At 43.0% G+C, this 288,358-nt stretch overlaps 2 protein-coding genes and 1 pseudogene across 4 annotated transcripts; 1 reads left to right on the top strand and 2 right to left on the bottom strand.

The window, feature by feature from the left end:
- Positions 1-92,927: 92,927 nt before the first annotated feature.
- LOC121458550 lies at positions 92,928-93,243 on the bottom strand (annotated as a pseudogene).
- A 55,218-nt stretch (positions 93,244-148,461) lies between these two features.
- Positions 148,462-243,215, top strand: Pde7a (phosphodiesterase 7A). 3 transcript variants are annotated; one of them, XR_005975835.1, is made up of 14 exons: positions 148,462-149,021; positions 202,957-203,017; positions 206,301-206,384; positions 220,417-220,568; positions 222,582-222,645; positions 227,022-227,117; positions 227,471-227,571; positions 232,771-232,902; positions 233,285-233,376; positions 235,128-235,272; positions 235,885-235,981; positions 236,454-236,534; positions 238,683-239,783; positions 241,542-243,215. XR_005975835.1 is itself a non-coding variant. In XM_041667618.1 (13 exons), exons 1-13 carry the CDS (start codon positions 148,884-148,886, stop codon positions 238,886-238,888), a joined length of 1,449 nt encoding a protein of 482 aa, XP_041523552.1. In that variant the 5' UTR covers positions 148,462-148,883; the 3' UTR covers positions 238,889-241,036. The 3 variants fall into 3 exon arrangements, 1 of the variants encoding a protein (XP_041523552.1); XR_005975836.1 differs by lacking the exon at positions 148,462-149,021 and adding an exon at positions 195,453-195,508; XM_041667618.1 differs by lacking the exon at positions 241,542-243,215 and having other exon boundaries at positions 238,683-241,036.
- Positions 243,216-245,372: 2,157 nt separating this feature from the next.
- On the bottom strand, positions 245,373-282,059 carry Mtfr1 (mitochondrial fission regulator 1). Its single transcript, XM_041667904.1, has 8 exons — positions 281,971-282,059; positions 271,156-271,296; positions 259,056-259,154; positions 254,000-254,118; positions 250,199-250,431; positions 248,355-248,607; positions 247,667-247,835; positions 245,373-247,089 (listed from the first exon to the last, which is right to left on the bottom strand). Exons 2-8 carry the CDS (start codon positions 271,219-271,221, stop codon positions 247,021-247,023), a joined length of 1,008 nt encoding a protein of 335 aa, XP_041523838.1. The 5' UTR covers positions 271,222-271,296; positions 281,971-282,059; the 3' UTR covers positions 245,373-247,020.
- Positions 282,060-288,358: the final 6,299 nt, after the last annotated feature.

The raw sequence follows: 288,358 nt of genomic DNA, 5'->3' as shown, positions 1-288,358 counted from the left end.
TATCCCAAGAGTGGCGTAGCTGCATCTTGAGATAGATCTATTTCCAGATTCCAGAAGAACTGACACACTAATTCCAGTAGTGGCTGTACAAGTGTGCACACCCACCGGCCATGGATAAGTGTTCCCCTTACTCCATCTTCGCCACCATGAGTTGTCATTTGTTTTATTGATCTTGGCAACTAACTGGTGTAAGATGAATATCAAAGTAATTCTGATTTGCATTTCCTTGATGACGAAGTATGTCGAACATTTACTCAAGTGTTTCTCGGCCATTTGTATTTCATCTTTTAAGACCTTTCTGCTTAGTTCTGTCTCCATTTTTAATTGGGTTATTTTCTTTCTTGATATCCAGGGCTTTTTTTTAGTTCTTTATATATTTTAGATATTAATTCTCTATTGGATGCATAATTAATAAAGTTTTTTTCCCATCTGTAGGCTGCTGCTTTGTCTGGATGATGGTGTCTTTTGCCATATAGTTTCTTGAGATTTCATTTATTGGTTGCTACTCTTAGAGCCTGTGTTTCGGTGTTCCGTTCAGAAAGTTCTTTCCTGGGCCAGCGCATTCAAGGCTATTCCTCACTTTCTCTTCTATCAATCAGGTTCAATGTATCCAATTTTGTGAAGTCTTTGGTAGATCTGGAGTTGAGGTTTGTGCGAGTGATCAGAATGAATCTACTGGCATTCTCCTACATGCGGACGTTCAGTTTGACCAGCACCATTTGTTGAAGATGCTGCCTTTCCCAGTGTGTATTTCTGGCTTCTTTATGAAAAATCAGGTGTCCTTAGGTGTATATGGGCTTGCATCTGGGTCCTCAATTTGGTTCCATTGTATCACCGCACCTTTTATGGCAATACTATGCTGTTTGTGTTAATATAACTTTCAGTGCAGCTTGAGATCAGGGATGGTGATGCCTCCAGCAGCTCTTTTATTATTCAGGATGGATTTAGCTATCCTGGGTTTTTTTGTTTGTTTCCATATGAGGTTTAAAAATGTCCTTTCAATTTCTGTGAAGAATTGTGTTGGAATTTCGATAGGAATTATGCAATGATGTTTCTGAAAAGATAATAAAAATAATATACATCTCCGCTTCCTCATACAAATGGTCTTTACTCATGAACAAGTTAGAGTCTTCTTCCCTAAAAAGATACTATTCTCTTTTAAAACCACTTTCGTAAAAAAAAAAAAAAATCTAGGGTTTTTTAAGTAATTAGTTTGGTAATGCAGAAAATACGAGAGGCAATAGTGAAGATTCTGGGCTATCTCATAAAGGTGAAGATCAAGAAAGTCGGCCTTATGCTGACTCTCTCTTGAAGCTCTCAGGCCAGCTGTGTAGCCTATACTTCTGTCCATTTTTGTACATGTCCATACCCCCGTGGCCTTGCTAAAATGTTAAAATCTTTCCTTAATAAACTCCAAATGTTGTTACAGAATGAATAACCGCAATGTGGGCCTTACAAAAGCATAGAAAGAGAACCTGGCCACAGGAGGAAAACTGCAGCCAAATGTTTGCAGAATGTGTTTGTGTGCTGGTCAATTGCTTGAAGCTGTGGTCAAATATTTGCCAAGAATCAAATTAAGGATAAGAAGGGTTGTTTTAGCGCTTATTGTGTGAGTTGCCAACTAGGTCCTGTGATTCAAACCTAGGTCTTCTGGGAAAACAGCCAGTGCTGTTAACCACTGGGTTATTTCATATTTATCTCATATTTAAAGGAATATTATCTATTATACTGTAAAAAGTGTGGCAGCAGGAGCATCAAGCATTGGTCCCATTGTGCTAATAGTCAGGAAACAGAGCAGAGGGAAGCAGAGCTGGGTCCCTTCCCCAGTGACTCGCTTTCTCCAAAGGTTCCACCTCCATACCTTTCCAAAACAGTGCCAACTTGGGGGCCAAGAGTTCACATACATGGAGCTGTGGCGTCCACTTCACATCCAAGCCACCACACTTGATACTAATGCCTTTCTACAATTACTAATGCCATTTGCCCCAGAGACCAAGTGACTGGACTGGTCAAATGACAACTATGTCCCCCCCCCCCATCATACTGGAACTGAGCCCTGGTTGTGCCCGCACACGAGAAACTCAAATACACTTGCAGTGTGTGTGAGAACAATTCATCTCCTAGTTGGTGCTCAGTACATGCTGATACACATTTGATGGACTACAAATGCCAGTAATCACCATGTTGGAACTCTGTGGAGAGAATTATTGGCAACTGGCTAGCAGGGTTTTCTGAATCTGGAGGATCCTTTCCACCTTCCAATCTTCATAGCCGTTCTTGTGACTTATGATCATTAGCTTCTTGTTTTTGCAGATCTAAATTTACACCCCAAACACTACCTCTTTCAGAGTTCTGAATTATTTCGTAAGCTCTGTTTGTTTGCTTCCATTAGACCGCAGTCCTAAGAATTTTTGGCTTGTTTGCACATATTGCCAAGTAATTTTTAGACTAATTTAGTGAAATATCACCATGAAAGGGGCAATAACCTAAAGCAAGATGAGAGAATGGTTTACGTTTCATTTCTAATAGGGCTTTAAAAAAGTTTCTGCCCATTAAAAGATGACTATCAATGCTGCTAAAAAGTTGTTTATTAAACTGATAAAAATGAATACCGTCTTTTAAAAGTTAAACTGCCTTTATCTGATCTCAAAGGTGAGTTTGGAGAATTAATCTTTCTGGTGTTTGCCCGTCATCCAAGCCTCGCCTTCCCTCTCCCCAAACCCACTGGATTTTAGTTCTGCTCCAACAAGTTTTGGCAGTAGCTCTATCAAGGGCATCGAATGAGAAATCTAACCAATAGCACTTAGGCATCAGAGTCGGATCAGGGGTTGGACTGGGCTAACATTTAAATAAAACCAAATTTAAAAGTAGAATCAATGTCCACTGTCGCAGTTTGAGTGGCGTGGAGAGTTTCAGATAAAGAAGCACCCCTTATATGCTGCCCATATGTTAGAGAGTGCAGGTACTTTCATCTACGTCTCCACTTACCGAAAGCCTGTTTCGTGGGAGGTGCAACACACGCTTTGGGTGAGAGAAACAGAGAACTCTGCCTTCATGAAACTCAGTCTAGCCTAGGGGGGTCCCCAAATGCACCATCAGCATCTGCAGGTGTACATGTGTAAACGCAGTAAGGGCTTCAGGAAGAGCAAGAGAGAATGTCTCAAATCACCAGGCCGTAAGCATAGGCATCAGCAAAGATAGAAGGCCACGGAAAGAGCTTCTTGAATCTCACCTTTGGCTCTCAGAATACGCGATGCCCACTGGGAGCAGACTCTTGCGTGCCTCTTACCTCCTAAACAAGCATCTTTTGTATGCAAACTCCTGACTCTTGCTTTGTGCCTTTCTGGTTTTCCCAGCTCAGAATGGTCTTGTTATTTCCTTAGTCCCAACCCTTGTTGTGCTTGAACTTAATTTTATACTCCCTCATAGAGGTGCCAGATTTTTTATATGTCTTCTTCTTATGCTTCCTGAGGGAAGGGAGTCCAGGTAATGTTGCTTTATATGCTCCCTGGCCCATCATCTAGGGCAGACAGGAGCTCTATTACCACTGACGAAATTGGCACGGTTGCTTTGCCCAGGTTAATATTAAGCTTAGTTTGCATTCTCAGACCATAAACCACCCCGTAATTAGAGAGCCATTTAGTAAAAGCAGCCCTGCTTGTAGCAGTAATGGAACAGAGCTCATCTGCTGGCTGGAGGAAGTAGAAAAGACCTAATAAACATCTGATAAATGACAGCGAAACTGACTGGAGGGTGTCAGGGCTGGGAGTTTACGAAGAAGTCATTCGGTCCGCACCCCCTAGTTTAGCTCCAAGTAAACTGCTGTTGAAGCTTATTCTGGGTCACACTGAGTTAGTGATAGACTGGGGAACTCAGCTTGGGACGTCAGCTATTAACTAAGTCTGTGTTGGGTAAAGAGTTAAGCTTGGAGGCCAACTAGATGAAGGTTCAGCCTGGTGTTTGCTAAGTCCGCGTAAGAACAACCACCAGGGACTAAAAGGCTTTCTTATGCTTCCAGCACTGAGTGAGCCATTTCCTGTTTGTTATTTCATTTACCTTCATAATGCACTGCAGGGAAGCACCAATTCAAAACTCTACCTGAGTAGAGTAAGGTGTGTGTGTGTGTTCACGCGTGCATACATGCGCGTGCAAGCTTTGGTTTTTTTGTGTGGTCATGAGTGTGTATTTGGGCATGAGCATGTGTGTGTGCTGTTGTTTTTAGGCAGTAGGGTTTATTCAGTGTAAGGCTTCATCTAGGAAAGTCTGCGACCTCTAACAAAGGTTATCGGGAATGACAAGCTAGGATTTGGGGCCCTGGGGAAAACTTCTGCTCACAGCTGGAATTTCTCTTCAGGCAAACTTCAGCCCCACTTTTACGTCCTGTTACCTAGACTGTAAAGTCAACTGGTTAAAGACTGAACCACATCTGCAAAACACGTTTAGAACCCTGAAGACCGCGCTCTCGCTAAACAAGGAACTAGGTACCGCTACTCTAAACTAGTTCTCCAAGCCTCAGGCTGGCACGTGGCAGAGCTGAACACCCAGACTGCAGTGCCTATTTCTGCAACACCCGTGTGAGCTACCCAGTCTGACCTCTGTGTGCGAAACTCTGTTGTGTTCTTATACCGCTGTGAGCCCTGCATTCTTTCCTCTAAGAAATGAAAGAAACAAAATCCATGTGAATGCAAATAAGAAAAAGTTCACCCTCGGGACTCAACAAGGCCAGTTCTCTCCCTTTCCCTTTTGGGATACCTCATGCTCACAGAGACACATTTGTGAGATTACCTCAAGCCCCTGGGCTTGCATGCTGGCTTCCCTCTGAAATCTACACAGCCATTACAGCTGCAAGGAGTAGCACATCTGCATTCTCTCCGCAGACGCTTGGGCATCCTTCCTGCTCTACCCCGTGTCCCGCCCCTGCCTCTGCCCCCTGTGGCTAAGAGTTTGGTTAGCCAGCTGAGAGGACAAATGGCCTCATTTAGCTCTTGTCCTGGACTCTTGCTTCTGCCATATCTGAACTCAGATCTTTTTTCTAAGAGAGAGGAGAGAGAGAGAGAGAGAGAGAGAGAGAGAGAGAGAATGGAAAATTCTCATGTGTCTGTGGACTTGAGTAGGGCAAGAAGTTGACTACTGCTGTCCTTTTCTGAGAACGAAGACAGTCACGAACTTAAGTCCAATGCATCTGTCCAGTCTCAAATCCAGCAATTCTGTCTTTGTGGCCTTGGCATTTACTGCTCCCAAAGGAAGCTCTCTGGACTGGAGAGCTGCATCTGTACATTTTCCATGCTATAGATCTTGGCTTCCTAATGGGCGAATTGCTATTACCTCACCTGCTTCTGCCAGCAGTTCCCAAGTTCATCTAATGATAACATTCCTACAGTTGATCTGGGTGAATCTCAAAGATATTCTGAGTTTCAAATCTGCGCCATCAATGTGATTCCTCTGGACCATTTATATTGTTCTCCACTCCCATTCCCCACTGTAATTATTCCAAATGTTTTTCTGTGTCCCCCAAACCAAACCTTGTCCAGAGAACTTGGAGGTTGTGCCCAGACAGAAATCTCTTCCCCTTTCTAGGTCCTTGGTTCCTGCTTTACCATCAAAGCCTCCTGCCCCCCCATCAAAGCCTCCTGCCCCCTGCCACTCCTCTTGTTTCATTCACTTAATTCTCAGAACAGGCATTTCTTTTTACTGCAGGACAAGCCTTCATCTATGGCCTCTCAATGCAGGATGGACTCTTCACCATCCAGCTCTGCCTCACACCCTTTAAAGGAGGTTGAGTCTTGTCAATCAGGAAAGGAGGATGGAGGGAGGAAAGGGAGGAAGGAATGGAGAAGAGAGGCAGAGAGGAGAGAGGGAGAAAGAGGAGACTATTAAAGGGAGGAGGGGATACACTCCTGGCTCTTGTTTGGTCCACTCCTCTTAATGTACAGCTTTCTCAAGAGTCTGCTCCTATGCCCGGAATTTCTCATCTATGTGAATACACTGGTCAAATTTGTGCCCCTTTGGTTCTGCCAACAACAGAGACTTTCTCTTGCAGACTTTGTCAGATGAGATGTTTGATGCCATCTCCTTTAAAAATGTTTCCTAAACTCTGGGACAGCACAAATGTCTTATTCTGACACCCTACACTTTCCGGGTTTTGTGCAGTTGAGGTCATTTCTCTTACCAACTCTACTGATTTGTTAAGCATTAGATTATGTCGAAACCTCTCTTCCTCAAAGCCTCCCTTGACTGACTGAATGTTACTTTCTTCATACCTTATTTTTTTCTTCCATCTTCCTGTTGTTTTATTAAAAGGCAAAATTTGGAGGAAATATCTTTTAAACTTAAGCAATTTTCAGATTGAGTTAGAGTAAAAAGTCTTTTCCTGAATGCAATAAATGGAAGTGTTTCCGAGGGTGGTGACACCTTATCAATCTTACTAGGATCAAGACAGCTTCACTGAACATTGCATTATTTTCTGGTTATTACATTTTTAAAAATCAATAGGCTTTGCTTCAAAGCCATGAAACCCTTGAGAGAGAGGACAGCACCCAGCAGGACATCTGACTTCTAATGATTGCTCAATAAACAAATATTTTGAAATTATTAATGAATGAATACTAAATGAAGGAGGTAGTTAGGAATCCGAATTTAAACTAAGAAACACAATTTGGTCCAAGTTATACAGCTTCTCAGTGAAAAAGAAGAATTAACTCTGGTCATTGTTTCTTTACTTGTATATATCTTTAAAGCTCTTTTAAAAACTTCTACAGCAGAAACACAGGCCACAACTACACAGAGAGAACCAAGAGGTGAGTTATCTCTCACCCAGCTGGACACTCCACTCTCTAGGCCCTAGGTACCTCAGCACCAGGGCAGAACCGCGGATCCCTCCTCCATTTGCCTCAGTTTCTCTAGCCAGCCAGCAGGCAAGCTTCCTGCAGGTAGGCTACTCCAACACCTTCACCCCATCCATCGGACCATGTAACCTACAAGTCCCACCCCGCCTCCAAATCCTCCAAAAGTCCTACCCCACCCCCACAACCTCAGAGCTCAGAGGAACTCTGAAACACAGATTATCACTGCACAGAGTGGCCCAAGAGAGCAGACCAATAGAGACCTCAGCAGCTTTCTGAGACACAAACAGCAACAGTCCAGAGCAGACCAAGAACAGTTTGGTGAGACACAGACAGAAATGCAAGGATCGAGGATTGAACCTGAGGCAAAGACACTACCGGCACCAATTGGAGGAATTAATGGGTAGAGGCCAGTGCAAGAATTCATTCAACAACCTAAAAAGCAACATGGTAACACCTGAACCCCGTGGTCACACATCATGAAGACTTGATCATCCTAAACCAGAAGAAGCAGAAGAAAACAATTTTAAATGTAACTTAAAGAGGAAAGAAAAAATTCCATTAAATGGAGGAAAAGATAAACAAAAAAAACTGAAAGAATTCAATAAATCTCTTAAAGAAAACCAAGAAAAAAAACAAGCAGGTGAAACAGTTCAAACAATTCAAGATGTGAAGACTGAAATAGAGGCAATTAAAACACACACACACACACACACACCAAAGGAATTCTGGATATGTAAAATCTAGGTAAATGAACAGGACCTACAGAGGCAAGCATAACCAACAGAATACAAGAGGTAGAAGAAAGAATCTCAGATTCTGAAGATACCATAGAGAAAATAAACACACTAATCAGAGAAAACAGCAAGTCCAACAAACTCTCATCACAAAACATTCAGGAAATATGGGACACAATAAAAAGACCAAACCAAAGAATTATAGGAGTAGAAGAAGGAGAAGAAGTGCAGCTCAACAGTCCAGAAAATATACTTAATAAAATTATAGAAGAAAACTTTCCCAACCTGAAGAAAGATGTACCTATGAAGGTTCAAGAAGCATACAGAACACCGAATAGGCTGGATCAAAGAAAAAAAAAATCCCCTCGCCATATAATAATCAAAACACAAAGCATACAGAATAAAGAAAGAATATTAAGAGCTGCAAAGAAAAAGGCCAAGTTACTTATAAAGGTAAACCTATCAGACTTACACCTGACTTCTTTTTGGAAACCATGAAAGCCAGAAGGTCCTGGATAAATGTACTGCAGAAACTAAGAGACCATGGATGCAAGCCCAGATTACTATACCCAGCCAAGCTTTCGTTCACTATAAATGGAGAAAACAAAATTTTCCAGAATAAAAACAAACTTAAATTGACAAAACGTAGCCACAAATCCAGCCTTACAGAAAGTAATAGAAGGAAAATTAGTAACCAAGGAGTCCAACAATGACCACAATAACTCAGACATCTAGAGACCCTTCACCAACACAAAACAAAGAAGGGAAACACACAAACTCTACGACTAAAAAAGTGACCGGAGTTAACAACCACTGGTCATTAATATCACTTAATGTCAATGGACTAAACTCACCTATAAAAAGGCACAGGCTAAGAGATTGGATACGAAAACAGGATCCAACATTCTGCTGTTTATAAGAAACACACCTCAACCACAAAGACAGGCACCTACTCAGAGTAAAGGGTTGGGAAAAGGCTTATCAAGCAAATGGACCTAAGAAACAAGCAGGTGTGACCATACTAATTTCTAACAAAGTTGACTTCAAACTTAAATCAATCAGAAGAGATGGAGAGGGACATTTTATACTCATAACAGGAACAATTCATCAGGATGAAGTCTCAATCCTGAATATCTATGACCCTAATATAAAAGCACCCACGTACGTAAAGAAACATTACTAAAACTCAAGGCAGCCATCAAACCGCACACACTAATAAATAGTAGGAGACTTCAACACTCCTCTCTCACCAATGGACAGGTCAATCAGACAGAAACCTAACAGAGAAATAAGAGGATTAATGGAGGTAATGAATCAAATGGACTTAACAGACATCTATAGACCATTCCACCCAAATAGGAAAGAATATACCTTCTTCTCTGCAGCTCATGGAACCTTCTCAAAAATTGACCACATACTCGGTAACAAAGCAAACTTCCACAGTTACAAAAAAATATTAGTAACCACCTGTGTCTTATCAGATCACCATGGATTAAAGTTAGAATTCAACAACAATCCTACCTCCAGAAAGCCTACAAACTCATGTAAACTGAACAGTCAACTACTGAACCAGACCTGGATTAAGGAAGAAATAAAGAAAGAAATTAAAGTCTTCCTTGAATTCAATGAAAATAAAGAAACAACATACTCAAACTTATGGGACACTATGAAGGCAGTCCTAAGAGGAAAGTTCATAGCACTAAGTGCCCACTTAAAGAAAACAGAGAAAGCACACATTGGAGACTTAACAGCCCACCTGAAAGCTCTAGAAAAAAAAGAAGCAGACTCACCTAGGAGAAGTAGAAGACTGGAAATAATCAAACTGAGGGCTGAAATCAACAAAATAGAAACACAGAAAACAATCCAAAGAATCAATGAAACAAAAAGCTGGTTCCTGGAGAAAAATCAACAAGATTGACAAACCCCTATCCAAACTAATCAAAGGGCAGAGAGAGAATATGCAAATCAATAGGATCAGAAATGAAAAGGGGGACATAACCACAGACACAGAGGAAATTCAGAGAATCATTAGATCTTACTACAAAAGCCTGTATGCCACAAAACTGGAAAATGTAAAGGAAATGGACATTTTTTTGGATAAATAACATTTACCAATACTAAACCAGGACCAGGCGAACAATCTAAATAGACCTGTTAGTCGCAAAGAATTAGAAGCGGTTATCAAAAACCTCCCAACCAAAAAAAGCCCAGGACCAGATGGTTTCAATGCGGAATTCTACCAGATCTTCCAAGAAGACCTAATACCTATACTCCTTAATGATTTTCATAATTTAGAAAAAGAAGAGTCATTGCCAAATACCTTTTATGAAGCTACAGTCACTCTGATACAAAAACCACACAAAGACTCCACGAAGAAAGAGAATTACAGGCCAATCTCACTCATGAACATCGACACAAAAATCCTCAACAAAATACTGGCAAACTGAATCCAAGAACACATTAGAAAAATTATCCATTATGATCAAGTAGACTTCATCCCAGAGATGCAGGGCTGGTTCAACATATGAAAATCTATCAATGTAATCCATCATATAAATAAACTGAAAGAAAAAAAACCATATGATCATTTCATTAGATGCTGAAAAAGCATTTGACAAAATTCAACATCCCTTTATGATAAAAGTCTTGGAGAGATAAGGGATATAAGGGTCAACCTAAATATAATAAAAGCTATATACAGCAAGCCAACAGCTAACATTAAATTAAACGGAGAGAAACTCAAAGCCATCCCACTAAAATCAGGAACACAACAGGGCTGTCCACCCTCTCCACACCTCTTCAATATAGTGCTTGAAGTTTTAGCAATAGCAATAAGACAACATAAGGGGATCAAGGGGATTCGAATTGGAAAGGAAGAATTTAAACTTTCGTTATTTGCAGATGATATGATAGTGTACGTAAGCGACCCCAAAAACTCCATCAAAGAACTTCTACATCTGATAAATACCTTTAGTAATGTGGCAGGATACAAGATCAATTCCAAAAAATCAGTCGCCCTCCTATACACAAAGGATATTGAAGCAGAGAGGGAAATCAGAGAAGCATCACCTTTCACGATAACCACAAATAGCATAAAATATCTTGGGATAACTCTGACCAAGGAAGTGAAAGATCTATTTGACAAGAACTTTAAGTTTTTGAAGAAAGAAGTTGAGGAGGATACCAGAAAATGGAAGGATCTCCCTTGCTCTTGGATTGGGAGGATCAACATAGTAAAAATGGCAATTCTACCAGAGGCAATTTATAGATTCAATGCAATCCCCATCAAGGTCCCATCAAAATTCTTCACAGATCTTGAGAGGACAATAATCAACTTTATATGGAAAAACAAAAAACCCACGATAGCCAAAACAATCTTATACAATAAAGGAACTTCTGGAGGCATTACCATCCCTGACTTCAAACTCTATTACAGAGCTACAGTAATGAAAACAGTGTGGTATTGGCATAAAAACAGAGAAGTCGACCAATGGAATCGTATAGAAGACCCGGATTTTAACCCACAAACCTATGAACACCTCATTTTTGATAAAGGAGCTAAAAGCATACAATGAAAGAAAGAAAGCATCTTCAACAAATGGTGCTGGCACAACTGGATGTCAACCTGTAGAAGAATGAAAATAGACCCATATCTATCACCATGCACAAAACTCAAGTCCAAATGGATCAAAGACCTCAATATCAATCTGAACACACTGAACCTGATAGAAGAGAATGTGGGAAGTACTCTACAACACATGGGCACAGGAGATCACTTTCTATGTATATCCCCAGCAGCACAGACATTAAGGGCAACATTGAATAAACGGGACCTCCTAAAACTGAGAATCTTCTGTAAAGCAAAGGACACTGTCACTAAGACAAAAAGGCAACCTACTGACTGGGAGAAGATCGTCACCAACCCTGCAACAGACAAAGGTCTGATCTCCAAAATATATAAAGAACTCAAGAAATTAGACTTTAAAATGCTAATTAACCCAATTAAAAAATAGGGCACGGAACTGAACAGAGAATTCTCAACAGAAGAAGTTCAAATGGCCAAAAGACACTTAAGATCATGCTCTACTTCCTTAGCAATCAGGGAAATGCAAATCAAAACAACTTTGAGATATCATCTTACACCTGTCAGAATGGCTAAAATCAAAAACACCAATGATAGCCTTTGCTGGAGAGGTTGTGGAGGAAGGGGTATCCTCATCCATTGCTGGTGGGAATGCAAACTTGTGCAACCACTTTGGAAATCAGTGTGGCAGTTTCTCAGGAAATTCGGGATCAACCTACCCCTGGACCCAGCAATACCACTCTTGGGAATATACCCAAGAGATACCCTATCATATGACAAAAGCATTTGTTCAACTATGTTCATAGCAGCATTATTTGTTATAGCCAGAACCTGGAAACAACCTAGATGTCCTTCAATAGAAGAATGGATGAAGAAAGTGTGGAATATATACACATTAGAGTACTACTCTGCGGTAAAAAACAATGACTTCTCAAATTTTGCATGCAAATGGATGGAAATAGAAAACACTATCCTGAGTGAGGTAACCCAAACCCCAAAAGATGAACATGGGATGTACTCATTCATAATTGGTTTCTAGCCATAAATAAAGGTCACTGAGTCTGTAATTTGTGATCCTAAAGAAGCTAAATAAGAAGGTGAACCCAAAGAGAAACATATAGTTATCCTCCTGGCTATGGGAAGTAGACAAGACTGCCGGGCAAAAAACTGGGATCTTGGGGTTGGGGCGGGATGAGGGTAAGGGGAGAGGGGGAGAGAAAATAGAGAAGGGGAGGATGGGGGGAACTTGGGGAAACGGGATGATTGGGATATAGGAGGGTTGGATAGGGGAGCAGGGAAGCACATATTTTAGTTAAGGGAGCCACCTTAGGGTTGGCAAGAGTCTCGAACCTAGAGTGGCTCCCAGGTGCCCCGGGCGATGTCCCCAGTTAGTTCCTTGGGCAGCTGAGGATAGGGAACCTGAAATGACCCTATCCTATAGCCATTCTGATGAATATCTTGCATATCACCATAGAACCTTCATCTGGCGATGGATGGAGATAGAGACAGAGACCCACACTGGTGCACTGGACTGAGCTCCCAAGGTCCCAGTGAGGAGCGGAAGGAGGGAGACGATGAGCAAGGAAGTCAGGACCAAGAGGGGTGCACCCACCCACGGAGATAGTGGGGGTGATCTATTGGGAGCTCACCAAGGCCAGCTGGTCTGTGACTGAAAAAGCAAGAGATAAAACCCGACTCTCTGAACATGGCGGACAATGAGGGCTGCTGAGAAGCCAAGGACAATGGCACTGGGTTTTGATCCTACTTCACATGTTCTGGCTTTGTGGGAGCCTAACCAGTTTGGATGTTCACCTTCCTATACCTGAATGGAGGGGGGAGGACCTTCCCTGCTCCTATATCCGCCCTTCCTCCATCTCCACAAGATTGCCGGGCAAAAGTTGTGAGCATGGGGTGAGGTAGGGGTGGAGATAGGGTTGGGGGAAAGTGAGGGGAGAGAGAGAAGGGAGAAGGGAGAGACTGTTAGTGGAGTTTTTATGGAGTGAAGTAATGACAATTTTTTTCAAAATTGTTCCTTGAATACTTACTAAGCACTTCTTTATTTTCTCCTCTTTTCGTGTACCAGACAGTCTCCTTGTGCAGTGTGTGTCTCCCGCCCTGGCCTCTTGGTTACTAAGTGTTTTCTATGCAGCTAGCACTATGCTATGCTGTAGGGACCCTGTGGTTTCTACCCTCAGTGACCTTACTCGAGAGCGGGAGGTCCGGAGTGCTGATGTATATCAGAGTCCAGTGAGAGCCATAGCGCCATGAGCCCTGAGATGACAGAAGTCACTACTGGTCAGTCAGTGGAGGGAATGCTGCCCATGCTAGCACCTGGCCTGCCTCGTGGGCCTGTAGGAGACAGGCGAGCATGACGGAAATGTTGAAGGCAGAGAGAGCTGCTCTGTTCTCAGTTGGTGGAGAGGAAAACAGAAAGAACAACTGTTAGGGAACTGGAAAGACCTCTGTGTGGCTAGATTAGAAACTCCAGGCGTGGAGAGTTGGTCTCATGAAGGACTCGGTAAGACCAGACAAGGCTCTGAGCAGGTAAATGGTACAGAGGGGGTTCCCAAAGCAGCTCCATGTCCCTTTCTACTGAGAATGTATCCAAAGGCCCTTGCAGAGCATGGCTGCTTTCTAAATTTGTCTTGCTCTCCAACGACCCTGAGACAGCGTTGCCTCAGAGTCCACAGAACCTGTTGCCCTCTACCCAGGGACTGAGGCATGGAAGGTTGCCTCCTTCCACCTTTGCCAAACAACTTTCCCACAAGCCCCTTGATCCCAGATAAGAGCTGCCGTCCTGGGAATGCACACACCACAGGCCTTTACTGTCTCTCCACTCCCATCAAGGCTAGCCCTCAGAGCAGCCCTTAGGTGTCACCTTAAGATGTACAATAACAACCACCTCGTGCCGCTATGTGGCTGTGTACTCAGTGAGCAGGGCCTAGACACACAAACGCTGACCTATATTCCATGGTCCACTGCCACTGATATTTGCTTAGTAAATCTCTGCATACATTTTAACTGCCCTGTCCTATTATTTCACGATAATGCTTTGGTGCTTAATAAACATGTACCGAGAGTCATTACAGTGGAGTTCTACGGCCAGCAAGCAGCAAAGGCAAGAATAACAGCACAGAGTGTGTGACTGTCGCTTTACTGAGTGCTTGCTGAAACACAAGCCCTACATGTAGCGGTTTACATGTACTATCTTACTGAATATTAATCATAACTTGCAATATGGATTATTGCCTTGGGTAAAGAAACTGAGCCTAGGAGTTGCTGAGTACAAAGAGCAGTTTTCTGACCAAGGACATCCTTTCTCCTCGGTTACAGATGAGGACTGTGAGATAGGGCAGGGAAATCTGTGTTCAGATTCAATAACTAACAAAAAAAATAATAAATCTAGGGGAATCCAGACCCACTCACCATTCAATGACTCACAATGTCTGTTTGCCCTAGACATTTTGACCACCATGGCCAGCCTCGTACCCCATAAACCCTCCCTCCACCCTCCACACAGTTTTATTCTAGTCCTTGCCTAAATCCTTTCATATCCACTTTGGTTATCAGTATCCCCAGAATGTACTCTGACTTAGCAAGACAACCAAAGCCTAGGCTTCAGTGCTTAATTCAAGATACCACGGCAAGTGTACACAGTTAGTATGTGCTTTCCCACAGTGTAGACATCCATTACAGGGAAAACTTCAGTGTTCTTTCACTGGCAGGTTAGGTCTGGATGCCAAGCTATCTCTTTAATCCTCTCTCCCAATTCCCATTAGCGCTCAGCCCCAGGGAGTGCTATTTGCCCTTCTTCCCATCCATGCATAAGCTGCCCCTCGCCTGTGCCCTAATTGTCTTACCTGTCTGTCCTTCTGAATCTCCTTCTTTTTCTTTTTCTTTTTCTTTTTCTTGTTAAGTCGAGAACACACAGTGTCTCTTTGCCACCCTTGCAATTAGGGTCAATCATATGTCACCGTTTAGTTCTTGAGATGCCATCGTCTTTGCTTTTCTGTGTTCTATTTTAGATATAAAGAAATTACAGTAATTACTGAAGGAAAGTAAATTCCATAAAATGGCATGACTGGCGTTTGGAACCAAAAAGGAATAGTCATCACTGTTTTTAGATTATTACTAGATAAACTAAATTGTATCTAAAAAACAGTATTGATTCTTTTAAAAATGTGAAGGTTTTTCTTGAATATTGAATAGGTTTGGTTTTCCCCTTCCTTCTACCTTTCTTCCTTCTTTCCTTGTTTGATTGGGGGGGGGGAAGGCCGGAGAAATGCCTTGATCAATAAGGCAAGCATGAGGACTCCAGTTCAGATCCCTGACACCTGTATAAAGAGCTAGCAGCCACAGAGGCCTGGGCTGACAATCTCAGTACTGCAGAAGCAGAAACAGGAGGATCCCAGGGCCTTGCTCAACAGCTGAGATTGAAGAACCAATGACTCTGAAGTCAATGAGAGACCCTGAAGCAAATAATAACGTGGAAGGCAATAGAGAAGACAACCAACTTTGACCTCTGGTCTCCATGTTTGTGTCTGCACATTCATTCACACGCATGGGCACACGTGCATGAACACAACACATTCATGTGCAGGCATGCACATGTAAGCTCACTTGCACACAGGAAAAGGACGAGTAAAGGAATAGAGAATTTGACAGAAGACACAGTAAAACTTAAGCTGTCTACCTTACATCCTCTGAATAAGCATTGAGGCTCTGCTGAGTTCCAGGAAGTTGTGCTGTAGTTGAGCGCGATGGCCTGGCTCAGAAGAACCACAAACGATGAAAGGAAACAGAGACAGAGACCCACATTGGAGCACCAGACAGAAATCTCAAGGACCAAATGAGGAGCAGAAGGAGAGAGAGCACGAGCAAGGAACTCAGGACCGCGAGGGGTGCACCCACACACTGAGACAATGGGGATGTTCTATTGGGAACTCACCAAGGCCAGCTGGCCCGGGTCTGAAAAAGCCTGGGATAAAACCGGACTTGATGAACATAGCGGACAATGAAGACTACTGAGAACTCAAGAACAATGGCAATGGGTTTTTGATCCTACTGCACGTACTGGCTTTGTGGGAGCCTAGGCAGTTTGGATGCTCACCTTACTAGACCTGGATGGAGGTGGGTGGTCCTTGGACTTCCCACAGGGCAGGGAACCCTGATTGCTCTTTGGGCTGATGAGGGAGGGAGACTTGGCCGGGGAAGGGGGAGGGAAATGGGAGGCGGTGGAGGTGAAGAGACAGAAATCTTTAATAAATAAAAAAAAAAACACAAATGAGGAATTGGAAAACTCCAAACTTCCCGTGTTCCTGGATTTCAGCAGTTCACCTCTCAGAGACCTTTTGTCAGGTCACTTTTTTTTTTCTAGAATGTGCTTAGGGGCTTACCAAGCCAAACTGTTCAACCCACAAACTATTGACTTTAATCCCCAGAATAGTAGCTGCAGAAACTGCAAAGGTCGCTTAGAAAGGCCATGTGGTTAACACTCCCCCCTAAAAAAAAAAGAAGAAAGAAAGAAAGAAAGAAAGGAAGGAAGGCAAGCCACGGACCCTCAGTCCACCTCATGGCAGTTTTATTCTGTTCTGAACAGCAGAGTATGAACCAGCTTCTCAGTAAAGTGACTCTGAGCAAAGACACTGTCCCATCCATTGCTGAGACAGAGCTATCAAACCATCCCTTTAGACAGGCAGATGATAACTGATGCCTTTGTATGTTTGAGCAATTTAGTTTCATAATTAGTAATTTTCTAAAAGTTCTGACAAAAATAAAATTCTCCTTCCTGACTTTTGATTTTGGCATTTATAAGGAAGCACTGGTTTCTAAAAGGAAACACACAGTCAGTCACGGTTCCTTTACAACACAGCGCATGTCACATGCTTAGCCATGCTCAAGACATCCACACATTCCTAGGCACCTGCTTCTAAAGTTCGAGTCTGGTCTTCAATGCCCCAGTGAGCATATGGCGAGCAGCCAAAGTTACAGCCAGCTAAGAGAGAGCGGGAGTAGGAAGAAGGGATGGGGAAAGGAGGAAAGAAGCGAGGGTGTGTGAGGTGGGGAGGTTGGCTATACAGCAGCAAGCGAGCGGCAGCCTTTCCATGAGCTCTTTGAATTCAAAGGCCATCACAGACCAGAGACAAGCACAAGCGTAGGTGTGAGTGTGGACCGGTGGTCCAGAATGCATGACACATTTTAATATCTCACGGTCTGGTGAGGAAGGCTGATGATCAACAAGCCTGGTGGAAAGTAAACCCGCTAGGGGTTAAAAGTTCTGTGACGCTGTGACAAGCCCACGGCTAGAACACTTCCTTCCCTGAGTAGGGCCTGCCTGCAAGGTTCTCGTGGGAATTCTAAGACTTGCAAAATGTTAAGATTCATAGGACAAACACAGATGGGAGATTCCAGGAAAGGAGTGCTTGTTACTACCGATAAACACCATTAGAAGAATCAATGAGGAGAAATGACACAGGCTGTGTTCAGAACAGCAACCTGACTGCATCCTCAGAACACAGTTTGTGTGGAGAGGAATCATGGGAAAGCCGGGCGCCAATAACTCAAAGCTCTGCTCAGAGGCTTGTTTTCCAGACTGGCATCCCCAATCCCCCAAACTAGCTTCTGAGAAAGAAACTTGGTGTTTCCGTTCCTGCTTTCTCCTGTTTAGGACCCTGGATGAATGCTTAACTTGCTTACATTAGCTCATATGAGATAGTAAGTAAGATAAAGAGAGATTAAGCCCTCAGGAAGCTGCGCCGTTGTACCAGGCAACCACTCATATCTGCTGACATGAGCTGTTCGTGAGCCGTGGGGAATTCATTAGTGATGTGTATGAGCCAGGGAACACATCTCAGGCTCGCCACTCTGGGAAGTATGTGTGGTCAGTCAGAAACAGAGATGGTATCAAAAACATTTTCTCTGAAATCACAAAAAGCTTAGAAAGGTTTTTAAATTGTCACCAAAGAATAAGCGCCTGAACAGTAGACTAATAGATTAAAATCATACTAAGTCTGTAAGTCATACTTTGTTTCTTAGGTCACAGTAATTACTTCTCAAAATAAAAAAAAAAGCATAGAAAGAAAATTAGTCTGCAGGAAAAACTAGCAGATTTTAAAAACATATCTTTTTTTCTATAAAGCTAATCATCGCAGATTATGGTTTTGAGTTTCTTGATGTATAAAATGCAATCCAGTCACACAGTCCCCACAGTGATGTGGGAAGTCCTTCTGTATATGTGTTGCTTTAATTGGTTAATGAATAAAGAAACCGCTTTGGGCAGGGCAGAACAGAGGTAGGTGGGGAAAACTAAACTGAATGCTGGGTAAAAGAAGGCTGAGTCAGGAGAAGCCATGTAGCTCTGACAGAGAAAGATGCCCAATGGAACCTTGCTGGTAAGCCACAGCCACGTGGAGATACACAGATTAATAGAAATGGGTTAAATTAAGATGTAAGAGCTGATAAAAGCTAAAGCTAATAGGCTTTACTATTTACTGATTTACTTAATAGAGTTATTTCAGGGCTGAGCAGCTGGAAACAAACAAGTGGCCTCCTACTAAACCTACTAAACAATAGGCTGGTTTCCTTTTGTTTACTACACTGTATGAGAGAATGAGTCTAGGACCTCTGTGCATCTTAGATAAGCACTCCACGAGACAGCTAAATCCCCAGCTCTGGCTCTCATACTCCTGTCAAGACTCCGAATCCTATAAATACCAGATGTTTCAACACCTGCTTTTTATTTCAAGGCAGGCTTAGAGCCTGAAGCCTCAAGGAAAGACTACAAATGAGCCATACAACCACTTACACACTAGTAAACTGAAAAGTATCATAACTGGTCTAGATTTATCGACCTTAGCTGGGCTCCCAGTGGTCATTTATTCCCTGCATTTTGTTGTATTTACAGTTGTAAATCCCTGTAGAAGCTTCTATCTACTTCAAGAAAGGAGGGAAGGAAGGAAGGAAGGAAGGAAGGGAGGGAGGGAGGGAGGAAGGAAAAAAGGTTTCTCTTTGGTGAGGGATGAGAGCTATACTTATCTGTGGATGTAAGAATAAGTATTTAGAATATAAGTGGTTTTTGCAAGGCTGGAGAGTGGGTCCAGCAGTTTAGAGCACTGGATCTTCTCACTGAAGATCTGAGTTTGGTTCCCAGCATCCACACAGCAGTTTACAACCATCTATAACTACAGTTCCAGGGTATCAGATTCCCTCCTTTGACATCCATGGGTACCAGGCATGTACCTGGTGCACGCCCATACATACACACAAAACACCCACCATGTAAACTAAAATAAATAAATCTAATTAAGTTTTAAATGCTTTTTATGAACACATTGAACAAAAACAATCAAGAAATTTTAATACCAGTTTTAATAGTTAAAAGTTAATACTATACTCTAAAAAGCCACATAAAGGATTTAGACATTTCAATTACATATCCAAAGCTTATATAAAAGATGAGTCTTCTTGGTGTCTTCAGATGGCCAGCTCTGTGAGGTAAAGAGGTTTGTATTCAGTCAGGGGCTAAAAGGGATCATGAGAGAATTACTGATACTTATTATTTTCTAGATAAAATTACCATGCCCTAGATGCTTCCTATTAACTACAATATTCATCAGGAGACCCACACAGCAGCAGTTAGTCTCTGATACTATTGTCCCCCAAAAGCCAATACTCCTGAAAGATGGTGGAATCTTGAAGAAGTGAGGCTTCCTGGGCGGTAGATGATTGGGTTACTGAGTACATACTTTCAAAATACTATTGAAATCTCTATCTTTTCTTCTCTATTTACTTCTGAGTCACTTTGCAATGAACAGACCTCTGCCATGATTCCTGCTATGGCCCACACCATCTTAGGACCAAAGCAAAAAAGTCAAGTGACTATGCTGACACCTCGGAAACCATGAGCCTAAGGGACCTTTTCTCCTCTACGTGGATGTCCTCCGGTTCTGTTACAATGACGGAAAGCTGGTGAGCACAAGTCCAATATACAATTTGTTCATCCTTGATACTTTCAACAAATCCTTAGAGTCAAGAATCTGTCCCTTTCTGCCCATCCTTATTATCTATGAACTAGCCCAACCATACCTACCTCTCACTGGACCACTCCATCATCCTAGGCCAGGCCTCCCATCTTAACCCTGCCTCTCCATTATCAACAAGGCAGTCATAAAACATAGGGCTTCCTGAGTCTTTTCTCGGTAATGCTCACCTGTGTATTTTGATCTGAATTCAGAAGAAAGTCTTTCATACCTAACTATGCTACTTCTCTCTCTCTCTCTCTCCCCTTGGCATTTTTCCTTCCTCACCCACATCGTCACCTCAGCCATACAAGAAAGAGCAAACTATAAGCCAATAACAATGGCTTCTCAACCGGCAGTAAAACTCCAGACTTAATGGTTACTAAGTTGGACCTCTCAGCCAGGTCTGCCCTGCTCTCATCCACATCCAGCCATAATATATTGTAGTCTTTGTAATTTGCTTCTATTACTATTTATGACAATTAATAATAATAATATTTCAAAAATAAAATTGTGCAGAATTTAATCTCACAAGTGTTAGTATTTAGGCATCTATACTTGCCTGCCCTTAGGGTCCTGACGGGATATGTTCTCTGCTGCCACCACTAAGAGCACATTCTGTGCACATTCGCTATGTTCCCTTTTAAAAGGTTGGCCTTGACCACCTCCTGTCTCTCTCTCTCTCTTCCTCTCTCTTTCTCTTCTACTACTCTTGTCCCCAGGGACTGGTCTGTGCCCCCCTTTCTTCCCCCTTCTCTTTCCTTGTTGCATGGCGCGATTTCTCTTCGTGGCATTTTAAAAATTACAAACAATAAGGAGTTTACAAGTCACTCTCAACAGTTCTGGTCCCCAAACTATATTAAGACGGAATCCTGTGGAGAAAAATATATAGCTCAATAAAAACAACAGCAACAACAAAAAGGATGGAATCCTTCCCTTATGTTTTGAGTAAACAGAATAAGAAACATTTCTCTTTACCCTGCCTAGGACCAGTTTTTGGTGTCCTTCGTTAAGATATATCATAGATAATTACAACTAAGACAAAAAGGCAAACTGAGGAAAATTGTATACTTTTTAGAAGTCAAAATGATGACATTTTTTCATTAAATTAATTATTGCTTACTAAAAATTTATCACAAGAAGTAAAGCCCTCCCAGGAGTTACTGTTCTTCGGCCAGCCCCACCTTCAGAGGGCTCTCAGTCTGTTGTCACCGAGGCCTTCCTGGGAGCTAACCTGGGAATAAATGATTTTTTTCTCTTTAGAAGGGTGGGAACCTGGTCAGCCTGCAGGCAACCTGGCCTGCTGTGGTCCCATGGTTCCTCCCACCCACTTGCTGGGGGGGGGGATGATAAGAAAAGAAAAGAAAGAAATAAACAATGCCCTTTCATCATTGATAGCATTTAATCCATACCTGAAAAGTGTGAAGGGAATAGGAAGACACAAGGTGTACCCAACAACTTCTAACTTGGGCCTCCCTTTGTTCCTTCTCGGTGAACAAATTCCTATCAGTAGAGCCCCAGACTGTCTGCGCATTCCCTTGAGAGGATTTCTGCTGGCCATGGTGTAACCTCGGCTGGCTTGTTTGCACTTGTCTTAGGGGCTAGGTGGAGGAAATTGAACACAATAATTAATTTAGATTTAATGCCCAGAGGTACGTCAAGAAACCTGAACTTGAATCTCAAGTTGCAGAAGACACAATTCAGAGAAAACATGATATTCCTTCTCCCCTGGTGTTTGGCTAATAGAATTATAAAGCTAAATGGAAGATTACCCTTTGCTGTATTACATTCACTCTGAACACCCTCCACCTCCACCGCAAGCAGCAGCAACATTATAGGTAAAACGATATTCCTGATGTACTTCCTGCACTGGCAATACTACTAGCCCAAATGTACTGTGAACATTCAAAACGGCCTTCCTGGAGAGAAGAACGGATCCTACTTCTCCTCATTTCATCTCTGTTAAAAACAGTAGATAGCGGGATGGCTGGCTGGGTTTTTGTTTTTTTTGTTTGTTTGTTTGTTTTTGTTTTTTTTTTTTTGGTTGGTTGTTTGGTTGGTTGGTTGGTTGGTTGGTTGGGGTTTTTTTGTTCTGTTTTGGAGACAGGGTTTGTCTATATAACAGCCCTGGCTGTCCTGTAACTCTCTCTATAGACCAGGCTGGCCTTGAACTCTGTCTGCCTCTGCCTCCTTAGTGAGGGGATGTAGAAGCTCACTACCACTGCTTGGCTTGTTTTTTATTTGTTTGTTTTGTTTCCCTTCCAATTAACAATTCTATAATGGAAAAAAAACACCATGGATTTAAATGCATGACAAAGACTCAGGCACACATTATGTTGAGCATAAACATCTAGGCTAGTTTCCTGACCAGTGAGCAGGGGGCAGGTTTGTAAAGGGAAGTCCCCTGGAGCAGGCTGGTCCTAGACTTCCCTCTACTGCAACACTGTCATCTGCTCTAGCAGGGTTGGGGTCTACCGTCGTCCAGCTATGCTTTTGGAGGGTGCTGTCATTCACAAGTGGATGACCACTTCACGAACCCTAGGAGACAGTTATTAAACCCGTGTACAGGAAAGCACTCCAGTGCACTGTCTTATGACCTCTACTTTTAAATCGTCATGTCAATATATTTTTTTTTTTAATTTGGAAGAGTAGGAAAAACATTTTTAAAAGACAGCCTGGTCTACAGAGCTAGTTCCAGGACAGGCTCCAAAGCCACAGAGAAACCCTGTCTCGAAAAACCAAAAAAAAAAAAAAAAAAAAAAAGACTTTCATTCCTTAGCACTTACATCCCATTGATATCTTGAATAATCTCGTAGTTTGTTTACACTGATTCTTCTATGACAATGACCTGTAATTACATAAGACACCCCGTATTGTCTTCTCCTTGTTAAGGCTTCTAACCTCATCTTTGTCCACTTGGGACCCCATTTTGGTGTCTGCCTACTACTACATAAAGTGTTGTTGCTATAGCTTGCTTTTCCAAGAGAAACAATATTTAGTTTTTTGCTTCCACCCTGACTCCAACAAAGATACTGTTTTTGTTATTGTAAACACATGTGTAATAATCATTGCATAGAAAGACTAGTTAATTCAAAACATACTCACATTCATGGGTGAGCATGCAAAATAACCTGCTCAATGTGTTCCTTCACAGGGACACTCAGATAGGGCACCTACCTAGTCTACTGCACCTTTATCACCGTTGGGTCTGGTGACATTGCTATGACATTTCTAGTTTAGCAGAAGCCTTTGGAACTCAGTTATGATTTTTCATCTCTTTGATCACTAGCAAATATCCCTGTAAGCTGGCTCAGTATTTATACATCTTATAAATTCTCTTCTATTTGTACCCCTGCTCTTATAAACTGACTTTTCCTTTTCTCAGATCTTTCACTCATTTTCACCTTGGAATGTGTGAATTCAACATTTATTTGTCTTGTGTTTGCTGTACACTTTCCTTTTAAGGACATACACTGAGAATTTTATATTTTCACTAAATCTACAACCATATGTTTGCTTCTTACTGACTTGTGCTTCTAACCTTAAGAAACTTCCCCATAAATAGAAAAAATGCAATTCCTCTTTTCTTCTAGATTTTCTTTTTTGAATGTTTAAATTTGTGGTTTACCTAAAATTATTATCCATGATAGTGTATGCATCCACACGGTTATCCTCGATGCTGGCAAACAATCACACTGGTTTGATGAATATCGGTAACATTACATAATACAGATCTGATTGTGTATTCTATAGGCAGTTGTAGGACAGCACCATCTTACTAAGCCATCATGCTAGAAAGGCTTAATAATTAAAGTGATTATGGTTTTGTATAATTTCAATATAGACCCACAATCCATATGTCTCCATAATTTAATGTCTTTTGGATTTTACTACACAAATTTTATTACATATATATACTTATTTCTCAGTATAATTGTTTTGTTATTTCTCCTATAGGACAGTTTTTTTCTCCTAAAGCACAATATTACACCTAAAACTTATCTAAGATAAGGCTTTCCTCATAAAGAATAATGAGTAAGACTCAGATCGAATAAAGTTAGAAGAATGTCATAATCAAATCATAGTGTAATGCTCAGACCATCCTGAAATAAACAATAACAAATGAGTTGCATCCGGCCTGCTGCATGCAGATGAACAGTTTGTCAATCACCATATTACTTGTTTGGGGTTCAAAGAGTGATGTTTAGACACCATATATCCCATCTCTCTACCTGGAGGTAGATGCTTCTGACATATAGTCATTTATTATGCTTTGTTCCAGACTAAGAAAGCTGGCTTAGGGCTTCAGTTTGACATGCCAAACAGAATTCTCCTTCCATTCGTAAACACTGAGGAGAGCTGGGCTCCAACTGCTAGTCCAGCACTCCTGAGGGCGGCCTGCTGCTGCCAGCCTGGCTTACAGTGTGGGACACTGTCTCAAAACAGAAAGACAAAGAAATGCAAAGCAAAAACAATAAAATGAATAAACGTGAGGGGGAAATAATAGGAAATAGGATCCTAGGCAACATTTATGGCCAGGAAGTCTAATAAACAAAAACAAATTACTGAAGTAAATAAAAACAGGTTTTTTTAAGAATCTTCTGGGACTAGAAATGCCTTTACGTTAATATCTATTGTTTTAAATTTTGGTTTTTATTTTTAACTTCTCTTAATTGAACTATTGAGAAAGGACATGAGTTCACAAAACCACTGAACATTTTAATGTAAAATTCCCCGTTTTTCACAAGAATATTTCTTACATAATCATAATAAAACCACACAAACTGGCAAATGAACACTCGTATCCTGTAGCCATTTAATCACCAACTCTACCCGTGTCTGCCCTAGGTCCCCAAAATATTCTCTATAATAAAAGGATCCAGTCTGGAGTCACGTGCCGCCTGAGGCCCTCCGCCCCTCCACACACACCATCTTTATAACCTTGACCCTTTTAAAGAATGTCCTCCAATTTGGATTTATTTTCTCAATTTATTTTATTTACTTTATTGGATTTATTTTCTCGATTTATTTTATTTGCTTATTATGTCTGTGTGTGGGAGAGGTGTTTGTGTGTGTGAGAGAGAGAGAGATGTGTGTGTGTGATAGAGAGAGAGGTGTGTGTATGTGTGTGTGAGAGAGATTTATGTGTGAGAGAGGTGTGTGTGTATGCGTGTGTGACATAGATGTGTGTGTATGTGTGTGTGTGTGTGAGAGAGAGAGATGTGTGTTTGTGAGAGAGAGAGATGTGTGTGAGAGATGTGTGTGTTTGTGTGTGACAGAGAGGTGTGTGTGTGATAGAGGTGTGTGTGTGTATGTGTGTGTGTGTGATAGAGGGGTGTATGTGTGTATGTATGTGTGTGGTGTGTGATAGGTGTGTGTGTGGGGAGGGTGTCTCACCACAGAGTGAAGGCGGAGGTCAGAGAAGGGCTTACAGGAGCCAGTTCTTCCCTTCCCCATGCGGAACCCGGATATTGAACTCTGGTCATGAGGCTTAGCAGCAGGCGACCCTACCTTCAGGCCTTGGATTCATCTATTTTCCCATAGCTGAATTTAAGATTTAAATCTACAATGAGAACGTTACAGACTATTGAATGTACTGTGGCATTTTTTTCACAGAGAATAGCAGTCAGTTATTTTGTTGGTTTCCTTCTCAGAATTATAAAGTCTAAAAAAATAGCCTCATTCTCTCTCCAACTGGACAAAACAACCAATATTTCTTAACTTTGCTTTTTTTTTTTTTGGCGGTGAACAAAAAAATAATGGCCTCTGCACCAATAACTATTGTTGTCTCACAAACCATTTCAGAACACTATAGCAAGAGCTATTTTCTAAAGCACTGTTCTCTAGTAGAGGCTGGGGCCAACTGGGCGGGGACTTCTGGGCTGGGCCAGGCTGATCTCAGCGGGGCTGCTCAAGTCTGTGGTTGGCTGTGGGGCCAGCAGGGGTGAGTCATGTCTTCACAAACACAAAATGAAGACATCATCACGTCTGCTATATTCTATTGGCTAGAAGTCAAAAGGTCAGACAGGTCCAAGCTCTGTATAACTAACAGTTTCCACGAGAAGAGCAAGTGCTTGTGATTAAATCATTAATTACAGAAGCTGTTTGGTTTCTCTGCCTCTGAGCCAGAAAGCAGCCCCAAGGAGTAGCCTGTAGCTTGAAAGAACCTACTTCTCTCATGGCTGTTTTTATATCATGAGTTGTGATGCAAAAACCAAACCCATACTTTATAACTTTATAAGTTTTCCACAAAATGAAAGATTATTAGGAAAACAACTTAGACTTGTACATCACTATAAGTATTAATTTCAGGTATATATAATGCTAAACAATTACAAGAGAACATCTAGAATATGAAATTGAATTTCTTCCATTTATCCATGGAGAAATTTCTTAACTTTCCATAAGTATTTTTCAAGTATAAAATTACTCTTGGAAAAAAAAATCAGCAATCTTACCTCTCAGTGTGTTTTTTTTTTAAAAAAAAACATTTTTATTAATTCCTTGAGAATTTAATTAAATATATTGTGAACATATCCACCTGTCTCAACTCCTCTCCTTCCCACAGGCTCAACCTCCCATTCCTTCCTACACAGTGGTGATTTCCTCCTTCTTCTCCTCCTCCTTTTCCTCTTCCTCCGTTTTATCCCCCATCGAGTCCAGCTTGTGCTGCCCAGCTAGTCTTTGGACTGGCGCCCGCCTTGCCTATGGCTGACCTACTTCGTTTTTAAAAAATTAACTGATTCTCCTCCCAGCAAATATCAAATACTAACATCTCCTGAGATAGTGGTGGGATTGGGTGCCCCCAACCCCCAACGTCACTGCCCCAGCCTAGATCCATTCCCCTCCCCCGCCCCACTCTGGGGTTTGTCTGACCAGAGCTTGCTGGTCTTGCGCATGCATGCCTTCAACAGGCATTGTTTATGAGAGCATCCGCCCTGTTGTGTCTGAAAACCCTGGAGACTTGAGGTTACCACCACCTGCTCTTATCATCTCTTCTGCCCTCTCCTGCAAAGGCTCTGAGCTCCGGGTAAAGAGCGCGCTGTGAACACCTGAGATAGGTCTGAGCACTCCACGGTCCACTGTTCTCTGCACACTGACCAGCTGAGGGTCTGTGTTAATTGCCCTCTACCGCCACGAGAGGCTTCTGTGTTGAGGGCTGAGCTCTGTTGAGAGGAGAGCTGGCCTATGGGTGTAGTTAGCAAGAAGTCATTTCCAATGTGTTGTTTGAAATAGTTTTATTTTTGAGATTCTAATTACATCACTTCTCCCTTCCCTGCCCTCCCCCCAAATCCTCCAATACACCCCACCTCTTTCTCTTTAAAATTCATGGCCTCTCTTTTCAGTAATTGTTGTTATTCTTAACTAGGACCTGCCAAGTCTGTGCAATGTTACTATATGGATGTTTTCAGGCCTAACCGTTCAGTGTATGAGTCTGCTGTTTGGATGTTAGCAGGGGAAAAATCTTGGACTATTTGCCCATACAACTTAAAGCCCAAATCTATACCGTCTTTCAGTCTATAACTGAGGAAAATTTGTCATATTTGTGTCATTTTTCCTTCTCTATATCGGTTTTCTTATCTGTACATACAGTGGGCTTTGCTATTTGTGGAATTTAAGGTTCTTGGCTATGTTTACATCGGAATCATCCTAGAGGAACATGATGTGAATGAGATCATGCCTAGCCCAAGGCCTCTCTTCCTGGCTGACTGATCAGCAGCTGTGTACAGCTCCCTAAATTTCTCCAAGAATGATGGAGGTGGGTCTTGTATTTATCTGTTGCTTTCATTGGTTAATTAATAAATAAAACTGCTTGGCCCTGATAGGACAAAAAATTACGTAGGCAGAGTAGACAGAACAGAATGCTGGGAGAAAAAAGCCAAGTCAGGAGTCGCCATGATTCTCCCACTCCAGACAGACGCAGGTTAAGATCTTTCCTGGTAAGCCAGCTCATGGTGCTACACAGAATATTAGAAATGGGTTAGATCAATATGTAAGAGCTAGCCAATAAGAGGCTGGAACTAATGGGCCTGACAGTGTTCAAAAGAATACAATTTCTGTGTAATTATTTCGGGGCATAAGCTAGCCGTGCGGGCAGCCGGGTGCTGGGGACGCAGCCCCGCCGCTCCTATTACAACACAAGAAGTTCTCCAGGACTTTCATCTCATAACCTTCAACCTTTTTTTTTTCTCAAGATAAAGAGACAGTTTTTCATTTCAGTTTTTAGTTTTCAGCCAGGTGATAATTTCTATTCAATGAGGTGTAATTTTGAATTTAGGAGTTTGTTATGTATCTAACTGAAATTCACTTTTTATTTCTAAACCAATCCACTGCGGCCAGGGGTCACATAAAGGCACAGTAGGCTCCTGGTGCTCCAGAGGCAAGACACAGTACAACAGAGTGACTTCCAGAGAACGTAGCTCCATAATCTTTCAAGAACCTTGGCATTTAATAAAAGGTTACTTAACAACTGTCTGTTATTTCGTATCTTAGTCCAGAAATGCACAGTAAATATCAGCTCTGTCAAGGTCCGCGAAGGACTTAGCCACGGGTTGCACAATCAGACACGTTGCATAATCAGTAACATTATTACAGTTACCACACATCCAGCTCCTTCCACCATAGCAAGCCTGGGTTTCTGCTCCCCAGCTGGACTTGATGGCAAACTATGGCAAAGGTCAGGTGCTGGGGACTGTTCTCCAAGAGGAAGGAAGCCAAGTTGACTCACTTATACAATCAGAATTCCAGAGGCCTACCTGAGAAAAAGTCAATGAGGACCTGGGAAGTGTGTCTCACCATCAGTATGCAAACGCTCCTTACATCAGTATGTAAGGCTTCCGCATTCTGGCCTGTGTGGATTAGCATCAGAGGCTGCTGGTTCAGCTGCACACTTCTCTGTTCGTTGCCACTTGTTCAAGACGTATTTGTTAAGTCTCTAATAATCAGTTCTGCAGTCCCTTCTCAGTGCCCGCTGGCTTGGCTTTCTAGAGACATTTATCTCAGATACATGGGTGGTGCATGTCTATAATCCCAATACTTCAGAAATGGAGGCAAAAGGAGCAGTAAATTGAAGGTCATCTTTTGCTACATAACAAGTTCAAGGCCAGGTCAGCTAGATGAGACCCTGTTTTTTAAAAACAGCGATCGCTAGGCAGTAGTGTTGCACACCTTTAATCCCAGCATTTGAGAGGCAGAGGCAGGCAAACCTCTTATTTTGAGGCCAGCCTGGTCTACAGAGGGAGTTCCAGGACAGATAGGACTACACAGAGAAACCCCGTCTCAAAAAACAAAATAAAAACAAAACATCAAAAACAACAAACCAAACCAAAATAAACAAAACAAACCACAGCAAAAACACCTTGATCCTGATTTCACATCCAGCACGACAGCCCAGTCTGCTCAGCACACCTGACATTAACCCACCCACTCCAAATCCAACCTGTAGACCATGCCCAGGTCACATATCCTGTGTGCTGTCCCAGTCTGGTGAGTTCCCTGAACCTTAACCTACCTGCACTGTATCCAGCCTCTACACCTAGCCCAGGGAACACATCACTATGCCAATCCAACCTGGTGAGCCAGGGGAACCACTCCTGCCTGCACCATTCCCAATCCTCAAGGACTTGCTGATAGAGACCCCAGCCACCCACGTTATCCTCAGACTCCCAAGCATAAGGAGGTTGGCATAGCTTGCACCAACCCAAGCAAATCCAGCCATTTGTTTTGTTCATGTGCTTACCACTACAATGAATCACTCCTGTTCACTATCTGAAGGATTGATCTACCAACCCCTCAAATCTGATCTGAAAGCAATCAATCTGGCCAACTATAAAAACAACCCAAACTCTCATTCAAAAGAGGGAGCCTAGAATCTCCTATCAGATATACATGCTCATGTCTCATACCAAAATCACAACATGAAAAGCCAAGAAAGTATATTTCTCCTAAAACCACCAGTCCTGCAGAAATATTCTCCAATAAAATGTTTTGGTAAAATCTGACATGCCTTCATGATAAAAGTCCTAGGGGAAGTGGGACTGGAGAAAAGAAGCAGTTTCATAAAATCAGGAACGAAACAGCCACCGGGGATACAAACAGGAAGAAGTCAAATTATCCCTATTTGCAATTACTATGTTATACATAAGAGATTCCAAAAATTCCACCATAAAAGTTCTAGAAATTATCAACAATTTCAGCAAAGTGGCAGGGATACAAAATCAAATTACAAAAATCAGTAGCCTTTCTATATACCACCAACAAACACACTGAAAAAGAGATCATGGACACACTCCTGGGAATTCACAATATATAAATAAAATTTCACAAAATAAAATAAAGCATCTAAACATAAACATAAGCAAGGATGTGAAAGACCTCTATAATAAAAATTTTAAATCTCTGAAGAAAGATTGGGGAAGATAACAAAAGATGGGAAAACCTCCCAGGCTTGCACCTTGGTAGAGCTAATAATATTGTGGAAATGGCTATTCTAAGAAAAGCAATTTACATAGTCAATACAATCCCAACACAAATCTTCATAACATTCTTCATAGAAATAGAAATAATCCTAAAGTTCATATGGAACCACACTAAAATAATAACCTTGAAGGGATTACCATTGCAGATTTCAAGATATATTACAGAGTTAAAACACCATGGTACTGAAACAAAAGCAGAGACACAGACCAACGGAAGAAAACAGAAGACCCAAACGTGAGTACATGTCACTACAGCTATCTGATATCTGACAACAATGCCCAGAACATATGCTGGACAAAAGAAAGAATCTTCAACGAATGGTCCTGGGAAAACTGGAAGCTCACATGTAGAAGAAAGAAATTAAACCTGTATCTATTCCTCTGCATGAAGATCAACTCCAAATGGATCACAGACCTCAATGTGAAACCTGAAATGCTGGAACCACTAAGAGAAAACACAGACAGTGCCCACAAGGCATAGGTGTGGGAAAAGCTCTCTGACTAGAAGTCCATTTCCTCAGCATTTAAGGCCAACAATGGAGGACCTCCTAAAACTAAAACGATTCTGTAGAGCAAAGAAAACAATCCATTGTAGAGGAAGCTCACAGGATGGGAGGGAATCTTTGCTGCTGTACATCTAATGGAGGATTCATTTCAGAATATACAAAGAACTCAAAAATAAAGAGTTGGAAAACAAGTGACCTCATTAAAAATGGGCTATCGATATGACCAGAGAGTTCTCTAAAGAAGAAACAAAAAGAGCTGGAGTGGTGACTCAGTTAAGAACACCTGATGCTCTTCTAATAGACCCAAGTTCATTTCCCAGCCCCCACAACAGGTGGTTTCAACTACATTTTACATACTTATGAATGTAGATAAGTATGTAAAATAAATGCAGATAAAAGCAGCTCTCGCCCCTTATCAAAGAAGTCTCTTTTCGCAGCAGATAGAGACCACTGTGGAAAGCTATACCTTAACCACGACGCAGAGAACAACTGATCCTGAGGTATCAGCCCACAGTGAACAAATCTGCAGCACAACTCCTAAAGGAACATCACAGAAGGTGGGATGGAAAGGTAAGAACCAGGGAAGCTTCATCTATGAAAGCTCAACAATATGGGTGCTAGCACAAGACGCAAGCAATTAACGTCAGTTGACATGCCAATGCTGGTGGAACTCACAAAATCCCACCCCCAGATGAAGAACTACAGACAGTTTATGGCTGCTGAGAGAGAGGGATCTAGGGAAGAAGTCCTTAATTGGTAATTCAATACCAAGTGATCAGCTTTAAAAATGTATACAAGGTCTGGAGGAGTGGCTTGAGGTTAAGAGCACGTCCTGCTTTTGCAAAGGACCCAAGTTAGGTTGCCAGTATCCATGTTAGGCAGCTCACAACCATATGTAATTCCAGGTTCAGAGGATCGGATACATCTGACTTCTGTAAGTATCTGCACCCTGTGTAAATAAACACCTACATGTGATTTAAAATATAAAAATAAAATTTGAAACATATACATACAAAACGACACTAGAGGTACACAGCAGGTTTCACTCGCATGCGTGTGTGTGTGTGTGTGTGTGTGTGTGTGTGTGTGTGCAAGAATATTAATTCAAGAAAAAGAGGCCATAATTTAAGAGGGAGTTGGGTTAACATGGATAGAGAAGGAGAGAGGAGAAAGAGGGAGGCAATAATGTAAGGACATGAAATTTTTCAAAAAAAAAAATTTAAAAGAAGACCTAAAGAGGTAGAAACATAATCATCTACCCAGCTCTCAACACAACAAAATGGCATTGCATAAACTTAACGTGAAAAGTCAGGAAGAGAGTGAGCTAGGAAAGCATGGATAAATCACACTACAAGCAAGAAATGCAACATACTTTATTTCTCCAGAAGGATAAAACTTGAGTAATAAGAAATGATTCTGTTAACAAAAATTGAAGAACCTTGCAATACCGTGTTTCAGGAGCTTGATTTTACCTCACCAGGAATGAAGAGCCCCTGAAAGTTTTCAATGGAGCGAGCATGGCCCACCAATGCTTATGAAGATCAGGTCTGGTTGATGATGGGAGGTAGATACGCTAGGCCTGGCGTTGACCCACGCTAGGTCTGGTAGTCTTCATCCAACGCTATGGCCCCACTGGGAATGGAGTCTGAAAGGAGTGGTAAAGCAAGGGGAAACCTAGCAGTAGCCAAGATGGCTAAATGGGACTCCAAAGTATTCGACTTAAATACTTCCGAAGAGATCTAATTTCTGATCCACAGCTTCTCTTTCCTGCTGCCAGTATCTCTACCGTCTCTCAGCTAACCTAGTGGTTTCTCTGATGCCTTCACATTCTCTCTCCACTAAAATCTGGGAAAGTGCGACGATTCTTTTCTTTCTTTTTTAGACAGAGTCTCTCTACACATCCCTGGCTATCCTGAAACTCATTATATAAATCAAGTAGACCTTGAACTCAGAGGTCTACCTGCCTCTGTCTCCCTTCCAGGTGCTGGGATTAAAGGCGTGCATCACCACACCTGGCTTAAAAAGATTTTTATAAGCCAAAACAAACTTCTACAAAAGATGTGGGCATGGGGATGCATGCCTATACTCCCAGTACTCAAGAGACAGAGGCTGGGTTTCTGAATTTTAGGTCAACTTTGCTCCTTACGATCTTGTCTCAAAAGAAATTATTTAAATGCAGCGTGTAGCATAAAGACTACTTGCCCGAAATTTAAGTGTGTTAGGTATTATAGGTCATCTGGAGATGATTAAATATCTGAGATGCCACAGTTACATAAAGCACTTGAACATCTGCACATTTTCTTTGCTGGCCTCTCTGGAATTAATGGTCAATGGATACCAGAGACAACTGTAGTCATTGCTCATATACACCTATTGAAATGTGGCTCTTCTGGCTAGAGAAATAATTGTGAAATATACATTAAATCATATATTTAACACAAAAGGGTGAAATGTACTGAATAGCATTAATTAATGATTTTTTTTTGCTTAATTGGGTTAAATGAACCACATTGTTAAAATTAATTTTGTCCTTTTCTTTGGAAGTTTAACTACTGAAATGTTTTAGATTTCATATGGGACTTGTATTGCACTTCGAGCCTTGGAAGAAAGAAGAAAGTATGGCAACGCTTACAATGGTTCAAGTCTCCACTCAGAGGTAATGATGTCGCTGCTGCTCATGTTTCTTTGTCTAAAACAAGTCCCATGATCAAATCTAACTTTATGGGAGAGGAAGTAAAGCTGAACCATAGAAACCTAAGAACCAGCCAAAATGTCACAAAATAAGTAAAAATACATAAATAAGGAGGTACAACAACATCAACTGGACACGTAAAGCAATTGTTCCACAAGAGGCGGTGTCTGCATGAACCCATCCCAGGGCAGCAGAGGAACTGTGTGGATGGAGCACAGCACACAGGCTGACGGGAACCCAGGGCAGGGAGAGCACACAGTGCCACTGTGGTTTGTACTTCACCGTGGGTCTGCTATCTCATAGGGAACCAGAAGACTGGATGCCCAAACCAGGGCATTGGATGCAAAACCCTACGGGCAAATCTGTGGATCAGACCACTTTTCAAGCAACATAGCGTCCCATGATAGGAAAGCCACAGGCAAAAAAGCAAAAGGAGCTTAGGAAGAGGCTAGAGAAGGGGCCTGAGCTGCACCCGAAGGAAAGGGGCGGGGCAAATGAAACCCCAGTAGAGATACTGAACACACTGCAAGGGGACCTCAGTGTTGTGGGAAACCTACAGCCATGATGAAGGCATTTCCTGTTCGCTCCTCTCAGTAGCAGCAACAAGATCCTGGCTTAGTCTGGTGTTGTTGGTTGTTTTACTCTTTATTCTTTTGAGGTCGCCCACCACCAGCTCCCTAATAAAATCACACAGAGAGGCTTATTCATAATTATAAATGCCTGGCTTAATCGTGACTTGTTGCTAGCCAGCTTTTCTTAAATTATCCCAACTACCTTTTGCCTCTGGACATTTTCCTTTTCTTACTTTTTTTTTTATTTTATTTTTTTATTTTTTGGTTTTTAGTATGCCATACTTTCCTCCTTACTCCATGGCTGGCTGTGTGGCTGGTTTCTAGCATCTTCCTCTCCTTGTTCTTGCTCTTCCTTCTCTCCCCCCAGATTTTTCCTTCTCTGTATTCTCTCTGCCTGCCAGCCCCACCTATCTTTGCTCCTGCCTCACTATTGGCCTTTCAGCTCTTTATTAGACCATCAGGCGTTTTAGACCGGCAAAGAATCACAGCCTCACAGACTTAAACAAATGCAGCATAAACGAAAGTTACATGCTTGAAATAACATTCCCCAACAGTCTGAGGGCTATGGGTGGGAGAAGGTATGAGGCAGAGTCTACCAGGCCCAGGAAATACTGCTAGAGACGGAAGAGAAAATCTCAACCACTAACCATAAAGAAAAGCAGAGAGTCTTGGAGTCTCAAGCACCACCTCAAAGGCATCTGATGTTTGAAGGTGCACTTCGCCTTCACAACCCAGTTTCAGCCGAGCACTCCCTTGTCTAGTAGTCACTGAGGCTGACACAGATCAGGCAGTTCTCTTGTTTCCGCCTTCCCAAGACTGTGCCACACTCTGACTAGCAAGACTCAGCAGAGCAGACTCAAGCATGATTCAACACAAAGCCTACTAGTCAGAAAGATGGCTAATCCCCCAAGACACGGCCAGAGGGGTAGTCTTTCTGCTATTCACACTATTGTCATGCTAGTTTAGGTACTTGCTTGGGGGCAATGTTTCAAGTTTATTCCTTCCTTTTATCTTACAGATAATTTGATGATTTTAGGTGGGGGAAGGAATGACCATCAGAAAGAAGATGGAGGGGTAAGAACCCTTCTTTCTTTCTTTCTTTCTTCTCTCTTTCTTTGTTTTTGTTTTGTTTGGTTTGCTCTTTGTTTGTTTGTTTTTGTTTTTGTTTCTTGAGTCGGGTCTCCCCGAATAGCTCTGGCTGTCCTGGAACTTGTTCTGGAGACCAAGTTATCCTCAGACACACAGGGACCCACCTGGATCTGCCTCCCAAATGCTGGTATTAAAGGTGTGCACCACCACGCCTGCGGGTACTCGGCCTTCTAAAGCGAAGGAGGCAGAGCTGACTCATCGGCTGAGGGCCTGTTTGAAAAAGAAACAGAAAATAAAGAAAGCCAGCCCACAAACCACAATCCCAGAGAATTTAGACAACAATGCGGGCACTAAGAGAGACTTACATAGATCTAATCTACACGGGAAGTAGAAAGTAAAAAAAGACAGATCTCCTGAGTAAATTGGGTAATGGGGACCTTGGGGGAGGACTAAAGGGGAGAGGGGAGAGGCGGGGAGGGGAGCAGAGAAAAATGTAGAGCTCAATAAAAATCAATAACAAAAAAGAAAAACAAACAGAGAAGTACCTTTTTACACAAGGACTCGGAAGTAAGGGGAAGGCTTGAAGGGGAAGGGAAAGAGCCTCTTATTTCCTTTCCCTCCCACACCTTCCTCAAAACAACATTCATACCAATGGCTTATTATTTTTCTTCTTTTTGTGTGTGGTGTGCATATATGTATGTTCATGTTCCAGTGCATGCACACATGTGGGCACATCTGGGAAGCCTCGGGTTGGTGTCAGGGATCCTCCTTTGTCATTCTTCTACCTTGTTCTGTGAGGCTGGGTCTCTCAGTCAAACTCACAGTTTTCCTGCCCCGCTAGTCTGGTTAGTCAGCTTGATCTAAAATCTCCTGCCCCAGGCTTCTGAGGCTGAACCTATTGGCTGGCTGCCATGCCTACCAGGAATTTACGTGGCTCTGGAAATCTGGAATCTGCTCCTGAAGTTTGCAAGGCAAGTGTTTTAACCATTGAGTCATCTCTCCGGCACCAATCCCTTCACTTTAAATGGATCCTTCCTTATGTCTAGATCTCCTCTCCAGGTTACAGCATTGCACTGGACGGCTCATATGGCTGCCTTACAAATATCTGAAACTTAATTCCCAAACGAACAAATTCTCATGCATGCCAACAAATACAGCCTCTCCCTCTCAGATACACTTAATGGTATCACCATGAACCAGCCTCTCAGGCAACAAATCTGAGTCCTACTTGCTTTCTCTGTTCGTCGCCTGTCACGTGAACTGTTGCACGAATATCTGTAAAATCATGCAAAGATAGGTTGCATTTGTTTACGTTGCAGAATATTTGTTTAATAAGATGTGTTGCTGTTTTACCTTGCCTGCACCTGATTGGTCTAATAGGAAGCCGAATGACCAATAGCAAGGGAGGTGGTATAGGCGAGACTTCCAGGCAGGGAGCGTAAGTAGGAGGAGGAATTTAGGTTAGAGAAAGAAGAAAGAAAAAGTAATGCCCGGGAGATGCCAGAGGCCAGAAAGACAGACAGACACAGAGGAAGCAGGGAAGTAAGGCATACAGAATGAAAGGTAAAAAGCCCCGAGGCGAAATACAGATGAATAGAAACAGGCTGAATTACGTTGAAAAAAAAAAGCTAGAGGGACAAGCCTAAGCTAAGGCTGAGTATTCGTGATTAATAATACGTCTCTGTGTCTTTATCTGGGAGCTAGTTAGTGGCCCAAAGAAAATTCCAACTACAATGGACTCTTGTAAGTCCAACTGAATCACCCTCCAACTGCGTGGAGGTACTGCAAGTACTCTAAGTACTGTGCTCTTTCCCCGTGGGACCACACTCCTGCAACCCACTGTCCGTCCATACTCTCAGAAGTGACAGTGACCTTAGGATTTCAAATGTTTCCTGTGGCTCTCTGACTTCAGTGGCTTCATTTATCACATGGTTACATCCAAACTCTCCATGGCCAGGCACGATCTGACCTCACTTCCTGTTTATCTCAGTCACTCCCCCACCACGCCTCCTTTCTACCTTAAGCACCACTGATTTCCTTTTCATTTCCTTGATACACCTTGGAGGTCCGTCAGGTGTGGATCTTTTCTGGGGTTGTAACATTGTTCTTTCTCCATGGCCTTTTCCGGGTTTGTTGTTAGTTTTGTTTTGATTAGTCGTTGCTCTTTTGTTCTAGGTTGGAAAAGCCTTCCACTGAATTTTTATTCTCTTCTGTCTATGCCTCCTGTTCATTCTGTTCAAAGTTGGATTGTTTCGTTACGTAAGGCTTTCTTTTATTTATTAAGCCTTTTTAAAAGTCTTATTACACAGCTCACACTGTGCTCACCTTTGCTGTGTCTTACCAGCTGACCTCGAGCCCGCAACCCTTTTCCCAAGTGCTTAGATTATAGGCATGAGCCATGATCCCCAACTTAAATGGATGTTTTCCTCCAATACACTAGCCAGAGGCGTGCAGATAAAGGATGCTTAGTTTATTTTCTGAGTATCTATGGATTTTATTGTTTGGTCCTCCAGGATTCTACCATCCAGTTGTCTAAAAGTTAAGCGGTTGCCTAGGACGTTTCTCAACTGCCAGGACTGAGGGTGCAGCTTTGCTATGGTCATCACACAGGTCTAGAAATTGTTCAGATGAATGGGGCTAACTTGTCAGACAGACGCTGCTCCATTGCAGGAGCAGCAATATTGTTCAGCCTGTGCTTCACAGCCTAACCCAGACGCTGGCCACTCAGTCTTGTGAGTCGGAGTGTCTTTAGACCTTGCCAATATGCAAGTGATCACAACCCAAGGATGTTCCCCAGAGAAGATAGACCACCTGTAGAGTGGTGCTTCTCAACCTCCCTAATGCTGCGAGCTTTAATACAGCTCCTCATGTCATGGTGACCCCCAATCACAAACTTATTCTGTTGCTACGTCACAACAGTAATTTTTCTTCTGCCGGAAATCACAATGTAGATATCTGATACGCGACCCTGTGAAGGGGTCTCGACCCACAGGTTGAGAACCATTGCTCTAGTGGTGTGCTGGGCGCCCAGAAGAAAAGGTAAAGAGGTTTCCACCTTTCCCCTAGTGCTGATAGGGCACACTAGGATGTCCTGGATTCCACTGAAGTAATCAACCCTATTTTACAATACAGTCATGGACTACATAGAAACATTGCAGTCGATGACATCATAGATTATAAAGGAGAAAAAAAAAGTCTTATTCTCTAGTGATATTATAACCATCTCAGCTGCGTGTCACAGGGTATTACTTACTTATGTGTGTAAGTTATGACTGCAGGACAGTCAAGCCCACTGTGCTGCCCTGTGCAGAGGAAGGAGAGGAGGCTCAGCAGCTAAGCACCTGTTGGGTAAGCACCAGGGCCAGTTGGATCCCAGCACTCATGTAACAGCCAGGTGTGATATTCTAGGCACCCGTTACTCCAGAACCGCAGGAAGCAAAGGCAAGAGGATCACTGGGGCTTGCTGGCTTCCAGCCTGGCCAAAGAACTCAAGCTCCACATTCAGCAAGAGACCTTGCCTCAGAAGAACAAGGTGGAAAGGGACAGAAAAACTGGTACCTTCCTCTGGCATCCATGCACACACAAGTGCACACATACTACATAGACATACATATAAAATACAAATGAAATAAAGTGTAAAAAAGCTAGCATGCAGTGCACAGTATTTTATAAAATGACTATCTTACTGGTGTGTATTCACTGGGCTGTACTTTTTAGTCATTACTTTAACTCCTTATATGAAAAAGTTTACTATAAACCAGTAAACGTCATGTTACACCAGGAAACAGCTTCATATATCTTGTTCCCACACTCCATGGATACATCAAGATGTCCCCTGGAGCGACTGACCTAAAGCATCTAAGTGTTTAACAATGCACTGAGTTCTCAAGACAGTCATCCAACTACACAACTTTCAGAACATCTCTGAGAGGTCGGGGGAGCCTGTTTGGAGCCAAAATATAGAAGTAAAGCGGCATTAAGAGGGGGATTAGGAAAGACAGGCACATGAGTCAAGGAGGAACAATTCGGAGGAGCTATCCTCGGGAGACAGGGAAGGTCAGATTGGAAAGTCCCTTCAAGCGTTCCCTACAGCCCCCAGCGTGAGGCAGCCAGTCTTTCCAGCCTGGCAGGGAGCCAGAAACTGCACCTGCCCTGCTCCACTTAAGTATGTGCCTGGATGCTTATAAAATTTCCCTGCAGTGTGAAGAATTTGAGAAATTGCATCATATTGTTGGCACCACACCCAGACAGGAAGATAGGTCAAGAGGGAAAGAGAAGAGGCAAGAAGTGACAAGACAGGCGGAGCCGTGCAGGGGCTAGTTGAGGCGCAGATGTGGAGAGCCTGCCTTGGGTGTCAGTAACTCGAGTTCTGGCTGTACCAAATGACTCTGGGAGTTCCTCCAAAGGACTCCAAAGATCAGCCGGCTAGGGAGCCCTTCTGTGTATGGCGCTGGGTATTTGCTATTAATGCCCAGGCCTCAGAGAAAGGCAGAAGCTTAGTAGTGTGTATGCTTTCCGCTTGAGGACAGAAACCCCAAATGAAATTTATTCACACAAGAAATCTTAGGGTTTGAGGCACGGATGGATTCACTGGCTCCTAGTGCCAAACCCCCTCCCCCACCACCACCGCCACAGTTCTGGCTTTGTTCTAAGGCAAACTCGGAGTTCAGGCTCATTTACTTTTCATTCTCTTTTCAAGTAGAGAAAGAGGCTTTTATTCTCAGTAGTTCAACATAGACCTCAAGACTGGTTGTTTGGACGCACGTGGTCACAGTCCTATCTCCAATCTAGTTCCTGCAAGTAGGCAAATGGAATGTGCCATTGGCCAAGATCTGGGTGTCACAGGAAGTTCAGTCTGACGTGAGCCCTGTGTATCAAAGATAAGAAAACATTAATCCCCAGAAGAAAAGGTAAGATTGGAAGGATAGAGTCTTGAAAAGGAAACACAAGAAAACAAGGAGCGGGGGCGGGGTTGGATAAACCAAAATAAGGGGTGAGACCATGAAACCAAACCGAATCATCATCAGAAGAGTTGGGTATTGAACTGAAAGAAACTGCCACACGTATGGACAAAAAGGAACCAGAAACAGAGTCATGGGGCAGTAGGAAGTGTTTGTAATTGCAACGAATGTCCAGCTTCCCTAGAAACCAAGGCCTAAAGTAGAACTTAACAGCTAGTGGTCTACTTGGTTGTAGAATCTGGGACATCAAAAATGAGAGAAAGAAAAGTTGGAAGGATGGAAGAACCAAATACAAGACGGCATGCCTCCTTCAGGAGGAGACTTAAAGGGTCTCTTCTATAGTGGCACAGGAATTTTATAACTCAAAATAGTCCCTTACAAGGAGGGATGAAGAAGAAGAATAATCTACCATATATACTGTGCTGGCAAGTTTCATGCCAACTTGACAGAAGCTAAAGTCACTTAAGAGGAGGGAATCTTAATTAAGAAAATGCCTTCAAGCCAGGTGTGGTGGTGCACACCTTTAACCCTAGTACTTGGGAGGGGGCAGAGGCTGGTGGATCTCTGTGAGTTCAAGTCAGCTTGGTCTACAAAGTTCCAGAAAACCAAAAGATAAAAGAAAAGAGGAAAAAGAAAGAAAGGAAAGGAATAAGAAAGGGAAGAAAGAAAGAAACTAACTTGTGTTAAAGACTGTGGGAAACCCTGGAGAGGGCTACAGATTAAAAAATGAAGAAGACAGAAAGAAAAAAGAAAATGCCTCCACAAGATAGGGCTGTACGCAAGCCTGTAGGGCATGGTCTTAATTAGTAATTTATGCAAGAGAGGTTGTGTGGGTCATCCCTGGGCTGCTCGTACTGGCTTCCATAAGAAAGCAGGCTGAGCACGTCATAAGGAAGAAGCCAGTAAGCAGCACGGTCCATGGCCTCTGCGCCAGCCCCTGCCTCCAGGTTCCTGATGTCGCTGCCTTGGGTGATGAAACTGTGTTGGAGGAGGGTACCACACCAGAAGTGTTGCTTTTAGCCAAGGTGTTTCATCACTGCACTAGTAACCCTAAAGCACCCATCACCCAGTTTCCTTTCTGATTTAACTTGCCCAAAACTTTTGTGGTGGCTCCAGGCTGCTTCTGGATGTGAAGCCAGGTTTCTCTCGCCTGTGATATGATGTTTCATCCATAAGAAGAAGCAACGGGTAATACCAAAGGCTGGACATTGCCTGGAGAAGTAGAATATGAAAGCAGCAGGAAATTGGCTCATGGGAAGAAAAAGGCCCAAGGAGCTGGTGGGGCCAAGAGAAACCAGCTGGAACATAGAGTGTGTACAACTCGGGGATTGTGTTTTTGGTTAGGACTTTATTCTAAATAACTAGCAACCTAGTGCTTAGCACATTGTAGGGCTTTGGAAAATGTTGGGAAATGAATTATGTGCAAGATATTATATAATGAGCAAAGTCAGTATTTGTATCTATATTATGTGACATGGAATTTCACTCACACTTTTATTTTAATAATTACTTTATAGATTGTCATACTTATAGAGTGCTATATCATGTTTCAATATGTCTATGTATTTTGTGATCTTCAAATCAGGGAAACTATATCTCCTCAAACATTTATCATCTCTTTGCATTTAACACATTCACAACCCTTTCTTCTGACTTTATTGTAACAAGCCATACATTACCTTTATATTGGTATAATAAAAGTCTATAGTGACTTTACTATCAGTTATAATTTTGGAATATAATTACTAAAATGTTAGACTACAAAACTCATCCAAAGAACAATCAAACGAACAGTCATAGAGTATGTATATCTCTAGAGCCCTGAATGTTTTGCTTATATCAACTCATTTCATTGGCATAACCCTTGGAGATAATGAATGACCACAAAGAAGTTTTTGTAAACTCAACCAAATGCGTGGACTCAGAAGGACCACAGGTCAGCAGTCTATTCAGAAGGACAATGAACAGGAACCAGAGCTCTGTAGCTGGGCAGCTTCGGGCCTTGCCTTTTCATCACGGTTCTTATTTATTTATTTTCCTTCTGAGACAGAGCCTCACTATGTCACTCTGGCTGTCCTAGAACTCATAACGTCCACGCAGTTCTGACAGCAAACCGGTAGGTCCGTGGGGGTGAGGTTGCTATGCACCATTTGCCCTGGCCTAGTCAGCTGTCTCCTTCTCCACCAGAGCTAAGAAAACCTCCTGTCGATTTGTTTTTCCTTTACTGGCTAGTCTTCATAATTTAGAGAAGTTTCAGGTTTCAGAAAAGGGGAGTTGAAAGTACAGAAAATTTCCATATGTCCTAGCCCTCTGTGGGCACCCAGTTCCCTTATTATTAACATCTAGCCATAGTGTGGTTCATTTGTTATACCTGATCAGACAATATTGTTAATGCATTGTTATTTAACAACATGCACGGTCTATAGTCTTTGTGGTGTACATTCCACACATTGATAGATGTGTCTGTGTATCCACTAGTATAGATAGCATCATATGGAATAGTTGTAGTGCGTCTAAAGTTCTCTGTGCCCCTGTGCGTCCTTCTTACTGCCACAACTGACCTCCACCACCTGGCATCCTCTAACCTTCGCAATGCCTCTGCAATCTTTTCTTTCCCCAGAATGCCACAGATGAAGAACATGCTGTGCTTAGCTCTTTGCGTGACCTGCATTTAAGCATTGTGCCATATCGTTCCATGGTTTAATAGTTCATCTCTTTGTAGCGCTGGACAATGTTCCACTGTTCCGATTCATTGCCGATTTGCCCACCCATGTGTTGCATGATGTCTTGATTGCTTCTTGCATGGTTTGTCTATTAGGAATGAAGCTTCTATAAGCAGCCATGTGTAGGGTTTTCTGTGGACATACATTCCCGGTTCATTTATGAAATACCGAAGACTGTGATTGTGGAACAGTTTTGCTAATATCCCCTGTACAGTTTTTTTCTCTTCCCGTTTATTTACTTCAAGTTTAAAGTTGTTTAGTAGTGAAACAAAGCGCATACACAGGAGGCTTTTAATAGGCATGCCTTCAAGAATACAAGGCGAACATCCAGTCGCTAGAGTCACTGCATTCACAGACGCCCCCAGCACGGCGAGGCCATCATCTCTTTGTGCTTCACTTCCTCCTCCTAGCCCAGATGTTCCGGATGTTACTTACTCCCCACGGCTCATTTTTACTACAATTTATTTGTGAGTAACATAGTTGATAATTTCATCTTTTCCAGGTTATTAAGAGAAAAGATAGTCAAATGTATTTGATTCTTCCAGAAAAATAAACAAAATTTGCTGAATTCTTTTGCTCACAAGTTTTATTATTTACAGTTCTCAAATGAAAAACAGATGAACTAGGTGTCACCAAGTAACTTACCAAGGTCACAAAGCTAATAAATAGTGGAACCAAGATTCGGGCTCAGGCGTCTAGCCCCGAAGAGTCTGTCTAGCAGTGTTGGAGTTCACTGCCTTTCCCAGCCCCCTCTCTCTAACAATGGATATAGAATTTATGTAAATAACTCACTGATCAATATATCTGGAATACTGGGCGATAAGCCTGTAGCCACTAAACTGGCTGTAGTGATGGCTTTATTTAAAAGGGCCTCTGTGTCTATGCTCTGGGGGAAATTCTTCAAAGCCTTGATTGCCATGGGCTGGGGAAGTCCCTGGGATTTCTGGGCATTCTCAGGGGCTTCCAGACGGCCTCTGACTCAGACCCCCGCACCGCAGCTTACTTTCTCTATTTCCCACAGAAACTCTTACGCAAGACTCTGACAATTTTGCTGAATGTCACAAGGAACCAGTTGCTTGGAACCTGTTTGTGACCCTGTGAAGTTTTCAGAGTGTGGGTGGCGTCACACAAGAGTCCGTTTGCACAGCTCCAAGTGTTGCGCTAGACTCAGGCCCTGGCACTTTCCCTCACTCGGCACCAGAAGAGCGTGACTAAGGATCTTCAGCGGACTCTCATTCTTCCTTTGGATTTTCCTTCCATGACAGCTGAGCATACGGGCAGAGAGGGAAGTATGTACTTCCCGTGTAACAACGGTGGGGCTTTTCCCGTCAGCCTCAAACTTTGCCATCCAGGAACGGCTTCGCCCATTTTATCTGCTGTATCATCCGGTGTTCTTTAGGTCTGGATCTGAAATGTGCTTTGATTCTCGGGCTTCTGTTAGTGACTGGCCAGTGCTGGGGCCGGCAGAGAAACATAAGCTGGCGCATTTCTGCTCTTATCCTTCAATGAGTATTTTCAGATATGCCTTGAGAGGTAATTGAGGTCAGATATAAAATTTCCTGTACTCGTAGCTCAATCAGGCATTTTGATTGTCTGTTATCAGAAGCACTCTACTGGGTAATAAGAGACCAAGCTAAGTACGACTCTGTCCTTGCTCTTGAGAAATCCTAGGGAAATACATAGGACAAGAACTCAGATAAGTGGAAAATAATTACTTAAAAAAAGGAAGTAGGCCCCAAGGGATGGAACGTGTGAGCTTCCTGATATATTAACAGCACATCCAAGATCCAAGGTTTAAAAGATTTTTTTCTTTGACTTGTAGCCTCAGAGGTTTCAGTCCACAGTTACTTGGTCCCATGACCTTTCCTATGGAAAGGCAGCAGATCACAGTGGGAAGTGTGTCAGAGCAGAGGACTTGTTCATTCCATGGCAGCCTGAAAGCCGAGGTAGGATGGGGAGAAGAGGCCGGGGTACCAGTAGCTCCTTCAAGGGCCTGCTCTCATGCCCTAACTTCCTCCTCATAGCCCTCATCCCACCTCCTAAATGCCCTCCCACCTCCTGACAGCACAACCTTCTCAGTCCGAACCCTCAACCGTACCCTCTGAGGGACATTGATTATCTATGTAGTAGTAGGAGCGGGGCTATGTCCCCGGCACCCGGCCACCCACATAGCTAGCTTATGCCTCGAAATAATTACACGGACACTGTATTCTTTTAAACACTGCTTGGCCCATTAACTCTAGCCTCTTAACCCATTTCTAATAATCTATGTAGCACCACGAGGTGCACTTACCAGGAAAAATTCAGCATGTCTGACCTGGTGGCTGGCTGCATCGCCATCTGCCTCAGAGAGCAGAGCTATCGAGTCTGCCTGGGAGAGGGGAGCATGGCGTCTCTGAGCTCACTTCCTCTTCCTCCCAGCATTCTGTTCTGTTTACTCCACCCACCTATGTTCTAACCTATCAGGGCAAGTAGTTTATTTAATTAACCAATGACCTTCCTCCATCATATCTAGACCATAGCACAGACGTAAGGGGAAGAAGCAGTCAATTCCCAATGTGAAGACGATGAGAGAGCATTCAGTTTCTGCTTTCGAAGACAAGAAATTTAATAAACTGAAATGGTATAGAGAACATTCAAGAAGGGAGGGCCATAAAAACAAAGGTTAATGGGAAAGTAAGCAGTGTGACCAGAAGTCAGCAGTGTGCTCTGCTTGGCAGAAGCATAAGGTACTCATGGTTGGCTTTGCATTCAGGACTGTGGGGAGGGCGTCTTAGGACTCAGTCTCTAACCTCCTGTGACCTAAAATATCGACCACAAAGTAGCAAAAGATAAAGAATTAGTTGAGGCTGGAAAACCTAGTCTCAGAGTTGTACACCCTGGGATAGAGGATTGAATTTACATTTGTATTCAAATTGCTCCATCAGTCTTGGTAAACATCATTTCAGGGGTGCCTTTTAATTGTGTAGGTGTTAGGGCAAGAACTTACTACTTTTTCTTAAAGAAAGCCAAAAGGCACTAAAGTAACCCAAACACAAATGCTTTGGACGGTCTATTTAGTAATGTAAATTGAGCACATCTTAAGCCCAATTATGCTCCCGGAGAGTTATAATTTTTTCCTCAATTTGGATTCAGAAATTATGTCTGAAAATTACTGGTTGTTGTCGAAAGAGGTGTTTATAGGTTTTTGTCCAAGTGTATGTTTACAGATCAGAGTGTGAACCTGTCTGTAGGAAGATTCCTGTAAAAAGGCCATTCCCTGTGTACTGTAAGGGATTGCACTGGCTTGGGTCAGTACATCCAGGCTGGATTCTTGTCTCACATACAGCATTGCCCACACCTGCACAAACCTATTGTTAGTAAATGTGGTCTAGGGGTGGGGGGGGGGGCTAAACTCCCCGGTCATAGGAACTGCATTCATTATGAGCAGTGTAACAGGTTGGGTGACCTTCAGGTGATGTAGGTGGGTCTTCTATCTGTCTGTTGTTTCATTGGTTAATTAATAAAGAAAACTGCTTGGCCTGATAGGTCAGAAAATTGGGTAGGTGGAGTAAACAGAACAGAATGCTGGGAGGAAGAAGGCAGTGAGGCAGATGCTATAGCTCTCCTCTCCAAGATGGACGCAGGTTAAGATCCTTCCCGGTAAGCCACCACCTTGTGGTGCTACACACATTATTAGAAATGAGTTAAACAAGATGTGAGAATTAGCCAATAAGAGGATAGAACTAATGGGCCAAGCAGTGTTTAAATGTTGTTATTTTTTTGTGTGTGTTGTTATTTCTGGGCATAAGCTAGTCAGGCGGCTGGGAGCCAGGTGGAAACACAGCCCTCCTCTCCTTCTACATTCAGGTTAGTCATCTTGAGAAGACTGGGACAAGATGAGGCAGTGACACCCACATGGAGAGCATGGACAGCAGCCGTCCAGAAGAACTTGGGCCTCGCTTCCACATCATACCTGGGCCCTGGGGAACTCTGAAAACCAACATGAATGAATAACCAGACAAATCCAAATGAAGCACTGCCACACACATGAGTGTGGGCTTCATCACTGACACAGAGAGAAACTGTGCTAGAGTCAAGGAGACAAGGGGAGTACCAGCCAAGCGATGTGTGTGACCTGCTACTGGCTTCTGCGTTTGAAAAGAAATGTCACCCCGGGCATTTAGTTGCTGAAAGATTTGGGGAAACTTGACTTCAGAGCAGATGCTGCAGGACAGGTATGCAGCTTGCTATTAAAATTCTTGAATCTAATTTTTGACTTAGAGTTGCATAAAAGGATGCTTTTGCCTTGAAGAGGTGCTTAGGAGGTATGGCTGGGTACTTAGGAAGGAAGGGCCAAGATATTCACACAACTTATCCCTCAAATAGGTCGCTTGCGGAAATCCGGTAAGAGGGGAAACACATGTGGCATTTAAGCGAGGTGATTTCATTTGTAAGGGCTCAATGCCTCATTGCATAATAATTTATTATCAAAAGTGTGATCGTATTATAGAAAGTAGACTTTATTTGCATATATCAAACCACACATCTTGATAAGAACTGGGGCCAACACAACATGTGTTTTCATACTTAATGCTATGCTCAGAGGCATGGTTAGAAACATATATTATAAGCATCTTGAGGTGGTAACTTAGAGTTAAAACTTCTGTTGTCTTCAAGGTTATGATGAACAGCTGTGCGACTTGGCCCAGCCACTTCTCCTGCTACTCTGAAAACATGTTGACCTAAGTCATTTGTGTGTGTGTGTGTGTGTGTCTAATACATAGCAGTGTAATGGTGGTTAACGATCAAATAAAAGAAATGAATTAGAATAGCTGTATAAATAGCACTTAACAGGAGGTAATGTCACTGGTAGAGAGACATGGGCTGCCTCTCGGAGCATAAGAAGGATCAAGGAGGCCAAGGCCACAAGGGAAGAATTGACAGCAGCAGTTTCTCTCAGCTATGGATTTTGCATGAAACATTATCAACAAGCCAAGCGAGATGTGACCACGGGTACAATAACGACTATGTCTACCACAGGGCTGACCAGCTGCTCTCTGCCCGGAACTGAGGCTTAATCCACAGGAAGGTGTCCTCTGATACTGTAAATCTAGCCCAAATCCCCTTGCTAAGTAAGTTGTGGGCCCTAGAGGAGAAGTTACCTCTGTTATTTCACTAAACGCCCATGATGTGCTCATCAGATTGCCTTCCCTTTATCTGTGCTTGTAGCCACAGACCACTGCTCCTGTGGGCCTTTCTCAGCTTCTTTTCCTTAGCAGTCTGGAATAAACTCACGGGCTCATAACTGATCAGTGTGCTGAGAATAAGTGACTGAACATTCAACTGTCACTTATTCCCCAAGGGACAGGGAACAATATGGAAAGGCGGTAGAAAGAATGTAAGAGGCAGAGGATGGGGTAGTGTGTGGAACACCAACTGTTGGGAATGACATGCTTGTCCCTTGCACGATTGAACTCAGGGCAGCTGTGATTATCTGCATCAGACTGGGCCCACGAGCATCCTAGTACAGATGAGGGAGGAGTTCATGCGGTCCCACCCCTCCTTGAGGACGTAATCATTAATAGATAATGGGAGAAGGGGAAATATTTTCCTCAGTGGTGTAGCTACTTAGTAAGGTGCCCTTGTTTCTTTAAATAACCCTTCACCTAAGTTCCTATAAGTAACCCTAATATAGTTCTGTAGCTCGCTGGATGATGGAAGGGGAGCAGTATTGGGGAAATTAGTTGGGGAAGGAAGGAAATCAGAGGTAATAGAAGAGGGATAAGGAGGAGGTAATGGCAGGGAATATGACCAAAATACACTATATACAAGTGAGAGAATTCTATCATGAAATTCACTGTGCCTAACTAACATACACTGATTTAAAAAGAGATGTACAAAGAAGACCATTTTTAAATGGACAAATCCCTTGATAGGGCAACCTGAAAGTTTTCAGACAGAATCCTCTCTTTCCAACTGTTTGCTGTAGCACCCTATTCAGTCCAGATCTAGTCGCTCTTGAGACTCACATGGCCAACCTGGACCCACTCCAGCCTGATCTTTTCTAACTGGCATCGATCTAGGTGGAGGGTTCCCCTTCTGAGTTCAACTTCATTTCTTGCTTCTTTTAGTGGATCCCCTTTTATTTAGCTACAGTCCAGTTCTCTCCCCTAGGAACTAATAATTTAGAAAACACATTAGATCAAAGGTCAAATCTGTTTCAAATTGTCAATAAAAATTTAGCATTTTTGGCTAGAAAGAGATAATCCTCAACTATATTAGCTGTGTGTGTGTGTGTGTGTGTGTGAGTGCACGCACGCGTGTGCACGCATGCTGTAGGCAAAGTAGTAAAGAATAGAATTTGTTTATATTAGCCAATGCCTAAGTAAATTATCTATCCATTTTAATGACTAAAATCATCCTTTTGATTTTTCTTCCACTTTTGAGGTTGCCATCAACCTCAAAATTCTTTGAGTATTAGGAAAGCCTCTTTATCCTAGTCTCATGCCAACAGTTTGACATGAAAAAAATTATACTTGAACTATGACTTCATGAATGAATAAACAAGTGAGAGCCAAGGCCAAGAAGTGCTCTATATATTATTGATTTAAATATGACCACTTCCTAAAGTAAAAGGTCATGGGCAATACGAATACTATGGAAAAGAATACAGCAGTTCGTCAGATGGGAACTGATCTATCTCAAGACACAGTTATTCACCAAGGCCAGCTGGCCCGGGGCTGAAAAAGCATGGGAGAAAACCGGACTTGATGAACATAGCGGACAATGAGGACTGCTGAGAACTCAAGAACAATGGCAATGGGTTTTTGATCCTACTGCACGTACTGGCTTTGTGGGAGCCTAGGCAGTTTGGATGCTCACCTTACTAGACCTGGATGGAGGTGGGTGGTCCTTGGACTTCCCACAGGGCAGGGAACCCTGATTGCTCTTTGGGCTGATGAGGGAGGGGGACTTGGCCGGGGGAGGGGGAGGGAAATGGGAGGCGGTGGCAGGGAAGAAGGCAGAAATCTTTAATAAATATTTAATAAAAAAAAGAAAATTCACACCAAAAAAAAGAGGAGAAAAAAAAGACACAGTTATGCCACTTTTGGACATATATGCAAAGGCTGCTTTATCTTACCACAGAGACAGTTGCTCAACCACGTTCGTTGCTGCTCTATTCATAATAGCCAGAAATTGAAAACACCTAGATGCCCCTCAACAAGAGAATGGGTAAAGAAGATACGGTACATTTACACAGTGGAGTATTACTCAGATCTTAAAAAATGAAGCCATAAAACTTGCAGGTATAGAGGGAACTAGAAAACAAATCATCCTAAGTGATGTAACCCAGACCCAGAAAGTTAATATGTTATGCATTCACTTATATCTGGCTATTCGTCACTAAATAATGATAATCAAGCTACAACCCATAAACCCAGAGAGATTAGAGATAGAGGAAGGTACTAGGGTGAACACATGAATCTCAAGAGAGAAGAAAATAAAATAGATTTTTGGAGTGGTCTGGAGGAGAAGGATGAGAACAGGAGGATCAGGTGGGAATGGGCAGGGGAAGTGGGGTTGAGGGAGGGAAAGAAAAGAGAGACAGCTAGAACTGAAGGAGATTTGAGGGGCGGTATGGAAACCAAGTGTGGTGGAAACTTCCTATAATATATGAAGGTGATCCTAATGAAGTTTCCACTGAAACTTCCTAATTTTATTTCCTAATGAGAGAGATAGGGCCCCAACTGGCCATCTCTTGTCACCAAACAAAATGAGTACAGGGTTTCATCCAATCGAGTTACTAGTCAAAAAAGATTCTACTTAAATTCCCAAACAATACAGGCTGTTGCTGAGACAATAGGTTGCTCCCCAAATCTCTAAACAATACAGGCTGTTGCCCACAAACTGACAGAAAGCCCCATTGCTAAAGACAAAATTGCACATGACTCATTGAACATGAGGAGGTCAAGCTGGTGCCCACATAACCCTTCACCCTCATCTTCTGTGCCTTTGGCATGGAAAGGTACTCTGTGGGCTACTGAGAAAGAAATATAAAAACCAGTTCAACCACAAAACCTTTGATCTGCAATCTGTCCTGCCTGCAAAATATGCTAGGGCAATGGTAGCATAAAACTTGTATGAGTAACCAACCAATGTCTGATTTGACTTAAGGCCTACTCCGCACAATGGAACCCATACTCAACACTGCTTCAGTGACCAAGAACCAGAGACTAGACAGCCCAGAGACCTAGGGTAAAACCAATATTACTGATCTGTTGGGCGCCATTCTGTTGTCGGAGGTTTCTGTCCCACCAGATCCCACAGTCGTTCAGTCCCAAAGAAATACACAAAGGTCTACATTAATCATAATTTGGTTGACCTATTAGCTCAGGCTTCTTATTAATTAACTTTTACATGTTAACCTATAATTCTTGTCGGTGTTAGCCACATGGCTTGGTACCTTTCCTCATTGAGGCATTCTCATCTGTGTCCTCTACATCTGGGTGATGACTGCAAACTGACTTTTCCTCTTCCCAGAATTCTTCTGTTCTCATTGCCCTGCCTCTACTTCCTGCCTGGTATCCCTGCCTCTACTTCTGCCTGGCTACTGGGCAATCAGCATTTTATTAAAGAAGTACAAGAAACAAATCTTTATAGGGTAAAACCATTGTCCCATAGTACTGTCTCCCCATCCCCGCTCTTTTTTTAAAACAAGAACTCTGACTCTAATATATTTTGTTTAGCTTTCTGTCCAGATCATTATCCATAACATCTTGTAACCAACACTCTAAACAAAAATAAATATCCATGCTATGGGACAATGGGTTTACCCTGTAAAGATTTGTTTCTTGTACTTGTTTAATAAAATGTTGATTGGTCAGTAGCCAGGCAGAAAGTAGAGATGGGGCTACAAGAACAGGAGAATTCTGGGAGAGGAAAGACACAGTTTACAGTCATCACCCAGACACAGAGGGCACAAGATATGACTGTCTCACCGAAAAAGGTACCAAGTCACGTGGATATCAAGAATTATGGGCTAATATAAATTATAAGAGTTAATAAGAAGCCTGAGCTACTAGGCTAACCAGTTTATGATTAATGTAGACCTCTGTGTATTTCTTTTGGACTGAATGGCTGCGGAATCAGGCAGGACAGGAAACCTCAGTCAACACTGATTTAAAAAAAAAAAGTAACAATAAAATGACTCCTAATGATATTCTGTTATACTCATAGATTGGTGCCTTATTCAACCACCATAGGAGTGGTTTCCTCCTACAGCAGATGGGAGCAAGGACAGAGACCCTACAGCCAGACATACTGAGAGAGAGACCTAGGAATGCATAGCTCTAGATAAGATGTCTCTATCAAATCCCTCCCCTCAGAGCTCAGGGACCCTGTAGAAGAGGTGGCAGAGGAAATTGGGAAGACAGAGGGGACAGAAGAAAACAGTGCCCTCTAAATCAACTACAAAAAACTTGTAAGAACTCAGAGGCTGAAGCAGCAAACACGGCCTACACGGGTCTGCACCAGGTCACCTGTGTATATATTGTAGCTTTCAGCTTGGTAGTTTAATGAGACTCCTGAATGTGAGAACTAGTGGGTCTCGGATGCTTGTACCTTTTCTTGTGACTGTTTTATTTTTCTGTTTGTTGGCTTGCCTTGTCTAACTTGGATATGATAGTTTTGGTTTCATCTTACGATATTTTTTTGTGTTTTATTGTTATCTCTTAGAAGCTGTTTCTTCTAGTGAGAGATAGAAAAAGAGGGGATCGAGATTGGAGGTGAGCTGGGAAGGAACTTGAAGGAGTAGAAGAAGGGGAAACTATTCAGATTATATCTATGAGAAAAGAATCTATGTTTGATAAAAGGGAAAATATATGAAATTGAAAAGAACTAGAAGAATACCATCTTGTTAAAAAAAAAAGTACTAATTTGTGTTTCAAGATGAAAATACCATGATCTAAAGTTTGTGTTAAAAGAAGGCTACTCATTTTCCATTGGACTTTAGGTTCTTGGCCTTTGAGATAGTCATCAGACTGCAAAAGCTGAAATCCAAGGCTTTCCTGAAATCATAGATGAGGGGGGATATTATAAGGACCATGGCTGCTGGATACATTGACATCACTGAGTGACTGTATGTAATTGTCATGGGCAGGAAGGCAGGTGTTAGAGGAGAATGGTCAAAGCAGTCTCCTAACTCTCCACATAGAGATACAAATGGAAACGAGAAGGGTGTTTTAAACCCATCTATTCAAGAACTTATGGAGAACCCTGCTATGGAATCCGAGGCAGAGCACTGAGAATAAAAGTAAAACTAAGGCACAGTTCTTCGAGAAGGCAAGTACATGGAGTCAAACGTGGGAAAACGCAATGACGTCATTTTGTGAAGGGTTTCACAAGGTATCAGAGCTGAGGTCAGGAGCATGGCTAATGAACCAAATAGTCTTGAGGCTTACACTGGCTCTTTGCTTGAAAGTCACGTGGATATGGACAGGAGCAACTGTGGCCCTCATTCTTCATAGGGGAGTAAAACTGACTTCAGGCTCGAGGAGAATAAATGAGAACATATGGACCAGCTGATAGCATGGTTCCTGGTACAGAGTAGACATTTGATAAAATGGTGGTGTGTGGGGTTGCTATTATATCCATAAAGTATGCACGGTAATGTTAACCCTGGACAAAAATTCTAAAACTGCCAAATAATGTTTTTCTAGTGCCTAAAAAGAAAGATGTGGCCATCTGTTCCAACGGATCCTATAATGGATTTGTCCACAAATTAGGTACAATCAAGCGCCCTTCATTTTTGACATGGTGCCCTCCATACTTAGTTTCTAACAAGTGAAGTGAAAAGAAAAAAGTAAACAAACGGCCTTCAACTACTCCACCAGGCTTACGGGAAACCAGCTGGCCAGCTGACAGACAGATAGGGAGATTTGTATGTGGTTAACTGCTCTTGCCAAAGGGTAATATAAATCTGGAGGGAAGGAGAAAGGATCATTGTTCCCCCATTCTAATTCAATAATTTTATAAGAAAATAAGAAAAGGGCACCGATGGCAATCTGACAAAATACAAAATCTAATTACAGAAGCTGTGATTGGCAGGACCCAGAAGAGTTTTCTTGGAAGAGCAGGAAAACGGCCTAGACCTTTCAGTGAATTCTTTTCTATGTGTGGCCTCCAAAAGAGGCATGATTATAAAAGACATGGCCAAAATTTAAGAGTAAACAATAAAATTCACAATTCTACTCCAACTAAAGACAAAAAAAATTAAGTTTCTTATCAAATAATACATAGAAAGATATGTTTCCTTAATAGATAGTGAGCCATAACACTGTAAATAACTAGGAAGGAGCTATCATACACTAAGTGTGCATACAATACAGAAACAAAGTTGGTTGCCAAAAGTTCCAGTTTTATAATTTTGGTCAATATTTAAAACTAACTTTTAATGATACAGATATAACCTTTATCTTTGAATTTTCTGATAAACTTCCAAAGTATAAACAAACTTTGGCTTCAAAATTAAAGTAAGAGTATTTTCTCTACCTAAAAGAATTGAACACTCAAATTTTATATTTGGGATTTCCGAAAAGTTGGCATGGATATTTTTAACTTTCTTTTTATTTATTCTTTGAGGCTTGCACATCATGCATCTCAATCCCTGTCCTCAATTCATCTCCCTGTCCCTTTGTTTCCACCCTTTGCCCTTGCAATCTCCCCCCAATAAAACAAAATTTAAGGGAAAATGAAGAGAGAGAGGAAGAAGAAGAAGAAGAAGAAGAAGAAGAAGAAGAAGAAGAAGAAGAAGAAGAAAGAGAGGGGTGGAGGGAAAGAGAAAGAAGAAAGAGTGAGAGGGAAGGAAGGAGGAAGGGAGGGAGGGAAGGAAGGAAGGAAGGAAGGAAGGGAGGAAGGGAGGAAGGAAAGAAGAAAAATCTCGGTAGGGAAGCTGCAGTGTGACAAGGAGGGTTACAGAGTTCACCCTTTTATCCATATGTCTTTATTTGCAAGTATTCTTTGGGAAGAGTTGTTGGTCTGGTTCAAGGTTCCTGGTTTCTGTTACATTATCGATACTCTTGGATATATTGTTGTTGCCCTGTGTTGTGGGGATTCTGCAGCTTTGGATCTGCAGAACCTGCCCTTCACTTGCTCAGCAGATCACAGATGGGCTGGATGTTGGGATGGGCCAACTCATAACCCTGGTTCTGGGCCTAGATAGTTCTAAGGTTGGTCAGCTGCTAGTTCTCCCCTGTACTTACCACCAGGGTAAGCGCTCCAGCATTGCCCAGGCTAGCCAATCCTAAATTGCAATGAGCACGGGTCATGGCTGGTTCTCCTGCTTTCGCTCCCTCAGGGCTAACTCACCCACACCTACCCAACGAGGGCCAGCCCTGTTGTGTTGCCCAGTCTGGGTATAGGGGCCACTCTACTGAGTACTGCAGTCCGTGAGGTGCAAGGAAAGTTCTCCTGCTCTTATGACCTCAGGGCCAGCTCTCCCACCCACCACAGGCAATGAGGGATGCCCGGGGAAGTGGGGGGGGGCACTATATGGGAGATGAGGGGTGGGGCCGGATCTCCCATATTAACGTTCTCAGGGCGACTCACAGCACCCTGTCAATCGGGTCAGTTCTGTGCTACCCAGACGCGCTACAGAGTGGGCTTTTCCAAGTGCTGCAGCTGGTAAAGGAAAAGGTCAGCTCGCTCGCCTGCTACAGGGGTCAGAGGGAAGAGGGAAGCATCCTTCCCTTATCCACACCACCACATGGCAGACAAGGGGAGAAGGGCCTGTTCTCCATTTTCAAAAACTCAGGGCCAGTTCACCTACGCCCCCACGAACAGGGTCAGCTCTATTGTGCTGCCCAAGTGAGACAGGAGGATCTACTCTACCAAATGGTAAGGGGCAGGACCAGTTCTTCCTAGGGTTGCAGTCAGTGAGGGACCGGGTCAGCTCTATACAGCCTTATCCTCTCGGCCTTCGGTAGAATCAGGAGCCACAAGACCAAGGTTCCAATGGGGCCATGACATTTCCACGGCCCTGGGTAGCAATCAGGCCACACGCCTCAGCCCTTCCCTCGCGGCTTTCATCTCTTCGGACATGGATATTTGTTTAGCATTATTCCTTAGTCATGTCAGTGGAGACTTAGGGCTCATGCCGCAGCAGTAATGCATGCTATCTCAATGGAGGAAACAACGCGTGCTGAAGTGAGGATACGCATGTTGCATTCTTTCTATTCCTGGAACCTTGGCAGAAGCTTCTCCAGATGAAGCTCAGATGATAGGCAGCCAGATGTGTTTGCACGTGGCTGATGCTCTGCAGGCAATGTAAACCCGGAGGAAAGTGGAAAGGGTCATTATTCCGCTATTCCATGTCAACGGTTTTATAAGCAAATTATAAAAACCCTGATGACAATCTGACAAAACATGACTTCTCATTAGAGAGGATCTGACAGGCTCCTGCGACTCCCACACAGCTCATGGGAGCATTCTTCTGCAGCGTGTTTGCCCCTATTTGCATAGTGAAGCCTTAGCAAGGGGAAGTTACTGATGAGGCAGATATCTGGTGTCCCATAATTCATAGTCAGCTTTGGTGGGCTTCCATGAAACGTACTCCATGTAGACAAGAGCCCACCACCAATTCTTGCGTTTCCCGAAACCTCTGAGCATAACTATTTGTGGGAGGGAGTCTTTATAGATACAGCTGGTTAAGATGAAGCCAAACCGGGGCAGGAAAATGTAAATCCAATCTGTCCATTGGCCTCATAACAAGATGCAAAGAGATAGAGACGCACGCAGAGAAAAGATGACGTGGAGACTCGAGACGCAAGGAGAGCACCGCGTGATGACAAAGGCAAAGGCTGGATGATGCCTCAGCAAGCCAGGCTGTAGCAAGGACTGCTGGCAACACTAGAAGCTAGGAGAAAGACACAGAGCCCAGCCTCTCTCGGAGCTGTGTAGAGAACATAGCTCCACCAATTCCGAGAATCCCGCCTCCCTTCAGCTGCTAAGTCAGCAGACAAGAGCCTCCCTTCTTGCCACCTTGGAAGCCAAGTGACCTTTCCAGACCCTGGTTCTTGCCCTGCCACATATTCATTGAGCACACATATTTCCCCCATTGCCTTCAGGAAATTAAATCCTTCACTTCCTCCCCAGTGTGGAGACTTCCTGGTCTATTCCTATCTTACCTGACCATGCACCAACCTCCCTCCTACCATAACTCCTTGTCCAGTCATCCTAGGTTTCCCCTGCCACCGTTTCAACCACTGGGCCTTTGTGCCTTTAATTCCCCAAGTCTGGAACATTCTTCTGCTTTCCCAACACCCGTCTTCTGGCTAATGCTGTTTGTTCTTGGCTTAGACATTTCTTCCCAGGAGGCCTTCTTTCTTTCTCTCTCCTAAAGCTCTCCGTGAACCTGATGCTTTCCCAAACATTTGTACCACCCTGGTGCAATCACTTGTTTATTTGTATAATATGCAGGAATTTTACTCTTCGCCACTCAGGTGCAAAAAAAAAAAAAGTCACATTCCATTATTTCTAAAATTGAAACTAAATGTACTCCTCCGTCTCACCCTCTTGACTCATAAGAATTTAATCTGTGGGTCCCCTCCTTGTCCCACCCTTCATTATGAGCTCACCCAAGAATTCTGAATTCATGAAAGACCAGAAAACTACTTCTTCACAGAAAACTGTGATGCTGTGTTCCATGCTGAGCTGCTGAGTTCCGGTTCTAGGGTGCTGTCGGGTAGCACCTTCCGTCCACAGCAATACTCCCCATCATCTGCAGGTGCCCCACAGATACCTTGCAGCTGCTCAGAAACACAGCATGTGGTTCTAGTCAGTATAGATTGACTTTCCAACACGGCAGAAAAACACCCAATTTTCCTCCCTGACTCTGCCACACACTGCAACACTTCAAATTCCTTGCCTTCATTTATTGCCATGAAGGTCCTCCCCAATATCTTCCCCAAAGACAAACCATAGTTAGGTGCTCCTGCCTTTCCTAGTTAAGACTCTATCCAACGTCCTGAGCCAAACCAAACAATCCCGCTTTAACCCGCTAGAAAGAGAAGAGGTGTCAAGCACCATCTGAGATGGGGAGAAGGTTAGGTGAGTGCATCTGTAGACAAAATGTGCAGCTGTCCACCTGCGTGGAAAAGGGAAAGGATTTGAGCCCCACCATTCCTCACCATGCCTCAACTCTCCCATCTCACCATACAGATCACAATATAAAAACAAAAACAACACAAAAACAAGACGCCAGTCAATTCCCTAAAACTGTCTGAGCAATCATACCACGTTTCTTCCCCACTATGAGTAGAGTCCCTTGAGGAAGAGAAGGCACTTTTGCTTGGCAGAGGAGTTGTGACCCTTACACTGATAGTAGAGACCAAGCTGTCTTTAGAAAATGGGCAAACCTGCTAATAAATTATTAAACCTTAGAGCAGAAGCCGGAGCACAGACTCAGATGGATCTTGATTTGAACACATCTCGCAACCTGTCAGCCCGTGCACAGGTTATTAAAACCCAATAGCACCCACAATTGCTTTCCCATTAGAAGCTGAGGGGCTGGGTGTGGTGACACATTCCTATAAATCCCAGTAGTCATGAAGCCAAGGCCAAAAGAGTTCTGAATGCCTTCCCACTGACGCTATTCAGAGTGGTAAGGTGATTTAAACAAAACACCCACATACACACACACACACACACACACAGGTTCATAGTAATATCATTCAAAGTAACCAAAAATAGGAGCCACATCCATTTTCACTGACAGATGAATAGGCAAGCCACGTGTGCCATAGGCATACCACAGAATATTATTTATTCTCAAGAAGACCGGGAATTCCAGTGCATGCATAATGTGAACGAGCCTTAAGGATGTCACACTAGGTGAAATCAGCGAGACGCGGAAGATCACTGTTAGACAGTTCCTCTCACAGGAGGTCATGTGGTGGCTTTTCAGAACTGAGGAGGAAGAAGGGTCACTGGATAGGGGCACAAGGTTTCAGTTTGGGTGACAGAAAGGGTTTTGTAGACGATCGTAACAGTTATAGAACAAGGTAAATTCACTCCCACTGACCTGTATATTTTTAAAAAATGACCGAGATGGAAAAGTCTTTGTTATGCGTATTTTACCAAATGTTTTAAATGATGAAAAGACATGGAGTCTGACTTTTAGTCAGTTTTAATATTATATTTCTATTCTCCAGAAGCAACGTACTTTCTCATTTCCAAATCCCAGGCTGGCCGTACCCACACTCACCCCTTCATTTCTCCTGGACTTGGTCAGGTTATTTAACACTGTAGCCTTAGTATTTTTTACTCGGCACACAGACATCACTACTTCAGTGAAATGTTCCAACAATTTAAATAGTAGGTTCTCTCTTAGAGTAAATGTTAAGTACCATGCGTGTTCCATTCATACGGCAACGATTTTTAGATACTGAGACATGGTTAAGTGGACCCCCTTTAGGAGAGAGTTCCTGCAGTATATAACAAAGTCCAGTGTGCTACTGAGACCTGAAGAACTTTGGCGAGCACTGACTTCAATGGGGGCTCAGATCCATCCCAGAACCTCTGGTCCTCACCTGACTCTAAGCAATGGTCTTGCCAATTCTTGAAGTCAATGGACCAACCTGAGAGACTCATGGTGCTCCTTTTGGCCAAGGCCAAAGCCTCTGGAGGGTAAACTCAATTGTGCAGTCATCAACATTATCAGCATCTTCTTGATCTGCTCGCTGGCCTGCTGACAAGAGTTGGAAGGCTAGGAAAATGGAGTGAGGCCAACAGTATTTAAATTGGGCTTCCTAGCTTAGAAGGTTCAGATGTAAGAGTAACCTCAACATAGGTTTCTGTGGGGCTCTACTATTCTCAGCAGCCACTCCCGGGAGGAAGGAAGTCGCACTGACCACATCTGGTAACATAGTGAGGAAACTAGAGCCTTCTGTAATAATAAGAGACCAGTCGTTGATACAAAAGCCAGAAAGAAAAATATTGAAAAAAAAACCCACAAGAGCAGATGTCCCAGAATTAAAGATTAGAGACTTAATATTGTTTTCACTTCATTATTTGTATTAGCTATAAAACATTTTTTTTTGGAATTGAATAGAAGACCCGGATATCAATCCACACATCTTCAAACACCTGATCTTTGATAAAGAAGCAAAAAATATCAAATGGAAAAAAGAAAGCATATTTAACAAGTGGTTCTGGCATAACTGGATATCAACATGTAGAAAAATGAAAATAGACCTATATCTATCACCATGCACAAAACTCAAGTCCAAATGGATCAAAGACCTCAACATAAAGCCAGCTACACTGAACCTTATAGAAGAAAAAGTGGGAAGTTCACTTGAACACATTGGCACAGGGAACCACTTCATAAATAAAACCCCAGTAGCACAGACACTGAGAGAAACAATTAATAAATGGGACCTCCTGAAACCGAAAAGCTTCTGTAAAGCAAAGGACACGGTCAACAAGACAAAACAACAGCCTACAGAATAGGAAAAGATCTTCACTAACCCCACATCAGACAGAGGTCTGATCGCTAAAATATACAAAGAACCCAAGAAATTTGACACCAAAAGATCACATAATCCAATTAAAAAATATGGAGTACAGACCTAAACAGAGAACTCTCAACAGAGGAATCTAAAATGGCTGAAAGACCCTTAAGGAAATGTTCAATATCCTTAGTCATCAGAGAAATGCAATCAAAACAGCTCTGAGATTTTGTCTTACACCTGTAAGAATGGCCAAGATCAAAAACACTGATGACAACTTATGCTGGAGAAGTTGTGGGGTAAAGGGAACACTTCTGCATTGCTGGTGGGAATGCAAGCTGGTACAATCCCTTTGGAGGTCAGTGTGGCGATTTCTCAGAAAACTAGGAAACAACCTTCCTCAAGACCGAGTACACCACTTTTGGGTATATATCCAAAGGATGCTCAATCGTACCACAAGGACATGTGCTCAACTATGTTCATAGCAGCAGTGTTTGTCATAGTTAGAACCTGTAAACAACCTAAATGCCCCTCAACCGAAGAATGGATAAGGAGAATTTGGAACATTTATACAATGGAGTACTACACATCAGAAAAAAAATGACATCTTGAATTTTGCAAGGAAATGGATGGAGCTAGAAAACATTATTTTGAGTGAGGTGACCCAGACACAGAACGACAATTATCACATGTGCTCACTCATAGATGGTTTTTAAACATAAAGCAACGAAAGCCAGCCTACAAACCACAATCCCAGAGATCTTAGACAATAATGAGGACACTAAGAGAGACTTACATAGATCTAATCTACATGGGAAGTAGAAAGTAGAAAAAAACAAGATCTCCTGAGTAAATTGGGAGCATGGGGACCTTGGGGGAAAATTGAAGCGGGGAGGGGTAAGGCAGAGTGGGGAGCAGAGAAAAACGTAGGGCTCAATAAATATCAATGTAAAAATGTATAAAAAATTTTTCTATCCCATATACTAGGGCAGTTACTGAAAACATCAATTCTATTTCAAATGATGCCTGAATTCTTAGAATCCAATAGTGGTAATATCACCAGAAATCCATTTTTCTTAAAGCTAAATTTTAAAAAAAATGTACCAAGTTGTATTACTTAAAAAGAACTAAGGGGTAGAGTAAGCAGTAGCTCAGTAGCAAGGAGCCTGACTAGCAAGTACAAGGCCTGGGCTTGGTGTCTAGCACCACAAAAGCATAAATGCTTAAATTAAATTAAAATGGAGTGAAAGCAAGCTATGCAAAGAAAATCACCCTCGGTCTTCCTTGGCACTATAAAAGCAAGTGACCAACAGTGACTCTGGCTTGAACCATTTATTTTATTTTTATTTTTAACTGAAATTAGGTTTAAAAGATTGCAAACCGAATGACAAAATGTTGCTTTAGCTTCTTCATTACAATTCTACACATCTCCACCTAAATTCCAATGTTCTGAGGGTGGGGAATTTTTAAAGTATAAGTTTGGTTGTTTTTTTTTTTTTTAAAAAAAGACAAACATTACAAGAGTTCCATTGGGTACCAGAGGCTCTCAGAAGGGGAGGAAAGACAGGGGAGAGGGAGAGGGAGAGCAGAAACCTGAACTGCCTTCCAGTTCTTACTATTTACAATTTGGCCCCAGAATCACCAGGAGTTTAAAACCCTGGACCTCCCCACCCCAAACACCTGTGGATTCAACAGTGTGATGCGTGGAGCATTGCATAGGCAGCATCTCTACACACACACACACACACACACACACACCACGCAGAACCAATGCCCCAGGTAAAAGAGGGAAAGAGGAGGTTACAGCTGACCAACACACCAGATTCACCAGGTAATGTCGTCAACATAAATGAGAAAGGCCCATAGGTGGGGCCCTGAGGAGTCACGTGGAATACACAGCATCTCCGACTGTCCTGAGACCAAAGTGTGACAGGCAATAAACCCAGTGTCCAACAGTTTGAAGGACTCAGATTTAAAGTCACCATAGGGTTCGGTGACACTCCTTTTATATGTTTTTCAGGCTTCCAAGGAAACCAATCTTATTGTAAATTCAGTCACTCTCTGTCATAAAAGGACACGGGCTTGAGACTACTTTTGAAAATGGCATGTAATATTAAATTATAATCAAGTCAGTGGAGGGACTAGGATGTAGCTCAAAGATAGAGCTTCTCTGGCATGTTGGGACCCCTGGATTCATCCCTAGTATCACAAAACTCATAATGAATAAAATTAACTAAAAAAAATAAGGCTGTAGAGATGAATTCATAGTTCAGACCACTTGCTGTCCTTCCAGAGGACCCAGGCTTAAGTTCTAATGCCCACATGGTCATACACAACCATCTCTAACTCCAATTCCAGGGGATCATACACCCTCTTCTGGCCTCTACCGACACGAAGCACCTGTGCCATACAGAGGCACCCATACACATAAAATAAAAATTTTTAAAAACAAAACTAAATAACTAAAGCCCATTAAGCAAAGCCAGCAGTACCTGAATTTCGGAAACCTATATCCCTGATGGAGATTTAAGGAAGGCTCTAGATAAGGATGCACCACTGGGCTATTGGCTGCAGGAGACCGCTTCGCTAAGGAATCCATGGAGCATTGTCAGACAGAGCTGCTGCTGGCTGCTTTGAGACAGGTATCCATTGAGAGTCATGAACTGACAAAACCCACTAGCTGAGCTAACTGCCTCCCTTAGTAACATCACATGTAAAATAGCTCCTCTACCCTCAATCCTCACACACACACACACACACACACACACACACACACACACTTACACACAGCTTGAGAGTGAGAGAAAGAGAAAGTGTGTGTGTGTGTGTGTGTGTGTGTGTGTGTGTAAAAACAGCACATTATTCTTCTGACCACACATCTAGACTAGGCACTTGAAAGAGGGATGCGCCTCATAGACGAGGACTATCACAGCACTTGGGTAGGTGAACATTCAGCCCAGTGACTTTGGCACAGCCACAACAAACAAAGCGGCATCCATCTGGAGCAGGAAGGATGTCAGTGCAGCCTTACAGAAGACTAAACTTTCCCTTCTCCAGGGAGAGTCTGGAAGCCTCTCACCAGAGCACATGCCCCGGGCCGCTCAGCAGTTAGGAATCTTGTGAGCAATGCTTTTGGCTTCCCTGTCAGATAACCCAAGCTGTTAGGTGGAACACCCTCAGTCCACCCTAATCCAACGGCAGATTTCACTTTCCAGTTAGGAAAAAAAACATGGTTTTAAGTAAGAATGTTATGCAAGGGATGGAGTGGTAGGGGCTTAAAGGAAGACAGCTTCCAATAAGCACAACACACCACGAGTTCTTGGAACCTGCTGCTCCCTTCATATTTGGCACAAAGTGGCTCATTGTCCCTGTCTAGACAAGTGCTGTAGGCTGAGTAAACAGCGAACACTGCACAAAGCCTCTATTCATCCAGAGTGGAAATGTGTTAGCGTGCAGCCCTGTCAGGCCCAGGGGGCTCTGCAGAGAAAAAACAATTTACAGTTACTTTAGCTTTAAATTAATATTTACTCACTGCTGGAAAATTTACATCTAGCGTCCTCGCATTTCAAGTGCAAATTAACAACCAGTGTTCCTCTACTTACGATTCTAATGAAGTAGGAGCCACTTCTGACCTATTCTTTTACTAATATTTGGCTAATTCACACTGGCTGTGATGCTCGTTCCTACTTACAATTAGTTCCTCCAAGTTATTTAGTCATTTCTTCCAATATTTTAAAGATATTTGCAAGCTTCATATATTTAACATTTTTTTTTTTGGATTGCAAATGTTTTCAGGGTATGATAGAGCACTTATAGGCAAAATGACCTGATAACTGAGCAGTTGAATATGGAAGGAGACCCATAGATCTGAGTTGCATACATATGTAAACTCAAGCTATCGTAAAACTTTAGGACCAGGTACTCTATTCATTTAGAACCAGCCAAATTGTGTTGCTCCATTCACGTATTCTATTGACTCAGAACTAGCCAGATGATGCTTATCAACGTAAATGGAAGATCAAAAAGCACTAATGCAAGTAAAACAAAAAAACAAAACAAAAAAGCCCCAACATTAATGCATCTTAATCATTAAGAGTTCATCTTAAGAGTTATACTTTTAAAAAAACAAGGCTGACAACATATCCCCTGCATTTCATATACAGGAAATACTGGTGTGCTGGTTGATTTTATTGTATTTAAATTGAATTAGAAAATTCTGTTTGATCAAGGTAATGGTCTACTAGAGAGAAGTAGAGTTGGAATCCATGGCCAAGGTGACTTGGCCTATGCTGCCCATGACTTGCGATCATGATACAATCTCCATCTATCAGATGTTCTGTAGGCGTAGGTCACGGAGACACATGCTTACAAAAGGAAGGGACAAGCCTGAGATAGTCTATGTCTGCATGTCTCTGTGGATTCAGCTTTATAACAGCTGCCCCATTGGTCTTACTTTTTCCCCTGCAAGTAGTTTGATTTTAGTAGCTGGAATCCCACAAACTACCTTCTCGGTCCTCCCTCCTTCCCTCTGGGTGAGCTAAATTCATCCTGAGCGCATGACTGAGTCTTCACTCTTGTGAGATCTTTCTCAGACCACAGCCCTCACAGCCTCCTAACATCATCCCTGGTGTCACGGATCCTGGTTCTCCTCCTAGTTCTGTAACCGCAGATGTAGACATTCTACATGAACTGGTTGGTGCAGTCTAGAGCTGCACAACAGTCGCAGGCAGAAGACCAGGGCTAAGAGCTTAGGAGTGCACTCTAGACAATGAGCTGTGTAGCATGAAGTAGAATGTGAAAACAAAGACAGATGACAAACTCTGAAAACAACAGGAAACCTTAAAAATTTAAATCACAGAGTAGGCAGGAACAAGAGACCTCTATCTATGGGTCTGAGCGTGATTCTGGAACCTCCAAGGAGTTGGCTTGAGCCAGAGACCTATGCAGAATAGGGCCCAAGCCAGTGGCTTCTGCAGGAGTGGGCCCAGACCACAGGCATCTACGGAAACAGGCCTGAGTCAGCTACCTCCACCAGAGCAAGCCTGAGGCAGCGAACTCCACAGGAGCAGGTACAAAGGAGTGACCCCTGAGAGAGCAGGTCCAAGTCAGAGAACTTTACAGGACCAGGAGCAGGTCCAAGGGAGCCACCGCTGAGGGAGCAGGCCAGAGACCTCTGCCTGACTGGGCATGAATTAGTGACCTCTGAGGTTGTAGGCCTGAACCAGCGACCTCTGCTAGAACAGGCAAAAAGCAGCAACCTCAGCCCCAAGCAAGCAATCTCCATGGGAGCAGGACCAAACAACTCCTGGTATTGCAGAACAAACCCCAGTAGCACCGAGCAACCTCCAGAAACATGGAGTGACCAACGGGGTGAGTGGAACCGTGGCCCTGACTAAACCATGAGGAGTAACCCTCTGAGCCTTGGATCCACTGGCACCTGGAAGATTGACCAGCAGAGTCACAGACAGCCCCAACTCCACCACAAAGAGCAGCACAACACCAGTAAAGCTAGTGGCCCTACAATAGCAGGACTTGAACAATCAAATATAGATGAAGCAGAAGAAAATGACCTAAAAATACCTTTATGAGAATGTTTGAGGCCCTTAAAGAGGAAATGAAAAGTTCCCTCAAAGAAATGGAGGAAAGGACAAACAAAAATTGGAAGACATCAACAATTCTCTTAAAGAAAACCAAGAAAAAGGAGTCAAACATATGAAAGAAACTATTCAAGACTTGAAAACTGAAATAGAGACAATAAAAAAAACCCACAAGCAGAGGGAATTATAATAAAAATAGGTAAATAAATAACTGATATTCCCTAAGTTAAAAAAGAAACTTTGGAAAACAAAAAAATCAATGTTAAGACTGTTTTTTTCTTATTTCTTTCAATATACAAGACATGTTTCTTAAATTTTGTAGATATATATATGTGGAACTATTTTGGAGATAGTTTCACATTATTCTGCTATCCATTGTTATGACATGATCATTCCTCCACATAACTAAGTATTTTACAAAACTGGTGATTTCTGAGACTTGTTTCTGGAACAGAAAATTGTACCACAGGCTTACTTCCCAGACAAACAACCATATCCTTTGAAAATTAAAAGGAAGCCCTATTAGTTATTCCTATTTTACAGGTCATCATATGTATGTATCTATGTATTTATGACATATGAAGAAACACATGCTTTAAAAATCTGCTAAGAGAACTACAATGATTCTGGACACTGGAGCTCCGATCCATTTCCTCCTTCCTCAACCCCAGTCCAGCATGCAGAATGACTAGAGTTTCTCTCTAGGCAGGTGTGGACAAGATGGAACTCCTGCTCCCCTCAGCTCTCGGACAAGGGCACAATACTGAAGGGCTTTCCCAGTAGAGGCAGGTAAGCAGCCTTTCTCATCACCAACTTTGGTGTGCACAGACTAAATCCCTGATGAGCGTGGCTAAGGGCTCCGTCCTTCAGCTGGTCCCAGCAAACACTGTGGAAATTCTACACCAGGCATGGCAGGCTCAGAAGACTGGGACCTCATTTATGTTCACCAGAGTGTGTCGTCCCCCTGTGTCCAATTCATAAACCAGGGCAACACTGAGAGAAGCAGACCCTGTCCCTATCTCCAAATCTAGAACACTGATCAAAGATTTTGCCTGCGGGTAAGTCTTTATGAGAAAAGAGAATTTTCAGGTTTTCCCCGAAAGGAACTAACTTCACTGAAAACAGATTGCTGCAAGGTTTCAGCCTAAAGGTGCCTTTGAGAATAGTACAATTCAGTAGTAAACAACTCAACAGTTAAGGAGAGACTATTAGGGCACTGGGAATCAAGTTAGGCCTCGGCCAGTTACTTAATCAGTGAAAACGGAACAAGACCAAAACAAAACAAAGCAAACACAAACAAACAACTGCCAGATTTTGGGAGCTAGATTGGTCAGTATAGTGCTAACCTTGCAAGCCCGAAGGCATGAGTTTGATACCCAGACATAGTGGAACTGCTTTTCATTTCAGTGTGGGGGAGGTGGAGAAGTGGCTCCCTAGGGCTTGCGGGCTAGCCAGCCTAACCTAAGCAGTGAGCTCCAGGCCAGTGAGAGACTGGCCCTCAAAAGACAAGAATTACACCCACGTTTGACCTCTGGTCTCTATACACATTCATGAATGTGCATCCACACACAAGAGAACCCACGCCTAACCTCTGGCATGCACACACACACACACACACACACACACATGCACATCACACACACACACCACACATACACATCACACATATACACACCACACATGCACACCTACAAACCACACACACACCACATGCACACCACACACGCCCACCACACACACACCACACACACACACACCACACATGCACACCTACAAACCACACACACACACCACATGCACACCACACACGCCCACCACACACACACATCACACACACACACCACACATGCACACCTACAAACCACACACACACACCACATGCACACCACACACGCCCACCACACACACACATCACACACACACACCACACATGCACACCTACAAACCACACACACACCACATGCACACCACATACACCCACCACACACACACATCACACACACACACCACACATGCACACCTACAAACCACACACACACACCACATGCACACCACACACGCCCACCACACACACACATCACACACACACACCACACATGCACACCTACAAACCACACACACACACCACATGCACACCACACACGCCCACCACACACACACATCACACACACATACACATATACACAAGAATGTGCATCCACACATAAGTGAACCTATACCTAACCTCTGGCTTACACATCTCACATCACACACACACACACAGAGAATGTGTATCCACACACAAGTGAACCACACCTGACCTCTGGCACACACCACACACACACATACACACACACTTGGACACGGGAACACACAGATAAACAACTACCAGATTTTAGAACAAAACCCAAAAACTACAATCAAAATAAGTTCAGTGACGAGGCCTTTATTTAAGTAAACCAGACTATAGAGCAATTTTTGTGCCATGCAATCACCCAAAACAATAGAGTCAGTCAACATTTAATGGAGTCTAGGAGCTGAACAAGAAGCTCACCAAAGCAGATGGATTAACAGAGGGATAAAGAAGAGGAAGCTAAAGAAAACCCTGTGAACCCCACTCTTCTCTTGAGGGGTGACTGTGCCTTCTGATGAGCTGCACTACAGCTGTGCACTGTGGGAAGACAGACGTCATGGACATAATTCAGTCAAGCCACTAAGCAAACAACTCAAGCAGCCAGAAAACAAATCCTGTAAAGGAAAACAACAGGACTCAGAATTGCCATGTTATCTAAAATGTCCAGCCAGGGGGTGGGGGTGGTGCACACCTTTAACCCTAGCACTGGAGAGGCAGAGGCAGGCGGATATCTGTGAGTTCGAGGCCAGCCTGGTCTACAAGAGCTAGTTTCCAGGACAGGTTCCAAAGTTACAAAGAAACCCTGTCTCAAAAAACCAAAAGATAAAAATAAAATAAAACGTTGATTTTTTTAACCATTATCACAAAAAAGAGACAGGCAAAACAAAACAAAACAGGAAAGCATGACATATGCACAGAAGGGAGGAAAATGATCCAGAAACTGCCTGTGGCAATACTTTAATGTTTGTAATGGATAAAGACCACAGAGCCAACTGTTGAACCAGACATGGTGATACCTAGCTATAATCACAACATTCAGGAGGCAGAGACAGGCAGAGCTCTGTGAGGTCAGTCTGATCAGTCAGTGTGCTCCAGGTTAGCCAGTACAATACAATAAGATTCTGTCTTGAAACAAGCAAACAAGAAATCCTTCTGCTCAAAAAACTAAAGGAAATCTTGATTAAAGAAAGATAACAATGTGTTATAAAGACTATTGAAAGCAAATTATTAACAAAACCAGATAAAAGTTATAGTCTTGGAAAGAAGAGTAATTGAAATTAAGTTCACTGATGGAACTCAGTAGAATATTTGAAATACTAGAAGGTAGAATCAATAAATTGAAAGATAAATCAATAGATAGAATGTAAGTAAAGAATAGAGGAGGAAGGAAATAATAGAGACACAGAGAAATGCGGGACATAATATCTCACAATGCTTTAATAGCCTGTGCGGACAGGAATAACAGAAAGAGAAGACGCAGAGGTGACAAAAAGCATTCTCAAGAAGGTGAATTGATAAAGATGCTAGTCTACACATTCAAATAAATTCAGTGAATACTATTTTTAATAAAAACAGAGATCCCCAAGCAGAAAAATCCTTAAAGTGCTGAAAGTCGAAGAAGAAGAAGAAGAAGAAGAAGAAGAAGAAGAAGAAGAGGAGGAGGAGGAGGAGGAGAAGAAGAAGAAGAAGAAGAAGAAGAAGAAGAAGAAGAAGAAGAAGAAGAAGAAGAATTTAAAACAGCAAAAGCATGGTGTAAAATGAACCTTAGTAAGACAGACAGCTGAGACCTAAGACACAACAAGTGACAGAAAACACTGGAAAATATATTTAAAAATCTGAAATTAAAAAAAAAAACTTGACTAAGAATATTATACCCAGCAAAATCAGTTTTCAATAAAGAGGACAAAATTAAACATTCTCATAAAAGAATAAAAAAAATGTATTAGGAGACCCACAAATTAATGAATACTAAGGAAATTATTCAGAATGAAAGCAAGTGAGCCCAAATACCACTTCAAATCAACCCAAGAAGAAAAGAGCAGATCGTGGGAGATGACTTGGTGGGTAAAAGCACCTGCTACACTGATGGAGTTAAGAATAGTTAGTTATAGTTATAGTTTTCCGTAGTTATGATAAAGATTATTGTAACTTTTACTTGATAACTGTTTTGTTATATGTAATTTTGCTATGTTAAAGCCTTTTTTTTTTGTTTAAACCGAAAAAGGGGAAATGATGGAGGAAGGTCATTGGCTAATAAAGGAACTGCCCTGGCCCATTTTATTGGTTAGGACATAGGTAGGTGGAGTAAACAGATCAGAACGCTGGGAGGAAGAGGAAGTGAGCTCAGAGACTCCACAGCTCTCTCGGGAGCAGACACCTCAGAGAGAGACGCCATGCCCCGCTCCCGGGATGAAGCTCCGACCCAGGATGGACATAGGCTAGAATCTTCCCGGTAAGTGCACCTTGGGGTGCTACACACAGATGATTAGAAATGGGCTAAATTAATATGTGAGAATAAACCTAGAAGAGAATGGGCCAGGCAGTGTTCGGAGGAATACAGTGTCCGTGTAATTATTTCGGGGCATAAGCTAGCCGAGCAGGCGGCCGGGGTGCTGGGGACGCAGCCCCGCCGCTGCCCTTACTACTTCACTACACAAATTTGATGACCTTGTTAGATTTCCGTGGTGGAAAAGTGACTCCAGCAAGGTGTCCTCCTCACACCTCCACACACGCGCTGTGACACACACATAATAACAAATCAATAAATGTTTAGAATGATAAAGAAAATTATCAAAAAAAACTAGCTATTTATAAAACACTTTAAAATTGCCACAGGACTGACTAGGAGACAAAGGGGCAAAATTCAAATTACTAGACCTAATGTGAAAGAAAGAACATTACTGTAAAACTCCCAGAAGTAAGAAGAATTAATATAAATTATTCATAACAAATTAACCAACTTCAATGGAACGAACGAGTGAATTCTTTAAAAGACACAAACTAAAACAAAAAAAAATAAAGAAAAAAAAAAGACACAAACTAGCAAGAGCAACTCATGAAGTAAGAGACCAGCTGGGCGTGTGGTACAACCCCGGTCCTCAGGTAGCTGAGGCAGGGGAACTACCACCAGTTTGAGGCCAGCCTGGTCTAGATGGTGAGTTCCAAGTAAAGCAGAGCTCTAAAGTGAGACACGCACAGAAAGATAAAAGGAAGTAAGACTTTGTCCAGAAGGGCCTCCTGCAAGGGAAGAAACCAAGTCCACAGCCAAACTCCACCCAGAGAGCAAGAAGAGCCTGGGCCTTTCTGGCCTCATTGCTGAGTTTTCCAAGAAGAAACGATTTTTAGTCCATTTCAGGAGACCGGCTTTATTCTGCTATCCCAGCTATAGGAAGATATCACAACAAATTACACACTGACATATTTTACAAACATGGATATGAAGAATCTCAACAAAATACTAGCAAGTAGAACTCAGAACTTAGAGAAAAGATTAAACACCATAAGAAGTATCATTTATTGTAGAAAAGCAAAACTGGTTTAGTACCTTAAAAACCAACCATTGTATCATATACCAACAAAGTAACACAAAAATCAAATTTCTCACTAAGTATAGAAACAGCACTTGGGAGAATACTTCTTTCATGATAAAAGTCACTCCATGAACTACAAATAAAGGGGGACTTATTAAACCTGATAAAGGAATATCAGTGAATGCTATAGTTATATTCTGCTTACTGTAGCAGAAACAAAACAAGGATGGGTGTCCTTGAGCATTGCCCTGGAGATCCTACTCAGAACAATTAAGTGAGAAAAAGAGTGAGACAGAACCCAGACGGTGAACGAAGACATGAAATGATATTAGAAGATGACATGATGTTACTCGTCGTATAAACTCAGCACGCAAGAGGCTGAGGTGGGAAGAGAGCGAATTTGAGGGCAGACAGACTGGGTAACACAGTGAGACGCTGTTTAAAAAACATAACAAACCAGAAATCCATACAGAAAAGCACAGTGTGAGTACATCAGTTCAGCAGAATTGCAGGACATTAGACCAGTACACAAAAATCTTTGGCTTTTGTTGTTTATTTTTTTGTTTTGTGTTTTTTTGATACAGGGTTTCTTTCTGTAGCCCAGAATTTTGTTCTGTCTTACTCCGCCTATCTAAGTTGCTGTCCTATCAAAGGCCAAGGCAGTTTCTTTATTAACCAATGAAAATAACACATAGACCCACCTACATCATAGATAGAAAATTTTTATTTAAAATTTAAATAATAACAAACTATAAATTTTGTTTGGATAAAATTTGGAAGATTTAATTTAACTAATTGGGAAAACATCTCAACATTTGAACAGCAATACTTCAAAGTTGACCCAGAGATTCAACAGAAATACAGATAGCTCTTTTGTGGAGACTGACAAGCTGATTCTAAAATTGGTATGAAATTGTAATAGGTTAGGATAGACAAAGCAACCTTAGGAGGATGAATGTTTTCTGAGCCTGAAACTTGTGAATCATATTACTTGTGGACATATATCCAAAGGATGCTCAATCGTGCTACAAGAACATGTGCTCAACTATGTTCATAGCAGCAGTGTTTGTCATAGTCAGAACCTGGAAACAACCTAAATGCCCCTGGACCGAAGAATAGATAAGGAAAATGTAGTAAATTTCACAATGAAGTACTACACAGCAGAAAGAAATAATGACATCTTGAAATTTGCAGGCAAATGGATGGATCTAGAAAACATCACAGAATGAGGTAACTCAGACCCAGAAAGACAAATATATGTACTCACTCATAAATGGCTTTTAGACATAAAGCAAAGAAAAACCAGCCTATAATTCAGAATCCCAGAGAACCAGACAATAAAGAGGACCCTAAGAGAGACATACATGGATCTAATCTACATGGGACGTAGTAAAAGACAAGATCTCCTGAATAAATAGGAAGCATGGGGACCTTGGGAGAAGGTAGAAGGGGAGGGGAGAGGAGAAAAATATATAGCTCAATAAAAACAATTTTAAAAAAAATAAATAAACTTTTCTATTTTTATTTCTAACAACAACAACAAAAACAAGAAGCTCGTGCATCAAGAAAAATAATCACAATAACGTGGTCCTGTCTCCTGGACAGACAGAGAGACGAATGAATAGCACTGAATCCAATAGCAAACAGTTCGGGGCTAACCAACTTTTAACAAGTGTGGCAGCAGCGTTCCATGGGAGACACGAGTCTGCAATAGATAATACTGGGACAGCAGATTCCGGTTCTTCTAGAGACAGCAGCAGAAGTGTGGTCACAGACCCATCTACAGGTAGATCTGTCACCCAGAAAGGCCCCAGTTTGTGCAGCTGAGGGGTAGGAGCCATGCTAACTCTGAATGAAGGTGCCAGTAGAGAAATGGTTTGGGACTGCATGGGAGGCAACTAAAGACACATGCCAGAAACGAGAAGTAGTAAGGCCTTTTCATTTGATGGATGGGAACTACTGATCAAAAAGACTTAGCAATGAGATCCATAAGCTGATAAATTTCTAAAATGTATTAAATTTGATAAAAGACAAACACTTTCATTTCTCCCAAGACCTTCCAACAAACTGGCTCTAAGCATCCTCACTGGTCCCACCCGCTAGCATCTATTTAACACTGTAGTGGCATTCCTCTTGACGGTACACTCCTGAGAAGCACACCCCTGGACTTGACCACTTGAGTCCCCCTTCCTGCTCTCTGACTTACCAGCCGATGGACCCTGAATAAGTTGCTAAATATCTCTGTGCCTATTTCTTCAAAGGTGCTCTGAGGAACTTGACAATTGTCGTTCTGTCTTCTACATAGATACAATGTGAGGGTGAGAAGGACTTGCCACCCAAATGCTAATAATGACCATCATTATTCTAACAACTTGGTTACATTTCTTCATCTACTTAACCTGTATTGTTTCTGCCAAAATTATCTCCTCCTTTGCCTCTCTCCTTTCACCCCATTCCTTGACAGCAAACACCACCCTAACTTTTCAGTTCCAATTAGTCTCACTTCTCTCAAACCCTCCTCCAGACCCCCAAAGGTGTTGTTTCTCCTCTGGACTTCAAACCATTAATTCATTATGTTTTCTTTTTATCGTTAGCAAACAGAAAAACTTGAGGCAGGTGTAGTTCCGTGGTAGAGCACTTGCCTAGTGTGCATGAGGCCTTGGGTTCAAATCTCAGAGCCACAAAAGGAACCAAAAGAAGAGAATATCCATGCCGCATCCATGACGGAGGAGCAAGGGCTCAGAGAGCCACTGTTAGAACACTGGAAAGACACCAACGGTGTTTAAATTGTGAACTTGTTGCAAAAGAAGAGACAGATTAGGCTTTCTGTTCTTGGGCATAAAAGTTCTCCTTTCTTCCTTTCACAGACTTTCCAAAGTCTGTGTCACAGAATGAGAAACAGAAACTTCAATCCCATCTTTGCTGAACCTAGGACGCATCTGTAACCCTAAACCACACTGCATTAGGAAGGAAGTCACGTGGCGGGGGAGTAAATGTCTATTGGACCGAGGAAGGTCAGGCCTAAGTGTCTGCAGGTGTGAGCCACCCAGAAGCAAGCTAATTATACCCACAGGACTCCAGAGAGCTTCAGTAAGGGGGAGCTCGGCCATCTGAATGTGGGGATGAGTGGATGTTAGTAAGCCGATGCCTTGGGAGTTTGTAAGAATCTAATGTGTGTCCATATATCCTGTTGCTATCTTTTCCAGCCTGGTGACATTCCTCCAGAAATACTCCGAGCAAAGAGCGTATAAATAAGAGTAGAGTGTGTAAAATGTTACCGTAAACAAAGATTGTAAAGCAAAAGCCTGCAAACAAATGTTACCCCCCTTTTCCCAGCTTGAGACAGGGGCACTCAGGTTATGTTCTCCAGGAGAGGCTGAAGCATCCTTCCCTGGAGAAACTGACCACACACACCAAAAAAATGACCTTCCTCTGCTGACAATGGTATCCACAGTGAGAAAGCATGTTGGCCACTCATCTGGGACAGGGTTTCTCACCCTGCCACAACTGACATTTTGTCTCCGATAATTCTTTGCTGTGAGGGGATGTCCCGTTCATCACGGAATCTTTAGCAGCATGGCTTCTGTCACTTACACACCAAGAATCTTATAACCTCTTCAGATTAGAAAATGTCTCCAGTGGGCGTGGTGCTGTCACCTCAGTAAAGCTTATCACCAGCCACTTCCTCGGAACAGCTTTTGAATATGTCATCAGCCTTTTGAGCACTCCCCAACCAAAAGACAAGAGACAAGAAAATAATGCAGAAAGCCCTGCAACTAATAGACACAGGGGTTAGAAAAGAAGCTGCCTTATGGAGATAAAGGCAGTATGCTATATAAGCTATGAACACAGAAGAACTTGACAATAACAGTATCATCCAAATAATTTTTAAATCATCAGAATGTTGGGGGGCACAAATTTCAGAAAAGGATAAGACAAGGAGTGAATACAAAATGCAGGAATCTCGGTACCCCAGTCCTAGAAGATGGACATATAGCTAAAATACATTCACGAAAATGAAGTGGGGGCATGATCAAATAATTGAAGACAGTAGTCTAAAAACTTTCAAAACTGCACAGTTCCAGAAGTTAGTGACTGTGACAAGATAGATATTTTGAAGAGCCACATTCATGTTGTTTCTTTAAATTATTGGGGGGAAAAAGCATAAACTCCAGAAACCTTCCAGAAAGAAAGAGAACCAAATACCAAAGAGTAGGCATCAGAACAATGTCAGACTTTCCGACGGCAACATCAGAAACACGGTAACGTTGGGTCAATGCATTCAATAATCTTTAGGTAAATGACTTGTATCCAAGAATTCTGTATCGTCAAACCATCAATCTAGGTACTTAGAATATGGAGAAATGACTCCTCAGTCAAAAACATTTACTGCCTCTTACAGACAAATAGGGTTCAGCTCCCAGCACTCACAAGGCTGTTCACAGTCATCTGCAACTCCAGGTCCGAGGGAATCTGACATCCTCTTTGGGCCTCTGTGGGTACCAGGCACTTCATGGTGCACATACAGACAGACAGGCAAAACACTCATAAGTGTAAGAGCAAAATAAATAAATCCTAAAAAGAGATGTTTGAGATAGGCAGGGGATGAAAATAGGGGATGAAAGTCCTTGATTCTGGGAAAACTTTTCTACTGCCTGAAGGAAAAGCAAGAGAGAAAAGTATTCATTCACACTTTCTGGTCTGAATAGGAGTGATATTTCCACAGTTGAAACAAGAAACATTTCTGTGAGAGACTTTCCCTAGGACAACACAACATATACATCTATTCACCCCAGAAAGGGAACCCATAACTAACCAAAGTAACGATTGCACCAAAGACCAACTTGGTGGGCCGATGGGTTTTGACTGGGGTTCCAAAACGGAGTGTGGGGGGGGGGGAGAGACTTGCAGGAGCAGAGATGACTCAGATAAGAGGCTGCATCACTCCGAACACAGGTGATGACTCCCAGAAGCCGCAACCCTGAGCTCTCTGTACAGCTTGGAGGCAGCTCAAGGGTTGCCTGTCTGGAGCTTAGTCAGTCAGTCTCCTACCCCTGTAAGTTCTTTTCTGCTTCAACAAACCTGGGAAGGGAATCCTCATGACTCGGTCAGACGGGTGATATGGTTTACCTCCCGTGTCTCATGAGCCCATTTCCCTCCTTCCTGGAGGGAGTGTCTCGAAGCAGGGGAAACTGCGATACAATAACACGGAATCCAGAATAGAAGAACACATTACGTGATGTTCAGAGGATGGAGAAGAAGAAAAGGATATAAAAGAGAAACTTTCTCATGAGCCATTAAGGAAAATGAGGGAGAAATTTCATTTCTGGGGATAAGATGCTTGCGAGGATGAAAACAACTGAAAGTCGTGGATAAAGGTTAAAGTATGTAAGAGCATTAATGAACTGAGAAAGAAGAAAGGAGTCCTCAGCTCCAGATGTTGGCGGCTGGACTTCACCACCAAAGCGTCTGGTTTTGGCTTGAGAGTTCTTCGCTGAATCTTGTAAGTTTAACCTAGAGCTTTGAAAGACTTCCGGGGTGCAAGGATTAGGAGATAAAGCCCGGATTCTAATCAATGTGAATCTCATTAGCATTCTTCCTCCACAAAACTAAACAATCAAAACCCCGCGTCTTCAAAGAGAACATAAAGAATAATAAGCCCAAAGTCTTGTCACCTGCCCTGGCTCTAAGGACGGTCCCTGTTCTGGATCTTGTCAATGAACACAGTGGGTGTAGCTCTGAGGTCCCAAAAGGAAACAACACCATTCAGCTGGGGGCCCTGGACCGAGTTTGTTGGGTGGATTTATAAATGAGCAGGGTTTGGAGAAACCAACAAAAGACAGCCAAAGCCCAGTGCTGGTGATGTTAGGGAGTTTTTATCAGGTCTGGAGGGCGTGGTGAGTGTCAAGAAACATCTATCTGAAGATGTGTGCTCAAGACTACCAGCACTCCACAGACACTTTTAAAGAGAAAGCCCGGGAGCTATGTCTCTCCTGCCCTTTCCTGCTCTGTGAGGACCTTTTGGCCCAGTCCCTAGACTTCCATGTGGAGCACTTTCAGTAGCGATATCCAATCTTCTGGGAAGAGCTGAGCTCACACAGGAGCCCAGTGCCTTATTCCCAGAAAGCCCCATAGAGCCAGCCGCCTCCTGGGCCCAGAGTCAGATTTGAACTTGCTTTAACTTTAAATTTCATGCTAGCTTCTGGGAAATTCCCATCCGATGCCAGCTTCTAGCAGTTCTTTCGCAGAGCTGAGATCAGTGAGATCTTGAAACCAAAAAGCCCTGATTTTCAGGCGTGCCTTTTTTTCACTGGGAACTTCCTTGATGACTGGCCACCAAGCCAGATCTCTTTACAAATATCTGTTGATTATAACCACTGTAGCTCTAGTATATGAACGCAAAGTTCCACGAGGACAGTTGGATAATAGTCGTTTTCCCAGGAAAAGAAAAGAAGTCCTTTCCTCTGAGCTTTACTTGTATTTGATTGGTCACTTCATTTCCCTTACATGGCCTCTCTGTGGTCTTGAAAGCTGATTGCAATAACAACATAAGACTCTCTGAAACAAACCCTCCACTAACTAGTAAATACATTAAGGCAAATATAAACACAAATGTTTGAATGTATGTATGTAATCACTGTAACACACACATACACAAAATCACTTAGCTAAGGTTACTTTAAAACTTTTTTTTCTACCAGGTTTTCGATACGTAGCACAGCCTGGCCTAGAATACTCAATATTCAGGCTCCCACGTACATAATGCCACAACTCTGACAGAAAGACCCTCGACGAGGACCTTTTTCGGGAGGAGACCTCTCCAACGCCAAGGAACAGGCCGAGACCGCACGGATGCAAATAGCAAGAGGTTTATTGAGTAGACACAGGTACTTGCGGGCGGCAAGATCTCTCGGAAGACTTGCGCACCTGCCAACTGGAGGGCGGGCTTCTTATAGGGGAGAGCAAAAGCAAGTTTACAGAAGCAAAAGCGTGGTTATCGGTCGACCGGAATGAGGCAGGGGCATGAATGGTTTCCTCTCTCAGCATGGGTGTCAGCAAAAGCAAGTTTACAGAAGCAAAAGCGTGGTTATCGGTCGACCGGAATGAGGCAGGGGCATGAATGGTTTCCTCTCTCAGCATGGGTGTCAGCAAAAGCAAGTTTACAGAAGCAAAAGCGTGGTTATCGGTCGACCGGAATGAGGCAGGGGCATGAATGGTTTCCTCTCTCAGCATGGGTGTCAGCAAAAGCAAGTTTACAGAAGCAAAAGCGTGGTTATCGGTCGACTGGAATGAGGCAGGGGCATGAATGGCTTCCTCTCTCAGCATGGGTGTCAGCAAAAAGCATGGTTATCGGAATGAGGCAGGGGCATGAATGGTTTCCTCTCTCAGCATGGGTGTCAGCAAAAAGCAAGTTTACAGAAGCAAAAGCATGGTTATCGGAATGAGGCGGGGGCATGAATGGTTTCCTCTCTCAGCATGGATGCCTGGCAACAGTCATCCTGTTCCTATCTTATAGCTAACCTGCTTTGTTGACGTCCTATCTTATTGACATCTTGCCTTGCAGTCTTCCTATCACTATCTCATAGATATCCTGCTCTCTCAAGCACATGGGATGTTCTTACGGGAGCAGGCTGGCGGCTGATCCGGAGAATTTTTTTTAAAAGCAAACAGGACGTTCCCCCAGGAGCATGCTAGCTGTGGGTTTTGAGGAGGGGGCCTGTAGGGTCTTTCACGGACTGGCTACAAAATAACTTTATAATCCCCAAATGTTAGAGACATTCTTGAATCAAAGAGGAAAGAAACAAAATCTAGGTACCACGCAAATGCTAGCCACCAGTCATTATTGGCAAAGAACTTAGAATTGTGACATTTTTAGCAGCTTATCACATGTGTTAAAATGAAGAGTAACACCAGCTGTAATTTTTAAGTGTTTCCAAATATATATTACCCTTTCAACTCTAACTAGGTTGGGCATCTATGTGGTTATCTATAAGTATAATGCAATCTATGTCATGAGGCTAAAGTAATCTTTTTTATTTAATTAATTTATTTATTTAAGATTTCTGCCTCCTCCCCTCCACCGCCTCTCATATCCCTCCCCCTCCCCGAATCAAGTCCCCCTCCCTCATCAGCCCGAAGAGCAGTCCGGGTTCCCTGCCTTGTGGGAAGTCCAAGGATCTCCCACCTCCTTCCAGGTCTAGTAAGGTGAGCATCCAAACTGCCTAGGCACCTACAAAGCCAGTACGTGCAGTAGGATCAAAATCCAGTGTCCTTGTTCTTGACTTCTCAGCAGTCCTCATTGTCCACTATGTTCAGCGAGTCTGGATTTATCCCATGCTTTTTCAGACCCAGGCCAGATGGCCTTGGTGAGTTCCCAATAGATCATCCCCAATGTCTCAGTATGTGGGTGCACCCCTCGCGGTCCTGAGTTCCTTGCTCGTGCTCTCTCTCCTTCTGCTCCTGATTTGGACCTTGAGATTTCAGTCCGGTGTTCCAGTTTGGGTCTCTGTCTCTGTCTGCTTTCATCGCCTGATGAAGGTTAATCTCCAGGAGGATGCCTATATGTCTTTCTTTGGGTTCACTTTCTTATTTAGCTTCTCTAGGATCACTAATTATAGGCTCAATGTCCTTTATTTATGGCTAGAAACCAAATATGAGTGAGTACATCCCATGTTCCTCTTTTTGGGTCTGGCTTACCTCACTCAGGATAGTGTTTTCTATTTCCATCCATTTGTATGCAAAATTCAAGAAGTCCTTGTTTTTTATTGCTGAGTAGTACTCTAATATGTATATATTCCATACTTTCTTCTTCCATTCTTCCATTGAAGGGCATCTAGGTTGTTTCTAAGTCCTGGCTATCACAAATAATGCTGCTATGAACATCGTAGAGCATATACTTTTGTTGTATGATAGGGCCTCTCTTGGGTATATTCCCAAGAGTGGTATTGCTGGGTCCAGGGGTAAGTTGATCCCGAATTTCCTGAGAAACCGCCATACTGCTTTCCAAAGTGGTTGCACAAGTTTGCATTCCCACCAGCAATGGATGAGTGTACCCCTTTCTCCACAACCTCTCAAACAAAGGCTATCATTGGTGTTTTTTTATTTTAGCCATTCTGACAGGTGTAAGATGGTATCTTAAAGTTGTCTTGATTTGCATTTCCCTGATCGCTAAGGAAGTTGAGCATGATCTTAAGTGTCTTTTGGCCATTTGAAGTTCTTCTGTTGAGAATTCTCTGTTCAGATCAATGCCCGATTTTATAATTGGGTTGGTTAGCCTTTGATGGTCTAGTTTCTTGAGATCTTTATATATTTTGGAGATCAGACTTTTGTCAGTTGCGGGGTTGGTGAAGATCTTCTCCCAGTCAGTGGGTTGCCTTTTTGTCTTAGTGACAGTGTCCTTTGCTTTACAGAAGATTCTCAGCCTCAGGAGGTCCCATTTATTCAATGTTGCCCTTAATGTCTGTGCCACTAGGGATATACATAGAAAGTGATCTCCTGTGCCCATGTGTTGTAGAGTACTTCCCACTTTCTCTTCTATCTGGTTCAGTATGTTCAGACTGATATTGAGGTCTTTAATCCATTTGGACTTGAGTTTTGTGCATGGTGATAGATATGGGTCTATTTTCATTCTTCTACAGATTGACATCCAGTTATGCCAGCACACTTTGTTGAAGATGCCCTCTTTTTTCCATTGTATATTTTTAGCTCCTTTATCAAAAATGAGGTGTTCATAGGTTTGTGGGTTAAAGTCCGGGTCTTCTATTTGATTCCATTGGTCGACTTCTCTGTTTTTATGCCAATACCAAGCTGTTTTCAGTACTGTAGCTCTGTAATAGAGTTTGAAGTCAGGGATGGTAATGCCTCCAGACAATCCTTTATTGTATAAGATTGTTTTAGCTATCCTGGGTTTTGTGTTTTTCCATATAAAGTTGATTATTGTCTTCTCCAGGTATGTGAAGAATTTTGATGGGATTTTGATGGGGATTGCATTGAATCTATAGATTGCTTTTGGTAGAATTGCCATTTTTACTATGTTGATCCTCTCTATCCAAGAGCAAGGGAGATCCTTCCATTTTCTGGTATCCTCCTCAACTTCTTTCTTTAAAGACTTAAAGTTCTTGTCAAATAGATCTTTCACTTCCTTGGTCAGAGTTATCCCAAGATATTTTATGCTTTTGTGGTTATCGTGAAAGGTGATGCTTCTCCGATTTCCCTCTCTGCTTCCTTGTCCTTAGTGTAAAGGAAGGCAACTGATTTTTTGGAGTTGATCTTGTATCCTGCCACATTACTAAAGGTGTTTATCAGCTGTAGGAGTTCTTTCGTAGAATTTTTGGGGTGGCTTATGTATACTATCATATCATCTGCAAATAATGAGAGCTTAACTTCTTCCTTTCCAATACAAATCCCCTTGATCCCCTTATGTTGTCTTATTGCTATTGCTAGAACTTCAAGCACTATATTGAAGAGGTATGGCGAGAATGGACAGCCTTGTCGTGTTCCTGATTTTAGTGGGATGGCTTTAAGTTTTTCTCCGTTTAATTTAATGTTAGCTGTTGGCTTGCTGTAAATAGCTTTTATTATATTTAGGTATGCCCCTTGTATCCCTAATCTCCCCAAGACCTTTATCATTAAGGGGTGTTGAATTTTGTCGAATGCTTTTTCAGCATCTAATGAAATGACCATATGGTTTTTCTCTTTCAGTTTATTAATATGGTGGATTACATTGATAGACTTGTGTATGTTGAACCAGCCCTGCATCTCTGGGATGAAGCCTACTTGATCATAATGGATAATTTTTCTAATGTGTTCTTGGATTCTGTTTGCCAGTATTTTATTGAGAATTTTTGCATTGAGGTTCATGAGTGAAATAGGTCTGTAATTCTCTTTCTTGGTTGCGTCTTTGTGTGGTTTTGGGAGGCTAAAGCAATCTATACCTAGTGAAATGCAAAATTACAAAACCGTTTCAATTTTAAAGCAATTGAAAATAATATATTTGGAGAGTCCATGAGACTTTAATAAGGTTGACATCGCATGGAGATTAAGTGGGTCTTGGTTTGGTTCTGGGCAGGTGATCTTCCAAATGCATTGCTGCCTGCTGCCAACAGTTCATTTGGTCCTCACCCGTGTTCCCATCTGCAGAGTCACTCATGATGCTATGGAAAGAGGAAACAGCGGACATCTCGATATAATATATACATATATATATAGCATTTTCAGATTTGGAGCTTAAATCTTCTTTCAAAACTGCATTCCCCTTTCCCTCTCAAGGTAAACTAACTCACTTCATGCAACATCCACACTCAGTAAAAGACAGTAAAGTCCAAATAAAGTAAGCTTTTCTCCATTCTAATGCAATTTTCCCCTAGTAATTTCCTATGGAAGTTGCATCTGAGTCTACGACATCCTTCTGCCAATTATCTTAATGTCTCCGTATAGCAGCCATTGATGAAGATCTATGCCTGACAGCACCAGCTACTCACATGTGACTTATAATAACCACATTCACATTGATGCTGCCTCCCCTGTCTTCTTGCAGAGAGAAAAAAAAAACGAGGATAAATGAAAAATGACTAGTTTCTCTTGTGATTTCCCCTCCAAATAAAGCAGATAAAAGATATGTCAGAGCCTTGAAAGAAATAGTGATGTGTCTTCAACACTAACTTAGTTTAATATACACGATGAGCTATTGCAGTATTTCGAATGTATGAAATCACAATGAAGATTCTTCTATCTGTGCTTCTATTAGAGCATGCCTCATGTTGGACTGCAACAATTAATTTTTCCTCTAATTACCTCTTTCCTGATGAATTTCCTGAGGAGCTCTTATTTTTATCTCTGCTTCCTTAGAAATAACATGCTTCTAATTTCCAGTGGGTTCTTAATAAATGTTTGTTGGATAATTGATTTATATACCCATGTTAAATTTATATAGACATGCTTTATGTGCCATCATTTGTCTTCAAATAAAATATTGCCACTTACAGTATATTTCAAGGCCACACTGACTCCATCTCTAGAAATTCTATTCTCAGGGTATTATATTATAGCTTTCTTTTTAAATATTAAAATTACATTTCATGTGTGTGTGTGTGTGTGTTCTGGGAATTCAAGCTCAGGTCATTAGGTTGGCAGCAAGCATGATGAGTCTTCTCAGCAAGCACCCATTGAGTCTTCTCAATAGCCTTGATGTCATAATTTCCTATGTCATTTGTATTTTTCCATCAGCATACTGATTTTCTAAAAGATCATCTGAACCCTTTTTCTCCTTCCAAACACCCCAGGTTTGTGAATCCTTCATAGAAAGTACTTCTAAGGGTTTTCTATATTGATGTTTCTAATTCCAATAAAACGGTAAACAGTAGTAATTGATCTGACTGGTTGACTGGGGCCTGGAAGCAACAAAAATAAAAATTCAGGGACTAGGCAGTCTGGTGTGATGACTGGTCTTGAGTGTCAACTTGATGTGATTAATAATCACCCAGGAGACACAATCCTGAGTGTGTCTGTGAGCTCAAATTGCAAATTAATTGGGGGAGGGGTATGGTTGGCCCGTAAAGTTGATGTCACCTTCTTGTGTTCTACCCAGATATAAAGCGGTCTGGGGGGGGGGGGTAGGGGAACAGTACTACCTGCCTGCCCTTGGGTGTCTTCTCGGGTGAGTACATCTATATCAGTTTGCTTTCTGTTGCACAACAAATACATGAAACACTATAACTGAAAGCAACTTGTGATAGGTTTATTTTGCTTACACTCCTCTCAATCATTGTCCACTGCTGAGAAAAGTTGGGGCAGGAACTCAGGACGTACAGGAAACTGGAGGTAGGAACTGAAGCAGAGCCTGTGGAGGAATGCTGCTTGATGGCCTGCTTCTCCTGAATAATTCAGTTTATTTAGTTATACACGCCAGGACCATCTGCCCAGAGACGGCGCCACCCATAGTGAAATGGTCCCTTCTACACTAATCATCAATCAAGAAAAATGCTCCTTCAGAGTTGCCTACAGGTCAATGTGATAGAGGCATTTTCTCTACTAAGATTCCTTCTTCTCGAATGACTCTAGCTTGTGTCATGTTGGCAAAACAAACAAACAAAAAAAAAAACCAGCTAACCAATGCAATTGAAACTTCACAAACAAATCACCATCAAACCATAAACTTTCCTTTCTTGTTTGTCCCCAAGATGTCATGCTAATGTTAATATCACAACATGAAATGCAGTACAGCGTTAAAAGTCCCGCAGTCTTCAAACGTTATAACACCTTAGAAGTTTCATCTTTTTCAAATATCAAAGTCTCTCAACTGTGGGCTCCTGCAAAATAAAAAATAAGTTAAATGTCTTCCTTCTTACTACAAAAGGGAAGGACCAGGGCACAGTTACTGTCAAATCAACGGAAAACAAACTTCAACCGTATAAATACTCAGTGTCCTAGTTCTGGGATACACTTATTATCTGCTTGGATCCAAAGGAATTGGGAGGCTCCACTTCCCCAGTTTTGCCATCTACAGCCATGGTCCTTCCACCAGGGAGGCTCTCACACACCACCACATTCGGCTGCCAGTATGAGATGCAGTCTAGGCCTCCTCTGAACCACAGCTTCTGCATGCTGACCCTGAAGAATCACTTCCCAGAAGACTGCACATGAATGATGCTGGCCTTTTATTAATCACATCTGATTCTTCCACTCCAGCTGACCAGAATCTATTGTCTCGATGAAACACAAGGCTTAACACAAAATGTCACACAAACCTTCCCTCGGATGCTGTACTTACTAGCCAGGCCTCCACCCTCTGCACTTACCTCAGCGTTCTCATCTTCCAGATTCCCACAAGTAAACTATGAAGCACTAAACAGCTTTTCAAAACCAAAGCTCTAAAGACTGCCACAATCCTCCAGAAGACAGCATAGTGAGGTCTATCATAGCAATTCCCCATTACCCTTTCACCAATTTCTGTAATGGTTTGCGTTCTATTGCTGTGATCAAAACGCCATGATGAAGAGCAACTGGGGGAAGAAAAGGTTTGCTTAGCTTACATGTTCCAAACAAAGTTCATCACTGAGAGAAGTCAGAGAAGGAACTTAAGGCAGGAACTTGTGGGCAGGAACTGAAGCAGGAGCCATGAAGGAATCTCTGTTACTGCCTTGCTCCTCCCAAGTCGTCCAGTTTGCTTTCTTCTACCCTCCTCCCCCCCTCCCCCCGCCAAGACCGCTTGGCCAGGGATGATAGTGCCAGCAGTGATCAGGTCCCTTCCACATTGTGTGTGACTCTATTCCTGGGGAAATATGAACAAACCCCAGAAAGGGAACTAATGATAGACCAAAGGACAGACACCATCAAAGTCCAACTTGGTGTCCAGTGGGTTTATTGGTGTTATTCACAGGAGTGACTTACAAGAGCACATATGACTCGAAGACAGCTGCATCACCAAAGCCCACCCCCTTGGATGACAGTCCATGAAAGCTAGGAACCTGGCACACTGCACAGCCTGCTGCCAGCTCAACAAGCTGGGCTTCCCTGGTCTTTCCAGGCTGTTAGGCTGGTCTCTGCTTCTTCCAAAAGGCAGAACTTGTCTGAGTCTTTTCTAGGCTGTCTTTACTGTTTATATACTCTTGGGGAGAGAGTGGACTAGAGAATTTGGTCAGTTTCAGGGATTTCCATAATGCATTTTGCCTTGCTTACTTCCTGTCTTTATGAGTTTCCCTACAAGGTGGACTGTTTGAATCTTAAAGAAAACAGCTACAAAAAGCAGGCAATCATCAATCAAGAAAATGCACCATACACTTGTCTAGGAGGCAGTCTGATAGGAGCATTTTCTCAGCTGAGGTTTCTCCTTGGATGACTCTATCTGGGGACAAGCTGACAAGATAGATAGATAGTGTTAGGAATATTTCTTAAGAGAGCTCTCTGACGACGCAAAAATTCCCAATCAAGCCAAATCAAAACAAGCCAAATTAAGAAATATCCAGGTTTAATGGGAGATCTGCACTCTCGGGTGGCCCCAAGGGGGAAACCGGGAAGCCGCAGGAACGCGACCCCAGGGAGGAAGAAAGGGGGACCACGTGTTCTTCTTTTGGGGGATCACTTAAATACCCTGGGAAGTGGTCCTGACCCCACCCCCAGGGAGGGGTCATGACTGGCCTGCTGGAATTTGAAGTCCAGACCAGGCCTGGGGGTTGAGATAGATGCCAGGGACTGGGGCCTAGGCTCCCAGCCTAACATTCCAGACTCTTTGGCTATAGGGTTGACAGAAAATTGGAATGGTATTTATGACAAACACTTAGGCTCTCTCGGGAACAAAGGGCATAGACTCAAATCTGGCTACTTCCTGTGGGTTCGGGGAGGCGTGGGGAAGGGGAGAGCCAGGTGTCCAAGTTTAGCGAGGTGTGACTGGAAAGGCATCCCATGAACTGTCATCCTGGAGAAGGCAGGCAGCTGTTCCTTGGGGGAGATGAGAAGGCAGGTGGCTAGGAAAAAAAATGTTATTGATAAAGATGAGTGTGTCAGGATGAGGAGCAGGTAGGCCCTTCATTGTGGCATCCTGGAAAACTGGAGGGTGGAAGGTCCTGTCTGCTGGGCAGACCAAGTGTCTTGAGCAGGTGCCCGCTTGAGCCTGGAGAGATGGTACCAGCATGGATGTCCCAAAAGCTTGGCAGCTGAGGGGGTGGTGAGGATTACCATGTGAGGTCCTGTCCTTAAGAGGGAGAGGTAGGGAAGGTAACCCACCAGTGGAGTAGTTTGAACTGGGAGGTGATGGTCAAGGAGAAAGGGCCTGCCATAAAGCAACTCAAAAGGGCTCAGGCCCATAGGGGAACATGGGGTGGCCCTGAGGCAAGGGCCAAGACAACCTGAATTTGGTGGAGAGCTTGTTTAGTTGTTTGATGAGTCCCATTGTCCAGGAGATGTTGAGAGCTTCTGACAGGGGCTCCATGACTGAGCCACCGCATCTGCTGTTTCCCTGGAGACTGGAAACACTTCTATCCATCCTGTAAAAGTGTCCATGGGTATTAAGAGACAATGAAGTTTTTTATGAGTAGGCATATGGGTGAAATTAACCTGTCAATCTTTGTCCAGTTGGTGTCCACAAAGCTAGTGTATGTGGAGAGCTCCTTGTGGGTTGGCCTGGGCACACGTCTGGCAGGACGAGTGAACCTGTAAAATAGAATCTTGGAGGTGGGCGGGGTTAAAAGGGGCTCCAAGAAGTGGAACAAAGCTTTGGGGAAGCGGCTAAGGATATCTCCACCCAGTAAATGTTCTGGGCAAGCCGGTATCGCTAAAAAAGAATGACAGAAAAATGTCCTACAAGGATTTAGGACAATGGCAGTTTTAAGTGGGAAGGAACAGGTCCTGTCTACCCCCATAGCTGAAATTGGTGAGGGAAACTTAAGGCCCAAGTGAAAATAAAAGTAATGGACTTACCCGCCACTTGTAGCAGGACCCTAGGCTGAGAGAGGGTTATGGGATATACCACGTTTGGGCAGCGTCAATCCTCTGCAAGGCTGAGACGTTTGAAGGCTGGCACAGTTTCACTTGCCGATGGTGATGAGGCCGGACCTCTGTGGATTGGCATAGAGGACAAGCCCACACAGGGACATTGTGATTTCCAATGTCCAGGTTGCTGGCAGATAGGGCACAACCTCGAAGCAGGTGTAGTGAAATATCGTGCCATGTGACCTAGGCCCTAGTCCCTGGCATCTATCTCAGCCCCCAGGCCTGGTCTGGACTTCAAATCCCGGCAGGCCAGGTCCTGACCACTCCCTGGGGGTGGGGTCAGGACCACTTCCCAGGGTACTTAAGTGATCTCCCAAAAGAACATGTGGTCCCCCTTTCTTCCTCCCTGGGGTCGCGTTCCTGCGGCTTCCGGGTTTCCCTTCGGGGCCACCCGAGAGTGCAGATCTCCCATTAAGCCTGGATATTTCTTAATTTGGCTTGTTTTGATTTGGCTTGATTGGGAATTTTTGCGTCGTCAGAGAGCTCGCTTAGGAAATATTCCTAATAGATAGATAGAAGATAGATAGATAGATAGATAGATAGATAGATAGATACACACATACATACATACATACACACATACATACATAGATGATAGATACATACATACATACATAGATGATAGATACATACATACACACATACATACATACATAGATGATAGATACATACATACATACATACACACATACATACATACATACATACATAGATGATAGATAGATAGATAGATAGATAGATACTAATCAACACAATCACTGTATCTGCTGCTGTCATACTTGGCTGACTTCAGACTGCAGTTTCTTTGTCTTTTGATGAGAACTCTCTAGGGAGCCACAGGCCCTCAGTGTTGCCTTGGGACTGCTAAGACACCCCAGCTTCGTGGGCTAAGAGACTGCAGTGTTCTCTGTTTCAGGGAGCTATGCCTTAGGGTCCTGGACAAAGCCATTTGGTTTAATAGGTTAAGTGAGCTCTTGTTCCGTGGAAGCTTTCAGGACAGCTTGGTCAGTAACATGGAAGAGCCAGTGTGGAGCTGTGCACTCTGTAGGTGCTGCAGGTAGTGAAAGAAGCCAGCAAGGGGCGAGTGTCATGTCATGTCTTGCTTCTACGTACCTCCCCCTCTAATTCTTGTTGTTCCACTTACCAGAATGCCAGTTGTTGGGGAAAAAAAAATAAATATGTGTTATTTATGAAGGTGAATGAATACCTTCTTAGCGTTTCAAAAACACAGGCCTTTGAAACCCTGACAATTATACAGCCCAATGGGCCATGACCCAAAACAAAACACGATATTCTCCACATAATCTGTGAAAAATCATTTCTTCAGCAGAATGTTACAAACGTGTCTTCCAGTCCCAGAAGTGCCTTACAGTGCAGTTTACATTTTCAGCGGCTGTATCAGCGTGTTGACACTGCCTAAGCTATTGTATCATAAATAAACAGCAAAAATCATTACCGCAGCAGTAGCGTTCCTACAGCAATGTGTTCTCCCAAGGACCACAGAACCCTCGGGATATGATTACAGCATCGCGATTATACAAATATTGGTCCAAATGTGGAAACCTTGAACAGGGCTCACCTTTAGCTTTCAGTGGGTGAGTAGTTACTGTCCAACAGTAATAGCGGTAATTTACCTAATTACATACTTATGTGTAGGGTTTGCTTGACCTAAATTATTTAACAGTTAAGATAAATCTTACTGCCTTGTAAAGTTTCGAATTTCAGACTACCTCCCTGCTACCAGAATGAAAACAACTCAATGAGATAGGATGCATATATGGTAAGGAAGTCGTGTCTTTTTTAGGAGTGGCTGTTATCATCGTAAAGCTCTTTCAGAAGTCAACCACCCCACTGCCTCCCTGATGTCTACTGGTGAGAAATTGAGCTTAACAAGAAATTGTCAGAAGATAACTGACTCTGCTGGGGTCACCAGACTCCTAAAACCAGAGCCTAAACCAAGTCCCCAATCTCTGAGCTCCCACTTCCTTACAAGAAGACATTCCATCCTATTCATTCCTGGTCCGTGTGCAATGGCTTACACAGCGAGGAGACACCACATCCTATTCATTCCTGGTCCATGTGCAATGGCTTACACAGCGAGGAGACACCACATCTTACTTGTTCCTGTTCTATGTGGAGCAAATTTTACAGTGCCTGCTACAATCAATTGTTCTCTACTGAGCTGGAGCCCCAGGCTGAAGATCTATATATCTAGACCTTACAAGGATGCTGTGTTATGATCACAGCTACTGTTCAGACAGCGGGCCTTTTCTCAATCTATCTGATCCTGTCCCGTGGCCCCAGATCCCACCCACAATCCAGGAATGAGAGAATTTACTGACCATCTGCACCTCCTTCTGGGTTATGAACAGAGTCCACCCCTGGTTCCTGGTGCTGGACACTCTCATCATCCCTACTGCTGAAGACTTTGCCCACCACTCTGGTTGTAGATAACACACTTCAAGCTTGACTTAGGTGAACTAGCTTCTTTCTCATTTTTTGTGGTGTGCACGTGTACCTGGTAGATGGATGTGCACGTGTGAATGGGTGGGTGTGCTCATGTGCACAGACACAGAGGCCAGAAAGGGACATCAGATGTCTTCATCCACTGCTCTCCATCTTACACATGTGACAAGGTCTCTCACTGAACCTGAAGTTTGTGGTTTGGATTGGACAGACCAACCACCAATCTCCCAGGACCCAGAAGTCTCCATCCTCCAATGCTGGGATTACAGACACCCGCAGGAATGCTGGACTTAAGGTGAGTTCTGGGGATTTGAACTTAGGCCCTCTTGATTTCACAGCAAGCACTCTTACCCACTGAGCCATCTCCCCAAACTTTCTTCTCATTTTAAAAGGAGAATAAAAAATTGATGTCTTCTATTCATAGGATAAAGATTGTTTGAAGTAATTTGCAGAAGGTTCTCAACACAGTACCTGGCCTATGTTCTCAATAAATTAATCAGATAGCTAAGTATTATTGCTCTTATTTTGTTAAGATGTAGGTTCTTGAAAGTAGGTACTTCTCATGGTAAGAAAGCAGTGGACTAGCATGATTTCTGTAGATTGTAAGTTGAACTTCCTTTACCAGTGAACTTGGACCTTGTAAGTATTACTTGATTGAACTTAAAACATGAGCTTAGATGCACACAGCTATTTGAGATGCTCATGACACACATTTCCAGTGTATTGAATGATTTTTACATAATCAGAGTGAAATGTTTACACAACATTCATCAATGGACGGAGCTTCTGCTAAGTAAAGACGTTTACCAAGGGTTTCCCATACAACACCATGGGAACTGAACAACTGTCTGATGAACTGAGAAATAGTGACTAGGTTCTGTAGTGGAAATAGTTTTAGTCAAAGGGTGGTTACATATGATTTTAATTTGAGGAAGACTAAATAAAACAACGCACAACGTATTTCCCCACCCCAAAACCACTATGTTGAATTTCATCTCCATACTTAAAGTAACAGCCTTCTTTCTGTTCCTTTTCTCTACAGTGAGGTCACTTCCAAATACTGATAGCTGTGACAAAAGGCACACTTTTTCAAAAGATGTGTCTCATGCTCCCAATGTCCTGAAACTGCTTAGTTTCAGGAAATTAGAGGGAAAAATGAAACAGAAAAGTTTATACCCATAAGCCTAGGCTCTTCTCATCAACCTTGACCAGCGAAGCTTCTTTTGCAGTGGTCAGCTGTCAACAGAAAGAAGCGTACATGCTCAAAATGCTGAGGGGAAGAGTGCTAGACAGTTGTATTGTCATCTGAGAGGAGGGAACTTTGCCTGGAAGTACTTCCATAAGATTGGGCTGCAGGCAGGCCATAGAATGTTTTCTTAGTGATTGATGGGGGAGAAGCCATCCAATTGTAGGTGGTACCACAGCTGGGCTGGTGGTCCTCAGGTCTAAAAGAAAACAGGCTGAACAAGGCCATGAGTAGCTTGTTCACGAGTAAGCAACACCCCTCCACCCTCTGCATCAGCTCCTGCCTGTTTGAGTTCCTGTCCCGCCTTCCTCCAGTGATGAACAGTGATGTGGAAGCATAAGCCAAATAAACCCTTTCCTTCCCAACTTGCTTCTGGCTACAGTGTTTCATTACAATGTAGCTCTGACTAGGACAATAATGGCCATCGCTAAATGGAATGTCTATATTAGCCCCGTCACTATCAAGGCTCAGGGAACACTGGAGAAGAGGAGTAAAAAAGATTTGTAAGAGTCGGAGAATGGAGAGGGGTACAGTGAAATGCTGTCCTCTGGGCATGATATGGCCATAGCCATCATGATCTCACAGCACCTATAATTGCCAGCACCAAAGCAAGCCAGCCCAAATCTTTGTATACATGGGATGGATGATCTCTAGTCCCTACCGCATCCTGAGGGGCTGTTGGCAGTGGATGGCTGCTGTAGGCTGGATGATTATTCTTTTTTTTTTGTTTGTTTGTTTGTTTGTTTGTTTGGTTGGTTTTTGTGCCATAGCAACGTTTATTGAGAACGGGGAAGGAGGGGATCAGTCCTTCTTGGCCGCTGACTCCCTCATGGCGGCCAGCACGTTGCTCAGCTCCTCCCGCTTCCTCAAGGCACGTACGTGCGTGCCCACCCACTTCTTGATGAACTTGAGCACGCTCTTGTCCTTGGACACCTTGAGCAGCTCCACGGTGCGCTGCTTGTAGGGCGTGAAGCCGCACACCTCCCGGATCATGTCCCACACGAACTTGGTGTGCTTTGTGAGGCGCCCGCCACAGGCTGTGCCTCAGCTGGCTTACGTTCTTCGTCACCTTGTGGCCCTTGTTGAGGCCCACGGCCATGGGGTAGCACAGGGCCATGGCTGCTCCTCTCCGATGGCGGGCCGCGACAGAGGATGATTATTCTTTACTGAGAATGTGACAAGCTAGGTTTCCCACGCTCCTGTGCACAGTCCCTCACCATACTTGGGCAGCTCTCAAAGGATTTTTTTTAAATCAAAAGAATTAAAAGAGAGATGAAGCAGAAGTGACTATGTTGGAAAGAATATGGTGAAAACTGCAGGAGGAAAGCGGGGGTAAATACAGTCACTCTCTATTGTATAGATAAATGAAATTTTCAAAAATAAAGAAAAATAATTTAAAAGAAGAAAAGTAGAATAGAAGGTGCCAGGTTTGAAGGAGTTAAAAGTGAATGCGGAATTTATAGTAGCATCTTGGCAACTATGGCAGAAATAGGAGAACCTTGCGTAATATGATGTGTGTTTTTTCTGACCAAAATATAAAATAAAATAAAAGCAAACACACTTGTCTGCAAACACATACTTCCCCCAGAGAGCAAGTAGTACCAGGAGGATCTCAAAGTTTGCTGTGAATCTCTTGGAAATTGAGGCATCTTAGGTCAAGAGGTCAGGTGAGGAATTTAGAGCCCTCCCAGATGGTGAGGATTCCTGTCTCAGTCGGGTGAAAAAAATCTTCCTGCCCATGCCCCGCGAACTCAGGCTCTGCCTCTGCATGTCAGATTAAACTACAAAATATGCCAAAGCTAGCTCAGGTGGTAAAAGGAACGAAGATGTACTACAACTGATGCAATACGAACAGACTCATGAACGTCTTTAAAATACAACGTAAGGTCTGAGTATTCACATACAAATAAATGATAGCAATATCACCTGTATAAGACTGTATAACTTACAAAAGTTGTTCTCACACATTGAAATACACTGGATCTTTCAACATTTACTGGACTCCGAGGAATAGGTATATGCACGAGCAGAGAAAAGCTTCAAATATCATTTGATTCCTGCATCCCCACAGCTTAGCTTTTAGTGAAGCGCATATTGTATGTGAGGAAACACCCCAAAAATTATGAACTAATACCTGCGCTGAGTGCAGTGATGTGGAGAACCACAGTTTGAATCTTGCGTGCACCCCAAAGCCTCACATGTTAAAGGTTTGGATCCTAAGTCTCAGGCACTGCTGAGAAGTTGTGGAACCGTTAAGAGGTGGGGATAAGTGGAAGACAATTATGTCACTGGAGACATGCCTTAAAGGGATATAGGAGCCCTTGTCCCCTCTTTCACTTCCTCTTTGCTTCCCCGCTGTCATAAGGTGACCAGCTTCTGCAACCACATCTTCCCTCCATGATGCAGTGCTGACCCCAAAGCCCAAGACCAACAGACAGGGGACTGGAACCCCCAAAACTGTGACTCAAAAGAAGCCTTTCTTCTTTTGAAACACACTGTCTTACAGTATGCAAAGCTGACTAATAAAAGAACAGGAGATTATGAGTACCCACTGGCAGAGTGCGACCCGGATCAGAGGTAGGGATGTTTCCACGAGGAAGCAAGATGAAGGCCGACACCCGAAGAATGAATGAATACATGATAGACAAGCCAAGACGTGAGCGAGCACTAGAGAGCAAAGGAGCAAGATGGAAGAGCGTCCAGCTCAGGCTAAGAAATGAGAGAATGCTTGCTTTGGTTCTTAGGGTACACACCCTGGATAGAATTTCTCTATCACGGTGTAATTACACAACTGTTGGAACTAGCTCTTGTAGACCAGTCTGGCCTCGAACTCACAGAGATCCGCCTGCCTCTGCCTCCTAAGTGCTGGATTAAAGGTGTGCACCACCACATACTGATACATAACTGATTTTTATGAGATTTAGTCCACATTGTTCTCTGCACTGGCTTCCCCATTTTATATTTCTACAAGCAATGCTCTTCTCAGAAGAAGAAGAAAAAGCAGTGTTGTGGAGAGGGCTCAGTGGATAAAGGTGCTCGTCATGCAAGCCTGGTAACCCAAGTTCAATTCCCGGGACCTGCATAAAAAGCCTGAATATGCACTGCGGCTGCAGAGGCGCAAAGACCTTGCCTGAATGAGGTAGAAGGAGGGAACCAACTTCCAAGATTGTTCTCTGACCTCCACAAATGCACCATGGCACACACTCCTACATACGTAGCCACACAGGGTGTGGGGCTAGGACAATCAATAAATAAAAAATTTTAAGAAAAGAAAGAACAAGTATGCTCTGCAGTGAGGTGTCGAGTTCTGAAATAGGCGGCGAGATTGCTGCCCTCTCCTGAGATCCACTACACGGTGGCCCAGCACCCTGGATCAAAAGGAAAGTCGCATGCACGACGTGAGAATGGAAAGGCAAGAAGACGTTGGCTCAGTTCAGGGTGAGCCGCCTCTAAAGATTCCATCACAAACCCTGTTCATCAACAGTCTCCGACAAAGTCTGTGCAGCAGGGATCCACGAGGCTTCACTTGTTCACAGCTGGGAAAGGTCTCAAAACCGGAGGGCCGTTGAGGCTGGTTCCTGTGGGCAGCAGCCAACTTCTGTAAAAGAGTTCCCTTGAGTATCTCTGAGTGTCTAGTCTCCGGAGTATCAGCGTTAGTAGGTGAGCGTTCTCAGTTTCATTCCCCTTCTGACTGGTGCCTTATGACTCTGGGCAGACCTCTGGTTACTGTGAGCTTCAACTTTTTGTTTACAAAATAGAGGTACTTTTTGCCTCCGCTGGTTTTTTTTTTTGTTGTTGTTGTTGTTGTTTTGAGGTTTTTTTTGTTTTGTTTTTTGGTAAGGATTAATGAAGAAAAGCATTTTGCAGCAGTAAGTAACTGTTCACTTCTGACATCTTATGATCTTGAGTTATTTTATATTGTCCTTGATAAATTCCTGGGTAATTTCATGTTCCAAAAATGTCAGAATGCTTTCTTTCGTGTGCAAAAATAAAATAAAATAAAATAAAAACAGAACACATGACATTAGGAAGGGAAGTGGTGGGGAGGGATAGGTCAGGAACTGAAGGGAAGAAATAAAGGAGATGATTTGATCAGAACACATTATATGTCTGTACAAAATTTTCAAAAGAAAATTAAAGGTAGGTTGGTGTTATAGAAGACACTTTGGAGTTGGGAATAGCTGAAGTCAAATGCCAGTCCTGGTACTTACTGGCATTCCCATTCTGACTGGCTGCCTTATGTGTGATGGTGTGTGTGTGGTGTATGTGGTGTGTGTGTGCTGTGGTGTGTAGTGTGTACATGTGTGGTGTATGCACAGAGCATGCAGGGGGCAGGGAGTCCTGCAGACTCCTTCCCATACATGCAGAGATGACGAAGGGCTTTCAGTGTCCTGCTCTATCATCCTCTGCCTTATTCACTTAATACAGGCTCTGTTCCTGAACCTAAAGCTCAGCATTTTGGCCAAGCTGACTGCCCACATGGCCCAGCAATCCCCCTGTCTCTACACTGCACCACACTGGAACAGACATGATAGCAGGCATTTTCTGGAAATCCCAACTGGGATCCTCCTGCTTGTGCAGTGAGTACTCATCCTCTGAGCCATCTCTGCAGCACCTGCTCTTTATATTTCCACACATTGCATGGATAACAAATTTACATGTGCACCATGACATCAGGACATGTAGGAAAGAGGACAGATGTGTAAGAACTATGCCCAGTACTTTCTGTTTTTATAGCAGAACACAGGTAAAGACATGGGGAACAATAGACAGAATAGTTCAGCTATTGTAACTGGTCAGCTGTAGACTACCTGCAAAAACTATGTCGGAGAAAGCAAATTTGGTCATAAATACTCCAGGAAGTGTCCAACTCAGGATGAGAAGCTTCACCCACTCATGAAAGGGGGGTTTCTCTGCACTCTTCCTGTACATTGTGAGAGTCAGTCACAAAGACATGAGGTGAGGAGCACTTTGTGAGGCCTTGGCTAGGTATTTGGGGTAAAAGGGAGGGAGCGTCCCTGATCTCGAGAAGATAACAAGGAGTGCGAATTCCAGAGGCAAGACTCTGCAACCAGCAATGTGCCTTTGCTTGCCCAGCTTGCTCCAAGCTTCAGCCCTTTGGAATGAAGAGTAGGGATTAGCTGATTATTATAACAAAAATTTATAGCGCACCCCCCAAGGAAACCGGTTCTGGGACACTACAGGGATGTGTGCATATAACCTGCTATGTCCCCATCTCTAATCACACTCTCTAAAGACCTTAACTTAAAAGCACATGTGGGATGAAAAATTGCTCCTATAGACAGAGGTTGAGTAAGTCAGGGAGATAATCCAATACAGAAAAATGAATCTTACTATGTATGTTTTAGAATCTCATAGTTTAGAGAACGTTCCTCTAATATACATGAGAGAACCTATTTTTAAATCAAGGAGGAAAGTAATTATATCTGGGTGTAGTGGCCTTTTAGAACTTGGGAGGGGGGGCAGAGACAAAAGGGCTGCAGCAGATTTAAGGCAAGCTTGATCTTTGTATAAGTTCCAGGACGGCCAAGATTATTGTTTTCCAAATTCCCTTCTTTCAAAAGCCAAACAAGCACATGAATATAAAAATCAGATGATATCTCAGCTTTAGAAAGCATGCTAGCTTTAGTATTCCTCCATAACTAAGCAACTAATAAGATATTCCAGAATTGGGGGAGGGGAGTAGAATTAAAGAGACAGTAAAAATTAGAACCTACAACACAGACTTTCCCTTTGAAAGAACTCCACTGTGCTAGGCTGACACCAACAATATCCACCATCAGAACTGTTATGACTACTTTATTCATTTTTATTTTATGTGTAACATTGTTTGCTGAATGTTCATCTATGTACTGAACACATGAAGTGCCTGCAGAGGCCAGCAGAGGTGTCAGATCCCCTGGAACTAGGATTGCTAGAGGAAGCTGCCACGTGGGTGCTGAGAATCAAAATACAGTCCTCTGCGAGAGCAGCCCAGCCATCTCTCCGGCCCTCTGATTATTATTTTAGCCACATGTTTGGCTTCTCACCTAGCTTATAGTACTTTGACTACTTTGACTTCGGTTCCTATTGATTGATTTAATGCAGCAGGTGCCTGGGAGAGCTTCAGCTTATCTCATCCCAGTCAGAGGCAAATTCAGGTTTTGAAGAGGTCACACAATTTGGATTTTGGGAGTTACTAAAAGAAATGACACAAAAACCACAAATGCACAATTACAGAAAAATTACAGATTGTGGGCAGGGTAGATGGCCTAGGGGTAAAAGATGCTTGTTGTATGACCGCTATGATCTGAATTCAAATCCTCAACACCAAGGTAAAAATCTAGGTGTGGCAGTCCAGTGAGCTTATGAGCCCAGTGGAGGGCATGGTGAGGGCAGAAACAGTAGGATCACCAGGGCTTACTGTCTGCTATTCTATTTCTTGCCAGCCCAGGGAGAGAGACCCCGTGTCAAAAGGAATAAGACAAGGAAGTGATAGAGCGGAACACATCTTCCTCTAGCCTGTGCACATACACACACCTCCACATAGGTGCGTATATTCTCCTCTCTCTCTCTCTCTCTCTCTCTCTCGCTCTCTCTCTCTCTCTCCCCCTTCTCCTCCTCCTCTCTCTCTCTCTCCCTCTATCTCACTCTCTTTCCTCTCTCCTCTCTCTCTCTCCTCCTCTCTCTCTCCCTCTATCTCACTCTCTCTCCTCTCTCTTCCCCCCCCCTCTCATACACACACACACACGCTTTAAAAATTAAAAAGATTATGGAAATCTTAATAATCTAGGAAAAAGTAAGTGCTAACAAATTCCACAAAGATTATAAACTGGGAAACATACCTAACGCTCTTATTAACAGCCTAATAAGCATTTATGATTATTTTTGTTCTTTTATTATTTTTGTTACAATGCTCTTTGGTGACCTCTTTACAAGAGCTGTTTTGTAATATTATCTTAAATAATGAGACTGGAAAACACTCTGGTCTTCCTTGCATTACGGTTGATCAGAAGGGTTTTTTTCACTAATGTTTGGGACACACGGACCGTATCATGCACAAATGTGTCTGCTGCTTCAGATACAGCTACAGGTTTTTGCCCTACCAGAAGAGTCTGAACAACTCTATTTCACACAGTGCCCATTACAAAAGTTGAAAATCCTGTATAAGGGTGTGTTGACGATTGCGGACATTGCGTAATTCTGTATTTGGAGCAGAAAAGTACAGTCAGACCCAGGTCAGTGTAATTGGATCCTCTGCTCACAGATGCCTGCCTCTGGCTAGTCAGGGACTCTCCCACAGAACAAGTTTCAGACACTTCTCTACCCGCTCTCTTATGCTGTCCTTGTACGAGGTGGAGTAGCCCATAGTCATGATGTCCCAATGTTGGCTTTGATCATTTTTTACCACTGCCCTAGGGGCTCAGTCACAGTGGGCAGCAGATGTATCTTGGAAGTTATTCATTCACCAAATACACACACACTTATACATATCTTAACATATATATTTGCATATAAACTATAACTAAAATAATCACAGAAATGACTACAAACCACATAAATACAGTTGGCTCTCTATACTTCAAGATCTACGTCTTTGGTTTCATCAAACCAAAGGTGGAAAATATTTTTAAATATATACTTATTGGACAAGTACAATTATGTCTATAGACTTTTCTTTATCATTATTACTCAAACAATACAACAATAATATAATACAGCACTGGCATTGCCTTAGCTAAAGATTTAAAGGACATAGGAGGATGTCCATAGGTCCTGAATAAATACTGCACCATTTTGTATAAGGATCTTGGGCATCAGAGTTCCTGGACTGACATGGCACAGAGATACCGAAAAGTGACTATACATTCCATGAAGCCTAAACTAAATAACCTGCCAACCTAATTTCCCCTTATCAAGAACCTAAAATACCCACATCTTCTCCAGCACCCCAAATACAAGGGCGAGTGCTGCCGGAAGACATCAATGAGGGAAGAGAGCCCTGCTAACAAACAGTGCCTAAAACCCTTTTTTAGTTAATTTTATAAATGCCTCCCACATGGGAACACAATGTTTCAGACTCTCTTGAGGCCTCTGGAGACTCAATGGGAAGAGGGAGCTCAAAATTTCTGCATTATCAACTTCAAAAAATCTCCCCATCTCATCTGCGCCACTTACAGCAAGCCTTTAGGGTAAATAAGCAGCGTACAGCAAGGCGTGGCAGTGAACACCAGGATTCTCTCCCTCCTCCAAGAGGCCTTTGCTTTCCTCAACAGCAAATGAACTTTACAACTGGACCTGTCTTCTCCTGGATCTTCAAAATCCTCCATAAAATGTACTTGGGCTATTTAAGGAACCTTAACTTAGGTGTAGTAAATGGGAATAAAAGCTACAGAAATGAAAATAGGCTTCCTCAATCAGCAAGAATGATCAGCAAGCCAGGTGGTCAATGCTCACAGAGCATGAGCCTGTATCTACTGTCACCAGTATGCAGCAGGCAGAGCCTGTGGGGTCTGACGAAAGAGGCCCCAAAGGGGAAACAGAAGACATCAAAGACCAGCTGAGCTATTTCAATGGTGATTGCTAAAGCCACACCTTATCAGGTACCACACATAAGTCTAAACCGATAACCTGAGGACAGATCAGCACATTAAATTTAACAACTAGAAAAATCTTTTAAAATTTTAAAAAGTCTTTGAGGGTTAGGTACAGTGGTGCACACCTTTAATCCTAGCACACAGGAGACAGAGGCAGGCAGGTCTCTGGGAAACTGCTTTGGACCTATAGCAGGGCAAAACTTAGGCATGGGAAGCTAGGCTGAATGCTGGGAGAAAGATGGGCAGAGTCAGGGAGAAGCCATGTAGCCCTGCCAGAGACAGATGGACAGAACTTTATCTGGTAAGCCACAGCCACATGACGATACACAGATTAATAGAGATGGGTTAAATTAAAATATAAAAGTTACCCAATAAGCAGCTAAAGCTAAACTGGGTGGTGGTGGCGCACGTCTTTAATCCCAGCACTCGGGAGGCAGAGGCAGGCAGATCTTTGTGAGTTCAAGGCTAGCCTGGTCTACAAGAGCTAGTTCCAGGACAGACTCCAAAGCTACAGAGAAACACTGTCTTGAAAAACCAAAAAAAGAAGAAGGAGGAGAAGGAGAAGAAGAAGAAGCTGCTAAAGGGCCAAGCAGTGATTTGAATAATATAGTTTCTGTGTGTTTATTTCAGGGCTGAGTGGCCAGGAACCAACAACAGGCTTCCTCCAACACATATGGGGGAAAAGAAAAACCAGGATAGATAAAATTATCCTATACAAGAACTACTGGAGCTATCATCATCCATGACTTCAAGCTCTATTATAAAGCTATAGTAATAAAAACAGCTTGGTATCGGCATAAAACAGACAGGTAGACCAATGAAATCAAATTGAAGACCCAGACACACTTAGGAACACTTGATTTGATAAAGAAGCCAAAACTTTTAAATGGAGAAAAGAAAGCGTCTTCAACCAATGGTGCTGGCCTAACTTCATGTTAGCAAGTGGAAGAATGCAAAGAAATTCATATCTATCTCCATGCACAAAGCTCAAGTCCAAGTGGATCAAAGACCTCAAGGTTAATCCAGTTACAGTGACCTGATAGAAGACAAAGTGGGGAATAGCCTTGAACACATTGGTACAGGAGACAGCTTCCTGAACAGAACACCAATCTCACAGGCACTAAAAAACGACAATTAATAAATGGATCATTTATTAATTAATAAATGGATCATTTATTAATCATAATTAATTATAATTAATAATAATTAATAAATTAATCATGAAACTGGAAAACTTCCATAAGGTATTAGGACACTGCCAATAGGACTAAACGACAGCCTACAGAATGGGAAAAGATCTTCACCAACTCCACATCTGATAGAGGGCTGATCTCTAAAGTATATGAAGAACTCAAGAAACTAGACATTAAAAAAAAAACCATATAAACCAATTTAAAAACGGGGCATAGCCCTAAACAGAGAGTTCTCAACAGAAAAATTTTAAATGGCAGAGAAACACTTAAAGAAATGTTTAACATCCTTAGCCATCAGAGAAATGCAAATCAAAATGACTCTGAGATTCCATCTTATACCTGCCAGAATGGCTAAGATCAAAAACACCAATGACGACTTATGCTGGAGACCATGTGGAGTAAGGAGAACACTCCTGCACTGCTGGTGGGAATGCAAACTTGCACAACCACTTTGGAAATAAATGTTGTGATTTATCAGAAAACTGGGAATCAACCTACCTCAGGACCCAGTGATACCACTCTTGGGCATATACCCGAAGGCTGCTCCATCATAACACAAGGATGCTTGCTCAACTATGCCCATTGCAGCTTTGTTTATAATAGCTGGAACCTAGAAACCTAGATATCCCTCCACTGAAGAATGGATAAAGAAAATGTGGTACATTTACACAATGGAGTGTTACTCAGCTGTCAAAAAATGATGTTAGGAAATTTGAAGGCAAATGGATGTAACTAGAAAAGATCACCTTGAGTGAAGCGACCCAGACCCAGAAAGAGAAACATGGTATGTACGCACTCATACGTGACTCTTAGCTGTGAGGTAAAGGATAAGCCATGCTACAATCCATAGACCCCGAGAGACTAGGTAACAAGGAGGGCCTGAGGATCTCCCCGGAAAGGGGAAATAGAGGTGGATTGGGGGCGAGTGGGCATGGGAACTTGAGGGATCAGGTTGTGGGGTAGGTGGAGGAGAGGGAGAGTGCAGAGAGAGAGATGACTGGAAAGGGGGGGGTGTTTAAGAGGTCAGGTCAAAGTCTGATGCAAGAGAAACTCCCATGATTCTTCAAGGATGGCCCCAGCTAAGACTCCTGGCAGCAACGATGCCTGACTGAACTGGCTATCCCCTGGGATCAGATTGGTGACTACCCTGATTGTCATCAGAGAGCCCTCATTCGGTGACTGATGAGGCAGATTCAGAGAGCCAAGGCCAAACATTGGGCTGAACTCAAGGAGTCCTGCTGTGAACATGGAGGAGGGACTGTAGGAGTCAGGAGGTCAGGAACAGGAAGTGCCACAGAAAAGGCTAGCCTGGCTCCTGGGAACTCTAAGCGTCTTTACCAACAACCAGGAAGCCTGCATGGGACCATGACGGGCCCTCTGCATATATGTGATAGTTGTGTAGCTGGGTCTATTTGCGGGACTCCTGACAGCGGGAGCATGGCTGTCCCTGGTGCTTTGGCTGACTCTTGGGAACTTATTCCTCATGCTGGACCACCTTGCCCAGCCTGAGTAAAGGGGGAAGGGCTTGGTTTTAGGGCAGCTTGGTATGCCATGCTTGCTGATGCCCATGGGAGGCCTGCTATTTTCTGAGGAGATGAGGAGGAGGGGTGGATTGGCGGGGGTAGAGGAGAGGTGGGTAGAGGGAGTGAAAGGAGGCTGCAGCCAGGATGTAAAATAAATAAATTAATTTTAAAAAAATACAGCAACTAAGTGACCTAAATCCAAGTACATTATTGAGAGAGAGAGAAGACTTTGTAATCTCCAAACAGTGTCTGAACCTAGCATTAGAGACATGTTTCCAAGCCATTAACTGCCAACTGTAACAGCATGCAAATGCAGTTCCAGAGAACGGTGAACCACAAATATCACAGATCACAGGACTATCTAATTCTGCCCCTCAGTGTGTGTGTGTGTGTGTGTGTGTGTGTGTGTGTGTGTTGCTTTAGTTTGGGTTTTCAGTATGGGGTCTCTCTGTGTAGTCCAGGCTGGCCTGGAAGTCACAGCTCTCTGGCCCTAGTCTCCCGAGGGCTGGCATGATAGGTGTGTGCCACCACACCCAGCTTTAGGACACTCTCTCAACACTCTTCACTAACATGGTAAAGTTTTTCCACTCAAGCAAACAGAAAAGAATCCATGAAAGATTTTAATGAGCCGTGAAAAAGAAAACAGACAAAATCCCCCAAACATAGTTCCCTGATATTTCCCAACAGGCTCTTGTTGAGTCATTTTCCCATTCCTATGTGAGCAGGAATAAATAGAACTTCACAAACTTAAGTAGCAAAAAATGTGAATTACTAGCAAGCAATGAAGCTAGGAAATCTCAATCTTCTTTTACACCATTCTCTCCAGATAAAAATCATAGTTTTAATGATCCTTAAAAGAATAAATGAGAAAAAAAACACACAAACCACAAAACTTGGACTGTATCTAATGCTTGCTAGGCTTGGACTTCTGAAGAACAAAGCCTGCCTTTCTTTGGCCATTGCAAATGAGCCCCTGCAGCTCTCCCAGGGTCCTTGTCCTGGAGATGTCTCATCACCCACTGCCACTCTTTTGTAAATGTGCTGAGCCAATTCTTGGCCGCCTTTTATTTTATTCATTTTTTTAACAACACTGGGCAGTTTGTTAACTGACCAAGTACAGAAGTGTCTGGTCGGTTTGGGGCAGAATTGGGATTACGACATGGCTGAATAGATAGTCAACATCTAATAAGTTTGAAAAAGCCTCTACGTTCTCTTCACAGACGTCTTCCCAGAGTCAACACAGTAGTAGCCGTTAACCCAGCACACTAGTGCACTGAAGTGGAAAAATCCAACGAGAAAAGAGTGAGGAAGAAAAACAACGCTTTTAAAGGAGTAAAACACTTTCAGTTTCTCCAGTTGAGTTCCTGGAACATCTTACAGTCTGCCTCTGCTTATACATATGGTCGTACATCAGCTTCTGGATTATTTGTGAGCGGGGGGGGGGGGGAGAAGGAAAATGACAGTACAGTCTTTGGATGCATAGGAAGGGGACGAGCAGAATAAGTTAGACAGCCCGCGTGCATCTGATCCACAGGATCTTTGGAGTCTTCATTCTTATGCAGCCTCTTCGACACCACTTCAACATGCTTGTCTCCCTGAAAAGACGCTCCAGCTTGGCCTCCATTTCCAACTCTGGCTCTCTTTGTTGGCTTCCTTTCTGAGGGTCATTTCTCCTCTGTCATCTTGCTTAAGGAGTTCTATGAACACACGCACGCACGCGCATGCACACAACACATACAAGCTTGAATAAAACTTCAACTTCATGAAACATGTGTCTTTCTTCTGCAACTTCTAATTTCTTCTCCGTTTCTTCCAGGAACAGGTCCTTCTTGTGAGGACAAGGGGGTAATCTGGGAGGATTCTTTTGACTGAGGGCTGAGAATCAGCTCAGAGGACAGCAGGAAACAGCTCTTTACCCGAATATCATAAAAGCCACTGTAAACTGAAGAGGTTGGAAGTGCACTCACCAGCCCATGGGGTAAGGAAAGCCCTGCTCCATCAGAGCCACCAAGCTACAGGCTTTACAGGTTTGCAATAATGATGACGATAATAAATATCTTTAAATTTTCAGATGCTACCTCCATTTACATTCACACACACGGAATGAAATATTAGAAATTATTTCCTACCTACTTTTGTTTGTGTGTTGTTTGTTGTAGTGCTAAGCAAACACTCTATCTCACCAATACCACTGGCCCAGGGTGCTGGTAGCTTAAAGCATGAGCATAAAATGAGAATTGGGTCAGTCTGGTAAAGCCAGATAATGGAAACAGGTGTGGAGGCTATGTAAGGATGTGCTCTAGTCTCCAGCCCTTCACTCTGTGTGTGTGCAGGCTTAGTCCAAAGTCACCCAATGGCAAAAACAGTGATGGACGCTTTGGAAAGAAACAGCTTCCAAACATTATTGTTTTAAGACAAAGGATCTGAAAATGTAGCATACAAATATATATACCTGCTGACAAATAAGTAATAAACAAAAGAGAAAATGCCTCAAGTGCCTTTGAGTATGAAAACAGCGTTTGTTCTTTAAAGGTTTAAAATCTGCGTTCTTGCAGGACTTTAGTAACTCTTACTGGACAATGGGCACGTGGTCTGGTTAGAAAAGAAGGGATAAGGAATATAACTCTTCCCATAGGAGGTATGTCCTGCTTCTCAGCTCTGGGCATGGGAAGCCTCTAAGACAGTAACTGTGCCCTTAAAGAACATGACAATTCAATCTGGACTTATTTAGAAGCTTCCTATAGAGAAGAGACAACAGAAATCCTTTTTTATAGAAGCTCTGAGAAGAGAGGGCTGGAGAAGAACCTGCCGAGACTTCTTGCCCACAGTGTCCCCAGGACAGTCCGTTGCTCAGTAGCTCTGGAAGAGAAAACCAGAGTCTGTTCCCAGCAACAGTCACCCATGACAGAGGCCACGTGGGTCTTAATGTCAGGCTCAAAAGAGTCATCTACGAAATGCAACTCTGTCAGACTTTGGTAAAATTGGTATAAGTGATCAGTTATATTCTTGAGAGGTTGGAAGAGAGATCGGTATGAAAAAAATGGTATTGTACCATCTATTCAAATGAAATAGCGTCATTTCGCTGAAAAGTTTAAATGTGTAAATCAAGAACAAAGACTTGGAGCAGGGGAATATTTTCTGAGTTATAACATGTTCCATGAATTAGTAGAAATTCGACATCGCAAAGAGTCAGCGTCATGAGGTTTGGCTCCCCAAATCTGGTTGACTTCTGATGATTTTGTCTAATCTTAAAATTATTGACTTGGGTTGCAAAACCATAGGGATCATCATCATCATAATCATCATCATCATCATTATTACTATTATTATTAATTTCCATCTTATGCCTGCTTGATTCCTTTGTTATTCCTTCCTTTCTGTCTTCCTTTTCTTAGTACTCACCAGATTTCTACCTATCTCTGATCATTTCCTCAAGTTATCTCTTTACCGAGGGATCAGAAAGCTAGGTCATTGCTATGGATATGCCAGTGTCAAGGTCTGTGACATGGAGACACCACTGTTCATGATGAGATGTCTCCAGCAAGACTTTACCCAACAATGACTCTGTTAGAAGCTCGATCTCTTGTGCCAGGATGCTGGGCCAGTACTTCTTCCTAAGCCCCTATGTGAGGTCAAACACATAGAAGACCTTTGAGGCCATATGAAAGATACCACTTAAATAAAAGATGGGAATTTCTCTTAACAACTTTGGAGTTCACTGTTCCAGTCTTAGCTATTGCATTAGTTATTTTTCTTAATAGTGTCACAAAATACCTGACTCAGTCCACTTAAGAAAGGAGCAGCTTATTTCTGCACAATCTGAAGGTGTAGCCCATTGTGGTGTGGTGACAGGAACATGTGGTGCTGGGCACATTGCATTCAATATGTGTACAACACAATTTACATTGCATTCAAAGTGTGTGCAACACAATTCAAAAGTGTGCCTGCCTTTTCCTTTTTATTTAGTCTGGATCCCTAGATGGTGTGTCCACAGTCTCATGAAATGTCTTTTCCCCTCAGTCAAAGACAGACACTCCCAGGGGTGTGTCTCCTAGTGATTCTAAAATTCAGGCAAGAGAACAATAGTGATCAACTATCACAATATATACGTTATTTCTCAAAGCAAAAGCTTTGGTAATCAACAAAATTTAAAAGCTGGAAAGTTCAAAGACTCTCATTTTACAACTCCAAAACACTATCTCATTATTTCGCATTCTTCAATTTAAATTTTTAAAATTATTCTTTTTTTAATATTTATTTATTTATTATGTATACAATATTCTGTCTGTGTGTATGCCTGAAGGCCAGAAGAGGGCACCAGACCTCATTCCAGATGGTTGTGAGCCACCATGTGGTTGCTGGGAATTGAACTCAGGACCTTTGGAAGAGCAGGCAATGCTCTTAACCTCTGAGCCATCTCTCCAGCCCCCTAAAATTATTCTTATTTCATGGGATAGGGGAGCCCACAGATGGAAGGAAAGAGTTAAGTTGTCTATTCTCCAATGCTTGAGTTAAAGAATTGAACCAGTCAAAGAACAAGGGATTTTTGAGATTCGTAAACTGAAACTCTGAGGGAATTATTTTTTCTTTGATTTTCCGAGACAGGGTTTCTCTGTGTCGCTTTGGTGCCTGTCCTGGAACTTGCTCTGTAGACCAGGCTGGCCTCGAACTCACAGAGATCCACCTGACTCTGCCTCCTGAGTACTGTGATTAAACACATGCACCACCACAACCCAAGTGGAAATTATGTTTAAAAAAAACTTAGAAAAAATTAAGAAACACAGAGTGAGGAAGAAAACAAAGTACTGGAAAAGGTAAGTAAGGGGCGCCCAGATGACTGAAGGCAGTTTCCCTAGGGAAAAGTCCTTGAAATGAAGTCACCCTTGGCACCATCCTGAGAAAGCAGATGTTAGGCAACAGATTCTCCTACTAGATTTATCTTGTAGCATGAAGTATCCTAACTTGAGATGAGAAGGAATTTGCCAGGTTCCATCCTTACCACCACACAAAACAGGCTAGGTAGTACATCGTAGGCTCCATAAGATCCTGTCTCAAATGGATAGACAGGTAGACAGACAGGCAGGCAGACAGACAGACAGACAGACAGAGCGAGCAAGGACAGAAAAAAATGGAACCAGAGACATGGCTCGGTGGTTAAGAATGCTTTCTTATCTCCCAGAGGACCAATGTTAAGGCCAGCACCCACATCCAACAGTTTACAAACACTTGTAACTTCAACTCCAGGGGATTTGACATCTTCTTCTGGTTTACATACACACACACAAATAAAAATAAATCATTTCTAAAACTGAAGCAGAGAATGCCAACTGGTAATTATGTTTTAGAGCAGCAACTAAACCTTAATTGAGAGACCTGAAGTCCATTAACAAATAGATTTGGGAAGTTAGCAGCTGCAATGAATTCCTAAGAGTAGAAAGATTACTCATGAATTTGTTATTTATTCTAGAAGGTTTCATTTTGAAGACAGCCTCTCTGGGCTTCATAGCTTTGCTAGGAAATTAATATTTTGCTAGAGATAGATGCCCCTGATCTCCCATTATCATCCTAATAGCCTTTAGCAACAAAACTAAAAACTTACCTTAAGGGTAACTAGCTATGCTTGTTATATAGGTCTTAATGAAGTCTGTGCCGTCCCTGAACTTGGAAATATTAAATATTGTAGCTGCTAAAAGACGGCCACTATTCTCCGTCTTGTTCACCCTATTTAAAGACTGCTGGAGGAAAGCATCCTGTGTGGTCTTGAGCAATTTGCTGCACCTCTGAGGCTTGTTTTCTCAACTATAAATTGTGAATTAAATACCCACATCACTAAGTGGCTGTGAGAAATTAATGAGATGTTTACAACACACTTAACAAAATGCCTACAACAGAGACATGGCTTCAGTTTGGTATTAACAGTAATAACAACTTGGAGACTCTTGCCTGAGAATACTTTCTGGGTGGAGAATTCTAGAAAGCAGAGTCAAGGTAAGTGGCAACAATAATCTCAGAGCTCCTAGCTACTTTCTGATGAGGGTTGCTAGCCATACTGTGTATTTGACTATAGACTTCAGAAAATTCTTTAACATTGAACAGGAATGGACAGAAAACTTACCCAATGTTACTTTATACACAGCAAAGGGCTGGAGAGATTAAATTAATTTCCCTTAGGTACATGATTTCTCAAGGACAAATAGATTCAAAATTAATCTTTTCTTTTTTGTTGTTGTTCTTTTTGTTTGTTTTGTTTTTATTATTTGTATTTTGTTTATTTGTGTTTCAATACAGGGCTCCTCTATGTATCCCCAGTGTGAGCTTACTCACAGTAATAATAATAGTGAGTAATAGAGCGAATAGTTGTGAGCTATTATTTATAAACATCAGTATAGATTCTTGTATATTGGTACAAATTCAAATTATATTTGTTATATTGAATATGCTCCTATTTCTGTTTACAATATTTGTACATGTAGACAAAGTTATTTTGTCAGATTGTATGCATACATGTTTTCTACCCCTGCTTAAGAGATTTTGTATATTAATACAATTTTAGGATATGTTTATCATATTGCACTATACATTTCTACCTCTGATCAAGACACTTACACATTGTTTACATTTTGAGGTCATTGTCCTCATTTGCTGTACAGTTGTTTAAAGATTGTCTAATATTCTAATATAGAGTCTTAGTCTTTAAGCTATATAGGTATTAAGTATTATAGGTCAATAATCATCCATGTTTGTCATACTTATAGCTAGACTAATCAGGTTCTTTAGAGGCATGAAATTGTCATCCACATACATAGGTAATCTTCAACCACTTTAAAAAGCTTTAGAATATGGTACTTAGGGCTGGAGAGATGGCTCAGAGGTTAAGAGCACTGGCTGCTCTTCTAGAGGTCCTGAGTTCAATTCCCAGCAACCACATGGTGGCTCACAACCATCTGTATTGAGATCTTGCACCCTCCTCTGGCAAGTGGGCATACATCGAGGCAGAATGTTGTATACATAATAAATAAATAAATCTTTAAAAAAAAGAATATGGTACTTAAATAACTTAGGGTTCTGTTGTGTGAGACACGATTGCTCCTGGCAGCACCAATCTATTCCTGAGAGAATGTTGAGCACTGAAGACATTCCACTTGGATCTTGTTTTCTTCTTGGCAAAAACTGGCCTTTGGGCAAAGAACTGCCCTTGCCCCTCGACCACTGACAAAATGCATGATGTTCAGACTGAACAAGCAGGATATAAAAAAAGAAAGAAAGAAAGAAGTCAAATCTTGCCAGGACAGGGTAAGACAGTTTGAAAAATTTCCTGCCTCTAAAAATGGTCTGTCAGTTATTGTAGGCCTTAGCCAAAGTTTGTTTTTCAACATTGCAAATGAGCCTTTGGGTGATTGCCAGGTAGCCAGTTGTCTCTGTCATCTATTACACATTTTGGAAGTTGTTTGATTTCACTTTCTGTTTACTCAAGTAATATTATTTCCCTTCTCAGGTCTTCGATAGGATTCAAGACTTTTCCTCTCATGATTTGGCCAAGCCATTTCTAATACAAGACTTAGATTCCTTAAGGATAAGATAATTATTAAAACATTTAACATATATTTCTTGCTTAATATTGTTTATGCTGGTTGTAATTCTAATTTTATACTTGATATCTGTTCTTATATATAGTTTTATATTACGTTTGGAACGCTCTTACTTAGACAAAAGGAGGAGGTGCTGTGGGAACTACTTCAGCCAATGGCCTTTGAGATGCTGGCCCACTTTGGGCATGGCCCTGGTTACTATATAAGCAGATGTAGAAATGTGTATACCCTCTCTTGGCTGCTTGATTTGTTTTCTGTTTCCAGCTCATGCAGAGGACTGTTGATCTGTGAGTCTACCACAAATAAAGACCCCTTTATCATACTTCATTCTGATCTAGTACGAGACTAATTTATTGTACACTTGGCTGTCCTGGAACTCACTCTGGAGACCAGGCTGGCTTTGAACTCCCAGAGATCTGCCTGCCTCTGCCTCTTGAGTGCTGGGATTAAAAGCATGCACCACCACTGCCCAGTCCAGAATTTCAGAATTGCTCTTTTGAGTCTATTCTCTATCTATCTATCTATCTATCTATCTATCTATCTCTTCCTCCCCCTTCTCTCCCCTCTTTCTTTCTATAATTTCACACCTTCTGTCTTATAAACTCATATTTAAAATGTATCGAAAGGGAGGCTGGAGATATGGCTCAATGGTTAAGATCACATACTGCTCTCACAGAGAAGCTGAGTTCAGTTCCCAGTGGTCTTCTGACCAGCTGAGAACTGCCTGTAACTCCAGCTCTGGGGAATCTGGCTCACCTCTGCCCTCTAAGAGCAGCGGCCCTCATTTGCCCACACACCGACACCCACACCCACAAACATACAATTAAATATAAAAAGTATGTATTAAAGGCGATAAAAATCCCTAAACCATAAGAATGAGAAGTTAAATATAAAAACATTCAATTACCAGTAACTGTTAGAATTTGAACAAACAATGAAAGAGCTTCGTATAAATGTGGTACAATATGTACAAAATTTACACATAGAAAAATGACAAAGCATTGACAAGACATCCAAGAAAAAAGTAAATGGATGAATGATTTTAATAAATGAGTAGGAAGATTCAATACACTACGATATCAGCTCCTCCTAATTTGACCAACAGCTCCTGTGTGGGAGCTCAGCAAGGCTTTGTACATGTAAACCGCTGATTCCAGGTTGATACGGGAAGAAAAAATGCAGAATATCCAAGATTGTGTTGCAGAGCAAAGTTGAAGAACTGACATGCCCCAACTTCAGGTCCTACTCCAAAGCTATGCTAATTAAGGCAGTGGAGTTGGTCAAAGAAAAGACAGATTGTGGAACAGAATAGAGCCTTGAAATAGACGCATGCACAACAGACAAGAGAACAGTGAAGAAAGGACAGTCTTTGCAACAAATGCTGCCAGCCCTGGTCACCCACATGCACATCCATGGATCTAACCTAAATCGTGTATAATACACAAAAATTAACTCAGAATTGGACCTCAATCTGGTATCGATGCAGAACCATAAACTCTTCGAGGTTATAAAGGAGAAAACATCGATACCTTCCGTCTGGTAATGACTCTTTAGATACAATGCCAAATGCACGGTCCATGAAAGAAAAAGAGCCAAGCTGGGTCCCATCACAGTTAAAAACTGTTCTGTAGTCACAGAGACTGTGCCAGCCTGCACAGGGCCCATACAGGTCCAAGCCAGATGGGGTCCAGGCTCTGAGAGAGGAAGTCGAGGAAATACACACAAGCCCCCATTCCTACCCCAGCAGCCATCCCCCACTAACAACTTTTCACAAAGGAAAAACTTAATTTTTTCTCCAAAGGAGTATCACTGGGTATGCAAACCACACTTAAGGGTTATAGATGGCCAACACAAAACCAACTGGATCATAATCTTGGAGGTCTTTTTTGTCCCATAAAAAAAGCATTTTTTTCACCTTACTTGTTTTTTGCCTATGTACTATAGTTTCAAGTTTTGTGTTTTTATAGGGTATGAGTGTGTTTCTTGTGCTTTTTCTTTGCTTTTTTATATTTTTTTGTTTTATTTCATTTTTTTTCTGTGTTTTGTTTTTGCCTGTTTACTTTCTAAAGGGAGAGAGAAAATGGGGATGGAGTTGGATAGGTGGAGAAGTAGACAGGAACTGGAAGGAAATGAAAGAAAGGAAATCGTGATCAGAAAATATTGTATGAAAAAAAACTTTATTTTTACTAAGAAAAAGACAAACAAAAGAAAGAAAAAAGAAGAGAAAGGAAGGAAGAAACGAAAGAAAGAAAGAAAGAAAGAAAGAAACCTGTTCTCTTAAAGGTAGTGACAAAAAAAGAAAGATAGGAAAGCCACAGACAAGGAGAAAACATTTGCAAAACACATATATGATAATGGATTTATATCCAATAAATATAAATAGCCCTTACAACTTGAGTCAAGAAGGAGAATAAATCGCCTAACTAAAAGCGAATAAAAACTCAGAACAGACACACCACCGAGGAAGAAACACATATGGGGTACTATATTACATCATCAGCTACACCACACGTCTTCTAATTGTTCAGTCTTTACATTTCTGATATATTGTTTTAGTATTTCATGGAAATTATCAAAGAAGAAAATAGATAGCATCTCTTTTTGAAGCCAAGAACCCACAATGTCTTATGCGTGCATGTGTGCGTGTATGTGTGTGTGTGTGTGTGTGTGTGTGTGTGTGAGAGAGAGAGAGAGAGAGAGAGAGAGAGAGAGAGAGCTTTCTTACTGCCATAGCATACCTGACAGAATCAACTTTTAAAGAGGAAAGGGTTAACCTCACAGTTTTGAGGGTTACAGTACATGGTTGTTTGCCCCTGTTGGTTTGTGAACCATCACCTCCAGACAGGATAAATGGCAGAGAAAATCTTTTGACTTCATTGCCAAAAAACAGAAAGAAGGAGAGAGGGACAAGGATCCCACAATCCTCCTCAAGGACACATCTTACTAGACCTTGCCTGCAAAAGGCTTCATCACCAGCACCCCTTTCTTAGCAGTGCTCAGAACCAAGACTTAACACATGGCCCATTGAGGGATAGTCACTCTCCAACTACAGAATCCCATCCTGGCACCTGAAGGTTTGTCTAAATCATAATGCAAAACGTAATCACTTCATCACCCCAAATCTCAAAATTCTTCTTTGTAGCATTGCTCAGAAGTCCAAAGTCTCTTCTGAGCCTTAAGGCAAACTTATTTGTAAACCTCTACAAAAACCAAGCAAAGGAAGCCACATACTTCTGAAACACAATGGGTGGAACAGGTACAAAGTCAGCATTCCATCCCAAAAGAGGAAAACAGGAAAATAAAGGATCAAAGGGAAGACAGAAACCAGGAAATGCAAACAAATCCTAACCCCTCACACCCAGCAGCCTGGCACTCTGTCTTGCAACTCCTGTTGGTCACAGCTCCTATGGCTCCTCTTTCTTGTGCATGCTACCCACAGTTCCCCTCGGCAGGTGGTGCATCTTGCCAGCCCCCCAGCTGTCTCCACTAGTCTTGGCAGCACTCCCATGGCTTCAGGGCACACTGCTCCCCCCCCAACCCCCACCACTGCCACACAAAGATTACCAGGATTTCCTTTGAACTCTTAAGACTCTTGTCAGCTCTGCAGGCCAGCAAAATCAAACTCACTTGAGAGTGACAAGATCTGTTACCACTGTGAGCTGTAAGTGGGCCACTCGAAACCATGACTGTAACAGCCTCTGATCTTCTTGTCCTCTTGACAAAAGAACTCAGGGAAAGGACTTCATAGGCAGTCTTGGGAGAGCAGGGCATCCTGGGGTTCCAAAATGCCTTTGCAGTCTTTTTATATGGGGTGATTCTGTGGTAACAGTGCCATGGCTGATCTTTTTAGTTGCCCTCGAGGTTTCTTTTCCTTTGTCCTGACTGGCACCAGCATGCATGCCTTCCTTGGCCGCCACACTTTTATGGGCACTCAATGTCTGGCCAAGTTGAAAGTGTTTGTATCTTTCTGCTGTGCTTCCGTTCACTTCTGACTCTCCCTGAAAGTTTGGCTGAAAGCAGATGATAATATTCATGTCTTTGTTTGTCTACTTTGCTGCCTTGAACTTTGCCAAATAGTCCATCACCTTCAATTTCAGCCTCTCACAAACTGTCAAGTCATTAACAACATGCGACCAAGTGTTTTGTCATGATAAAAACAAGCTTGGCCCCGGTTCAGTTCCTTTCCATTTCTGTCTTAGGTCTTCAACACAGCATCCCTTGTCTGCCCAGATTTCTAACACTATCTGGCCTTTGACGTGTGACCAGAATAACCTGTCTAGTTCCTTTAAATCACCTTAAGTTTTCTCCAGACCATTACACAGAATCAGATTATCTCTCATAAAGCAGCTGCAAAGGATTCTGCACATGGTCTGAGGTATAGCTATGACCAATATCCCTGCTTCTTAATAATGACTATTGTGTTGGTCAGCGTTATGTTGCTATAACAAACTATCTGAGACAATCAATTTAAAAAAAAACCCATTATTTCTGAGATCAGGCTGTGCTATTTTCTAAGTTTTATATAAAATCGTTTTATATAAAACAGTGTGTTTTTCAGACTGTGCTTTCCCTGGAGAGACTCAAGTTTACAAACGGGTTTTAACTTCCTTCTTAGCATGGAAGATAACTCAATCCTTGGGTAGACATGGATGACACCATCTGTCCAGGACCAACAGTGTGACATAGACTGATAAATCACTTACTTCTGGGAGTAGAAAGGGTAGCCCCCTATTAATTTACCAGAATGAACAGAGACCATAAGGGTATATGGACATATTGAAATCCACTTGAGGTGTTGGAGAGATGACTTGTTCTAGCAGAGGACCCAGGATAGATTTGAGCACCCACATGACAGCTCAGAACTATCCAGAACTCAGCATTCAGAGGGAGCTGACACCCCCTTCTAACCTCTTTGGGAATCCGACATGCAGGTAGTGCACAGGCACGAATGCAAGCAAAACACTCGTACACACAAAATAAAACAAATAAACCTAAAAAGTTTCCTATCGGGAAACCAGGCCAGAGAACTTCTCCAAGCCACAAGACCAAGGGCCATGTGTAACTTTCTCACGGGAACCTGTTGACACTGGGATAGTAATCCCCACCAGACCAAACCTGTCATCTCATCATTCAGTAAGGACAGACAGTCTGGACCTCTCTTGGTGAGATGGGACTTAATAAGTATTTAGGTCACTGGGGATATGGTTTTGAAGGGGATTATGGGGCCTTCCTTTTTTCTTCTGGTCTTTCACTTTGCGGTTGTGAGGTATAAAACCTCTTGCTGTCCTAACTTTAGCTTTGCTCTCTGATGCTGCTGCAGCCTACTTGGTTGCTCTGTGCTCCTTCTCCCGTTGGCTGATCTGGACCTGCCCTCCATCTGGATAGGGTCTTGACCTTCCCTTCACCTTGTCCCTACAACTTAGCTCTGACCCTGTAGGCTATAGCAGCAGCTCCAGGGCCTCTTCAAAGACCTCCAGCTGGGGCTGGAGAGGTGGCTCAGAGGTTAAGAGCATTGCCTGCTCTTCCAAAGGTCCTGAGTTCAATTCCCAGCAACCACATGGTGGCTCACAACCATCTATAATGGGGTCTGGTGCCCTCTGCTGGCCTGCAGGCATGCACACAGACAGAATATTGTATACATAATAAATAAATAAATATTAAAAAAAAAAGACCTCCAGCTGGTAACATTGGTGATTAAGATTTGCACGAAAGAACTATGCTCCTTTCAGCCAGGCCAGGGTTACCATGCAAAGGGGAGGGAGCATCTAGCAGATTGCTGCCATTGAAGCTTCCGTACCTCGCAAATTTATTGTTATTTAATACACCTGACAGTGTGGAAAAAGGCAGGGATGTTCGTCTGACAATTTCTCTGGTCCCTAGTTTTAGAGGCTCAGATTGTCACCAGTCCGCTCCATTACTGTGAGCTTGTGGTAGAGCAGGACCGCATAGTAGGAGTGCGTGGTGGAGAAAAGTGTTCACCTCACAACCAGAAAGTGAAAAACAAGGAAGAGAGGGTGGTCTCACAGTTCCTTTCAAAAGCGTTCCCAGTGACCAAACACCTCTCCCTAAGCCCCATCTCCCAAAGTTTCCATTTCCTCTTAATAGTGCTGTAGAAGGAGCTGTGGGCTGCTTCCTGCTGCCCAGCTCCCGCATGGCCAGCTTTACCCGAAATAACAACACACAAATTGTATTCTTTTAAACACTGCTTGGCCCATTAGTTTCAGCCTCTTCTTAGCTAACTCTCACATCTTGATTAACCCATTTCTATTAATGAGTGTACACCACGAGGTGATGTCTTATTGGGAAGATTCTTAACCTGCATCCATCTCGGAGAGGAGAGCTCTATCGTCTGCCTCACTTCCCTTCTTCCCAGCATTCTGTTCCGTCTACTCCGCCTATCTAAATTCTGCCCTATCAGGCCAAGCAGTTTTCTTTATTAATTAACCAATGAAAGCAACAGATAGATAGAAGACCCACCTCCATCATAGTGCCATCCTGGAGATTACCATTTAGATATGGTCCTTTGAGGGCCATTACAAAATCAACTGTAGTAACATAAATCATCTAATCCACTTTTTAAAAATCACATTAGCTGTTGTTTTCTACTGTAGCAGTTAATAACTTCATGGGATTGTTTGAAATTAAAAAAATTTCCTATTCTTTCTCTAAAAAGGTGTGTTCAATTTTGCACCTAACTATAAACCTTTTGTCTGCTATCAGGTGTAACTGATTACTAAAGTACCCAACTAGGTCTAGGGAGATGGCTCGGTGGTTAAAGCACCTGCCACTCAAGGAGATCTGGGTGAGAGCTTGGTTTCCCGGAACCCATCAAAATGCTGCATGGGCCTGGTGTCCCTCCCAGTTGTTCAGTCTTAGAAGGCAAAGGTGAGGTCCCTAAAGTGAATTTGCTAGCTGAACCTGCGGTGTCGGCAAGTTCTGGGTTCAATTAGGAGACCCTGCCTCAAAGAACAAGATGAAGAGGGATCAAGGAAGGCACACATACACGTTCACTCACACACTACACATATAGATATCAGTCTATTTCTTCGTGTGGAAATATTTTCGCTTATAATTCATAAATGTCATAAATATTCTTTCTTCATGTAGAAAACATGTCTTTCTAATTACTTCATTGTATTTTCCTTACCTTCGTGTTTTGTAATTAAAGCTACACCATCCACCTTTAAACTTTCAGATTTATCAGGTTTCTTATGTCTCCCTTGAAAATTCAGTCTTTTCAATAATATTCATGGTTTTTACAGCCAGCATCCACTTCCTGAGTTTTATGGATGCCCAGCACACACACAACATTTGCTAAGCACACTGACTAATGGTAAGTGAACAGTCGCTTATCCAGAGATGGCCTGAGTCGAGTTTTTAACTGGGAGCAATTGCACCCGTGCTACCATTATCGATGCAATGCAGTTCAGAGTTCACCAAGTGTGATCTACAGTCTCTCCTGCAGGGGAGGGGGCCTTCTAAGATCAGGATTATTTTCCTTAAGCACCCAAGGACACCTGTCCTCCTCGCTATGTTGACACTTTCTCTGATGGCATAACAGAAACAGCCAGGAAGTCTGTGAGGCCTTGGCGTGAGTCCAGCTGTTCCACCAGGCACAGCACGCTTCACTGCAATCCACACACACTTCAAAAGGCCAGCTTCAGCCGAGGCACGCCTTTGAAGCCAGATTACTATTTCTTATTACACATGACTCTTGAGTCCCCTTCTCAGCACCCTGAGTGAAGGAGCTGTTCATATACAAACAAATCCCTCCGCTGCTTGACGGTTGGCTCAGGAAAACACTGCGCGGTTGTTTGCAGTGGGAACTAAGGAAGCTGTGTTTTGCATGAAAGAATGACTGGCAGGAAAACAATGGTTATTAAATCGTGAGTATTTGGTAGATTCTCTCCGGGATGAAGTCAATGAGCCTGTCACGTCAAGGTGAACACATGACAACATTTGTTGTCAGCCACACAGCCAAACACCCAAGTTTCAATTAGACTTTAGAAAACGTTATCCACTATCATAAGATTAATCTTTATGGAGTTCTTTGGTAGAGTGGAGGTATTCATGATGACACCATGAATACACGTTCAAGACTCATAGTAAAGAGACTTACAAACGTGTAAAACAGTAAAACTTTCCACCATTTTTTTATTCTGGAAATTTTCTGGAATGAAATGCTACGTGTTTAGCCTGTAAAAGACTTTCTATAATTGTTTTAAAGTATTTTTAAAATGTCAGTTTCTGATCTGATAAATATCACAGGAACAAAAAAAAAATAAAAACTCTTAGAGGTTCGCAGTTACTTTTGTTATTCAATAAAACTTCTTCCCTTAAAACTGAGAGACATTTTAGCTTAGCAATTTTTATGTTCACGATAATTGAGGAAAAGCTTGGTGGTGGCTCGTGCTTGTGATCTTAGCACTGGGGAGAAAAAGGCAAGAGGGACGCGCATTACAGGCCAGCTTGAAGTACATACCCTGTCCTGGAAGAAATGAGCAAAATGGAAAACACAGAGGATTCCCACCCTGCCGCTGCCCTTTCCCCGCCAGTGCCCATAGCACAAGCATGAACACGGATGCAGTTTCCTGTGCATCATCGGGCTGACTCATTCCAGTGTATGTATTACAGCCCGGGAGCCAGCGTGGACCCGGTGCGCCTGGCCAAACGCCGCAGCAGCTCACCACAGCACAGTTCGTTCTGTGTTTACACATTGTATTTTTGCTTTTGTTTTGTGATGGGGTCTTGCTGAGTAGCCCAGAGAAGTAGCCTCCATCGTACTATATAGACTTTTCTGGCCTCGAATTCATAACAAGTTCCCTGAGTTAGCCTCCATTTGTGCTTGACAAACATGTAATAACATGTAGCCACCATCATAGAATCATCTGCTTGTAAAATCTCCCCTCTGCCTCACCGTCTGGCAATCACTCATCCTTTCAGTGCTTCCCTGGCTGTGCTTTCTCCAAACTACCATGGAGCTGGAATCACAGAGTATTTATCTTTGTTGGTTTAGCTTCCTTCAGTTGCCAATATACATTTAAATTTCTTGACTGTTCCTGACCCCACAGTTCATTTCTTCTTTCTCTTTACAACAGAAATATTATATTGTATACCTATTCTGTGTTTGCTTATTCCATATTTATTTTTGTTTGTGTGCATGTGTGAATATGCACCACTTGTGTGCAGTGCCCGAGGAGGCCAGAAGACAGTGGTGGACCCTCTGGAGCGAGAGTTACAGGCAGTTATGAGCGGCTCGAAGGCAGTGCTGGGAACTGAACGGGGGTCCTCTGGAAAAGCAGCAAGTGTTCGTAACTGTGCAGCCCTCTTTCCAGCATGCCATATTCATTCATTCACTTGCCAAGGGAAACCTTTCAGCGGTCATAAATAGTTACTGTAGTCATGGGAAATATTTATATGGATCTGAATTTTTTTTTTCCTCGCCTCCCTTTCTTCCCCTTTTTTCCTTTATTCCTCCTTCAATCCTCTATCCACAGCCCCCATTCTAAATATTGTTTACTTTTAATTTAACACACAAACATGTGTGTTAATGTTTGTCTGCATGTATGTCTATATACAACATGTTGCCTGGTGCCCACACAAGCCAGAAGGTGTTAGACCTCCTGGAACTGGAGTTACAGATGAGTGTGAGCCACCATGTAGGTCAAACCTGGGTTTCCTGCAAGAACACAGTACTCTTAACCACTGAGCCATCTCTCCTCCAGGCTGTTTTGATTTTTTTTAAAAGAAAGCTTTATATAGCTCAAATTAGTTGCAAATACCTTTCCTCTCGCCTCAGACTCCCACAATTGCTGAGACTGCAAAAAATGTTCCTATACATGCAACTACAAGTTTTCAACTCATTTCAGGAAACACCGAGCATATCATTGCTGGATTAGATAGGAAGAGTGCACCTAATTTTGTCAGAAGCATCTGCATTCATTAATGTTCCTGTTGCTATACCCAAACACATGACGAGAAGCAACCTAACAGAGGAAAGATTTATTTCAGCTTACAGTTTGTGGGTACAGTCTATCGTGGAGAGGAAAACAGGTGGCTTTATAATGGCAGGAGTATAGCTGGGACCCCTCAACTCATAGCTTAATAAAAGAGGAGGCAAAGAATACACAAGAAGTGGTGATGGAAGGAATGTATTTTGAGTTCTAGATGGACATGAAACATCAGATGCCAGGAATGGAATTCTGTAGTTTGGATAGTGACTGTCCCTCAGTAAGCCATGTGTTAAGTCTTGATCTTCAATATTGTGCTAAGGAGGGTGCTGGTGGTGAAGCTTTTCGTAGGCATTGAGATGAGTCCTTGAGGATGACCCTTGTCCTTCTCCTTGCAACCCTTGTCCCTTTTCCCTTCATTCTGCTTCTTGGCCATGAAGTCAACAGATTTTCTCTGCCATTCATTGCTGCAAGTAGGTGACTGTTCACAATGGGCTCAAACCAACAGGGCCAAGCAACCATGTATAGTAACCCTCAATATTGTGGGTCTAACTCTTTCCTTTTACAAGTTGATTCTTTTACGTATGCTACGGCAGTAACAAAGCTGATTCTCTCTCTCTCTCTCTCTCTCTCTCTCTCTCTCTCTCTCACACACACACACACACACAACAGTGTGGGTTCCTGGCTTTAAAAGATGGTATCTATTCTCTGATAACTGTTTATGAAACACTAAAAGAATGTATCAGAAATTTTAAAACTCTGAACAACTTGAAGTACGGTGGAATAGCTTAAACCAGCGACTTTCAAATAAGATAGATATGATGACATAATTTCAAAAGATGTCTTAATTATGAGAAACACAAAGTGTTTTTCTAGGAACTGCCACAAGAACAACAATGAGTCAAAGAGACGTTCTGTTCCATGGGACTTAGAATCTCAAAGAGGCTCTGAGACATGACAGCTGAAGGAAAATGTACTTTGGCTGGTTTATCTTAGCTGTCGAGTGCTGGAGTGCCCTTGGAGATGCAATTATTCTCCCATTGAAGATTTCTGGGGAGTCAGGGTCTTGTCATCCACTGCAAAAGCGAAGAATCAAAGAATCCATATCCGAGCGCCTGCCATTCTAGCTGTAGGCTGACCTAGGCTTAGGCAAATGTATGGGCCCATTTTTGAACCCTGAACAAGTGATTTAAAATGAAGATGAGTGAGAAGATATTTATTGTATTGGGTATTGTATTGGCCCAACAACAGCAGCGGTTAGAGCCAATCAAGGTTGGCCCTTTGTTGCCACTCTACCACGTCATAGGCGGTCCTGACTGTTTCTCAGTCACCTGCCCATTCTCCGAGCCTCCACAACACGCATTTGATAAATCAATTCTGTTATTCTTTTGTTGTAAATCGTCAACTTTAGGGAGGCAAAGTGGTGGATGAGCAGCGAAGCAGCATGTTCCATCTTCCTGGAGGCTCACAACCGAGAAAATCCAGAATATTCTCAACACAGAAGTGTGAGGCTAGGAGCTGAAAAGATGACTCAGTTGGTAAAAGGTTTGCCTTGCAAGCTTGAGGGCCTGAATTAGGTCTTTAGAACCCACTTTGAAAAAAAAAAAAAAACAGAAAAATTCAGGCATGCAATGCATGCTTACGACCCCAGTGCTGGGCAGGCAGAGACAGCAGCTCCCTGGGGCTTACTGGCCAGCCACCCTAGTCTACATGGTGAGATCCAGACCAGTGAGAGACTGTCGAAGACAAAAAGATGGTTAAGCACACTGACTGCTCTTCCAGGAGAACTTAGCTCAATTCCCAGACTTACAGAGCAGCTTACAGCTATCTCCAGTCCCAGGTGAGCCAAGGTCATCAGGCACCTACGTAGTACAGGGACAGAAATGCAGACAAAACATCCAAACACATAAAATTAAATTTAATTAAAATGTTGATGGCACTTAAGGAATAATATGTAACAGTTGTCATCTGGCTTCCACATGCAGAATGCACATGAATCCATCCATAGACACATTCCTGTGCACACTTAGAAACACCCATGCACACATATACACACAGAAAAGTAAGTGGGGCCATAACGCGGAGCCATCCTGGGGTCATGTCTACGTTTGCTGCTTTGAAAACCCACACATTTTCATCCTTTAGGACCCACAAGTGTTGCTATGGCGCTGTCTCAGCCGCCATCTGTCTTATGGCCCAGAAAATCATCACGGAAGCATCATTGACAGGTATTTGAAGTGTAATTTGGGTCAGAGACAGGAACTAGACCTCTCTTTTTCCTGGTGGCTTCTGCAGCCAGCTGAAGAGAGTTAAGGAGATGGGGCAGGCCTTTCTAATTGTGTGCAAGGACTGAGCATCAGATGGAAGCTTGGGTGACGAGAAGCCTAAGACTGCTGAACCCTTCTCCATCCAGTAGAGTTTGTTGCCCCTCCCTTCACATGTGCACCACGGGGTGTGTAAAGCCTGGGTGTGTATCCAATGTCAGAGGCAGCCGTACTCTGGAGGAAAATGGAACTAACCTGGAGAGCAGCTGCCAGAGGGGGCATCTTCAAGTTCATGATATTTTGGACGAGTGAGTAACAGAGAAACTGAAAACAGGCACAAGCAGATGTGAACTTAAACCACTACATCCACCAGCTGCTAAGGACAAACCAAAGAAGAAGAGGGGTGCCAGGTCGTCAGTGGCACACATGTGTAATGCCAGCACTCAGGGAGCAGAGCCAGATAGATCTCTATGGGTTCCAGACCAGGTCTGTGAGTTCCAGACCAGCCAGAGAGGCATAGTGAGATCCTGTCTCAAAATAAGCAAAAAGAAAAAGAAAGGAAGGGAAGGGAAGGGAAGGGAAGGGAAAGGAAAGGAAAGAAAAGAAAAAAAAAGAAAAAAGACAGAGTTGACTGTCTTCGGCTTTTGCTGTCTCTGTAGAACAAATAGTCCAAGAAAACACAGAAACTGACAGAGGCAGGGAAAATGCACTTTTATCTACACAACCAAGCTGGTGAAGACAATCAATTTTATTTTAATTAAGACCAATTCTTCTGGGCTGGAGAGATGGCTCAGCCACTGACAGCACTGACTGCTTTTCCACAGGACCTGGATTCAATTCCCACCGCTCACACGGCAGCTCACAACTGTCTGTAACTCCAAGATCTGACACCCTCACACAGACATACATACACACACTTTTCTGAAACCTAAAGCAAGGCAAAGTCCCTGGGTTCTGATACATGTCACACAACAGCTAGATATACTAATCACATCAAAGAAGTAATAGGAAAAGTATATTATAAAATATATGATATACTGTATATACTATATACTATTAAAATATGAAAATAGAGGAAAGATGTATTGCAAGAGATAAGCAAATATGAAGACACTGATAGAAAAGTATGATTAAAGCCAAGCAATATGACTGTCTTCGTCAGTGCTCTATTGCTATGAAGAGACACCATGACCATATAAAGGAAAGCATTTACTTGGGGTTTACTTAAAGATTCAGAGGTTTAGTCTGTTATTATCATAGTGGGGAGCATGGCAGCATGCAAGGAGACATGGTGTTGGAGAAGTAGCTGAGAGTTCTGCATTCAGAACTGGGCCTGACTTTAGAAACCTCAAAGCCCACTCCCAGCACGACACACTTCCTCCAACAAGGTCACACCTAATTCTGCTCTAGTAGTGCCTCCTCCTCTGTGGTGACTAAGCATTCAATTATATGAGCCTAGGGGGGCATTCTTATTCAAACCATCACAGCGACTCCACTATAAGTTCATAATTCCCTTGTGACAAACTCCAAAGATACTGAAGTACTTGAGAAAGAATTCAAAAGAATGATTTTTAAAAGGCTGATACATTCCTACAGAATACAAAAAGCAAAAGACTCAGAATAAATTAAGGAAGACTGGGACAGGATACAAATGAAAAACTCAATAAAATACACAAAATGTTAAAAAAAACACACAAAAAGTTTTACAATACCAGAAATCTTTAAGATACAAAGTCCAGAGAATCAAATAGCTCGGTTGAAAGTCATACCAATAGACAAATTAGACAGAACACAGAACTTGAGGGCTTAGAGCCAAGATTGATAAATCGGAACATTCAGACAGTAGTTTATATATGAACAAAAGATGCAAACCCTCTGCAACCCAATTAAATCAAATCCACGTATTTAAGGTGTAGAAGAAGGTCTTGGAATGACATGTTTCAGGGCCTGAAAGAAAATATCTACAATCCTGGGTTTTTCTATTGAGTAAAGTTATTGAAGAATAAACAAAACTTACAAGATAAGCATTAAACCCAAGGAATTCATGATTATGAAGTCAGGATTGCAAACGATATTTATAAGACTGCTACATAAAATATGTAGATAAACACAAACCTTAAGAGCACAAAAAGAATAAATTCCAGTTAAAGAGTGTATAAGAAATGAGAGGAAGCCCACAGAGACAGTTGACCCGAACTTGCGGGAGCTCAGGACTCTAGACCAACATCTGGGGATCCTGCGTGAGACTGAACCAGGCCCTCTGCATGTGAGCGACAGTTTTGTAGCCTGGTCTGTTTGTGGAACCCCTGACAGTGGACCAGGATCAATCCTGAGTGTATGAGCAGGCTTTTTGAAGCCCATTCCATATGGTGGGCTGCCTTGTTCAGCCTTGCCAAGGGCAGGAAGGGAGGGGGTGGGCTGGTCCTGCCTCAGTGGAAAGTGCCAGGCTTTATTGACTCCCCATGGGAGGTCTCACCCTTTCTGAGGAGTGAATGGGGTGTGTTGGGGGACGGTGGGGGGGGGAGGAGAGGAGAGGGAGGGGAAACTTTGTTTGGTATGTAAAATGGATAAAAAAATAAAATATATAAAAAAATGAGAAACGGGAAAATTAGAAAGGCAACAACATGTCAGGAATCAGTATATACCTTTACAGAATAACCAGGAAAGTAAATGATTGTAATGTGCTAATTAAAAGATGTTGGCTGGCTAACTGGGAAAAAATAAGACCCAACTGCTCGTTACCTGCAAGCAACACACTTCCAAGGTCTTTATACATTTATCCAGAGAGAATGAGAGTGATTCTAATTAGAGTCTGGAAGCAAGCATGAGTGACTGTAGTCGTATCCAACAAAGCAGATGCCGTTCCAAAATCAGAAGGAAAAAGGGAGGTTACCCCACACGGGTAGAGGGAAAATTCAGAAGCTCTGGTGGGTGTAAGCATGTGTATCCTGAATATGGACGAAGCAGGTGTTGTAAAGCAATCGGTAGTGGATGTAAGTTGACTGATGACAGGTTCCAGTACTCAATACAAATGGTGATTCCAGTCTGCACTCTCAAAATCCAGGTAAAGACATCAGCGAAGAAACTTCGGAGTTTAGATTAAACTACCTTAAACTCAAATCAAATGGACTTAACAGATATATACAGAATGGTCTGCCCAGCAATAGCAAAATAGAACTCTTTTTCAGCACATTGTGTAGATCTCTCCAAGTCAGGTGATAATCTTAGGGCCTAAGGAAAGTCTTAATGAACAAAAATATTGAAATGATTTCTTGCAACTTACCAGACCATAGTGGAATAAAACCTGAAATTGGCAACAAGATAAACATCAAGAGTAATATGAATACATAGAGACTGAACATCTAAAGGTCTTAGAAAAACAAAAAAACACAATTAGTAGAAGAAAAGAAATATTGAAGATTAAGGAAGAGAGCTTGGCGGTGGTGGCGCACTCCTTTAATCCTAGCAATCGGGAGGCAGAGGCACGCGGATCTCTGTGAACTCGAAGCCGGCCTGGTCTACAAGAGCTAGTTCCAGGACAGGCTCTAAAGCTGTAGAGAAACCCTGTCTCAAAAAAAAAAAAATTAAGGAAGAGGTTAATGAAGTAGAGACTAAATGAATAGCATAAAAGATCAATGAAACAAAGAGTGGATTCTTTGACAAAGTTAATAAGATTGAGAAGCCCGTAGACAAACTAACTAGAAGGAAAGGATGGAATCAGAGTTAATAGCATCAGAGATGGGAAACGATCTATGCTAACAGGTACTACTGAAGTTCAGAGGATTATATGTAACTATTTTGAAAATATATACTCCAGTAAATGGAATAATTTAGAAGTGAATAAATTTCTAGTTACATTTGACTTACCAAAATTAAGCCAAGAGAATTTAAGGAACTTAAATACATAACAGGCAATGGGAATGAAACAGTAATAGTTTTCCAACAAGGAAAAGGTGAAGAACCAGGACTCACTGTTGGAATTCGTAAGATGTTCAGGAAGAACTAAGATCAATGTTCCTCAGATTATTCCATAAATTGTAAAGGGAAGAACGCTTCCATTCTCATTCTGTGAGGCCAGTGTTACCCTGTTACCAGAAGCAGAGAAGAACACAAACAAAAATTATCCATGCGTCCTTGATGAACATAGATGCAAAAGCCCTCACCAAAACACTTGTAAGTAAAATTCATCAACACATTAAAAAGATAATTCTCACGAATCATGTGCAATTATTCTTTCCCTCAAGCATCCTCGCTAGTATTTATTGGCTTTTGTTTCCTTGATGATGATAGCTATACTGACTGGGGTGAAATGAAATCTTAATATGAATTTGTATTCTTAGTTCCTATGTGGCTAAAAGTGTTCATTATTTTTCTTTATGTTTATTGAGCACTTACATGTCTTACTTTGAAAAGCATTCAGTTCATTCACCCATATTTTGGTTGGTCTATTTGTTCTTTTGGTGTTTTTTTCTTTTTAGCTTTTTATAACCTGGATGTTATTTTTGTCCAGTGAATAACTAGCGTGGATTTTCTTCTCTCCACTGTCTCTTACGTCTGTTCTTTCTTTTGTTATGCAGAAGTCTTTTAATTTGATACAACTCCATTTGTCATTTCTTTCTCTTAGTTCTTGAGTTTTTGAAGGGCTGTTCAGAAAGTCATTGCCTAGTCCTCTATCTTGAAATGTTTTTACTGTGCTTTTCTGTATAGTTTGAGGTTTCAGAAAGCCTAACTACTATACAGATCAGTATGGAGGATCTTTAAAAAAACTAGAAATAAATTACCATAGGATCCTGTCATCCCACCTCTGAGAGATCCTTGCCCAACCTAGTATACTGAGACACTGTCCACTTTAGATAAGTGGTAGACTCAGCCTTAGTGTCAGCTAATGGGTGAATGGATTAAGGAGGTGTGGTATTTAGCCATCAAGAAGAATGAAACTATGCCATTTGCAAAGAAATGGATGGAGCTGGGAATGATCTTGCTAAGTGAAATAAGTCCTATACAGACGGGTTGAGAAATATGAAACTTGTTTTCACAGGTGCAGGGAGAACAGGGAATTTGGGTTGTAACTCAGTAAACACTATAAATGGGTGTTGTGGCCCAGGAGAATCCCAAGCACTCCCCAAAGCATCGGCCTGGGAAATTCATTCATGCTCTCACTCAGTCCTCACTTTGGAGTATTGATTTTTTTTCACTTCAGGTGAAGTACCATTTTTGACAGTAATGGACAAGATACAATAACAGTCAGAAATTTGGGGGGAGTGGAGGAAGATTAGCCACAAGGGTTGAAATTACAATAATTTAGAACTGAAATTAGCAAGCTTTATAACAGGTGCGGGCAGTGAGGATGGATGAGATTTATAATTACTGTCACAAGGGCAGTGGTGTTAAGGAGTACAGAAGACACTTGGGTAGAGAAGATCATCATTTCCATCGTAAATTTAAGTAAAGCTTCAAGGGGCCACATAGAACAGAAACCTAGACCACAGGCAGAAAGGAGCGAGTGAACTCTGTGGGAAGTACAGGACAGAAGTGTAAGAAATTTGGGAGTCATTTTCAGAGATATTAGGTTGTGAGGTGGTGTGGGAGGTCCTTCTGTATATGTGTTGCTTTTATTAGTTAATGAATAGAGAAGCTGCCTTGGTCTGTGATAGGGCAGAGTAGGTAGGGAAACTAAACTGAATGCCGGGAGAATGAAGGCAATCAGTGAGAAGCTATGGAGCCACCAGAGGGGAAAGACTAGAGCCACCAGCCAGAATCTTGCTGGTAAGCCACAGCCAGATGGTGATACACAGATTAATAGAAATGGTTAATCAAAGATATAAGAGCTAGTTAGCAATACACTTAAGTGATTGGCCAAGCAGTGATAGTTTTGTGTGATTATTTTCAGGAGTCAGTGCAGCTGGGCTCCAACAACAGTAAGGCACTGGGGCACGATGGTGGTAGGGAAGCATGTGCATCTAGTGTAGTGGAAGGGTGTAATGTGGGCGGGGAAAAGAGTAGCAACCAGGACCAGTTAGGAGAAAATATGTATTTAGAGGTCCATCAAGAAGGAGTGTAAATAAGGGTGAACACTACCACAATGGGTGCATTTTTAAAAAGTATATCCAATCTTAAAAATTATAGTAAGAGATTGGTTCTGACTGAGAATGTCTTGGGAGGAGTTCGCGGAGATACAATGTTTAAGCCAAGTCATATGACTAGAGCTGCTCTTGGGGAATGTTGAGCCGTTGTTCCGTTTAGAGGAAGCACCATGAGGAAAAACACACACACAAGAGGAAGGGACACCTATGGGACGAGTTTTGCATACAGAGCAAAGGTTTGTGGATTCAAGTGACCTCAGAGACTCGCATGTTAGGTAAGCGCCGAGAGCATAGCCTATGGGCTGCAAGGCTCTCACAGTTAGGATGTCCACACAAGGCTGGTCTTTCGAATATGCTCGGGTTATCCTCACATACATTCCTTATATCATGCTAATATAAAAGTTAGACAGATGTCTCACCAAGCAGAGAACAGTTGCTTTGGCAGAAACGCAGCTAGAGGGTTGCGCAGGGGAATCATCTCCAGTGAGGATGCTTCAGAAACGTGAGGCTTGACCCTTGTCCCCGGTGAAGTCCTTCAACTGTGGCAGGTGGGGAGGATGACATTGATGGAGGTCCAGGAAGTCCTTGAGAGCCCAGGCCAGCACCTAGCACTGCCAAGCAGACATGCATGAGCCTGGCATCAGATGCTGGGAATTCAACCATCACTGAGGCCAGGGCGACACAGAGTTGCAAGTGACTAGAGAAGCCATGTCTTGGGAGCCCAGCAATCTCAGAAACCATTCCCAAAGTTCAGTTTATATCATTTCACTGGGCTAAAGTAGCTTTGTGTTCTCAGGGCTTATAGCTTGGGGCTGGTTCACCAGCAGACCAATACCACCTTGGGGCTAATTCATTAGCATATCAAGGCCTAACTCTAATCTGCCTATTGGCAAACTCAGGTTTGTTATTCCAAGTCACATAAAATGGCTTTTTACTTTACAAAAAATGGTTCCAGATATGTTCCTAATAGTAGCTTACCCGACTGGGGGAACTGTGTGCCTCCCTCAGCCCACTGGTCATTTTTACAGAAAGATTGGCATCTTTTTCCCATTGGAAACTTTTTCATGCTTTCAAGGTGCTCCTATTTCCCTTTGAACTTTCATTGTTGCTGTTATTACAGGTCTGAGTGGTCCTGATACAGCACTTAAATGTTATGGAGTGAAAGGTTTATTTGAGAATGTTTTGGCAGATGGAATTCCATGGGTAATGTTTCTCCCAGTTATCTTTTGATGTGACCAAAGCTGTAGGATGTAAAAACAAACTGTTTCTTCTTGATAGAGGTCTCTGTCCTGCCCAGTCCTGCCGTTCAGTCCCAAAGAAACACATAGAGATCTACATTAATTATAGACTGGTTAGCCTATTAGCTCAGGCTTCTTATTAACTCTTAAAATTTACATTAACCCATAATTCTTGTCTGTGTTAGCCACTTGGCTTGGTACCTTTTATCAGCGAGGCCTTCTAATCTTGCTTCCCCTGTGTCTGGGTGCCGATTGCAGGCCAATCCTTTCCTCTTCCCAGAATTCTCCTGTTCTGTTTGCCCTGCCTATACTTCCTACCTGGCTACTGGCCAATCAGCAATTTTATTAAACCAGTAAAACTGACAAACATTTACAGGGTACAAGACCATTGTCCCACAGAAGTTTCTTGTAGTTACAGATATTTTCTTCCTTTGATTGTTTTTGTGTTTAAAAGAAAACAAAACACTCAAACAAGCAAACAAATAGGTCTTGCTCCTTGGCTCTGCTCTGCTCTTGTAAAAGTCTCTGCTACAATTTCCAGAACACACATTGGGCAGTTGACAATCACTTTTAACACCAGCTCCAGGGTATCCTGTGCCCTCTTTTGGTCACTGTGTTACCTGCATTCATGTACACACACACACACACACACACACACACACACCCTCACAGACATGGTGATAATTAAAATTCAATCTAAAAATGAATCTACCCAGATCTAATTATAAAGCATTTTTTTTCATTTAAGTTTTATTAGCATTTTGTTTGCTTCATGGCTCATTTCTCTCTGCCCATTCTCACATGAACTGTGGTGTCAGTGGTTCTACCAAGTTGAATCCACATAGTTTATCACATGTCAGCAGGTAATTGTCACTGTATCTCTTTGCCTGCTTGGATTGGATAAATTGTTCAAACCAAGGAAATACACAAGACCTGAGATACTAAGGCATATTGTTTCCAATAACATGTGTGGTGCTACAAACAAAATCCATGTCACCTGTCATAGGCCCAGTCTGAATCAAAGAATCTCCAGATAAAGTATTGAAGAAAATCACCCTTGTACAGTGTTCAACAAGTCAAACAACTTCATTCTTTTTGGCCAACTCAGAATACTTGAAATGAAAGAGGTGTAAACAGACATTTCCTGCTCAGACTGCCCAGTCCCAAATAACCAACTTGGAGGCTAAATATGAATTACAAATGCTCGGCCAATAGCTCAGGCTTGTTACTAACTAGCTCTTACACTTAAGTTAACCCATATTTCTATTCATGCTATGCACGTGGCTCGTGACTTGTTACCTCATTCTTTACACATCCTGCTTGCTTGCGGGCTGATTGGCATCTCTCTTGATTCTTCCCTCCTTCTTACCATCATTTTCAGTTTGGCTTTCCTACCTAACTTCCTGCACAGCTACTGGCCTGTCAGCTTTTTATTAACCAATGAGAATAATACATTTTCATAGTGTAGGAAAGGATTGTTCCCCAGCAAGGAAGTGCCACGGGTATTTTGGAAAAGGTTATCAAGGTTGTCTGGGAAAATAAAAGAAAAAGATGTAGCAGAAGCTCTGATGAGCTGTGTCACAGACTCTAGACACTGTAGTGAAGGGGAGGTGTTCTGAGGATGTAATCACAGTGAACTTGCAAACATGATCACCAGCCTCTAGAGGTCCTGAGTGGGAGGACTTTTGTAGGGGTGTGGGGAGTAGATAAAAGTGACTATTCGATGAATCCTAAGTACATAATTCAGTGGTAGTCAGTAGAATTACAGTGCTGTACAACTATCTGCTTCTAGGTGACTTTTATTGTTCCATACTATAACTCTGTACCCAGGATACACTAACTTCCCATTACTCCCTTCCCTGGGTTAGATGTAGTCATTCTCAGAAAAACTAATGTTGAAATATAATTATTAAGCAACTGTGCTGAGAGGTGGCAATACTTCTAAGAGGCGATTATGTCTTTTATGAATGATTGATGCTTTTCTCATTGGAAGTTTTTGATCTGATGGGACTGAATTGGCTCTCTCAAGAATAGGATGACATAAAGCAAGGTCCCTTCTCACTCTCCCTTCCTCTCTCTGGTATATGGATCTCTTCTTTGCACACAGTTACTTCCACATCTCTCTCTTGTTGCAATTTAGCAAGAGGTCACCATCAGAAACTGAACATAAGGTAGCATTGTGTCCTTGAACTTCCAGAAGTGTGAGTTAGTTAAACTTCTTATCTTTATAAGTTTGGAGTATTTGCTTAACTATGTAAAGATGTGTTGCATTTGTTTAACTATGTAAAGATGTGTTGTGAACAGAATGCTGGGAGGAAGAGGAAGTGAGGTAAGACACCTCAGACAGACACCATTTCCTTGCCTGCCTAAGGCACCTGATTGAACTAATATAAAACTTGAACAGTCAATATCAAGAAAGGAGGTATAGGCAGAAGTTCAAGGCAGGAAGAGTAAGTAGGAGGAAGAAGAATTTAGGATCTAAGTGAGAAGATAGAAAAGGGGACAAGAAGATGTCAGGGAGAAGCCAGACATGGAGGAAGCATAAAAGTAGGACATACAGAATGTAAGAAAGGTAAAAAGCCCAGAGGCAAAATGTAGATAAATAGAAACAGGTTAAATTAAGTTAAATGAGCTAGTGGAACATGCCTAAACTAAAGCCAAGCATTGATAATTAATAATAAGTCTTAGTGTCTTTATTTGGGAAGTTGGTTGGCAACCCAAAGAAAATGCCAACTACATCTATTATCTTCCCCTGCTTCATTATTTTGTTATAGTAGCAGAAAATGGACTAGACATACTCTCTTTCCCAAGCACTGGTAATCTCCATCGTGCTTTTGGTTTCTATGAATTGAACTATTTTTATTTTAGCTATATCATACAACTGGAATCATAAAGTATTTTCCTTCTGTTTGTGGTTTATGTCACTTAGCAAAAATGTCCCTACTAGCTCATCTACTGTATGGGATACATTGCCATTTCTTTCAAAGGCAGAATGATATTCCATTGGATGTAGAAGTAGCATTTGGCTATTCATTCATCTGCTCATATACATTTGGACTGTGCCTGCTTTCTGAGCACGGTGAACAATGGCAAATAGGTATCTGTTTCAATGTTTGCTTCTGTATTTTTTGAGGTTAGAGACTGCAATTTCTTCATCATATGGTAATTTGATGTATAAGATTTTGAAAAACTATCAAACTGTTACCCTTTCCAGCAAAACCATTTTGCACGTCTACCAGCAGTGTCCAAGGTTTCCGTTATCTTCACAACCTTATCAACATCTGTTATTTCCTGTTGTGTGGATAGATATACATTAATACATCTGATAACCACTCTAATGCAGAGGAAATGACACCTCTCTGTGGTTGTCATTTGCATCACCCCAACGGCCAAGTGACATTCAGTATCTTAGGTGCTTACTGATACCTCCTTAAAATGTCACTTAGTCCTTGGCCTTTTTTGTTGTAATTGTTTGTTGGCTCGCTTGTTTCTTTTGAAGCTCTTGCTATATGTCACAGGTTGGCTTCACATTCACAATATTCCTGCCTCAGCTTCCCAAGTACTAGGATCACAGATATGCCATACGAAGCCCATTCCTTTGCTTATTTCTTAATTGAACTATTTGTCTTTGAGAAAATGTTATTAAAGCCTTTGTTTTTAAAACAAGAGACAGTGTCTTGCTTTGAAGCTCAAGGCTGGCCTCAAACTCATGGTCCTCCTGCCTCAGTATTCCCAGTGTTGGGACTAAAAGAATGGAGTAACACACCTGTTAAAAAGCTGTGACCTTGAATGTTTCATCATCCCATTTTCTAAAAACAATAACCAGAATCACTACTAATTCTCACTTATTCCCAAGTGAAAATTTCACCTTAAAGTAAGCTGCATTTTGTACATTAACTTTAGTCCAAGTATTCTGAATATTAGTAATTTTGTGGTTATGTTGCTTCCTTTATTTTGTATGATTTGTTTTAGTTGCAATTAACAAAATCCTTATACTTGTGACTAAGATCAATTTTAATGTATGTTTTGTCAGTTAAAAAATATATTTGGTCCTGCTATCATATAATTTATTTCACTGTGTCTTATAAACTTAGGTAAGCTATTTCCTAGAAATAAAATTATTTCGAGATTTTTAAAGAGGTCTTTCATTTTTATTTATCAACTTGAGTGGTTTTATTTTTTTTTTTGAGTTAATAATAAGATGTTGAGATGGATGTAAGCTGGTTATTCAGAAACTCTTACAGGTTTCTAACTTGAATAACTTCAGGAAACATTGAAGAACTGTGACTGTTTTGATTTTAACTTGAAAGGAAGATGGCTTTTGGAGGGTTAGATCTTTATCTGTGCATGCCTGTTATGTAAGTTTGCATAATGCAGGCTGAAGACCTTGAAGGTCTTTCCAGCTACTTATACCTAGTAGATTGGTTTCCTTGCTTCAAGTTTCCACTTAGAAACCGCTGTCTCTACAGCTGTACCCAGAGAGATTTTAAACCATACCTATAAGTCAAATGTGAATGCCAGTTTGCTGAAAAACAAAATACTATAAATATCCCAGTGGCTTTCCATCATAGCTAAGAATAAAATATAAATCCTTCAACAGGTCCAGAAGGACCTTCAGTAGGCGGATCTTGTCTCCTTTCTCTGGTTCTGGGCCACTAGCCTCTCCCTACACTGGAGTTACTTATACACTAGAACTGTACTGGTTCTCATTCAAGAAAGTTCTCTTCCCACCCGAAGTCCTTATCTAACTCACTTCCTCACTTCAAAGAAGTCTGTGATAGCATATCACCAGTTCAAGGAAGCCATCTTTGACCTCTGTGCCCCACCTTCTGGGTACACTTTCTTTTAGTCCTGAAACCAGCTCTGGTTTGGATGAGTGTCTTCCAAAGGCCCAAGTTTTGAAGACTCTTGTCCGCGGCCTGTGGTGCTATTGAGAGGTGACAGACCTTTAGGTCTTGAGGAAGCATGTCCTTAGGAGGTGTGTCTTTGTCCTTTCTCTTTCAGTTTCTACCAGAATGGGGAGAACAACCCCATACTCTTTGTGCTCCTTTGCTGTAGACCCAACAATGGGCACAGACAACTGCTATGGAGTAATGTTCTTGTACACTGTAAAGATTTGTCACTTGTATTAGTTTAATAAAACACTGATTGGTCAGTAGCCAGTCAGAAAGTACAGGTGGGACAAACAGACTAAGAGAATTCTAGGAAGAGGAAAGGCAGAGAGTTAGTTACCAGCCAGCCAGACACAGAGGAAGCAACATGAGAAGGAGAAAAGATACCAAGCCACATAGCTAAACATAGACAATAAGAATTATGGGTTGATTTAAGTTGTAAGATCTAGTTAATAAAAAGCTTGAGTTAATAGGCCAAACAGTTTATAATTAATATAAGCCTCTGTGTGTTTATTTGGGACTGTATGGCTGTGGGACCGGTTGGGACAGAAACTTCCTTCTACAAATATCGCTCAGACATTTGGCAAGAATTTCCAATAAAGCCTAAGAAAACTTTTTAAAAAAATATAAAAGAATTCTAGACAAACAAGAACAGAGTCAAGCACAGCTTCTTGGTAGCCGTCTTTTCTCTGGTAGGCTCTGTTTGCTGGTGGTAAGCAGAGGTGCAGCTCCTTTAAGAGAGGCTTCCTGATTCAATGTTAGCAGCAAAAACCTCACAGCTCTTTTAAGAGGCCCTACCACCAAACACTTCAATGGTGTTTATGAGCAGCTGGCATCAGGCTTCTTGGTGGTGGCCTAGACCTAGAAACTCCATTGGGTTGTGGTGATAAATGTGACTCCCACCAGTATCTCCATCTTGAAGTTAGACTCTCAAAAAGCTAAGGAATTGGGTGGAGCCAGTTGCCAAAGCAGCAGCTTTAGTCCTATCTGTATCACTTAACAGATAGAAGACTCATGTGGTCAGACAGATATAAAGATATACAGTAAAGACAGATTCAGACAAAAAGAAAAAGAAAAAAAAAACAAAAAACCCCTCTGAACAGTTTACAATGTATTTAAAAATATACATAGGCTTGGGAGAGGAAAGAAAAAGGAAAAAGAAAATTCTAGAAAGAAAGAAAGGAAAAGAAAGAAAGAAAGAAAGAAAGGTGGCACACACCTTTAATCCCAGCACTTCAGAGACAGAGGCAGGTGGATCTCTGTGAGTTCAAGGCCAGCCTGGTCTACAGAGTAAGTTCCAGAATAGCTAAAGATACACAGAGAAATTCTGTCTCAATAAAATAAAATAAAAATAAAAGAAATAGAATTTAAAAAAATCATGTGAAGATAAAAAATACACAGAGATTCTGTATACTGTATGCTATTATGTTCCCTTTGAATTGTTTGACTGCTGAGGAAGGAGCAACAGCTGCTAAAAGACATTTGATTATAAATGCTGTTGGATTAATTCAACCTATATATTTTGAAGATAGCTTGACTTTAAGTCAAAAGATATTACTTTAGATAAGAGGTTTTGCTTTTGTTTCCATAGGAAATGAGAGGCTGTGGATTTATTCCTGGCTAAGAAAAATAAGGTTTGATTAAGGAAGACTCTCTGCAAAATCTCCAATGAGAAGAGATGGCCCAGATGCTCCAACATTGCAGAGCACCTCTGTTTCAGTTTCCTCTGAGTCCTATATCAAGAACAGCCTCAAGACTGCTGGTTGAGATGACCCAGACTCACAGAATACTCCAGTTGGGACTTTACCATGATCCTAAATTTTCTTTGGGTCCCTATAAGATTATCAGTACCCCAATCAGTAGAAAGTGCCTAGAAAACTACTCTCACATTCCCTCAAAATGAATTATGGATGTTTAGAGTGTTGGTTACAAGTTGTTATGGATAATGATCAGGAAAAAAAGCTAAACAAAGGAGACTAGATTCAGAGTTCTTGTTTTGAAAAGAGAAAAGGGGGAAATGCTATTGGGATATGTTCTTACTGTAAAGATTTGTCACTTGTATTGATTTAATAAAATGCTAATTGGCCACTATCCAGGTGGGGCAACCAGCCTAGGAGAATTCTGGGAAGAGGAAAGGCAGGGAATCAGTCACCAGCCAGACATAGAGGAAACAAGATAAGAATGCCTTACTGAGAAAAGGTACCAAGAAACATGGCTAAACACAGACAAGAATTATGGGTTAATTTAAGTTGTAAGAGTTGGTTAATAATAAGCCTGAGTTAATAGACCAAACAGTTTATAATTAATATAAGCTGGTGTGGGAAGTCCTTCTGTATATGTGTTGCTTTTATTGGTTAATAAAGAAGCTGATTTGGCCAATAGCTTAACAGAATATAGCCAGGGTAGAAGAAATATATATATAGAGAGAGTAGGCAGAGTCAGGGAAAAGACATGTAGCTGCCCATAGGAGACAGATGCTGACACCACAGCCACGTGGCAATACACAGATTAATAGAAGTGGGTTAATTTAAGATATAAGAGCTAGAAATACACTTAAGCTATTGGTCAAGTAGTGTCTTAAATAATGTAGTTTCTGTGTGATTATTTCAGGTCAGGGCAGCTGGGAACGAATGAGCGGTCTCTATCTACAATAAGCCTCTATGTGTTTATTTGGGACTGAATGACTGTGGAACCAGGCAGGACAGAAACTTCCATCTACAAACAACCACAGAATGAAAATACCAAACCAGTCAACCAAAATAAATCTGTACTGTTTTACTGTTCTCCATGTAAGCTGCTTTGTCATAGGTATGTGTTAGTGACAGAAAGATGACTAATACATTTCCTAATGCTAATTTGTATTAAATTATGTAGTTACACATTTACTGACTTACACATGCCTCCATTAATATGTGACTTCATCTGGGCAGAGACAACTCTTGGGTTTAGCTTAGATGCCTGGTAGAGTGTCCAGTATCTTGTGGCTATTTGATAAATATCCAGGGAATAAATAAATGCACAGACAATCTGGGGATTGAAAACGTATTTTATTTCCTTCCCTCTCTTTCTGTTAAAATTTGCAGTATTTTTTTTTAAATCTGTGTTTGGTTCCTTTCATGTTTATGTGGCAGGAACAATTTAAAGGGGAAAGGCTATGTGATGGCTGATTTTGGATATCAACCTGACACCCTAGGAAGAGGAACCCTCAGTTGAGGAATTGTCTCCATCAGATTGGCCAGTGAGTACGTCTGTAGGATATTTTCTTGATTTCTAATTGGTAGAAGAGGGTTCAGCCTGTGTTGGGCAGTGCCATTCCTAGACAGGTCTTGGGCTAATCATGAGCCTTAGATGCCACTTTCATTGTTTCTGCCCAAGGCCTTAAGTTTTTGCATTGACTGCAGTATAATCTATAAGCCAAATAATCGTTTCTTTCTCAACTTGCTTTTGGTCATGGTATTTTATTACAATAACAGAAAAGCAAGCTAGAGCCTGTTTGCTTTAGCTCATACTTTCTAATTATTTCAGTTTTTAATGGCAGGGAAGGCATAACAGAGTCTTTTGGTGCATTAGCTGTGGATGTCTTGTCAGAGGCCACTCATAATACATATGGCATACCAAGAACTTCGGAGTGAGGTAGGAAGTATGGCCAGGAATAACCATTAAAGAGTTGTCCCTAGTAACCTATTTCCTCCATGTATAACCTATTCCCAAAGATTCTAGAAATTCCCAAAATATCACCACCAGCTGAGGAGTAAGCATTCACAACCTGAGCCTGTGGGTTACATTTCAAATTCAACCCATAGCATCCTCTGCCCTTGACCACCAATGGCTCATGGTCTTTAAAGAATGCAAAATATATGCAATCTAACTTAAAGAACACCCGAAATAAAACAAAAATAACCAATTTCATCAATATTCAAAAGTTCAAAGTCTCTTCTGAGGCTCAGGGCGAACTGTTGACATTTGTAAAATTCCAAAGGAAAGCTGTGCAATTCCAAGATGCAGGGGCACAGAGTGAACGTTCTGCTTCCGAGAGGGCGGTATGGGAAGACTATCAGGCATGGAGTGAGTCAGGGCAAGCTCAGGAACCAGTAGGGCAAACTGTAAATCACATAGCTCCACGGGCCATTCGATAGCATGATATGATCTCCAGTGGGTGTGGACATCACAGCCCCAAGACCCTGGTGTTTGGAGATCACCTGGCTCCTCTCCTGGGCTGGTTCTACTGCACTTTGGATTCATCACTGGAGAGTCCAGTCCTCAGATCTTCAACATACTGCTGCAGTTTGGGTCAACCTTCACAGCTTTGTAGTGACCTTTCAGAGGCTGCCTGCAGAGCCCTTATCCTACCACACACTGCCATGCCATCCACGCTTTCTTCTGGACACTAGTTGGGACCCTCGGTGACTTCATAACTCTTGTGGTTTTCCTGCCTTCAAAACCATGCTGACAGGAGGCCTGTCCCAGTCTGGAGTAGAACCCATGCTCTTGAGCCGTAAGTGCAGGAGCCAGTAAGTGTGTGGATGACTGAACCTTGTAAAACACTTCCCTAGGTAGCCATGTATAAAAGAGATGTTCTCAAGGGAATGTACTTGAAAAGCATTTGTGGTGTTAACGCTGGGCCCTTTAGTGGGTGGAGTTTGGCTAGTTCTTGAGATGGTCTCTCCTACTATCCCAATGCAGAGCATTTGAGGTCTTTATATATGGTGCTACTCTCAGTAATGCTCTCCTTTCTGCAATTTTGTTCTTTTTTAGGCCAAATTTTATCATTTTCAAATCTTTCTCTTTTTTTCCCTCCTGATTTTCATCATAAAATTGTCTAAAGGCAGTCAATTATAACCCCGTCAGAGCTTGATTTCAACGTCGTTTTGAAATTTCATCTGCCAACCTTATTAGTCAATGACATTTGAATCTATTCTCACTCAGAACATCAGAATATGGACAGGATTGTAGCACAAATTCTAATTGGTTTGGGAGCTTTTAGTATTAAAACCATTTAGAATTCACGCTACATAAAATGTAAAACAAATGCTTTTCTAGAATGTACCATGAATGACTTTTAGTCCATTTCACAAGTGGGTCCTTCTTCCCATCTGAGACCTGCCAAGTCTGGACTCTATGGCTGCATCCTGGTCTTGTAGCTCCCAGCAGAACTGGTCACTGGGCTCTACTTACAACAGTCTAGGGTTTCCCCAGCTTGCATCTGAAGACTCTTCCCAGTTCATCCTGCACACCTGCTCCAAGGCTCTGAGAACATTGGTTCATTAATCATAGCAACAATTACACTTCTCTTGTACCAATTTTTTGAGCTAGGTTTTATTATTATTTTTCTCTTTCTTTCTTTCTTTCTTCTTTTCTTTTTATCTATCTTCTATACTCTATCTTCTATCTATACCTATCTCTCCATCTATCTATCTATCTATCTATCTATCTATCTACGTTACTATTTTGCTGACCTTCCCTGTCACCTGGGTAGCCTGTCCCTTTAAAAGCTAAGCTCTGTCTACTCCCGACCCCCACTTCTGCCAAGGAAATTAGATCCCCAGCCTCCTCTGAAGAGGTAACTTCTGCCTTTCCCCCTTTTTCCCCTTCCATAACTGACTAAATAAACTCTATACCTAAACTCTTTCTTTTCATGATGCATTTGCCTGTTTATCACCCACCAAGGGGACTCCCCCAGGCCTCAGGTGTCCTACCACTGCTGCCCCTTGTGGGACCGGCCTTCCCTCCAACCATATGTTTGTAAACAATAGCAATCTCTCTCTCTCTCTCTCTCTCTCTCTCTCTCTCTCTCTCTCCATCATCTATCTATCTATCTATCTATCTATCTATCTATCTATCTCTCTATCTATCTACTATCTATCTCTCTATCTATCATCTATCTATCTTTCTATCTGTCTATTTTTGTCCATTATTACCAAAATACCTGACATAAACAAATTAAAGGGGGAAGGGATTTATTTTGCCCCCCAGTTTCAGAATCTGTTCACTTACATCCATGCTTCTGGGCATGGAAAGTGTCATGACGTCCCAAGGTAGAACACCAAGGCTATTGGGGTGTGTGGCAGAAACAACTTCTTCAGCTCATGTAGGCTAGAGAGCACAGAAGTAGGGAGGAAACTGGAGAGCAAGCGTAACCTTTAAAGGTCTGCACTTAATGACCTATTTCTGCCATCCTGGCCCTGCCCCTTAAGGTTTAATAGCCTCCCTGAATAGTGCCACCAGCTGGGGAACAACAACCCAAAATATTAGCCTGCTTTGGGACATTTCAGATGCAAATAAAACTATTTTCTATATTAGTTTTGTAGCATTCTTGGGACAAAGGACCAAGACCTGGTTCTTAATCCAATAGAAATGTATTCTTTTATGGTTTGGGTAGTATGACACCCAGCATCGGCTTGTGAACAGGGTTGGTTGTTTTTAGCAGCTCCAAAGGAATGTCTGTTCCATGTATGCCTTCTATATTCTGACGATGCCTAGTAATACTTGGTATTAATTATATTGGGACCCATCCTGATCCTCTGTGGTTTTTTATCTTAGTTTAATTATCCTCATGTGCAACAATTCTATTTTCAAATAATGACACATTTTAATGAGCTAAGGGTGAAAACCTCAGCATATTATGCTTTGGAAAAGAGGAGCAGATGTAATTGAATCCACAGCAACTGCTGTGGAATTGACATTATTGATGGGGATGGAGAGACAGCTCTGAAGTTGAGAGTATTGACTGCTCTTTTGATTCCCAGGACCCACATTGTGATTCACACCTTATTTTTAACTCTAGTTCAAGGGGATCTGAGATCCTCTTCTGATCTGGTTTCTGCAGTCTTCAACCATGCAAGTGGTATATAGACATGTTTGTAGCAAAACACCCACACATAAAAATACTATTTTAGAAAAAACATACATGATGTAGGATTCTCCTCTGTATGCTGTGAATATGTTTTATCACCACTGGTAAATAAAGAATCTGCTTTGGGCCTATTGCGGTGCAGAATAGAGCAAGGTGGGAATTCTAAGCAGAGATAGAGGTGAAAGAAGGTGGAGTCAGAGAGACGCCATATAGCTGCCAAAGGAAAAAAATGCCTGTCCGCCGGAACCTTACCAGTAAACCACGAGCCTCGTGGCAAAATATAAAACAACGGAAATGGGTTAATTGAAGATATAAGAGCTAGCTAGCAATACACCTATGTAATTGGTCAAGCAGTGTTGTAATTAATATAGTTTCTGAGTGATTATTTCAGGTCTGGGTGACAGTCTCCGTCAACACTTACACCACTTCATTATTTGAAATATTTAAAGCAGGTGTTTGATAGTAATACAAGGCACTAGAATAAAGAGTCTAAGAAATCTAACAAGTGATTTCTCTAAATGTTACTATTTTATTTATTAAGATTTGTGTGTGTGTGCGTGTGCAAGCGTGCACACACGCTTCCATACCCCTTTGAGAGCAAATGGCACAGTACACACAAAGAGGGCCAAGGATAACATGAGGAGTAAGTTCTTTTCTCTTTCTACCTGTGGGGCCCGGGAATTAAAGTCAGGTCATCAGGCCTGCCAGCAAGTAACTTTCCCTGCTGAGACATCTCATCAGCCCTAAGTGTTAATATTTTATATCGAAATGGCAGTTAAGTTCAGAGATACTTGCGACAAAAACTGCTTAGTAAACAGAGGACTTGCTCTCCAGTGCCCACATCACCAGGTAGTTGCAGTCACGTGCACAAACATAGGCACACACATATACATATAATTTAAAAATAAGATATTTGTAAAAAAACTGCTTAGCAATCAAGTTTTAGGTGCACTGTAAAAGATTCTGCTGTTCTAAGATTCATTCTGTTTCCCATTTCACACGGCCATTCTTGGACAGCGAAGGAAAGGTTCCCTGTTCTTCATGACTTTTCCCAGAGATATCATGGAGGAGCATGTTTTAACAACGAAATGTGAGTACCTCACAAGCCGTTACCTCGATATTTATAAATAGAGACTAAGATTCATGATCTATTTTCTCAGGTCTCCCACATCCTTTAATAAGCAGATGCATTTCCTGCTGTGCCCCTCCCCTCCCAAAGGGGGAAAAAAACCAGCTGCCCCTCCCCTACCAAAGGAAAAAAAAGAACCAGATAACTTGGTTAGTTGTTACTTTTCCCCATTCAAAGGCTTTGTGTATTTTTAAGATTTTTTTAGCCTGTCTTTTGAGAATTTCATATATGTCCACGATATAATTTTACTATAGCAATCCCACCTCTGTCCCCTCTTCAACTTCTCCTAGACCACCCACGTCCTCCTCCCAACTTTCTACACACACACACACACACACACACACACACACACACCTACCTTTATTTTTCTCTTCACAAACCTCTCAGTCCAATTAGCGCTGCCCAAATACACTTGAATTTAGGGCTAGGCACCAGAGCAAGGGTAACCTTTGAGAGGAGAGGCCACACCCCTTAAGAAAACTGACTCTCCCTCCCTCCTCAAGCAGCTGCAAAAGGCCAATAACTCTCAGCTAGGGGTGGGGCCTCATGAGCCCCTCTCCCCACCTCGAGCTGGAATGTTGATTGGCTTGATCTTATGCTGTCCTGGACAGGCATCCACAGCTCCCACGAGTCTGTGAGCAGCAGCTCTGTCCTGAGCAGGGGACACTTTTATAACTGGACACAGAGAAATGAGTCTAGAACCTTCATAAAGCCTGCTCTGACTCAGAGTCAGAAGTGAGTATTGTTATTGTGAGTTTGCCAGGGCTGCTATAACATGTGGCGAGAAACTGGGTGCTGAAAACAGCAGTTTATTCTTCACTGTTACAGAGACTATACATCTAAAATTGAGCTGTTGATCTCTGAATATCCTAGAAGAGAAGGCTCCCACTGAGGCTTATAGTCAGAGTTTAAGTATATTGGACGTTAAGACTGCCACTTGGCCGTTCTGGACTCCTAGTGAACTATCAAACCCCAGAAAGGATGGTTATGTTATCTGGAGTGCTTGATCCAACCAGCTACACAGCTGGAGAAGAAAGGAATGCAGGAGACTCTGGGACTCCTCTTGGTATGTAGTGTTCATAGACTCTGTGGGTAAACTACAATTCCTATGAGAAGACTGTTCTGGAAAGAAGGTTTGATCAGTTCACAAGACAAGGAACCACTCACTACCAGTGAAGACATTTCCTGAAGGCAAAGGGAGTATGAGATGATCACGGCAGAGAGAGAGATGATAGTTACGAACAGTAGCTGTAAGAATATTACCAGATGCAGAAACAGGGACCATAGCTTTGTACATCTTAGCCAAATATCTTCTATTTGTCTTCATGTCATTCTTCTAGTACTAACTAACGGTAGGTAGCCCTCTGTGTTAGTATTCAGGTTTCAGAATATCCGAGAGGCACTGTGACTTATCAAGTGGAGGAATGAATACAGCTCAAAGAAGACATTGTAATCTCTCTTGGAGAGGGAGTGATCTGGCTTGGGTTGTGCAAAAGAAAGCTGCATATTACAGGAAGGATGATTCCGCTGACAAATAAATGAGCAAGTGAACATGGATGTTAGGATGGCAAGTGTAGGGCTGGGGTAATGTTGTACCCCAGTCAATCCTGCTAACTAGAACTGCATTTCCAAGAAGGTGTCTTTCCCCCCATTGTATGGTTCTGGTTTCAGCTGCACACAGCAGATATTTGCAAGATTTGAAAAGTGGAAGTCATTACATGTTGAAGATTTCTACAACATTGTAGGTGCCATTGCCACATGTGCAAATATCTCCTATTCTGTCAACTTGCCTCAGTGTTAAGGAAGAGTAGCCAGGCCTGCAGTATCTCCAGTTTCTCTGCAGCCAGGGCTAGCTCCTTGGCTATGGGTCATCTTCTTCTACAGATTGGGTCTCTGGGGTGAGAAAGAGTGAGGAAAAGACACAGGTTCCGGTTTTTCCTTATAGATCACAACTTGTCCATGCCTCTTACCTCTCTGCAGCTGGATTTTCTTCCTATCTGCCTTCATGCTGACTTCCAATGACTTCACACTCACTACTAGACATTGAGGCAAAAGCCTTCCATAAAACCTCCTTAGCAGTTCCCCTTACCAATCCCGGTTTAGTGGCTTTTCTACGAGCCTGTAATCATTCCTCCCTGGCCTTGCCACACAAGCTTCTCCATAAGAAAGCTTGCATTATAATAACAAACCTCTATAGTACATCCTTTTTGCGCCACTTTCAGCAATTCTGCTTCTTTGATCCAACTCTCATATTCACTTCGTTTTTTTGTTGTTTTTTTAAAATCTCATACGAGTGTTGTGGCTAACCCAACATCTGGCAGTTGTAAAATCTGCATGTCTAGTTATAGCACACAGGACTATATTCCATGATCATGTAAGTGTATAGATTAACTTGATGGATGGCAGTTTCTTTTAAGTAGGTCAAGTCTTCATATTCAGAGGACATTCTTCTTAAACATCCAAGTCCTCTGTATTCTCCTCATATAAAAGCATCCTTTGAATTTTGACTTTATTTTTGGCATTTATTTTTCTGTTGCTTTAAGTAATGGGATTTCCTTTCACTATTTAAGTTTAAAGTTTCTGCCGGTGGTGGTTCCTTTTATGTCAGGCTGGTAAGGCTATAGCGCCCAGTTGTTTGGTACAACACTGGTCAACATGTTGTCGACACTTATAATCTATAGATTGTAAACAGATTATCCTCATCAAGGTAGCCGGGACTCGTCTATTCTGTTGGAAGGTTTAAGAGCAAAGATTTAGGTTTCCTGAAGAAGCATCAACTCTGTCGAAAGACTCCAAAATGGAAATCCTGCCTGGGTTTTCAGCCCAGCAGTTTTCTCTTAGAGGTTTCAGATCCCAGAATGCGAGACCAACTCTGTCTGTCTGCTCCCCAGATCTCTGCTTTGGCAATCTTAAGCCAACCCCTTAAAATCTCTCTTTAACCCCCACCCTTTCTGGTGTTTCTCTGATGAACCTTAATGCCTTCCCAAGAACACTGGAAACAAATGAATCTCTTTTCCTGGTGGAAAACGGATGGCTCTGAAGTCAGACCAGAGTTTACTATGGCAAGTGACTTAGTTTTAGAAACCGATTGCTTATCTGTAGAAATTGGATTAAATCACTTATGTGACTATAATGTTGGGTAAAAACACTACATTACAGTACCTGATAGGGTTTTTGGCTTAGACAGGTACATTGTAATATACCTTGATGGAGGAAGATATAATGTCTAGTTGCCTACTTAGTGGTCTTATTCTTTAATTAACCAAACACTTGAATGTTATTAAGTGTGGTATTTTACTCAACACAAATTTCCACCAGTATCAGTTTTGTGTAGACGTACTCAAACGGTTGTTGTTGGTGTTGTTTGGATGCCTAGTTTTGAAGTCACTGTTATGTCTGAGCTGGCGCTGACCCTCATGAGACTCTTCATCCTGCTGCCGCAGTTTTCCAAGAACCGCAGTTATATGTGCGTGCCCCTGTCCTAACAGATGTAGAGCACGTATCATCTGAGGTTAGTTCTTGGGACTGACCTATGAAAGGTTTAGGGCATGTCTGTCTCTATGAGTCTAGCTCCAATTTAATCAACTGTCTGATGACTTTTATTTTTATTTATTTATTTTTATTTTTTAAATTTATTTATTTATTAAGGATTTCTGCCTCGTCCCCACAACCGCTTCCCATTTCCCTCCCCCTCCCCCGATCAAGTCCCCCTCCCTCATCTGCTCGAAGAGCAATCAGGGAGAGTAAATGGGCAAAAGTATAATTCCAAATGAGATGCAGAACACATCTACTACATGTTACGGGAATAATTAGGATTTCAAAGACAGTGAGATCAGATTCTGCATAAAAAGCAGCTCAGTTAGTGTTTTACCATCTAGTGAAGACAAACTCCCCAACACAGGAGGGATCATATCATGTAACAGTGAAGGCCGGGAAAGTAGAAAATACACCAGGGGCACGCTGTTTAAACAGTAAGAGAATACGCCTTTGTTCCTTTATCTGAGTGTGTGTACTCTACTTGATTTATATCGTCATCAAACTCGGGCTGGGCACCGTGCTTCGAAAGGCCTGCCACCTTGCCAACAATCATCTCAAATAACTGGGAGACTAGATGCCCTGAGAAATGACCCGAATCCATTTTGCCAGCAGGAGAGAGCTTGTTCAGGCTGATGTATCTGATGCCGAAAGCATCTGAACAGTCAGTGCCTGCTGAAAAGCTCTGGCAGTTTGGGACAGAAACTTGGCAAAGAACAAGCAAATTATATCCTCATTTTACCAAAGCAGGTGAAGATCTTTTCCTACATCCTAAGGAGCAAAAAGCTAACCAAGAAGGGACACGTTTGGCTAGAGGAACTTTCGGTCTCCTTGTCCCCTTTGTCTTGTCAATATGTCATTTCTCAGCTCTTTTTTTGGTGGCAGAATTTCACTTCTTTCTCAGGCTTGGTGTTTCTCCTCCATTCAAAGACCCTCCTCACTCTGGGGTTTTTGGCCCCTCTCTCTGCCCTACAGGCTCCGATGGCCCCGGGCCTCACAGGCCAAGGCAAGCCTCTGGAGCCTTGCCTCGCTAGGGCATGGACGGTGACGTAGCAGGAGGACCGTGCCCGCGAGGCCTGCTGACGTCACCGTAGCAGCGGTGCCCCGCGAAGCCCTAGAACGGGCATTCCGGGAGGGGAAGCGCGCGGTGCCCCGCCGGGGCGAGCGCGGTGAGGGCACCCGGTGCCTCGGGACTTTTGGAGGGGGGCAGCCGGACGGAACCGCGCCCGTCGCGTAGGCCGGACAAACTCGTGGTCCGTGCTCCCGAGGATGCCCCTCGCAACACTCCTGCGCACGCGCCGCGGTTTGCGGGGAGGGAGCTGCGGGGAGGCGGGAGGGGCCGGCCCTGGCGGGGCGCGGCGTCGAGAGGAGAGGACGCAGGCAGCCTGGTCCCGGCCACCAGCGAGCTCCCGGGCGCTGAGGCGGCGGCGGCAGCGGCAGCGGCAGCGGCGGCGCGGGGCGCGGGGCCTGCGGCGCGGCGTCGTGACGTCACGGTGGCGGCGGCCGTGGTTGGCGCAGGGTCCGCTGCTGCAAAGTGTGAATTACGCCGGGCTCGCGCCGGCGGCGGAGTGAAGTGAGGCTCGGGGGAGGGGAGGGGCAGGGCTCCGGCGGCCGAGCTAGCTCGCTGCTCCGCGCCCCCCGTGGTCCCGGCCCCGGACCGCTCGCTCGCTCGCTCGCTGGCGCGCCGCGGTGCCCCGGGGCGGCTCGGTTCCCCTCGGCTCCCGATCGCCCGCTGCAGCCCTTCCCGCCGCCAGCCTCGCGGAGGGCTGGGAGGCGACCGCGGTCGTCTGCGCCGCCCGCCCGGCGCGCGCCTCGGTCCCGGGTCCCCGCGGCGCGGCCCCCTCGCAGCGCAGGGGCGGGCGGGCGACCGCGGAGTGGCGGGCGCCGCGCGGAGGCAAGGCGGGCGTGTTCAATGGAAGTATGCTACCAGCTGCCGGTGCTGCCCCTGGACAGGCCGGTCCCCCAGCACGTCCTCAGCCGCCGAGGAGCCATCAGCTTCAGCTCCAGCTCCGCGCTCTTCGGCTGCCCGCATCCCCGGCAGCTCTCGCAGGTAACCGCCGCCCCGGGGCCCGCACCCCGCGGCTCAGCGCTTTTGTCTTCTCTCGGAGGGACTCGGGCCATTGTTCCGAGCTTTGTAGGCTGGTCTGTCGGTCTCTGGATGGACAGCCTTTCACCCTCGGCTGGCCTCAGTGTCCCCGGACTCTGCGACCCCCCGCCCGCTGCTAGCCCGTCACGCCCGCGGCTAGCCCCAGCAGTGACTTTGTCCTCCGCTCCTTTCTCCGCACCTCTTTCAAGTTGGGTCCCTTGTCCCTTAGCTGTGACCCCGGGTACACCTGTTCGCCCCCGCCCCCTGGCCCTCCCCCGACACCTGCGCGGCTTCGCGTGCCTTGCAGCGCTGCGCTGGTCCCGAGGTTCCCAGAACAATGGGCCTAGATGTCCCATTGTGGTCCTCACCCGAACTGCTTCCTTTTAGCGGGTGGGCCTTAGGTGCCAGGAACTAGTGTGCAAAGTTGATGGTTTCGAATCAGTTTTCTCATTTGTTAAAGGAGGTTTTTAGGAGAGAGACCACTGAACTGAACGTGCACAAAGGACTTTGTTTCCGATGCCCCAACACCAGTTGCTCCTAAGCATTTGTAATTTTTTTTTTCTATGAAGTCTTTGGCTCAACTCCGTAGTCGGGTTAATTTTGGTTGCCAGATTTAGAATTACAAGACAGAAAGAATTTTACTTTGTTTACATATGAACCGGGTGCCCTCATTGCTTGCTACCAGAAGTTGTGTATTTATGAGGCTACTTTGGGAATGGGTACTAGGAGAGTGTACTTAGGGCCTCACACTTGCTAGGTTAGCATTCCAACCGGGAGCCTCAGCCATTCATTTGTTTGTTTATGGCACAGCCTTTCCAAATTGTCTAGTCTTGCCTTTAACTCATGATCCCCCTGCTTCAGACTTCCAAGTAGCAGGCCTGAGCCATCACGCTTGGTCCCGTGATCATTCTGTACAATAAAATACTCTCATTTTTCCTCCTACTTTTATGACAGCCTATTTTTCCCCTCAATTATATTTTAAGTCTCATGAACAAGTTATTTTTTAGTTTTATTTATTTATTTTTGGTTCTTAGAGACCAAGCTAGGCTCGAACTCAGAGATCTTCCTGGCTCTGCCTCCCAAGTGCTAGGATTAAGGTGTGCACCACCACTGCCCACCAAGCAAGGTATTTAAAACAAGTAACAAGGACAGCATCTTTTAGAATTTTGCTTATAGTAGATTTTTCACTAAATTCTATTTGTTATTTCCTTTTTTAATTTTTTTTTTTGTCTGGAAGATAGAGTAAGAGGTTCTATTTGAGTGTCCTTTTGAGAAATTCTTCTTTATTTAAAGTCAAAGTCTTACCAGGCGGTGGTGGCGGACACCTTTAATCCCAGCACTTGGGAGGCAGAAACAGGCAGAATTCTGTGAGTCTGAGGCCAGCTTGATCTACAAAGCGAGTTCCAGGACAGCTAGGACTGTTACACAGAGAAACCCTGTCTGAGAATAAATAAATTAAAGAATTAAATAAAGTCAGACTCTTTCCTGATACAAGGTAGTATGCTAATGAATTCGGTGTAAAATACTAAGTGGGATTTGAAATAATACTTTTGTTACTTACTTTGAACTGTATTTTTATTATTACATATTTTACAGTACCAGAATTTCTCAATACTGTTTGCTTTCCCAGATCAGCAGACATGACCCTCACTTTCAGCTACATATAAGTAGTAAAGGCTGTCAGTCTCCTTATATAAAGTTATACAGTATGTGTTACGTTTCCCTGCTCCCTGAGGAGGAAAGGAATGAGAGGGAGGGTTCCAAGGGACCGGAAACCAGGCTGGTCCCAAGAGTTGTACTCAGTGTCTTAATTAACCCACAAAGACCAATTTAACTCCATTTTTTTTTTCTTTGCTCATTCCTAGACTAAGATTGAAATGAGTAACGGAATTTTAAAACTACTATCATGGCAAATAAAGCAAATGCTGTAGAATTACCCTATTTTTCAAGCTCTTAAAACTTGTAAACAATTTCTAGATCTCCAAGAGAGTATATTGGAACTCCTTAGGTTTGAGACAGAAAATGTCCCTTAATGAGTATTTTTTCCCTGACCAACATTGCTCAGTGTTACAGGGATTATAAATGGACCCAGAGGCTAAGGTGGGTATATTATCCTGACCAAGGCTTTGTGTATCACTTAACTCAGTATTGATACTGAGTACTTTGGGGATACGTGGGGATACATAATGGAAAAATACAAGGTAGATAATTTTGGAATCCTATTCAAAGCTCTTTAAAACAAGCATTTGATCGAATCACAAGCTTCCATTACCCTTGAATCTTTAGTTCCTAAGTTTAAGGTTACAGAACTTGGCAGGAGTTTAGGTGGTTTTGTAATTTTATTTAAGAGACTTATTTTTTTCTTTAGTTAAGTAGAATTTTAATTACAAATTTTTTATTTTAAAATAAATTCAAAACTAGCTATCATTTCAGCTCTTTATTTTCACCATAGTGTTGGAGCCCAACTCATAGTAGGTGATTGATAAATATTTGAATGAGTAAATAGATGAAATTACCTCAGACTGAGCTGAGCATCAATTTTAGATACGAAACCATGTGAGATCAATGTAAAATAATGGGTCATTTATCCAAAATTTTGTTTCAAACATGTAACTGTAGACTAAAAATGATCCAGACAACTAGCAGGGAAAATTCTAAGCAGGCAGCAAAAGCACTTGCTGCCAGATGGAAAGCCTGACCACCCAAGTTCAGTCCTCTGAACCCACACAAAGGTGGAAGGAAAGAACAGGTCTGCATAGCTGTCCTCTAACCTCTGCATTGGAGCTGTGGTGTGGTGCCCCACACACCACACACACACACAAAACCGTAATAAAATTTCAAACAAGACTCGAGCAACTGAAATAGATTTGGACATCATCTATCTCGAAGCCTGTGAGGTTGAACAGACTTTTCTAAGTAGCAGGAAATTTGAAATGGAATTACAAGCAGCTACAGGCCATTCACCCTGATAGAAGTCCAAGTTGACAGCTGCCATGCCATAAGTGAGGGATGGGGAAACCATTTTTTCCCAAGCTAGCATGATTTTTAAAACCATTGCAGATATATTTAGCTTATGGACGTGACTGTTATGGAACAAAGTGATTATTAGTCAAAAAATGCTGCACAAAGTCAGATTTTCCAAGTTTAAAGATTTATGCTGTTTAAAAAAAAAAAAGATTTATGTGCCGGTCAGTGTTCTGTGCTCAAATGGTAAAGCTTCCTGGAGAAATCGCCTGTGCATCATGGGACTTCCTTAGGCAGAGGCTTCGACACTGTCTCTTAAACCAGTCATATGCTACCTTTTCAGACGCTAATATGAGATTCTTGAGTTATTTGAAAAGTGGGCGCAATAGGTAAATCCCGTGTGTTGCCACTTTGGATGCCTGTTGCATAGAGGAGTTTAAACCTTAGTCCAGAACATAGCTCATATTGAAAAGGAATAAGGCATAAAACATGCCATATTCAGCACTGGTGTTTTATAGCTCTATGGCCCAGTGAAGGTCGAGGTAATGTGTTGAAAGCTGAGGCACTGCTCTTGCGGGGATTAGTCAGGTTTGGAGGCTGCCCGGGCTAGTTTTATGTCAGCTTGACACAAGCTAGAGTCATTTCGGAAGAGAGAACCTCAATTGGAAAGATGCTCCAACCAGACTGGCCTACGGGCAGCCTGTGGTGCATCTTTTTGGTTGATGGTAGATGAAGAAGGGCCCATCTTCCTGCGGGTGGTGCCACCCCTGGGCTGATGGTGCCAGTACCGTAAGAAAGCAGGCTGAGCATGCCAGCGAGCAGCATCTCTCTCCACAGCCTCTACATCCATTCCTGCCTTCATGTTCTGGTCCCACTTCCCTGGATGATGACCCTCAAATCAAGTTTCTCTGATCCTGGTGCTTTATCATAGCAGTAGGAAAGAAACTTAAGAGAGAGCCATAGGAATCAAATTTTATTTGGGTTAGAAATTTGAGGTTTAATTTTCAAAATATAAAAATACAATGACTTTTACCAAATCAGTTATTAGAATACAGAATATGAATATAAGCTATTATATACAGTCTCACTGTGTTGTCCCAGCTAGTCTAAAACTCAGTGTAGTTCAGGCTGGCCTCAAATCTGCAAGCTGCCTGCCTTTGCCTCCAATCTCGTTTAGAATTCTTATGTAGTTTCTTTTTTTTTTCCTCTTCCTCCCACCCCCTGTTTTCGGTTGTTTGACACAAAGTCTCAGGTAGCCAGGCTAATCTTAAACTAATTATATAACTGAAGATTTTGAACTTCTGTTCCTCCTACTTTTATTTCGCTAGTTCTGGAATTACAGGTATGCAACACTTGTGAAGAATATTTTTTAAGATCCTATTTCATACAAAGAAAAAGCCAAACAAACTGGCAAATACAGAACACTTACAAGATTCTTGAATTAGAGGTAAGAAAATGTAAAGGATTCACAATTAAAAAAAATACTTTGATCCTGCTGTCTTGACAGTTTCCTTTCTTTTTTACCTTCCTTATATGGATTGAGAAAAACAAAAAATCTGTAGGGCTATTAGTATATTGGAGTTAGCAGGTGTGACACAAACACCTAGGTTACCCAATGTAGTTCAGGCCAAGCACTGAAGATTAAGTAGATGTTTCTAGGGGAGAAACTGTGCATTGTGTAGACAGATCTGTTGAGGTCAGGGCTGTTTGTTGGAGTCTGCTGTGATTTTGTACGGTTCTCTGAACTCTGCAGTGTGATGTCACTGTATGATGGTCACTGTGTAGGTTGTGGACAGCTGAAATGTGAGTATGACTAAGGACATGACATGTTAGTTGAGTTTTAATGACATAACTGTGTAATTAGTGGCTGAGCAAATGCTAAAGGAAGTGTGGATCCTTGCCTACTAGCAGGATGTCAGGTTGATGGATCAGCAGCACATTCTTCAAACGTTGAACGTTTTCTGTCAAGCTTTTGTTTTGGTACATAAAACTCCCTTCAGTAGATACCTTCATGCGTGTTAGATAAAGTCTCTGGAATCACTAGCTCATGTCAAAAGGTAAGAACATTGTTTTGGCTTTCTCTACGGGCTCCGTCCTTTCATAGTACCAAGATAAATAAGCACACCGCTTTCATCTCCACTCATCTGTCACCAGACATCATAAATATTTGCTCCTTAGTGGATGAGCTGCATCTGGTTTGTTTTAATTAGAGTAAGCAGGGCTATGTGCCTTCTGAGGTGTTGTTTGAACTATTTGCATTTTTCTGCTGAGATTTCTTTTTCATTTCTTGCAATGTTTTGTAAGTACTCCAAATCCAACATCGGTTTGTAAGTGTGCATTCTGCAAAAATTTTTAATGTTGCTTTTCACAGAGCTGCCCATGAACGCTGACAGGGGATAGCGGGCATGCGGTTTACTGCTGCTTTTGGGGTTGACTCTGGGTTCTGCTTCTAGCCTTTGAACAGAAAGTTTTGCTTACTGCTCCATGGCTCCACCTACTGATAGAGATGGATCTTAATTTTCAGAAGATAATGACTACTTGGTTTTTTAACTTAATAGCTTTGAGCTTCAGCAAAGCCCACACTACTAAAGTTTCAAATAGACCAAAATACTGCTTTGGACCATTAGACGTATTTGTTAAATGGTGCTTGATCAAGAGATACTGTCCTTTCTTCCGTAATCAAATAAACATTATTGTTCAGTTCAGAGTAACATCTACATGTCTAATTCTTTAGCTGATACTTTTAATCTTTATAACTGCTCTCTGTAAAATGAATCTGACACAATTTGGTCTCTATTTGAGGAGATAACCTTCACTCGGGGCTTTTGAGAGCATATTGGAAGTATTTCATTCCAGGAGCCAAGTTCTGAGACAACTAAATCATGCTGTCAAACAGTGACCCAGGCTAATGAGAGATTGGAAACCACTTTGTCTGATGGGGGTCTCTGATTCGAGATGCTTTATTTGGAGGGAAAAGGACACAGGTTTCGTCCAGGAGGAGTCGAGTTGGAGGTGTACGCAGCTGTGCATGTCGGCAGAGCACTGCTGTCTTCTCACATAAGAGGTCTGCCTTGTGAATGAGAGGAGAAGGGAGAGAGACAGATCTGGACTTGTTCTGCATTCCCACTTGTTGTATCCTGTTCGCATTTTGTGTCAAATGTCTCTAATGTAGAGAAAACATAAGCTTCAAGTTGTCATTTATCAAGGTGACACAACTGGTCTTGAACTCCAGGTCTTTGAGACTGTAGTCTCTGCATTCTCTTTTGCTTCGTTTTAACACACGTGAAAGCATGTGTCGTAGTTACGTTTCTGTTGCTGTGAAGCAACACCATGACCAAGGTAACTTACAGAAGAAAGCATTTAATTGGGGGGCTGGTAACAATGTCAGAGAGTAAGTCTCTGATCATCATGGCAGGACGCATGGCAGCAAACAGGCGGACAGGCATGACATTAGAGCAGTAGCTGAGAACTTACACCCTGATCTACAGGCAGAGAGACTGGGCCTGGCCTGCCCCTGTGGCATACCTTCTTCAAAAAGCCATACCCCCTAATCCTCCCCAAACAATTCATTACCTGAGAAACAGACTTTCAGATATATGAGCCTATGGGGCCCATCCTCATCCAAACTACCACACTTTACTGAGTGTGGATGGACCAACAACTGGAACAGAGGGATTTTTGTAGTCTGAGATTGCTCCTTCGTTTCCGGGTGCCCAGACCTGAATAATCACACAGAAATTATATTAGTTACAACACTGGCCAATAGTTCATGTGTTTTCCTAGTTAACTCTTATATCCCAAATTAACCCATTTCTGTTAATCTGTGTATTGCCTCGAGGCTGTGGTTTACCCGGTAAGGTTCTGGCACTGGCATCTGTCTTCTTTGGCAGCTACATGGCCGCCTACTCTCTATATATATTTCTTCTAGTCGGGCTATAGAAGCAGGTTCTTCATTAATCAATGGTAAACATATTCATAGCATACAGAGTGGAATCCCACATCATCTCCCCTTTTCTGTCTAAATAAAAAGGAAAGTTATAATTTTAACATAGTAAAATGTTACAAACAAATGTAACAAAACAGGTTCAAGCAAGAATTGCAGTTACAATATTTAGTCTATTTGAATCTGGCAAAATTAAAGAAAATATACTGTCATCTATTTTATCTTTGTGAGTCTAAAGTTTCATATCTAATTTATCTTTTATCATGACTAAGGAAAACTATAACTATCTGTCTTCAACTCTTCAAAGACCCCAGAAGGATATGATATGACCTAAGTAAACAGAAAGTGCATTGTAAGCAACTTCCAAAACTCTAGAATTGACAGAGACATCTCGCTGCTTGGATAGTCACCCAAAGTTCTTCTGTAACATTGGGGCATCCATATTTAGCCTGTAGACCCATAGAAATTTGAAAGACTGCTTTTGCCTATATTGGCAGTTTGTCAGTCACTTTCTTCTGTATTCTGCAGAATGTCTGGCGATTCTTTTATGAAACAAGAATCTTGAATGACCGTCTTGCCTTCTTTAGGCAATTCAGCAGTCATTTTTCTGTGGATCCTACATGTCCCATTTAAACAGCATAATATCAAGCAGTTTCTTGCCCAAACGGCTAGCAAACTCCATAAGGAGACTCTTCAATGCCCATCTTCCTCTTGAAGTAATTAGTGCTGCCAGGAACAGACATGTCTCACTGTTGAGAAAAGTCCAAGTTCTTAAAACATTTTAAATGCCATAACCCTGACTGTTCTTTGGGCTGATGGGGGAGGGGGGAAATGGGAGGCGGTGGCGGGGAGGAAGCAGAAATCTTTAATAAATAAATAAATAAAAATAAATAAATGCCATATTTTGCAGGTCTTTGAAGTGATGAAGATTATCTATCTAATTGAAATATATCTATATATATATATATCTAGAAAACCTAACTTGACTAAAAGTTTGATTATTATAGATGACTGTCTATTAATGTGTAATTTTAAATTATACATTGCATTTTTAAATAAGATGTGTAGACATAATACCTTAATCAAGATCAGAAATACATATACACAGTGTAGCAAATCTACCTTAAATTTGTATCAGTAGGCCAAGATCCATACCAATGCAAAGTATTCATCTCTATATCATATCCCCTTATTTATTTATTTATTTATTGTTTAGAAATTGACTGTGACCATTATTATAGCCAACTTTTTTAAAAATGAAAATAAACATTTATAAACAATTGGGAATTTGGGTGTAGTTTTCTCCAAACTGTTTTCTGCTGCTTGTTGGGTGAAGTATTTTTAGGGTTTATGGACAGCTATTGTGGGGGGTCTTGTTCCATCAAACCACATTTGCCTAGAAGAATCCATAGGTTCTCATCTTCTGTGGAAACAAAAGCAGGCCTTTTTTCCCAAAGTAACATATCCTTGGACTCAAATTTTGAAGTCAAGATACCTTTATGTTGGTTTAACTTAGCAGCCTCCAGAACCAAATGACTCTCTGCAGTCAAAAAATTCAGAGAAAACACAATAATATACATAATCCTGACCCTCTGTGTATATTCTATCTTTATGTGGTTTTTCTTTATTCCTTTAATATATGACTGTCTGTACTCTTTTATATTGCTTTTGCTATAAATAAAGCAATAAAGACTTTGTTTTATTTTTTAAAAACTATTAATTTCTTTTTATAACTGTCTGTACTTTTTCTTTTCTCTCCCAAGCCTACATACATTTTTTAAAATATACTCTGTCTAGTTTAGAAGTCTTTTATGTCTGAGTCTACCCTATTGTATATTTGTAATAATTTTCTGACCAGGAGCACCCTTTATTTTATGCTAAGTGGGTGTGGCCAGGACTAAGGCTGCTTTGTCTTTGGCTCTGCCCAGTTCAACATGGTAGAGGTATGTTCACCGCCAGCTCTGCGAGCCATGCTCACCACCCCAACTCCAAGAACACAGCAGATCTATGTTGCCATTAAGCAAGTTGTAGTATTTTGCTCACAAACCCCAGTGCTCTGCAGCCAGACCTTGAAAAGGCCAAAGCCATTCATGCCAGCATGAACCAGGAAGCTGGCTCTTAAAGAAGCTGTACCTCTGCTTGTGGCCAGCAAACAGAGCCCACCCAAGAAAATGCTGCTACTAAGAAGCCGTACTTAACTCTGTTCTTTTGTGTCTAGACTTCCTTCCCAAGCTCTCTCAGGTTTTATGTGCATGTAGTTGGCCCATGCTGGTGCCATCAGTAACCAGAGGCTGCTCGTTTGTTTCCTGGCCACCCAGACCTGAATAATCACACAGAAATTATATTAATTACAATACTGTTTGGCCAGTAGCTCAGGCATTTTCCTAGCTAGCTCGTATATCTTAAATTATCCCATTTCTATTAATCTGTTCATTGTGGTGAGACTGGCTTACCCGGTAAGGTTCCAACTCCCGCATCTGACTTCTTTGGCAGCTACATGGTGTCTCTCTGACTCCACCTCCTCTCTCTCTCTCTATCTTTTCCAGCCTGGCTATATTCTGCCTGCTATAGGATGAAGCAGCTTCTTCATAACCATTGGTAATAAAACATATTCATAGCAGACAGAGGGGAATCTCACATCAGATCTTAACAGAACACTATAATAAATGTTAGTTACTGTAATTGGTGCTTCTGATACGGGAGCCAGCAGAGCTTGGAGACTAGCCTATCTGAAGCATCGCACTGAACTTTAAAAGGGACTATCCCATTCCAACTTCTTCACTCTTAAGCTGTTTTTTTTTTAATAAATTGAAAGTTATATTTATGGAATAGTACCAGAGTTTACTCTATTGTGTGTTTCTTCAGAGTGACAATTGAACTAAATAAATGCTTAGAAAATTAATGCTATTACTTGAGAATTTACTTTTAGGACTCTATCCTGAGTTACTAGAATTAGAAATGTTGATAAAGATTAATTGTCAAGGATATTTATCCCATTATTTGCTGTTGTGAAAAATTAGGAGCAATAAATAATGTCTAAATGGCTAAGTACAGTTTCTTGTTATGGAATATGGTAATTATTTCTGTGTTATGCAGCTACTTAAATGCTTTGAAGAGCTTAAAGTATAATAACTTTGATCACATACAGTGAAATACATTTATTATTTTATTTTTATAATGTATGGTTACTAAGATGAATTTAAGAATATTTAATTGTGTGAGTAGAATGCTTAGAACATAATTAAGTGAAGACAATTTGGTATATCCTAGATTTTTAATTTAACTACAAAAAAAAAAGCCTCAATATATATATAGGTATACGCACAAACACATACACTCGTAAAAAGAAAGAGCTGGCGCTCTCCAGATGTTAACACTGTCTCAGGTTGATGAAATTGAAGTCATTTCTGGTTTTCATTCAGTTTCCATGATCAGTTTGTATTACTAGTTTGTGTTAACAGAACTCTTCCTTTCAAATCAGTATTTAGGAATGAAAGAGCGAAGCCAACTGCATTGGGGTGAGACTGCTGCAGATAGAGGGGCTGCCTCATGCAATTGTGAATTCCTCTTTAGGGTGATGGAGGCAGTAGCTTGAAAGGTGATTGAGCATCACAGTGCTCTTGGGAGCTGCTCCTCTGCCGCCTTCTGTACTCACCGGTTCATAGTTTTGGATAGCCCAGGTTCCACAGGTCTGCTTGCCTAGCTCTGCTTCTTTGTTAGGAACAGTTTTGTCCTGTGGGGAGGGGACGGGAAACAACATGGAATTATTGTTGGAGGAACTGTCTGATCACAGCTGGTGAGATGGGCTTTAAAATGGCACTGGTGGAAAGGGGTGGACGGGGTGGAAAGGGGTGGACTGGACAGTTAGGAGTTAGGCCCTGGGAGCCAGTCACCTTTGTGAGGTCAGACATTACTACTTGTTAAATTTGGGAGAGCCTGTGGATTACAAGGCAAGTAACAGAGATCCTGGTGGGAAGAAGCAGACAAACAAGCTTTTCCCTTTTCCTCCTTTCCTCCCTGTCTTCCTGCATTTCATCTGGTGAGGGAAACCAGGACTTCTCACGTGCCAGCAAGCGCTCTGCCCCTGAGGTACATCCCTTGCTTCCGCTCTGACCCTGCTCCTGCATTTTCCTGCATTTGGGGAATAGGTTAGGCATCAGGCCAGTGCAGGCAGCAGAAGGCAGGCCAGGCCTCATGGGAGCTGAGACCCTTACTGCTCAGACTCCTCTGAGGAGCATCCTCCAGGCTTCGGTGTTTGTGAGTTATAAAATGTTTGGTTTGTTACTTAATTCACAACTTAAAACGTGTCTTGTTAAAGTTTATGTGTAATAGTTCAACATCCTGCACCCATTAAAAACACGTGAGCAACTCACGCCTTCGTCAGTTTTCTATTTCCTCTCCCTCTGACCTGTTTGTCTCTAATGTTATTCTCCCCGTGTATACCTGTAGACTTGAACACGTTTTTATCCATCATCCTATTATACTTTTCAGCCAATGAAGTGAGTAAACTTCTCACAAACTCAGTGTATGGTAATAAAAAGTGCTTGAGCTTTGCCAGTCACCGAGTTCTGATCCTAGGACACAATTATGATATAAAAATGCTGAATTTACCTGATGTGCTGTCACCCACCTGTAGTCCCTGCCTTCCGAGATTCATGGCTCTGAGCTGCACAGTGAGTTTGAGGCTAGCCTGGGCGGAGACTGCAGATACAACCAGGGCTCCGCCCACCTCGCATTTACCAGTGTCTGAGTTATCACTGCACTCACGGCTGCTCTGTGAATCCCAAAACTTAAGGAGTATTAGAGCTTTGCCAGACATTCAGTGATACGGATGGTTTTGATTTCATCGTTATTTTATCTCTCCATTTATAGTAATCACTATTGATTCTGTTCCTTTTTTACCTTAATATTGAAAGTTTGTTAGGTTTTCATTGTAACAAAATACCAGAGACAAGTAACTTATGAAGAGATGGGGCTTATTTTGGTTCCTATTTTATACATTTCAGTTCATGGTCAGTGGCTGTGCTGCCTTGAGCCTGTGGTGAGGCATCACTCCATGTTGAGGGCCCACATTACAATAAAACCTCCTCTTTAGGCCAGGAAGTTAGCAGGAGAAAAAACAGGGTCCCACTGTTCCTCTTTAAGGGCACACTGCCACCGACCTGAGTGCCTCCCAAAAGTGCCCTGCTGGGAATCAGTCCTTCATTACCTGGAACTTAGAAGACACATCAGATTCAGCTGTGGCATTTATTTATTTATTTATTTATTGAGACAAGGTTTCTTTGTGCAGTCCTAGAACTCAAACTCAGATCCACCTGCATCTGCCTCTGCCTCTCAAATGCTGGGATTAAAAGCATGTGTCCCCACACCCTGATCTGAAACCTAATTTTAAAGTTAATTAGATCAGGGCTGAAGAGGTGGCTCAGTGGTTAAGAGTACTTGCTGGTCCTGCAAATGACCCAGTTTCAGTTCTTAGCACCCATATGGCAGCTCTCGACTGTTTTAACTGCAGTTCCAGGGGATCTGATGCCCTCTGTGGCCTCCGTGGACACGTCATACACATGGTGCACATACAGGCTTTCTTTCGCATGCATGCACACTCACGTGTCAGAATACTCATGCACATAAAAAGTAAACGCATCTTTTAAAAGAATTGGTGGATCATAAATATGCCATATTTTAATAGTACTACTTACTGTTCTGAGTTACATGCAACACAGTGTTCCTCTCCAAACCATTTTAATGCTTTGTCAGCTAGCAAGTTTTCATAGAATTAGTGACTTTGAGAAAAGATTTGATAACCTTTTGTTTAGTCTTAACTTTTTTTCTGCCATGAATATTTTGAAATAGTCTTCTGGTTTCCCAGACCTCGTTAGACAAACCCTGAGACAGTATTCTATATTAAGTTCCAAACAGTGAGTGCTAAGGTTTCTCATTTTCGGGGCTGGAGAGAGAAGATGGCTCAGTAGCTGTTTGGCTCTGAGCACCCAAGTGTGTATCTTACAGACACCTTTCTACTCCAGCTCCAAGTGATCGCAGTACTCTTCTGACCTGTGAATATCGGTATAAACATGTGCACACACAGACACACTGTGGTGGTTTGAAAGAAAATGGCCCCAAGTGGCCCCTAGGGAGTGGCACTATTAGGAGGTGTTCCCTTGTTGGAGGAAGTGTGTCACTGTGGGGGCGGGCTTTGAGGTCTCCTGCTCACAGTCTTCTTCTGCTGCCCATGAATAAAGATGTAGAACCCGCAGCTCCTTCTCTACCTCCCTCCGCCTGCATGTCACCATGAAGATAATGGACTAAACCTCTGAAACTGTAAGCCAGCCCAATTAAATGTTTGTCTTTATAAGGTTATGGTCATGATATCTCTTCACAGAAATAGAATCCCTGACTAAGACAGTAGTTGGTTCCAAGGACTGGGGTATGCTGTGACAGGCCTGATCGTGTTTTGTTTGGAAGAATATGGACTTTGGAACTGTGGATTAGAAAAACAGTTGAACACTTTAAGTGCAGATTAATGGGTCATCCTAGTAAGAACTTGGAAGACAGTGTGCTGAGCGTGATGTGAACTTGGGGGCCTGGCTCAAGAGGTTCCAGAGGAGAAGAGGTTTAGTATTTTAGCAAATGAGTAATTAGTTATTTAGGATTTACTAATTTAGTATTTTATTAAAATTTTAGAATTTTAGTTGCTTAGAGACTATTATTGTGATATTTTTGGTGAAGAACGTGGCTGCTTTTTGCGCTTGTCCAAAAATTCTGCCTGAGGCTAAAGTGAAGAGTTTTGAATTAATTCCTTTGATAGAGGAAATCTCAAAACAGTCTAGTCTAGACTCTGTCATGTGGTTGTTAGTGTTAACTCTTATATAGATTTATAATGAAAAGGAGCAAGCTGAGCAAGGAAAAACACACAATATGTAGATTGAGAAAGAGGGCACCAGGAAGTGGAATGGAGCCAAATCCTGTGTTCAAGGAGACAAACAGATTAAAAAAATGGAATAAAGGAATGGTGACCTCAGGGCGAGACCCAACCCGGTAAGCTTCCAACTTGTAAAAAGGAATAAAAGAAGATAAAAAGGAATTAAAGAAAAGCTTAGGGCCAGATGTGATGGGGTACCCCTTTAATCTCAGTACACCAGATGTGATGGGGTACCCCTTTAATCTCAGTACACCAGATGTGATGGGGTACCCCTTTAATCTCAGTACACCAGGTGTGATGGGGTACCCCTTTAATCTCAGTACACCAGGTGTGATGGGGTACCCCTTTAATCTCAGTACACCAGAGGCTGGCAGATACCTTGAGTTTGAGGCCAACCTGGTCTACAGGGCAGGTTCCAGGGCAGACAAGCTGAGGAAAAACATCAAAAACAGAAAGTTGGTGAAGAGGTAATTGAACGAGGGGCCATGTTCAGCTGCAAAGAGCAGCAGCACTTGTCAGCTTCGGCCAGATGGTTCTGGCTTTAGAGTCAAGGATAGAAAGGGGTTATGGACCACAGGAATGCACATGGTATACATACATGTCCACGGGTAAACACTCATTGACATGGTTTTTTTTTTAACTAAAAAATAAATCTTAAAATAATGATGCAAAAAAAAAGGGGGGGGTTATGCTGAGGCTAACACATGAGGCTGCTGGAGCCACTCATGTGTCAGGGGTTTCCCGGACGGAGGCCCAGAGAGGCCACTGTGTGAAGTTGTGAAGGTGAAGCCTGGAAAATGTTGGAAATGCCAGAGCCATGGGATACCTGCCAAGTAAAGCTGCTAAGAGCGGAACCAGCTGAGGAGAGAGAAGTGTGTTGCAGTCACCAAAGCTGCAAGGAGTTGGAGATCTGACGAGCATTTTGCCTTCAGACATGGAGATGCAGAGTTGAGTTTGCCCAGCTGAGTTTCAGTCTTGCTTTGGTCTAATTTCCTTACTTTACCCCATTCCCTTTTGGAGTGCTGTAATGCATATCCTGTGCTGTTGTGTGTTGGAAGTATGTGACCTGCTTTCTCATTTTGGTTTTTAGGGGATTACAGTTAAGAAATTGCTATGAGTCTTAGGAGAAACTTTGAACTTTGGACTTTTAAACAAGTTTGAAACTGTTAGAGACTATGTACTAAATGTGTTTTGCATTATGATATGACTACAAGCTTATGGGAGCCAGGGAGTGGAACATGGTGGTTTGAAAGAAAATAGCCCCCATAGGCACATTGGGAGTGGCACTATTAGGAGGTATAACCTTGTTGGAAGTGTGTCACTGTGGGGGAGGACTTTGAGGTCTCATATACTCTAGCTATACCTAGTGTGGCTCATAGTATTCTTCTGTTGCCTGTGGATCAAGATGAAGAACTAAGATGGAGAACTCTCAGCTCCTTCCCCAACACCATGTCTCTCTGTCTGCATTCTGCCATGACAATAAGGGACTAAACCTCTGAAAGTGTAAGCTATTCCCAATTTAATGTTTTTCTTTATAACAGTTGCCATGGCTAGTGTCTCTTCACATCAATAAAAACCCTAAGATACACACACTCATGCATGCACACACACACACACACACACACACACACACTAATCTTATTAAAGTAACTTTAAGGAGAGGAAAGAGTGGAAAGTGATAGGAAGTGCAAGCAAAGAAAAAGTAGCCTGCCATGTCAGCAAAATGGTTCTAGAAAATTGTATGGCTAATGGCATGGCAAGTTGGCCTGGTGGCTAAGGGTACCTGAATGTGATCCCAGAATTCACATGGTGGACAGAGAAAGCAGATTTCAAGTTGTCCTTTGTTGTGGGATGCCCCTTCATATGCTGTGAATAGGTCTTGTTTCTCTTGGTTAATAAAGAAGCTTTTTTGGTCAATAGTCAGGCAGAATAGAGCCAGGCAGGAAATCCAACCAGAAAGACAGGGAGAGAGAAGGAGGATTCAGGGAGATGCCAGCAGCCACGAGAGAAGCAAGATGTAATGTAACAAACCATGACCCTCATGGTAAAATTCAGAATAATAGAATTGGGTTGATTTAAGTTGTAAGAGCTAGTTAATAATAAGCCTGAGCTAATAGACCAGACAGTTTGTAATTAATATTAAGCCTCAGAATGGTTATTCGTGAACTGGCAGGTGGGAAACCTCCAGTTACAAATGGCACCCAATGTGGGGAATAAATAGTTTAAAAAAACAGGAACTGGGGGACGGGAGAGAAATCTCCAGTTCAGTCCTTTAACCTTCACATATGCAAGTATGCTCACACACAAAATAAATAAAAATAAATGTTTAAAAAGAAAGCAAAGTTTGCAGATGGAAATTGAGGGCCTAACCAATTCCCTGAAGATTTCAGGAGTGTGCCTGACATAATGAGAGCTGCTGCTTGCTGTGGTCTCTCATACTGTCTTCCTGTTTTATTCTCTGTAGCTGTATAGACATACGCCTTTTACATTTCTCATGTTCCTCCCCTTTCCTGAGGTGTGGGAGAGGCATCATTGCATAGCCTGGGCTCGCTTTGAATCTGGAATCTTCCTGCTTCCATTCCCCAAATGCTGGGATTACAGTGTATGCCACCACACCTCACCTTTTCCCTGATTTTTATTCCTCAGCTCAGCTGCCTTCATGACTCTAGGTCTGTGGGAATGGAATCAGAATTCGAATGCTTGAAAGGGACAGGTTGAATAATTCCATTCCCATCATTTTAAAGGTTTAATTGCTAAGGCTGATGGATAGTGTGTAAGGTTGCACAGCTGGACAGTGGAGAAGTTAGGAGTGTAGGAAGTTCAGTCTGTATTTCCTATGTGGCTTTTCTCCCTGATCATAGTCTTCCTATGAAAGGGTTGAGCTATAGAATTAATTTCTTTCAGCCAGGTGGTGGTGGTGAACACCTTCAATCCCAGCAGCTGGGAGGCAGAAGCAGGCGGATCTCTGTGAGTTCGAGGCCAGCCTGGTCTACAAAAGCTAGTTCAGGACAGGCCCCAAAGCTACAGAGAAACCCTGTCTCAACAAAACCCAAAATAATAATAATAACAATAATAATAATAATAAATAATAATTTCCTTCTTTCATTTTATTTTTCGTTTCTTGAGACAGGGTTTAACTCTTGTAGACAAGGCTACAAGCTGGTCTCGAACTCCGGGTGATCTACCTGCCTCTGCCTCCCGAATGCTGGGATTAAAGGCATGTGCCACCACCTCCTGGCTTAGAATTTCCTTAAGTGGAAGTACTTGTTTGACTAACAAGTCTTTAACACATTGAAGCATTTCTTTAGAGACCAGTGTTTATTAGGAAAGGTTAGAATGCAATTCTAAAATTAGCTCAATTACTTTTTATTAAAATATAATCAGAGACAAAGCAAAGTTGTTGAGAAAGTGTTATGGACCAGTTAGAAACACTGCATTTGACTTGTTGAAGTGTGGTTTATGTGGATGTAATGAAGACACCCTTTCTTAAAGACATCTCACTTGCATTTTAAAATTAATTTCTGAATCATGTCTTTCTGCCCCATGGAATAGAAGAGAATATTGCTGATGTAAGTGCTTCTTTTATAACACGGTGTTTACTGCATATGAAGTCGAGTAGCGGAGGCTTGTGTTTGCAATTTTCAATTTTCTTCACTCTTTGTGTCAGTTCATTGTGAACATCTAAGAAAAACAATTAAATAAGGTGAAAAATCAGTTTTAACAAGAGCAATACCATCTGATTCTTGAGAAAACGAGAACAATTAAAAATATCGTTAATTGTCAGAAGATTTGATCATTTTTAAGAAATACTATATATTACATTTAAAAATGTGCACAGCTTCTTATAGCAAAGGAAATACAACAAAGGATTATGGGAGGGCAGGAGAGTACTTTCATATTGTCGACTGATAAGACAAGTATTGGCAAGGATGAAAGAATAAGTTCATTCTTCATAAAAATTTATTTGTGTGTGCGTGTGAGAGGAAGACAGAGACACACACACAAAGAAAATAGGAGTGGAACTGGAATTTAGAGGTGGCTGTAAGCCACCATGTGGTTGCTGCGAATCAAACCTGGTTCCTCTGAAAAGGCAGTCATTGCTGTTAACTGCTGAACCACGCCTTGCAAATGAAAAATTTTAATGCGAATATAGCAACTTTTTTGAATCTTGTAATTTGTAAATGTAGCATTTGTGTTCAGATTTATGGCCATAGTTTTTTTTTAAACGTGTATGTGTGCACACGCACGTGTGTGTGTGTGTGCGCGCGCGCTGCAGTATGTATGGAGTCAGGACAACTTTCAGGAGCAGTCAGTCCTTTCCTTCTGCCACGATTGTCCTCAAGCAAGCTTGGTGGCAGGCACCTTTACCTGCTAAGCCATCTGGTCATTCCTGTGCACAGATCTTTGGTGACTCTTTGCGACTGGTGTTTCAGTATTCATCAGTGGAGGAATGGTTAATCCATAGTATTTTAGTTATCTTTTTAGTGCTGAGGCTCAAACCCAGGGCCTCAGATGTGCCTCCACTAGCTAGCCGCATCCCTGGCTTAATTGATGATACTTTAATTAAGCAGAAAACAGTATTCAATAAAATGACGTCATCTAGTCAGCTTTATCATGGGAAAATTATACAGCTGTTTAGGTGAGGTAATAGATTAGTATTTATGTTTCCTGCTTGCCTTTCGTCCCTCCTCCCTTCCAGGGAGTGAAGGTGTTGTTGAGAAGTCACACTGTACAGCCCAGACTCACTTCCACCTCCGAGTGCTGCCATGCAAGTCATGGATGATGTTAAAGATACTAATGTGTGCATATGTCAGATCTATAAGGTTCAGTATAATATTAACGCAGCTGGTTTTGGATGGTGAAAATTGTGGTAATTTTCACTGTCTTTTTACTTTGGTGATTGTTGTATAATGAGAACTTTCTTTGCCATCTAAAATTAGCAAAGATATTGTTTGAAACCTTTGATTTGCATTTATTAGTTCAGCTTGAACATTGTTCAAGTAGAATTTTAAAATTATAAAAAGACCTGGCTCTAGTTAATTTAATAAAGTAGTGATATTCACCACTGTATTCATGAGCCTGGTTTTAACTATAAATATAGATGAGTTTTTTTATTCAAGTGAACAGATGTTCTTCAACCTCTTCACATTGAGAAGTTTTACCATAATTATTTTATAGTGATTTTTTACTCTTAAGTAATTCCTTCCATACACTGTATCATGATCATATTTATCCCCCTCCCTCCATACACAGTATCTTCTGTGTGTTTTAAGGGAAGACTCTTAATTCCTAATCCCCCAAATTTCCTCATCCTCTGGCCTGTAAAATCTTCCTTCCCCTTTCCCATAATCTTTCCTAAGCATCAAGTGTGGTGGTTGTGTTGTAAGCGTATAAATTGGAGTTGGCATCCCACAGTCAGTTGATTTCTGCAGTTGACCAGCTGTGACTTTCTGTAATGATCTCTCCTACAAAAACAGTCTTTGATGCGGAGTGAGAGCTACAGTTTCCTGTGGGTTCAAGGAGAAGTTTAGAATGCGGTTTCATGGCCCCACCAGCCACTGGTAACTTTACAGTGCCAGCACAAACTCCTTCCTGTTAAGCAGGCTTAGGTCAGTTAGGTTTGGTCACCCCCAGGATATGAGGGCCACTTGTTGCTGCGGTTTGCTGAAGCTCCAGGATAATGGCTGACTGCTTTTCTCCCATAGCGGGTTGTGTGTCCTTCCGTACTGTGAGCTGGTCCTCTGAGGAGGCCTCCAGGTCAGATCCAGATGGATTCTTCAGGATCCCATGGCCAAAGTGTAGTCCAAAATGCAAAAGCGTATTTTCTGAAAAGTACCAGGGACAGCAGCCATACCTGCATTGTTTGAAGGTCTCAGGGACTCCCTTGAGTAACAACTCCACAGGGTTTCTGTGCCTGGCTCTGGGACATTTAGTCCACGGTGTTGTGCAGGAACATAGTCAACCTTAATTAGAGTAACTTCAAAGGCAACATATATGCTTAGTTGTATGTGTGTTTGTGTATGCGGTGTGGTGATGGGTCGGGGAGGGAGATAAAATTCTAAGCAGGCATAATCCCCTGTGGCCTTCCCAGTCATCCTGTGTTATTCCTCTTCTCTCCCTGCCTCGCAGTTTGTCCTTCCTCCTCCCTCCGCAGGTAAGTCTCCCCTGCTCAGTTTTTGCCCATTTCCCCTTTCATAACAGCTGTGTCCTATTCTCCTTTCTAGTGTCCCCTCCCTATCACAGTCCCTTTTAACTTTCCTGATATCTGTTCTGCTTCACTTAGTACCCTATGTTGTTCTGTTTCTTTACCTGCAAGTTCAACTGTGAGGAAGACTGCAGCCACAATGAATAGTGTTTTAAGGATAGTGTGGGAGAAACACTTTAATTCCAGTGGGAAACAAAGGGAAGCTATGATGGGTAGTTTCAAAAAAAAAAAAAATGCCTACCTCATGGCTTGGAAGGAAAATTTTTGGTGTAAATTTAACTCCCTGAACTATCTGAGGATCTCTTTATGTGGAATACAAAATCTAAAAAGTCTTGAAGAAAAGGTGTGGGTTAGGAGAGAGCACAGAGCTCAGTCCCCCCCCCCCCCCATGTACACAGGTGAGGGGCACATGGAGAGAGAGAGCACAGAATCTCTTCTCTCAAGCAGACCTACTTTTTAGTCTTGAACGTTTTAGAGCAGGACGGCCACTTTAAAAAGGTGAAACTGACCAGCCTGGTCTACAAGAGCTAGTTCCAGGACAGGCTCCAAAACCACAGAGAAACCCTGTCTCGAAAAACCAAAAAAAAAAAAAAGGTGAAACTGGACGGGAAATGGATGCAGCTGGAAATCATGGGAAGCAAATACACAGGCTCAGAAAGGCAAATGCTGCATGCTTTCTCTCACGTGGAAATGAAATTTAACTGTGTGTGTGTTTACATGTGTGTATTTTTGTGTAGGGGAAAGGCCACGAAACTTGAAGTGGGAAATAGTAATGGATTACATGGAGAGCCAGGTGGAGCAGGGAGAGACGTGGAAAATCGTGAGGGAGGCGAGCTAAAGTATAGTGACTTGTATGAAAATTACATGAAGAAAGCCAAGATTTTATGTATTGTTTAAATACATAAAATGAATATATAAAGACAAAGCAGTCTTCTGTAGTGCAGGTGGATACAGTGTAGAATACCGTGCATCAAAACTTCTGGCAGGAACCTCACAGTGTGACCAAATATCTTCTAGTCATGATTACATGAGATCCTTTGCCTTTGTAGATTCAGAAGGAACCAGGGAGTGGGGAGCTTCAGGAGGAGCACAGCCCTCTCAGTGCTTTGACTTTTGACTTCAAGGCCTGGGGGAGAAGAAATTTCTTTTGTTTTAACTCATTCAATTTGTAGTATTGTGTTATAGCAGCTGTAGAAAACGAACACAAATAACATTTGTTGCTTCTATTTTATTGTATTTTTGTGTGTGCGGGGGTGGGGGCGGGTAGGGGTACCATTTGGAGACCAGAGGATAACTTTGTGGTATTTTCTACTTTTACATGGGTTCTGGAGTTGAACTGAAATAACCAGATTTACATATAAATACACAGTTGCAATGTATTTTTATACATGTGCTTATTTAGATAGTTCATGAAGTTAAGTGGCCTTTGAATTTAGGAACCAGAAAAACTTTTACAAAGTGAGACCTGTGTACTTGACTCTAAAGACAGATTGGAGTTGGCTTACAAAGTTGCATGCTGGGCTTTGAACCTTTGATGCTATTGGTACTGTCTGGGTCAGGACACTCTTGGCCTGTCACTGAATTCTATTTCCACAGGGAGTTGAAATGATTTTGTTTTGTTTGTTTTTGAGGCAAAATCTTCACTAAGTGGTCCTGGCTGTCCTGAATTCTCTCTGTAGACTAGGCTGGTCTTGAACTCACAGAGACCCATCTGCCTTTGCCTCTCAAGTGCTGGAGTTAAACATGTGTGTCACTATGACCAGCCAAAGCAGACATAAGTTTTAGAATGCGGGTCAATCATGTCAACCAGCTGAAAATAGCGAGTTTTCTGTGCGCATTAAATTCAGGTTATTTTTCATGGCGTGGGCCTGCTTGGTTGGCCCCACTCCCCTTCTTCCTCGGCTCTTCACAGTGCTCTTCTGTCTGGGAATGGGCCAGCATTAGGACTCAAGATTCTCCCATGAGTCTGCCACCTAGTACTGGTCCAGTGTTTGCAGAACTTCCTTGGGTTCCCATCTGTCTCATCCTTGTTTTGTTTGACATTGCGTGTCTACCTGCTGTCTGTCCTATTTCCCCTGCCACCTCTGCCACCACAGAACACATGGTTAGCACACAGGGGACATGTGTCCCTTATCCACTTCAGTGTCTCTAGTGTGCAACACCGATTAAGGTTCTGGACAGAGTAATAAGAAAACCTTCTAGTCTAGTCTTATTCTTAGGTAAGAACATAGACCACCATAAGCTTCCCCGGGTTCAATCTCAAATTATTTTATAATTTTGTATTATAATGTCATCTTCATGTTTGTCCTGTTTCTACATTGTCTTTAGATTTGCTGGTTCTCTCTTATTCTCTAATTTATGTAACTCTCACATAGTAATTTACTGGGATTAGGGGCTGGAGAGATGGCTCAGTGATTAAGAGCTTTTCCAGAGCACCTGTGTTTGATGCCCAGCACCCACATCGTGGCTCACAACTGTCTGTAACTCCAGCTCCAGGGGATTCAGCACCTTCTGGACTCCATGGGTACTAGCCTGGAGGTAGTATGAAGACATACAGGCAAAACATACACACACACACACATAAAATAAAAAACCAAAGTCCTAAAAAAAAAAAAAATGTAGTTTAGAAAAGTCAGTTGTCCATAGCAGTGTAGCTGAGTGGAGCCTCGAGGATTTGACCGGGCTTTTTCCAGTTGAGATTCCTGTGCTGTTCTGGGGGTGTTTGTTGCAGGGAGTTGGGGATTTGGGGGCTGTGCTGGGACTGGGGGAGCTGCTTCTCTGGGTGAGTAGGAGGTGTGAACCTATAGTTAGGATAGGAAGCTGCCCCTCTGAGACATAAATAGCAAGTTCTTGTTCTTTGTTTCTAGAAGAAGAAATGGGTGACATTTAAACGGAACTTTATAAAGTAACTCAGATTTTGGTGGGCGGGCTAGTGTTAATATGTGCTTGTTATAAAATACAAGGCTATAAGAAAGTTTGAAGTCGCCGAAGCTTCACCCACGGTCCCGCCGCCCCACACAGCCGCAGCTAACCCCGTGGCTGCCGAGATCACTGCATCCATTCGCATGAGCAGCGTGCGGGGCCTTTATATGCTCTGCTGTGTTTTCAGTGCTGTTTCTTAGATGTTGTTGATACTAAACTTGTAATATATGCTTTATATTAATTAATATGTATCTTCTGGGACTTGTTTATTTATTGCCTGCTTTTGTTGGCATTTTAAAGTCTTAATAAAAGGACATTCTTCTTATTTAGATGAACTTACCAGCTAAGTCTTCAGTCTCTTTAGTGTTGTAATAACAGGAGTAAGTTTATTATTAATAAAATTTTCAGTATTTTGAAATCTTCTACATGTAAACTTGGTGTCCTGTGAGGACTGCGTGTCCTGTGAGTGGCTGTCCCAGGCCCCCTGCCAGCAGGCTCTGTGGTCTTGGGATACCTTCACTTCTACTGTTTTAGAGATGCAGAATATAGGACCCATTTTAGCTACTGCTCTAAAATCTCTGAATTTCTAAAAGAATTTCTGTCTGCAAACATGAAGAGAGTTCCGGCAGCTGAGGGTGCAGAGTGGGCGTCTGTAAGGGAGAACCTAGTCCTGGTGTGAGCAGGTGTTTCTCCACTCTCCTCTCTTCCTGTGCATATTGTTTCATTTCCTATCTTATTGTTAAGATACCTTCAAGTGTGATTGAAGTCACCTCTGTGAGAAGAACCTTTGGGAATAGGAAACTGTAAAGTTAAGTCAACCGAGAGGCCTCTGGGTCTCCCCTGTTTAAATCTCCTTGGTTGATTTAACAGGTTGATGGTAGGCAGCTCTGATGTTCCCTGTGGACCATAGTCCTGGACCTCACATGCTTTTTGTTTAGCATGAGGATGAAATTAGGGAATACTAAACCAGAAGGGAGTAGGTAGGCTTTGGCATGTAAGGATCTGATTTAGGCATAAGGTAATTGATATTCAGTAGAGATATAATATGAGCCACATACGTAATTTGAAATTTTCTTGTAGACAAATTTTATGAAGTGAAACAAAACAAGATAAACTTGCTGTGTTTTTAACTTACTACATCCGGATCATTAATTTGATATGTGACCTTATTTTAAAGATATTGATGTATTTTATTTTACATTTCTGGATACTAATTCTTTAAAATCCAATATATATTTGATTCTGTCTGTAGCCAATGACCAATGATTATCATGGATAGCACAGATCTAAACAGGACATTTCCTGGCACTTATCATTTGTTTTCTCTAGTTAGATACATTTGTAGTTGTGTTAAGGGGTTGTGCACATCGCCACCACTTTAAGCATTAAATTTAGTTATTAGGAAGTTTGGAGTGAATTCAAGATTGTCCTGGGCTTAACATCAGTGACAAAATTTCTCGGCTAACCAGCATCAGTAGAGATTGTTTCTGTTCCCAAAACTGTAGGCTTCAACTATAAAAACATGTTAAAAAGAACTAAAGGAAACCATATTTAAATAACTAAATAAGTGTAAACAAGTGGACAAATGGAAATTTTCAGCAAGACTATAGAAACTGTTAGAAGAAAAGGAAAACCACATAAAAGACTTTGGTAAGTGATGGGAGTGTTCTTGACTGCAAAACCCAAAAAGAAAGAAAATGGTTAGGATCCTTCTATGTGGGCACCTGACTAGTGCTTGACGCTGTCAAACATGCAAATCAAGGAAAAGTCCATTGCTGTGGATCAGAGTGGACAAAGAGATGTGGTAACTGATGCAAGCAATACACCGTGTTGAATCCTGGAACAGAAAGTGATAACTGGAGAGCTAGTGAGGTCTAAGCAATGAGTAACTAAGTTGGTAATTATGCTATAGTAAGTGGCTTAAGTTTCGTGTGTGTGTGTGTGCGCGCACATAGGCATACACATGCTATGTATAACATGCTAAGGTAAAATGCCAGCATCAGGAAACATTTATAGGAGCTCTCTGATAGCCTTGTGTCTATACTGCAAACGACTCTACTGCAAAGTCAAACGTGAAAATTCACATGGGGATCCAAAGCCGAAGCATGCACACCTGCAGGGCAAGCTCCCTGCAGGAACTCTGTCTCAGAAGTGAGAGACAGGGCTGGGAACTTGAAGGCAGGCCAGTAGAAATCGGAGGGAAAAACTGAGGTAACATGAACCCCAGAGTCTGTGGTAAAGACATACCTTACATGGAATAGGAGCCCGTGAGACAGATGTGCAGAAAAATGGCCTTTTGAGAAACTTTCCAACTTTGATGGAAACCATAAACTGCACACCTAGAAGCTCAGTTGAGCCTCGTGAGGATTCGTGGAGAGGCACACTCAGACAGAGCAGCCAGAGTCTGCCGAGGGAGGCACACTCAGACACAGCAGTTCACACTTGTAGAAAGAGGACTTTTTGAAACAAGAGAAAAATCCACTCTGTCCAAAGAGCAGAGTTGCAGTGTGACTAGTGGTTGATCTCTTGCCCGTCAGTGGAGGCCAGAAGACGGCCAAGCGACACCCCTTGTGCTGAAGAGAATCTGCCTGTGGAAAATCCTGTGCTTTGCAAAATTTAAACTAGAAAAATGAAGACGAGATAAACCCATTTCTACAAATACTGTGATAAAATCTACTTTACAAGAAATATTTAAAATCAGAAGTGTCAATATGAAAGTTAATATAAAAGACTGGAAATAAGTGTTTCCTCTTTACTTCTTTTAAACAACTTATATCTAAGAGGAAATTTACCGCCTGCAATGTTTCCCTCCCTTCTGTGTTTCTTCCTCGCCATCAACCAGTCGCTCTCACTGTTTAACTTCCTGCTTCATAAGGTCACTACGGTGATGGTTCTCAGAATTTTTGGATTTAAGACTTGTTTCCATTATTTTTTTAAAGTGTGCCCCGCCCCCCCCCTCGCAAGACTCTCATACTTATGTGCACGTGTGGACTCCCAGAGGAGGAGTCTGGTATTGTGTATTTGATACAAAATTTCCTAATATAATTAATCTGGTAAGATCGCTCAGCAAGTGAGAAGCTCTTGCTGCTCAAGCCTGGTGACCCAAGTTCAGGTCCCAAGGCCACATAGTGAGAGGAGCAGATTGATTCCTGAAGGTCACCCTCCGACCCCTGTGGTCGCTCACATGGTCCCCCCTTCTCTCTTCCTCCCTCTTCCTCCTCCCGTGCACACATTAAGAGCAATGATATTAAAAAGGAAAACCTAATTGTCAAGGTGACATTTATTTTTTACCACTTCCCTTGTTCGGCAGTTTTTCGTTTCTTAAATGTTTCTCTGAAGCTCTGTGTACACGGGAAAGCGTGTTGGTGTGTATAATGTATGTCTGCATTATGCCCGGCGGTCATTACAGCGTTGTTCTGTGATTCCATAACTCTTGACCATCTTCGTATCACTGTAGTAGACACACTCATTTGATGACAAGATACACAAGTAATTTCACATCTTGCAGAGTGTGCTGCTTTTTATGAAGAGTTCATGGGGTGATGCTGCAGACCTCCTAGCTATTTATAGAGTGACAATTGAGAAAATTATCAAGGATTATTGCACACGAAATGCTTTAAAGGGAGCCTGTCTTGCAGCAGCAAGCGATTAGAGGGAAGATCTTAGGGACAAAGGGATGAATGAGCCTTTCAGTATTTCTGCAAACATCCAGTTGTGATTGTCTTGTGGCAATCATTGTGACAAGAAAGGACTCAATTCATTTTTTTATTCTAAGAGTTTTTGCAGAGATGAAATTATGATGCAAAATTGTTTAAACCTGATTTATATTTTAAATAAAGAATCTTGAGAAGTCATTCCTTGTCATTATTTACATTCCCTGTCAGCCCCCAGTCTGAGGACGCACTAAGGTAGGCTTTTCATGTTACTGTTCCTCTTTGAAAACTAGGGTCTTGGGACTTCCTTTGTAATTCAGGGAGAGCCCCACTCCTAAGGGCATTCAGGCTGTTGTCAGTATGTTTTTATAACACTTAAAATGGCCAGAGCCTCAGTGATATCTTAGTTCACCTGTCTGTACACCCCCTGTGAACAGCTTGTAACACAAGCTGGGCACAGCTTATGGCCACCTCTGTCCGGCTCTTTCCTTGTAGTTTCATATAGTTCAAACAGTAAGGGAGGCACGTTCCCCAAGTATTGGACTCCTCATCTCAACTCCTTCTCCCACAGCTTGTTGGATCTTTTTCTGTATCTGGAACTTGCTGTAGAATAAGGAGTAAAACGGCCAGGAAGCTTCCTCCTTTCCCCCGTACCTACCACCTGCTTTCCTCCAAATCGTATATTAAACAACGCCCCTTTCCCCCGTTTATTTGAAACGTCACCTTACTTTGCTCTATCCCTGGCCTTCATATTATATGCCAGGATCAAACTTTTGATTTCTGTGGTTTAATAATTTAGCAGTTGTTGGGACTCTTCTCTCTGATGTTACTCAATCTTACGCATATGTTTCTTCTACTGTTGGGAGGTGGCTTGTCAAAACTCCGCTTTCTTAATACTCAGTCTGACTGTTCTGTTTACAGTGATTGTTAGTATCTGTAGTCTGCGATAAATTGACATTATGAGACTGAGAATTTAAAAAGAATAATCCAAGTGAAGTCTAAGGAGTCTGGCACTGGCTCTGGGTCTAGCTGATGTGCTGGGCCATTCCTCTTCTCCTTCCTGGAGTCCCTGTCTGCTCTGTCCGTCCTGCTCTGTAAAGGAGAGCTCCTGTTGTTAAATGTTGTCGGCCTCTGCTGAGAGTCGGGTTTTGCCATGGGAGGAGGTGGACTAGTGGAAGAAAACAGTTACACATTCTCCAGCCTCTCATCCACTTCCCTGGGACCATGCTTTTCCCAGAGTCCAAGAGTCATAGCTTCTCACAGTTGCCGGCCATGGGTGCTTCAACCCTCTTAGACTTTAGTAATACACTTGGTGAATGGATTTCTCTTCAGTTGCTGTGGGTTTGTTAGTAGCTTGACACACAGCTGCTCTCATCTTCCCATTATCTCTTTTCATTCTTGATAGAGTTAAATATTCTAGGCTAGTCTTTCTTTTGTGAGATTAAAATTTACTTTTTCTTTTTAGAGACGAGGTCTCATGTAGCCCAGGCTGGCCTTGGCCTCCTGATCCTCCTCTTCCTGAATCTAAGTGCTGTTGTTACGGCTGCGGACCTGGCTTTTCTTTTCTTTTCCTCTTCTATTCCCTTTACTTTTTTACTTTTCTGCTGCTCCTCTGTTTGTACGTTATTTTATTGTGATGCCAGGGACTGCGCTCAGGGCCTTCCACATGCTGGCTTCATACCTTGCCTCTGAACTTCAGCCCCAGCTTGAAGTTTTCTCCATAGTCTTACAGTTCTGGTTGCTTTTATGCCTTTATACCATTGCCTTGTTTTATGAGGCAGGGTCTCACGTATTCCAGACTGGCCTTGAATTTGCATCCTAGCCCACAATGAATTTGAACTTTTGATCCTCTTGTCTTCTACCCCCTGCGTGGTACTGGGATTGCAGGTATAGTATCATCTGGCTGTCCTGGAACTCACTATATAGACCAGACTGGCTTTATACTCAAAGCCTGCTTCTACCTCCCATGTGCTAGTGGCGTGCACCACCACGTCCAGCTAACACTACTGATTTCTGTAGGTTACTTTTATAAATCATCTATGAAATAAACTTACTATTTCAAATAGTGTTTTTCTGATGTAGCTAGTAGTTTCTTATAAATGGTTAATTTTTCCTTCTTTATTTCATTAGAAATATTTATCTGGGAATGAATATTTTTTATCCTGGTATATTTTGGGGCATCTGTTGAGGTACCCAACATTTTAATTCGTTTGCAAGTAATTTACCCTTGTATTTATAGGATTTTTCTTGTTAGTTAAGGATGCTATTCTTTTAATGACCCTATATCCTGGTATTTTATTTGGGATCACTGCAGCAACTATGGTTGAAATAGTAGCTCTTTTCTTTTTCCATCCAGAGTTTTGGGAGTCACGTTGTTGTCATCATCTTTGATATTGTTTGTTGTTGGTTTTTTTGGTTGTTTTTGTTTTTTAGATTAAATTTAAAGCAGTAAAGAGTTCACACACACACACTTTTCCATAAGAAGATCTTGAAAGCAGTGAGCAAGTTAGCTTAATAGGGAACTGGCACCATATTTTACTGGCTGTAGAGTTGTCTTTATCAAAGTTCAACAAAGTTCAACTGTTATGGGGCTTTATGTACCTCTGCTAAAGTAGTGGCATATGATACTATCTCTGACTTCTCGCTTCTTTTCACCTGCTTTATTTCCTGTCTGTGTGTGTGTGGGGGGGGGGTGGCATGGTATTCTCAGCCCCTGTAACAAGTGAGGTACAGGGTAAGATATTGTTTTCTGCTGGAAATTACGTGACCCAGTGATATTCAGCTTTAGATTGATAAACCGGGGCCTAGAGAGCACTAGCTGTTTGTTCTTCCAGAGGTCCTGAGTTCATTTCCCAGCAATCACATGGTGTTCACAACCATTTATAATAGGATCCGATGCCCTCTCCTGGCCTGCAGAACACTTGTACAGAAAAAATAAATAGATGGATAAACCAAGTCCTTGCTCTAAGGCCCAGTGTGAGTGAGTCAGGTCGCATTTCTAGGCGTGTGAGGAATGCAGCATGTTCTTGTGTGTATTATAGCTCAGGTTCTGCCTGCCCTGCTGAGGAAATGCTGCCACCATCCAGAACTACCCAGTTGGAGTCCCCTGCTGCTGGAAGGGTCTGCACAGCCCCGTCCTGGGCACAGTGGAAGAAGAGTGTCGTCTTGTGCCTGAACAAAAAAAAATGCTAGATTTATTATTATTTTAACATAATGTGTTTTTCTTGTCACCAAATTAATGTCATAATGAAAATTTAAGGGAAAGGAAAGATAAAAATACATGTAAGAATTATTTGTACTCTTATAGCCAGAGGTAAAGAGGTAACATTGTGAACACATGGCTGTCCTTTTCAGTAACCCTATGTCTATCAACATATATTCTCTCCTGTGTGTTTTATGGTCAGGGTTTTTATTTAGATTATAGCACAACAATTTTCCATATTAAAAATACTCTGAGCAATAAATAGTAAATAATTTTTTTCTAAAGTCATCAGTAACCCAAATCCACAATCTGTTTATTGGTAAAGTTTTAATTTATAAGTAATGTCTTGTGTGGCGAGCCCACAAGTATTATACAGTACATGCACAGCTGAGATCTATTGGACTATCCACGGAAGTGTGTACGTACACACCCACTTGGAGGAACCCGTTGTACAGAGCGATGGGCACACCCGTCCTCTGGATAAGTCACTGCCAGTTCTGTGGAAATCTTGTGAAATCATGGCGTTTCTCCCTTCTGTAGTATTCCACTACTATATAAACCTGACTTTTCCTGTAGGGCAACTGGGATACCTCGCCCAACACCAGGAAGCCATGGTATGAAAGGGATTCACTCAGTCAAGTCCTTGTTCTCATAGCCAAAATCTACATAAAGATAAGCCCCCCACAAACTTTCTTTGTTGACAGTAGTCACTAATGAGAAAGGAGCCTCACATAGGAGGCAATATGTCTGTTGTAACAGCAGACTCTGGAAGATGGAATTTACTGGCCCTTTGCTCTAAACAAATTACTAATATTCTGTATTTACTCTTCACCTTGGTTTCAACTAAAGTAAGATAGTCCAGGAAATTAACTGTTTAGACAGGAAAAAGGCCCGAATTGCTAAAACTAGCTTCAAAGAGGAAAATTCTCACCTGGGCACCCTGCTGGAGTCAAAAGCAGGGTCCCCAGAAGAGATTCCTTTTAGCTCAAGCAGCTAGATACTAATGGAAATCAAGCCCGCAGGTTGGTATAGCGACCAAGGCTGTGTTCCCAGCTTCAGGGAGCTTCACAGCCGCACCGGTCGGAGACACAAAGCGCCCCTTGCCAGATCCTTGGGTTTCTTGTGACTCTGAAAATGCATGCTTGACACTATGGGACTGTTAACTTGTCTGTGTGCCTATATAAACTGGAAGCTTTGAGGAGAGCACCCCTTTTTATATACCTTATGCCCTAAAGAAACATGCAGGGAAAACATACCTGAGGCTATCAGTTCGTTCTACCTTCAGATCCTGTTCCCAAACCAGTTTTCGCCTGCCACAGAAGTCCTGTCTGAACCCTGAGGGAGTGCCGAGGCTGGGACTCAGTGGCTCCTGATAATATTGGAAATTAAAATGTGTGTTTAGAGAAAATAGAAATCTGAAGTAGAAGTGTTTGACAGCTGCATTTCTGAAAGAAAGCAGCCCTTATTCGTACTTCTTGCTGGAGCTGCTTTAAGGTAGCATTGTAGTGTTACTGAAGGGAGTTGGAAGAGAGCTTCGGAGCGGGTTGCTTTGAGCTGGTGTGAGCAAGTTGTTGCATACCACAGCTGTAGCAGCAAGAAGGGTGTGAGCTGCGGGGAGCAGAAAATGATCTACACAAACATGACAACTTCTGGAGGAAGGAAAAGTTCCCCGTCTTCCTTCTGTAGCGAAGCCTGTTCAGGAGGTCCTGTCATGAACTTCCTGGTTGTCGCAGGCTCTTTCTAAGCCAGTCTTTGCGGGCAGCAGAGTTGAGACCATAGCGACTATCTTGGGTCAGTCAGGACTGAGGCTGCAGCTGCCTTGCCCTGAAACACAAGCTGCCCGGATACCTGAACAAAAGATGATATAGCCAGGCCGTATCTGACGTACAGGGGTAAGAGATGAGAGCCATAGGGCCATGCTCATCCAGATCACACACCAGAACCAGAAATAGAAGAGAACTTTCTCAGTCTGACAGCTAACAAGGCACCCACCCACTCTGGCTGCTGTTGAACTTAATGCTGGAGGACTGGATGTTTTCCCCATTAGAGCAGGAACAGGATAAGGAGATGCTTGTGCTGGTTCTGTTCAGGATATTAGAGCCTACCCAGGTAAACAAGGGAAAACAACAGAAGAGATACCCACATGCTGCAGGGAAGAAGTACGCTTGCTGCAATTACGTGAGCATCTGTGTCAAACTAGTTAAGAAGACTTACGAGGAGTAATTAGAACTAATGACAGAGATCAACGAGGTCACCGTGTGCGGGACCAGTCCACAGGGTCAACTGCAATTATATGCACTTGAAACCAACAGCCTGAGTAGGAAATTCAAAAGGGAAACCTGGGATATGACATGAGGTCTGGACCAGCCTGTGCTATGTAATGAAGGCCTGGGAGTTCTGGGCCAGCCTGTGCTATGTAATGAAGGCCTGGGAGTTCTGGGCCAGCCTGTGCTATGTAATGAAGGCCCAGTGAGTTCTGGGCCAGCCTGTGCTATGTAATGAGGGCCCGGTGAGTTCTGGGCCAGCCTGTGCTATGTAATGAGAAAAATCAAAGCAAACACAGGAGACCCAGAAAGTTCTCCAATGCTTATGGATGGAAAGACAGCATTGTTAAGATGCTGGTGCCACGTTCTCCAGCGTCTGTGTGTGACCCCTTTCAGAACTGTAGGTGACCCCACCTAGAAATTGGCCAGCTAAACTGAAAAGATAAAATGGAAATGTGTGAGACCCCAAATAGTGAGAAAGCAAACCAAAACAAGAAAGCCAAACTGATCTTTTTTTAAAGAAAGAGCAGTGTAGGATAACACTGCCTTACTTCAGAACTTCCTGGAATCAGAACACGATATCCTCAGTAGTCTTAACCACAGACACAGATGGGGCGTAGAGTGGAGACCCAGAGATAAACTGATATCTATCGTCATAATTTCTAACAAGGATGCCAAGGTCTTTCGGGGAGGGAAAGAACGCAATTGACCAGATTGTTCTAGAAGAACTGATAGCCACATGGAAAGAATGAATTTCTGAGTACCCTGGGATGAAGGCCAGTTCAGACCCCACGCTTTGTTAATAGCACAATAAAACATTCAGGAAATATGTAGCGGCGCTAAGAGACAGCCTGTTTTTAAAGTTGCGTGAACATTTTAATCTGACACCATACGGCATTTTGGTAGATATTTTCAAGGAGTTAAAGTTTTTTAATGCTTGCATAAACATATTTAAAAGGTGTAATTTGCATGTGGTGAGAGTTATCCTTTTAAGTTGTGCAAAGTTTAGTGAATTTATACAGTAGTACATTTTCATTGATGTCTAGTCCTGAGTACTTTAATAGCTTCAAAAAATTCCAAAATTACTCATTTTTTTGAAGTAATGGGTGGGCCTAGAAAGGTGACCACATGGTTAAATGCTTGCTGCTTTTGCAGAGGACTTGAGTTCAGTTCCCAGCACTACACTGCGCAGCTCACAACAGCCTAGAACTCCATCTCCTAGGGATCTATGCCTGTTTTGGTCCCCTCATGTATATATGCATATACGCAAATAGACACACACATACATAAATAAAAGTAAAAACAACTTTTAAGTGATAAAACTGAAAAGAGCAACTCCATGCTCAGTTGTTAGACATCCCTACTTTTCTTCCTCTACTCCTGATATAACCAATCTATTTTCTGTGCATTTGTACAGAAAATTTTTTACTTCAACTTTATAAAAGTTTAAATTGCCAAAGGATTAAATTGCTACTTGGAACGTAGTTTGAATATTTGTTTATAGTATTAACTTTAGGTGATTTTAAGCATTATATTTTCATGTATTTAGTCAGCTATTCAATTCCTGTTTAGAATGGAATTGAAATCAGAATGTTTATAAACTTCCACTGTGGTCTACTGGTCATTTTCTCTTGTCACTGTGACAACACCTCACAGAAGCAGCCTGAGAGGACAGGGCTCTTGGCTCACGGTTTCACAGCGTCACAGCCGGCCATGGAGGAATGCGTGAAGCAGAGATGTTCAGTCCTTGGCTCTTGCAGTACATGGTTAGCAGCTCTTTTCCGTGGTAGTGAGCCAGGACGGACTGCAGCTTGGACCGCGGTGTACAGCCTGCACAAGCTCCCCTGGTAACCCCCTTCCTGCCAGCCGATGCGTCTCCTAAACACTGCAGCAGCACGGTAGTTTAGGGCCCTTTGCTCAGAGGAGGAGCCTTCCCGATTCAAACATGACAACTATGCATCTTACAGCGAAAAGCTTTGTGGCTACATTGTCAGCCCAAAATTTCCCTCAGAATTAATTTCTAGGAGACAGTGTAGCTACTCAGAATACTAGGTACAATTTAATTCTTTTGATAAACACCATATGATTGGCTCTTAGGAACTTTGTGCCAGTATCATTCACCATTATAAAAGATTCTTGTGTTTTGCATTGTAACTGTTTGTGTGTATGAGTGTGTGTTTGATTTTTCTAGACGTGTGTGTGTGTGTGTATGAGTGTGTGTTTGATTTTTTCGAGACGTGTGTGTGTGTTTGATTTTTCAAGACACGATCTCTCTGTATAACCCTGGCTGTCCTGGCACTCACTCTGTAGACCATACTGACCTTAACCTCAGAGATCTGCCTGCCTCTGCTGGGATTTATAAAGGTGTATGCCACCACACCTGGGTCGGAAGTAAGCAATTTTTCATGTAAGGTGTTTATTGCTTTCTAGCCATTATTTACAAACTTTTTAGTGAATTTTTCTAATTGAGTCATTTATGTTCTCAGATAAGCAGCGCTGTGGTGGTCCCATCCTACCTTTCAGGTCCTAAAGGAGTGGCAGCTCCTGCTGCTGCTTCTGCTCTTCTTGCTTCCGAAAATCCTCCCCGCTCTTCTTTTCCCTCTTCCTTCTCTTCCTCCTCCAAGATGCCCCATGACCATTGTTAAAGACTGTCTTTTCTTCAGTGTATATTTTTGGTGTTTTTGTTTGTTTTGTTTTAATAAAACATGAGGTAGTTGTGCACCAGAACCAGATGGTAAGGTGCCTTTGCTGAAGACATAACAGGCACTGGTTACAGGGCAAAGAGAAGTCAAGCTGGAATTGAGCTGGAATCCCCTCCCTGCTGGCTCGCCCTCACAGTGCATACCTAATTACTGGCATAGACTTTAGCGAGCTATCCCTTGAATACTGGTTTACAGATTTAAAAAGGAGAATATTACAGTTATGTTTACTGTTGCTGCTAAACGCAAAGTTTAATTATTTATTCATTTATTTACCTAGGCAGGGTGTTACACATCCCAACCTACCTTTGAGTTCAAAATTGCTACATGGCCCAGAATGGTCTTGAACTTCTGATTCTTTTGCCTCTGCCTCCTGAATGCTGGATTTATAGGCTTTTCCTGCTTCTCTGTGTTTACAGGCTTGCACCACACCTCTGGGATTACAGGCTTGCACCACTCCTGTGGGTTTGTGCAGTGCTCGGGATCAAATCCAAATCTATCTCTACTTCAAATTAGAAAAGTTATCAATTTAAATGAGACCCAAGTTGATGAAGTTTTGAGTGGAGAGAAAGCCCTTGAAGAAAGTGAATGAGTCTAGTAAGCATGGTAGGAAACTCTTCTGATCCTAGTACTTGGGAACTGGAAGTCGAAGGAGCAGGAGTTCAAGGTCATCCTTGTCCATAAAGTGAGTTCAGTGCCAAGCTGCATGAGATACTGACTCAGTACATACATGTATACATAGAGTCAAAGCCCTAATTGAAGGGAGTTAGGTAGATGATTTTTTTTATTTTTATGTGGGTGTTGTGAGTGCATGCATGTGTGCAGACATGGGTACAAGGACACACAGAAGCCTAGGGTTGATGTCATAGTTCATCCCATCTTGCCTGTCCACCTTATTCACTGAGGCATGTATCCGCGCAAAATAAATGCAATGCAGATATCAAAGAATATTTACCACTTTAATGATAAACCTACAGAACCGAAGTTCCAGCGTAGTACAGGAGGTAGGGAGGAAAAAAGGGCCAAGCCGCCTCTCCGCCTGTCCATTTATTGGCAGGCATTCGCCCGAGGCAAACCCCGCCCCCTAAAGGGGCCGTCTTAACCCTACAGAGGCAGAACCCCCTTCCCCAACACACACACACACACACACACACACACACACACACACACACACAGTGAAATTCAGAGCTTGCTGATATGACTAGCCACCTGGCTCGAGGACTCGGGACTTCTCTCTCTGCCTTCCCAGCTGAAGTTACAGATTTAATGTCGGTGCTGGGATCAGGACTCCTGTCTTCATGATTATATGATAAATGCTTTAACTTTTGAGCCATCTCCCCGACCCCTGGATGGATGACTTTTAAAGGTTTAGAATTTTTTTAGTAATGATTTAATTGCGTCAGAATTGGATAAAGAAATCTTGGTTAAGTTCTTGAATATCTGTATAAATGTTGTGCTCCTTACAATTCTGTCTGTGTGCTCTTCCACAATCTTTGTGGGGAGGAGAGCAGCCTGAGATTTAGAAGGTAACTAATGCCAGGCCATCAGGGTGGTCCAGCAGGCAGTAGCTCTTGCTGGCCATCTAAGTTTGATGCCCAGAACCTTGTAAAAAGGCAGATGTGGTGGCAGATGTCTGTAGTCCCAGCATGTCTACAAGGTAGGAGAACCCCTGGAAGTTCGTGGGCCAGTAGCCTGAAGAACAGCAGCACAGTGGCCAACAAAAGGGGATGCCCTGCCTCAGAGAGCAAGGTGGATACCAGCTGTATGCTGCACACGGTAATCCATGTGCTAACGAAGAGGGAAAGGCAGGTGAATACCAGCTGTAGTTAGTGCTGCACACGGTAATCCCTGCGCTAACGAGGAGGGAAAGGCAGGTGGATACCAGCTGTAGTTAGTGCTGCACACAGTAATCCCTGAGCTAACGAGGAGGGGAAGGCAGATGACTCCCTGAGTCAGGTCAGTCTGGTCTACATAGCTAGTTCCAAGCCAACGAGAGCTACATGGTGAGAAACTATTTCTAAAAGGGTGATTGGAGTCATGGAGCCACCTAGGAACCTGTGATGGCTCAGCAGCTAAGGGCAAGTTATCGTGCCAACCTGGAGACCCCAGTTCAACTCTAAAGATGGAAGGAGAGAACTATACACACACACCCAAGGTAAATGTCAGGGACTGACTCCAAACTTCCAAAGTTGTCCTCTGACATTTACTGTGGATGCCTGTGCTCTCACACACAAAAGCACAAACATAGATGTATCATGCATACACTTTATGCATACATATGTACAAAAAATATTTTAAAGATTTTTTTTAAAGAAAGTGCTAAGAGGCTGTATCACTAGGAAAAATAAACATTGCATTGAAATTAGTGATATATACATATACATACATATATACCGATATAGCCAAGATTTCTTTATATAGTTTTCTGCAATTAAATCATTAATATATTAATATATACTAATAGTTATATATGCTAATTAATATTTTGTGTTAAATCTAACAAGTATTTACTATCCTACCAAATTCTATGCTATTAAGTGCATTCAAAGTGTTATATGACTATCACAACTCTTTATTTCTTAAACATTGTCATCATTCCAAACAGGAACTGTACCCCATAAGCAGGAACTTGTGTCCCTCTGAGCCACCAGCAAAGCCCCTCCCATTCTCCCTCTGTTTCTCTAATGAATAGTTTGTTACAGGTAAAAACCACACCCCGTGCGTGTGAGGCCGGAATTCTCCCACAGAGCTAATCCCCAGCCCAAGCAAAGAATTTTTTAATGAGAAAGTTTTGTTGCTATTAGATGGCAGAGACTGTCTTAGTCAGTCTTGTGTTGTGAAGAGACACCATGACCATGGCAGCTCTTACAGGAACTTATTGGAGGCTTGCTTGCAGGGTCAGAGGTCCAGTTCATTATCAGTCTGCTTGGTGGCTTAACTGCACTCAGGCAGATCTGGTGCTGGGGGAGGAGCTTAGAGTTCTACATCTGGATCTACAGCAGCAGGAAGAGAGAGACACTGGGCCCTCAAAGCCCACCCCCAGTGACACCTTCCTCCAACAAGGCCACACCTTTTAACCCTCCAGTCTAGCCACTCCCTGATGAGTAAGCATTAAAATAAATGAGCCTATGGGACCATTCTTCCTCAGCCATCACACAGATTAACTTTCAAATTTCTTTATAGCCGGGCGATGGTGGCACACACCTTTAATCCCAGCACTTGGGAGGCAGAGGCAGGCGGATCTCTGTGAGTTCGAGACCAGCCTGGTCTACAGAGCTAGTTCCAGGACAGAAACCAAAACCACAGGGAAACCCTGTCTCGAAAAACCAAAAAAGAAAAATTTCTTTACAGAGTATTAATTACAAGTGCCCTTTAGGAGCAGAAAGCACCATCGAGTTATTTTTGCCTTCTGATTCTTTGTCTACTCCATATTAAACTATTATAATTATATGCTTCTTGTTCTAATGTAAATAAAGGGTGTTGAGAAATAGTTCTTGTTTTGAATCGTTTTTCCATGCATTGTTGTAGTTAAAGTTCTTTTACTTGATTTACTGATTGTCTTAATTGCCTTTGAAATCAATTTCTCTAAAATATTGTGAACCCAAGAGAGAACAGTGATTTGGTTTTTTTGTTTGCCAGTTGGCATAAATTTGTATCATTTCTTTAGATGATGATTTTTAAAGTGCACATGAGTTGATTGAGGCTTTCTTAATGAGTGAGAAATGTGGTGACTTCTGTTTAGTGTCTTCTGTCCATACTAGTTACCGTAGTCAGCTGTGGTGACTAGTGCTCACCATCCTCCATAGTACTAGTTACTGCAGTCTGTCTGTGGTGACTAGTGCTCACCATCCTCCATAGTACTAGTTACTGCAGTCTGTCTGTGGTGACTAGTGCTCACCATCCTCCATAGTACTAGTTACCGCAGTCCATCTGTGGTGACTAGTGCTCACCGTCCTCCATAGTACTAGTTACTGCAGTCCATCTCTGGTGACTAGTGCTCACCATCCTCCATAGTACTAGTTACTGCAGTCTGTCTGTGGTGACTAGTGCTCACCATCCTCCATAGTACTAGTTACCGCAGTCCATCTGTGATGACTAGCATTCGCTGTCCTCCATCAGTACTAGTTACCGCAGTCCATCTGTGGTGACTAGTGCTCACTGTCCTCCATAGTACTAGTTACTGCAGTCTGTCTGTGGTGACTAGTGCTCACCATCCTCCATAGTACTAGTTACCGCAGTCCATCTGTGGTGACTAGTGCTCACCGTCCTCCATAGTACTAGTTACTGCAGTCTGTCTGTGGTGACTAGTGCTCACCATCCTCCATAGTACTAGTTACCGCAGTCCATCTGTGGTGACTAGCATTCGCTGTCCTCCATCAGTACTAGTTACCGGAGTCGATCTGTGGTGACTAGTGCTCACCGTCCTCCATTAGCACTAGTTTCCCGGCTTGTTCTGATCTTTGGTCAGATCTTGGACTTCGTTGGTTTTGTTTGTTGCCCGGGAGATTGTGGAGAACCTAAGATGCTGGTTCACTCTCTCTGCTTGTACTTGAAGGAAAGCCAGTGTCTGTGCTCTTCTTGCCTTCCAGCCTTGACTTCGTTTTTGTTGAGTAATCTCAATTTTCATACTATCATGGAGGGATTTCAGAAGAAGTCTCCTAAAGTTCCAGAATTTTCCAGTTTTCATTTGTGAATCCAGTTCTTTGAACTGCTTCAGTGTTGCGATATGTTCAGTCTTTGTTAAATAGATTCATTCGCCTTTCCTAGTAAATAATAATAATAACACAGATTTTGTCTTAGGTAATTATGCAAATCAGTGTCCACGCCGAACTGAAGAATTTTTAACATTATTAGCTGCTTCATCTCCTGAAAAGGGAATGAAGAGATTGGAGCCAGATTCTTGCCTGTGTTGGGTATAAATGGGGAGCCATGTTGTTTGTGGGCATTTTGTTTGGTTTTGGTTGTTTGCTTTTAGACACAGGGTCTTGTGTGTTTCAGGGTGTCTTGTAACTTATGTTGGAGCTAAGAATGATTTTCATTTTCCAATCTAGATTCTTCTTCTAGCTCCAGAGTGCTGAGATTTTAGGCTACCTTGCCTGGTTTATGTGGTGCTGAGGATCCAGTCAAGGCTGTGTGCATGCTAGGTGAGCATTTAGCCAGCTGGGTTGATATTTGTGGAACCTTCCTGTCACTTGCTTTGTGGGTTGTGTTCAAGCTTCTTTTCTGGCTTCAGTGCTCCTGAGGCATGAGAGGACCAGGAGTGTTATCTGTGTATGTATCTGTGAGAAAAGATGGGTGAAGGGCTGTGGGCAGAGAATGCTGTTCAGTTTGAATAATTACTATTTGAAAGTTTTGGACTGCTGTCCTCCCACCCCCTGCTGTTTGTAAGGTAGAGGTTTTGATTTAGCCATCTTTTCTTTATTTGGGTAATAGTCAGCGTATAGCTCTCATTACTGCAGGATTACTCCTAAATCCCCCTTTCCAGTCCAGATCTTCCCAGGCCTTCAGACCACCACAGAATGGATGGATGTTTCCACTTGGCTGTCCTCAGGCCTTAGCCCTTTCCGGACACGCAGCAGCTGTAGCACCTGTCTGCCCATGGCCATCGTCTCTTGGTTGAAGTGATAGCTTTCTTACTGATTACCTCACAGACTGATGATGTCTTCTTCCCCAGTATTTTTCCTAAAATGTAGTTTGTGCATGACTCTGTCTTTGTATACAATTTCAGATTCTTTAATATGATTGGCAAACATGTTTTATTACTTCTCTAGATCCAATTGCTTCACCACTTCAGATTTAACTTTATACATTAATTGTGCTAAGCTTCTTTGGAATTCTGTTGGGATTTTTTGTTTTTGTTTTGCTTGTTTTGTTGTTGTTTTTTGAGACAGGGCTTCTGTGTGTAACAGCCCTAGCTATCCTGGAACTAGCTCTTTAAAACAGGCTAGCCTCAAACTCGCCGAGATCCGCCTGCCTCTACCTACTGAGTGAGTGCTGGGATTAAAGGCATGCACCACCACTGCCCAGCTGGAATTTAGTTTTAATGAGGCATAATTTGTATATAATTTTAGGGATTTTAATGAGTTTGCTCACCTACACACTAACATCCCAGTCAAGATACTTTATTCTTCAGTCACCCCAAAGAAGACCCCTTGAGCCCTTTAAAAGTCAGTCCCCCCAGTACTTGCCCCAGACTTCCCCTGCTCAGATTTGTGCCATTCTTGAACTGTGACTTCTGGAATTTGGTTTAAATGTTTTCTGTTTGCTTTTCATGGTGCTCTTGAGATTACTTCTGCAGATAAACATGCTCATTTTGCTGTTGAATATTGGGTTATAATGTGCCAAAGTGAAACTCACAATGACCACATGATCTTAACCCACCAATGAGGCTTCCATGTTCCTACGTTTACAAATTGCCTCTGTTCTGTCGCTCCCCCCTCAGTTTTGTATTGTTTTCTTATAATTCAAAATTTTAAATGACATTTATTCACTAGTTGTATGTGTATTGTTTTTGTGCTGGCCCCCATTGTATTGCTGGGGAACATGCCGTTGCATACCCACCACAGTTCATTCATCTGCTGATGGGTGTGGGAGCCGTGAGCAGCCTTGATTGTGATGAATCAAACAGTTACGGACATTTGTGTTCAAGCCATCTCTCGCCAACACGAGATCCCGCTGCTCCTTTTCATTTTACTGTAGCTGTTTTTTGTGGACATGTAGTAGTACCTTGTGGTTTTAGGTAGCGTTTTTCTGGTTGTTAAACATATTGAGCCTCTCCTGCTTTATCTTCCTTATCTTTTTTTTAACCTGAAAACTGACCATTGATGGAGGAAGGTCATTGGTTAAAAAATAAACTGCTTGGCCCTCATAGGTTAGAACATAGGTGGGTGGAGTAGACAGAACAGAATGCTGGGAGGAAGAGGAAGTGAGCTCAGACGCCATAGCTCAGCTCTCTGGGGCAGATGCAATGAAGCAAGCCTCCAGGTCAGACATGCTGAATCTTTCCTGGTAAGACTGTTGCTACACAGATTATTAGAGATGGGTTGATCGGGATATGAGAATTAGCCAGTAAGGGCTAGAGCTAATGGGCCAAGCAGTGTTTAAAAGAATACAATTTGTGTGTTGTTATTTCGGGTAAAGCTAGCCGGTGGCAGGAGCTGGGTGGCGGAATGCAGCCCCGCAGCTCCCACAACAGACCATGTCATGTTATCCTGATGTCTTTCTTGATGGGGTATACATCACATCGGTAATACTAAGGGCACCCTTGCATTTGCTTGTGATGTAATCACTGGTGCATTCTGGGTCCCCAGGGTCCAGTCTCCTTCCTCTTCCAGCTTTCCTTCCTTCCTTCCTTCCTTCCTTCCTTCCTTCCTTCCTTCCCCTCCTTCCCCTCCTTCCCCTCCTTCCCCTCCTTCCCAATAGTACACATGCAGATTAATCACACTGTCGAACCCAAGTGCCTCAGGTGTCCTTTCAAAACCTTTTCCGTGCCTTGACTATTTTGGAGAGCGTAGCAGCGGTTGTCATATGTACTTTCCCACGGTGTTTGTTCATTCACTATCTTAAGGGTAGGATGCTGTTTCATTCTTTTTTTTTTTCTTTTTTTTTTTTTTTTGGTTTTTCGAGACAGGGTTTCTCTGTGGTTTTGGAGCCTGTCCTGGAACTAGCTCTTGTAGACCAGGCTGGTCTCGAACTCACAGAGATCCGCCTGCCTCTGCCTCCCAAGTGCAGGGATTAAAGGCCTGCACCACCACCGCCCGGCTTGCTGTTTCATTCTTAATCTACAAGTAGGTCTCATTGAAATAAGTCTCTCCTGGGGTGAGATGGTGGGCCTCGTCTGTTGAAGAGCCTTTAGTAACTTTATTAAACTTCCTGGTAACTAAATTGAAGTTGGTACACGAGGTTTATATTAAGGACTATAGTGTCTTGACTTGGATAGTCAGCAGATGTTTGGTGTCTCCTATGTGTGTCTTTAATTATTCTCTTATTAACCTGGAATTTAAATATGCTAGGTGTTTGTGGAAATCTAAAGCCATGAAACTTGAGCCTACAGTTTGCAGTAGTTGAGAAGCTGAGTGCTTGAGCAAAGGACTTCAAGACCAACGCCCCTTTTAGAAACAAATAACAGGGCCCAAATACATACAATGAATAAATAAATAAACACATGCAATTATAAAATTCTCATTAAAAGAGAAGTTACAAAAGTGAGAAAGAAGAAGCTAAGCTTCTACAGGACAGTAGCATCAATACGTAACCATGACATGGAACTTCACCCCTTGATTAGGGCCATCTGGTCATTGTGAGGTACACAGTTGGCACACTGTAACCCAATATTTGAAGGAAATGAGCGTGTAACTCCTCCTCATGTGGAGGAAGAAGTAAAACATCCTGTTTTTTTCAGGTCGCACGGAGCGTCACCGTGTGACAGACCAAGAGTGCATAGATTTGCTTATTGAGCTCATGCAATAATTGCCTTAAAAATGTAGACGCATAGGACACTGTCACCAAACACTGCCGAAATAGTGAAAAGGATAAAAATGGTAGCACAGACCCCACAACTATAACATGTGCATGCTAAAAGGACCACACACCGGGCATGCTGGAAGCTTAAAGTTGCTAGCATTAGACCAAGAGGGTGTCAGCGGCTAGCGCGGCTGGGTTTCATCAACGCTGACCATCTCCAACGGCACCCTGAGAACAAATGAGAGCAGCGCGAGTCCTGAGAGGACGGCCTGCTGGCCAAGCACAAACTCCCAGAGGGAAGCGCTCCATCAAGCAGTGCACCCTTCTTTATTGACCTTGCCTTGTTCCAGAGCTTCTGTGCTGTGGCGTGGAGATCAACAAAGAGTTGCATGTAAAACACAAAGCATACTTTCTTAGTATGCTGAGTTTAAAAAATTTAAACAATCACCTGCATTTTGACATGAAAAAAATTTGTTAATAAATGTATCTAGAACAGCTCGAGACCATTAGAAAACACACATTTCCCTATGGTCTTAGGTGTAGCGAGCTTTGCTGCCCGCCTCCAGCTCACAAATCCTGACATGGAGACTTATTAATTATGAAAGCTTGGCCATTAGTTTAGGTTTGTCCTCCTAGCTCTTATAACTTAAAATATCCCGTATTTTTAGTAATCTATAGTCTACCACATGGCTTTTCCCTCTCTCCCATTCTGTGTGTCTGACTTGTTCCTTCCGTGTCTCAGTAGAGTCTCCTGCGTGACTCAGTTATCTCCTCTTCCTCTCTCTGCCCGCAAATCCTGCCTGTCTCTCCTGCCCAGCTATTGGCCACTCAGCTTTTTATTACACCAATCACAGCAACACATCTTTACAGCGTGTAAAAATATCCTACAACACATAGGAATTGAGACACTACTCAGTAGCAAAAATACAGTTATAAAGTATCAATGAAAATAAATTATGGCTGGGGTTTCTCAGACCATCAGAAAAAAAAAATTCTGATGGGCACGACCCACTGGTTGAGAACCACTGATGTAAGACAAGTACATAAATTTTTAACTCTTAAAAGTTTGTTCACACACACACACGTACGTTTAGGGAGGACACGTGTGTTGTGGGACATACATAGAGGTTAGAGTTGGCTCTCCCATTCCTCCCCTATGTGAATTCTAGTGACTGAACTCAGGTGCCGATCGGGCTCGCCTGGCCAGCGTCTTTGCCCACTGCACCATCTCACCAGCCCACCAGTTTTTAGGTTTTGAAATTCATACCATTTGAAAAAATGTCAACTTGTGGCTTTTAAAAAGAGGCCAAAGAGAAAGCTCCCCTCTCATTTACTACCGCGGGATGGCAACACACAGTTGGAGTTCCACTATGATAGTTTCCACATTTTCCTATCATAAATATAGTTACAAGGTTTTTTTTAAACACTATACCACATTTATATAAAGAGCCCTGTGTAAGCTATTTCTGTCTGCAAGATTCCAAAATTATAGGCAGTGATGTCAATGCAGATGAGGTTAGCCTAATTTGGTTGAGGGACATGCTGAGTCTCTGTATGGATAGCTGCAGGCTCTTGCCAAGATTGACAGGTGCGCTGCAGATGGCAGAGCCCTGGATAACCCTGCTCTTGGCTTCCTCCTCTAGGAAGTAGTGATCAGAGCCACACTTTGTTTCTTATTGATCAGTTATAAAATCGTAAGGGCTACCTGTAACTGAGTTTTTCAGGTAATAATCTTACAAACCCCAGAAATGTTTTAAAGAGACTTAAACTTTCTGCTTATAGTCTAAAGTAGTCTATGAAGGTTTAGCTGTGTTTAATGCCTCGATTGCACTCCGGTGTTTCCCTAAAGATTTGAGAAAGTTTGTGTGAAAGTGGTGTTAGTGATGCAGGCCACTAACTCGGCAAAAACCTTCTGTTTTCAGTTTTACTGAAACCATTTTCTTTATAGCAAGAAGCCTTACAATTTACCAAGATAAATTAGTACTAAGTAGTGTGTCTCAAAATAATGAAAAGTTAGAAAGCCATTAGGTTCCTGACATTGAGGTAGTTAAACGTCTTTTACAGAGAACTGTATTGCCTGGGATTTGGCAATATCGTCCAAACTGTAAACACGTTATCAGCAGTGAAGACTTGGTGATTTCAGTTGTAAATCCAATAGCCGTTTTTCAGTCTACTAGGAAATTTCCTGATAGGATTTTATCTTGATTATCTCTGCATCACAGTGTCAGACATGCAGTAAACATGTAAGTGTAGATACTGGGGTGGGGTCCCCCGCCGTTGTAGAGAGCCAGACTCTTAGCTGGTGTTAGAAATGAAAGCCCAGCTGCCAGTCCTGTCCCAGGTGAGAGATTTCTTTGCCACATGACTAGCATGGTGTGAACTGCCCTGAGGGATGCTGGGATTGGGATCCAGAGTGGTTAGGTCAGAGCTGTGGTCACACACTATGAGCTGGTTTTTGCTGTACTGGGATAAAAGCCAAGTGCACGCCATGCCCTACGCTCAGGGCTTTGTTGTTTTTTGCAAAATCTCATGCCACTTAGGTTAGCCTGGAACCCGCGATACTTCTGCTTTAGCCTCCTGAGAACTAGAATCACAGGTGTGTACAGCTGCATACGACTAGCTGTTACCTGGGAGGTGGGCAGGGAGTAGGCACAGGGCAGCTCTCATGCCCAGGCCCCGTAGTTTGGAGATGGTAACAATAATCCCAACAGAAATCCACTTAAACGGGAACTTTGTGTTTACTTCTCTTACTGTTCTTTTCTATGGTGTTTCTGAATCCTGGTTCCTTCTCTTCCCCTTTCAGCTCTTCTCAGACTTTAGTCTGAAAGGAAACGCAAATCAACATGGTTACCATAAAGACTCATTAAACATGCTTAAATGGTGTACAAAAATTAGTCATTTTATATTTGGCTTCTGATTGGCAGGAAGTTTGAAGGAGATGAGAGACCCCTTCCTGGTGGGCTGATTTGACCTTTAGCACTCAGGCTAGGTGGCAAACAATGACCCCATGACCCCAACACTCTTGCTAGCCACTGGCTCTGCCTGGCCTCCTATTCATGAGAAGAGAGCTGAGCCCAGAAGCACTCTACTCTGAGCCTCTGCCCCCTGCTGGACCGAAGCCTTTGATCTTGGTTGTTGGAGCCTCCCTGGAGCAGACCGTCAGAGACTCCGATAATCAAACCTAATTTCCTGACAAATCATCCTTGCACAGTTCAGGGTAAGAATTTGCGTGTTACATCTTGTTACTATGTCTTGAAATAGCAAGATGAATAAAGTTTATGGCTCTGTTAAGAATAATTTCAGCTTAGGAAAAGCATAATTTAGACTTGTGCATGCTTATTTCAATTCTGACAGGTATAGAATTAAGTTCTTCTAAGTACTCTGGGACTAGTGAGGTGACTCTGTGCATAGAGGCACTTGCGTGCAAGCCTGGTGACCTGAGTTCAGTCTGGATCCTGTAAGTTAGAAGAAAACTGATACCTGAGTAATACCCCCTACACACACACACACACACACACACACACATCATACACACACACACACATACACATCATACACACACACTCACATACACATCATACACACACACACATCATACACACACACACACACACACTCACATACACATCATACACACAAATATTTTTTAAGCCAAATAAGTCGCTGGTGCTGAGAACTAATAAGAAAATTACATTATTATATGTGTCAACACCCTCATTTATATGATGGGAATGTGTAGATTATTTTGTCTCCTTGTGAACTAAAGTCCATGGCACAATCTTTCATGTCCTCGGTGTTTATTTTTGTCCGTCCAGCTGTCGTCGTTCTCTCTGGAGCCTCTGCAGTGATGTCCTAACCGCCCAGCCAGCCCTGACCTCTCTGCATTATACTGGCCAAAGTGGGCTTAGAAAAATGTGTTAAATTTTTGTAGTACAAGGTCTCCATTCAGCGCTGCAGGGTCTGGCCTACTGATCGCCCACCTCTCTGCAGTAGAGTTACTCCGGCTTTTTTCTGTTACCAGCAGTTTTGTGTTTGGTTGCAGACATTGGGTTAATAAAGACTGTGATTTCTAAAGGTCAGGAGCCATGCTTGTGACCACTCAGATTCACACATCCTTGTCCTTTACATAATGGAAGCTTAAATACTTGCTGGAGAGGTTCGTGAGAGACTTTCCATCAGAAGTACCCTGCAACTGCTGGATGCTATGGGAGGTGGTGAAGATGGATGGAGACGGGCAAGCTCGGTTCCTGGACCACTCACTCTGGAGTCGCAAGAGAAGACGTGCAGCCTGAATGTTACAGGAGCGAGGTTGCCTTAGGGCTTGAGAACAAACACCTCTTATTATTTGAAAATACGCTGGCCTTGTCAGCAAACCCAAAAGAAGTAAAGTGTCATGTTAGGTAGCACAGATCTCTTTTACCACGGCCTCTGTGATCATAAAGCAGTAGCAGTCCCACTTGAAAGGAAATAAAGTTTGAAGAAATGCAGTCCTCAGAGGTGAAGTGCAGACTGCACTAGTATTCCACATGGGATGGGGTTACGCCTGCAGAGCTGGCCCGCATGAGAAGAATGAGGAAAGTCTTGGCCTTGCCAAGTGTTTCTGAGAATCGTTCCAAACTACTGTGTGGAATGGTTACAGATGTGTTTGGGCTAGCCTGAGACCTTTCATGAGATTGCTATGCCAGCTGGATTTTTCCTGTCTTCCAGCATTATTTCCTGTGCTCTATCCCAACTGTGGGGCTGTGGCACTAAGCATGCGCTGGGCAGAAAGGCCAGCCAGGCAGTACATTCTCAGAGGAGTCAGGTGATCACTGTCCGAAGGCAGCTGCCTGAGGTTCAAGGCAGTCAGTGTCCTCTCTGGCCCGGACAGCTGTTATTCGTCAGACTCCTTAGGAAGTCTTCTTTGCCATTGCACACTGGTGGTGGGGAGAGAGTATGCGGTGGGCTCTTGGTTGATCCAATGGGAATCACACTGATCTGGTGTCTAGCTTTGGTTCTGATCAAGTGGATCGCCTCTAAGGTCGGGAGGGCATGTCTGCTCTTAGGATTGTGACATTAGTTGTTAATTTGCATATTTGATAGGCTTGAAATATCTACATTGTTTTGTCTTGATTTTAATCTTTCTGACTTCAAAGAGCTGTGGGTTCTGTTGTGAAAAAGGCTTAACACTGCTATTTGTGAGGCTTTGTTTTTCTTCTTTTCCCTCACTTTACTGCTCCTACAGGATTTCTGTGGTATCATAGAAGCCCAGTAGCTTTCCCAGTGCCCTTCCTTTAAAGAAGTTTAACTTTGAAAATTATAGAATTTAACAAGCCAGACTTGTGAGTATACACATTTTAAATATTTTCTTTTTGAGAGAAAGGACTGACTGATGTTTATATATAAAATATAATTATTAAGAATATTTTAATCAGTGGCAAGCTTTATAAACCAAAACCCACCCTGTCGTGTGGCCCCCTCACATAGCCTTGACCCATAGCTAAAATACATCCACAAAAACACAATTGCGATCTCTTTGTTTTGAAGTTGAATTCCGCTGAGAAGTACTTGAAAGTGAGTTAGCCAGCCTGCCACCTGAACCAGAGTCAGAAGCTGAAGTACAAATGCTTACATTGACACTGCTTTAAGTTATCTTCTACGTCTTCATAAAAATGGCTGCCTCTTTCATCTACCATACGGCTTCTCTTCTTTCTGTATTGAGAAGGTAACTTATTAATTTAAAATCCTCAAGGCTGCCATTGTTTGCTAAGCAACAGAAAGCGCCTACAAAGTTAATGTTCTTTTCCAAGCAGCACTGTACCCCGCTGCTGAGTTGCTCATGTTGAAGCATAGCATTGAAGCATTCTTGTCTTTTATTTGAAATGGTTTTTGTCAGTGTACTTGATTAAAGAAATTTCTTCAAGAAATTCAGTATAGTCTAAAAACTCCCGGTGTTTAAAACATTAGGGATTAGTTTGCTTTGCTGATAGCTATTTGCTCCTTTTCAAAGTCTTGGCTTCCAAGCTGTGGGCTGAAGGTCATGTTAGTGTTAACAATGTATTAGTCAAGTTGTAGATGGTTGCAGGACCCTCGCTTTTTCAATGATTGCCAGAATTTATTTCTTTAAAAAATGCTGACGCCTAGTTTTTCTAAAACAAATTTGGGACAAAAAGACTCGAAAGATGAAGGCAGTATCTGAGAAGTTTGGGCAGTCAAGCCAAAGCTCGCCTTCTTAGTACGTGATCAGAGACAACGTATTCTAAAATCCTGTTTTGCTGTGTTGGGGAAAATGGCTTTGGAGCCGTGGTCGTGTTTCATCTATTCCACATATGGTGTAATTTTCCAGTGCTCCCAGAAACTTTATATAGAGCTGTTGTGTTTAAACCCATTAACTCAGTGTCCCACTTGTAAAGTGGCGATCAAGACTACTGCACAGATTTCGTGTGTGGGTTAAGTGAGATTTTGTATGAAAACACCTAGAAGAGTATCTGTTGCTTTCATCATGCCTGTCTTTAAAAGTTATGCATTAACTAATATTGGGAACCGCTTCTACACGGCTTGTCATTTCCTTCCACATGGAGTCTTTATGGGAGAATGATTCACTGGGTTCCAGGGCACACGGGTGTCTCAGGCTGGCTCCAAGAGCGCCATGGTTCTGCAGGGCCTATGGTTGAACTTGTTTATGCTGCGGCTGTTGGTTGCTGATTAGCTCAGCCGCGCCCAGGCTCTCACCTATACTAGTCTGCTTTACAAGCTGTTCCCAGGCTGGCTAAATTAGAAGAGTCACGAGTGGAAGCCGTGGTTATTTCCATTCGCTGGAGAGGTGCAATGGGAATGTGGGCAGAAGCCCAGGGAGCTCGGGATGATGCGGACACAGGATGGAGTTTGCTTTACTGTTCTTATTGAAAATACAGTTCTACCAGTATGTGGCTTTAAAAATTGAGATTTTAAGAAAAAAAAAGTTCAACTTGTGTCTTGGTGTATGAAGCACATTTTTGAAAGTGACACTCTTCCATGGAATATAGTTTATGGTGCAACTCATTTCCCAAAGTGAGTTACTTTAGATCACCTAGATTGATTACGGAGAGAACCTGATGAGATTCATGTTAAATGTAATTTGTGAGGAAGTTGATGTGTGATTGTATTCGTTGGTGGGTTCAGATACTTATTTTAAAAGTTTATACTTTTTAAAAAAAATTAGTTTTGTTTGGATTTATTTAGTAGGTGCTGTATCTTGGGATTCAGGATAGCTCTTTGGCTATCTATAGACTAACCCTAAGTAAGTACTAATTGAATATTTTATTTATTATGTAATTGTCAGTCTATACTTCATTGGGATACATTAAATTTTACCCTTTTTGTCTAAATTAGTAGAGGCCCTGGCATTTTTATGTCTAGTGCGTCCATGTGTGAGCACCGTACAGTATATCAGTGTGCGTGGGTGAGTGGCACTCCAGGTTGTGTTTGGCACCTAGCTTTAACATGTCTGACTGCAGACTTGACAAGCGTCTTCAGCTGCTCTTTGTGTGATGTAGTTGGTTAGGCTTTAGGAAGTGGCTGTTTGGATAAGTATGCACCCTGCAGGAAAGGCAGTGGAATCCTGAACACCCCTACTAGAGACCTTGTAGAGAGTAGTACTTCAGACTTCATTTTAACCAGCCATTTCACCAAGTTTTTATTGATGGGTATGGCTATGATACATTATTACATTTTGATGCCTGTGGTTTCATTAATGGGTTTTAGCCAATGAAGAAATATTACCACCTTTTCCCAGACTGCTTGACTGACCCTTAGCCTGCTAGTAAGGCCGGTAACCTCGTAAACTGAGGTGTGGAGATGACCGTAATCCTGCTGAGTGGCGTCTTCACATCAGGTGACAGCAGTGGCTTTTCACTCTAGAATGCCTAGCTCGCTGTGGGACAGCAGCTGCTTCAGACACTGTTGCCACGCGGCCAGGAATGCATTCTGTATGCATTATTCCTTGCTGTTTAAGATCATGTTTTCTTTGTAGTTTTTAAAAGATAATTCCCACATTTTGTTTTATTTACTTTGTGAAATGTAATAACTATACATGCTATAAGATTTTAAAAGGCACAAAGTTATGTATTAAAAGGTTCCATTCTACCTTTGTCCCTCCGTATCCTTGGAGACAATAAATATTGATAGACTTTAATTTTAGTTGAAAGGTTTGTTCTACATTTCATGGGCTTTTTAAAAAGATTAAATCATACAAGGTTTTAGCTCCCCCCTCCCCCAAGTGATAGTAGCACTAAGAATATAACTTGGGGCAGAGGTGCTAGCCCAGCTGGTAAAGTGGTCGTGGCCAAGCCTGAGGAGCTACCTGCTCAGTCCTCAGAGCCCACCTAGGCTCCAGGCTTGTTGGTTCATGCTTGTAGTTCCAGCCCCCAGGACCAGAAAGGCAGATCCCTGGGGCTCTCTGGCCATCAGTCTAGCCCACTTGGTGTGTTCTAGGCCAAGGAAGAAACTGTTCCTCCAGCAGAGTGAATGATGCCTGAGATACAGGCACTGGAGACGGCCTTCAGCCTCTACACATTCACACACACACACACACACACACACACACACCAAAAAAAAAAAGAAACATAATATTTGGAGGAGTAGTTTTGCATACCAATTCTGTTTAATCACTTAAGTAAATTTTTTAAATTATTTTTTAAGCCAATATTCTTACCTCCCCGAAGATTTATAGAAACATACATATTAAGTGCCTATAACTCTCAGCCAAAGTTTTGTGGACTAGATCATTATTCTGATGAGTAGAACTTTGATCACATGACTTCAGTGTACACTTCTTTTGTTGATGAGGTTGAACAGCTCTCCTTTCTGCTTTGGGGGGGGGGTGTTAGTGTATGTATTAAATAGTATTTACCCCGCCCTCAGCCATCTCCTCAGGTCCTTGTACAGTGCCTGTGGCACTGGCTCCAATTACTACTGCCTTTAAAGGAACTAATTTTATTTAAAGGAACTAATTTTATTGATTGCTTTAAAAAAAAAAAAAACCAGCCAGGCATGGTGGTCCACACCTTCAATCCCAATGCTCAGGAGGTAGATTCAGGCAGATCTCTGTGAGTTCGAAGCCAGCCAGGTCTACAGAGCAGTTCCAGGGCAGCCAGTGCTTCATAGTAAGACCCTGTCTCAAACAAACAGTTGTTTTTTTTCCAGTGTATTATAAGCAAGTGTGTGTATGAACTCACAGACTGCAGCATGCCTGTCGAGGTCAGAGGACACTTTGCAGGAATCATTCTCTCTTCCTGCCATGTGAGTCTAGGAGACTGAACTCAGGCCATTAGAATTGGCAACAAGCACCTTGACCTACTGAGCCATCTCATCAGCTCCTTCTCTGTTTTTGGTGTACCAGGCGCTGTTCTGAATGTTGGTCTGGATCTGGGGTAGCCAGCAATGATTTAGGTGTTTGCTGGCACAGAACTTAGATGATGATCAGAGTACTGGTCAGTTGCACCTTCCAGGTTTTGAAGTGTATTCATTTGTTCAATTCTGTCAGTAACTGTTTATTTATTCCTCAGTTCATAAGTTTTATTTGCAACAAGTGCATTTGTTGACAAAGTATTATTTGTTTGTTCATTTATTTATTTACTAAATGGTAAGTCCTCTTTTAGAGGCCAGGATACAGTGGTAAATGATACAGATAAGGTTCCAGCTCCTGTGGAATTTCTATTTTAATATAAAGCAAATAGGATAATACTAGCCAAATGGAAACTGAGCTGCCTCTGATTCCTAAGTGCTGGGATTGAAGGTGTGCGCCACCATACCCAACTGAGTTGTTGTTGTTTTTAAAGCAGTCAGTAAGATTTGTTGCTTTAAAGGCAGCAGCAAATGGAGCCAGTGCTGTGGGCCACTGCGGGAAGAGAGCGTGGTTCTCAGATGGCTGCAGCTTTGGTAGCCAGGGTTTCCCTGGAAATGTTCATCCAGGCCTCAGAGATACGAAGCAGGAATGGCAAGGCCTCAGGATGTCAGGGAGCAGCACAGGTGAAGGCCGACGTTGGGCACAGTGAGAAAAGTAAGGGAAGTGTGACCGCATCAGGGTGGTCATGGCTGTGGAAGACAAGAGCATTGAGAGCAGGTCTTAGAGGCGATAAACCCTAGAATGTGGGTTGGAACTCATTTCCAGTGCAGTGGGGAGCCATTGGAGAACCTGTGAGTGGGACCTGAAGTAAGTAATCACTCTTGTAGTATATGAAGTCCTGGAGCTTGGAGAGGCACCTGGAATGGCAGCAGCCCTTCCTTTCCTCTCTTTCCCATTGGGTAACTTGTCGCGTTTGTTTGTTTGTTTGTTTGTTTGTTTGTTTGTTAGAAACCAACTTCTATAGGACTGGAGATACAGCTCAGTGATAGAATGGTTTCCTAGCATGCCAAAGTCTCTGGGTTCCATCCTCGGCATCCCACAGCCCCGAAAGAAATCAACTGTGTGTCAGTCTCAAGCCCTTTGCTCTTGTGGCCATGTCTTATGGTAGTTCTTAGCCGCTCTGTACTGTATTCTCTTTCCTCCAGCGGGACATTTCCAGAGCAGATTTTTGGGTAGTCAACCTTTTTTTGCAGAATGCTTTGCAAATAATATGCAATAAATAATAGATGCATGATTGCTGAATTAAATTTTAGATCACATTTTATTATCATGTGCTAAAATGCATCCCTTTTTTTTTTCAGAGACGTGGAGCTATTTCCTATGACAGTTCTGACCAGACTGCATTATATATTCGTATGCTCGGTAAGCACAGTTTGTATCAGTGCCAGTTAATTTTGTTGTCGTATTATTTGGGATGAGATATCTCTCATTGTGTAGCCTTTTCATTACTTTTTATAGCAGAGATTGAAGCCGAACATCTGAAAACTAGTACTGAATGTGATGGATAAATAGGGGCAGTTTACAGTTAAGACAATGTAGAAGTCTGGTTTAATGGGACGGTATTTTTAGTGTACAGCTTTGTACTGTTCTAGAGCATTTTTGTGGAAAATGGGTTTCTAGAGCTGCTAAATAAAGACGTGCTGTCAGCATGGACAAGGACGAGCCTGAGCCATTGCTGTGAGGCAGTCTTCATTGTGTTCTGGGGGGGTGGGTCTACTGAGAGAGCTTGGTGCTTATGCTTCCTTGTAACTGGCTGCATGTACATGTTCAATTTTCCCTCCTGCCTTTGTCGGCATCCTCGTTACCCAAACACGTCCCTTGCTTTTTACGTCACACTATTAAACATACACAGTGATATCCCAGTAGGCGTATTTGCTTGCCTTTGAGGAGTTGGTCCTGTCTTTTCTCCTCATGTTTAGAGTTCTCCCTCCAGCTTTAAGATACTGAGCTAATTGTTATAGTTTATCTACCTCTGTTCCTCCTTTGTTTTCTTCACTAACTTTTTATACTCTTAAGCCTAAATGTATCCCCAAGTTCTGTTTTTGCTCTTACTCCTTCCTCTTTAATTTGCTCTGTATTTTGTGTGTCTTACCCACTTCCATTCTGTCCTACTACAGCAGGTGTTTGTTCCTTATTTCCTCGTCCCCTGCCTCTTAAAAACGATGTTTATGGTTCTTTCACCCCTAAAGCAAAGTTCTAGATGTGTTTACTCTGTTTCTGTGGGTGCTTTCTGATGGGTGAATGATGGATACCTCAGACTTCTAACAGGCCTGGGAAGATTTGTTTCCCCCATCTGTAGTCTCGCCATCTCAGTAGATATTGCCTCCAGTCTCTCAGAATCGGTCATTCTCGACTCCTGTTTCTGGCATACTCCTTGTCTAGTTGATTGACAAGTGCAGGTACCATGAAGGAAACTGGCATCACACCATCCTGATCCTGTCACCACTCTAAACCCTGGTTATTGTCTTGCTTCTTGAACTTGTTCCTTAATTGGTCTTCCTGAGCTGTGGTCTACACAGCCAACGTGAACCTTTTTCATACATAAATAAAGTCACCTGAAGTCATCTTCACTGTGTGTTCAGAGTACTCTGAGAACCTTTGACCTTAGAGTAACAGCCAAAACTGGTGTGTTAGGTCCCAGTGTCCAGTGTGACCCAGCCTGATGCCTCTTTGACCCCAATTTTCCCAAGTTCCCTTTCCCAGCATGCCTGTCAGACTGGTGTTTTTACTTGTCTGTGAACATGCCAAGTGTGCTCCTGGCTTAGGGCATTCATGCTTGCTCGTCCTTGTGCTTGGAAGCCTCTTTCCTCTGATGGCCTCAGGTCCCTGTCTAGACAGCTCTTCAGTGAGGACTCCCCTACGACACTATTCCTCCCCATCTCTCCATTCCCCGTCCTCCTAGCTCACTTTATAGCTTCTCACCCTCCTCCATGGAAAGCAGTTATGCGTTTATTTCATTCATTCAGCCCTGGGAAGGTAAACTTCGTGCACTGGTGTGTGCTGGGTCTGATGTGCACTCAGCAGACCTTTGTCATACTGAGGACTCCCTACATAAAAGAGGCCTCGGTAGATAAAGATGGATCACAGTCGATGAAGGGCGATCCTTCGAGGAAGTCAGTGTCTCAGGAGCACAAAGTGGCAGTGGGAAGCTGAAGCTCCTACGAGGTTCTCCTCTGTTGTGAACGTGGTCGCTGCGGACAGCATTAACAGGAAAGTGCTGCTTTGGAACCGTGGGTTTAAGTACTACTTGTCCTTTGCACGAACTTGAGACATAGAAATGCGATTTGATCCACCAGAACCCAATTTCTGCTTCCACAGAATGGGAACTAAGGTTCTTCTTATTTGGGTTTGACTGCAGAACTTAACAATGCCTATGATACAAAGAATGCCTGGTAATTGGTTGCTAAATTACCTGAAAATCATGTGGGTTTATGTAAGAACAACATCAAACAGATAAAAACAAAAGTTTAAGAACTTGCTAAAATGATGTGGGATTCTCCTCTGTATGCTGTGAATATGTTTTATCACCATTGGTTAATAAAGAAGCTGCTTTGGCCTATGGCAGGGCAGAATAAAGCCAGGTGGGAAATCCCAAAAGAGATAGAGAGAGTAGGTGGGGGCCACAGCCTCATGGTGATACACAGGTTAATAGAAATGGGTTAATTTAAGATGTAAAAGCTAGCTAGGGATATGCCTGAGTCATCAGCCAAACAGTGTTGTAATTAATGCAGTTTTTGCGTGATCATTTAGGTTTGGGCAGCTGGGAAACCAAAGTGCAGTCTTCATTTTCACTAAAACCCTAGGTGAGAAGAGAGATTTCTAATTGCAGAGTCCAGTGGGAGTTTGCGCACTGAAATTGCAGGCTGCTTGAGAGTAATGTGGTTCCTATGTCCATCCTCTCTGTGGTCAGCCCAGTGTACCGGGCTAGGCAGAGCATCCGTTGTCTCTGTGGTCAGCCCAGTGTACCAGGCTAGGCAGAGCATCTCTCCTCTCTCTGGTCAGCCCAGTGTACCAGGCTAGGCAGAGCATCTCTCCTCTCTCTGGTCAGCCCAGTGTACCGGGCTAGGCAGAGCATCCGTTGTCTCTGTGGTCAGCCCAGTGTACCAGGCTAGGCAGAGCATCTCTCCTCTCTGTGGTCAGCCCAGTGTACCGGACTAGGCAGAGCATCTCTCCTCTCTGTGGTCAGCCCAGTGTACCAGGCTAGGCAGAGCAGGCATGGTGGATGCCTGCTTCTTGCTGTGACTTTTTAAAGTTTTGTTCTAAGATTTTCTTCTGTAAAAACAGATTTTGTTTTTATGGCATTTTATGATTATTGGTTCAACCCCATCAAAGTAATAAAATGACCTTTAAAATATAGATTATTATTAAGGAATGAAATTTTAGAAGATTCCTAACACAGCCTTATAAATCAATACTGAAATTTTACTAGCTCCTCCAAGAAAGTCAGTTCTTAACCATTCGTTCAGTTCATTTTGTTTGGTTTATTTTTTAGCATGCAGTCATGGGTTTCACTGTGGCATTTCCACATATATGTCGCCTACCTCCCCTGGCTGGGCCTTACCAAGGAGTAGAATCCCACCTGGCTCTGTCTGTACATAAGAAACAGCTTTCTAACGAACTACCGTTTGTTTTTGACTCTGCCCAGGCGATGTCCGTGTAAGGAGCCGAGCAGGATTTGAAGCAGAAAGAAGAGGCTCGCACCCGTATATCGACTTCCGTGTTTTCCACTGTATGTATTTCTCTCCTGTTCACAAAACTAAACTTTTGATGTTCATAGCATTTAATTTTCTCAGGGAGAAAGAATACAAGGGAGAAAAAGTGCTGTATTATATTCTGACTTTTTAAAAGCATAAGTTCATAAATGATACTGTATTTCTAGATAACATTGAAAAATAGAGATAACTAGAAAAGGATAATAATTACAACTTTGTTTTTTGATTCAGTGTTTCATGTAGCCCAGGCTGGCCTCGTACTCACTGTGTAGCCCGAGATGACCTGAAACTTCTGATTTTTCTGCCCCCACCTCCCTCCTGAGTATTAGATTATAGGTGTGAGCTAGTACGCCTACTCTTTGAGGTGCTGGAGGTCACACCTAAGGCTTCCTGCATGCCAAGCAGGCACTCCACCAACCGAGCCATGTTTCCAGCTAAATTAGATTTTAGGTGTTTTTGTCACTAATTTTCTTCATTACTGAGACAGCATCAACATATTTTATGAAAATAACATTTTGTAATAGTATTTTAGAAATTGAATGAAATTGTCATCTTTTTCGGTTTGTTTAGAATGACATTTAAAAATAAACGTGTGTGTGTATGTGCGTGTGTGTGCGTGCGTGCGTGCGTGCCTGTGCGTGCATGTGCGTGTGTGCGCGCTCGCAAAGAGAAGGAAATAAATCAAGTGACAAAGCTCTTAAATACTGAAGGTGTTAAGTCTGGTTTTGGACTCATTCAGCTTTTGGTTATGTTTGGTAACATAAATTAACACTCTAAAATAATGAAACCAAACTTGACAGAATATAAAAGACATGCTAAATAATTTAGACTATAAATGAGGTGGAGAGGTGGAGAGACGAGCCTGGCATTGTTAGTCACCTGAAGGGTCATGTGCTGGTTCTGAGAAAGGTAAGGAGAAAGTGACCGGGCTTCACTGGACACTCCCTGGTGTAGGGGCAGAGGCAGGGCTTCATGCTTCTGCCAGGTGTGCATGGGGACAGGCACAGCTGGTGAAACATCTGTGGTTGAGTGACTCCCCAAAGTGCTTTGTAAGGTTAGAAATGAGTCCCGACTGCAGTGTGCCAAGCACGGGCTATGTCAGGGTGTTTGTGGTCTATAGCATCTGTCCCAAGAGAAGATGCTGGCGAAAGCCTGAGCTGGCTTTCAGTCTTGGCACACCCAGGAGCAGTGCACAGGACACGGGCTGCTGCAAAGGGTCCTTCTTTCTGCTGTAACAACAGACTCAGAACTACTTGTTCTAGAACAGCCACCTTTTAAAACACACACCAAGAAGTAGTTTAAGCCTAAAGCAGAGTAACACCAAAAAAAGCAGTTTAAGCCTAAAGCAGAGTACCACCAAAAGAAGCAGTTTAAGCCTAAAGCAGAGTAACACCAAAAAAAGCAGTTTAAGTCTAAAGCAGAGTACCACCAGAAGAAGCAGTTTAAGCCTAAAGCAGAGTACCACCGAAAGAAAAGCGTGCTCAGGTGGTTCATGACATAACCGTGAAACCCAAAGTCAAAGAGAAAACAGGAAAAATAGTAAAAGAGTCAAAACATATGCCTGCAAAAGAGCAATTACAGTTTGCCGGTAATGAAATTTTTCGTTTTCTTTTTGAATTCATCCTCTCCAGCTGGAGCAGCCGCTATGTGGGGTACAAGGCAGCCCCATTGGCTTCTGGGCATCCCGAGGCTGGGGTAGCAGTACTGTTTACACAAGAGGCTGACGGGAGGCGCTCTGAGGTGGGGGCCTGCTGAGGAAAGGAGCCAAGATGCTAGAAGAGAAAGGAAAGACTGTAGCTGGGAAGTGCCACAAAAACTAAAGTCAAAGTAGAGGAAGCAGGATGCATTTAGAGTTATTCCTAAGGCCAGCATAGTCTGGATACTGCCTACAATGGATATGAAAGAACAGTCAAGTCACACCCGCCTAAGACAGAGCATTTCAAAGAGCAGGTCAGGTTAAATCCGTAATGTACTAGAAGACTGATAGATTTCTCCAGAAATGTAAGATCACTTGAAGCATTGAAGAAAGTCAGTATGGCTCATGGCGTTAGTACGAGTAGAGGAGAAAAGTATGGGTAGTCAATATAAAGACTGAATTCCAGAGAGCTACAAGGAAACGTGTCTATAGGACCGGGCTTCTCTGCTCCCTCCTGGGACTGATCAGTGCAGCTAGTTCCTGCAGATAGCGGCTTGCTGTTGAGTTATTTCTGGTGCCTTCACTGGGCACATTCTTGTTTGTTGGTGCATTAAAGATTTTATTATTGACTGACACTCCAGTAAGAATGTTGCATTTGCTTTTAAAAAGATTTTTTGCTTTATAAAATTAATTTGCTTGGTTCCATTTTTTTTGATCTGAAGTTTGAACTGCTTAAAAACTAACAGTCTTTTCAAACCTCTGAAGACTGTAAAATCCGAGGGTCCTCAGACTGTTGGCAGCATCTGTCCCTCATACACTGACTTAAGGGTCTTCTCTCTATACACCCCCAGAGTTTCACTAAATTTAGTAAAAGAGAGGATTTGGGAAATAAGATAAAGAATGTTGGAAATTTGAAATAGGAGGCAAAATAGTACATTTGGTGGGGAAGGATGGTGTAGGATAGTAGGAAATTCCTTTTTTTTTTTTGTTTTTGATTTTTTTGTGATAGGATTTCTCTGTAGCTTTGGAACTAGCTCTTGTAGACCAGGCTGGCCTTGGACTCACAGAGATCCACCTGCCTCTGCCTCCTGAGTGCTGGGATTAAAGGTGTGCACCACCACCACCTGACTTTCTCTCTCTCTCTCTCTCTCTCTCTCTCTCTCTCTCTCGGTAGGAAATTCTTACATTATTAGGAAACCAGAAGAAATGACACATAATCTAAAACGGAGAGAAGACAGACTAAAGTGCTGGTGGTGGAGATAAATTTACATACTGTTGCATATTCCTCTTAGGAGTTAAAGATTGCCAGATTGGACGGTAGTGAAGTGTATAACCGTTAGGCCTGCATGTATTCCCACCAAGCCTGAACTGCCGCAGCCTTCAGGGCTAGCCATGATTTCCCAGGGTTCTCCCTTGTAGAGTTTTCATCTCTTCATACAGGGTGAAAGTGCCTGGGTTAGTTCTGTGGAGGCAAAGTCGCTCCTTGTCTCTGCTCCTTGTAAAGTGTCCTCTGCTCAGACACCTGCGGCTGTTTGCTCACTCACTGCCTGGGGTCTTGGACTTGGTAAAGGCACCTGCCTGTAGTTGCCTTTGCAGGGTAGGTATCCTTCAGGGATACCCAAAACCTTTAAAAAGACTATAATACTTCTTTTCTCTTACATGTATAATTTAAAATAATACTACTTTTACAGTGACACAAAGACAGTCATGCTGAAATAAAATTAGCTGGATTATTTAAATTCTGCATGTAGGTGTAGGTATATTATATTCACTGCAGCTAGAATTTTCTGTCTGCAGCTTAACCTACTTTTCTGTGTACCTCTTTACTTTTGTCCTAAGTCTGTTATTTCCCTGCTGCAAAATTCTTGACTGTTTTTTCCATTTTCTACTTAAATTTAGCCCATTAGTAAGTCCTGTGTATTTTTGTGTTCTTAAGTTGCAATCATGTTTTTCTCTTCTCTGGCCTTCGTGGGCCTTCATTGATGACCAGTTTGTAGGTCTTCTGTATGTTTCTACCATCCCCTGTTAGGGTTTCTGTCTTCCATGTTCTCTGCTTAGCATCAGGTCTTCTCAACAAGGAGAAGGTAAGATACAGGAAAGAATCAACAGCAGGCTAAGGACAACGGTGTGTTAGCTGAGCATGGGAGCTGGAGGACCGCAGTATGCTAGTGGAGCACGGGAGCTGGAGGACGGCAGTGTTAGCAGACGCGGGAGCTGGAGGACGGCAGTGTTAGCAGACACGGGAGCTGGAGGACCGCAGTGTTAGCAGACACGGGAGCTGGAGGATGGCAGTATGCTAGTGGAGCACGGGAGCTGGAGGACGGCAGTGTTAGCAGATGCGGGAGCTGGAGGATGGCAGTGTTAGCAGACACGGGAGCTGGAGGACGGCAGTGTTAGCAGATGCGGGAGCTGGAGGACCGCAGTGTTAGCAGATGCGGGAACTGGAGGACCGCAGTGTTAGCAGATGCGGGAGCTGGAGGACCGCAGTGTTAGCAGATGCGGGAGCTGGAGGACCGCAGTGTTAGCAGATGCGGGAGCTGGAGGACCGCAGTGTTAACAGATGCGGGAGCTGGAGGACCGCAGTGTTAGCAGATGCGGGAGCTGGAGGACCGCAGTGTTAGCAGATGCGGGAGCTGGAGGACAGCAGTGTTAGCAGACACGGGAGCTGGACTGGTCTGTAATTTTGTATTTTCTGTGCTGTGCCTTCATCTGCTGATTGCTTTTCAGGTGCTGCAATTATTTTTAACTTGTAGATTATATATTTTCCTCTGTGTTAAGTAAAATCCTTACTAGATTTTCCTAGAATGAGACATCCAGACAGTGCAATGTTGAGCTTTTCTTCTGTGTATGGCTCATTATAAACCCTGCTTGGCTTCACCTTCTGAAGGCTAATTCTCCTGTCAGCCAGTTTAAGCCAGGTAGCTACGAGTTGGGGGAATGGTTAGAGGCTCCTAAGTTTTAAAGTGCCTCACAGTAATCTTACCTGGACAGTACTTTCCCTGCGGTGTCTTGGCTTACCTCTTACTGTAATCCTCACTCCACAGTAGGATTTGCCATAGGCCTTCCTACCCAGCATTATTTTTTTACTTTAAAGAGACTTTCTTGCTGGGTGTGGTGGCTTATGTCTGTGATCCTAGCACTCAGGAAATGAAGGCAAGAGGCCAGATTGAGGCCAGCCTGGGTTACATAGCAAGGCCCTGTCTCAAAAATAAATAAATAAATCTTCCTGAAGGTGAAGGCTGGGAGGTTAAAAAGAAGAAGAAGAAGAAGAAGAAGAAGAAGAAGAAGAAGAAGAAGAAGAAGAAGAAGAAGAAGAAGAAGAAGAAGAAGAAGAAAATCAATAACAGCAAAACACCTATAGTCCTAGCAATTGAAAGGCAGAGACAGAAAGTTCAGGGGTTCAAGGCCAGCTTCAGGTACATGCCAAAAGAGGCTGCCCTGGGCTCTCTGAGACCTTGTCTCACCTCCACTCTGTCCCCAGTAGAGGAAAGGAAATCAGTTGAGCACAGAAGCTTACTAATTGTAATAAATAATCACCCGTACTAAACAAACAGGTTTCTTTCTGACTGAGGAAGTTCAGCAAACAATGAACCGAGCCCCAGGCTGGAAGTTACAGCTTCCAGACCCTTGGGGACGGTGCATTAGTAGGAACTCCCAACGTCTTCCGTCAGACTTCACCGCCAGAACCAGAAGTGTACGCAAAGGGATAATCAGATATAAATGTGTAAGTCCATCAGAGGAGTCCACGTTTGCCTGACTTGCAATACCAGTGCCCTAAATGATGGCGTTACTGAATCATTTAGAGAGAAAAATGTGATATAATTAAATTAGTCCTTTATCTAAAGTCATAGGCTTATATTCAGATCATGTATTTGTTAATTAAGTTACATTAAACCAGCCCTACAGTTATTTGTAAAGTACTGGGAGAATTTAAATTTGAAGAGACTTTGAATTTTTTTAGTTCATGGCCATGGGGCAGAGTGACTGTCACAACTGAGGTCCTCTGCCGAGACATGCCTTCCAAAGATCTGGAATCTGCAGATAGGACCAGCGTGGCACCTTCGCGGTAGGAATCTGCTTTGCTGGCTAACATCTGTCATTTTAGGTCGATCTTTGTTTAGATGGCAATGTCACAGAGAAGCTTTTAGTAATGTCTTTGAGTCAGAATTTAAAAGTTCCCAGACACCTCTCAGTCGAGGTTTTCTTTGCGTTTTACGATCTTTGTCTTGTCTAGTGGAGCTCGGAAGGTGTCTGTCATATGTGTTTGCATAAGCTTAAGGAGCGGCGGCTTTCATGAGTGAGTCATTATTGATACTGGAGAGAACCTGGGGGGGCGGCAGTGGGGCTGGCATCAGTGCTGGGTGGCAGTGGCCTGGAGCACGCAGCTCCCCAACATGTCCCCCTGGCTTGTCCTCAGCATGCTTGCTCTAAATTGTGACAGCCTCCCCCCCCCCCCCCAGGTATTTTCAGGTTTCTGCTTAAAAACAAAAAACAAGGCGAAAACCAGAGAGATGACCAAGAAGAAAGGTCATTCTGTTTCCTTCTTCTAAATGCAGTAGACTGGAGCCAAAGTCCCGAGTAACTACAGAGGTTTTATTTCCCCCGTGTTCTATTGGCCATATGTAGCTGGTCTCCTCAATTCACTGGGCATGATAATATAACTGAATTCCATGTTGATTTGTGTTTGTGTGTCAAGGACATGTCTCAGTAGCGTGCTCACCTGTAATCATGAGTTTAGATCCTTAGCACCCTCGAAAAGAGCGAGGTGGGGGCGAGCAAGTCTCAGATCCCAGAACTAAGGAGACAAGAGGACCCTAGAGCTTGCTGCTCAACCATTCAAGTAAATGGGTGAGCTCTAGGTTCACCAAAAGACCCTATCTCAAAAATAATGTTGGGAGGACTAGTGGTAGTGTGCGCCTCACGTGTGGGAGGCCCTGTGTTCAACATCACCATGACCAAAAATGAAACAAAAAAGTGGAGAGCCATTGAGAATGGCATCTGACACCTCTCTGTCTCTCTCTGTCTCTCTCTGTCTCTCTCTCTCTCTCTCTCTCACACACACACACACACACACACACACACACACACACACACACACACCAGGAGGGGGGAAGGTAGGAGGGAGGGGAGAAGCATGTACATGCATATACCAGATGACCCTTTGTTTGCTTGAAATCCAACCTCCCTTTCCTTTGTTCCTTAAGAACTGTCCGTGAAGACATAGCTCATTGGTAGAACTTTCGCTAGCTTGTGCAAGGCCCTAGTGTTGTTCCCAGTACCTCAAATAATACTCTTACAAACCTGTTCGACTTAGATTCTGGCATGCTTGTTAAATCGTAATGGAAGTTGACAGCTTGACTGTTCCCTCCCTGGGATTTGTCAAAGCCCATTGACGTCACCAGGCAGGGGCTGTGGTTTCTGCAGCGTCTGGACGCTGTAACACATGGAATGCGTCCTTACTGTTTCCATGTCTGCACGGATGCAGTTATTGGCACTTTTCCTCGTGCCTCACAGTACTATTCTAGCCCAGGCAAACGTCTTCCCCATTATCTCTGGCTCTGTTCTTTTGCCTTCCACAGTGCTGGGGAGCAGGGGCATTTGCACGGTAGACCCAAAGCTGTCGGCTTTAGGCTTTCCTCCTTGCCAGCTGCTCCTGCTCGATACTGGAAGTGTTTTTATTGCGTTGAATTTACTGGAGCTATGTGTCTTCTACCAATTAGAGTTAGAGGGTCTTATTTATAGTTCCCCAGAGATAATCTTTATTAGCTTCACCCAAGTTCACATATTTGCTGCTTTTCTTTTGAGTTGAGCCTTTTACATTGTCTTTATTACAACTGCCTGTTGGAACACACAAAACTCTTTCCCATAGTTCCTCAGGTATATTGGCTTTGGGTTGTTTCCTATTATTGTATCAAGGCTGCGTTAGGCTTAGATTGTTTGCTGCATACTTACATGATATGAAAAACATCTGTGTCTGTATGTGCCTTGGGCTTTCCAGTTCGGATCGGGCTGGTTTCATTGTCAGGCTAACTTGGCTTCTGCATGCAGCAGCTGTATGAGGGTGTCTGCTGTATGTAGTAGCAGCTGCTGGTGCTTTCTGCCTCTTAAGCCCTGATGTTTGTTGGGCATTTTCCTCACCTATCCATCTGTCTTTGCTCTCCTCCTCGCTGTCCCACTGCCCATCATTACCTTCCTGTTCACAGGCTAGTTTGTTTGGATGATTGACTGGTCTGCCCAGGCATCTCTCTGTCTTCTCTAATGTAGTATGTTATTCAGATGTTAACATCCAGCCTGCACTGTAGCTGTGCCATTATAGACCAAGGCAATACTTGGAAGTTTCTAAGTTGACTCCCACATACTTGTCTTGAAATCACACCTGCTTCTTTCAAAGATAGTATCTCTTCAATTCACAGAGCTGTCATTGAAACAAGGCTGGCAAGACTGGTACAGTTGCTAAAGGTGCACACGGCAGCACACTCGTGCACGCTCGTGTGTGCGCACAACACAAACTGTGTTCTTTTTTCCTGCCAGTGACTCAAGTTCCTACCCCTCTTAGTATTGGTCCCTTACCAGCTGGTTCTTATGGAGATGAGCTCAGCCATGTTGATGCACTGGGAAATGTCACTCTAGTTTCCAGAATGTTCTCAGACATCTGCATTTAAGAACCATCAGTTTTCATTGCCTTGTCTCAGACTTGGAAGAAGTGAGTATTCTCAATATCTTGATAGCTTCATTGCATAAACTAAGGGGGTTGATACAGATCTGGTTGAACGGTGTCTCTCTTCTGGACTCTGTAGAGCTAGAGCAGCTGAGATTCACCGTGATGGGATTTTACAGCTGCACTTTGAAGGAAGTGTGCACGAAAGTGCCGTGTTTCCTTCCCCATCTCTCCCAGCTCATTGGTAGGGAACTAAGAATCTCATGCACATAGCTAAGTTCAAGGCCTGAGCATTAAATAGCCCATATTCCAGCCTGACAGCAACAATCCTGTCTCAAAGAGTTTTGCATCTCTTATTTAATCACTAAATCATCAGAATGAACATTAATTCTGTGAGCCTGGGTTGTAAGAATTGCTTGAGGGAAGACACTAGTGATGCATTTCATCCTTACAGAGTTGATGTCAGTTTTCCATAGCAAGCCTGTACTACACACTCATTTTAAAGTTTTCCGACTATTTTGAAATCTTGCAAATGTGCAGTTGGCTCTGAAGTCCTTACATATACAGTGGGTTTCAGCATTAAATGTGTGACCATGAAAAAGAAATCTGGTCTTAAAAATTAAAAGTATATAAGTCTGTGCTTAAAGTATTTAATGTTTATCATTATCATCTTAATAAGAATATAGCTTATACTTTATATTGATTGAGTGCTGGCTTCTTCCTGGAGCTGTGCAGAAACACTCTGCGTGTTCTCTTATTGGTCTCTGCCCTCAGTTCTCAGAGGCCTGTTTGCCTGGTAAAGAACTGGGAACCATTCCGAGGCTTTGAATAGCCTGCTTTCTGTCCCAAGGCCAGTGACAGAGAAGGGAACCGGGCTTGGATGAGTCCTTATTCGAAACCCATCTTTCCCACCCTGTCATCTTGTCTCTCCACTCAGCACAGACAGCTGAAGACGATCGCTCAGCGCAGCCTAGAGCAGTGTTTCCCCATCTGGCCATATATGCCAAGTCTAAATTCTTCTAACAAAGCCTGTCCTACAGATGCATTTGCTCATTTTTTTTTTAATAATTGACTTTCAGATGTGGCTTTTACGTAACTTTCTTTTGATGGAAGCCAAGAGAAGGAAAGGAAAAGTTAGAATAATTTTATGCACTGTTTGTTCAACATAGTATTGACCGAGACAAGAGCTAAAAACCTGAAAGCTTAGTTATAAAAATGAAGAACTGAGCACTAATTTCCCATAGTAACTCCTAGGTGTGTCTGATTTGTGCAGAACCAGTGGTGACAGTGCGCCCCCTTGTGGATTACTAAAGCAGTGGTCCGTTTTAGGAGCAAGGGCCTTTGTGAAGGACATTTCTTTTTTTTTTAATTTATTTATTTATTAAAGATGTCTGTCTCTTCCCTGCCACCGCCTCCCATTTCCCTACCCCTCCCCCAATTAAGTCCCCCCCCCCAGCCCGAAAAGCAATCAGGGTTCCCTGTCCTGTGGAAAGTCCAAGGAACCCCCACCTCCATCCAGGTCTAGTAAGTTGAGCATCCAAACTGCCTAGGCTCCCTCAAAGCCAGTGCGTGCAGTAGGATCAGAAACCCATTGCCATTGTTCTTGAGTTGACATTTCTAATCTAATAGCTGTGCCCTGCTGGGTGAGGTTTGTGTCGCAGGGAAGTGTCTGCTGGAGAGTTGGGAGCTCATTGTAGCCCATCGCTAGCCCCTTCCTCAGCCTGGGGCTTGTCCTTTTTCTGTACTTTCTGATATGATGAGGGAAAAAGAACGGCATGACTGTTCTCTTTATTTTTTGGCCCAGAAAAGTGGAAAAAGGATGCTGGACAATTAGCTTTGGTGGTGCTGGTTGGTCTGCTTGGGGCTACGGCTCAGGCCAGTGGTGCTTCACAAGGCCAGGACTCTCTGATAATAACGTGAACTTCTTATGCCAGCGGCTTTCCGAGCTGTATCAGAATGTAGCTAACTGTGAAAATCAAGCTTGATGACAGCTGAGCTTTAACGAGATAAGTTTAACCTGCTGTCTGTCGGGCTGCTGCGGAGCGAGTGCTGACTCACGCGTTACAGAATGAGCTCATCAGGGTATTGCTAATAGGGTTGGGTTTTGTGTAATTTGGCCAGAGGGTGAGCTTTTTAGCAATTATCCAAATGAAGAATACTGGATTCTTTCCCATTCCCAAATGCTGCCTCTTTCATATATTCCTAAATGCTATTATTCATTCAGCCTGAATCTCCCTCTGCTGGGGCATCAGGTTTAACTAGGTTGAAAGACAAGCTGAGTGCAGCTTTCCCAACTGAAGCCTTACTGATTGCCCCAGAAGATGTCTCTACTGGAGTTTTCAATGTCAGGACCTCGCTTCTGGTTACTATAGCGACATTGGGGGGCGGGGGGTGAGGAGGGGGTGGGCAGTGGTGACCAAGTGTGAAGAAAGTACACATTTCCAACAGTGTTACAGTGATGGCTGTTTTATTATTGACTTAGTTCCCAAACCCTTTATTAGATTGCATTTTGGAAGCTAATTCTAGAAACTTCTTTATTTCACTTACAGAAATCTCATTCTCTAGCAAGGCCTGTGTTAGACACTAGTGGCACCAGCTTTCTCATTTGCCCTACTTCTGGGGATTCCTTGTAAGGGAGTCGGGCTGTGTAGAGGGATCACACACAGCACTTAGCATTGCAGGATTCTTTATGAGAAGAGTGGAAATCTGAAAAGGTTTAGCAGGCACCACCTTCCCTACACCTGCAGTCTTCCCTACACCTGCAGTCTTCCCTATACCAGCAATCTTCCCTACACCTGCAGTCTTCCCTACACCTGCAGTCTTCCCTACACCTGCAGTCTCTCACACACTAGCAGAGACTTCGGGCTTCCTGCTTCTGCGGCAGATGAACAGAGACCCACAGCCAGACACTATGCCGAGACTCAGAGCCCTTGGAACACTCAGCTCTAAACTGGACGTCTCCTTCAAATCCCTCCTCTCAGAGCTCAGGGAACCCCAAGGAAGGGGAACCAGAAAGAGTGTAAGAGGCAGAGGGGATGGAGAGCAAGGCCCTTTGCATTGACATGAGCATGGCTCCTATGAGCTCACAGAGACCGAAGCAGCATACACAGGGCCTGCACGGGTCTGCCCCAGGTCGTGTGACTCCTGAGTGGGCCTCTGATTCTTGCGCCTTCTCTTGGACTCTTTTCGTTCTGTTTGTCTTGTCCAACTCTGATGTGATAGTTTCTGTCTTACTCTACTTCATTTTGTTATATTTAATATTATCCCTTAGAAGCCTATCCATTTCTAATGAGAGACAGAAAGGGAGTGGATTTGGATGGGAAGGGGAGGGACTGGGAGGAGGAGAGGGAAGGGAAACCATAAACAGGAAATTTTGTATGGAAAAATAAAATATAAAGAAAAAATTATGATCTTCCTTTGTGGACCACCTTGATTCTTTCTTATTTAATGTATTTTTTAAGTTTTTAGTGGCTACCTTGAGAATTACAAGCAGAATCTTTTTAAAAATGATTTTTAAATATTCAGTTGTGTTTGTGTACCAGTGCCGAGGAAGGAGTGATGGGCGACTATGACTAGTTTGTTTTGTTTGGGGGGTCTTTTTACTTTTCAATAAAATACCCTGGCAAGAGCAGCTTGAGGGAGTAAAGGCCCAGTCCAGCTGCTGTTCCAGGTTGCGGTCCGTCGTGGCAGGGTGCACAGTCTGACTGCATTTCCTCACCCAGAGCCCAGAAGCAGAGAGCAGTGGCCGCAGCAGGTGCCCAGCTCCCTTTCTCCACCTTTTCTGACCACCATTAGCTGGGTCTTCCTGCATTGGTTAGCTCTGTCAGGATAGCACCTCCCACACAGGTGTACACGAGCCTTAGTCTTCCACATGATTCTAGAAGGTTTTTTTTCCAATTAGCAGTTAATGCTAATCATCATAGGGTTGAAGGCCAAAAAAAAAAAAAGTGAGGATTCATTCCCCATAGAAAGCAGCCAGGAAGGCCAGCCTCCTGCTGAGAGCCACGCCTACACCTAACAGCGGTCTGCCTATATGTCTGCACATAGTAATATGTAGCTGGAGAGAGAAAAAGACAATTTCTCTGAAATAGAGACTTTCCCACCACAATTCTAGTAACAGATGGATGCTACCAATTGCTAAATTTCAGAGTCTGATTGTGGTACTGAATAAATGCCAGGGAGGGGGAAGGAGAGGAGAGACACTAGCCAAGGTGAATGAGGAAGCAGAGGAGTTGACTGATGAGTATGACCATGGGAGCCAGCACACACACAGACTCTCCTTCCTGAGCTCATGCCGAGGACTGAGCAACACAGTAACTTTTAGGAGTGGACTATGGAGCTGAGGTGCAGAGCTAAATAACCAGAGTCTCTGTTTTCCATTGGTGCCCAGAGAATCTGGGCTATTCTGCCAGCAGAGGAAGAAACACTTGCTGCATTCATTGAAAGGACACGCTGTATCCAGTGAAGAGCCATGGTCCCCAGAGCTTTTCTCTGTAGAGGGTTTATTTTTATCCTTTACAGCCTTTCCAGGATATAAACAAATTTATTCCCTGTTCTTTTTCTTATAGTTAAAATTATCTTTAAAACATTCGAAACTCTCTCATTAGGAGTTGAGGCTGTTGTTACTGTAGCTGTCTGTAGCCCCTGTGGGACTGCAATTCAGCTTCGGTGTGTGTGCTTGCTTCTGGTTTCATATTTATATAGTGTGTTGAAGCAGCAGAATGAGAAGTAGTAGTTAATGGAAATTAAATTTTAAAACTGATTCTAAACCCAGATGCTCTCCTAGCTTCCTAAAGCCTGTCAAAGCTGACCCTTAGTCTTTCTTGATTCCTCAATTCAAAATAGAGATAAAAGAACCGTTTGTGGCAGTTAGTGAATTTTAAAAATACATGTATGTGGGGCTGGAGAAATGCCTCAGCAATTAAGAGCACTAGCTACCCTTCAAGAGGACCTGGGTTCAGTTCCCAGCACCTACATGATGGCTCACGACTGTCCTTAAGTCCAGTCCCAAGAAAGCCAGAGCTCTTCTGACCTCTTCCAGCACTGTGCACACCAGGTGCACATGCATCCGTGCAGACAGTGCCCATACACACCAGGTGCACATGCATCCGTGCAGACAAAGTGCCCATACACACCAGGTGCACATGCATCCGTGCAGACAGAGTGCCCGTACACACCAGGTGCACATGCATCCGTGCAGACAGAGTGCCCGTACACACCAGGTGCACATGCATCCGTGCAGACAGAGTGCCCGTACACACCAGGTGCACATGCATCCGTGCAGACAGAGTGCCCATACACACCAGGTGCACATGCATCCGTGCAGATAGAGTGCCCATACACACCAGGTGCACATGCATCCGTGCAGACAAAGTGCCTGAATACACACCAGGTGCTCGTGCATCCGTGCAGACAGAGTGCCCATACACACCAGGTGCACATGCATCCGTGCATACAGAGTGCCCATACACATCAGGTACACATGCATCCGTGCAGACAGTGCCCATACACACCAGGTACACATGTATCCGTGCAGACAGTGCCCATACACACCAGGTACACATGTATCCGTGCAGACAAAGTGCCCATACACACCAGGTGCACATGTACAAAGTGCCCATACACAAAAAAATAAAGGGACAAATTTAAATGCTTGTATGTAACGTATTTTAAGGACTTGCATGGAACTCGGAGTGTTACGAAGGCAGGCTCTGCGGGCTTCGCCTGGTTTTCATAGCTGTTTCCTCTCTTTCAGCTCAATCTGAAATTGAAGCATCAGTCTCCGCCAGGAACATCAGAAGACTACTAAGTTTCCAGCGCTATCTCAGATCCTCGCGCTTTTTTCGGGGCGCCACAGTTTCTAGTTCTCTAAACATTCTAGATGACGATTATAATGGACAAGCCAAGGTTTGTGCAGCTTCTTCAAAAAGATTTGAGTTGTTTCCTAAGTTATTGGAGCCACCCCCCAAAAATGCTGACCTAGATCCCTTTTCCTGTTTGTAAGTGGATGTAACAGAGCAAGGAAAGTGCTGAGAAATGTAGTGACGCATTTGCATTTACTATAACACTGAGCAGTGACTGTAACACTGAGCAGTGAGTGATCACCAGAGCAGTGACTGTAACACTGAGCAGTGAGTGATCACCAGAGCAGTGACTGTAAGGGTCAGAGTTCACCCAATGGCTCAAAATCCCAGGGAGATGCTTCTCTCAGGCACGTCCTCACCGAAGCCAGCGTTTGTAAGAGATATCTCCTTCACCCCTACAGATGTCATAGGAGATTTCTTAGTAAGATCGAAATGAAATAGGCTTGTTTTTTATCAAATGGGATTTTATTAATCTTGAATTTTAATTTATTTGATTTTTTTTTTTTTTTTTTGCTTAAGTTTTATAGGCCAGATTTTCTAAACTTACGTAGTGTGGTCCTGGGGTATGCTCTTTGAAGTCATATTACAGTTTAAAGAATCGAGCATTTCCCCGATTGAGGAGTCAGTGAGAACTGTTGATTCTCTGATTTTAAACTGTTCATGGCGTCCACTGTTGTGGTGAGAATATTACCCCGTGTGGTGTTGCTGGCTATGGCCGCTGTGATTTAAATCTCCCCCGGCATCACCCTGGTGTCTCCCTGGTGTTGCTGTGGTGTCTGTTCATTGTTGTGCACCACAGTGAACTTTGGGATACAAAATAAAGGATTTTACGGTAAAAGTTCACAAAATATGGACTTAGGTAGATTTGTTTACCTCAAGTACATATTATCCTAAAAGTTAATCGATCGATTCTATTGGTAATTTTGAATGATATTTAAAGATCATCAGTAAATACCCCGTAATTCCAGGGTCTTTTTAAAAAATCGGTTAGCAAGCCAAGTGTGGTCATGCGCTCTGGAGGCAGAGGGAGGCAGATCTCTGAGTTCGAGGCCAGCCTGGTCTACATACTGATTTCCAGGACAGCCAGGGCTGGAAAGTGAGACCTTGGATTGTGGTGTGCTGTGGGTTCTGTGTCGTCATCATCCCCCAGTCCCAGAGGTCCGACTTCTCCATCCCCATGACAGTGTTCCACTCTAGCTGAGCAAGTCAGTTCCGTCTGCCTGTCCCCTGCTGTATGTGGGGATCGGCGACAAGACCTACTCAGCCGTTATAAGGACTCGGTAGCCATTATCACTCTTTGGCAGAGTTTTAAAATCTGGTTTGAGAGTATGCAGGATATGGGCTATATGCTGGTGAATTATTTCAGAATTCTCCTAAGTTTATAAATCATAGGAACGACCTGACCTACGCATTATTAACTGAAAAACAAAATAATTTGTTTTCAAACAGAGTTTATTTCTGTAGACACTTTTTGAGCCAGTTGGAAAGTCTTAAGGAGAAGGAGAATAAGGGGGCGCACCTGTAATCGCAGCACGCAGGAGGCTGATGCAGGAGAATTGCCATGAGTTGTGGAGCAGCCGGGGCTGCACAGTGGAACCCTGCCTCAGAAACTAGAAAATAGCTTTTCCAGGAGTAATGACCCCTCCAAGGGTGTGCCTCTCGCGGGGGGATCTCCTTCATCCCTCTCTGGAAGAGGAGAAGGGGAAACACAAGAAAAGTCGCCTGGTGCAGAGCCCCAGTTGTTACTTTATGGACGTGAAATGCCAAGGGTGCTGTAAAATCACGCTGCCTTTCTTGTGTGCCGTTCGCTCCTGCAGGTGGAAACGCAAGGCTAAGGACGCCTGATTTAAGATGAGTGGGAACCATCCCAATAACGCATTTTGGATTAAGAAGAAAAAAATGGTAGAAAATAAAATGAGCAAAGGCCAGTTGTCCTTCGTGGTCCTCAAAGCAGACGGACCACGTCTCATTTCCGTTAACTTTGTTATGGTCAGGCTGGAGAAAGTGGGTGTCACTGAGGTTAAATTACAGCAGAGATGTTTGCTTTTCCTTTCAGTGTATGCTGGACAAAGTTGGAAACTGGAATTTTGATATCTTTCTCTTTGATAGACTAACAAATGGTAAGTGAAGCTTGTGACTTACTCCCTTAACCGTGGCCACTCGAGTCCTGCGGGGGAAACCTGAACGTGCGCATGCGTCCCTGCTTTCGTTCACCTCGGCTGTGAACCCGATGCCAGTGTTTTTCCTTGTTAGTGACTTTTCAAAAAGCCAGCAGAAATCATTTCACTAATTTTTGCTTTTATTGTTAGTTCTTGACCATAATAAAAATTCACCATGACTTGGCTAATTGATGGTTATACAGACATTTTTAATAACTCAAACGGACTCTCACTGTAGTCTTGATTTTCCCTTTCAAGTTTCTTTCTTTTTTTTTTTACTTATTTATTAAAATTTTCCACCTCCTCCCATTTCCCTCCCACTCCTCCTCCCCCCTCCCTCTCCAGTCCTAAGAGAAGTCAGGGTTCCCTGCCCTGTGGGAAGTCCAAGGCCCTCCCCCCTCCCTCCAGGTCTAGCATCCTAACAGACTAGGCTCCCAAAAAGCCAGTACATGCAGTGGAATCAAAACCCGGTGTCATTATCATTGGCTTCTCAGTCAGCCCCCATTGTCAGCCACATTCAGAGTCCGATTTGATCACATGCTCGTTCAGTCCCACGGTTCAAGTTTCTTTAACGCATGACGGTTACACTGCCATCTTTGGACACAGTATTCCAGTGTGGGGTTACCCCAGAGGCGTGGTTGACCAGTTGGTCTTTCTCAGGCTTTCCCCCCATCTTCTGCAGAGGTTCACCCTGACCCTGCCTCCCCATACTGGAGAAGAACCTGTAGCTCAGGTGGGGCTCTGAGATCTGTGGCAAGAAAGAGTGGTTTAGAGAAACTTCTCACAGGTCATTCTAGTCTGCCCTTCCCCAGCCCGTTTTATGTGCTATTGGCATTGCCTTTTTTTTTTTTTACTCTCTTTTGGATCCAAAAGTGGATTCTATTTGGAAACCTTTTTTATTTAGAATAAAGTCTTTGGCAGAATGCTTGGTGACGCCAGCCGTCTCTGCCCTTTTTGTCTAAGTAGATTTTTAATAAAGGACACACAGAAGTTAGTGTTTCTGTTGCCCAGGGTGGATTGACGGATGTGCCCCTGCTGTACTCTGAAGATACCTGCTTTTTCTTTCCTTCTGAAAATGTGTGTATGTGCTTATGGAGCCGGGTTTGCGCGTGTGCGCGTGCACACACGGAAGCCAGAGGACACCTCGCTGAGTGGGTTCTCTCCTGAGCCGCTGGCTTCCATCTGCAAGCCCCTTTACCCACTGAACCGTCTCGCTGCCCTGCTTTCCTTATTCCCTCTGGATGAAGAAACACAGCTCTGTGAGTCCTGCTGCTTTTTGCTGAATGTCCCTTTATTTCCTCTAAGCATTGGGGGCAGAGAAAAGGCCTCTCCACACCCCTGCTTGACTCTGTGCTGGTGCCAGGAAGCAGATGAGACTGATGCGCACAGTGATGAAGGCATGAGGTTTGCCTCTGTCTGCCCTGACACCCTGCCTTTTTGTTCCTCCCCATTCTCCCCACCTCTCCGGTGCCCGTAGGGGGTTGGGTGCCCTGCTGTTCTCCCCACCCCCTAGCTGGCTACCCTACTGGGAAAGCAGTTGGCCTTCCTCCCGGCCTTGTTTTTCTCTTTCTCTTTCTTTTCTTTTGTTTTCTTTTTTAAAACACAGACAGTGAAATATTAGGTGGCCCACCTCCTGCAAGATTTGGGGAATTCTTCCTTGCTAATCCAGCACAAACATGACTTCAGTTACCGTGAGGTAGATGCAGATGGAGCAGTACCAGCCACACTGCTACAGGCCAGCTTTGTAAGCTGGTAGCTCATAGCCTGTTTGGGGGCTACTGGGATGCCTGTCATTCATTGACATAGTTGGTTGTTCTTTTCTAAATTTAATTTTAAAAAGTATACAGCCTGCTAGTCAGAGGCCAGGTTCTGCTGGCCACAGTTGCTGTCAGTCCCCATCACTGACCCCCTTTCTTTAAATCACCCCCCTTGAACGGGCTTTTCTAGGAGCTAACAACCGCCCCTTGGGAGCCCTAGAGATGATCTACTTGAAGAGATGTAATTGCACAGATGGGCAGGGAAAACAGTTCTTCAGCTTGCACTGTGTAGTTGCAATGGTCTCCTTTCCGAGCTAAAACTCTGCATGATTTGGGTGCACCATATCCGCGTGTCCCTTCTTACTTGATCCAGTGGTGGTCTGTATCTCCTACTCTAGTACTCTCTCGGTGGTGAGGAGAGAGGAAGGGAGACAGGAGGAGCGGAATGGTTCGACCCAGGACAGGCACACCCCTTCTCCTTGTCTGCCCCTGGCGGGAGAGCAGTTACTGTCCGGCTCTCTTCTTACAGGGAGGCACTGCCTGTTGCTCCTGAGAGCCTCTGGCTTGTGGGGGGAGAGTGCCCAGCCCAGCCTGCATGTTCAGCTTTATTTATAAATAGAGTTCTCGTTCTCTCTCTCTCTCTCTCTCTCTCTCTCTCTCTCTCGCATGCGCGCGTGCACATGTGTGGGCATGTGTACAAAGGTGAGAGACCTCCACACATACACACACACATGCATGAGCACATGCTCGCACACACACACACACAGTAGCATGTGTGATTCCATCATACATACTTGTGTAAACCCACAATAATAAGCAACGTTATACTTAAAAATCCTCTTGCAGCCTGCCCCCATGGCCTGCCCCCACGGCCTGCCTTGGTGACTGACCAGAGCCTCCACGGTGCTCCAGAACTGTTACGTGTTGACCTGTGCTCAGCTGTAGATTCTGTTGACAGTGCCTTAATGGGTTGTTGCTTAATGCTTTGTTAACCTCCCCTAAATTCTGTAAATTCTTAGTATGACATTTGTTGTATATTTACATATTTTAGCAAGAATCATAGACTTGGAAAGATGTAACATCATATATGTTACTGTTATCCATGACACAGTAATTTACAAGATTAAGTCCCTTTAAAATGGTCAGTTTAACTGTTACTATAGCATATTTGTTCTGTAGGTGGAGTCTCCAAAATCCTGAGACATCTAATAGAATATATAACCTGGAGAGCTTTGTCAGGGAAGGGAACAGTAAGCATAGTAGAGATGGGGATTCATAAGCGGATGCACACTGGTAGCGTGTGTGTGGACGGAGAGCCACGGGGCGGACAGCATGTCCAGTGGCGGTGTGTGGATGAAGGTCCACGGGGCAGACAGCATGTCCAGTGGTGTGTGTGGATGAAGGTCCACGGGGCGGACAGCATGTCCAGTGGCGTGTGTGGATGAAGGTCCACGGGGCAGACAGCATGTCCAGTGACGTGTGTGGACCGAGAGCCACGGGGCGGACAGCATGTCCAGTGACAGTGTGTGGATGAAGGTCCACGGGGCGGACAGCATGTCCAGTGTTTGTGCTCGTTTAGACATCACAGGAAAGAGAGAAAGGGAGCATGGATTGAGGAGTGAAGTGGACCAGGCTCTGTCTTGGAGGAGATGTGGGTGAATTATGTTTAAGGGAAGGGAAGCTAAAGGCTTGGGGATTGTTTTTTCTATGACATAAGTCAGAGGCTGTGGAAAATGAGGGAAGAGATGGGAAATAAGCACATTAAAGTTTTAAGAAGAATGGCAGTCTTAGAAATAGGTGCTTTAGCCGGGCGGTGGTGGCGCACGCCTTTAATCCCAGCACTCGGGAGGCAGAGGCAGGCGGATCTCTGTGAGTTCAAGACCATCCTGGTTTACAAGAGCTAGTTGTGGCTCCAAAGCCACAGAGAAACCCTGTCTCGAAAACCCAAAAAAAAAAAAAAAAAAAAAAAAAAAAAGAAATAGGTGCTTTACAAAGTGACAGAGGCATTTCACCAAAACAGTGAGCTCGCAGGGCAGGGCTGGTCGTGGCTTTATTCAGATAGTTTATCATTCCGCCTGGCTCCCAGGAGCTCTCAGATTTTCTGCTCAAGTACGGAAAAGGCGAGAGGTTTAGTTCAGAACTTCTATTTTAGGAGCGTTAAGAAGGTGACTGTCCCTTCCTAGTTCTGTTTCGGTAAAAATAAACAGTTTCCACCTCAGAAGGTTGCAGCCAAAGCTGTGTGCTATGGGTTTGCAATTTCTGTGAAGCGCTTGTAAAGTTGGATTGGCGTGTGCAGTAGCTCAGTTCTCCCATACTCTACTATTGAGTATTATTTTGGTGCCTTTAAAAAATTAACCTGAAAGTCCTTGAAAGATTTTATCTTTCAGTTCTTTGTGGGAAACTGCAACATCCTTTTTATTAGAATGGAATGAAGATGTTAACACTTAAAGTGTATACGTAAGGAGCTGCAGAGTGGTCATGGGTGCCGTTCCCAGGTTCATGGTCGGAGTCTCTGTCTGGAGTAGTAGCCTTCTGACCTTGCCTGTCTTTCTAACATGGCCTCTCCTCTTTCTTTTCTAGGAAATAGTCTAGTAAGTTTAACCTTTCATTTATTTAGTCTTCATGGATTGATTGAGTACTTCCATTTAGATATGGTGAAACTCCGTCGATTTTTAGGTAAGTGACTGGAGCCCATTTAAAAATAAGATTGTACGAGAACTTGGTAGCTAGAACAAACTGTTCAGGACCACACGAGCCTGGAGCTGCACATTTGGGTCAGTGACAGACATGTGTGACAGGCCACACAGCAACTGGCCTTGCAGCTGTGTTTTTTTCTGCACGCTTCCTACTGTGGCATGATATTAAAATGCCGGCGACTGGCTGAATTGAAGTGGATCTCTTAGAATGTGGACTATTTGAGTTGATAGCCACATGGAAAATATCTGTGATGACCACTTTTCAGTACTTGGATGTCCATCTTGGAGAGTAAAAACTTAGTCTTTTTTTTTTGTGTGTGTGTGTGTGTACAGTTATGATTCAAGAAGATTACCACAGTCAAAATCCTTACCACAATGCAGTCCATGCTGCGGACGTTACTCAGGCCATGCACTGTTACCTAAAGGAGCCTAAGGTAAGCAGCGGGCAGGGACTTCAGGTGAAAGTCGCTACATAATTAATTTCTTTGGACTTATATTTCCATAAGTTAGTGGTTCAGCTCAAATTCAGAAGTTTCTTCTATAAGAGTGAGATCAAACGATTGATGTGGCTGTAAGAGGAAGAACTAGAGAACTGGGCCCAGACCTCTCAGAATCCTGGGCTCTGTGTGAGTGTTTGACATTTGACTGAGTCCCTCGTGGGCTCTGTTCAGTACAGATGTAGCTTTGTTTTCAAGTATCCTCCATGTGAGATTGTTGGGCATGCCAAGGCAGCACCTGGGAGCATGGGGCATAGGCCTGAGAAAGTGTTGTTCTGTCTGTTTGCAGGCATGCAAGCCCACTTGAGAACAGTGCTTAAACACTGATCTTGTCCTGGCCGTTGATATAAGAGCCTGACTTTAAGGCAGGCGTAGTGACTCACACCGGTAAATCCCAGTACTTGAGAAGCTGCGGCAGCAAGATTGCCAGGGGCTTTAGGCCAGACTGAAGTGCACAGCAGCTTCCTCTTGCCCCAGCCTGTCAGGAGCTGGTATCTGCTGAGCAGTGTTCCTTACATTGTACGTTTACTGATGTCGTAAGTGGCCAGCTGGCTGCTTGTGACAGAAGTGTCAGTGACGTAGAAATTTTGACCTGAAAAGAAAAAAGAAAAAGAAGAAAGTTTGACCTGAAAGATCCGTTGTGGATCATGTTATTGCCTAATGTAGAAAATACACAATGTCAGGCCGCTGGGGCGGGGTGCTGATATCTTACATTAAAATGGTGATGGTCGTTGTGGTGCGCGTTACAGAGGAAAATCAGCGTACTGCCAGCAAACAGAGAACCTCACTAAAGGATGCCCCTCCTCACTAGCTTTCTGCTTTGTTGAAAAAGGCCATGAAGCTAGTTCTACAGATAGATGCAGAAATCTGACTTTCATAGACTAAAAGATTTATAGTTTCTATTCCCTAGAGCTCAGATATTACTGGAATCAGTAGCCCTTCAGTAACAACATTTGTCTTTCTAAAAATCCCCGTAGCCAGGTGGGGTGGTTCACATGTCTAAGTACATGGGAGGCTGCCGCAGAAGGATAGAAAGTTCAAGGTTACATAAAAACTCTAAACAGTTGTATCTGGAGGCACATTAATCATCCACTAGCACCTTGACACCAGCCTAGACTGACCTGGGCTGAGGGACCTCAAGCGCAGATTGTCTAGATCAGATTGGCCTGCGGTCAGATTTGTGAGGTGTTTTCTGAATTATTAATTGATGTAGGAGGACCTCCCCCAGTATAGGTGGTGCCATCCCTAAGCAGGTAGGCCTGCGCTGTGTTCTTCTTAGAGGTCCTGAGCAAGCCAGTAAGCAGCGTCCCTCCGTGGCTCCCGCTTCAGTTCCCATGGATGGCGTGTTGTGACCTGGAGAGTTAGGTGAAACAAACTTCCCCTCCAAATTGCCGGGAGTTAGTGTTTAGCACAGTAATGGGGATGAAGACTAGGACAGCTGGGGAGATAGTTCAGAGGGCCAAAGGGCTTGACGCACAAGCACGAGGACCTGGGTTTGAATCCTCGAGCCTCTGTAGGAGTTAGATGCAGTGTCTGTAATCCCTGCACTTCTGCAGAGGCGGGAGGCGGGGAAGTCCCTGGAGTGTGGCAGGCAGCTGTCCTGGCTTGTGCTGTGGGAAGACAGAGATCTAGGTCTCAGTTGAAGTTAGGTGAGCGAGAGCAACACTTCAAGGTTGTCCTCAGATTTCCACAGCATCCATAGCAAGTACACGCACAACATTTGCACATGCATTTACACGCACACATAACACCCACATACACACATGTGCATACATCATCAAATTACTTATATTTGTTACAAAGTTCTCGTTCTAGTAAGTTTTTTTTTAATTTTTTAAAAAATATTTATTTTGTATACAATATTCCATCTGTCTGTATGCCTGCAGGCCAGAAGAGGGCACCAGACCCCATTACAGATGGTTGTGAGCCACCATGTGGTTGCTGGGAATTGAACTCAGGACCTCTGGAAGGGCAGGCAATGCTCTTACCCTCTGAGCCATCTCTCCAGCCCCTCTAGTAAAAGTTTTAAGCAGAAAAATTTTTAATCATTCTTCCACTTTAAGTATGTGACTTTCTTTTATGTTTCCTCCCACAGACTTCACTGTTACTATTGTGCATTTGTGGGGGCGGGGGGTACGAGCACGCCAGTTTTGAGTGGAGAGGAGAAAGGACAACATTTAAGAGTTAGATCTTTCCTTTCAAGGATTTCTAGGCATCGGCCTGAGGCAACTGTTCTCACCCACTGGGCTACCCTCAACCGTCCCACAGAGTTTTAAAAACTTTGTTTGCTTCTTTGCATGTTTCATCTTTTACCTGAGACTGTAAAGTTCTGTGTCTTTTGCAATAAATCCGAGTTACCATTTTTCCCCCCCAGGAAAGTACTTCTCTGTTATTTTACCACCTCTACTCTTATCACAAGAATAGAATACTTTACTATGTTGCTTAATAAGACATGCCACTATATTTATAACCTCATGCCATTCATAAACTGGGTGTTCATTACATGTACTCCCATGTGTGTTCATAAGTTAGGTGTTCATTACATGTATACTGCCTTGCCCATTCATTTATGTGTCACAGGAGAGTCTGCTTGATTTACAGTCTCCCTTCTGTTCATCTTTATTAGTGCTTCTAAAAATTTGCTTTTAGGACTGGGGATGTAGATCGTTTGGGAGAATGCCAGCTTGGCTTGCTGGAGAGCCATAGGTTCGGTTCTAAACACCTTAGAAAACTGGGCATGATAATGCACATATGTAACCCCAGCATTCTGAAGGGAGAGGGCAGGAGGATTAGAAGTTCAGGGTTCAAGGCCAGCCTTGGCTATCAAAGTGCAGAGAAGTACTATGGACTTCTCAACCATAAATAGGACAGTTAAATTATATCATATCCTTCTGTACATGACTCAGGGACAATAGAGAAAGAGGGGGTGGATACACTGTAAGAGCCAGGGGTCAGAAGGGCCTGGGCAGAGCACCCATGTTTTCCTTCCCAGGACCCACACAAGGTCAAGTCAGCATGCTCGGGGAGGCACGTTAGGGGAGGCGCTGTCCCTAGCAGAAGAGCTGTTGACAGTTGATGACTCCTGGGCAGGGAAAATGAGTTCCCTCTAAGGGTGTGGGCCCTGTAGGTTGACTGTACTGCAGTGGACGGCCCCACGCCCATGAGTATATGAGCAGCTCAAATTAGATTCTGCTGGATTCATTTTTTTTTTTAAAGAGAACATGAAGTTTGTAGGGAGGTGAGAGGTAGATCTGGGAGGAAGTAAAGGCAGGAGTCGGGTGAGTATAATCAGCTCACATTGTATACAGGCATAAAATTCTCTAACAATTAATGAATATATTATGCTTTTAAGTTTGATTTTTAAACCCATATTTTCTGGGGAGGAAGTCATTTTCGTTACTAGCTTTGCCATATTTATTGAGCTCGTGCATGTACTAACGTGTAAAATACAAAGAGAAATCGTATATATTCTCTATCGAGAAACCTCCCAGGGCTGTTGTGGTGATCACTAAGAGCGCTGCCCCGGCCAGTCTCTGGACAGCAGAAGGAAAACACCCCTCCTGAAAGGTTTTCTCTGGCCTTCATACACATGCCATGGCTTGGGTTCCCCACCCCAACAGTAAATCAGAATCTCCAGACACTCTAGCTTCCTAGATGCACACGCTCAGTGGCGTGTGACTGGGGTAGAAAGAGAGTTACTCTGGCATGGGAAGGAAATAGCCCAATTTGAATTTGAATCTATTTATTATTTCACCGACATCCTCTCTTTCATATGTTAGCATTATCAGTGATTGCGGCTCAGAAATTTTCCCTGTTAGGTTACAAGGTTGTAGAAGCTCAGGGAACAAATAATCCTAAAGTGGACCTGGATAAAAATGTGTTCAGAGCGCGGCTGTGGCAGGGCTCGTAAAGGGCTGTGGGCACAGATGTGCCCTTTGCCAGGGCTGAAGGAGAGGGCAAGGGGATGGGTCACAAAGCAGCGTGTGTCCTGGACCTTCCAGAGCGAGTACAAGTTTCCAGAAAGCGCTGCCTCATGAGAGCTGGTGACACTCAAGGTGACTACTTCTATTATAGAAGATTTCAGTCAGCTTATAATAAACTTTGACTATGGTTATTTGTTGTTTAAGTTTGGTGATAATTACTAAGAGTAACATTAAATTGCTATCAATGAAATTTGTTTTCTGGCATGACTTCACTGTCCTGAATGTGGCCATCCCTCCATAGGATGAAAATAAACAAATCTGTTTGTCAGTTTAGGGTCATTGTTTCTGAGGAGGAGTGTTCCTGTCTTAGCTCTTTTTAGTTGTGTGGAGAAAGTAAGGCAATATCAGGATAGACTGTCCATCAGGCAGTACACCGTGCATCACAGCCTGCAGTACACCATGGACCACAGCCTGCAGTACACCATGCATCACAGCCTGTAGTATACCATGCACCACAGCCTGCAGCACACCATGCATCACAGCGTGCAGTACACCATGCATCAGTGCGCAGTACACCATGCATCACAGCGTGCAGTACCCATGCATCACAGCTTGCAGTACACCATGCATCACAGCCTGCAGTACACCGTGCATCACAGCCTGAAGTATAGCCTGCAGTAGTGCCATGCATCACAGCCTGCAATACACCATGCACCACAGCCTGCAGTACAGCCTGCAGTAGTTCCATGCATCACAGCCCGCAGTACTCGGTGCATCACAGCTTGCAGTACACCATGCATCGCAGCCTACAGTACACCATGCATCACAGGCTGAAATACACCATGCATCACAGCCTGCAGTATACCATGCACCACAGCATGTAGTACACCATTCATCACAGCATGCAGTACACCATGCATCACAGCCTGCAGTACACCATGCATCACAGGCTGAAGTACACCGTGCATCACAGCCTGCAGTACACCATGCACCGCAGCCTACAATACACTGCATCACACCATGCAGTACACCGTGCATCACAGCATGCAGGCTGCACCATCCCATGAGCCATTACCTGGCAGGCTCCTGATGGCACTAAGGAGCAGTCCAGTGAAGAAGCGACAGGCAGTGAGGAGACCCCCCCACCCTACTGGCTCCTAGTGGTAGAGTATATTTCAGGTGTGTTTGTGATTCTTCTTTTCTTACACTTTAGCTTGCCAATTCTGTAACTCCTTGGGATATCTTGCTGAGCTTAATTGCAGCTGCCACTCATGATCTGGATCACCCGGGTGTTAATCAGCCTTTCCTTATTAAAACCAACCATTATCTGGCAACTTTATACAAGGTGAGTACAGTCTCATTGAGAATTAATGTTTTTGTTTATTTGTTTTGTTTTGTTTTGGTATGGCTTAAAACCCAGCACCAAGGAGAGACAGGATCCCTTGAGTCCACTAGCTGACCAGCTAACCGACGAGGTACAGGCCCACTGGCCTCGACACACGTGCATATGTGCACACTGCTCACACCACAGATACATTCCCCCGTCCACAAATAAAGTGGTAATGCTTTAATACTTGGCATTCCATGCTGTTCAGTGTTTGGAAGGAGGTAAAGGTAGTGGAAGTCAGTCTCCAAAGATTGTTGAAGCTTTAACCAAGCTAATATTGCTCACAGATGCTTTTTATGCTCAGAAATGACTGTTAGGTAACAGAGAACCCTCTTCCTAGAATACCTCAGTCCTGGAAAACCACCACTGGAGATCGGCAGTGGGCTTGTTGAGAGAATCTGGTTTGTTCTCGCATTTGCCACTGGAAAGCAGGTAAGGTGGATCAAAATTGGTTAGTAAGCTAGTTTATAAAAGTTTGGGAATTATGTTATTATTCAGGTGTTCCATAGTTTTCAGGTTTTGTTAAACTGAATGTATCTTTTTTTATAATTGTCAAAATAGTGGAGCTGAAGCAAGGGCTCAGCAGTTAAGAGAACTTGCTGTTCTCGAGAGGACCTGCTTACCTGCCAGCAGCCACACGGTGCCTCAGACATCCACTCCCAGCACATACACGAGTGTGGGCCAGACACTCATGCACTGAGTCCAAAGAAAGCTCTATCCAGCCTATTGGGTAGTCATTAGAATTTTGCTGGCTATTTACCTTACAAGAGATATCCGTCTCTCTGAGGACTGTAAACCTCCACTGTGGTTTTACCTAACTCTTCATGCTTTGCTGACAGAGGAATCAGGTCTGTACCTGAAAGATTGCACAGGAAGTAGACACTGAATAACCAGACCCTCCAGACCTCAAAACACCTTCGAAGCCAACACAACCATAAGTGTCCCAAGGCCCTGTGCCACGGAAGTACAGTCTTAGCACCGCCTGTGGAGCTGTCGGGCAAAATAATGAAGAAAAAGAATGACAGAGAATAGCTTAGAAAAATAGCTTAATACTAAATAGGCCATTCTAGTGGCCTAACAAAAAAAAAACAGTAATGTCAGTTAGTCCAACATGATAGTGGTGGCAAAAACATCTCATTCCCTATCGGCGTGGTCTTTCATACGTTCGCCATTTGTTTTAAATATTCAGTTTTATTTTTTCACCTATTTCTAAATGTGTGTTTTGGCACAGGTGTGCCGCAGTGCACACGCGTTGCAGAGGCCTGAGACTGCTCTCAGCCGTCATTTGTCTCCTTCCTCTGGAGTCAGAGTTTGGGAGGCAAGTGCTGTTCCCACTGAGCCTTCTTGCTGGCCTTGCTGAGGGCTCTTTATTTAAAAGTGTCTTTTCTTGTTATCCATGAGGCAGTTTTTAAAATGACACAGTGTATCTCTCCGTTTTAACACATTGCGTTTCCCTCCAGAAAATTTGAATATACTTATATAGATGATTGACTTTGTGCATGGGAACTTTGCCTGCATGTAAATCCATTCACCACTGCATGCGTGTGTTCCTGGTGCCCGAGAGCCAGGAGAGAGAGGGACTCCCTGAAACTGCAGTTACTGTATGGGTAGTATACATGGAAGCTGGGAATCAACCCAAATCCTCTGGTAGAAGAGTTTGCGCGTTCATCACTAAACATCTCTCTCACTCTTGATTCAATTACTGAGTAGAATTTTATCAGGATTTTATTAAGCAGCTCTCCCAAAGTGTCTCGGGACAGTTGAATGTGCTAGCGTTTTCTCTATATTATTTTCTGACTTTTAGGTCCTGGGCACCAAAAGATAAGACAGTCGTTTGCTGTGCACACAGGGATTTCTAAGAAAATTCCTCAGAAGTTTCTCAATCAGCACTTGAGTGTTCATTGACCGTTTCCCCTTTTAAGTAGATAACTGCACTTTGGCTGACAGAATAAAGTGACCCCTTTGAAATCCTAGCATAGTGATAGTTCCCTGTAAATTCTCAGTTTTACTTTTGATTATTTTAATAGCTTTTTAATGCATTCTTCACAATACTTTTTTATATATCAAGTTTAAAGCAACTGGCAGGTATTTTAGGGTTTTGTAAAGCTTTCTGAATATTTAAGCTTAAGGGAGAAAATAAATAGAAAGTATAACTGTCTCCTTTATTATTTCTCTAACTCCAGGCAACAGATGGAGACCCAGATAGGTGCTCTGATACTAGCCACAGACATCAGCCGCCAGAACGAGTACCTGTCATTGTTTAGATCTCACTTGGACAGAGGTGACTTACACCTTGACGATGGCAGACATAGGCATTTGGTTCTACAGGTAAAGTCCAAGCTGCAAAGATTCTGTTTCCAGGGTAAATCCTGGGAGGGACAGGTAGAGCAAAAACGACATATTGTAGCGGCCTAGTTTCTCAGGGTGGGTTGTAAGGAAAGAGAAGCTCCTCAGTTAGCACGCTCCCTTCCAGAAGGACGTGACTTTGGTACTTTTCATATCCGAGGTTTCCGAGGAAGAGTGAAGAAAGGCACCCAGTCAACAGTGGCTGCTTATTCTGATGAATTCTCACATGAAGTGGGCAAGGAGTAGATGGTTTCTCTGGGGTTGTCGATACTTTGATCCAGTCATTGTGCCTCCTTGGGACTGCCGAGGGTAGTTCTGGTTCAGCCTCCTGACCAGCAGTCTGCACAGATATTTGGTAGATGGGTGGCAGCGTAAAGTTAATATGACAGGATGAGTTTTCCTCACAGGATTTTCCTGTTTGCTGACTTTCGTTTTTATTTGGTTCTGGACCCAGGCACACTAAACGCATGCCCTATACTGAGCTACGAGCCCAGGTGCTCTCTCTCTTCCGAGTTCTTCACTGTTGGGGAATATTAAAGCTTGGTGCAACTCAGGTCTTCTCTTCTAACGCGGCTTTACTATTTTGTTTGCTAGATGGCCTTGAAATGTGCTGACATCTGTAACCCCTGTCGGAGCTGGGAGCTAAGCAAGCAGTGGAGTGAAAAAGTAACGGAGGAATTCTTCCACCAAGGCAGGTTACAGTGCTGTGTGGAGAGGAGCCGCACCGTAGATGCTTTATGTTGTTAACAACTATTCACGGTCAGTGTGTGCATGGCCAGTAACACCCAGAGCATGTTTGGGAACTAAGTGACGCTGTGCGCTCATGACTGTACAGTAGGCGGGAAACCTGACCCTGCAGGCAGATTGCTCTGTGGTTACCCCATCCCTTCACCTCTGTGGAGCGCAGGACCGTGTGAGCAGGCGAGGCATGTTTGAAAATACTGACAGAATTAGTCTTGGGGGGAACATCTACAAGAAATATTTTATTTGGTCCACGTAAATAGTGACATCTACTTGGCAAGCTTTATGTCACTTGTTTAATCCTCTCGTGAGGATTGTGTGATGTTCTCCCAGTAAATTTACAGACAGAGAAGGTATTCCTAATAGATTTATACCGCAGAGCTGCTCCATCTTAACGTGGCTCTCTCTCTCTTCATTTATAGGAGATATAGAAAAAAAGTACCATTTGGGTGTGAGTCCACTTTGTGATCGTCAGACTGAGTCTATTGCCAACATCCAGATTGGTAACTATGCACAATTTGTTGCAACTAGTTAAAAAAAATTCCATTCATTTTGATTTTGTTAAGACTAGACCAGAAAATTATTCAAAACAAAGGACTCTTAACCATTTGAGGAAATCTTAACCATTGTCCCTTGTTGATATTTTATTTTTTCCCCTTTTGGCTCTTTTGGGGCCCACCACCTGTCTCCCAAATAAATCACACATGGAAGCTTATCCCAAGCCTTAGCTTGGCTTGTTTCTTGCCAGCTTTTCTTAAATTATCCCATCATATCTTTGACCTCAGGACTTTTCTTTCTCTATTCCTATATATACCTATTTTTCCTTCTTACTCTGCGTCTGGCCCCTGAAGTTTTCCTCCTTCCTTGCTCGTTCCCAGATCTTTCTCTCCCAGAGTTCTCCTCGTATTTATCCTCCCTGCCTGCCAGCCCTGCCAATTCTTGCTCCTGCCTTGCTACTGACCGTTCAGCTCCTAACTAGGACCATCAGGTGTTTTGGACAGGCACAGTAGCACAGCTTCACAGAGTTAAACAAATGCAACATAAACAAAAGTAACACACCTTAAAATAATATTCCCCAACATTCCCTCTCTCTGCTCTGCCAACCCCTCCTGTTGGCCTCACGTCACTTCCGTCAAAGCCTTCTTCCTGCCTCCAGGCTCCCAGAGTGTGCACATGTCACACAAACACTCTTTGCTCTTGACTCTGGTGTCCCACAGCCACCAAACCTAGAGGTGGGAAGCACTTCAGAATTAACGGTTCAGGGAACTGTGTACTGGAAAGCACAGACTGTTCTGTGACTGGCATCGCAGAACATGGGGGGGACGGCCTGAGGCTGAGTGTATTGTATTGGGCTGTGAAGGTAGGAGGACACTCAGGAGCTGGGATAGAGTGTGTTTATGGCAGCTGGGGTTGGGAGACCGAAGACAGTGACATGTGCTGATGAACATCAGGACTAGCACAGGCATAGTGCGGCGGAAGGCTGCAGCAGCGGCGGAGCTGCAGTACCTGCGCTGTGAGTACAAAGCATCTTCTCGTAGGGCGGAGAGGCTGCCGACTATAGAGTCAGAGATGCAGAAAACAGGCCCAGCTTGGAGGAGTGCACGGTGCTGAGCCTGTGGGAGCCAATCCTGGCTCCTGGGGCCAAGGCTGATAGATGTTTTTCTCCTAGTGGAGCTAATGAGACAATCGATCTGTCGTCTTGGAGCCTGTCCTGGAACTAGCTCTTGTAGACCACTGCCTCCCGGGTGATGGGATTAAAGGCACATGCCACCACTGCCACTGCCCAGCCCGTCTTGATTTTCAAGGGTTCTCAAGTTCAAAGAACAGGTGAAATAGAGGGAAAGGGGGAAATGCAGGCTAGGTGGATGCGTACTGCACATAGCTCCCTGAAGGTCTTTTTCCTGAGGAAATTGCTCTCTGGTTTAAAGGAAGGACTTCCACAGCTCAGGCTGCTCTTCTGGGCAGTGTTGGAAGCAGCACATCAGGTGGTTCATACGTAACTCCAGCCCTCTTCTGGCCTCTGCCTCTAAGAACACTCAAACACATGAAAAACACAGGCACACACATGAATGAAAACAGGTATTTTTAAATTGTGATTTTATAAACTCAGCATTTTTATAATGAAGAAGGGTCAGAAGTTGAAGGTCACCTTTGAGACTCAGACCCACAATGTTAGACCAGAACCAGCTCCCGTGAGCTGCCCTCTGACGCCCGCATGTACAGTGCTCTTCTCATTTTAATAATCTTTTTTAAAACTAGTTTCAGGATTTTTAGACTGACTGCTTCTCAGGAGTTGACATTGTAAATACTAAGCCATGCCAGATGTAATATTCCATCTCAGAGGAAGGGATGCAGCCACCTCTTGGCCGATATCCTAAGTTGTGTCCTGTACTAGTGCCCTTAGGCTGACATGACCATCACATACGGCTTAAGTAGGATGTGGCTGTTCAGCTGAGAGAAAGTCGCAGAGGCCGGGTGATCCTGGCCAGCTCACCTCTGCAAATGCAGATTGGTAAATGACATGTGCACACACCCAGACCTTGTGGAAATATCCTGGTAACAGTAGAGTGGGCCTGAAGAGCATTAAAACTCCAGATGTTTTGACGATCTATTCAAGGCATCTCCTAATGGCTTTTCCCCTCTTTCTCAAGGGTTTATGACCTACCTGGTGGAGCCGTTATTTACAGAGTGGGCCAGGTTTTCGGATACAAGGCTGTCACAGACAATGCTCGGTCATGTGGGGCTGAATAAAGCCAGCTGGAAGGGACTGCAGAGACAACCGCCCGGCAGCGAGGATGCGAACGCTGCCTTTCAGCTCAACTCACAGTTACTAACTCAGGAAAATCGGTTATCCTAACCTGAACCAGTGGGACCAGCTCCCTCCTGCAAGATTGTGGAAATGTGAAAGGGGTCTCGAGGTGAAGAACTGGTTTCCAAGGAAATGATGCCAGCATTATTTATTATTGAGGTTTCTTCTGTTGGATCATTGGAGCCCACTTTTTAATGATAAGACTGATTACGCAGCAATATGCATCTGGCTTTCGTGTGAAACCTTGAATATGCAAAGCTCAGCAGGTGAACCAGAAAGGATCATCAAAGGAAGATTTGCTACGCGTTTCTTTCGAGCCCCGAAACTTGAACAGAATCTCAGCAGAATCTCGATCTGACCTGCCCTATTCCACAAACCATCTGCCCCTTCCACTATGTTCTCTCTGAGAAAACAGAAATGTGAAGCGCCCAGCCTCTGCTGCCTCTGGCAAGACTCTATGTTTACAATCAACTCTGATACTGGTTCTAAATTGCCTTGGAGCATGATTGTGAAGGAACCACTGAGACAGTCCCAGCTCCAGCTGGAGACTGCAGCTCTCCGGTGGTTTGCCTTTTTCTTCTTTGGATGCCCTCAGAGCCTCCCTTTCCTTCGCTGGTTTGTCTTTGCGCTGGAGAGGGAGCGGTTGTCACACAGCACCAAGCACTTCACTCCCGTGCTGTTTGGCACTGCAGATTTTTAACTCTTGGTTTTTCCTCTGGGGCGGGAGGGCCGGAACACCAGTGTCCCAGCTGTGTCCTGACTCTGAAGACACTGCATGTTGTTTTCACTACTGTACACGTGACCTGCACATGCAAGGAAAAGGTGGAATGTTTAACACACCATAATCAGCTCAGGGTATTTGCCGATCTGAAATAAAGTGGGATGGGGAAGTGTGTCCTTCAGACCAAGGGAACTAAGTCCCTTTCGCTGCAGTGCGTGAGAGGTATGTCGTGTGACTGTGTGTGTGTGTGTGTGTGTGTGTGTGTGTGTGTGTGTGTGTGTGTTTACGTGCATGTTTGTGCATGTCTGGCTGTGCATGTTCTGTCCATCCGTGTGGGAAAGGATTGGAAATGGAAGCTTTTATTTATTGTTGGAGAATGTGACCTAGTGAGCAGCCACACCTGGGGAGGGAAGGTAGGCAAAGCTGTAAGACTGCTCCAGGTGCCTTCAACTATGCACAAAGCTAAACGACCAAACTTCTCGTTTTGATTTGAAAAGTGCATTGTTTCTTGTCCCTCCCTCTGATGAGACATTACGCTTTGGTGGGCCTTTTGATGTGAATACATGTTTTCTAGGATAAAATTTAAGGACTAATTTTAGACAAAACATTCCACTTTTGTAATTTGTTTTCAATGGTTTTATGTACAGCAAGCACAACTGTAATCTAGTTTTAAGAGAAACGGTGCTTTTAGTTACTTTGTAATTCCCTTGTTACTGTAAAGACTGTTTATTATGTTTACAGTTGCAACAGCCATCTTGGGAGGAAGCTTGAGTGCAAAGCTGTTTGTAAAAGGCTTTGCCATACTCATTTAAACATGTGCCTGTTGCTGTTAACTTTTGATGAATAAAAATTGGTCTTTTCTCCTTTTAATCTTTGCATTTTACCTCACCTCTCAATCCTTTGGAAACCAATTACTAACTAGGTGGCTCCTGGGTGTTTTGCAGTCTCAACAGTGTGCAGACACCGTCCTCTGGCTTCTGTGGGCCTTACTCTCGCCACCCTCCAAGTGTGCCAAGGCCCGGTTCAGTTTGATCAGTCTTGTTTAGTATGGATGGTGCTTGACTTCACAGCATTTTGTTCCCACCGTTGGGAACTGCCTAAGAAATCACTCACTCACTGGAAAGGGCAGAAGGTACCAGCTGTATTTATCGGCCTTTCCAAAGCAGCATAAGCAAAAGCCACTGACTCTTCTTTCTGACACAGGGTCTCCCTAGTCTCAGATGGCCTGTTAACAGTGTAGACACTTGGCCTCAAACTCACACGGATCTCCCCACTTCTGTCTCCTGGGATTTAAGGTGTGTGACACCATTTCCCATGCTAGTTAAAGAGTGGTCTTTCGACCTTCCCAGGCCTAGTTCACTAGGACAAACTTTAAGGTCGGACATTTCTGTCCTTAACTCTCTAGAAGAAAGTAGAAGCTTTACAGAACCCACTTGAGTGACTTCACTGTTGTCTACATAAAGATAGAACTTCAGTACTCTTATATCCAAAATATTTTATTTAAGCATATGATAATTTTAAGAGATACTTTCTTTACCTTTTTACTTTTAGAAGTGGGTGTTGTTTGAGATTCAGTGTATATTTTATTTTATTTATTTATTTATTTTTTGGTTTTTTCGAGACAAGGTTTCTCTGTGGTTTTGGAGCCTGTCCTGGAACTAGCTCTTGTAGACCAGCCTGTAATCTCAGTGTATATTTTAAACATACACCACATCTCAACTTAGACTAGCCTCATTACAAGTGGTCCATGCCCACACTTGGCTCAGTCAGTGTAGGTACCGGATACGCTATTACTTGAAGAAAGCCACTGGCCCATACAGTGGCAGCGTGATGGCTATTTAGCTGTCCAGGGGCTGACGAAATTCCTGTACGCTCACAAGAAACTCACCGTAAGCTCACAATAGCTGATGTTGTAGAGAACAGTCTTGGTATTTTATTTTGCAATGAGAAATGTAACTACCAATCATTCTCTCCCTTTAGGCAAATCTCCTTGGGAAGCCAAATTAGGAGCAGCTGGTTTACTCAGTGAGCAAGGACTCTGAGCAAGGGACGCGTTTCCTCATGCACCCATCTCCCTGTGGGGATACCTGCTGATACCCATAGCTGTGGACTGGGGTACCCTCTTCCCTCGGATGCTCTAGGAGCTATTTGCCACAGTTGTTTCTACACGGTAGCTTGACTGGTAACTCTGTTAGACCTGCCTGTTACTTCCTTCAGCCTTTTCTCTGCCTGGGGTGGCTGTTGACTTCCGCCCTGACTATGCTGGTCTTGGACAAGGTGTAGTTTTCCTCTCTCCAGCTTCTCAAAGGGAAACCAGGTGATGCTCCCAGATCTTTAGAGCTGCGTGGGAATTACCTGCCACCCTCCTGCTTCTTTGACATTCAAATCACATTTAAAAATAAATAAATAAATAAGTGAGCAAATACATAGTGCAAAATTCATGACATTTCAAGAGAAATTGGATACTTCAAAGAATTTTTGAGGATGTAGCAGCCATTTGGGAGTCTGGGCCCAGTGCTGAAGAGGGGGTAGGTGAGAAAATTTTAACAAGTCCTCCCTAAACCACAAATCTGGTTCCTCATTAGTATTTGTACTTTAAACATAATGGTTTGTAACAAAGCTCTTTGTATTTTTTTTTTAAAAAAAAATCAAAATTCTCTATTTTTGTCCTTTGTAAACCTGGAAAAAAAATCCCCTATACCTGAGGTATAGGTTAGAGGTGCTAGTGATTCCTTTATGGTTCAGAATGGTCTTTTTCTGCAATGCTTTTTGATGTTTGTTTCCTATTTAAGACCTAAAAATCATACTGCTTTAAAAGGAACATGCAAAAACTAGTTAGCCCATCTCCAGTGTGTATTTGCAACGTAAGCTGCACTGGAGATTTGGTATTTGGTCTGCAGCCATTGGGAGGACCCCCAACATGGGCTTCAGGAGGATAACCACCACCGCAGGCCAACACGGGGATGAGCTGACAGGAACATACATGGTCTCTTCTGTTCTTCAGTGTGCACGGTGTAGGGTGGATGTGAACTAGGCCATCGGTAAACAGGTTACTGTGGAATGTACCCTTTAGGAGTGGTTTGGTAGAACTGAAGTTGTATAGTAAACGATGTCTGGATCCTGTTGTGTCGAACATGGCGCTGGGAGTTAACAATTTGAAAGAGCATTAAAAGTTACAAGCCAGGGTCTCAATGCGATTGGTTTTCAGGGTTGTGTATGAAGGGTGGCACTGGAGTACTGCTTGAGAGACAGGCTTAAGGACGAAACTAGCACCGTTCGTATCTCTAAATACCGAAATCACTCGGCATTCAAATTTGATTAAAGAATACGGTTTTAAGTATTCAAAATGAGTAAAATACTGACTTTAAACTTTCATGCCTAAGCTTTGTAAGTTACCTGGACTCCATTTTTAGAATCTGGTAGGATGAAAGAGAAAAGAGAAATGCCATTATTTTCAGTATTCAGCTTCTTGTTGGCTCTGAACTTACAACTGAAACCTGCTGACTTAGTCATTTACGGTTTTTAGTTGATTCAGTAGTCTCTTTTAAAAATAAAATCCATTTGTCTTTAAGCCCTCTCTTCCACCCGTGTATGTGTGTATGTGTCTGTGTAATAAATTTGAAATATTTTTTCACTGTTTGAACATGTCATAAAAATTTCAGAAAACTGTAATTAATGTATCACAGTTTCTTATCTTAAATTTATAAAAATTATAAAGTTTTGAAGGAAACATCAAAGTCTGCCTGTGGATTTTCTTCAGGTGCGGAAGCACAGGACAGCTCACGACTGGAAACAAGTCCGATCAGGAGCCAGAATGGCTCTTCCAGGAGGGGCTTCTTTCCCACTTTGTAGACTGGCTAACTTAGTTTATCCTCACGTGGCCTTTGGAAGAATGGGCTAATAATTTCTTACTCTGAGAAGAACACTGATCCAGCGTGAGTCTCCAACCGCATTCCTCTAATGAGTTAAGGCCTTGCGTTCCTAGGTGTTGGGACACAGTCCAATGGCAGAGCTCTCGTCTCCATGCAGAAGGCTCCCGTCTGTGTTAAAGTGAACATTAACAGAAACTGGGTTTTCCAACTGAGAAGGGGCTAAGTGTTTCTATTATAGCGGACACATCAGTTCGGGTTGAACTTCAGGAGATGTGGATGGAATTCAGCCATCCTGGGAGCTTCCCCTTGCTGGTGGTTCCTATTTTCCTCCCTCTGCCTCAGTTTCTCCTTAGGAAGCAGGTTTATGTAGTGTGGTTTTTAGGAGTGGTGTCCACAGAATGGCAGACCTGGATTTAAGTTCTTCAAGAGGTACCTAATCTTTTGAGTGTTTCCTGGCCTCTAAAATATTTACTCCATAAAGCCAAATGGATAGTAAGTGCTAAGCAAATTACACCTCATTACACCCTCAAGATGTTAAGTGCCACGTATCTTCAAGGTTTCCATTCAGATTTCTGGAAGAAGTCTGAATATAATGGCTTAGTCAGTTGCCCATGTTCTATGTGTCAGGGAGGGCAGAAGACAAGAACCATCTGGCTAACATGACCCTTATTCTGTTACACACATACCTGTGTGCTCTGTCGTCAACTTTAGTATTCCAGAAAGACTAACACTATACGTGAGACCTTTTTTCCCTCTTAAGATACTGGTTTCTAATATAAAATCCCCTTGGACATGCACCTTTTACTCTTTCATAAAAAACATCTGGTCAGTAGATAGGCTGGCCACTGGGCAACAAAGACAGACATGTTATACCTTAGGTTTGTCCTTAAATTGAGGTTTTTCACCATGAAGTAACCAGGGCTCCCCTACCATAACCACTTGGTTTGAAATAGAAAGTGCTATCTGGCCTTTGCCCTGAGAATATTAATACATCCACGTTCTGCTCTAACCATGATGAGCTGTAGACTGCTTGCAAGACGCTAGAGAATCTACCAAAGAACAAAGTTTGAGAACTTCTAGCTAGAGGAACATCCTTAGTCCTGGAGTCAAATACTGCCGGCTTCCTCCGGAAAAATACAAGATGCTGGGTCCTTACTTTGCTATGGTATTTTTGTTTTTCTATTTGTTGTTAAGGTACCACTAAGACCAGTGAAGCGCTGGCCCACTTACAGGATTTCCTGGGAGTGTCCAAGAAGAACCACGGAACAGACTTGAGAGGAGCTCAGAATGGTTTATACTACTAAAAGTGTAAACTTCATTTTTGAGACAAGGGTCTCAATGGTTTGAGAATAAATTCACTCGTCCACAATCGTGGTGGCTTCAAGTACAGTGCTCTGACTCACATTTTCTATCTCTATGAAACTGTCACTACAACACTACCAGACACAAAGCTCATCTACTTGAAGAATTCCTTCCTTAGCTGCATGCTGTTCTCCTTCAGGCCTCCAGTCTAAGAGAAGTGAGCGAGAGCTGGCTCAGCTCATTAAGGAGGGCAGTGCTGGTTACAGTGCAATTACCAGTTATCCTACACTACAGGGGAGAGGAGGGAAGGGAAGAGAGTGCTGGTTACAGTGCGTTACCAGTTATCCTACACCTGCAGGGGAGAGGAGGGGAGGGAAGAGAGGGGAGGTTACAGTGCATCACCACTTATCCTACACCTGCAGGGGAGAGGAGGGGAGGGAAGAGAGGGGAGGTAAAGGTACAAATAGATGATAGTATAGTCAAAAGAAAAACTCAACAGCTTGCTTTATTTTAAAATAATAACTTTCATATATTGGAATGCTAGCCAAATTCAATACTGATATAAATTTCTTAGGTCAAAATATGTGGTCAGACGAATTTTCTGAATCTCATAAAAGACAGTATTCAAACCATAGAAAACATTTAGAAACAATATACTTTAATAACATACCACATTTTAAACTAAACAATGAAAAATAGTTCAATCTTTATTAGAGCACATATTTTCAATAACTTAAAATACCTATCTACACTTCCCATCTCTTAATTCTCCTGGGAAGAACAACTAATTGCTAGACTTAAATAATACAAAGATTTACTCATGGTAAGAGATTCTGATATTAAAGACATCTGAACTTATCGGAAACAAAAATCATGAAAACTTATTAAGTACTTTAAATTATAACAAGTCCTTTCAAGCCCTGGATAATAGAGGCAGTTTTCAACTTTCTAGAAACACCTATGGTTATCTGCGTAACGTAATCAATCGGCCAATGATAAACAACTGAAAAGGTATTTATGCACCTAGTCAGTAATGTTTCATTAGAAAGGATATTTTGACCAATATTTAAAATTTATAAATTTAGTTATGCTGACATTTTGTATTGTGCTGATTAGTTCTATGTGAGCTTGACACAAGTTAGAGTCATCTGAGGGAACCGAAACTAAGAAAATGCCTCCATTAAGACCCAGCTGTAAGGCATTTTCTTAATTAGTGATTGATGATGGAGGCCCAGTCCATGGTGGATGGAGTCACCCCTGGGCTGGGGGTCCTGAGTTCCCTAAGAAATAAGCCAGTAAGCAGTACCCTCCATGGCCTTCACATCAGCTCCTGCTTCGGGAGCCTGCCCTGCCTGCGTTCCTGCTCTCACTGCTTTTGATGACGAACTATTACATGGAACTGTGATGAACAAACCCTTGCCTTCCCAAGTTGCTTTTTTGGTCATAGTGTTTAATCATGTCAATAGTAAACTTTTTCATCATGTCAATACTAAACTTGGACAACTTAAAACCTAATTTAGCAATAAATCATCTTTTTGAGGCCATTCATTAAACTGAAAAGAAAGATGGTACATTCTGGCTTTTATTTAAAAAGAGATTTAATTCAATAATTGGATTTGTTACTGCTTGAGAAGTACATTGACTTCCTAGGATTGGATGGCAATGAGGCTTAGCCTTCCGGGCCCTCGGTTTCCTCTAACAGAAAGCAATATGGAAACTCAGCAGTAAACATATGTTGCTGCTTATGTAAACTCAGCTCCAGGAGGAAAGAAACAATGAGAACATATGTAAATCCTATTCGAAGCATTCCCATCTCCAACACTGTCCTCTACTAACAGGGCACACCAGCTCCTCCCTCACTGACCAGTAAACTCAAAGTGAAGATAACAGGATCCTCACTGATACCATTCCTCGCGAGTTTTTACATACTGTTTTATAGGCAAATGTGTGCATATAAAACATTAACAGGTAGTGTTAAGAATTGAGAATGAACAGCAACATCCACAAATGGCATGTCTGTATTCTGAGACCCTACAAATATTAAACCTATTAAAAACATGTCATAATACATGTGTATTAAGGAAAGCTCCAGAACTGGCCGAGATCTCCTAAGAGCCAAACCAACCTCTGGTGCTTCCACTACTTCTCACTCCTCTAATTAGGCTAAGAAGGAGACCAATGAATACTACCGCCAGGAATTTACTACACACTGGTGATTTCTACCAGCCACACTCAGCTCTGCAAGCCAACAGGTGAACCAGGAGTCTTTCTGAACTCATTGTCCATTAGGAGTCCGGAACATTTTCAATTAAAGCCTTCATTTTCCCTGTAGACTTCAATATATGCGGACCAAACTGGAGGGGAAAAAGCATGAAAAAATAGGTCAGCAGGTACCCACATTCACAGCTTGGGCAGGAGTCGGCACAGGAGTGGTCAGCTTAGTCTCTGAGACCTGGCACACCGTCCACGGACATCTCAAATCTCCAGAAAAACTCAGGGTGCATGGGGGAAAATGATCCCCTTGTATTTTGAGTAAATCTTTACAATTTGAATATAAACACTACACTGCCATAATGAAATTTCTATTAGGTTGAATTTCACAGAAGCCTGTAGGGAAATTCAGGGTAGACTTGGTAAGTTTGGGGTTTCTGAACAACTTTTACAGTGAGAAACACAAAGATGTCCTTGCAGGGCACCAGGCACAACCACTTTGGTCACACCACATAGAGGTGGACATACTGAGACCAGGGTTTAGCCAGCCTTGCTACATCCCAAGTTTAAGGACAGTCTGGATCTCGTGTCTTAGAAACAAAAGCTACCTTTCCCCACCCAGCTAGCTCCACTCTCCATATAGGTGGAGAACAGGACCTAGCGCATCATGCAGGAGACGCATATGGGTGCCCTTTATCCACCAAATATGCCAATACTCACCAGGGCTGGCTCTGAGGTAGCCTCCGGTTCTGGCTTTTGAATTCCTCTCTCAGCTTCACCCTGGCTATTGTGTCGATACCGATAGGCAAACTTCTTTTTCAGAGCCTCTGCTATGAGGGCAGCAGGGTCAGTAGCATCCACTGGCCTAGGCTTTACATCTTTCTCCGACCTTTGAGAAGGGAGCAGAAACCAAAGGTCACTATGGGAATGTCCCTCACAGGTCTTCTGTGGACGGCAGTTACTTGGTGACATAGCCACTCTTAGCACAGTGTGCCTCCACTGGAGACATGTGGGCCAGGGAGAGGACTCAGCAAGTAAAGTGCCTGCCACCGTGGTAGAAGACCTGATCCATCCCCAGGGCTCATATGGAAGGCAAGAACCAACTCCCACAAGCTGTCTTCTGACCTCCCCATACACATACGGAACCTTTTCTTAAAATAGGTAATCTTTTTTAAAGAAATGAGTGTACGGCCAGGGGGTGATGACATACGCCTCAGTCCCAACACTCAGGAGGCAGAGGCAGGCGCATCTCTGGGAGTTCAAGGCCAGGCTGGTCTAGAGGATGACACATGGTGGAATTGAGAAGCCTGCCTAACGCACAGCCTTTGCCTGCCCTTGGCTGTCCTGTCTGGAGGAAAGACGGCTCTACAGAGCAGAGGGGGACACAAGGACGAAGGCGAGCCCTCACCTCTTGACTGACCGCAGCTTCACATTGTTCATGTCTTTTAGGATCTCTAGCATGTTCGGCATATCAGGCGGCTTTGGGTGGCTCTTAGCCAGAGTCTTCCCAGCATTGAGTCTTTGCTCTCTTCGCTCTTTAATCAGATCAATGAAAGACATACTTGGGTGGAGCATTGATGGAGGGGGAGGAGGAGGTGGTGGTGGTGGTGGTGGAGGAGGGGGAGGTGCTGGTGGTGGTGCTATAGTGGTGCTACAGTGACCTACAGAAGAAACAAAGAAACCAACTTAATCTTTCTGGTAACAGGCAAGAAAACATCACTTTTTAAAAGCAAAACTATGTGACAGAGTTCTGTATTCCTAAAAGCAATATTCTTAAAAAGAATCTCAGTTCTGTAAGGAAAATGCTGTTCAGTTACTCAGAAATATCTGAATATGAGCTACTACTCCACTGAACTCAAACTTACCCAATGGAAACATCCCATTCAAATAAAAGTGTTTTTGAGATTTTAGATGTATCTGTTTGTGACACACAGGATGATCACTCACAACAACAACAACAAAAAAAAAACACAAAGCAGTCTTTACTCCAAAACATTTGTCCTCAATACACCACTGGACAATTCAGAAAGTATCACAAAAGCTTGCATCATATTAGCTGTGTCCTTTGGTACATGCCTATAATCCCAGCACTCAGAAGACCGCAGCCAGAGGACCACACCACTTCAAGGCCAACATGATCCGGATAATAAACTCCAGGCCAGCTGGAGATTCAGAGGGAAACCTTGTCCCACAAAACAGTGTTACACTTAATTTTCAAACAAAAAAGTAATAAGGTGTTAAATAAACTCAAAGTTAGCTTTCTCTGCTGCAGAACTGTACTGAGGAGGCGTGGGGGCAACAGTTACCTGTTGAGAATTTTACTGGGAGTGTTCTGATTACAACTAAGACATCTCAGCAAACTCCAACCACCTCCTACTTATGGTAGTTTTCCTTGTCTACCAGCAGAGGGAGGTAAAGAAAACAGTTCCAAGTTAACAGAAGAAAAAGCCAGAACTTGATATACAAAGGCATGTCTATGCACCCCTCACCTTCTAGTACTCAAGTGCCCAAAGCACCTTTACCCATCATGCCACATTGCATGGGGATTCCAACTGGTTCAGACACAGGGCAGTGAAGAATCTCACTAGGACTGAAGCAACAGGAAAAACAACAACCACTTCTTCCAGCAGATTGGCAGGCTAGGATTTCAAGACCATAGTTTCTTCTCCATGGGGAAAAAAACCTCACACTAATTAAACTAACAGTATTATAGCAAAGTCCTGAATTTGGTTTCTCCTCTAGACAAGAGGAAGAGAATAGCCATTAGGTATCTGCTGTGTGCATTTATTTCCTTTCCATACTTAATGGCACAGGGACTTGGTAACTAACACAGGTACTGTTTCACTCAATTTAGAGCAGGAGAGCGGGGTGAAGTATCAGATGTTTACCTCAGGCCATGCAGGTGTAACCAGCATCTGGCACAAGTCCCACTCAGACACTGGTTCCTTTCACTAAACAGAAAGCCTGAGAGAGGTGTCAAATGGAGGGAGCTGAGTTTCCCATATAGCAGCCAGCCACTCACAAACAGCACACTTCAGCAGGCATTTCAGTGTTTGCTGAGTGGATTATTCCCTAGCCATCTTCCCAAACACGCACACGCACACACGCACACACGCACACACACGCACACACACACACGCGCACACACACACACACACACACACACGTCGTCAGGTTCTGTACTAGATGGACTGAATTAGACTAGTTGCTCACACTATCCTGCCTTCCCAAGCCAATACGGGAGTTACATACCTGCATTAAGACTCTGTTGTTCCTGCAGGGTCACAATCTTGGCAATCTGAGCTCTAAGGGCAGCAAGCTCATTCTCAAGTGCGGAGATCTTCTGCAAGGCCTCCTCACTGGCCAGTGTTGTCTTTGGAGGAGGCTCATCTTGAGACAAGTTTGGTAAAGTAATGTGCATGCTTGGGGGCTCCTCAGAGCAAGGACGGTCATCCTCAAGGGGAGACTTGGCCCTGACCTCTGCCCTGCAAGGACAACACAAAGGTGGCCATCACAGGACTGTCGAGGAGACATGAGTAGACACGCGTACAATGCCATCACACGAGTGAGCTGCAGGCCAGCACTGCCCCACTCCTTTACTGTCTGCTGCTCCCCCACTGTCAAGAGGCACCACGAGAGCCCAGAAGAGCTGCCGATGCCTTCTAGTGATAGCATTCCCCAGATCTGACAGAACACATCACACAAACATGGGAACAACATAAGCTGACCACAGCCCAGAAACAGAAAGGTAAAGGGAATCGTGTCATTTCCCCCTTAGAACCGCGCTCTGAAAAGTCTCAACACTGAAGATCCTGCTCCCTGGGCTCCGATCTGCCAGTCACTAGGAACATACAAACCAGAAGAGTTCTCCATGAGTACAGGAAGCAGTCCTAATTCCTGGTATAAAGATCGCTAATTCCAAACAGTCTGGACTTCACAGTAAGTTGGAAGCCAACCTGTACTACTCAAAAGAACAGAAGCAGTTGCACTGTGAGCAGCTTAAGGACTGCACTTTCCAGTTCCTCCTGGAGAACAATGGCTGACCAAGCTAATAAAGCTTCAGGAGGTTGAGCCTCAGCCGTCCTCTGCTGAGACCAGTGCGTGCACCACAGCACTTTAGTGAGAGCAGGTAACGTGGCAGCCCACACTATAGAGGTCAGCAAGGTTGGCTCTGTGACACCAGCTACGCTTGGAGATCTCTGAGACAGAAAATAAACTCTCAGGCAAGAAAACTGGGCTGCCACATTATTCAAACACACAACTTCCCTCGTGGCTTCTCTGTCACATGCAGTCAGACTTTTTCTTAGTTTCTGAGGAAAGGTCTCGCTCCCTGCACAGGCAGCCCGGCTTTCAAGGATGCTCCAACCTCTACCCCCAAGTTCTGGGATTACATGACAGTGCCACCAGCCTTATTTTTAAAAAACCCAAATTTACTAATCAGAGGTATTAATCAAGTCCTTTAGCAACACTTCAAGTTGATATTGCTGTTTTGTTATTACTTGAGAGCTGTGGAAATGACTCTTAGCTTTTGGCATTGGGAACTGAATATGGGTGTTTTGTTCAAATCTATGAGTAAGTTAAAAGTTTTGCAAGTTGCCTTTCACCTATAAGATTTAAAACAACAAAAAATTCAAGAATAAATGCCTGTTCCCCCCAGTCCTTGGCTCACCTAGTGTCACAGCTGTGACTTTACGTGTTGGGGTTCTGAAGCCTCAGTTACTGCTTCCTTTTTTACCTTGACACTGAGACGACCAGATGATGAAATTCGTTTAAAAGATAGAGTGAAAAATAAACATTCACAAAAACTTCCAAAGGTTTAGCATTCCAAAGGCTGGACGTGGTGGCACATGCCTGTCATCCCAGAACTTGGGAGGATGAAGCCATAGGTCATGAGAACAAGCCTGGCCTACAGAGAAAGCCCATCTGAAGCTGGGGATAAATGTGGTTCAGTCAGGGGAGTACTAGTTCAGCATACACAAAGCGCCGACTTCAAACCACATACTACATAAACTGGGCACACAACAGAAGGTGCCTACAATCCCAGGATTCCGGTGGGAGAGGCAAGAGAGACAGGAGTTCAAAATCAAAATCATCCTTCATGACATAACAAGTTCAGTGCCAGACTGGGCTATAGGAGGCCCTGTCTCAGAAAACACGAGGGTCTGGAGAGGTAATTTAGTTGACAGACAGTTCTTACTGCACACCCTTGTGAAGCTAAGCTTGATCCCTAGAGCCCGTGTGAAAAGCTAGGTGTGGGTGAACACACTTGCAGCTTCAGCCCTGTGGGGCAGAGAAAGGTGGATCCTAATCTGCAAGCCCAGGTCTCAGAGACAAGATGGACAGCACTAGAAGATCACCTGAGGCTGACCTCTGACCTCCACACGTTTGTATATGTGCACATGTATGTCCACACACATGAACAAGCACACATAGCACACACATACACAAAGTGAGGATTACATTTCTACAGAATGACTATAGGTGAATAGTATCCTTCTTTTCATTTGACTGAAATCTTAACAAATATATAAAAAAAGAAGTATCCAGCACAGATGTTTAAAAAGCAGAAAACAGCTGTGACATTTCGGTTTCACCATGCCATCTCTGCTAGTGAGATTTCTTCTTGTACCTGCTTCATTTGGCTCCCACATACTCTAAGGTAGAAAAGCACAGGCTCCTGGGTAAAGTATGATGTGCTGACATTACCAATTGTATTACTGTGCTGGTTTGTTTTATGTCAACTTGATGCAGTGGGAGTCATCTGAGAGGAGGGAATATCAATTGAGAAATTGCCTCCAGAAACAATGGTGGTTCTCAACCTTCCCAATGCTGAGACCCCAATACAGTTCCTCACGCGGTGGTGACCCCCAACCATAAAGTTTTTGTTGCTACTTCATAACTAATTTTGCTACTTTTATGAATAATAATGTAAACATCTGTGTTTTCCAGGTGTCTTAGACAACACCTGTGAAAAGGCTGTTCAACCTACAAAGGGGCCCGTGACCCAGCTGAGAACCACTGCTCCAGACAAGCCTTTCGGGTATTAATTAGGGATTGATGGAGGAGGGCCCAGCCCATTGTGGGTGGGGCCATTGCTGGGCTGGCAGTCCTGGGTTCTATAAGAAAGCAGGCTGAGCAAGCCTTGGGAAACAAGCAGGAAGCAGCACCCTCCATGGCTTCTGCACCAGCTCCTGCCTCCAGGATCCTGCCCTCGCTGCTTTTGGTGATGAACTGTTGTATGGAACTGTGAATGAAATAAACCCTTTCCTCCCCAAGTGTGTTTCCTGACAATAGTATCCTAACTAGGATAATTATCATTCTTCTTTGATGTAAAGAGAAGCCACTCTTGGCTTGACTTTATTTTGAGACAGTCTCAGGTGTCTCAGGCTGACCTTTAAACAAGATCTTCACCCTTTGAGAAACAGCCCTTCCCATCTGTTCCTCTCCTGCTGACCCCTCCATAGTCAAACTAACTTCTCGCATCATGCAGGGACTTTCCACCAGTGGTAACCCTGAGTAGCCCTGGCATCTCCTCCAGGGCACCAGTGCGCTATTACCTGACTGTGTCTGCTCTCCGGTACCTGGTAAGAGTGAAGGTCATGTGCTGGTAGTCTGACCGCACAGCGAATATTCTTTGAGGGCTTCCAAATGGAGAAGCATCTCTAACCCTCTGTCCCCTCATGTAACCCCAACTCATTTTGATACAGTTTTTTAAGAAACATTCTTCAAGTACACAAATTCTCTCTGATCTGATGGATCCCTGTGCTCCAATGACTGTCGTAACTACTACAGTTAACCAGCGTTCATACCTCTTCTGGACCACTCATGCTAGAATGGAACCTCCTGAATGGCAGGAAATTCTGTGGTTCACCAGGACTTAGGACCTATGTTCCTGGGAACTTTATAAATAGTAAATTCTGAAAACTAAACCACAAAGAAGACTGTTCAAGAAAAAAGAGCAGGGCAAGATATCAAAGCAGGACCTTAACGTATTCCAAAACATCCTTGAAAACAGCAGACACTGCACCTCACCCCAGCAGCCTCCAAACCAACCTGAGTCTTCTTGTTGAACACTCCCCTTCTTCTGTGGCTACCCATCCAACATCAGCAAAAGAGGCCACCACGTTCTCTCCCGGGTAGGCAGGGCTCCATTCTGTTGCCTGGCTGGTAAGCTGGAGGTTACAGAGAGAAGAAGTCCTTTATCCACACAATTTAACAGAAAGTTAAAACCCAAAGAGACTCCGGCAGCCCAGTAGCTCCCAGGCAGGCCTCCACCAAAGGCTGACTATTCACATCATATGCTACCAAACTGTGCTTCATAACCTAACATTGGCCAGTTCTCAGACCATAAATCTTTCATTTTGTTCATCCACAAGTTTAAGAAAAAGTTTAGAGTCTAAGTATTAAAAATCTGACTCAGAGCTAGGAATGTAGCTTACCAGTAGGGCACTTTCATGGCCTGCTCGAGGCCGAGCACTCTAGCACCCAAAGCAAACTAAAAAGGATGCCACTGTTCCTGAAAAGATTTGGTGAAGCAAATGTGGAGGGCAGAGTCAACAAACAGGTCCCACCGTGGTGACGTCTGTGTGCACTAGTGATGGCGATGACAGCACTGTCAGCCCCTGTGGTGACGTCCCTGTGCACTAGTGATGGCGATGACAGCACTGTCAGCCCCTGTGGTGACGTCCCTGTGCACTAGTGATGGCGATGACAGCACTGTCAGCCCCTGTGGTGACGTCCCTGTGCACTAGTGATGGCGATGACAGCACTGTCAGCCCCTGTGGTGACGTCCCTGTGCACTAGTGATGGCGATGACAGCACTGTCAGCCCCTGTGGTGACGTCCCTGTGCACTAGCGATGGCGATGATAGCACTGTCAGCCCCTGTGGTGATGTCTGTGTGCACTAGTGATGGCGATGACAGCACTGTCAGCCCCTGTGGTGACGTCTGTGTGCACTAGTGATGGCGATGATAGCACTGTCAGCCCCTGTGGTGACGTCTGTGTGCACTAGTGATGGCGATGATAGCACTGTCAGCCCCTGTGGTGATGGCTGTGTGCACTAGTGATGGCGATGATAGCACAGTCAGCCCCTGTGGTGACGGCTGTGTGCACTAGTGGTAAGTTAACATTCTTATCAACCTGACTGCATTCAAGATCGCCCAGAACATTCAATAGGCAGAACCAGGGTAGTGAGTTCAAGGCCAACCTGGACACACAGTGTAATCCTGTCTTAACACAGACAAACCAAAAACCAATTTAAACTTAGTTTAAGTGAAGGGGGAAGATCTGCCCTAAATGTGGCTAAGAAGGAAGCCAGCTGGGTACCAGCAAGTCTCTGCTTTCTGACTGCAGAAAAAGGCCTCAGCCGAGAGCCCAGCAGCTGCTCCTGGACATGATGGAGTGCCCTCACTGTGAACAAAACAACCCTTCCTTCCTTCCTTCCCTCCTGCCAGGGATCTGGCCACAGCAACGAGGACGGCAGATAATGCAGTGCTGTTCTGGTCACAGAACTCATGCCACAAACTTTTCAATGCCTCAGATCTCTTAAATTCTAACTGAGTGTTAAATAGCAAGGGATTAAGTTTAAATTAGCACCATTATAAAAACGAAGAGCAAAGGAAGAGAATTCTCTGGCTAAACGTAAATCGATGGATGAAGAAAAACTATCTTGAAAGAAATACCAAAGAATATGTAGCTGAATTAAATCAGGCTACATTTCTCGTATTATGTGTCAGAGTCAGAAGGCCGGTGGCCAACAAGTAAAAGTTTGCAGGTGAGGGTCTAAAAGTGAAGCTGAGGGGTGGGAGCGAGGTCAGCTGTGGAGCACTTGTCTAGCACGCAACAACCCTAAGGTCAGTCCGCAGTCCAGCAGAAAGAAAGAAACAAACGAGACAATTAGCTTTATAACTGAAGAAAAAGAAACAGAAAGGTCAAAGAGACTTACTAGTGCCTTCATCAGAGAGCTGTACTGGGACTATCCAGTACTCAGACCATCTTTCCCTAGACGCAGGGCTCCACACACCAGACCCTGTATGTCTGTGTCTTTAGCTATGCTTTATTTTGGAGGCAGGCTGAAAATTCTGTAATTTTTATAGAAAAGTAAAAAGTCTTAAAATCGCCAGGTAGCACATGCCTTTAATCCCAGCACTCGGGAGGCAGAAGTAGGTAAATCTCTGTGCATACCAGGCCACCCTGGTCTAAAGAGTGAGTTCCAGGACAGGCTCCAAAGCTACAGAGAAACCCTGTCTCGAAAAACCATTTTAAAAAGTCTTAAAATCAAAAGTAGATGTTATCTGATGCATGCTCACGAGCTCACCAGTCCGTACTTGCCTACCATTTGGGAAGTCCTGAGCTTGAGTCCCAATGACATAAGAGCATGAGGGTCATTATTCTCAGTTACACACAAAGTTTGGGGACACAGCCTGGGATGTGTGACTTTGTTTCAAAAACAAAAAGGGAGAAGAACAGGAAAACAGAGACTTGAGTCAGCGCCTGGTGGTGCATGCAGTAAGGAGAGAGGATCATGGATTCACATCCGGTCTTGACATTATTTCAAACAGGGGGAAAACAACTGGCCACATTTAAGGATCCAAATCTAATTTTCAAGATTTCATAAATGACAATTAAGGATCAAACATTGTTTCTAATTTTATGTCTGAGTTCGATTCCTGAGCCTCACATTAAGGAAAAAGATAACTCCTGAAAGTGACCCTCTGGCCTCCACATGTCTCCCACAGAACATGCATGCATGCACAAACATACACACAAATAGAATTTTAAAAGTGTAAAAGCAAAAAAACAAAAATATAACACCTCCCAGGACTTACTTTCCAATCTACCATGTATGTGGACACATGACATGTGGTCAATGATATGAAATGGCAAGGCAGCCTCAAGATCTGTCTCTACACCTTGATCTGATATTCTCCCCAACACAAGCTGTTCCCACTTAAGCCAAGTTTGATTGAGAGACAAAAGAAAACTGACCCCAAACTTTTCAAAAGGCCATTTCAGGTACTGCTGGACAAGAACCATTCACTGAGTAAGCATGACATGGGAAAGGTGATTTCCAGGACAACTCAGGGAAGTGCAGACCAAGGAGAGGAGGGCTACTGGCAAGGGGGACCGAGGCCAAGCTCTTCAAGCATGGTTTGGATGTCACTGCCAGGAGCATGCATGGATGACATGAGACATCTGAAAACAAAGGACTTACTCTTGATTCGCAGGAAGGTCCTGTCCTGTCAAAGTTACTGTTAGCAGAAAAGATTAAAGAGCGAAGATATAGAAAAGGGAGAGTAGACACTGTGGTTTTAAAGTTTTAAGAAATTCAATGAATTCCTTAATTTCAAAAACAGTAACTCAAACCTCAATTACCTCTTAGAATCCTATCACAACACCGTTGACTAAGTGAACCTATCCTGACGAGGTGAAATGGCTCTGAGAAACGGACTTCAACAGATGGGTAGTGTCCACAGTGGACTGGCCTCCAGGACACCTGTCTATACACACCAAAACACAGCAGGCTTGGGGCACCTGCTCTAAAATGGCTTACGTATTTACATATATGTCCACATCCACCCACACACTTCAACCATTCATCTCAAGATTGCTTTGTAACACCTAACACGGTTTAACTACTATAGTCTGTTTATGCTCCGTCTATATGGTTTTGTAGTTTGGAAGACATTTCTGATCCTAATCCTAACCGTGGGTTTACTAACATATTTGCTTGTTTAGGGAGGATATCAACACCTAGCAAAAAGTACAAGCTTCATATCTGTTAGAGAAAAATGGGCCATTTTCTTTAAGTGGTGATTCTGCTTCCACATCGATGGGTGACCTGTAGTGGAAATGTAACTCTTTACTTGTTTAGTTATAGAACTTTTCCACTTCTAAAAAAACCACTCCTCAAAATTCAAGCAAACAGCCTGGAACAGAATTACCTACCAGAAAGAACAGTCAAGACTGAATTACCCCAGAGGCCTGTTAGTTGCAGAAAGTGGGATCCAAACTAACCATCCTACCATCAACTCCTACCCAGGTTACTCCAAATTATCTATTAGTATTTATGATCACCTGCATGTGTGTGTTCTGAAGTTTAAAACATTAACAATGCACTTCCATTCCAGGGCTCCTTGTTTTGTTTCCATTTTTGTTACAGAAACATGGTATCATTATGTAGCCCAGGCGAGCCTGTAACACCTGATCTTCTTACTTCAGAGTCTGAAGTGCTGGGTACCAGGAGTGTGTATGCCCAGCTCTTCTGTCTTTACTTCATACAATTTAGAAATCCATCAAGACACAAACCATCAAGTCCTTCACAGTGAGGAACACTTATTGCCGGAAAGGAAACACTCATGATTTCTACATTTACTTATTTACTTAGTGTGTGTGTGTGGGGGGGGGGGGGGGCACTGTGAGTATGCCAACAAGAGGACAATTTAAGAGTCTCTTTTCTCCTCCCACCATGAGGGTCCTGGTATCAAAATCATCATGTCTGTTGTCTTGCTGATCCCAAGAAACATTTTAAGTGTGAAAGGTCAAGAATCTACCTAGCATACCAAAGCCCTCAGGTCCCCCCCTTACCACCACAAAAAAAAAATAAATAAAAATAAAATAAATAAATAAATAAAGACTTCTTTAGCTGTAATATTAGATAACCACCCAAATGCCAAATAGGTTCAAGGTCACCGGGGAATTACCACCGGTCTTCTCACAGTTTTCCCGAGCTTCCCCTAGGCATCTCGAGGAGGATAAATGTTGAAGATCCGGAATAAGCACTTCAGAGGAACTAAAATTAGAAAGGCCTCATCGCTAATCCTCTGTTTCAGGGTTATTAATAGGAGAAAGCCTCAAAAACAAGTCAGTACTTCCAAAGCACCTTGCCTGTTCACATTTCCAAGGCCCTTATTACCATAAAAATCTGAAAAACAGCCAAGGGGGGGGGGGTGCACGCCTTTAATCCCAGCACTCGGGAGGCAGAGGCAGGCGGATCTCTGTGAGTTCAAGGCCAGCCTGGTCTAGTTCCAGGACAGGAACCAAAAGCTACGGAGATACCCTGTCTCGAAAAAAAAAAAAAAATCTGAAAAACACAAGACACAGTACCTACCTGAAACTGAACTCTTGGACACTGAATCAGAGACAAGTTGGTACCAATCTTCCTTACGATACTTCGAGATGAACCATATGGCTTTCCAGACCAAAGTACCTAAGGAAATAGGGAAAATCAAATGTTTACAAAACTTCTCAAACTGCTAATACAATACACTGGCTACTGAGTGCTAACACATTAATCACAGTATCAGAATGTTCCAAGTGTTCTAGGAAATAAGATACTATTTCTCAATTCAAAATTGAAAGGATAGCTAGACAGACAGACGCTTGGTATTAAAGTGATAAAGCCTAATATACTATATAGAAAGAGTAGTATTTATGTGCGTGTGTGCGTGCGAGCGCGTGTGCTCAGACGTCTGTGACTGGGCGCATGTGGAGGTGGAAGAACAGCTCTGCTGAGTCTCCTCTCTCGCTACTTGTGACTTCTGCGGATCAGACTCAGGCTGTCACCCTTGGGCAGCAAGAGCCATCTCAGCAGCCAATAATATCCTCGAGCAAACTTAAAATAATACTGCATTGGGAGTACAAACTAATTTCTTATGTTTCTACAGAGGAAATGCTACCTATCATATTTTTAGTTGTAGAATTTTAAAAAATCAAGACTTTGGAAATGTGGACCATTTTTGTTATAATGATTTTTCAAATTAAATCCAGAATCAGCATGAAGCTTGAGGAGTGATTTTGTGATGAATGTCATCTGCTACACACAAGTGACAGACCAAAACAAACATCAGTGGGGACAGATGCAGCCACACTGGCTCCTTCTTCAAGGGCCCTGTCTTTAAGGCCTATGAAAACGCTATGTGAGTTAGGAGCTGCCACAATGAGGGCTACTTTCCGTGAGCAAAAAAGCAGTGTCCTAGACCACACTGAAAGACTGCACAGAGACCTGAGTGACTGCAATGCCACCTGTAACGTCACCTTTCCTTACCCATGCTGAGTGCATGCGCCATCTGAAAGCCTAGACTGCGAGGTACAGAATGCAGCACGCACTAAGAGCAATTTAAAAAACATACTGTATTCACTTTCATATTCAATTACCTCTTAATACTAAATAAATTAAATACCAATCAGAAAGATAAAAATGGACAGTTCCCTTTTTAAGGTCTGCCAAAATTCTAATTTAAAGAATGAAATTACGCTAATATACTAGTGTAATTAGAATACTAACTAATGAACCAACGGAAACTTTATGCCCAGCAGCTGGTTTCCACTTACTGTGGTGGCTGCTATCACTAACTCAAACCAGACCTCACACCAATCTCTACCCACATGTACAGCAGAAACAGTTTAAATTCTCAAATTTAGCAATCAAATCCAACTTAGTACGCTAATATGTATGAGTCAAAGTGAGGTTTGTGGGGTACAAATGGTACCCCCTTAGGCATCTGCCTCACATTTTTAAAGCTTTTCTATCATATATGTTCCTAATTTCACTAACTTTTACCTCGGAGAATTCTGGAAAATTGGCTATAAGAGCCAACAAAACCCGGAATTCTTTCCTTATAAATGTAGCTAAAACTTACAGCACAATTTGGACAACTAAAATATGAATTAAGTAACACAACGAATTTAAGAGGTAAAGCTACCCAAGCTTTCAAGTACATGTCAATGCGCCAAGGACTAGAGGGCCATTAGCAGTCTTCAGTCCTCAAGGACCAGAACTTCTGAGAGGAAACAGTTCCCACCGCTCTCAGAGCAGCTAAAGAATCACCAGTCAAGAAACAACAGCCTCTAGAAGACAGTCATTGCGCTAACTTTTTACCTGGTACATTGTAATAGGTCTTGATCTTTTAAAACAAAACCCATAGGGCAATGGTGACCACGCCACTCACTCATTTCCAGTCTCTCCCATTTAGTCCTGGAGCCAAAATTCTACTATGAAGTAGGAGAAATGGAATGTTATTTGTGCATCATAATGTGACAATTACCTATCTGCAGTAAACCCCCAGCTTTCTAGGAAACAAGATCCTGCCTAGAGAAGAGGACAAAAGCTCACAAAGAAAAACTCCGAGACGGCGGCCAGACGCACAGAAGCGGCCCGGCAGCCAGGCGTCTGTTTGGGGGACCAGCGCGGCGGCAGACCCAAGCGGAGGGGACAGGCGTGCAATAAGGAGAGCAGATCGCCCTACTACAATTGAATCAAAGAGGTAGGCCTTTGGTTGGCCAGGTCACTGGCACACGGGGAGCCTGGTCCTGTCCTGAAGACCCTTCGGAGGGGTGAGAGGGTTCTTGGCCTGCGGCAGGAACCAGGAAACAGAGCAAGGGCATTTTGGAAGCGGAGCCCTTGGCCAGCAGGGAAACCTGATCCGGTTTTTAAAAGACCAATTAGATAGGATCAATAGGAAGAGATGGGCAGGCGCCAAGGCAAGAATTCACCCAATAATCTGAAAAACAACATGAAAACACCAGAACCCAATAATCTTACAACAGAAGTATTTGAACAACCTAACACAGAAGAAGTGGAAAAAATTGACTTTATGAAGGCAATAGAGTCCCTTAAACAACATGTAAAAAAATGCCCTTATAGAAATGGATGAGAAGTATAACAAAAAGTTTGAAGAAATGAGTAAATACGTACATGATACCCTGGGAAACCAAGAAAGAACGATCAAACAGGTAATGGAAACAGTTCAAGAATTGAAAACTGAAATGAAGGCAAGGAAGAAAATACAAACTGAGGACCAGCTGGATATGGAAAATCTAGGTCAACGAGCAGAGTCTACAGAAACAAGCATAATCAATAGAATACAAGAGCTAGAATAAAGAATCTCAGATGCTGAGGACACCATAGAGAAAATAAACGAACAGATCAAAGAAAACAGCAAAGCCAACAAATTCTCAACACAAAACATTCAGGAACTATGGGACACAATAAAAAAACCAAACCTAAGAATAATAGGAATAGAAGAAGGAGAAGAGGCACAGCTCAAAGGCCCAGAAAATATTTTCAACAAAATTATGAAAGAAAACGTTCCCAACTTAAAGAAAGATATTCATTTAAATATTCAAGAAGCATACAGAACACCAAACAGACTGGATCAAAGAAAAACATCTCCTCGCCATATAATAATCAAAACACAAAATATACAGGTTAAAGAAAGAATATTAAGAGCTGCAAAGGAAAAAGGGCAAGTAACTTATAAAGGTAAACCGATCAGACTTACACCTGACTTCTCTATGGAAACTATGAAAGCCAGAAGGTCCTGGATAGAGGTACTGCAGAAGCTAAGAGACCATGGATGCAAACCCAAACTACTATACCCAGCCAAGCTATCGTTCATTATCAATGGAGAAAACAAGACATTCCAGGATAAGAACAAATTTAAACAATACATAGCCACAAATCCAGCCCTACAGAAAGTAATAGAAGGAAAATCGCAACCCAAGGAATCCAACACTGCCAACACTGCCTACAATAACTGAGGCATCTAGTGACCCTTCACGAGCACATCTCAAAGAAGGGAGACACACAATCTCTACTACCAAAAGCAATAAGAATAACCGGAGTAAACAACCACTGGTCATTAATATCACTTAATATTAATGGGCTCAATTCACCTATAAAAAGGCACAGGCTAAAACATTGGATACGAAAACAGGATCCAACATTCTGCTGTTTGCAAGAAACACATCTCAACCACAAAGACAGGCACCTACTCAGAGTAAAGGGTTGGGAAAAGGTGTTTCAAGCAAATGGTCCTAAGAAAAAAGCAGGTGTGGCCATACTAATTTCTAACAAAACTAACTTCAAACTAAAATCAATCAGAAGAGACCGAGATGGTCACTTTATACTCATACAGGAACAATTCATCAGGATGACGTCTCAATCCTCAATATCTATGCCCCCAAGATAAAAGCACCTACTTATGTAAAAGAAATATTACTAGAACTCAAGGCAGACATCAAACCATACACACTAGTAGTAGGAGACTTCAACACACCTCTCTCTCCAAGGGACAGGTCAATCAGACAGAAACCTAATAGAGAATTAAGAGAATTATTGGAGGTAATGAAGCAAGTGGACTTAACAGACATCTATAGAACATTCCACCCAAATAGGAAAGAATATACCTTCTTCTCTGCAGCTCATGGAACCTTCTCAAAAATTGACCACATACTCGGAAACAAAGGAAACCTCCACAGATACAAAAAAATATCAGTGTCCACCTGTGTCTTATCAGATCACCACGGATTAAAGTTAGAAGGCAACAACCACACTACCCCCAAAAAACCGACAAACTCATGGAAACTGAACAGTCAACTACTGAACCAGACCTGGGTCAAGGAAGAAATCAAGAAAGAAATTAAAATCTTCCTTGAATTTAATGAAAATAAAGGGACAACATACTCAAACCGATGGGATACAATGAAAGCAGTGCTAAGAGGAAAGTTCATAGCACTAAGTGCCCACTTAAAGAAAACGGAGAATGCATACATTGGGGACTTAACAACACACCTGAAAGCTCTAGAAAAAAAAAAAGCAGACGCGCCCAGGAGAAGTAGAAGACTGGAAATAATCAAACTGAGGGCTGAAATCAACAAAATAGAAACACAGAAAACAGTCCAAAGAATCAATGAAACAAAAAGCTAGTTCTTGGAGAAAATCAACAAGATCGACAAACCCCTATCCAAACTAATTAAACGACAGAGAGAGAACACGCAAATAAATAAGATCAGAAATGAAAAGGGGGACATAACCACAGACACAGAGGAAATTCAGAGAATCATTAGATCTTACTATAAAAGCCTGTATGCCACAAAACTGGAAAATACAAAAGAAATGGACATTTTTTTAAATAAGTACCATATACCAAAGCTAAACCAAGACCAGGTGAATGATCTAAATAGACCGGTAACTCGCGAAGAATTAGAAACGGTTATCAAAAATCTCCCTTCGAAAAAAAGCCCAGGACCAGATGGTTTCAATGCAGAATTCTACAAGAACTTCCAAGAAGAACTAATACCTATACTCCTTAATGTATTTCACAATATAGAAACAGAAGAGTCATTGCCAAATTCCTTTTATGAAGCTATAGTTACCCTGATACCAAAACTACACAAAGACCCAACCAAGAAAGAGAATTACAGACCTATCTCACTCATGAACATCGACACAAAAATTCTCAATAAAATACTGGCAAACCGAATCCAAGAACACATTAGAAAAATTATCCATTATGATCAAGTAGGCTTCATCCCAGAGATGCAGGGCTGGTTCAACATACGCAAATCTATCAATGTAATCCACCATATAAACAAACTGAAAGAAAAAAACCATATGATCATTTCATTAGATGCTGAAAAAGCATTCGACAAAATTCAACACCCCTTTATGATAAAGGTCTTGGAGAGAATAGGGATACAAGGGTCCTACCTAAATATAATAAAAGCTATTTACAGCAAGCCAACAGCTAACATTAAATTAAACGGAGAAAAACTCAAAGCCATCCCACTAAAATCAGGAACACGACAAGGATGTCCACTCTCTCTATACCTCTTCAATATAGTGCTTGAAGTTCTAGCAATAGCAATAAGACAACATAAGGAGATCAAGGGGATTCGTATTGGAAAGGAAGAAGTTAAGATTTTGTTATTTGCAGATGATATGATAGTATACATAAGCGACCCCAAAAATTCTACCAAAGAACTCCTACAGCTAATAAACACCTTTAGTAATGTGGCAGGATACAAGATCAACTCCAAAAAATCAGTTGCCTTCCTATACACTAAGGATAAGGAAGCAGAGAGGGAAATCAGAGAAGCATCACCTTTCACGATAGCCACAAATAGCATAAAATATCTTGGGGTAACTCTGACCAAGGAAGTGAAAGATCTATTTGACAAGAACTATAAGTCTTTGAAGAAAGAAATTGAAGAAGACACCAGAAAATGGAAGGATCTCCCTTACTCTTGGATTGGGAGGATCAACATAGTAAAAATGGCAATTCTACCAAAAGCAATCTATAGATTCAATGCAATCCCCATCAAAATTCTTCACAGATCTGGAGAAGACAATAATCAACTTTATATGGAAAAACAAAAAACCCAGGATAGCCAAAACAATCTTATACAATAAAGGATTGTCTGGAGGCATTACCATCCCTGACTTCAAACTCTATTACAGAGCTACAGTATTGAAAACAGCTTGGTATTGGCATAAAAACAGAGAAGTCGACCAATGGAATCGAATAGAAGACCCTGACTTTAACCCACAAACCTATGAACACCTGATTTTCGATAAAGGAGCTAAAAGTATACAATGGAAAAAAGAGAGCATCTTCAACAAATTGTGCTGGCAAAACTGGATGTCAATCTGTAGAAGAATGAAAATAGATTCATATCTATCACCATGCACAAAACTGAAGTCCAAATGGATTAAAGACCTCAATATCAGTCCGAACACACTGAACCTGATAGAAGAGAAAGTGGGAAGTACTCTACAGCACATGGGCACAGGAGACCACTTCCTACGTATAACCCCAGCAGCACAGACACTAAGGGCATCATTGAATAAATGGGACCTCCTGAGGCTGAGAAGCTTCTGTAAAGCAAAGGACACTGTCACTAAGACAAAAAGGCAACCCACTTACTGGGAGAAGATTTTCACCAACCCCGCAACTGACAAAGGTCTGATCTCTAAAATATATAAAGAAATCAAGAAACTAGACCGTAAATGGCTAATCAACCCAATTATAAAATGGGGCATTGAGCTGAACAGAGAATTCTCAACAGAAGAACTTCAAATGGCCAAAAGACACTTAAGGATATGCTCAACTTCCTTAGCGATCAGGGAAACGAAAATCAAGACAACTTTAAGATACCATCTTACACCTATCAGAATGGCTAAAATAAAAAACACCAATGATAGCTTTTGCTTGAGAGGTTGTGGAGAAAGGGGTACACTCACCCATTGCTGGTGGGAATGCAAACTTGTGCAACCACTCTGGAAAGCAGTGTTTCGGTTTCTCACGAAATTCGGGATCAACCTACCCCTGGATCCAGCAATATCACTCTTGGGAATATACCCAAGAGAGGCCCTATTATACAACAAAAGTATATGCTCAACTATGTTCATGGCAGCATTGTTTGTAATAGCCAGAACCTGGAAACAACCTAGATGCCCTTCAACGGAAGAATGGATGAAGAAAGTATGGAATATATACATATTAGAGTATTACTCAGCAGTAAAAAACAAGGACTTCTTGAATTTTGCATACAAATGGATGGAAATAGAAATCACTATCCTGAGTGAGGTAAGCCAGACCCAAAAAGAGGAACATGGGATGTACTCACTCATATTTGGTTTCTAGCCATAAATAAAGGACATTGAGCTTATAATTCATGTTCCTAGAGAAGCTAAATAAGAAGGTGAATCCAAAGACAAACACATAGGCATCCTCATGAATATTAACCTTCATCAGGCATTGAAAGGAGACAGAGACAGAGACCCACATGGGAGCACCGGACAGAAATCTAAAGGTCCAAATCAGGAGCAGAAGGAGACGGAGCACGAGCAAGGAACTCAGGACCACGAGGGGTGCACCCCCACACTGAGACAATGGGGATGTTCTATCGGGAACTCACCAAGGCCAGCTGGCCTAGGTCTGAAAAAACATGGGATAAATCCGGACTAGCTGAACATAGCGGACAATGAGGACTACTGAGAACTCAAGAACAATCGCAGTGGGTTTTTGATCCTACTGCACGTACTGGCTTTGTGGGAGCCTAGGCAGTTTGGATGCTCACCTTAGGAGACCTGGATAGAGGTGGGCAGTCCTTGGGCTTCCCACAGGTCAGGGAACCCTGATTGCTCTTCGAGCAGATGAGGGAGGGGGACTTGATCGGGGGAGGGGGAGGGAAATGGGAAGCGGTGGCGGGGAGGAGGCAGAAATCCTTAATAAATAAATAAATTAAAAAAAGAAAAAGAAAAAAAAGAAAAACTCCAAGAGGACCTTCTCAGGTCAGCAGCCAGAGCTTCTGCCAGCTTCCAGCAACCCTCACCAGCATCTTACACCATCTGTTTATTACCAGGGACAAAGAATGCCAGGTGCTTTCGGGAAGAGAAGTGGCCAGTGATTCAGCTTTTAATTATAAGGAATAAGTAAACTGTGTGGGTTCTGCCTACCGGGTCAGCACACACAGCAGACTAACAATGTTGCTCCTCTGATCCTTGTGAACTGCCCCGCACTTCATAAGACAACAGAATGAAGCAAGGTCTAAGTCATAATGGCTGGGATGTTTAGAAGAGTCACAGCCTCCATTAGATGGTAAGGAATGAGAGGAAGGAGCCGCTAACTTCTAGCAAGTCTGGTGCCAGACCCTTATCCTCTTTTTTTTTTTTTAAAAAAAAATATAGCCCACACAGTGGGAAAGAAACTCTAAGTGACTGGGAGGAAACGGGACCAGATGGTACTGAAAAGGCACCATCTGTACACTGGAGGCTGCAGGACTCACATGCATTAGCTACCCTACCTTGTGGCTGAACTGTGCTTGTCAGTATCCTGGTTTGGAGAAGGGCAGACGCTAAAGAGAAACTATCATCAAATTTTTCCTAGATGCAAGAGAAAGCAGGGAGAAAACTGGTATTACCAGAACATTTGGCCTAATTAAAGAAGACAATTCAATCCACTTCTAAGAAGAGAAACTACACACTGCTTTATCTACAAATTAAAATAATCCACTGTCTGTCTGTGTACCTGTGCGTGCCTGTGTCTTATATGACAATCCCTAACATTTAGCAGCACCATTTGAAAGTGACGGCAACAAGAAGGACACAGCAGGAGAGAGGCCTGTTCTCTCACAACGTGAAACACTACTGTGGAGCGTTGACGTTCGGAGCTAGAATCTGGAGCTGTCATCTGTCCCTGCTCAATACAGGAATCCATTAGAAACTAATCCATACTATTAATTAAAAGAAAGTATATAAGCCAGGCAGTGGTAGTGCACACCTTTAATCCCAGCACTCGGGAGGCAGAGGCCGGCGGATCTCTGTGAATTTGAGGCCAGCCTGGTCTACAAGTGCTAGTTCCAGGGGAGGAACTAAGGCTACAGAGAAACCCTGTCTCAAAAAACAAAAAAACGAAAAACAAAAGAAAGTATATAGTCAAACAATCAGTTTCATTCTAGTGTTTTGTTCAAACAATGATATAGTTTGAGTCTCAAATCCCTGAAATTACTTGTAAATCAACATGTGATGTAAAATTTTGGGGGATCTCTACACTTTTAATCACATTTATTACGGAGATTCAATAAACATATATTCCTAATCCCAGAGGAGCCAAGGAAAAGTAAAAGTGTGCTGGCATGCAACTGCCCAGATACAAACACCTGTGCACACATGCACGTGCATGCACGTACACACACACCCACACCATACACACACACGATAGGAGAATACCTAACTAAAGAAGTCTTCTCTCAGTTCTCCTAGCCTTACCCATTTACTCATTCATACTCTTCCTCCAAAGAACAAAATCAAACAGAAATGTGTATTAATAGATTGGTAATACAAATTACATATTGCCTATAACTTTTCAAACACACGTTGCTGGGACCAGTTCCAGTCATATTTGAACCTAGGCATGGAGATTCCGGAGACTGAAACAGGGGGTCTTGAGTTCGTGTTCAGCATGGGCTACATAGTTAGGACTGTCTCAAAAAAGTCTAAATACATACACAAATTTTGAAATTTCTACTTAAGGACAAACATACAGGACTGAGAAAAATTCAAACATTATGGATGTTTAAAGTACAAACAAGGAGACGTGCAACTTTCACCCACTCTGTGGGTTCCAAGGATACAACTCGGGTCGTCAGGCTTGGCACTAAGTGTCTTCAGCTGCTGAGCCATCTTGCTGGCTGGGGTTTGTCTCTTTTTCTTTCCTTTCTTCAGTCAGGGTTGTCCTCTAACACACACACACACACACACACACACACACACACACACACACATTTTAAAATGTTAAGGGGCTGGAAAGATGGCTCATCAGTTAACAGAATTAGCTGTTTAATTCCCAGCACTCATATGGAGGCTCACAAACAGTCATCTCTAACTCCAGTTCTGGGGGGATCTGATACTTCTGCTCTCCTTGGCATCAAGCACAGAGTGACGTACACACATACATGCAGACAAAACATCAATACACACAAAACAAAACATAAGAAAAATAAATTGAGCCAGGCTTTATGGCACACACCTTTAATCCCAGTATTCAAGGGAGGCAAAAGCAGGTAGATTTCTTGTGAGTTCAAGGCCAGCCAGTTACACAGTGAGGCCCTGTTCCAAAAAAAGGAAGAAAGGGAAGGAGGGAGGGGAAGGAGAGAGGGAGGGAGGGAGGGAGGGAGGGAGGGAGGGAGGGAAGAAAAACGGAACCAAAGTGAGGAGCAGTAAGGAGCAGGGAGGAGCCAGTAAGGCCTAGAGCAGCATAAAGCCTTGACTTTAAAAGCAGGGTCTGCCAACTGATTGTCTACAAAAGGTACAAATAATTATCCTTTACATTTCTATTTTCTCATCTATAAAATGGACACTATTTCATGAGCCTATTTGTAGTCAGTAAGTTAAGGTTTTTCTAAGATTTTCTTCCATTTCTTTTATAAATACCAAAGTACACTAAGAAGAGGAAGGATTGTGGACTCAGAACTAGGTTCCTCCTCAGGTAACTGGAAGAGGCAGCAAGGCTGTGAAGTTCCGTTTCTCGTATATAACGAGGAATGGTCTGAATGCTCGCTCTATGCAAAAGCTGTGGGAACTGAGTCCTGGCATACTACACTAATCGTGGATGGCTGTTAACAGCATGGCTGATGTCTACAGTAAAACAGAGCTAAATCAGGCCTGGTGACAGGACCTGTATCCCAACTACTCAGGCAGCTAAGGAAGCACAATTCAAGTTCAAGGTCAGCCTGAGCAGCTTTGTGAGACAATACAACACTTTTTTTTTTAAGGGAGTTGCTGCTGCAATGGCTCAACAATCAAAGGGGCTTGCCCAAGATTGGCAACTTGAGTTTGATCCCTGAAACCCACAACTGTGACCTCCAACATGTGCCGTGGTATTTACCCACATGCACACATCACACAAAGAGCTGGGAGATGGAGATGTGGTATAGCACATGCTTGGTATGTGTCAGGCCCTAGGTCCAAGGTCCAATGCAGCAAATAAGCACACACACAAACACACGCTCATCTTTAGAGAGACACAGCCAGTAATACTGTCTGATGGCCTGAGTTCCACCCAAACACACATAATAGAAGAACCAGCTCCTGAAGTACCTCCAGTGCTGATTTATACGCATGCACATTGAATGCAAGTTTTAATGTTTAAACAGTGAGGATGCAGATAAAACAGATATAGGATAAGGACAGTTTGGGCTTCCTGACACTCTCAAGAATGGAATCGCATTTATTTGCATGCCAAGGCCTTGAGAAAATATACAATGCATGTTAATCACCTGATCCCCACTTCACTGTACCTGTGTCTGTCCTTTCTTTATCCCCTTGGTGCACTATCCAGACAGACTGCCATCTAATCCATGGCTAACTATACTGGCAAGTATTCTTATTCACAGATGAAAATCTCCGAATTTGACGCCAGCCTGGCCTACACATTGACTTCCAGTCTGGGCTACAAAATGAGAACTTAAATATATTAAAAAATAAAATCATAACCTCTATAAAATAAACATTTTTTTCTTTAAAAAAATCTATGGCATAGAATTATATAATAGGCTACGATTTCTCTCTAGCTACTGTTACATTTTAGGAAAACATGCTTTATCATTTGCTTGTAATGTTTAATATTAATCTAAAAACAAAATTACTAACTGTGAGCCAAACAATCAGTGATTCTCTATAGATTTAATCCTTTTCTTCATTAATGAATGCATTGTTTTTGAGGTCATGTAACTACAATAATAAATTTTGAGCATAACTTAGAAAGTTACTGCCTCACTGTGCTGCGAACAGACCCACTTCTGCGATTGAAGAGTAATCAAATCACGGACTACAAACATTACATTTAAATGTTGTTAAAGTTTACATCATTTTCTCAGGAAAGCCTCAGAACGTCTGGATGTTTGGGGGGACTGTGAGCACTCACCGACTGCATGCTGAGCCCAACTCGCTGAACCACCATCCTCAGCAGGCACTTAATCCAGCCCAGCATCTAGTGTCTGCGTCTTCCCAGCCTGCAGGTCAAGTGCTTCAGACCTCCATAGCAGCACATGGTTCACAGAGCACACTGAAATGTTCAATGCAGATACTGAGTACTAAGAACAGATTTTTATTTAGAATTTCTGTGTACATGTCTCACAGTCAGTTTAAAATACAACACCTCAAAACCTGATGTGCAAATCAGAGGAAAAAATTCACTCGTTCTCAGTGTTCCTACATGTGAGCACACACCTTTAATCCCAGTGCTCGAGGAGACCACCTCGTCTACAGTTTCAGAATAGCCAAGGCTACCTAGAGACCCCATCTCAAAAACAAAAGAAAACAAAAAATACAAAAACCCAATAGTAAAGCAGGCCTGAGATGACGCAAGCACACAGAACGGTGAGATCCTGCTGCCCGTCTCACGTAGGCCACATTTCCACATGGTGTGGCAGCCAGGCTCGCAAGCCACAGGCCCCACCTGGGGACAGGCCTTCCAGGCCTTCGCAACCTAACAAAAGGTAGGATGGTGTTGCTCCTTCTTTGTAATTTGGAGGATGCCTGATAGAGATGCTAATTCAAACCTACATGACAGCTAGCGTACACAGCAGACAGGTAGTGTGGATGTGACTGAAAGCCATTCACCTGGTAACCTAGGAGACAGAACACTAATGTCTACAGATCCTGCCACCTTTCTCTTTTAGACTAACTTAGTACAGATGTGTACAAATCCAAATGCAGTGGTGTACCCCTGTAATTCCAATACTCCCGAGGCACAGAGAGAAATGAAAGTTTCCTGCCAGCCTAGGCCAGACAGCAAGACTCTGTCTCAATATAAACAAGCACAAATTTTAGTTTCTCATTTTTGGTTTTTGAAGGCACGGTTTTTCTGTGTAGCCCTGGCTGTCCCGAACTCACTCTGTAGACCAGGCTGGTCTTGAACTCAGGTACCCACGCCCAGCTAATTTAAGTCCTCTTAAGTACACCGATCCTGTCAAGTCCTTCAAACTTGCCTCACAGTTGAAATCTTACAGCGTGCGGCTCCTCAGCCCAGCTTCTTTCACCCAGTGATACTTAAGGTTCCCCCACATCTTTTCAGGCTTGAGAGATGAGTTCTTCTGTGGTGACTATTTCCTTGTCTGCAAGTACCATGGTTTATTTCTGTCATCTACTCATCAACTGCTTCCAAGGGTTAATAAGTATGAATAGAAAACTGTACTTGATCTACATACATCGTTTTTTGTGTTGAGACATCCTGGGGTGCCATCCCCAGATGCTGTGTGTCTTCTTCCTTTTTTCTTTCAACATAAGGTCACTCCTTGGCCTGGAACTTACCTGAGTAGAGTGTACTGGCTGGCTTGCAAGTCCCATGGATCTACCTATCTCCCCTTCCCAGCCATTCATTACCCTACTCAGTTTAAAAAAAAAAATTATTTAGTTATGTATACAGTGTCCTGCCTGCATCAGATCTAATTATAGATGGTTGTGAGCCACCATATGGTTGTTGGGAATTGAACTCAGAACCTCTGGAAAAGCAGTCAGTGCTCTTAACTTCTGAGCTATCTCTCTCCAGCCCCCACTACTCAGTTTTTTCAGTTGGGTTCTGGGAATTAAATGCAGGTCCCTGCGATTACAAGCTGAGCTACTTCCCCAGCCCTGGGTTGTTTTTTTGCTTGCATTATTCTTTTTTTCAGATGGGTCTAATGTAATTCAAACCAGGTTTAACTCACTGCATAAACTAGTAGGCCCTTGTATTTCTAATCCTCCTGCCTCTGCTTCCTGAGCTCTCTGTGTATGTGTCACGGCACGCTGACAGATTGCTTATTTTTACTACTGTATTGGTCTGGGTTCTCAAGAATATCAGAACCAATAGGATACACACAGATATACAGTCTTCTGACAGACTAACTCACTCAACGATAGACTGAAAATGTCATGCTGAATTGAAAATGGGAGGTGTAAGTGACCTAATGACCTCCACTGTGCTCTACAGAACATCCCAACTCCACACACCCAACATAATCCTCGCCAGTGAGTCTTCCTAGCCCATGTTCACTCTTTAATGGGAATCTGGCTAGCCACTGGGATACTGTTCCTTCTACAGACTTCTCTGAGAAGTTTAAGCAAAGGAATGACCACCCCCCGCCCCGATTTTAAGATCTTTTTGTTTTACCCTCTGTATGCAAGTATGCCTGTATGCCACACGTGTGTGCGTGCCTGAGACAGACGGCAGCACATTCCCTGGAGCTGGATATAGGCGGTTTTCAGAAGGGGTTCAGGAAACTGAAGAGGGAAAGGGGCAAAACCTGTTGGCACCATGTTTGCCATGCTTGAGCTTGCTAGATCCCTTCATTGTCTCTCTACATAACCCATGCCGGCCTGGAACTCACACTGTAGACCAGGCTGGCCTCCCAACTCATAGGGATCCATCTGTCTCAGCTTCCCACAATCACCACAGCCAGGTAAATGACTGAACCATTACACAACAACGGAATTCTTCTGCTGTTTTAAAACATACTCTGTAGCGCTTTTAAAGGTTATCGATAGAACAGTCACAGAATACTATAAAATACCACGCATATATGGTTTGTTTTCACATCACTAGAACAGTGCTCTCTAAGCAGTATGATTTCATTTCTGTAAAAACCCTCAACTTTTTACTTTCCTTATGCACAGAAAGACATTTATCAAACTACTGAAGCTGACCAGAGTAGACAGAAGCAATCTTCCTCCTTATACAGTCATTACTATGTAGGCAATGTTAAAGTGTTGAGTGTCTCACTTCAAACTAGACTTTAGGTGGAGACAGATGGAACTTGTAAGAATGTGGCCAGTCTGGTCTATTTGTGAGTTCCAGGCCAGTCAAGATTACATAACAAGACACCAGCTCAAAAACAAACAAACACCAAAATTTAGGATCTAGGTATGATGGTGAAACTCCTGTAACAGCTACTGGGGAGATGGAGTCAGGGTTATCTTCAGCTGTACAGTCAATCTGAAGTCAACCTGGATATATAAGCTCACCACACACAGACACACCCCAACACACATTTGCACACCCAAATCTAGGGCTGAGCACTGTAACATGCACAAACCCAGGTTCAGTCCTCAGTACCAAAAAGAAACCTAAAGCCCAACTCCTAGTATCCAGGAGGCTGAGGCAGAATGGTAACAAATTTAAGCCCAGGCTAGCCTTCACTCAAATAATCCAGTTTTGTTTTTTCTCCTTATCTCAGTACTGCATGGCTTAGAAACACAAGGCAAGCCTCTACCACAGAGCTGCACCCCTGGCCTGTCTAGTGATCTCCTCCTAACCGGTCTGCACCCTCACACTCTTGGACCCAACACATCCAAGGATCACTTGACTCACAGATTTGCCATTATTTTCAGTTATTTTTTCTCTGAAACGTTAGATTTTCATAAATCCTACTTTCAGCAATGGGGTTGCACAAAGTTTACTAAGCCTTTTTATCTTAACACATTTCTATCTTTCTAACTGCCCCTTCCTACACTCGCCAGATCAGCTCTTTCAAACTCATCCACACAGTTTCACTAGGCCCTCCAGGTTTTTTTTTAACCTCTAATTTTTGTTGCTGCTGTCGTTCTGTTTTGATTGGTTTGGGCTTTTTTGAGACAAGGTATCTTGTAGCCCAGATTGGCCTTATAGTCACTAATCACCCTTCTCCTTCCCAAGCAACAATTACCAGTGAGAGCCACTCAGTGGTTAGAAGTACCTGCTGTTCCTGCAGAGGATCTGAGCTCACAAGTTCAGTTCCCGGCCGGCAGGGCAGTTACTGACAACCATCTCTAACTCCAGTTCCACAGATCTCTTACCCTCTTCTGGCCTCTGCAGGTACTACACTGCATGTGGTGTAAATACAGGCATGCACATATAACATAAAACCAAGAATTTAAAATGTGAGCCACCATGCCTGGCTCCACACAATGACTTTGTGATAGAAACCTAATCCCCAAAGGAGCAATAAAATCCTAGTACTCTAAGCAGCTGCACAGAAGGACCGTCTTGAGTTCAATGCCAAAACTGGCTATATTGAGTTTAAAGCTAGTAAAGGCTACATACAAGAGCCAGCCTCAAACAAAACAACAAACAAAAACCTGATACTCAGACATCCAGATGGGATTAAGAGGGATCAGACCATGATGATGGGTAGGCGGGGAGGGTGTGTTAGTTAATGTAGTTGGTTTCTGGCTAGAAGAACCAGTTCAACACCCCATGTGCCCGTCATCTCCCCCAACTTCCCTCTCATGCTGTTCACCGTTCCCCAGTGGATGGTGTGCCTTTCCAGAAACAGGTGCCACTTCCTAGTCTCCAAAACAGCCAACTGTTTTTACAACTATCTTTCTTGGGTATTCAGTTAAGTTAGCAGAAAATGGACTATTACTTAAATCGACCTTCGGCCTCCATTTCTCAGCAGATACAACAACAAAGAGATTAGTCATCTGAGTAAACCCTTCACAGTGCCCTGGCACATTCTCGTTTGCATCTGTGCCTCTGCTCCACCCTCAGTCTCCAAGCAAATGCCCAGGTCCCCTCTGCCCTGTCACTGCAGGGGTCTTACAGCACCAAAAACGCCCTGCATGGCATACATACATTCTCTCTTCACCCTATTACTTCTATCAAGATTTCCTAGTTTCTCCCATCTGCATTTAAAACAAAATCTAAACTGAATTTTTAAACTTTCTCCCCAAAGCTGCTGTCCATATGTTCTTCACCTGAGAAAAATCGCATCTATATTGTTATTCCTTTTTGCTTTCATCTTCTGTAATCAAGTCGTCTTCACCAGATACCATCTCATTGTCTTTACTATTATGAGAAACTAAATTGTATTATTTATTTTAATAAACTAAATTGTAAACAATTTGACAGCTGCTCCTTCCTTCCCATCCAATGCTATCCTAACTTATTATGATTTGCTTTGTTGTTCTCTACATCCTTGATAGCCTTCACTTTGAAAAGCATCATAAAGGTAACTCCAGAAATCCAATATATACTCTCAACCCTCAACCTGCAGTCAATATTCCACCTCCCTCCTGTCTCTAATACTAAGTTAGGTCTTACTAATTCTCTGTTTCAGTTTAGCTATGCCTCCTCTATGTCACTCTTGATCAACCAGAATCAAGACCCTCCTGCACATATATTTCTCTGTATATTAGCACATTAAAACAATATGCCTAAATTGCTTTTCTCATTCACTGGACTTAATCAGTTCGGAAAGACACTTTATCTCAGCTTTTAGGGCAATGTATAATAGTTGCTCAACTATTAGTGGTATCAAGCCAGATGTGGTGGTGTTCCTCTAAGCCCAGTATGTAGAAGGCCGAAGCAGGGGGATCAAGAGTTCAAGGGCAACAAGATGGCTGAGAGGTAGAGGTGCCTGCTGCCATGCCTAAAGACCCATGTTGGATTCCCAGACCCCACACAGCCAAAGTAGAACACTGACTCCTGCAAGTTGTCTCTGACCTCCACTATGTGACACACACCCATCCTCAAGCATGCACACACACAAAAAAAAATAAGTTAAAATAGAATAAAAAATTAAGAAAAAGAAGTTCAAGACCAGCTTGGACTAGACACGCAGAGCTAGCCTCAAAAATGTATACATGTATACAAAGAGAGAAACTTTTGCTTCTATGACTTAGGTAATATCCAAACAAACACTCCTCTCACTTAGGACAAGTAGCTGCAAAAAAGAAAAATGAAGAAAAAAAAAATCCTGTCCCTGAACTCATTAGAGACCTATCAAGACAGGAGAGTATAGCCAAGTGAAGAGCCGGTACTTTAGCCAGGCATGGAGGCAGTCTTCATCCCTGCACTTCGGAGGTGCAGGCAGGAAGATCATGAGTTTTTTGGCCATCTGGGCTATGTGTAAGGACCTTTATAAAAACAAAAGCAACATATAAATGAAAAAGTAGATTCTCTGAGAGCCTCATAAGTGTAAGAATTTAGTGCCCTAATGAAATTCCTCAAGGAATCAGAAGAAATACATTAGCGTTATCAGGAATAGAATAATACTAACCATAATAAAAAGCCCATCAGCACTGGTGCTACCAGAAATAGAATAATAATAAAAAGTCCATCAGCACATACCCCTCAGACAACTAGAGGTTACAGAAGAAAACACTAGGCATTGTGGCAGCTACCTCTGGATCCTTTAGGTAATTAACAGTTGGAAGAGTCATCAAGGTGTATTCTGATATGCAGACAACTTTCTTCTCTTAATTTGAGTGACTATTACACAAATGCTTTGTGATCTTATATATTAATGTCTGTGTTATACTTCACATGATGGCTAATTTCCATTGTCAACCTCACTGTGCTATCACTGAGGAGCCCCTTTGGTGGGGCTGTGGAAGATGTTTCCAGAAAGGATTAACCGAGGCGGTAAGGCTTGGTACCACTTTCCTAATGTTAGAGTCCTAGACAGAATAATGCAAGGAGCAGCATGCTTGTCCTGCCGTCCGACCTTCTGGGATGTCAGTAAGCTGTTGCTTCAGGCTCCCAGAGCTGCAGGGAGAGTCTGCTACCGTGCTTGCCCCAGCAGAAAAGAATGTGCCCTCCTTCTTAGCAAGCATTCGTAGTCAGAGCAATGAGAAAAGCAGCTAATAACAATTCACAGCAAAAGTTTTTAAACAGATCTAATTTGGAAACACTTAAAATCTGTTACAATCAGCCAGGTGCTGGTGGCACATGCCCTTTTAATCCCAGCACTTGGAGAGCAAAGGCAGGTAGATCTCTGAGTTTGAGGCCAGCCTTGTCTACAGAGAAGTTCCAGAACAGCCAGAACAGTTACACAGAGAAACCCTGTCTAAAAACAAAAAACAAACAAAAAACCTTGTTACAATCACAATAGCTCTTACTAATTAATAGGAATTCTAGCTAGTAAAATGCTAGAATTTAGAGAAAACTATATGCTGGCTCTTAGAGAAAACCTGATTCAACCTAGAATCCTTCTTATTCTTTTTCTTTTTAAGTTCTCTCTGCCTAGTAATAGCATTTCAGTGTGTGTGTGTGTGTTCAAGTATACGTATGTGTGAAGGCCAGAAAACAACTCTGGGAATTGTATTCCAAGAGCCATCCAGCTTGCTTTTTTGCCTCATAGCACTGGTACATGTAAACGCATATATGTGCATGTATATATAAATTAATTTAAGTGTGCGTGTGAGATGGCTAAGCTTGTCAACCTAACACATCTGTAATGGCCTAGAACCTAAGCAGCTGGGTATACCTGTGTGGGGTTTTTCTTGGTTGGATCATTTGTGGTGGGAAGATTCATTAAAAATCTGGGCCACACCTTCTGGTTGCAGGCCACGTAAGGTAGAGAAGAAGAAAACTTGGCTTTCTTGCCTGTTTGCCCTTACTCTCACTGGTACGTTCATCTGTCCTGTTGCTGAGACATTCCTTCCCTGCTGTTAGAACCCACTTCTTGCCGGGCCATGGTGGCGCACGCCTTTAATCCCAGCACTCGGGAGGCAGAGGCAGGCGGATCTCTGTGAGTTCGAGACCAGCCTGGTCTACAGAGCTAGTTCCAGGACAGGCTCCAAAGCCACAGAGAAACCCTGTCTCGAAAAACCAAAAAAAAAAAAAAAAAAAAAAAAAAAAGAACCCACTTCTTTGGGATTCCAATGTGGACCAAAGACGGGTACCTCTCTAGGACTCCGGCACCAGACTGGGGCTACTGGGACAATTCAGGTTTTGACCTTCCTGAAGGAGATAGCCACTGTTCGAATACTAGGACCACAGCCACTCCAATAAACTGTATGGATGCACTAGCAGGTCTGTTCCTCCAGAGAACCCTGACTAATACATCTGTTCCTAAATATATAAACACAATCTGCTTCGATCTGTATGTTACTTGTATATATAGTTTTAGGGCTGACCACTTAGACTGGACGGACAACCAGTTGGTGTGCTCTTCCCTGACTGGAATTGACCAGAAAGCCTGCTTCCTGAGGACCAGCTTCCATGGTACCAAGAGGCACCATGCGAGTTTCCTAAGGAGAAAAACAACCAACAGGCCTACCCAGTCAGGATGCCTATGAACCACAACAATGTGCAGCACGGCATAATAACCCTGAGGGTACAATAGTGATTACCTCGCCAGTCACCAGCTCGCTCATTGGAGGCCCACTGACAGGAGGGAAATCAAGACTGGTACTGGAAACTGAGCCAACTACTCTGTGCTAGTGAAGTCACAGATCTGAGAGATCCTACAACCACCACTTTAACTAACCCAGTATAATCCTACATAATCCTATAGTATAATACATTCTAAATTATTTATCCTAATGCCCATAGAAAAGTAGAGTTCTCACCCCTCACCAGCTTGGTTTTCTGAGGCAGGGTCTCCCACAGGCCTGGAAGAAGCAACTTGCTAGGCTGGAGGGCCTGTGAGCCCCCAGAATCCTCCAGTCTGTCTCCCAAGAGCTGAGATTGTAAGTCCATGCCACAATTCGGGAGGCAGAGGCAGGCGGATCTCTGTGAATTTGAGTCCGGCCTGGTCTACAGAGTGAGTTCCTGCAATCCCAACATTTGGAAAGTAGGATCATCCATGAATTCAAGGCTCAATTTACCTACATAGTGAGGTCCAAGTCAACCAGAGCTACAGAGATCCTGATTAAAAAAAGAATAAATTAGGTTTAAAAATCCCAGTTATGCTGGGTGGTGCTGGCACTCACCTTTAATCCCAACACTCAGGAGGCAGAGGCACGAGGATCTCTGTGACTTCAAGATCAGCCTGGTCTACAAGATCTCTAGTTCCAGGACAGCCCAGGGCTGTTACACAGAGAAACCCTGTCTCGAAAAACAAAACAAAACAATCCCACCCAGTTATATTGAAATGTATTTACAATTTATTAAAATGTATTTCCTAGTTTGACTTAATTTCCTTACTTTTATATTTTAACAGCTATCTTATGCTACTCAAATGCAGTTCCACGAACTACTGTTAAATGGTTTCAATTATCTGTCCGTTTACTTGGTGACAATGGCTTTGAGTGTGACGGCTGAAAACTGAAGTGTCATCAATGAAGGACCTACTTGCAAGGCGGCATATTCTGTTTCCTAAACAGTACAGCCTCACTCCCTGCCGACTGACTTTAGACTTTTTCCAGCCACTCTGCTTTCCAGGGTGGGTGTAATGTCAGTGACAGCTCAGTGGGCGAAGGAGCCTGCTGCCAAGCAAATGACCTGAGTTTGACCCCTGAGACAACGTGGTCTGAGAGAACCGGATTACCATATGCTGTCTACTGACCACACACCCACCACCAAGAACGATAAAAAATTAATAATTATTTTGAAAAAGAAGGTAGAAGAAATCGATTTATAATTACATACAACAAACTTTGACTATTTCTGTAACGTGTTTAAAAAACAGCCGGGCAGTGGTGGTGCACGCGTGTTTCTCACGGCTCACTGAGGCTGAGGCCCAGTGAGTTCAAGGCCAGCCTGGTTCACAGAGGAAGTTCCAGGACAGCCAAAGCTGCACAGAGAAATCCTTTTTCGAAATATCAAAAACAAACTAAGAAGCAAAAAATTCAGCCACACCTTATGGCTCCTGCCTATAATCCCTGCCTCTGTAAAAAATAAAGCAATAGGAGTTTGAGGTGTCTGGGTAACAAACAGATGGCTAGCCTGGAATACACAATGAAACCCTATCAAAAAAAAAAAAAAAGAAAGAAAAAGAAAAGAAAAAAATGGTGCTAAGAATGAGGAATGGTGGTATGCATCTATAATCCTAGCCCTAGAGAAACAGGCAGAAGAGTTCCCACAAGTTCAATACCATCCTGCTCTATATATCAACTTCCAAGTCTGCCAGGGCTCCTTAGTGAGACCTTGTCTCAAATGGAGATTCGGAGGGAGGGGGGGCGGTGGCCAGGACTATGAAACCAGATAGTAAATCTTTTAAGTATGTTACAACCTCCGTGACTACATCACTGTAATGTAAAAGCAGTCACATACATTATGGAAAATAAATGTGACTGGATTCCAATAAAAAGTTATTTATGGAGCTGGGCATGGTGGCTGAGGCAGGAGGGTGACCTAGAGTTGTAGTAGGCAGCTCTGCCTGCCTAATCTACATAGTCCTTTCCACCCCATCCTGGAGTAAAAGAAACACAACCCTGTATCAAAAAACAAACAAAAAAAACTTATTTTTTTTTCTTCTGGGAGTGGTGAAGCAAGCCTTAAACTTTGCACTTAGGAGGTAGAGGGAGGAGGATCAGAACTTCTAAGCCATCTTCATCTAGGTGAAGGCCAGAATGGGTTACATCAGAAAAGTCACAAAACAAGCCATTAAAGTTGGGTTTAGTGTGCCTGTGGCTCTGTCTACTACGCAAACTGCGCACGCCTAAGAAGAAAGTTCAGGGCGGCGAGCCGTCGCTGTCAGAACCTGGCTAGGGCCAGGTGAAGCAGGTTGAACGTCCTGGGCCGCCGCGCTCCGCCTCCCCAGCCCGGACCCAGCCAGGGCGCAGCACCGCCGAGATCCCCCGCCTGGCGGCCGGCGCGGGCAGCCGCCCCGACGGCGGGGGATGGGAGCCAGGCCGGTGGCCCGCGGAGCTCAGCAAGCCAGGCGCGGGTGAATCGGCGGGCTGCCCTGCTCCGGGCTCCCTCCCGCTCGCCGTCTGCCCGCTCCGCGCTCCGGTCTCCCCCCGACCCACACGCAGCCTCCCGCCGCCGCCCGGCTCGGAGTGGCAGCCATTCCCCCGTCGCCAACCGCTTTCCCGAGTCCCGGCCCCCACTCACCTCCGCTGCGCCGCAGCCTTCCCCAGCTACTCAGCCTTCCAGATTGGCCGTCCCGGGACCTTATGCCAATCAGCCAATCCCCGCCCCTGGCCGGGCCCAGGCTGACCAGTGACAGGCTCGCTGCGGCCTGGGGGCGGGCTCAGGAGCGGAGGGCCGAAGGCGTGTCTGCGCCCCCCCCCCAACCGCGCCGGCTACCTTTCCGGGCCTCTGTGCGCACGCGCGGAGCACAGTAAGGGGCGTGGCTGCTGCTTTGTGTCTTCAGTGCTGCTGCCGCGGTTACTTTTGTTGGGAAACTTCGCCCCCGAAGGGCGTCGGAAGACCCACATTCTGAATGTAGTCGCAAGTGTGTGCCCGCCGAAAGGAGCTGGGTTTTCGACCTAACCTAGCCTGGGACGAGCCCTTCTCATCCCACGCTTTGTGGGGACCTGTGATCCCCTGGCCGATCCTTGTGTCCGGTCTCTCATCCCGGATGTCCGTTCTAGAGAAGTGAAAATACCGTAGTGCTCAGGGAGTGAAGACTTTCCTTTCCTTTCCTCAAAGTCAGCCTAATTGGTACACTTTTGTCTGCTTGGTTGGCTTGGTTTCTTTCGAGACAGGCTTTCTCTCTGTGCAGTCTGTCTGTCCCAGCAGGCGCCCTGTTGGCCGGTCTTGTCCTTGAACTCACGCAGATCTGCCAGTCTCCGTGATTAAAGGCGTGGGTCTCCACGGCCAGGGGGCTTGTGCACGTGCTTTTTAATGAATGGCTATTCTGAGACCCTCTAGATTTCAAATAACCTTGTCGCGGAAAAACGATCTGTCCGTGCCTAATTAGCCGTAAGCAGCACGGTAATGTGTGTGGGCGCGATAAGTCGTGAATGTGGCTGGAAGACCTATTGGTATTTCAAAAGGCTGTTGCTAGTTGGGCGTGGTGGCTCATGCCTGTAATCCCAGCAGTTTAGAGGTGGAGGCCAGAGGATCTAGAAAGCCAGCCTATGCCACTGGAAAGAAACCCTAAGTCCAAACAAAAATGAGGGGACGGTTGGGGGTGAGCAGTGGCTGTTGCCACTTAACCTTTTCTACTACCCTCTCTTTGGCAGATGATTCCGAAGTACCTGGGCGGGCGCTGAAGCGCTGGTGTTCTTGCCCTGGATGGCCTAAATTCCTCCTGGCTAGGGCTTTACATTTCAGAAAGAGTTTCTTTTCAGTTACTCAATAACGGCTTTGGGAGCCCACTCTGACAGTACAAATTTTTTGTTCTTCTGTGTTGTTCTTTAAAATGTTGAACCACACCCTGAGTGAGCCTACTGTATAGGGAGATAAAGACAGCTTCGCCGTCTGTGATCAAATGTTATAATGCAAGACCATGACCTTCACAACCTTGCTTTATCCTCAAGTGCCCTGGAAGGGCCCTGGGCTTTTTGAAGGTCTGGATGAAGGCGAAAGGACTTAAACCTGAGAAATTTCATCACAAGTTAGTGTTGTTTCTCCCGATAATGGAATCGTTTCTAAAAATTCTGACCTAGCTGGGCTATCTGATCCATTACTGTGACACAAAGGGCCTGTTAACATTACTTGGCCCCTGCTATCCAACTGTGGTGAAGGCATGAGAGGGTTTGGAATATGTGGAACCAGGAACTGATCTAGGAGAAAGTCCCGCAGTCTTTATGCTTTTGAACTTTTAAACTTTGCGATTTGAAAGAAAAAAAGATATAATAATTTTAGTTTTACAGAGAGGTGGCAAAGGGTAAAAAAAAAAATCTGGTGTCCTCTAATCTTACATTCCTGTGACACATTTTCAGAGTTAGAAACCCAACACTCACACATTGTTACTGACCTGGCTGGTTGTCACAGCTGAGTTATGAGAAAGGAAGGAGCCTCAATTGGGAAATTGCCTCCATAGGATCCAACTATAAGGCATTTTCTCAATTAGTGATTGATGGGGAAAGGCCCAGCCATGGTGAATGAGGCTATCCCTGGGCTGGTGGTCCTGGGTTCTATAAGAAAGCAGACTGAGCAAGCCATGAGAAGCAAGCCAGTAAGCAGCACCCTCCATGACCTCTCAGCAGCACCTGCCTCCAGGTTCCTGCCTTGTTTAAGTTCCTGTCCTGACTTCCTTTGGTGTTAAACAGCAATGGGGAAGTGTAAGCCGAATAAATCCTTGCATCCCAACTTGCTTTTTTGGTCATGGTGTTTCATTGAAGTAATAGAAACTATGATAATTACTGACAAAAACTCCAGACCTTTTTATTTTATTTGTTTTTGTTTTAGACTTATTTATTTTGCATGCATTGGTGTTTTGCCTGCATGTATGTTTGTGTAAGGGTGCCAGATCCTCTGGAACTGGAATTATAGTCAGTTGTGAGCTGCCATGTAGGTGCTGGGAATTGAACCCAGGTCGTCTGGAAGAGCAGCCAGTGCTCTTAACTGCTGAGCCATCTGTACAGCCCTATTCAGATTTTATTAATGCAACAACATTCGTCCCTCTGGTAGTTTCCCAGTCTTAACTTTTCATGACTTTGACATGACTTACAATTTTGAGGCATGTGATCAGGTATTGTAAAATACTCCTTGATTTGAATTTGGTATTTTTTTATATAATTAGAATGTGATTACAGAATTTGAGAGAAGTGCTACATATATATTTATAACGTTACTCACATAATACCAAAGAGAACATGCTATCAGCATGACTTTTTTTTTTTTTTTTTGAGACAGGAGTTCTCTGTAGCTTTGCAGCCTGTCCTGGAACTAGCTCTTGTAGACCAGGCTGTCCTCAAACTCACAGAGATCCACCTGCCTCTGCCTTCTGAGTGCTGGGATTAAAGGCATGCACCACCACTGCCTGGCTAAGCATGGCATATTACTAGTGATGCTGTGACCATCTGACAATGGTATATAGTGTTTGCTAGTTTCTCCACAATATGGTTGCACTTTTTTGCCCCATTTTGTGTGTGTGTGTGTGTAAGACTAGTCCTAAGTACTGCCCACATTTAAGAGGACTATAGGATGAAGCCTCAAGTTTTTAAGGGGCGCCTGAGTGCATGACTAAATTATCTGCATTTCTAGTATAAGAAAACTTTGCCTCCTTCCTCATTTTCTTTTCTCTTCTTTCTTTTTTTCTTTCTTTCTTTCTTCCTTTCTTCCTTTCTTTTTTTTTTTTTTTTTTTTTTTTTTTTTGAGACAGGGTTTCTCTGTAGCTCTTTGGAGCCTGTCCTGGAACTAGCTCTGTAGACCAGGCTGGCCTCGAACTCACAAAGATCCGCCTGCCTCTGCCTCCCAAGTGCTAGGATTAAAGGCGTGCACCACCACGACCCCCTTTCCTCATTTTCAGTCATTAGTGTAGGCCTACATTTGTGTATGTTGGCTTAAATTTATCTTCTGATTTTTATTTCTTTGCACAAGCGCTTATGAAGCTGTTTTAGGTTGGCTTGTGTGGCCATTTTGCTTTTTGGCTATGTCCTTTCTTCTAGAACTACAAGATGCTACAGACTCATTTTGTGTATTCCTTGCCCCAAGCACTACAATCAGCCCCTTTCTTCAAGGAGCCCTAGGATGTTTAAAATTAAAGACTTAAGTACCAAGAATCCTGGCCACTGCTGAATATCTTTGAATTTAGATGAGCTGATTAATTTCACCGGGTTTTTTTTTTTTTTGTTATTTGATGGGCTAGAGATGTGGTTCAGTGATTAAGAGCTCTGCTCATCCAAAGGTCCTGAGTTCAATTCCCAGCGACCACATGATGGCTCAAAACCATCTGTAATGGGATCTGATGCCCTCTTCTGGCATGTAGGTGTATATGCAGATAGATACATAAAATACATAAAGATTTAAAGAGAATTATTAGTATTTGTGTATGTCTGTATGAGTAGGTGGTCTGTGTGTGTGTGTAGACCAGGAAGGGACATGAGGTGTCCTCTAATTCTGTTCACCTACTCCTTTGAGGCAAAATCTCTCTTTGAATCTGGATCATGCATTTTCTCAGCTAGGTTGCCTCAAAGCTGGGGTCTGAACTCTTCTCATGATTGCACAGCAAGTACTTTTTCCTCCTGAACCATCTCTCCAACCCCTTATCATGTTTATTAACTCTTGGTTTACAGCCCTGTGATAGCTACCTTCTGAAGTGACCCACGCTAAGCTCCACCTCCTGAGAGAACTCCTCTGGGAACGTGGACTGGAGTTAGTGACTTAGTTCTTATGAACAGAAAACGGCAAGTACCAGACTACAATGATTTCAAGATCAGGTGGCAAAAAGACCATGGTTTGATCTTGGCTTGCTGACTCCTGATCGCTCCTTTACTTACTCTGAATTAATCCAGTGTTGAACTGTGAGGTACTCACACGGCACGAAAATGAGGGTGTCTGGCCAATAGCCAGCAATCAAGATCCATCCATCGGTCTCTGGGAACCTAAATCCTGCTAAAAAGCTGTGTGGCATCAGCTGGGAGAAAAAGCTTGCTGAAGCCTTGAAATGACTGCAGCCCCAGCTAACACATTGTGGTAGCCTTGTGAACGGCCAAGGCAGCAACACTCAGCTAAGTTCAGCCAGCTGCCTGTGCACAGAGCAGGAAAGTTATACATGGCTATTATATTAGGCAGAGGCCGTGTAGTGAGCTGGTGGGAAGTAGGAAATAAGGAATATAGCTTCTCTTCCACAAAACCATTGACTTTTACATTTCAACTTAGAGCTACTAACACATATGTACAAACTCCTTCTAAAGTGATTGTTCAGAATTTGGAACAAATTGGTAACCAAATGTCAAATATTAAAGGGCAAGTCATTTGGGAATATTAGAAGAAAATGGACTTGGTTTTGGTTTTGGTTTTTTGTTTGTTTGTTTGTATAGTTGATCCTGGAGGTTTGTTTTGTTTTGTTTTCCTAAAGGAATGGTTCAGCATTTCTGGAAGAGTCCTGAATAACTGAATGTTCATCTTCTGTTTGGATAAAAAGCAGGAAATGAGCAGTTGCCTTGACAAGCTCGTTTGACGTACGAAGGCCAGGGAGATGATTCAGTAGGTAAAGCCTGTTGCCACAAGAGTAATAGCCTGCATTTGATCCTGGTACCCATATAACAGAGGCAGAAAAGCATTTCTGTGTCGCGCACACACACACACACACACTCTCACACACACACACACGCACACACAAAAAAAAACACTCCCACACACAAAATAAACGTAGAAAAGAAATCTCTTCTTTTGTCTTTGTGTGACCCCCCACCCCCCATCTCATAAGGCCAGCTTGAAGAATCATTGAGGACTGAGTGCTTAACATCTGCCAAATTCTAAAGCCAAGTCCAGGCTTATCACAAAGGCCCAAAAATGTCACCGTGAAGGACAAAACCAAACTCCTGTGCTTGTGGTCCACTGTTTCATAAAGCAGGGGACAGACTAGTGACCACATTAACCTGTCTCCCATGTCAGGCTGAGTGGCAGCCCCATTTGGTGATATGGATTAATTTATTTCCATGCGGCCTCTTCTAGCAATCAAGGTTCATTTCTTCTTGTTCTACTTTTGCCCTTGGCCCCAACTGCCTCGTGGTAGGGAATAAAATCCACTGAGATGAGTCTCACAGGGTTCTCGGTTAGAATCAAGGAAAACTTTCAGGATCAGTTTTAATCCAAATATGACAAAATGTCACATAAACAAAAGAAAAAAAATGATAGGAATACTAGAGTATCTGTCAATGATGAGCAGAGGCAACAGCTCCGTGCTGGCACCTGCACCAGCTCGAGGTGTTCTGGGGTTCATGACTTCGATGCAGAAAAGAATTATAAGACTAGTCAGTGTGAAGCAGAGTTGGAGGATTTATTAAAGGTGTATTAGGGCTGGGGAGATGACCCCGTGGGTGAAGCGCTTACTCTGCAACCTGAAGACCCGAGTTTGGACCTGCAGGACCCACATAAAGCCAGATGTGCTACTACACATCTGTTATCTCAACCCCAATATCTGAGAGAATTTTTCTTATCTCTGACAGGAAGTAGAGACTGGACAGGAAGCCTGCTGAGCTATAAATGTGAAACTCTTCCCTCTTCAGAGATGCAATTCTCCCAGCTAATCCCCACCTCTCTGAGGCTCTATATCCTCCCATAACAATGGCACTAGCCGGGAGACAAGTGTGCCTGTGGGGGGCATTTTAGATTAAAAATAAAATCAGATTCTTAATACAGCTGCATTATGGGAGGTAGTGGAGAGGGGTGATGGGAATAAATTGATTGTTAAGGGTATGCTCTTGGGAGATATATCTTAACCCCTTATATTCACTTCTTTTTTCTTCCTGAACACCGTGGTCCTAGCTCATCCACTATGCCTACCTGGCCATGCTGGACTGAACTCCCCAAATGACCAAAGTGTTACCAGTGGCCAAAATCTGGGCAGACAAGCACAAGTCCATGCCTCTATTTGAAAGGA

The sequence above is a fragment of the Microtus oregoni genome, unplaced genomic scaffold, assembly GCF_018167655.1.
Source record: "Microtus oregoni isolate MIOR12 unplaced genomic scaffold, Mior012 000017F_ref0000208, whole genome shotgun sequence".
NCBI classification, from domain to species: domain Eukaryota; kingdom Metazoa; phylum Chordata; class Mammalia; order Rodentia; family Cricetidae; genus Microtus; species Microtus oregoni.
This window is presented reverse-complemented; position numbering and strand designations above follow the sequence as displayed.

What these genes read in the sequence shown, in the direction of transcription:
- Pde7a (XM_041667618.1), top strand. Translation starts at nt 148,884, where the DNA reads ATGGAAGTATGCTACCAGCTGCCGGTGCTGCCCCTGGACAGGCCGGTC. An exon ending in ATTATAATGGACAAGCCAAG is followed by an intron (nt 220,569 to 222,581) that starts GTTTGTGCAGCT and finishes TTTTCCTTTCAG; the next exon opens with TGTATGCTGGACAAAGTTGG. An exon ending in TATTGCCAACATCCAGATTG is followed by an intron (nt 236,535 to 238,682) that starts GTAACTATGCAC and finishes CTCTTTCTCAAG; the next exon opens with GGTTTATGACCTACCTGGTG.
- Mtfr1 (XM_041667904.1), bottom strand. Translation starts at nt 271,221, where the DNA reads ATGCTGGGCTGGATTAAGTGCCTGCTGAGGATGGTGGTTCAGCGAGTT. An exon ending in TGTTCAACAAGAAGACTCAG is followed by an intron (nt 250,432 to 253,999) that starts GTTGGTTTGGAG and finishes TTGTCCTTGCAG; the next exon opens with GGCAGAGGTCAGGGCCAAGT. An exon ending in ACAACAGAGTCTTAATGCAG is followed by an intron (nt 248,608 to 250,198) that starts GTATGTAACTCC and finishes TTTCTTCTGTAG; the next exon opens with GTCACTGTAGCACCACTATA.